At 36.5% G+C, this 288,358-nt stretch overlaps 1 protein-coding gene across 3 annotated transcripts; it reads right to left on the bottom strand.

Moving 5' to 3' along the window:
* Positions 1 to 117,799: 117,799 nt before the first annotated feature.
* Positions 117,800 to 285,479, bottom strand: PLA2G4A (phospholipase A2 group IVA). Of its 3 annotated transcripts, none has more exons than XM_004468450.5 (19): positions 285,383 to 285,479; positions 281,832 to 281,915; positions 261,525 to 261,627; positions 252,065 to 252,146; positions 231,901 to 232,049; positions 231,133 to 231,246; positions 206,874 to 206,911; positions 197,025 to 197,166; positions 182,743 to 182,879; positions 173,962 to 174,184; positions 173,084 to 173,198; positions 166,754 to 166,891; positions 166,556 to 166,648; positions 160,145 to 160,216; positions 156,683 to 156,925; positions 150,023 to 150,207; positions 140,291 to 140,486; positions 129,103 to 129,260; positions 117,800 to 121,293 (listed from the first exon to the last, which is right to left on the bottom strand). In XM_004468450.5, exons 3-19 carry the CDS (start codon positions 261,585 to 261,587, stop codon positions 121,162 to 121,164), a joined length of 2,280 nt encoding a protein of 759 aa, XP_004468507.1. In that variant the 5' UTR covers positions 261,588 to 261,627; positions 281,832 to 281,915; positions 285,383 to 285,479; the 3' UTR covers positions 117,800 to 121,161. The 3 variants fall into 3 exon arrangements, with proteins under 3 accessions (XP_004468507.1, XP_012384468.1, XP_004468508.1); XM_012529014.4 differs by having other exon boundaries at positions 281,832 to 281,912; positions 285,383 to 285,476; XM_004468451.5 differs by lacking the exon at positions 281,832 to 281,915.
* Positions 285,480 to 288,358: the final 2,879 nt, after the last annotated feature.

Below are 288,358 nucleotides of genomic sequence, written 5' to 3'. Positions count from 1 at the left end.
AGGTTTAACAACAATGCAAGTTATTGGTGATAGAGTAAGTTATGAGAGTCCTGTATGATGTTATATATGTTTGTTTTGTAAGTTCACAACTATTATTATGTGCTTTTTATTTATGTCTGAGTGATATACTTCAATAAATTAATTTTAAAAATGAAATAAAGGAAATTGAAAGAAAAATATTTAAGTTAATGTAAATAATAATAATGATGATGTCCTTAAATATGTAACTGGATAAAATGTACATCACTATTACAAGGTGGTAAGAATATGGAAATGCATGGGAAAATACAATTCATGTAACTTCTCGACTACGGTTAATAGCAATATGGTAATATTCTTGCAGCAATGTCAAGAAGGTACTGTGTTAATAAAAGGGGATATGTAAAAAATACACCAAAATGTGCTATAGACCAGAGGGTCTTAACCTTTTTTGTTCCAGAGACCCCTTTACCAGTCAGACGAAAACCACAGACTCCTTAGTAAGTCCACACTATACTGTGTATTATTTAATAAATATATCACACCCACATCAACATGTGAATAATGTTTTTTTGAATTTCAATTCAAGCTCATGGACCCCTTGTTAAGAACCCCTGTTATAGACAGTAATTAGTGGTAATAATCTGATGATGTTATCCATAATCTGTAACAAATGTTCCACAACAATGTAATGTGTTGCTGGAGGGCTGTTGAATGGGATCCTGCACATTATGCATGATTGTTTTGTAAGTCCACACTTCTCTAATAAAATATATATATTATATAAATACTTATTTATATATATATAAAGGCTTTGCCTTTGATTCTAAAAGGAATAGCAGATCATTTGTCATAAGCAAAGGATTATTTAACTTCTCTGCAACAAACAAATGAAGAATTAAAAAGCAACATAATGTTCCTCAGATAGAAAGGTAGCATGGGACTGAATAAAAAGAAAATTGTGATGTGACATACAAGTAAGTTCATAATATGTTGAAAGAAAACAATGAAAAATAAATCAAGAAAGTGAAGGCATAATCAAATCATTTATTGAAGGGTGAGAGAGAAAATAAAAATAACTGTATAAAGAAGAAAAAACAGCCATGCCTCTTAAGAGTATAAAGAATAAGGGAGACTTACCTGAAGAGTTACAAAAAGTAACTCTTAAATCAGGCAAACTACCTGGAACAAAGAAAGGACATTATTGAGATACACACAGTAGTGGATGAGATAGGGTGAAGCACTTGAGATACATAAAAATGATTCAAGATAACCTTGATGTACTTTAAAACACTAGAATAAAAGATGCAAAAATAGGTGAGACAGAAAGGGAATAAATGATCTTGCAAAGAAAAATACAGCATTTGTACTACCCAAAGAGAGAAAGCTTAGTTACTAAGAAGCATACATCTGAGAAAATATAATCCATATGGAGTGGGAAAGAGATCACAGAGCATGTACCATGGACGAAGCAGGAACTTGAACCTGCATAAGAGTAACAGAGATGGAACACAATACATTGAAACTCAACAACAGTAAAGATGACACACGTGGCATTTGCAGAGAGAAGAAAATGAGAACAAGGGAAAAACAAGCAAAACCAAACAAAATCTGAGATCCAGAAGCCAAATTAATGTCTCTAGAACACAAAGGAAGGAGGAAAATGATGCAGCTGGGACTCTATGGATTTAAACAAAAACATCTTGTGACATTTGGAAAGAAAGAACTTTAAGGATAAGTTGAAATAACCAAGTCTTATGTAAAAGTACTTACTAGAATACCATGGTGGGAAATCAAGATGTCTTCAAAATAGACAGGCATAATGCCCTTCTGTAAGTTAGAGATGGGCAGGGAGAAATGAGGTCAGGGAAGGAGGGACTACACTGTACAAATGCCAAAAACTTTAATTTTAGACAAAAGCAAAAAACAAAAAAATACAGCTGGGAATCAAATGAAGAAAACTGAATTAAATTGACTGAGCAAAGGTAATAAATAAAGGGGGAAATGAAGAAGCTATGTAAACTTGAATCTGTCCTTTTCAAATCTGTAAGGAAAATAAATTATATAGAAATTGCAGTTAGATCCATTTCAGGGAACACAAAGGTTTCCCTGCCTCACATCATATACCCAAATTACAGCCAGGTGTGCTAAATATTTAAATATAAAAGTAAACTACTATTAGAAGAAAATGTAGTGAATGTTTATCTGGTATCAGGTAGAAAAAATTCTTTCTGGGGACATATTTAAAAGAAATCCATAAATTGACTAAATAAAATATTTACATGTCAAAACTCACTGTGTAAATGTAAAAGCAAAACTTATAACAAACTGTGCAAAATATTTCCAGTCTATATGACTAAAGTTATCAATAGTGATATAGAAGAGTCTTAAAAAATAAATAAGAAAAACAAAATACCCCAATCCGTGAGAGTGGGCAATTCACAGAAGAAGAAATGCAAATACCCTAGAGCCCTTTAAAATTAAAACTTAACTCCATTATTATTTTAGGAAATATAAATATATTACAAAATAAAGTTATGTCTATCAATTTGACTAAGCTGAAAAAAAAGATCTCAGGGAAATGACACTGGCAATATAAATAGATTTGTGCTTTCTGTAGCCCAGAAAATTCAATTTCTAGTAATTTGTATTATGTAACTAGCCAACAATGTGAAACAACAAGAAAAAGTCATTCAGGTAGCCTACTTGCAGAATCGTATAAAAGAGAAAAACTTTGGAGCCTAATATTGAACAACTGAATTTGATAAAACAAATCACTCAATACACATAGTATGAATTATTGTCCAGATGTGAAAAATGATGTAGTGGGAAAATTCATGGTATGTGATTCAATTCACAAGATGTTGAATGACTGAAAATATAAAAAGTGGTCATCCTGGGTTGTTGCACTATAAGCAATTTTATTTTTTTACTCTTATTTACATATTTTCCACATATTTTCCCAATAAGCAAGCATTCCTTTAGTCATATGACAAAAATGTGATAAAAATGTTATATTATAAGATAATTTAATGCCATGGAAAAATGAGTTAGAAAATTATATGTATATAGCATATTTATAAAAAGAAACAGACTATATAAATATTTTTCCATTCTTCACAAACAATTCACCTTTGAGTATTGCAGAATAATTGTTATTGAGTGAGAACCATGTGGGTTGTTAAGTGGAGTGGTTATTCAATTGGCATTTGCAGAAAATCAAGGCACGTTAGACTCAAAAGCTGTCTTTGTGTATGTGTGAGAGAGTAATGATATGGACAAAGCATGTAACCCAGAGAAAGGAAAATGATGTGAAAACAAGTTGGTTTAATTTGTTTGTTAAGAGAAACAACTGCCTGGGGGAAATTTTTAAGAAAGCTCATCCATAGGAAGTGAAACAAGAGATCAAAACTGATTTTATTGGGTCAAAAATTCATGACTCTTCTACCCCAAAAAGTAAAGAACAGGCACCAATACTGAACCAGGTAATAAGATGATACACCAAGAGTTCCAAATGAAAAAAGTGTCGTTATAGAAGAACGTTAAGGTTGAGATAAAAGTTCATGTTCTGTGAACATGTTTAAAATATACTATTGAACACTCACCTTCAGAAAGGTACTGCTAAAAGTATTGTGGTAGGTACAAAAGAAAAAGAGAGGAGGAGAGTGGAATAGTATATAATATGAACTCGCTCCCAGAGCCTGTCAATCAAATTGAAGAAACAAGATAAATATATATGTATATGTGTGTGTGTGTGTATTTAAGTATGTATGCATGGATGGAAGGATGTGTGTGTGTGTTTCTTGCCAGAGATATTATTGGGTTAAGGCTGAGTAAGTAGCATCAACCCCAAGGGATAAAGCAGTTCAGAGCCAGCAAAAAAGCAGAAATTTTTCACAAAGTAGGAATTAGAATATCATTTGGATAGTAGAAAATGGGAAAGGCAATTATTCTAGGGTTATTTTAAGATTACATTGTTATTCTTTCCCCATAGAGGAAAAAAGGCGAAAATACTAAGGTAAACACACAAGAGAGAAATGACACCACAACTATTAGTCCCCGCACTCTGCCTTCATATGTATGAAGCAAAGAGGAAAGCACTATTTCTTCATGTATCAAGTAATGTTGACTATATGACCTCTAGAGTCTTTTCCAACTCAGTAAATCAGCATTTCACAATCACCTTGTACTCCAGTAGAAATCTAAAAAAAAAAAAAAAAAAAAACGACATATACAGTTTGTAATCTCTCAGGTGAAAGGGGAGCCAGGAAGAAGCAAAGACAAAGTGAAAAGAGTGAATGAGCAAAGGTGCACTTCCAGCAGTCCGAAAAGTTTAAAAAAGTAACACTTTTTCGGTTAGCCTCTGGAGAGGCTAACTTAAAAAAATTGGAGAAAAGGTACCTTGTTTCACAGCAAGAGAATTTGATTTATGTTGTTCACCTAAAGCACTAAAGGAGACAAGGAAGAAAGGAAACAGCTAGAAATCAGAGAACAGTCCTGAAGTTTATGAAGAGAAAAGTGCTATTCTTGACATTCATTCAACAAACATTTACTGAGAGTCCATGACCTCATGTGACACAAAAATGAATGAGAAATGCTATGTCCTTAGAAAAATGGATATTCTGGGGTTATCAGTGAGAAGATGATCCATCTTTGGCAAAAGGAAGTAAAAGGTAAAAGAAGATTCAGTTTTGCGAGGGAGGGAGGGAGGGAGGGAGGGAGGAAGGAAGGAAGGAAGGAAGGAAGGAAGGAAGGAAGGAAGGAAGGAAGGAAGGAAGGACAGAAGACATGATCTGTTAGGGTAAAGTCAGGGGCTCTTATAAAAAGGGATTAAAACAATAATTCTCCTGGAACAGTTAAGATTGCACTTGAGGAAAGTCCTCATAATCCGGATTTTACAAAATTTAAAATACCACAAAGGCCATATGGGGTCTTAGACTCATCATTCCTTCTATTAATAGTAGTCTCCTCCTCATTCACTGCATCCAGCCCAATGGTGCTCCTCCCAAGTTTCCAAAGCATTTCCCCTGCTCTCACAGGAGGAATTTTGAATTAGTATTCCCTTCACCTGAACTATTCTTCATCCATATATCAGCATGGCTACTCCTTCATGTCTCAACTATCACCTTCTCAGTGAGTCCTTCTTGGACAGATATAGAAAGTGCAATAATCCCCTCCCACACATGCCTTGTGCACACACATATGCACACACACAACTCTTTCATTCTTCTTTGTACTTTTTTAAAATTTCCTATAAGCATTCACTGCTTTCAATACTGTAATCTATATTTTCTTTATTAATTTAGTTATTTTCTACCCTCTCCCCCTTCTAAGATGGAAAATTTATGTGGACAGGAATATTTGTTCACTTCTATATTCTGAGGCTTGGAAGATTGTCTGGCATACAGTTTGTGCTCGACAAATGTTTGGAAAATGAATTAATATTTAAAATATGAACAATGTACTGCTTTAGTCCTCTAATGGAGAAAGACTAAAGATTTCTTGCTGTGATGAACAAAGAACAGATAAAAAGAAGACAAAGAGGAGATACTTTGGTTGTCTTAGTTAGCTGAAAGCCAAATAAATGGGAAAATGCTGATGTGGGAGCAAAGTTCCATAAACACTTAAGAAGAAACTCATTCCCACTTAGTGATAAAAGAGATGGTGACAGTTGTGGTGGTCTGGAAGTGTATGTATCCTAGAAAATCATGTTCTTAAAGATAATCCATTCTTATGGATGTAAGTAGGATCTTTTGATGAGGTTACTTCATTTAAGGTCTAGGGTGGGTCTTATTCCTCTTTGTGGAATCCTCTATAAGAGAATGAAATTTTCAGACAAAAGGAAAGAAAGCCACAGAATCAAGAAGCTGAAAGCAACGAAACCCAGAAGAGAAGGGAGAGACAAGCAGATGCTGCCATGCTCTTGCCATGTGGCAGAGGACCCAAGGATCACCAGCAGCCAGTCTTTGGGAGAAAGCCTGGATGATGCCCCAATTTGGACATTTTTCTCAGCCTCAGAACTGTATGTTAATTATTTCCCATTGTTAAAAGCCAAAACATTTTATGGCATCTGCTTTCAGCAGCCTAGGAAATGAACACAGTTGTTTAGTGACATATTCTGCACCAGGGGACAAAAGTTGCAATGTTTCCAGGTATAGATATTATGAACTGAGACATATCAGTGGAAGATATGACTGGAAGATAAAAAAAAAAATGAGACAGAATTAATATTTTATAATTCTTATAGAGACAAGGATGCATATATTAAACTGAAGAGTATGAAAATTTTATTTCAGGGGAAACAATTAAGCCAAGCAAGGCTCTGAGCAGACCAAGCAGTATGGGCAACATGAGGAAGAGCCTTTATATCATTATAGAATTGCTATGATATATTGACAGGTGATCAAATTGAATTAGGAAATATAGAAGAACCAGGTAATCATGGACACAGGGAGAAAAGACAATGCAGTTCTACTAAGGAAAAACTAAGAAAAAGTCAGCATAAAAGGTTTATGACAAGGAATAGCTGTCTTATGTAAATTATGGATAGATACGTGTTCTGAAGAAACAAATGACGTGTTAGAAACTGGTATATTTCTCCAGAAGCTAAGAGATGGGATTATACCATACACAACAGCACCTTAACTGCCCTCTTCATTTTTACAACCTCCGGGCTTAGCAGTAGGTATTCTTAGCAAACTCAACAAGTATTTGCTTACTGCAATAACAAATATAAGTGAAAACGCAAATAATAATCCCAGTGTCTGTGTCAAAAGAAAGGCACACACTATTATTTATATTGGGATGGTGGTGATTATAAAAAACACTTGCAGCGCCAAAGAGTAAAATCCACGTATATGCAGTAGAAGACTTTATACCTAAACTGGGAGAAGTAGAAACATCTCTTTCTCTCCAAAAGCAAGAAATATTGATTGATGCTTCTACGTGAAAATACAACACAGTGAGGCAGCATGTTAGGCAAAAATGTATATCAGGGCATGTAAAATGGCAAACAATGATAGGAGAACAGAAGGTGAAAGTATTATGCATCTGTGCTAGGAAAGAAAAAAGCCATATGCACCTGTGGCACATTGGGGAAAAATACAACAGACTTAGGCACTAAGGTAGAAAGATGATTCACAGGGGATGACTTATAAAGATCCTGTGTTTCCCTGGAAGGAAATACAAATCATCTGGATCACATCGAGAACAGATGACACATATGGGGGGGGGGGGGTGCGGGGGGGGGGGGCGGGGAGAAGGTTCATATGGAATCCACAGAGGTGTGTGTGAGGGGCTTGGAAGTGAAAGATGGGATGGAAGATCTGATGCTGCCACCAAGTGCTGTAAGCAAAGATGGTGCTCCTGGGAACACTGAGGGAAATGTAAATACGACTGAGTCTTACCAGGGAAAGGTGAAATAATTTGTGCTGGCTGACAGAAGTATAAACACTGTGAAGGGTACATTGTCATAAATTAAGCATTAGGGAATATTTCAAGAATGGAAATAATAACTAAAAATAGGAGGGAAGCTAATATATATTGTGTTTGTGAGTGATAAGTATAAAATAAGGACTCCACTCCAGTAGAGTGTTTTGGGACATTGAAGGAAAAATAGAAAAGATGACCATATGAGTATGGTTTTTAAAAATGTCTACCAAGAGAAACAGAAAAATAATAATAATAAAATAATTATTCCAGGTTTTTACCTGGAAAACACTTGAAAATGTTTAAAACACCCGGAAAACTTTGGCAGATAACTAAGAGTTCTTCCAGTGCCGAGGTATTAAAGACTGTACCACGGGATTTGCTGAGGGATAAACATGAGCTATGAGAGTGAACAGATGGTCCATTACAACTAAATATAAAATATTTGGCTCTTCTAGGGCATCATAGCTCAGATTCTTTTTAAAGATGATATTTAAAGATTTAAAATGGAAAAAAAATGCTGACTTGTAGGAGAGGCACTGCTCTTTCTCCTGGGTTACCTGCCACAATTGGTAGCTCATTCCCAGAGCCAAAAATTTGTCCATTGTCCTAGACTCTCTTCTCTTGCTCGCATTCTAGATTGTGATTTCCTTGAAGGCAAGAACTATTTCTTATGCATTTTTTGAATTCCAAAATTTAGTACAAAGCTATTACATAGTCAGGCTATAGTATTTGTATTTGGATTAAATGGCACAAATCAATTGGATACAAATAATCTGGGAGAAAAGGGGATGCACTAAAAATGCAAAGGAAATAAATATATAGCAATTAGATTTTGGTAACAAAAGAAAAATTAAATTATAAAAGTCAAGGTTTCCTGAGATAAAAAGAGCAAAATCCAATAATTACTATTAAATTTGAGTATTGTGTCAAAACAGTAATCCATTTATGTCTTAATAGCCAAAAAGTATCTAAAAATTATTCAGAAAAAAATCATGAAGGCTGTGCATGAGAATATGATAGCTATGCAGATTTACCGTCAGTAAAACATAATATATCTGTGTTATGGAAAATGAAACACCAAGATAACAGAGATTGCAGTGTGCTTGCTGACTGTTAAAATGGGGGCATATAATACATTATACCTGAAAAGTCAAATAAAAAAGAAGTTTTTAAGGTGGCAGAAGAAATGAAATGCCTAAAAACTCTTAGCCACATAAGGAGAAATACAATAGCTTCAAATTATAAGGAAGAGTCTGAATTGCAGAAATAAATGAGAAATATAGAACTAATAAATAATGCATAGAAGTGATGATAAATATTATTTGGCCTGAAAAGAGAAATGACAATTCATTTGTTGGGCAAGAATAAAACACCCTGTACCTTGTGACTAAATGAAAATTTTAAAAAACAGTGAAGGTTTCAAAAACAAAGCAGAAAAGAATTTTCTGAACTTTAATAGACTTTATAATAGAGAATCCCCTGCTGAAAGAGGTTTGTCTGTGAGGTCATAACACTAATACTAGATGCACTGTAGAATGACCTCATGAGGTGTGCTCTTTCTGGTGAGCCAAAGGAAGGATGACTAGAAGGAAAGAACTGGACACTTACAAAGAAAGAAAAGATGATATACTGAGGAACAAAAAGTTCTGGCACTCATTTAGAAAATGAAGACACAGGGTATTGGTATAATTGTTGGAAGTAAGGCAAGGTACATAATCTGTAGAACAAAGAAAACACAAGACTGAGGAAAGGAAACACTGACCTTTAGACTCCATGTAAGAAATGCTGTGAAATGAGGATGGAAAAAGTTGATATACCAGACATATAAAAGAAAGAAAGAATATATCACTCTTCTAGAGGATCCATCAAAAAGAAGGAAAGGCAAATTTTTAGGTTTTTGAAGCAATACTTTTCTGAGAAAAAGGGTAAAACTTTAATAAGACAGTCCTGAGAGCATGTAGGGGAGATGAAAATAAAAGTAAATTAAGTAATATAAAAGTAAAAGAGAAAATTACTAATTATGAAATGTAATACAGTAAAATCAGAAACATCTAACATGTATAGGAAAATATTTATAGACACATGCCTAAATGCAAGGACTCTCAAAATGAGATTTCTTTAGCAGAAGATGGGAAATGAGCAACAATGATGGTGGGTAAAGGCGTGGTGGCCAGAAAAATAGAAAGAAAAAGGAAGCCAAATAGCCCCTCATACCATCTTTCCCCATCATAGTGACCAGCCTACTCTATATAGTATTGGGAGGCAAAGAGGATATGTCAAAATCGAACAGAGATTAAAGATGATCAATATTATGGATTTGACAATGGTTTTTGAATAAAGGAGAATTTAAAATTTTTTATTACTTAGGAGTGATCATAAAAGTCACAGTTTTTATTTAGGGGCAGGGGAAGAAAATTCCTACTGAATAAAATTTAAATGGAGAGTGAGAGACCAAAATAAAACTATATTTATTATATCCAAAATTTGTGTTCATTGAATATACTGGTTGCATGCATTTGTTATTGTATGAAGAAGATGATGCTAAGCATGAGATTCCATGCTTGACTTTTAGGCCCTTACAATCTAATTGAGTAACCTAAATGAACATGAGAAATGAAATGCTAACAGAGACATTAAATAATTGCATAACAAAGCAATGTAAGAAATCTGAGAAGAGTGCATAACTATTACTAAATATTTCAAAGAACAGTGGGATAAAGAGATTTAGAGCAAAATTCCTGAGATAGCCTGGTAAGATTTTCCAAGGAAAGAAAGTCCAGTTAGTTGAACCTAGAAGGAAAGTAGGATTTAGCCATGTCGAAAAGGAAAAAGAAGAAAGATTTTTGAATTCTGAGTGCAGAAACACTGAAAAGAATGCACAAAACAGATAAAAGATTAAACTCTGGGTAATAACAAGAAAAAAATCAATAAATAAGTACTGCCTTAAAATGTCTTAGAGACAATTAAGGCACATAGACAGCTGTCCATTCAAACTCTCCCCTTCTAAATTGATAGAATTTAGTTGGAGAAAACTGCAAAGCTAAAACTATCTTTCCCAGATTTTCTTGCGCCTAGGTGTGGGCATGCGACATCTAAAAATATGGACTATGAATAGGAGGTGAAGTTTGATACTGGCCTGGGCCTTTAAAAAAAAACAGATGTGCCTAATTTATGCTGTCTTTTGTTTTGGCTACTTGGAAGTAGCTGATGGCACCACCCTAGAGATAGAGGAGTCACACGATTAAGGATACCTGAATCCTTAAATCTTCATGGGGAGAAAAGCTACTAGCCAATTGGGAAAATCCATCGTAAATTGTTTAAAAACAAAGAAAACAAAAATGGATGCTTTGACCCTACACCAGACCAAAAGAGTTGGAATACATGAGAGTTAGGACTGGGGATCCACATTTCTTAAAATTACCCCTAATGATTATAATGGGTCAACAAAATTGAGAGCCATTGCCTTAAGGGAAGGGACATACCCTCCCACTTTACACTTGCCATCTTGGACCATGCAAACAAGAGCATACCTTAAAAAAGGTGGAACAAGGAAAGAAAGGATTGTGGATCCTTGAAACCTTCCTAGAGCAAAGACACATGACAGCTTTTAATTTTATATAAGATCTAAAATGTCTGTCATCATCTATCATGTTATTTTAGGTCCCTTTCACAGCAGCCAAATCTATATCTTAGTGAAAACACAGATTCGGTCCTGACTCGATGTATAGGGTATTTTACTTTGTAATTCACTATACTAAGTGAACCAAAATGCAAACTCTGCAATTCCAGCTTAACTTGTTTAAACTCCACAACAACCTCTGCAATTGGTAGTGTTCATACTTTATAGATGACTAAGTCAAGTCACTGAGAAGTTAAGTGAAATCCTCGAGGATGTACAGCTGGTAAATGGTGGAGCTGAAATTCTAATCCAAACATTTCCGCTTCAGAGTCTGTGCTATTATGCATTACAATATATTAAGTTTCAATTAAATGAGAATTCATATATTTCACAATGTTTATCATATAAGAATTAAACAATTTTTCCTCCTTGTCCCCTTTCTCTTCTAACCTTCACTGAACAACACAACCCTCTTCTCCCCACCAATCCCCAACTCCCACTTACTCTTTTTTCCTTCCTGGCATGAAATTACTTACAGTAAACAGGAAGCTTCCAGACAATAATATTGAAGTAAGGAGATTAAAGAATAATTTCTTTGGCTTGGTGAGGAGTATAAACTTCTATTAATGTGAAATGATATCTCACTTACTCCACCTTCAGCATCCCACGCAAAAATGCAAAGCAAAATTTTTATCCACTCTCTCAACCCAAACTTCACATATCAAAATGAAACAAAAGTGCACTGACTATTCTTGAAACTGTAAAATTATGTGCAATTGGCAATCAAAAGTTTAAAATAACATTCACAATGAAAGTACTTGGCCCTGAAAAAAGTTTAAATGTGGCTGCCCCAAGGGTACAAAATGTCACAAATGGAATGCATGCAGAAAAGAGATATTCCTCCCTAAACACATTAAAGGGAAAGACTGTCATATATGAGACATATAGACAGGAAGAGATGTCCTGGTGGGGTAGAGTAATGTGTACTCCTGGAGCACACAGCAATAAAAGAAGAGCTACTTGAATACAAAGGAGGAGTATGACTGACCCACATGTCATAAAGTATGACACACTTGAGATGCTGCAAGGGAAAAGAGAAGTTAGTAGGTAAAAGATGGAATGTTTTACTCTTACAAAGACAGATGTTGCCTTGTGAATAGCTCTTTCAAATCAGGTTACCAACTTTCTTTTGTTCCTTTAATATGGAGGGTGGAGGAAGGGAGGAATTACAAGGAAGCCTCCTGAGATCTAGTCCTTCCAAAATCCCCTTGTTTCTATTAAATGCAGTTAATAATTCAGCAAAATGTATTTTCCAAATCTGTTAAGAATGGCAGTATACTTTTTATTCCAAGAAGCAAAACCAATGATATGAGACCATCTAAGCATGTTCAGAAATATACAAAGAAATTTTCCAAAAAATGGTACTGTGAAACCCCTGTCATTTTTGTCTTTAAGATTCTGTTGAGCTGTGTACTTCTTCATCCATATTATGCATGTAAAGTTCAATTCAAGTAATATTTATCTTTATAACTCTAATCTTAGAAGTGTTTGGCTTAGACGAACTATAAAGGGAGAAAAGGACAGAGAAACACCACTCTAATTATAGTTTTGAGGTGCCCTAAAACTTTCAAAAAGTCCAAGACTAAATTATTTTCTAACAATATTTTAATAATCTACAAAATAATAGGTGTCTATGTGTTAAAATATTTAAAAGGAAATTTTAAATAAGCCTAATTTTTGTAGAAGGTTGGAGAGGAATTGCCACCGATCTGAGGTTTAAGTTCTACCTTGCCCTAAATGTGACAGGAAACCATTATTTGAAAAGCTACATCTACAATATGGCACAGACTTTGGAAGTCTGCTGAGATGTTATTCTGCACTGAAATAGAGGAGAGTTTGAATGCTTTCTCTGCCTCTTAGTAGTAACTATGTGATAGTGGGTAAGGTGTCTAATATTTTGATGTCTTCCTTTTCTGTGAAGTCAAGATAGTAATAGCACATACATTACAGAATTTCAATAAGGTTGAAATGAGTTAAAATCTGTGAACTGCTTAGATAATTCTTCATACATATTTGATATTACTCTTATTATCCTATATTCTATCATAAAAATACCCTCATCCTATTAACTGGATATAACCCAAACCCAACGAAATAAGACATTTATTCTTTTTTTTTTAAGATTTATTTATTTATCTCCCCTTCTCCCCCCCCAAGTTGTCTGTTCTCTGTGTCTATTTTGCTGCGTGTTCTTCTTTGTCCGCTTCTGTCATTGTCAGCGGCACGGGAATCTGTGTTTCTTTTTGTTGCATCATCTTATGTGTCAGCTCTCCATGTGTGTGGCACCATTCATGGGCAGACTGCACTTTCTTTCCCGCTGGGCGGCTCTCCTTACGGGGCGCACTCCTTGTACGTGGGACTCCCCTACGTGGGGGACACCCCTGCATGGCAGGGCACTCCTCGCACATCAGCACTGCCCGTGGGCCAGCTCCACACGGGTCAAGGAGGCCCGGGGTTTGAACCGCGAACCTCCCATGTGGTAGACGGAGGCCCTAACCACTGGGCCAAGTCCACTTCCCAACATTTATTCTTTAATAGAAATCAAAAGGTCAAGATACCATGTTGTTCCTATTAAATTAGCAAGTATTAAGCAACAGTGAAAATATTTAATGATGCTAAAGAGTGGTTGAACAGGCATCTGCTCATAACTGATGCATAGTTAAGTTGGTATAACTGCTTTAGATCTTAATAGATTATCTGGCCATATTTTTATGGAGAAGAATGGAAGAAAACATATCAAAATTAAAAGTGCTTACTACTATGTAGTATACACTATGGAAGCTTTATTCTGGTCATACAGGTAAGATTAGGGTGTAATTTTAAAGCCTATATGCACACACTTGTAGCACATAGTAGAAATTTGTAAATCTGAGACATGAATGAAATGCTATGAGAATTTAGTTGGAAAAGCTGCTTTCAACTGGAAGTAATTACATCAAGTTTCAGATGACATGACATGACATTTGTGCAGAGTGGAATTTAGATGATCAGAAAAATGAACATAGGAAAACATTTAATAATATAATAATAGGATCCATTGTAGAACATGCACTGGGCACAATTAAGAACCAGCAAGCCATCCAGTTTATCTACACAGTGATACAACTGGCTATTCTTTGTGATGTCCCCAGCCATAACCAGAAAACCACAGTCATGAATGAAGTCATGTCACATTAAGACAATTTCTTTTAGCAAAGTGGTGTTGAATTCCTTTTTTGAGTAAGCATTTAATATTATAAGATTTCATGTAAAAATCTGGATTTTTGGAACACTGAGCCTGAATAGTGGCCAAAAATCACTGCTTCTCCTTATAGAATAGGTATGCTTCTCCAGTGTCACCACCAGTAAAACATTGCATGTATGTGTGTACCTGCCTCTATTAGCTGTTCTTTTATTCAACTTTCCCACAAATTTGAGATTGTACAGTATTGTCCTTGTAAATTTAAAAAAAAAAAATGGGATTTTCATGTTCAGTAATCCATGCCACAGAAGATTACATTCAAAGGGAATGACAAATCTTTGATGTTGTATGGGGTGGAGAGTCAGATTGTTGCTACTATTTATGTTTAAATGATTTTTTTCCATTTTTGTCTTCTTAAAAACAACTCAAAATATTTTATTTTTTACCTCTCTTCTCCATTCAAATACATTCTTTCCCCTTCCTTATTCCAAGCAACACTGAAAAGAAGCATGATCTGTTCTCCTTTTTGGACATCTGTTCTGAAAAGTATAAAACTCTTTAAAATGTTCAATTGAAATTCATTATGTTAGTTTTGTCCTTTTCTGAGTGCATGGTGATAATACTTTCTGATATGTTTCAAATTAATACATTCCTTAATGTTCTTTAATGTCTTTAATTCCTTTATGGTTGTGTGTTCCTATTTTGTTTGTTTTCATTTTCATTTTTACCCTCTGTGTGATTCTGAGACTCTGGAAGAAGCTAATCTTGGAGATATTTCCTCCTCAGATTTTATAGTTTATTTAAAGAATATTATTTCTAGGTAAAAGGATTGTAAAATGTAAGAGATGTTAAACGGATCTCCTTGAGAAAAAGAGTCTGTGTTCCATAGTGACAACATGCATGGAATGCTAGTTATTTTCCAGGCCTTTCCTTAATACTAAATGCATATTAACACATCTACGCTTCACAACAGTTCAAGCTTCACAGTGTAGGAGGTAGGTACTATTTTTACCTCCACAAGATACAGAGGAGGAACTGAGGTACAGAACATGGAGTAACTTTCTAAGGATAGACACTAGTTGTGAGCTGAGCCAGGCTTCAAAGCCAGACAAGCTGGCACCGGCAGCCACCTGGATCCACCAGGTCTTCCTGCCTCCTGCCTCAATGACTCGCACACAGTCACAGCCCACGAGTATTCATTGACTTCAATACAATTGAACTACAAATTTCTAAGATAATTATACAGGTCTTAGTTTCCTAAGCTGCTAAAAGCAAATACCATGAACTGGGTTGGCATTTAAGAATAGGAATTTATTTGCTCACAGTTTTGAGACAGAGAATGGATGGTCCAAATGGATGCACCATCAAGGCAATGCTTTCTTCTTGAAAACTGGCTGCTGGCAACTCTTGGTTCCTCTGTCACGTGGCAAGACACAGGGCAGTGTCTGCTGGTCTCACCTTCTCTAGGTTTCCTTGATAATAGCTTCTCGCTTCTGTGGCTTTATTTCTCTGTCTGAATTTCATTCTCTTATACAGGACTCCAGTAATAGAATTAAGACCCATCTTGTTTGAGGTGAGACATAACTTAACTGCCATAACCTCATCAACAGGTCCTACTTACAATGAGTTTACCCCCACAGGAAAGGATTAAATGTAAAATCATGTTTTTCTGGGGTACATAACAGCTTCAATCCACTACAAGATCAGATAAGAAAATGGCGCCTGTGAGTATTTACCTTTCATTCTGAGTGGCAGAAAAGATTATTAAAAGGTTACAGTTCTGATGGCTACAGAGACCCACAGGTTCTATGGTCATGGCAGATGGAGTTCACTGCCATCTCAGTTAGCCCTACTTTGGAGTTTGTGTTTCTGTGTGATGAAGCTGGACTCAGATGTGATCTTTGTCCACAAGTCTCTCCTGTTACTTTTACCAGAACTGTAGTTGGTGCTGGGGTTTAATGTATACCCAGGGGACCTGAATCTCTGGACTGACCATGTGATAGCCAGGCCCTGAGCCTCAACAGACTTGCAACCCCTACACTCTGGCTTATTGGACTTACCCCACTCAGCTAACATGGAGGTGAAGAAGGTCAACCACCACACCAGGGAGCCAAGAGTGCCTACAACTGAAAGCAGGAGAATTGCATCCAGCATCCATGTGGAACCTAAGCCCCCTCTTGATATAGATGTGGAGTGGACACAACCATTCTAAGTTCCACAGGATGGAGGAATAGAGTATGGATTAGATGGACTTACTGATATTCTATTCATAAACTATTGTGATTAGTAATCAAAGAAAATGTGGCATTGGTGTGGAGAAAGTGCCCATGGTGGCTGCTGGGAGTAGGAAGTGGGAGGAAGAGATGTGATTTGGGCATTTTGGGGGTTGGAGTTGTCCTGGGTGGTGCTGCAGGGACAGTTACTGGACATTGTATGTCCTCCCATGGCCCACTGGTTGGACTGTGGGAGAGTGTGGGCTATGGTGTGGACCATTGACCATGAGGTGCAGCGGTGCTCAGAGATGTATTCACCAAATGCAATGAATGTCTCATGATGATGGAGGAGGTTGTTGTTATGGGGGGAGGAATGGGAAGAAGGGGGTGGGGGGTATATGGGGACCTCATTTTTTTTAATGTAACATTAAAAAAATAAATAAAGACAAAAAAATAAAAATAAAAAAAGGTTATAGTAAGTCCTCACTTAGTCTTCTTTGTGGTATTAGTTCATTTTGTCACTTTCTATACTCAAACATGTACCTTAAGAACATAGATATAAAAGATTAGAGCTTCTTATATCACAATTCTGTTTTAACCAACTATATGTTTTTATATGTGAAATTCTGAAATATAGAAAAAACATAGAAAATATTATTGTACTTACCCATGTTTCTATCACCCCAAATTGGCTATTGTTAAAAAGTTTTCTTTCTTAGTCAAATAAATAAAACAATATACATAAAGTCACAGTGCCCTTTAGGGAACATAATTCTTTTACCTTGGCATGATCTAGTTTTCTTTGATCTAAGATGCTGACTCACAGCCGAGAGTGAATCCCTTTCCAGGTCATGATAAAACTTTCCTCATAGTTCATCCTCCAAATAATGTATAGAAAGAGGCATTGTATCTCTAAAAGTATGTTTGCACTTGCCTTGCTAAAGTCAGCTAAAAAAACTAGATTGTCTTTAAAAGTATCATTTTGTAATGGTTCCAATATTTCCCATTATCCATGGATAAGTTGATCATCTATTTTCAACCCAGGAAACACTCTGACTGAAATATTACTTATAAGGCAGTATCTCTGAAGCCACATTGTTGAAGATCTTGAAATTTTCCCTTGCTTTTCTCATAAAATCATTTCAGATTTCATGAGAGGTTCCAGAGAAATTCTCCACATAAAGCACAAGGATTAATAAGTATTCTTTAAACCTTACATCAGATACCAAAATCCTTCACTCCTATGAGCTGAATTGGCACATCTGTGAAGAGCCAAGATTCATTTTCATCTCCTTTCACATACTCTGCTTTTTAAAAAATCCCTGTTCCTATTGAAGATACACAGATTTTATGCTTCCATTCTATCTCTCCCCAATTTTTGCTTCCAAAACAATGTACAAATATCCTATTTCAACCAAATTCTCTTGCGATTGTCTTTTAAAAACCTTTCTACTAACTAAACCTTTCTAATAAGAGCTTCTTCACTGATAAGAATAGTGTATTTTCTCTTTGTTAATATGTATGGCAGAAAAAGTTTTGGCCACACAGATTAGATCTCTACTTTCAGTAGGATTTCTATATTCCTAGGCTGACTGGTTGTGCATAGGCAAACATGAATGCTTGTGAGATTGTAAAGCATTGCATAAGCATTTGTTTTTGTTTTGATTATAGAAAATATATTTTAATTAGTTGTGGCATTATTCGGGCTGTGTAGAAATCATTACTATTTATATCACAATCATCATGGCGTGACATGCACAATCACACCATAATTTTGAGATATAAATGAAAATAAATAAAGATTGGGATAGTTACCACTTTGCCGTAATAACTACTATTTCTATGTGTAAATCACTATTATAAATGGAATATTTTTTCCTGATTTCATCTTCAGAGTTTTCATTACCACTACTGATTTCATTGTGTTGATTTCATTACCCTTTTCAGTATACAATGACTATCTTGGACTGTTGTAACAGTTTTTGACTTAGTCTACTTTATCTGATATTAGTATACCTACCCCAGTTCTCTTTGGTTACAAGTTTCATGGTACATGTTTTTGCCATCCTTTCATTTTCAACCTATTTATGTCTTTGAATTTAAGATAAGTCTCATATGTATTTTCTTTGTACCATCCTAAATATATAACAATCACATTTGATTTGACACCAACTTAATTCAATAGCATTTACATGGACTGTTCCTATCCCTTTCCATTCCCTTCCCCTTTTGTTGTACTAGTTATAAATTGTATCTTTATACATTGCACATCCAAAACCACATTTTATAACTACTTTTCAGGCATTTTAATTTTAGAAACTTTAAGAAGTAAAAAAGTGAACAATAATACTGGAATTTGTAATTACACATATGGCTACTTTTACCAGAAGTCTTTATCTTTTAAGCTGCTTCAATTCACTGTCTGGTATCCTTGCCATTCAGTCTGAAGAACACCATTTAGCATTGCTATAGTGCAGGTCCAGTGGTGGCAAACTCCCTCAGTTTTTGTTTATCTGGGAATGCCATAAGCTCTCCCCCTTTTTGAAAGAAGGATTCAGAGGATATAAAATTCTTGGTTGGCAATTGTTTTCTCTGAGTAATTTAAATATTCCATTCTATTCCCTTCTTGCCTCCATGGTTTCTGATGAGAAATTGGCACTTAATCATATTGTATATGACATGTTCCATTTCTCTTGCAGCTTTCAGAACTCTCTCTTTGTCCTTAGTATTTGACAGTTTGACTACAATGCGTTTGCATGTGATTCACTTTGAATTTATCCTGTTTGGGTTTGATTTGGCTTCTTGAATGTGAATATCCATGTCTTTTATTACATTTGGGAAGTTTTTCTGTCATTATTTCTTTGAATATTCCTCTGCTCATTTCTCTCTTTCTTCTCTTCCTGGGACTCCCACAATGTATATATTGGTAAGCTTGATGGTGTCCCACAGGTCCCTGAGGCTCTATTCCCTTTTTTTCATTCTTTTTTCTTCCTGCTCTCAGTCAGAATCATTTCAATTGTCTTGTCTTTTGAGTTCAATGATTCTCTTGCCAGTTCCACTCTGCTGTTGAAATCCTCCTGGGAATTTTTCATTTCAGTTATTGTGGTCTTCAACTCCAATATTTCTGTTGGGCTCCCTTTGAAAATCTGCATATCTTTATCGAGATCCTCATATTGTTCATTCATTATTTTCCTTAAATTCTTTAGTTATTTACCTTTATTTTCCTTTGTCTCCTTAAGCATATTGGGGATCAGTTTTTATTTAATGTTTTGCTGGTATGATGAAAGTCTGGACTTCTTTACTGATGTTTCCTGGATTTTTATCTTGTTGCTTTGGATGCGGCATCATTTTCTGTTTTTTTGTTGGTCTTGCAGTCTTTCAATGCATAATGTATACGTCAATATTTTTAAATATTAGAATATTAATGCTAGGATTTGGCCCTTGCACTGTCTGTTCTTTATATTTTTATCCCACTGGTTAAATGACAGAGATATCTTTGAGTGCTAGGAGATAAGAAAAACAACCCAATGCAAAAAACACCTTTTACATTCTTTGAAAATTGGCTATGCATTAACTGATGCTCTCCTACATAATTTAGCCTTCATATCAAGATCAGCCTGAAGTGAATGCACATTTCAGGGTCCTTTACATCTTTTCTGAGCCTGCAACTTTCCAGTCCTGAACTTGTGCTTGTTTATGGCCTTAGAAATTCCTCTGTTCATAGGAATTCAAATGTCCCCTTTACTCCTTATGAAATAGGCTTTTTCCTCCTCCTGGGTGCTCTATTATGTGACTTAATTATATGGCTTTGCCCCAAGCTGCTTCGATTTAATTGTTTCTTGCACTGCTTAATCTGTTTTTAAACAGCTTCTGGTGCAGGGCAAATTCTGGGAGAGTGAGCCAGAGATGAGTTTCCTGGTTAATCCTTCAGGCTAACCTATAGATTGGCACCAACACACAGTATGTGCATTAGGGTTACTCACTCCCTCAGAACAAGAACAGGTACCCACAATGGGAGTGCAGGCTGGCTCCATACCTCACTAGAGAGGAGGTGGTCCTGGGGGAGGAACCAGGAAGGAGACCATGAAATTTTCTTACCATTTTTTACAGCTGCGTATTCTTTGTTTGGTACTCATCCAAGTACTGAAACTGTTTTCCAGGGTTATGAGATAGATGGCTCTGCCACTGTTCACTAGTTGTTCAAAGATTTTATTGGGAAACAGCACCCTGAAGCATTTTACACTGCAATCTTGGTTGACCAGAAGCCTGTGTTAATTTTCTTAAAACCCAAAATACAGTTTTTGTATTTAAGAAGTATCTTCTATTGCCACCCATTGTAAGACTATTTCTGGTCTTATTCAACACCTAAGAGTTTGTACCACTGTTACTGCAGTTTGCTCCCAAATTTCCCCTGGCTCTAGAGAAGCTGAGGAGTTACTTATTATCAAGGAGACTCATCTCCCAGCCAATACTTATCTCACTGATATCACACCCACAGTGCTGCTGGAGTTTTAATTTCCACCACATTGATTGGAACACACATCCCTGCCATCTCTGCCCCTGCTGCTCTGGGTAAGCCTTCTCCTTGTTCTCATTACTGGTTAAATCTTCCCTTTATTCTCATTACTATGGATTTGAAATTCTCTGCTGCTAGACTTATAGCAGTATCCACAGGGAATTACAGCATGGCTACAATGAAGAAGACTTGCTTCTAGGGTCACTAATTTGCAGGTCAATATTGAAAATGATGACTGGAGTTATTACAGTTGCTTGGTCTGCACAATTAATTCTGAGTTTGCACCTTCCCTCGTTGGAAAGCCAGACTGTCTTGCAGAAATTCCTCTGGAGTTCATACCTCCAGTGTTGGTGTTCCCATGTAGAATCTTTTGCACTCTGAATATTGCTAAGAGTCTCTTCTCTGACCAGGATGCTTATACTCTTTATGGGAATGCCTTTACTCCAAGGCTAAGAATTTAGTCTTAAAGTCTCTGGTCATCTTCACAGAAGTAAAAGGGTTTTATATACAACCAGTATTTGTGTCTAGTTAGGATTTTCTGTCCCTGATATGAAAAAGCCTATTTCACCCCATAATGCTTCCAACACACACTCATTAAATTCCATGGGTCTGGGTTACTCACATTTATCACATTCTTAGAGGAATATCTTACATTAGTGGTAAGTCAAACCATATTTTTTACTCAATTACGTTTCCTAATGGGTAACTCTGCAGGCCCTTTTCTGTCTTCCTGCTCACAAACCTATTCTAATTTATCTCCATTTTTCCTCATACTGAAATCCCTGCACTAAGAAATCTACTTTAATCCTTATTAAGAGAATTAATAATATGCAACTATAGAACACTGTTGTCAGGTTTCATTTTTTTGTTCGTTTATTACTCTGAAACATACACTTAATTTTATATAACCTTTCTTGTTTTCTCAGGATACAGACTTTTCCCTCTATAAAATAATGTGATATTTTCCTTTTATTTTAAAATTTCTTCTGTTTTGTCCTCTTTTAAACTCAATTGTTTTATTCTCCTGTTTTATTTATAATTTACTATAGACTTGTATTATAAATTTCATTTATAACAAAGAAAATATTAAATAATATAAATGTAATCTGCATGAAAAAATAGTATAGGCAAATTAGGCATGGCCCACTTTAAGTAATATTTTTTTTTTTAATTAACAAAATGTTTTAATATATATTTCTACAAAGAGAAATGGCATCTCAAGATATTAATAGATTCCATGTGCTTCCACCTGTTAAGTCCCCTCTACTGAATATTATTTTAATTACTAACTCCATCTAATCAGTCACAAGAAAATATTTTGTTATAGATTTTGGTAATAGGTTCTATTAAGTGTTTATTTCAACAGTCTCTCAGTTGCAGCTAGCTTTTGATTTTGAATGGCCTCTTTCTACCTGGCTACCCATGGGTTATCTCAACCCTGCCATTGCACACAGTCTTTGCAGGCAAGATTTATACCACATCCAAGTTTCTCCAGGAGCCTACTTACGATGTTACAATAAAGAGAGCCCCCTCTGGAGATATCACTTTAAGTAATATAACACCAGTTAATTTGTATGAAATTTCTTACTGTATATTGCTATTTCTAATTTCTAACTTGAATCTGACATGAAAAAAATGAGAATTTATAGTGTGATGTCTGTCAAATATCCTGCCAACCAAACCAAATAATATTCACACTAACTGACATATTTCAGATACATACTGTGAGTTCTTTTGAGGGCAATGAGAGGGAAAAGGAGAGAGAAGTGGAGATGTGAATATAAAAGAGTAAGGACTTTTAGAAATATGCATTAGAATATATACAGCTCCCTGAGTTTATAGACCCATGTTTTTTGAGGGCTTAGTGACTTTAAGAAAGTTATTTGCTAATATAATTTTGCATGTATGTTACCACAGCACCAGGGCTTTCCAGTATTAAATAAAATGTTTTCTAATACTAAGCTGCCTTTCTTACTACCCCATGCCAGGAGTTTCATCCTGGAAGGGCTCAGAAGGGCCCAATTTATCTTAGAATATATAACCTAAATCAATTACAGAAAAGCACAAAAAAGGTAGAAAAAAATTTTTTCAGTTAAAAAAAAGAACAAGCACAGAGGATAATAATACAATCGTTCCACCAACCCATAATATGAAATCCTAGTCTAGTTCACACTGCATAATAGCACATAGCATCAATATTCAAAGCTTTGTTGGTGTTTTGATTATGTTTTTGGAAGGGTTGGAATTTCACTAAAATGTTTTAATATTTTTAAACTTAAAAAATATTTAATCAGCTCCCAGCAAAAATTAAAATGTTTACATCAAGGAGATAGACTCTAATGAAGAAAGAACATATTGAGGGCTGTGAATAAGATGAAAAGGACTGCTATGTAGGAGGTAGATATGCTCATTTTCCTTACTGGTTCTGAGGATATTCACATTCAGTAACAGAAATGTAACTGCAGAAGGTTTTCTTCTTTCCGTTGGACTATTTCCAGTGTCAAAGAATAAAGTTATTTTTTTTACCAGCTAAAACTTAATCTTAACACCTTTTTTTGCACTGTAAGCAAGACAGAATTAATCACAAATGAAATGGTTTCATTTTTTGCATGTTAATAAATACAAAATATCATTCCAATAGGTAACGTTAACCTCTACCCAAGCCTCTAGAGTGTTTCACAGCAAGACATGGGCTGATGTGCACTTTGTTCATGGACTTTAAAAACCTGTATCTGAATTCTCTGTTCTATTAGCATCCACAGCTTTTGTCTTTTATATAAGGTGTATTGAAGAGAGAACCCAAACTTGAATGATCAAAATACCACAATTTTATCAAGTAGGACTCTGCCGAGATGGGTATTGTATATGAGGCCATGTCTACAGTGCTGTGTCTTCCTTCAGTGGCTCTCTCTTTATAGACATGGCAATGGAGACAGAGATGGAGATAGAGGTAGAGTTTGAGATAGATGGGGCAAACATAATATATAAATAAGTGCTGATAGTGTCCATTTTCATAAGGGGGACATCTAAACCCAACTCCACTGACTCTTTCCAATTCACCAGGGTGGGATCCAGTGAAGTCACTCCAGTTACCCTAGCCAAGATATTACAAATATATGAATATTCTTTTTCTTTTTATAATATTTGGGGAATCTAAGACTGTGATATTAGCTTGTAGTCCTCTAGTGACCTCTACTTTCTACTGAATAATGTTCATACCGTTAGAAATCTCTTCATTTACCTGATTACTTCATCTCATTTGACTCTCAAGTCCATCACACTTAACTACCCTGAACTATTATGTATTCCTCTGAACATACCAAGACCTTTACATACATCCATACTTTTCCTTGAGCATCATAGAGGAGAAGTCCTGTTTGCTTTGCCTGGAAGTTCTCTCTGATTTACTTCTGTTCTCCCATATTTCCTGATAAATTTCTTTTCATAGCTTCAAATACCGGGCAACTTTCATTTCTTTGAAGCTTTCTTCAATATCCTCTTCTGAAATGGTAGCTACTTATTTTTAGCTCTTATGCTTCTAGAGTACGTAGTATATGACATTTTATTTTCCTTTTTCATTATATTTAAATGTTTTTTACCTACTAGAGCATATGCATGTTGAGGACTTTGATGAAAGTGTCTGGCAAATAATAAATAATAAATGATTGCTGAATGAATAAATAAAGGAATAAATTATTTAAGAATCTCATTTACTAATTCAAAGTTAATTATGGCTAATAAAACTATATTGAATACTTATTATATTCACAATTCTAGACTGGTCATAGCACAAATTGTATAAAAGAACTTTCATGAAATTTATTCTCTTTAAGTTAAAATTTCTTCACTTTGTCCTTACCTAAGAAAACTTTATGTTCCCCAACTTCCTAGAATCCCCTAAATTATCCAGATTCCAACCTAGCCCTACTATAAAAAAATTTTTTTCCAGACTCAGATCCTCTCTGAAACTCAAAAACCAGAGCAACTACCTTAGACTTCCTACATGAGAGATGGAGTGTCAAAAAGTCTTTTTTAAAGGGAATGAAGAGGCTCCAAAGACTATGGAGAAAAGTACTTGAGAGTCATATATAAAGAGAAGACAATACCATTCTTCATCTGCCTCTTTCCTGAGTCAACCGAGCAAAGCAAGGAGTATAAATCTTCCTTTCATAGATATTGACTTTTTAATTTAATTGTTTTGTCCATTTCAAACATTTTAGAGGTACATTTTATTCTGATTACATCTGAACACAAATTTTCTAATTGCATGAATGCATACAAACTTATGTCCTGGACATGGCAACTTCCCAGCAATGATTAGCTAGGAAGAGATTTTCTTGCCTTCCAAATGTACAATTCAGATGCCTATATTGAGAAAAAGTTTGATTCATTTTAAGGTCCGCAAAAGAGTATATTGAGAAAAAGTTCAATTCATTTTAAGGTCTGCAAAAGAGTATATACGGACTTCTCTCCACACTCATATCCAGTGGAAAGTAAGCAGTGTCTCTTCCATGAATATTCCTCAACTTCTTCGCAGATCAATGAAGGTTAAAGTAGATCTAATTTAGAAAATCTTTGCCTGGTAATATATTTATGCTTCAGGAAAGAGTAAAAATAGACAGTGTGAAGTTTACAAAAAAAGAAAAAACAATTCCATTTTCTCTCTAAATGTAAAATGATGAATATAGACTCTATGTAATCTTTTAAGAGCCTAGGCATTAGAGCCAGGTAAGAACTAAACTTCAGATCCAAGTTTTACATTTCCAATCTGTGAGACTTTGAGTTCTTTTATTCATTCTTAATATAGGTGTGAGAGTAATACATTCTGAATTGTGCCTCTGGAAAGGAGCAGAAAATCAATGAAGTCATCACTCCCACCCTAACAGTAAGCACAACTTGGATAAACTATAGCATTACAGTTTTTAAAAACCATTCAAGAGCCGAGGACACAAAGAAACCTAAAAGACCTAAATTCCAGAAAGTGATGAGTCTTTCCTGGGACAGAAAATACCAGAGATGTTTTCATTCCAGGCAGAGCAGCAAAAAGAAAACCACCACAAACAGCCAAACTTCTAACAATACTTAATGGCTTCATGTGGGCTACTTCAACAGATTAGAGTGCTGATGAGCCACAACGACAGATCAAGTCTCTACCCATCTGCCAATATATGGGGCAAGAGTGACAAAGATTGAGAGCAGGACACTTCTCCAAGTGCAGGATATAACTATGCTAGCAAAAGCTGACAATATTATTGCAAAGAAATAAATCAAAGACCCATATCCTTCGTGAACACAGAAGCAAATATCTTAAGAAAATTAGTAAATTAAATCCAAAAATGTGTAAAGAAGAGCTAATGAGTAAATTTAGCTAGGCCACAGGATACAAGATCAATATTTAAAAATCAACTATATTTCTATATACTAACAAAAATAATTAAAAATAAAATCTAAAAAATTCATAATTTACACTACTTCAAAAAGAGCAAGCATACTACATTGAACACTAGGACATGATGCTGAGAGAAACTGAATAAGACATATATTCATAGACAAATATTCCATACTCATGTATTAAAGGACATTATATTGTTAAGATGTCCATTCTTTCCAAAGTTGCCCATAGATTTAAAACAATCCCAATCAAAATATCTGCATAATTTTTTTGTCAAAATTGACAAGTTGATTCTGAATTTATATGGAAATTCAAATGGTCTAGAATCATGAAAACAATTTTGCAAAACAAGAACAAAGTTGGAGAACTTATACTATCTCCTAATTTCAGAAGTTACTAGAATAGTACAGAAAGTCAAATTAGTGTGGAATTCTCATAAAGATGGACAAATATAAATCAACAGAACAGAATAGAAAGTCCATGAAGAGAGTCACACATATAAAGTCAGTTGATATTTGAGAAAGAGAGCAAAACAATTAAACAGTGCTGAAATAAATACATATCCTAAAGTGAAACTATGAAACTTACTCCTAACTTATTCCATACACAAGAGCAATTCAAAATGAAATATGAACCTAAACATAAATTCTAAAACCATAAACATTCTAAAAGAATACTTAGGAGAATATCTTCCTAATCTTGGAGTTGATGAAGAACTTTTAAAACAAAATTATAAAAGCACTAGCCATAAAATGAAAAAAATGATAAATTTGCCTGTATCACAATTAAAAATTTCTGTTCATCAAAGACACCATTAAGAAAATTAACAGATAGCCACAGTTTAAGGGGAAAAAATATTTGTAACATGTATCTGATGAAGGATACATATAGAGAATACATAAAGAAATTGTAAATATCAACTATAAAAAGACAAAAAATAGACAAGGCAAAATTCTTAAACACTCAATTTAAAATAGGAAAATGAATTACCACTAAACCCTGAAAAGATGCTCATCATCCTTAAATATCAGGAAAATGAAAATTAAAAGCTAAAGGAGATACCATTTCATACCCCGTAGAACAGCTAAAGTTAAATGAACTGACATCAAATTTTGTGAATAGGAGCAACCTGAACATTCACATATGGCTGCTGGTGAAAGTGTAAAATGGAGAAATGTAATTTTCTTGTAAGGTTAAACACACACCTAGGCAGAAATTCCAAAGCTAGGTATCTGCTCAAGAGAAATGAAAGCATATGTCCACAAAAAGCTTTGTACAAGAATATTTGGAAGAGACTTATTAAGAATAGGCCAACGTAAAAGCAACCCAAATGTTTAACAAAAGAAGACTGGATAAAGTATAATAGATTTATACAATGAAACAGTACTGATAAATTTAAAAAACATGTCACTGGTATATATTACAACCTGGAAGGATTTCAAAAATATTAAGTTGCATGAAAGAAACCTGGCACTAAAGAGCATATAAAATGTGATTCATATTATAGGAAGTCCAAGTACATCTAAGGTGATAGAAATCAAAATTGTTTCTCTGGAGTTGTGAAGGGTAGAAATTGATGGGAAAGAGGTAGAGGACAAATTTCTGGGATGACGGAAATGTTCAATATTTTGTTTAAGTGATGGTTACATGGATATCTGCAACTGTCAAAACACAAATCAAATTCTTAAGACTAGAGCATATAAATTATACCTGACTATTAAAGGTAATGTATGGATAATACATGTAGAGAAAAATAGTACATATTTGTAATGGTTATATAACATTGATATAAAACTTAGCACATTTACATATAAACAGTTTATTTTGCCAATAAATTACGTCAGAGCTTAGCACTGGAACTGTCAAAATTAATAGCTAAAATATTTTAGCATGCTGTTACCTTAAAAACGGTGGTTCCTTATGCCAAGAAGTGGGTTGGTACAAGTAATGAAAAAAAGACCACACTTTAACCTGGGGCACAGAGGTCATGGATCCTGCCACTCTTGAACAGTCACTATTCACGTTCTCTTTGACAAATAATTAGCTCTGTTATAAAATGGAGATCATTGGCCTTGTCTTGTTCACAATGTCTTGTGAAGTGGAAATGAGAGTTCAGAGTAAATGAAAGTGCTATGAAAATGTCAAAGTTATAGAAATATGTTTGGCATCATTAAGACTAACAACCATCAAGTGTGGTGTCAGTAAAGGGGTCATGGTTTTACTTTTTTTCATCCTACACCATTTGTAAGAGCCCTGAAGAAAAAGGATTTAATGCATTGCCTTTCAAAGATACAAGTGAGCTTGCAATCCAGCCTGACATGCTTTATCTGGGGCAGGACATCTTCAGTTTGCTCCTGGAATCAGTGCAGGGCGAGCTACCAAGAGAAACGGAAGCTCACATCCAGGCTTTGTGATTGTTCACCACGAATCTCCCTACTGAGTATTGTTGAGGAAATCACATTTTTCTATGACCTTGTCCCTTTCCATTTTTATCATATCCCTCATCCTCAGTGAGTACTGCTATGTTTAGCTTCTACAGTTCAGTCCATTCATGACTTGCACAAATACAAATTAAATCCCCGTAATCTATTTTCTTTCATTAATCGCGGAAAAATAAACCTTTGCATTTGTCAATTTGTCCAGATTTTCTTGAGGATTTTTGGTGATATCGTTTGATTAAATACTGTTCTGAAAAATATAAAACTGTAATGGCTTCTTAGAAAGAATGATACTATAAAAACATAGTGGAGACATCATAAAACTCTTTTCTCACAAAATCAAAACAACTTTCCCCACAGAGTGATTTGGTCATGAATGCACCCTAAAAAACGCTTTAAAAAGCAGTTCTAAGACAAAGTAATTTAGGAAAATATTGCACTCCTTACCTACTCTGTTCACCAGATGGAGTTTACAAATATTAAATGCTGGGACAAGTCGTTTAATAAAGTACTATAGTTAATTTTAATAAGGAACCTTTAAAAAACACTCATTAATATCACACTTTGGGAAATGCTAAATTAAAATTTTATATGGATGTGAATTTGTGATATGATGTGCAATGCTGTGAATAATGATCCTGAAGCTTCTATTTAAAGAAGAAACTTGGAAGTTGGGCTCAAAGTCCCATCACAAATTTCACTATTCATTTTGCAGAAACAACTAATTCATCATTTCATTCTAACTTCCCTGGAGTTTATTTCCCAGGGCATAAAGAAGAAAAAAAGACAGAGCAAGAACAGAGAGGGGAAAACAGTGATAGCTTTAACTTGTGACTTACAGGTGTTTTGACTTTAGTGAATTATATCATCAATGATGAAGTGAAGGTTATGTTTAGAAGCAGAAAGTAGATTCCTGCATTTGAAAGTTCACCATCCTTGGAGACGGAAAATACGGGCTTTCTCTGAGCTTTGTGTGACCTTGAGCAAGAAGTTTTACCTGTTTTATCCTACTTTCCCACGTGCAAAACACAACTGATAATATCAGCCCTAGCAATCTAGGTTTGCAGTGGGGATAATATCAAAGGGAAAAAATGTATTTAAATGTGCTTTGAGAAATGCAAAGCGCTGTCAAATGTGAAGTGTCATTAAGATATAAATTTCAAAAGCAGAGTAGCTGGGCACCTTGTAGAGAGGGTCAGAGACCAGGAATGACTGGCAATTTTCCCAGTCAGTACATAATTGCTGCTCAGTTTCTCACATGGACTATCTCTTAACCCTTTGGAAGGATGGCAGATGAGTTTGCTTTAGAAGCTACCAGACTGGCCAGCAGCTGTGAAGTGCACTGTTTTTACTTCTTCATAGGACTGCGAAGAGATTCAATAGAGAGAAATCTAAGTAAATCACAAATAAGTGAATCAATGTGAATCTCCTAGAGAATTAAAGACTTTTATTGGTGAACTTTATGATTCATGTGTGTGAACCTGAAGAGACTGATATTTCTAATAAACTCCCATTTCTGCATTGTGTAACAGATATCAGCTCTCTGAGTATCTCAAACCTTTCAACATATTAAGATATCCATTTTTGTAATATTGAAATGAGACATTTTACCTCATCTTCTCAGTCAAATTCCTTCTTCTTCTGAATTCTCTCTCTGTTCTATGTCTTGCTCCAGTACTGCCCTAGTGCCTTGATTTCCCAAAGTACCACCTTCACGCAGTGTGAAACTTAACAGAAAGTTTACATGCAATAGTAGAGTTAAATTGATTCACTTCATAATGGACACATTTAAATGGTACATTTACACATTTCAGCTTCAGAAATTTCCCTGAAATTATCCACCCCTTCAGAAAATTATCATCGACTCTTTCTCTCCTCTGGCTCACTGCAAAACATTGTTCTCACTCTTTTCTTTTCCAAGGAATCCTCGGAAAGAAAAAATAATTTTTATTTTACTATTAATGAAAACTACAATCTATCATGATTTATAATATATAAAAGACACAAACAAGATTAATTGCAGTTGAAATATTAACTTGATTTTTCTCTTTAAGAAAAGGATAATGGTGAGGTAAGAGCCTGAGGGAAACTACTATTGCCCTCTGCCTTCTAATTCCTGTGGAGGAGTTCAGAGTTTGAAGCTACTGAAGAGCAAAATCCTGAACAACTGACCTGTGGCTAGAAGAAAATCTTCATTTTCTTTGGAGTACATTTAGGTCCTGATCTGATTTCGATGTAATGCAAAAAAGAAGCTAGATTCTTTTGTGTAATAAGATAGTAAAAATGGGTACATCTGTATTCATTTTTTGTTTTCATAAAAAATGTTTCATTTAAAAGAAAGCCAATCCGATTTTCTCAAACCTAAAGAAAATCTGAAATAATTCTTTTGAAAATGATTTCAATAAATACTACCTAGTTTCTTTTTTTATTTTTTTTGTAAATGTTAAAGGCATAGAAAAAATGGCTGCAGAAGGTAGTTTGCTCAGGAGTCCCCTGTTTATGCAGAACAGGATGGGTGTATCTCAGGAAAGCTTTATGTGTCAGTGGACACTGGCCTGCATTCAGGAGTGAAGAAGGACCTGAGTTCTAGCGCACACTCTTAAGTTATGCACTTGTGACCTTGAAGAAGCATCTCTCTGAAATTTATTTCTGAAGCAGGAATTCAAATGTTTTCAAACTGTAAGAAATGATCAAACTCAAATTCCCATTATATAGATAAAGAAATTGAAGACAAATTGATTAAGGGACTTTACTGGCAACAATGTTGTTCAGGCTGCAAAACCTGGCTATGGCCCAGGTACCAAGCTTCCAGTGGCCAGTCTGCTGAATAAATTCAACAACACATGCTTCGTCTACCTAACAGGGTTTTATGGGGTAAAAGAATGTAAAAGCACCTAAAGGACTGTCATTTCTGAGCTTGGAGTGAGGAGCTGAAACAAAAGCCCTCGGTTATTACTCCCTGCCTAAGAATGGGTTGCAGTGTAGACCTATTTGTTTCTTTTTCTGACATCTTCCCACTTCTATTTTAGGAATCAAGCCAGTATTAACACCACTCTCAGAGTAGAAGCAAGCCAGTCACATTTCTCTGGTCAACAGTGACACCTGCTGGATATCTAAAAAACAATGCTGTATTGGTTTGTTATCAATTCCAGATCCAAATGAGCCTTGGGGAAGCATCATACAGCTAGTGCAGATTAAACAACCTCAGAGACAGCTGGTCTTTACCATGGTCTAGGAAATGAGGAAAACCGGATTATGATATCAAGTAGATTCCATTAATGATCAGGAGGGCTCGAAATATGTAGAAATAACATGGAAATAATATATAGATATAGATCTATATGGAATTCATGTCCCTGGTAGCTCACAACTTCCTAAGCGGTATGTTTAATTTATGGAATAAATAAGTAAATGAAAAGAATAGCTTCTCATTTTCTTTCCAGTTTCTCTTCTGCCACTTTTGAAACAGTACGAGAGAAAAGGGCAAGATTGGGAAAACAAAACAAAATTAAAACTACAAACACCACCAAAACCAAAAAATCCTGTTGCTATCTAATTTTAAGGTTCAAAAAGCCTAAATACTTATAGCAATAAAAAGGATGGACAAAAATGTGAATAAATTATCTGGATATAGATTATTGGGCAGAGGAGGTTTCTGAGGACTGAAGACGGAGTGGGGGTAGACATTAGATCCCCAGAGGGAGAGGCTCTGCGTGGTTGTAGTTTCCGGGGAGGCAGACATAGTCAGGGAATGGCTGCTTCGAATGCCTCATCAGGTGAAATCACGAAGAACGTTACAGAGATTCTTTTGCTTTAGCAGTTAAGGAAGCAGCAGATTGTTCTTATTTTCACAGGCATACATGCAACCACATACCTGAAACGGCCAGGGTAGCAGGAACAAGAAATACTCCAGATGAGTCTTATAAGGGCAATGACCTTGGATACCTCCCTGGATGTCAACACGGACAAATGACACCAAAGATGATCTGGGCCCCCTGCCTGTCTCTCCACTGCAATGGTACTCCATACACTGGAAATTAGACACAACTCAAGAGAAAGTACAAGCCTGTGTCCCAAGCAGGCAATTAACTGATAGCACAGTCTCCAAACACAGCTCCTAGGGGGATGAGAGCACAGAAGAAGAATTAAATTGTCATGCACAAATAATATACATTTGTTTTGCATTTAAGTTTATATGCTGAGGTACATATCTGCTGCGTTGATAAAGGAGAGTCCCTGGGGAGATGAGGAAACCCAGGGCAGAAAAGCCAAATGCTTGCTCTTTTGCCTTCTCTATTATGACAATGACTTGTCAGATTCATCAGTAGCATCAGTTTCAGAAACTGTTTAAATGTCATATCTCATTAAAGGAAATACACAGTGCAAAACTGATAATAAAATTTCTAATAAATGAATCAGAAGTTGTGTTTTTAAGTGCATGTCAGTGTGATGACAACACATCTTAAATTTCAAAATATGAACCTTTAGAGTACATTGTTACCAGACATAGGAGGTCCGCTTTTTTACTTTAAGAAAACCGCTTAGGAAAACTAGAGTGTTGTTTTGATGTAAGAATCCTTTGTTTGAGAAGTGGTTTTATTTTTCTACATGACTCATAGAAATACATAATATTTTGACCACAATTTGGAGTTCATCTTCTGCACTTGTTTGTCAATTTGTGTTATAAAATCTTCTAGCCTTCTTTTAGTTTTATTTGTTACTGTATTTTTCTTAATTACTTTTTAACATAATTTAGAAAAATTTTTTCCAAAGTAAATATTTTTTATTTTTTTGAAAATATTATTTTACTGATAATTTGAGACATTCAACATAAATGTCTATTTCATTTATACATTGGTCTTGTATTGGTCAAAGGAGAGCTTATGTTAGCTTTGAAAACAGAAAATATCTTTACCAGCAAGGTTAGCACATAAGAGATCCCTACTGTCATTTTGATATAATGCGCCTGTTAACTGCATCTATCTGGGAATAAACCAAATGAATAAATTGGACCGGTGGAATGTTTGAGCAGTGAGTTTCCTAAAGAAACAGGTCAATAGCAATACTCACACGAATGTGTCAAAATCCATAAACAAGGTTGACTAAGAAAGGTTATAATGGGTCTCAGAGATATCTCTGGCAGGGTAATATAATACATCTTAAAACTTCAAAAATATTCGGTGAGATCCTTTTAAAATATTTTATCAGAAAAAAAATTTAGGCATTTTTTTTCTTTTTATTTACGGAGGAAAATGACAAGATATATCATTTCAGAGGTTGAATAATAGTCAAACCTTTAAAATCATTTTCATATACTTATACTTTATGCCTATGCATCCTGATATTCAGAAGCCTTTAAAGGATCTTCTTTACATTAAAAAAGGGTAATGACTTCAGCTAAAAGGAAACCAAAATATTTACCTCCATATTAATAAAGATATTAAATTTAGGTGTAATATCCATGTCAAATAAGTTTATCAATAAAGATTCTACATAATTAAATATGCAATGCTGATGACTGCATTTCTTGAAAGACTTAATAGTTGTATTGCTTGGGGTTTTCAGCATGCTATTTTGCTCTTATTTTTAGTTATCCTGACACACACTTATTTCCCTGAGGTCTAAAGCATATCAGCTCCATTACTGCATTCCCCACAGAAGGCAAATCCTTACCAGAGCCTATTGCCAGTTAAGGGGCAAAACAGTTATCAGATACCTCTCATTTCTCAGAGTGGCTTGGAAGTTCAGTTCTGGGTCTACTGTCCAATTTATGACACTTCCTCCCCAAAAATACAAATGGCCTTCCTGTTATGGCTAAAGCAAATAATCAAGTCTCCAAACACTACTGGTGTTTTGTTATACATCAACAGTGCATTAGCAAAGACACGGTACCATTATAGCGGGTTGGGGTGGGACTGTTGAAGGTAATGGTTCTGTTTGAAAATGCAATGATACAGAAAGAAAGAAAAAAAATATATTCCTAAAAGACTGAAAGACATTTTCAGGAAGGGTTCAAGTCGAAAATAATTTCTCTCTTGTCAAAAGACATGAAAATACATAAATTTTCTCACCAAGTTTGCAGATATCTGTACTGTATATTTTAAGAGAACACATTGGAAGAGAATGAGCTTTATTTATTATTTCTATTATCAACCAAGATACATGTATAATATGTTACCCAGTGGGAATTTGGTTTCCAAATTATATCTATCGTTATTTATTTTTTTTTATCCATCCATTTATCTGTTTTAAGCCTTAAAACCACCACTGGAAATTCGCTACCTGCTTTTGATCTCTAGCATTGAATTTTTCATTTCCCTTTGGGATCAGAATCCCTTTCTTCTGGGAAGGTCCCCTAGAGTAGCCCTTATAATTATGGGCATTAAAAAGAAAGTCCCTGCCCTTTGGGCTGGTGTGGGGTAGGAAATTATACCTCAGTGTTCTCCTCAGAGACACTCCTGAAGCAAACAGAGACTCATACCAACCCCCCCACAGACTGCTTATGGTTGTGAAACCAGACTCCAGCTCATACTGCAGTATCCAGGCCCAGCTCACAGGGCTGTCATGAGGTCAGCCTTTGCAGGCAGTGCCTGTGCCAGCACAGATGATGCCTCCTGTTCTGTCTGCAGGGAGCAAGAGGTGAGCCAAGAGAAAGACTGATTCCTGGAAGAGAGTAGCCATGCCTGGTAAGCACTTAGAAATTTGGGGAGCGGGAAGCACTATGGTTTGAAAAACTTGCTACAATTTTAATGATAAATGAAATAAGGTCTTGTTCTGTACTCTAAACCGGGAGAAGAGAATATATTGGTTCTATTTTAACATGTATCAAAATGGACTGCAAAATAATTTGGAACAGGAAATAATAGCAATAACTATCACCTACATAATGTTTGGTTATCACTTTTATAAATCCTCATTTCTAAGAACTTTATATATACATATATTCATACACATAAATATGTATTTATAAACTTAATCCTCACAATAATTCTATGATATATGAAAAGCAAACCAAAAAAAAAATGGCACAAAAGAGAAAATAAGGTCTGAAGGGCTTGGTGACCATTTGTCCTTCACAGGTGACTGAGCCTGACCCTGACTGCCTTGCTACAGACAAGATCAAGAAAGACCAGGAAAGGAAGGAGGACGGACACATGGGTAAAAGTTTGTTGCCTTGAAATAAATCCAGTGTGTATATCCTCCTCCTGTGCCTGATTTAATAGCATCAATATTTATGAGAAAGAACAGCATTGTGCTTAGCTAAGAGAAGTTGGTCTTCTATTTAAACTTCCTTTATCCCATCATCTGTAAACTTCAGTTTGCAGATTTATTCAAAGTTTAGTCTTTATCATATCCAGGTTTTGTTTAACTTAGAAGGATAAATAATCAGATGTTGGCACAAATGAGCAACACTCTGCTCCCTTCAAATATCAAGTCTTTATGGCTTTTGTTAAAGAAAGATTGGAAGAAATTGACGACCATAAAGATTTATATTTATTAATCTAGGGAGACTTTTTTCTATATCTGGAATGTTAATAGTTACTTGAGTTACAGCTGAATAATGGAGACTATTGAATCAGGGAGTCCCTTTACGGTTAACATTCATTGATCATTTTTATAATTAAAAATATATTTCTTGACTCAGTCTATTGTTCATATTTAAAGAATACATATCAGAATAAAACTTTCAGATAACTAATATGGAAAAGTTATTTTTAAAGAATGATTAAGTAAAGGGAAATTTTGCTCAACCAAGCATCAGCACATATATTATACATGGATAAAATATTTGTGCTTTCTATATTTATTCTATGTTTTTATACTACTATTCATAATAAACTGTTTTGTAAAGTTACAGCAGTTTTACTTCTATTTATATAATTCATATGTGTTCATTGAAAATTCAAAGCCAAAATGCTAGAAAGTAAAAATAGCCTTATATCCCACCACCTGGAGATAACCAAGCTTAATATCTTAGTGATGAGCTTTCAGATATCTCCCCAGGCATATATCCAGAAAAACAGCTTGCTCACACAAACATCCAAAAAGTTTAAATACATGGAATTGTGTTATTGTAGAAACAAAGACCACCCAAATGAGAAGAAATAGGCTCTTTACGCAGAGTTTGTTAAAGCACAGGAGTCAGTCACCATGACTTACTTTAGCATAGACAAAAAGGCAAGCAGGAGAGTGGGAAAGCTTTATAGTGGGGGCAAAGAGACTTCAGGTGTGCTCTGATTGGAGTTTGGGGAAGCTGGTTGCTACTTTCAAGGGTATGTTTCCAGAGGCTGTAGGTCTGGCCATTACCTGTTTGTATGTTCAGACTCTCACTATCTGTGACTTGGTTATACCTTGGATGTTTCTCCTGTAGTAACAGGTTCACTTAACATTCAATGATATCATTATTTTAATGGCTGAATATTATTCCATTTTATAAATATGCTATATTCTCATACCTGCTTTAAAGATGTGCTGCTATAATATTAATACTTATCTCTTCATAACGCCATTTAAGGCATTTTCAAATTGTATTTTAACAATGATGAAGTAAGCTTAATGTTTTAAAAATAAATTCCCAGAGTAGAATTTTATGTTTAAATACATTTGCCTATGTGGAATTTGAATACAAGTTGTTAAATTGTCCTACCTGAAACATTTAACTCCCTAAAGTGGATGGAAGTGGCAGGCATAATTAATGTAGGTAGTCATTTTAAAAACTGCTAATCTTATAGACGGCAAACTTATTTACTTATGAAGTTGACATCTCATGTATTTATTGGCCATTTTATTTTTTTCTTTTCTCCGTGACCTGCTCATGTTTCTTGTCTTTATGTTTTACTGGTGGAATCTATTTTCTTTTTGATTAATGAGTTCTTTAATTCTAATTTTGAAGAAGTTTTTGAACTTACTAGTTTTTCTTTTAATTTTTAAAATGGTGTTTCTGTCAGTTGAAGTGCTGAACATCTATTGGTATTTAGAAAGTAAATAAGATTTCATGCCTCTATATTCAGGGTCATGGGCAGATGGCACTGTGGTCTTTAGAGATAGTGAGATCAGACCAAAAAAGCTGACCTACACAGCTTGTTGTTGTTGTCAGAAAATGAACTCGATTTTTTTTTTTAAAAAGACTATTTTCCAAATTACTGTGCAAAAACCTTTTGTTTTAATAATAAGATCCCAGTACTCAGGCACTGTCTTGCCATCTACCCACACAGGTTATGGTGGGTATTATTTTGTATGTTCAACTCTAGCTTTTTTTTTGGTACAATTCATAATTCTTAACTTATAATTACATAAGCCAGGTGAACACTAATCCCTCAGGCTTTCTTCTCCACTCTGGCTGGGAAAATTTTAATTAGCTTTTTAGCTTATCCATATATAGGCATTTGAACAGCTTTCTGTTAATGAGCTCTGAGTGACCAGTGCCTCAGGTTCTTGCTCCCAGGGGGAGGACTCCAGCAGAGCTTCTGAGTGTCCTTATTCTCTGTCCACAAAGGACCCACTCTAGGCTCCTTTCTTCAATCTGTGACTAACTACTCCCCACTAAGTTTCAGCAGTTCAAACACTAACTGTAAATTAGAATTAGCAGTGAAAAGTATAAAAATATTCCTTATTCACTGACTCTATTACCAGAAATTCTGATTTAATTGGTCTGAGATAAGGCCTGGGTATTAGTATCTTTTAGAAAGCTCTCCAAGAGATTCAAATGTGCCACCAAGAATTAAGAGCAACTCTTACGATAACACACTTCCCCTTACCTCTCTGGTCATTAGGCTATATATATGATACAATTTCTGTTTCACAGCAGACCTGTCAATTATAAAGTGATTCCCAAATGAGTCAGCATCCTAAATAAGGCTACATTTTAAAATATTCTATTATCTTTTGAATAATTTTAAACATAAAATTAAAATAATTTATAATGAATTATCAAACAGTACTTTTCCTTCTGTGTTCAAACCAGATAATTGGGCCTGATTAATCTAAGACTCATAGTCTTATAGACTCAGAAATATTCATAAATATTACAGATAGAAGGGATCCTAGAGATCATCCAGCTATTCTTTTCATTTATATTTAAGGAAACTGCAACCCAGAATAATCAGGTGAGTTTCACAATGATATTAAACCATTAATGTACATGTTTAATCTTAAAACATCAATGGGTAGGAGCGGATGTGGCTTAAGTAGTTGAGTGCCTGCTTCCCACATAGGAGGTCCCAGGCTCGGTTCCCGTGGCTCCTAAAAACTAACAAATGAAAAAAAGCAAGCAACAGGCAAACAGGCAAAAAAATCAACCTAGGGGAACTGCTATGGCTCAGTAGTGGTTGAGCTCTGGCTTCAAACAAACGAGGTCCCAGGTCCAATCCCGAGCCTGGAACTAAAAAAACAAAAAAGAAAGAAAAATAAATGGGTACCCTATTAGTTGTTGAATGCAGTGTAAAAAATTACTTCAAAACTTAGCAACCTAAAATAAACAACAACAATACACATTTACGATCTCGTACAATTTCACTGGGTCATAAATTCAGGAGTGGCTTAGCTAGTTATTTCTGGCTCACTGTGTCTTGTGGGTTCGCAGCTAAGGTTTTGGTTGGGTGTGCAGCTCCCTGAAGATTTGAATGGAGCTGGAGGATCTGCTTCCAAGATGGTTTGTTCACTCAGCTGTTGTCCAAAGGCTTCAGTTCCTTTCCAGCTGGACCTGTCACAGGGTTATTGACTATCCCCATGACTTGGCAACTGGCTTAACCCCAGAGCTTGTGATTTAAGAGAACAAGATGGAAGATGCAATTTGTTTTATGAAATATCTTGGGAGCTACACCCCATCCTATATGCAATGTTCTATTAATTACACAAGATATCCCTATCCAATAAAGGAGGGAAATGAATGAGTACATGAATACCAAGAAGTAGGAATCCATTGGGCCCATCTTGAAGGCTATTTTGGCACTTCCCTTCATCCTTCAATTTTAATTCATAGGTAAATCATTATTCTGTTTCTCTGGAGAAATGTGACTGATACAGTACCTTTTTCTCAGTGCTCATGATATATGATCTACATCAGCATATTCCCTACATCCTGGGGTTCAATCAATTCTCATGTTTCAGGTTATCATGAGTGTCAAAGTAGAACAAGACATATGTTAGGGATGTATTTTTTATGTTAAAAAGAATGTTAGCATTTTTAAATCCTTGGTTAGGAAAACAATATCAGAGTGTTAAAAATAATTTTTAATTTTCACAATATAAATGGTGGTATTTAAAATCAATCCTTAAATAATGTAAAATTTTAATAAAGGTGAAATTTATAGTAACAATGGAATGACTCATTTCTTACATCCCCTAACACTAAAGAAATTTGTTGTGCCCTGGAAAATGAATGTAAATAATTTTACTATGTGACTGTCTTATTGCTTACATGGTCCTTGCTTATCAAAATAGGATAGGAATATCTACTCTTGCAATTTTTACGTGTTATAAACTATTTAAGCAATTGTGAGCCAATGGTAATCAACAATTATATTATTACTAAAAGTAAGCCAGAAGTAAGGAATCCAGTCCTTGACCCAAAACATATCACCTTCTGAAATGTTTGATATAGTTTTTTAGGGAAAACACCAGAGATTGATGTTTTCATATGATTCTGAAATGAAACATAGCTTTAAAAAGCTTCAATGGCAAAATCTTAAAAGGTTCCAGGACAGGTATGTCATTAAAGAAATCGTAGGTGCATATATGTCTGTCTTAAGATGTGTCTCAGTGCATTTTTATCTTGTTTTCTGAGTCTATATCTACCTTGATAAATCTCTCTTTATGGATCAAGAAACTTCTAGTTACTAATTAATTAAATTAATATCCCATTTCATTCCAAAAGGTACCTAAAGCAGGTAAACTCTTTTATATCCCTATATATGCTTTGTGTAAATGTCTGTATGTTGGGTCGAGGGGTGGGCTGTCCATCTGCTGACTCTTAGGGATGTGCCTCTATTTCTCTTTGTCTAAATTTCTTTATGCCTATGTCTTCTAAGTTAAACAATTCATTTTTATTTACTTTTTATTAAAGCAATTGAAAGTTTACAGAAAAATTGTGCAGAAAATAGAGAATCCCCATATACCCCTTTCTTAGTTTCCCACCTGATAAAACAAATACCATACAATGGATTGGTTGACTTAAAAGTGGGAATTTATTGGTTTACATTTTATTGTTTGTTTTTTTAATTTTTTAAAAACTTAAAATTTTTTTTTTACTAAAGTTAATCGATCACAGGGAATGTTACATTAAAAAACATTAAAAAAACAAACAAGAAACATAAAAGGTTCTTGGCTTACATTTTGAGACCAGGAGAAGCCCAAAGTTGAGGCATCAAGCAAGGCAATGCTTTTTCCCCAAAGACTATAGCATTTGGGGGCTGACTTCTGGTGATTCCTGGTTCCTCGGCTTTTCTGTCACAAAGCAGTGCACATAGTCGTGTCTTCTCATTTCTCTCTTGGGTTCCATTGACTTCCAACTTCTTCCTGTGGCTTTATCTCTCTATGCCTGAATTATATTCTGCTTATAAAGGACTCTAGTAATCAAATTAAAGCCCAATCTTATTCAGTTGGGCCACACCTTAACTAAAATTAATACCTTCAAAATGTCCTAATAAATGGGTTCACATCCACAGAAATGGATTGAGATTAAAAATACATTTTTATTGGGGGGGGGGACACAATTCAACCTACCACTCAGCCCCTCCCTAACATACACACACACACACAAACACAGTTTTCCCTATTATTAACATTTTAAACAATTTTCTGTTATTCATCAATAAACTTATTCTTCATTTCATTTTAAAAAGAATTAGAAGTGGCTGCATTATCCTATATGCATAATTTTTTGTGTATCATGTGTGTCTCTAATATATCTTTGCCTTTTGCCTTCCTTCTCTTTTTATTGCTTCATTCTGGGACACAAATAGCCCAATATTTAAGCTTCTGTTTTCTTTTTATACCCTTCATTTAAAAACTTTTTCTCATTATTCATCATATATGTGCTTCTGCATAACTTTATCATAGGTTCTGCCATCTGTTTCCAGAAATTTGACTATCCTTTTAGTGACTGCAGGGTACTTTAGCACCCCCACTGAGTCTCAAATATATCACAATTAAGCTTTGCAGAAATGTGTTCCTTAAACTTCAGCCTCTGTCCCCAAGCTATTTGAAGATCTATTGCTGAAGTTGCAAAATAAGTCTATTCCTACAGTAAACCCATCAATGGTGGAGGAGGTTTATGGGTCATACCCTCCCACATTGCCATTTAATGAGCACAGGAAAAAAATAGGGCAGTCATCACAGGTGCTGTTTTCGTTTGCTTTATTTAAAGTTAATACCTGCAGTTACTGCTAATTGAGATGGTAACTGAATCCAGGAGCTGAGGATTACCTTTAAGGTCTTATTCAACCCTGAGATCAAGTATCCTGTAAACATTGAAAAATGAACCAAGTTTCTGGGAACACATTTTAATCTTTTGTTGTTGCTGTTGTTAAAGTAGTTGTAGGTTTATACAAATATTATGTGAATAGTAAACCCCCCCAAACACACACAGAATTTTCCTTATTATTAACATTTTACATTAGTGTGGTACCTTTGTTACAACTGATGAACCAATATTATTATACTATTAACCAAAGCCTATAGTTTACTTTAGGATTCGCTCTCTGTATTGAATGAGAACACATTTTAAGAAATGTAATTTAGAAAACGGTCCATGTGGTGGATTGAAACTGAATGTACTTTAGAAAGGCATGTTCTTAAAGTTAATCCAGTCCTTTGGGTGTATACCCATTGGAATTAGGATTGTTTGATAAGGCTGTTTCAAGTAAGGTGTGACCCACCTCATTCAGAATGTGTCTTAATTCTTTTACTGGAGTTCTTTATAAGTGCGATGAATACAGAGAGAGAGAGAGAAAGCCATGGAAGCAAGAAGCTGAAAGCAATGAAACCTGAAAAAGAAGGGAGAGACCAACAGACACTGCCGTGTGCCTTGCCATGTGACAGAGGAGTTGAGGATCACCGGCAGCCAGTCTTTGAAATGAAAGCATTTCCTTGATGATGCCTTGATTTGGACATGTTTCTCAATCCAAAAATTGTAATAAATTCCCATTGTTAAGCCAAAAATTGTAATAAATTCCCATTGTTAAGTCAACTCATTTCATGGTATCTCCTTTTAGCAGCCTAGGAAACTAAAGGAGCCAGGTTACATAAAATCCTGTGTTTTGTGCTGTGGAAATCTTATTAAGAAAATCTTATAAGAAAAAGGGGCTAATATTCTTTAAGACAGAATCTGCATTATATGGCAAATTAGTGATGACAGAAAATTCTTTGGCATTCCTTTCATGAAGAAATAGGTCCTAAATCTCCTTTCCTTTAATTGGACTTGAACTATAGAATGCAGAGGAAGTGGCAAGGTAAGTTTCTAAGGTTAATATACAAAAAGCCTGTCTGTTTCCTCCTGGCTTTCTTGGAATATCTCTCTGAAAGCCCTGAGCTACCAAGTAAGAAGTTGGACCATCCTGAGACTACTATGCTGGAGAAGCCAATGGAGGTCCTCTGGAAAACCATCCCACTGAGGCCTGAGGCAGGTTAGTATAGGAAATGAGCAAAGGCGGCTAGTGAGAGTAGAGCTGTAACCATCACGGCTAGGACCCAGCAAAGAACGTGGTGGGACTTGGTCCAGAACCCCCTGAGGGAAGGCAGCTGCTTGAAAACAAAGCCATAAACTTTACAGTCAAAAAGCCCACCAAGACCGTGGTGGTCAGGTCCCATTTGAAACTCCTGGGCTCAAAAGAAGCCCCAGAAAACTCTGAAGGCTAACAGGTGAAGACAGAAAGACAACCAAGCAGAACAGCAAATATCGGGCAAGGGGAGAGGGAATGCCTTAAAAAGGCTTACTCTGAGGCCCCACATTGCATCTCTCTGCCTGGAGGATGCCTGCACTCACACCTCAGGTGTGTACCATCTCCCATTTCTCAATAAACACTTCTTCACTGGCCTCATTAACCTGGTGCATCTCTGAATTCTTTCTTGCAACATAGCCAAGAACTTAGAAACATAGAGTGTTCTGGTAAAAGACTTACTTTCCAGCCTACCTACCAAGGTACAGACATATGAATTAAGACATCTTGAGGCATCCAGTCTAGGCCATCTGCCAATTGAATATGACTTGCCATCTCTGTGAGTTGAAGCACATAGAAGAACCAACCATGAGACCTGTCTGAATTCCTGACCTACAAAGTAATGATATGTAATAAAGGGTTTTTTAAGCCAATATATTTTAGGACAGTTTATTATGTGTTCCTGGAACACCTTAGTATCCCATTTACCTCTTTCCCAGACTTGGAAATGGAAATTCTCCTCCTTTCTTGGTTTCTGTACATCATAAGCTTCTAAAATTTACATATCCAACTTTCCTCCTTCTGTGTGGTTCTGGTGCTATTCTAGATAGATAATAGATTAGTCAGGGGTTCTTAACCTTTTATGTTCCACAGACCCCTTTGCCAGTCAGGTAAAAAACCTAGACCCTTTACTGAGTCCACACTAAACTGTGTATTATTTAATAAATATATAACACCCACACCAACACATCCCCACAAGAATAATGTTATTTTGAATTTTCAATTCAAACTCACAGACCCTCTGAAATCTTTCCATGGACATTTGGAAATCCATGGACCCCTAGTTAAGAACCTTTGGATTAGATAGATATAGAGATATAGAGATATTAACCCCATTACATAGACCTAAAATGATTGATATTTAAAACTATTTCAATGCCAAGATCTATGAAAGACCTAATTGCTTCCACTGGGATACTTGAGAGCTACATTTAATCTGTAATTCTCTCCACTGCTGTAGCCCTTTATGATCAATACTTGTTGCTTTGGCCCTATATATCAACTGGCTGTCTTCCATTCAACATATAAAAGTTCTATACTTTGGAAAGAACTTCTGAAAAAAATTACTGAACTGAGTTTCTTAGACAGTAGAAAATAAATATTTGCTTATTGACTGACTTAACATCTAATACAAAGTTCTCCCACAGTAAATCCTTTCTCTATAGCTGTGTTTCAAGAGCAGAGCAAGTGAACATGAGGACCAGTGTGGTAACTGAGAGCAGAGAGTTCTGCCTTATTTCACTACCAGAGATCACTCTACTGAATCAAACAATTTCAAGAAAAGAATCCCCTAGAGGTTTGCTTTATAACATAGTACTTTTTTTTCAATAACAGACAATAGGAAGAAAAATAGCTGGAAGTGACATCCACGCTAGGGCACATTCCATGAACGAATCTCTTATAATCTAATATACACTACTGGAAAATATATGCATTTCCCCAGGAATGCACATATTTTGTTGTGGATCCATTTGTAAATAGGACCTTTGAAGGTGTTATTAGTTAAGATGGACCCAAACTGAATGAGGATGGACCTTAATCCAATATGGCTCAAGTTCTTATAAGTGCAGGAAATTGGACACAGAAAGGAAAAGCTATAAGGAGTAGCCAGAATTTGAAGTCCATGGAACCTAATAAAAAGAAGACATTGTCATGTGACAAATAAGCCAAGGAAGCCTAAAGATTGCCAGCCAGTCAGAAGATACTGGCTGTGGGAGAAAGCAAGCCTGCTAGTCCCTGAAACCATGAGCCAATAAATTCCTGTTGTTAAGCCAACTACTTGTAAGGTATTTATTTTAGCAGCTGGGAAACTAATACAGACACCTCTAGGAGTACCATTCATGTTTGTTATTTCATGGAATTGTGCTGTAGGGAGTGACATTCACATAGACATTCAATAGGACCCTCTTGAATTGTGCAACCCAGTAGTACTTCTGCCCCAAATTCCCTGTGTGCCCCACCCCATCCTATTCTCTCTTCTATCTCTTCCTCATTTAAACTTTTTATTGTAGAAACATATACAACTCAAAATTTCCTGTTTTAACCACTTTCATATGTAAAATTTTAAATCATGGCTTTATGAGTACAGAGTTTCCTCATTTCCTTTTAAGTTAAGTTCATTGCTCTCAACTTGTGCTCAGAAAAACTATTCCCACTGGCAGATCCTGACTGCTTTAGAGTACATTGAGATATTTTTTTCTGATCAGGAACACATTTCTGGGAAACATACTCTTTAGTGTAAAGATCTCCAGACATAACTTAGTGTGGGTTGGGTGGAAGGATTCTGGAGCTATTTGCTTTAAGAAGTACTATTTAGCTAATTGTATTTGAGCAATCCTTCACTTCTTTTATTCTCTCTAAATTTTGCCCCAAACTAGAAAGATTTGTTCAAACAGTTAAAAGTATGGAGACATTCCCCCAGAGCAAAAGAAATAAAGGTTCGATATTCCCAATCTTGTCATTATCATCCAAACCCTAGAAGAACTGATGCTCTTGAATTTACTCATATTTCTTAACTGCTTTTCCACCTCAGTTTTGATGTGAGCAAGAAAGGTAAGTCATCCTGGAGCCTACTTATTTGGAAATAATAATTTAGAGGAATCCTTCTAGCCCTGCTGAAGTTTGTCTCATAATGAACCTGCATCCCAATGGTTTGATGCCAGAATGAAATGCCAGGAGCAACTGGATCCTCTTTCAGAACTAGGGTCCTCCAACTAACTGCAAACATTCATTGGCTGGAAAGTATCAAAGTCACAGGACTCTGGAACCTATTTAAAAGAGTATGAGGGAAGCAGCTGTGGCTCCATCTATTGGGCTCCCACCTACCATATGGGAGGCCCTGGGTGTATGTCCCAGGGCCTCCTTGTGAAGGCAATCTAGCCCGCGCCCAGAGAGTTGATGGCCTGTGCTCGTGGAGAGCTGGCTCAGCAAGATGAGGCAGCAAAAGGAGACAAGCAGATATAGAAGTACACACCGCAAATGGACACAGAGAGCAGATAGCAAGCAAGCAACAAGGGGGGCAGAAATAAATAAGTAAAATAAATCTAAAAAAAAGAGTATGAGAAGAAAGAGAGGTAGATGGAAGGTTATATCACACAGATACACACATATACACACATGCCAAAGAAAAAAATTGTACCAGACAATGTTAAACATATAAGGATGACTTTATTCAAAGATTAATGCGGCAGGGGACAGAGACTAGAACTCACCTCCACGGAGACACAGGACAGCAGGGTTTTTAAGGGCTGGGGTGAAAAGTTCTGGAGGAAGTTAAGGTAGTGTTGGTCACTGGTATGGGTGAATGATTTTCTAAGTTTGCCCTCAGGGCTATTTGGTTTGGAATGTTTTCTTTTGGTGTAATTAGGTCATCTGGAGCTTGTACAGGCCTGGAGAGAGGAATAGGGAGATGAGGAATTCCCTGGTAAACTCCAGGGGCCTAGAGTCAAGGAGAAGCCTATCTGAAGTTTAGTCAAGCTAAAGGAAAATTAAAGCCATCTTGGTCTGGATGCAGCCTCAGGCTGTTGATCGTATCTCCCAGGGGAGTAGGCCTACACATTTAAAGTGTCAAACTGACCTAGCCTCTTTCAAGTGTAATACTACTATGACTTGAAAATAGGACAGACAGGAAAAATAAATCCACATCCTTATTCCTGGTACTGTAAGTAATATTTAAAGTATATCTACCTTTGCAGACACCCATCAGTAGGTATTGGTGAGAATATATATTGCCAGGTTTCCCAAGATGGTTTTTTCCCAGCTCCACTACTCCAGCCCTCTGTGCACAGTGGCCTGTCCTCCACCTACCCCCACAAGTACTCCAGGATGAGCACCTATGTTTATGGGGTTTCATCATCCTCTTTCACTACTCTTTCCCTAGTTTTTAACCTCATACTGCCTTTATTTTTCAAATGAAACTCTTATCTAGTCTTTCTTTTATAACTCTTATCTTGTCTTTCTTTTATAACTCACTATAATACTACATTAAAACTGGTATCAGGAGAAGCAGATGTGGCTCAAGTGATAGGGCCTCTACCTACCATATGGGTTGTGAAAAAGAAGAAAAAGCATGCATGCACAGTGAGCCACTGCCTGCACAGCAAGCCAAGTGCCCGCATGGTAAGCCAAGTGCACAAGCAGCAAGCTGAGTGCCCGTGCAGCAAGCCAAGTGCCTGCATGAGTGCCCGCACAGTGGGCCAGGTGCCCATGCAGTGAGCCGAGTGCCCATGCGAGTGCTTGTGTGGTGAGCCAAGTGCCCACATGGCAAGCTGAATGCCCTCGTGGTGACCAATACCTACTGATGGGTGTCTGCAAAGGTAGATATACTTTAAATATTACTTACAGTACCAGGAATAAGGATGTGGATTTATTTTTCCTGTCTGTCCTATTTTCAAGTCATAGTAGTATTACACTTGAAAGAGGCTAGGTCAGTTTGACACTTTAAATGTGTAGGCCTACTCCCCTGGGAGATACGATCAACAGCCTGAGGCTGCATCCAGACCCTCGTGGTGAGCCAAGTGTCCACGTGAGTGCCCATGTGGTGAGCTGAATGCCCACATGGCGAGCGCAGTGCCCATGCTGTGAGCCAGTGCCCACACAAGTGAGTCATGCAGCAAGATGATGATGCAATAAAAAGAGAGATGAAGGGAAGAGTCAAGGTGAAGAGTAGCAGAGACCAGAAACTGACATGGTACAATTGACAGAGAACCTCTCTCCACATCAGAGGTCCCCAGGATAGAATCCCAGTGAATCCTAGAGGAGAAAGATAAGAGAAGACAAAAAAGAAATAAATACAAAAGATCACACATCAAATGGACACAGACAGCAAAAACAGCAGGGCAGGAGTGAAAAAAAATCAGTATCAGAATCAATAGCTAGTAAAAATAAGTATCTTTAGGACTGGGAAGGTTTACTATTCAAATATTACCTAAGAGGAAATAATTTTATGGTTCCATAGGAATTTAGGAGAGACTGACTCAGTGTAATATGGCAAAGAAAAACAAATAGTTAATTTTTACAATTATGTGGGTTTGATATTATAGGTATTATATGCAGGTATGTTATAATGGTATTATATGATAACAGAGGGTCTAATCTGTACTTAACCCTGCCTAAATTTATTTTCATTCTTCCCTTTATGACTAGACAAAGGGCTTAAAAGAGGGGGAATACTTTTGTTAAAAGTCTATTCTCTCATGTATGTCTGATATAAAAACAGATAAGAATTGATACTACAAAAGTTTTACATATATGTTACTAGTCAACAAATTCCGACAGAGGGGTCAATTCATATTACACCTGGGATGAGAAGCCTTAAATTATTCTTTTTCTTTTTTTTATTTTCTGTCATCAGGATGACAAAAGACCTGATATACTAACGAGAGTCCAAGGTTAAATCTATTAGAAGTAAAAAAAAAAATACTACCACTTGGAATTTATTGGCATTACAATTGTACATGGTTAACTGAAGCTCAATATCTTTCCTCATAGGCCTACACTCAAATTTGACCCGGAGGAAAAGCAGTGAATAACGATTTCCAGTAGCTATGGCCTGCCATTGCAACTTTCAAGGAAGTGGCTGTGTTACTTAATTGTCAGTTTTACTTTCCTCTCCTATTTTCTTAGAGTTAGAAACACATTGAATGAACTAATAGCTTCCAAGCTCATGACTACTTTGCCTAGAAACAGCAGCATAGCTAATACCTTTTAATTAAGTTGACTAAAATGGATATATAAATTATTGCATCCAGTCCTTTCACTCTCTGCAATTAGAAACCTAAACTAAGGAAGAATTTCCTGAGGCTACACCATGAAGTCATACCAGAGATGGAGATAAAAGACTACATTTCCTCCCCATAATCCACATTTGATTTTACTTAACTATGTGTTTTATTCTGTGGTGCTGCCGACGCAAAATACCAGAAACGAGTTGGCTTTTGCAGTGGACGTATATTAGCTGACAAGCTTACAGTTCTAAAGCCATGAAAATGTCCAAATCAAAGCTTTATCAGATGATGCTTTCTCCCTGAAGACTGGCCGCCAGTGATCCTGGACTCCTCTGGCACATGGCAAGGTACATGGTGGTGTCTGCTGGTCTCTCCCTTCTTTTCCAGGTTTCATAGCTTTCAGCTTGTGGCTTCCATAGCTTCCTCTCTTCTCTCTCTTAAAAAGAAATTCAATAAGAGGACTGACTCACCCTGGGCCATACCTTACTGAAGTACCCTAATCAAAAGTCCCTACCCACAATTGGTTTACACCCATAGGAATGGGTTAACTCTAAGAACGTAATTTTCTGGGCTCCATTCAGCTTCAAACCATCACACTATGTCACACACACCCATAAAAAATAATTTTCCATTGCAGTGCCAGAGAAATGCACAATTTTGGTCATTTTTCCCCCTTCTTCTTCTCCTTTTAATGGAGAATACATAAAAAGCAGAAACATTTTCTCAAATATTTCTACAGGCTACCACAAAAAAAAATTGAGTGTAATTACTATGAAAAGCACTCTATTTCCTAAAGAATGTCTCAGTTTTAGGTGGTTGGCAGGTGTATTTGTCAGGGTTCTCCAGGGAAACAGAATCAACAAGGGATATCTATCAATAGTAAGAGTTTTATCAGAGTCTCTCACGCAACTGTGGGGATGCACAAGTCCAGGTTCTGCAGGCAGGCTGCAACCAGGAGTTCCAATGAAAGTCCAGTGAAGATTTTTGTGAGTTCTGGGAGATGCTGGCTGTCCAAAGATGAGCTGGGAAATTCTCTTACTATCAACAGTTATCCCTTGTTGATTCTGTTTCCCTAGAAAACACTGACTAACACAGCTTGGTACCAGGTGTGGGGTGCTGACCTTAACGGCACTAATCCTTGGGGAATGTGCTCCACCCTTTCTGTACCCTGGGGCAGCAAAAGTCTCCCAGAACATCCGGTGGGAATATCCAACCTCTTCAACTGCTGGGGCAAATTCACCCTCTCTTTACACATGGGTGGAGTTCCTCTCTTGGCCCAAGGTGATGTCCTAATTCCAGAGCTCAGCTTCCGTGGTTTTCCTTTCATTCTCTCCTTTCCATGTTCCTTTTATTCCAGGCTGATAGTGGTTTTGTTCATACAGCTCTCTCAAAAAGTCTGTTCGTTTACCATGCAGGAAGCCGGGGTCAACAATTATCAACAATTATCTTTGGTAGATTCATTGCTCTAGGCTATGTCTTGGTATGCAGGTAACCCTTGGGAAAATCAATATTAAGCTATCAATCGTTATCATTTCACCATCTATTAGTTATTTAATATTTTTAACGGAAATACAAAGGTAGAATAAAAACTAAAGTTGTTGCAGGGCAGGGGCCAATAATATAGAAATTACAGGGACAGTTTGAGAGCTCAGGCTACCTACTCCTATGGTCTCAAGAGAGAAAGAAAGCCCCTGGAAGAGAGGTAATGAGATATAAGTCAATTTTTCCCCAAGAGCACGCACAGATCATAAAGTTTATAGTCAAATAATGAATCTACATTGCAGATTGTATCTGAGCTCTGCTGTTTAAGACACCACCTACAAATTTGCTTTTCTTATGTTATCCAATCCATTATTTGTTCCATTTCCCTAGTTCAATGGCAAACTTGGCAAGGGTGAGCTCTCTGTAGGCTACCCCATGAGAATATTCCATTTCTTTGGAGCTTTTAATGTCAGTTAGTTATCCTTGATATAATAGCCAGGCTCTAAGCATTATTTCATTTCTCATATTTTATTCTTTTATGCTCTATTAAATGTCTCCTCTGTTGCCTCAATATTTATAGCTTCCAAATAATTGTAGATTATTATCCTCTCTTAACTATCCTCAAGTTAACTAGCTCAGTTTTCACCTAACTACATCTTTCAGTAGTTGACTATAAATCACCTTCTTTTTCCATTAACTTGGAATGTGTTTAGAAAACTATGAACTCATGTACAGAATTTTTAAAATGAAGGAAACAGTCTGATATACTTAATTGCCAAACAGCTGTCTTTCTGTTTGAGTCTATGTCTGCTTCTTGTAAAACGGAAGAGGAATGCATTCCCACTTGGGGTTTCTAACCCTTTCAAATAGTGAATTAAGACTGTTTTCATCAGTCAGTTCACTACCTATAGATGTGTAGGTATTGACATGGTAGGGAAGTGGCTCCTCTTTGAAGTATATATTTTGTCTTCTCAAGGATCACACAGAACTCTGTCAGACAATGGGGCATCTGCAGTGTCAAACTAACATCATTCCACTTACCTTGGTCACAGCTGGGACTCACATAGAAACTGTCAAAGTAGCAAGTTGTCGAGACAGTTGTAGAAGTTCCCTGCTGCTACCATGTGTCCTTCTGCTGTAGATTCCTAGCACAACAAAAATGTCAACAATTCATATTACACCTGGGATGAGAAGCCTTAAATTATTCTTTTTCTTTTTTTTATTTTCTGTCATCAGGATGACAAAAGACCTGATATACTAACGAGAGTCCAAGGTTAAATCTATTAGAAGTAAAAAAAAAAAAATACTACCACTTGGAATTTATTGGCATTACAATTGTACATGGTTAACTGAAGCTCAATATCTTTCCTCATAGGCCTACACTCAAATTTGACCCGGAGGAAAAGCAGTGAATAACGATTTCCAGTAGCTATGGCCTGCCATTGCAACTTTCAAGGAAGTGGCTGTGTTACTTAATTGTCAGTTTTACTTTCCTCTCCTATTTTCTTAGAGTTAGAAACACATTGAATGAACTAATAGCTTCCAAGCTCATGACTACTTTGCCTAGAAACAGCAGCATAGTTAATACCTTTTAATTAAGTTGACTAAAATGGATATATAAATTATTGCATCCAGTCCTTTCACTCTCTGCAATTAGAAACCTAAACTAAGGAAGAATTTCCTGAGGCTACACCATGAAGTCATACCAGAGATGGAGATAAAAGACTACATTTCCTCCCCATAATCCACATTTGATTTTACTTAACTATGTGTTTTATTCTGTGGTGCTGCCGACGCAAAATACCAGAAACGAGTTGGCTTTTGCAGTGGACGTATATTAGCTGACAAGCTTACAGTTCTAAAGCCATGAAAATGTCCAAATCAAAGCTTTATCAGATGATGCTTTCTCCCTGAAGACTGGCCGCCAGTGATCCTGGACTCCTCTGGCACATGGCAAGGTACATGGTGGTGTCTGCTGGTCTCTCCCTTCTTTTCCAGGTTTCATAGCTTTCAGCTTGTGGCTTCCATAGCTTCCTCTCTTCTCTCTCTTAAAAAGAAATTCAATAAGAGGACTGACTCACCCTGGGCCATACCTTACTGAAGTACCCTAATCAAAAGTCCCTACCCACAATTGGTTTACACCCATAGGAATGGGTTAACTCTAAGAACGTAATTTTCTGGGCTCCATTCAGCTTCAAACCATCACACTATGTCACACACACCCATAAAAAATAATTTTCCATTGCAGTGCCAGAGAAATGCACAATTTTGGTCATTTTTCCCCCTTCTTCTTCTCCTTTTAATGGAGAATACATAAAAAGCAGAAACATTTTCTCAAATATTTCTACAGGCTACCACAAAAAAAAATTGCGTGTAATTACTATGAAAAGCACTCTATTTCCTAAAGAATGTCTCAGTTTTAGGTGGTTGGCAGGTGTATTTGTCAGGGTTCTCCAGGGAAACAGAATCAACAAGGGATATCTATCAATAGTAAGAGTTTTATCAGAGTCTCTCACGCAACTGTGGGGATGCACAAGTCCAGGTTCTGCAGGCAGGCTGCAACCAGGAGTTCCAATGAAAGTCCAGTGAAGATTTTTGTGAGTTCTGGGAGATGCTGGCTGTCCAAAGATGAGCTGGGAAATTCTCTTACTATCAACAGTTATCCCTTGTTGATTCTGTTTCCCTAGAAAACACTGACTAACACAGCTTGGTACCAGGTGTGGGGTACTGACCTTAACGGCACTAATCCTTGGGGAATGTGCTCCACCCTTTCTGTACCCTGGGGCAGCAAAAGTCTCCCAGAACATCCGGTGGGAATATCCAACCTCTTCAACTGCTGGGGCAAACTCACCCTCTCTTTACACATGGGTGGAGTTCCTCTCTTGGCCCAAGGTGATGTCCTAATTCCAGAGCTCAGCTTCCGTGGTTTTCCTTTCATTCTCTCCTTTCCATGTTCCTTTTATTCCAGGCTGATAGTGGTTTTGTTCATACAGCTCTCTCAAAAAGTCTGTTCGTTTACCATGCAGGAAGCCGGGGTCCAAGCCATCAGACAGTAAGACTTTCCACAAGTTTTTCCGACATAACTGCATCTTCAATTTTGATTTACAAGTTCCAAGTTTAATTAAGTCCTCCAATGGGGCACTTTCATCTGGGAGCTTGATCTCCAGAGGCTGGGAATTTCCAGAATCAATTTCTGTTTTCCTTGTGCCCGAGAGTTCCATCCTCAGTATATCTCTCTCACCTAGCATTTTGCTATAAACTGCAAGGAGAAGCCGAGCCGCAGTCTATGGGTTTACTTTGGAAATTTCTTCAGTTTAATGCGCAGGCTCACCATTTTCAAATTCAGCCTTCCATAAAACACCAGGAATTTTAATCTTGCTAAGTTCTCTGCAACTTTCAAACATGGATCTCCTTTCCTCCAGTTTCCAATATAGTTTCATCATTTACTCCTAAGGCAGCATAAAAAGTCTCTTTAGTATCCATATTGTTATCAACAGTCTCTTGAAAGTGATCTAGGCCTTTTCCATCAAGCATTTCACAATTTCTCCAAATAATACCCCTTACCCATTTATAAAACCATTTCAGCATTTCAGTAATTGCAAAAGCACTTCCCCGCTCCTTGATACCAAATTCTGTATTAGTCAGCCAAGGGGGTGCTGATGCAAAATACCAGAAACTGGTTGGTTTTTATAAAGGGTATTATTTGGGATAGGAGCTTACAGATACCAGGCCATAAAGCATAAGTTACTTCCCTCACCAAAGTCTATTTGGAGCAAGATGGCTGACGCGGTCTGTGAGGGTTCGGGCTTCCTGAGTTCCTATGTTCCTGGGGCTTGCTTTTCTCTGGGTTCAAGTTTCCTTCTTTCCTGGTGATGGCTTCTTGTTCCTCTGGGTGATGACTTCCTGGGTCTTCAGCATCAAACTCTAAGATCAGAAATCCCTGCATCAAAAATTCCAACTCTGTCCTTTGCATGCCTTTTATCTGTGAGTCTCCACCCACCAAGGAGTGGGAACTGGGTGGGGACAACATGCCTTAATGATAATTCAGTCATGCCCAGGTACAGATCAGTTTACAAACATAATCCAATATTTCTTTTTGGAATTCATCAGTTATATCAAACTGCTACAGCAGATTTTGTTTTGGGATGTGTTAAGACTTGGAAGTTTGTACTTCGGTTTTTCCCAAATGTAGGAATTCCTGATTGATTTAGAATGTATAAGACAGAAAAGGAATAAATTATAGGTATAATACTTTGGAAAGAGTGCTGAATGCCTGATAGTCCTTTGCAAAACCACTGCTGTAGACCTTATGACAGTAACTAGGTGTTTACTTTCCTGTAATGTATTACACATATGAGAAGAAGCAATTAATTTCCCTCTCTGCTATGGAATTTAGGTTCAAGTGAATTGTGCATGAAATTGGCTATTTAAGACTCAAGTGGCAAATAGAGATCTATTTTAGAACCTGGGAGGAAAGAAGTCATTATTTCTTTCATTGTTGCTTCTTTTGTATATCATTTCTCTTTAATTATAAATATTTCAGACATAAAGAATAAATAGAAGATAGCACTCATTAAAGCATTCAAGGATCAAAGTGAGCATTCTCCCCATTCATTCTATAATTCATTTCATATTTAAGAATGTTAAACTTTCCCCTTAGAGTGTGTGTTTGAGAGCCGAACTACTCTAACAACAATTTTTAATGTTTCATAAAGCAGAAAAGTTCTTCACTCAGAGGAGAATTAACCAAAGTTTGGCAAGCTGATAGCCAAGTCATTTGAACCTCAGATGCTGCATAGCTGAGGAAAGATGCAGTTTTAAAAACATGTAAGTCAAGTAGAGAACAATATAGCAAAAGCTGTTTGCTTTGTTTCATTCCCAACTGAATGACTGTTTTTAAAATTTACATCATCTTCTCACTTGTAAGCAATGAGGAGAATTCTTGTTTTTTTCTGAGTCCCAAAGTCTGCTCGTACAGGCAGAAATTTTTTGGCAGAGGCGTTTCCTATATCATCCTTGAGACTTCTTTGAGGGCCCTCACAAGTGAGTCATTCTTTGGTTTTACATTGTCTCATGATTTCCAAACATGTTTAAGTTCACAAGGCTGTAGTAACAAAGTACCACAGATAATTTGGCTTAAGCAACAGAAATTTATTGTCTAATGGTTCCAGGGGCTAGAAATCTGAAATCAAGGTATTTGTACTTAAAATGACATGCTCCCCTTAAAAGGGAGAATTCATTCCATTATAATTCCCTGGCTTCTAGTGGGTGAGCAGCAATTCATTGCAGTCCTTGGCTTGTGGCAGCGTAGTTCGATTTCTGCCCCTCCCTGTCTGTCTTTCTGTCTTTGTCCAAATTTCCTCTCCTAATAAGGATGTCAGTCATCTTGGATTAGGACCCACCCTAATCCAGTTTGGCCTCATTTTAACTAGTAGCATTGTCTTAGTTTTCCAGGGCTGCTATGACAAATAGCACACAACAGATTGGATTAAACAACAGGAATTTATGGTCTCACAGTTTTGTAAGCTAGAAGTTCAGCATCAGGATATTGCCAGGCCATGCTTTTCCCAGCATCTGTACCATTCTGGTAGTGGCTTTCTGGCAATCCTTTGTCACATGGAGATCTCTCTCTCCTTCTCTGGCTTCACCTTCTGGTTTCTATTAAATTACTGTGCCAAATTTCCTCTGCTTATAAGGACTTCAGTCATAGAAATAAGGACAACCCTGATTCAATTTGGCTTCATTCATATGGGATCTTCGAAGGACCTCTTTACAAATAAATTCACACCCACAGGACCAGGGGTTAGGACCTGAACATGTCTGTACTGGGAACGAGATTCAATCTACCACACACATCTTCAGTAATCCCATTTACAAATAAATTGACACTCATAGGGCCAGGAATTAGGACTTGAACATGTCTTTTAGAGGGATACAATTTAATCCATAATACATATAAAATAATCTCTTTATTTGGTCTATGGTATAAAGATTGACAGCATCTTCTAAAATAAATTTGTTTTTTTAAATTCTACCTATTGTGAACCCAAAAACTCTTGCTCTGTGTTATTATACATAATTTAGTGCTCCTGAAACAAGATGAGTTGACCCCAAGCATTTTGACTCTGAGGACATTTTGGTCCTGAAGATGTTCTGATTCTTGCATGCATAACAAAGCTTGGCTTTGGACTTCCTGACTTTGTCATAAATATCTCTTGATTATCTTCACTGTCTCCCTGGTTTTCTCTTTGTCTTTGCCTCTCTATTGCTCTCGTTCAGACTCTGTTTCAAAGTACTGCTTACTATTTTCTTATGATAGAGATGACCTCAGTCATTTGTGAAAAGACACACTGGACATCATTGGTAGATATAACCATCACAAAATAAAAACAATAGTGACTAAAACTCTCAGGGTTCAATTTGTTGCCCAAATTAGATCTTCATGGTCAAATAAACATCGCCAATATTTAATTCAGGGAAAATAGGCTTGGTAGAAATAATGGCCATAAAATTAATTATTTTTAAAAATTAAGATTAAATATTTGATTGCAAAATTTGCATTTCAGTGGATTGGATCATTGCAAAATGTAATGAAAAACAACTAATCAAAATGAAGTAAATTTCAGTAAAATTTACAAGAAAATAGAAAATAGTGGGAATGGTTAATCTGTGCTACATAGAGATTTGATCAATTCAGCATTTTAATATTCTTTAAAAACTATGTTATCAACAAAAATTTATCTTTGTGTTCTGGGTTACTGTCTATCAGGTTCAGATAACTGGGGAAATTGGCCAGTTATTAATACCATTTCTTAGAAAAATGTTACTGTTGTTCCTGAAGCAGGATATCACATGATCTGGATAGTCCTTCACAGGAATATTTACACAGATTACAACAAAGGTAGAGAACCAGAACTGACCATCTTTATCACATGTCTATAAGAAACTCACCCTGGGTCCAGAGATTGTATTTTCTTTTCACCCTAATTTTTCTGTTACAGTGAAAGTCCGAACATCTGACCCTCAGTAACAGAAAGATAACAGAAAATTTATCTTTACAGTCAATCTGATCTGCCCTGGAGAGGTACTTAAAGGTGTCAGAATACTGCTTTGCTTTGGAACTTTGATGTAGTCACCAGATAGTATCTATGGAGTCTGGCTATTTGTTCACTTGGGAACTGCTCAGGCATTTGAAAAATAAAAGGTGTCTCACAAGGGAAGGGTTGAAATGCCACAGGTGATGACTGGTGATTACTTAAAATTATAGAAACTGATTTTTTACTGTCCAGAGTTGTTACGTAATCTCCAAGTAAATTAAACAAATGAGTTCAATTCACTTTTGTTTTAGCTTACATGTTGGAAAATGATTCTCCAACTGAAATAAATATATATATATATATTTTGACTTCTTGATATTTGGAAGGAAAAATGAGCATACTTGCAAAAGACTTTCATTAAATGTATGCTTTATTGGCAAAAATCCAAAATGAAATAGTTATATAGAAATGAATGTGGTAAAAATAAATTATAAAGTTTCTTTCAAAATAGTCTTTTAAATCTTAATAATAACAAAATAAGTGCAAAGTAAAATTATCGTGATAAACTTTCATGTGTAAAATTCAAAAAAACATGTTTTTAGATAATAGTTGGGTGAAGGTGTGAGAAAACACACTTTTTAGAACCTGCTAGATGGGTTTATAAATTGATACAAATTTTTCTGAAGACAATTGGGCAATAATTACTAAAATTCTTAAAAATATTTAAGTACAGTTGTTTTCCTCGGAATTAATTCTAAGTAATATTCTCACAAAAGTCTCATCTCAGGGAATTTATGATATTGAAAGAATCAATTATTTTCAAAGTCTAGTAATAAAGAAAATGGTAGACAATGTTGTATCTATTTGGTCATTTCAGAAGTAAATTTGTATTATCTTCTTTATAATTGTTTGAATTTCTCACGTCCCACAGATCATTGAAGATAGAACCATGTCATTCCAAAGCTCAAACGGTTAACCCTTCTAGTATAATTTTTCTGATTTCCAAAATATTATTAAGACAGCCTGTGTATAAATTCAAAATTGTCTAGTTCTGTGTCCAAGTGTGCCTAGTCTCTAGAGATCCCATTGAGTGTTATAGCCACTATGGGCTTTGAATATTCAGAAGGGATATGGGCTGAATGTGTATTCAAAGTTGCATCCAGAAGGAATGTGGGCCAGATGCTAATTCAAATTTACCTGGAATGTTGGGAATATGTTAACTGAAAACTTATCTGGTACTCAGACAAACACTTAAATAACAAAAATTGTTTCCTATAAAAGCACCATTTGACTCCCAACCCATATATCATCTGTGTGAAAATGACCCAAAACTCTATTTGGGGCTCTGTTTTTATCAGGACAGGAGTCCTCCAAGTCCGGCCGGTTGAAATAAATCAACATCCTTCTCAGAGTTCTTGTGTCCTGGCCTTTGATACTGCATTCACCCAACTTTTCAGCTACTATATTATCCAGTAATATCATTTAGAGGAAAGTTTGAATATTTTGTTTCTGGAAACAGAATGAAAGGTGACTTGTTTGCTTTTCAAGGAAAAAAACTACCTTAAACAAACCAAGCAAACCAAAAAAACAATGTATGGCTGTTTCTCCACACATTGGAGATGCTCAGGGAAAGATATGGAATTATGAGGACAGCTAGTCAAGGGGTGGGAGCCGAAGGAATGGGCACATCCCTATCCAAGATGCCCAATTAAGAGAAATTCCTGATGAGAGATAAGGCTTAGAGAGAGATTCCTTGAGCCTCTTCTTCCTTCCCTCCTGTGCCATTTTGAGATTATTTATGAATTCCAAAAAGAGAGATTAAGTTTATAAACTAGTCTGTTCCTCTGGGTGTGTTGCCCTATGATTGTCTTAGATTCAGCTGAGATGCCTTTGATTAAATTATGTTAAGATTAGGCCTTTGATTTGACCATGTCAATAGGGTGTAATTCAGGTTAAGTCTCCCCCCCTTGGTGGGCTGATAGAAACAGTCACTAACTCAAAATGACACATGAGAGAAGAGAGTGAGTTCCACAGACATGGAAGAGGAGAGAACTTTGATCCTGCAGCCCCCGGGGAGACATGAACCATTCACCTGATAGTTTGCTGCCAAAGAGAATAGAGCAACTGAGCAGCTGAGAAGGCCCAAGAGACCAGACAAAGATCACCCACCATTTTGCTTCAACACATGGCAACTGACTTGGGTGAGAAAGTACCTCTTAGGGTACCTTGAGTTGGACTCTTTAGGGCCTGGTAACTGTAAGCTTCTACTCCCAAATAAATACCCTTTATAAAAGCCAATAGAATTCAGTTACTTTGCATTAGCACCCCTTTGGCTAACTAATACACCTCATCTTAAAAAGTGACAAACCCCTTCTTGAGTTTTTTCTCAGGACAAATACAGACTTTTTTTGCTGCAGTTCTCAGTACTCATATCTCAATCTGTAGGTATGTGTAGGAAGAGAGAAATGTATACTATGAAGTGGATAGCTGTCTCTTGGGCATTCGTGTATGTTTGGTTTAGTACTTATATGTACCTATGCTCTTAAGTCTGTTTTGCATTTCGGGAAGTCAACAGCATTTCACCTATTGACCTGCAGAGCTCAGACACACTCAGAGTGCACTAGCGAACAGCTCCTGAGTAACACTGATAATAATAATAATAGAAATAAAAATCAGGCATATTAATTTATTACCCAAATCCATGGTTCTACTAATATAAGCAAATTTTCTTTGCTTTTAAGTATGGGTATAAGTGTTAAAAATAAAAACAAAAATTTTAACTACTTAGCTTTCATGCTTTTCTAAATTATTTTATGTACATAGATGTATCTGTATTCTTTGATAGGCTATCTTAATGCCAACATTAACATAACAACAGCTCTCCTGTATTATTTCATGTAAAATTTATAACAATGCAGTGAGTTTTCTATTGCAATCTTATTTTCACATCAAAGATTCTGAGACTATGGAAGGATCAATAAATTTCTTAGTTTTATTGCTAATTAATGACAGAGTCTATATTCAAAGGCTGATCACACTGACTTTAAAGCTGTGTTCCTAAATATACTAATATACTGACTTCCATACTGAACAGATTTCGTCATTTTAATTGATTATATTTTTCTCAAAGTAATACATGTTCATTGTTAAAAAATCCAAATGCTGCTATAAGGTTTATTAAGACTGCAGTTACCAAACTGCACTGAGGTACCCTGGAGTACTAAAGCAAACTCCAAGGTGTTCTTCTGGATATTTTACATTCTCAAGAGAAACACAGCAACACCTATTGGACACGGCATCAGTTATTACTATTAAATTGCTTGAAACTAACTACTTAATAAATGGAAATGTTAGGTGTTTGTTTGGTCTTGGAGATCCAGGAAAAAACCTACTGAGACATGAAAGGAGTCGTGCAAGAAGAAAGTTGAAGAACCTCTGTTTTAAATTACATATTTCAAAAAAGGAGCAATCAGATCTTCCCCACTACAACAGCCCCTGCTCCCAGCCTTGTAGAGGCAAAAACTTCTCTTTTAACTATGTCTATTGGTATTTGCTCCTTATTTCTAACTAATATGCATATACTGCTTTATTATTTTCAAAATTATTTCTTGAGATTCCATAAAACGAAGAAAATATTTTTTCTTTTATACCCTCTCTTCTACTCCCCCCGTCTTCCCAATATACTTAAATCTCAATTTTTGTGTGTCAGTTATCAGCGCTTTCATTTTTACGATTATGTAAATATTAGTCACAGTTGAGTCAGTAAGTTATAACTGCATTTCCATTCCTACACAATTCTTTTTCATTTTTCCTAGATTCAGTGCCTTGTTTTTTAAAAAGTTTGTTCTTTCTTTGAACTTTTGACTATGAACGCACAATACCTTACCATAGTTCTGTGATATACCCTTTGACATAATCTCCCAAACAATCAAACGCTCCAGTCTAGACCACCTTTTCTCTAGTCCTTCTGCAGAGCTGCCTTGCTGGACAAAAACCTTTACCTTTTCCTTTAGGGATAAAGTGAAGAGCAATATTTTTGTCTGTTTGTTTTCCAAGTGAATGCATGTTTCTAGATAGCCTACTGCAGGCTGAGTTTACAGTGACATGCTTTAGAAGGCGCAACTTAGGGACATCCAGGCTTTGTGCCTGGTTATGGTGGATGCCCTTCTGCTTATTTCCTGGAGCAGTAAGTCGATATGATTAGCCTCCAGGTACATGACTTTGCAGAGGAGCTTGTAGATAGTGGCCATCAGGAAAAGAATTGAGAACCAAGAGGCAGAAGGGTTTAGGTACAGGAGGATGATCCAAACTTAAGAGAAGATGTTAGCCCAGGCAGCAACAAGGAAGGCTACGAACAACCCACAGGCAGTGGTGAAGAGGTGTGCCTGCCAAGTGAAGCCACAGAACAGGCCTCCTATCACCTATGCACAAAACAAAGTAGATGGAGACAAAGTGCTTGGAGAGAATGAGAGCTGCTGACATCTCCTTGGAGAATCCAATCACCACATGTAAGCAAACAGGAAGGTAAAGATCTTCCTTTGGATCCCAGGTCCTTACTCTTTTCTTCATTTGATAGATCACATTCCACAGTAATGTCCTTTAACAAACAAACAAAAAAAAGAGTAGTAGATGGAGTATAACTTTTTAAGCTTTTCATTGTAAAATTGACTTTATTCTACCTATATGCTAGATGACTAATTAAGCTAGTTGTGGAATTATAGACTGTGCATTATTTTCTCATGGTATTTTGACATTATTTCCCCAACTGTGTTGAACCTTTGATACTGTACCTTTTGGATTTATCCTTTAATTTTCTTGTCTGTTTTCTTATGCTTCCTTTTGTATTTTTTCCTACTTTGGGAGATTTTTTCAGCTTTTTTATTTTCCTGTTTGTTTCTTTAATGTTGGTTAACATGATTTTAATTTTGAAGAACTTTTCCTTATTCTCTAATTATTCATTCGGATAACATCCAGTTCTTAATTTTAATGGCTGCAATGTCTTCTCTTATCACTTGGATAATAATTGTAGGATTTCTTTTTTAAGACCCCTTTCTTCCCTGAAATGTCTATTTTTCCTTTTTGTCCAGTTTTTCTTTTTGTTTTATTCAGGATCTATATTTCAAGTTGAAGACTTTTCTCAAATATGTGTGGATTTTGATCAAAGAGAAGGCAATGGGAATTATGCAGATCCAAAATGGCAGAGTACAAAATTTTGCAGCTCTTTCCCTCTACCAGAAAAATGAAAAAGCTGGGAAAAGCTGTTGGAATTGATGACTGCAGAAACTATACCAGATTCTGGAGCAGCTGCCTGGGGCCAGGGCAGACAACAGAAACCTGTTCTCCAAAATTTGAAGTTGAAGACTGAGATCAACCTGGGGGGATCCCTGAGATCAACCTGGGGGATCCCTGAGGGTCCAGTATAGACATTAATAGCCTGGACATAAAAAGCCAGTGCACCCTTGGTTTTGGGTTATATTTCTTTTTTTTTTTCTTGCTTGTGTTGTTTGATCTGACAGATTCTTAAAGGACTGGTGAAAATGCTAGCCTCGGGCCTCTTTGGAACTGAACTTCAGGTCTCACACCAGCATCTACCAGGGCACAGAGGCAGTGCAGTATTTTGGGTTTTTGTTTCTTTTTGTTTGTTTGTTTGTTTCTTTTCTCTCTCTCTCTCTCTCTGTCACTTTTTGTGTGTGTGTGGTAGATCGCTGAGGGACCAACAACTGGCCTCAGTTTCAGTCTCAGTAGAAGCAGCTTCCAGTTTCTTACTATCATCTACCAAGAGGCTTGGAGAGGTATACCTTTATTTTTATTTTTCGAAAGGTGTATTATCTGTGTGTTGATATTTAGTTTTCTTTTTCCTTTTCTTCTTTCTTTTCTTTTCTTTTTTTTTTATGCTCTAATGCAAATGGAAATGCAAGAAGCCCCAGATAGCCAAAACTGCTTTGAAAAAGAACAAAGTTAAAAGATTAACACTTCCTGATTTCAAATTTACTACATAGCTACAGTAATCAAAACAGTGTTGTACTGGAATAAAGATAGACATATAGACCAATGGAACAGAGTTGAAAGTCCAGAAATAGACCCACAGATCTATATTCAAATGATTTTTTACAAGTGTACTAAGTGAAGCAATGGAGAAAGAATAGCTGCATCTGTCCCTGCAACGTCATTCAAGACAACACCAATTCCCCAAAATGCCCCAATATCATATCTCTCCTTCCCTCTCTCTTCCTGCCCTCAGCAACTCCCATGGCCACTGTCTTCACATCAGTGATACAATTTCTTCCATTGCTAGAGTCACAATAATTCTATAGTAGAATACTAGTAAGTCCATGCTAATCCATATTTTATTCCTCCATCCTGAGGACCCTGGGATGGCGATGTCCATTCCAACTCTAAATTGAGAGGGGACTTAGATCCCACATGGCTGATGGATGGGATTCTGCAGTTGTAGACTCTTTCAGTTCCCTGGTGGTACAGTTGACTGTCCTCACTTCCCTGTTAGCTGATCTGTGTAAGTCCTACAAATTGGAGAGTAGGTGTTGCAACTCTGCTAAGGCTCAGGGCCCAGCTGGCATATGGATAGTCCAGAGATTCAAGTCTCCTGAGCATACACCAACCCCAGTGCTAATGACAGGTTCAGTGAAAGTGGCAGAAGAGGCATGTATAGAGAGGTCACATCTGAGTCCAACTCTGTCACACTCAGGAGCACAAATTCCAAAGTAGGGCCCACTGACCAGAGCCATCTGCCATGACTGTAGGACTTGGGTATCTCTGTAGCCCTCAGGAGCACCACTACCTGAGGTTGTATCTACTTTGGCTGTCTCTGGGATCCTGTTGAAACATGCATAAGCACGACCCTCTGTTGACCTTCCCACTCATTTTGAAGTTTCTTAGCCATATAAACTCATTTGTCTTTACCATTTCCCCTTTTTATTCAAGGTCTTTTTCTAGTTGCATCTCCAGCTGGTGCTCAGTAGTAATCCCTCGGCATGAGGGAGGCTCATCCCCAGGAGTCATGTCCCATGCTGGGGGAAAGGTAATGCATTTACATGCTGAGTTTGGCTTAGAGAGTGACCACATTTGAGCAACATGGAGGCTCTCAGGAGGTAGGCACACCAATGTAGTTTTACTTAGTTGAGATTTGGGCGGGGGGGGGGGGGACGGTTAACTGTACTCCAGAGAATGTTTTAGTAAACCAGTGTCATTATTTGACTCTCAAGTACATGCGACTAAGTAAAGTCAGTCACATGATTATTCTGCAGTTGTCATGAGTATATTTCAATAAATATCTAATTGCCTTTACCTGCACAACAAATATATGCTAGTATTGAGAAAAGGCTGAATGATGCAAAAGGTTGAAAAGTCAAGGATGCTATGGCCAAGATGCTCCTAGATATAAGTATTAAGAATGTTTTGATGCATTCCCTTCTGTCTCTTCTTTTGGGGGATCATACAAACATGTTTTTACATAAATGGGATCATTTTATACCTACTATTGAATAAAATGTGTTACTGACCTCCTTTTTAAAATTTAATTTAATTTATAAACACTTCTTATCCACTAAACGCATAGTCCCCTCTCTGTCTTCTCGCATCCCCTGGTAACTACTAATTTATGTTGTATCTTTGTGGATTTGTTATTTCTAGACTTCTCTTTCAGTGGTATCATATAGTATTTGTCCTTATGTAGCTTGCATTTCACACTGAGCATGATGTCAAGGTTCTTCTATGTTGCAGTATGTCTCAGACCTTCATTCCTATGGCTGAGTAATGTTCCATTGAGTATACACACTACATTTTGTTTATCCATTCATTTGTTGATGGATACCTGGGTTGGTTCCACCTTTGGGCTACTGTAAATAATGCTAATATAAACAGGTATACAAATATCTGTTTTGAGACCCTGTTATCACTGTTTTTTAATTATATAGCTAGAAGTAGAATTGTCAGGTGCTTTGGCAATTTTGTATTTAACTTTTTGAGGAAGTGTCGTACTGTTTTCCACAGTGGCTGCACAATTTTACATTCCCACCAACAATGCACTGGAGTTCCAATTTCTCCACATCTACTCCAACACTTACTATTTTCCATTTTTTAGAAATAATAGTCATCCTTATGGTTTTGATTTGCATCTCCCTAATGGCTAGTGACATTGAGCATCTTTTCTTATGTTTTGGTCATTTGTAAATTTTTTTTGGAGAAATATCTATTCAAGTTCTTTGTTCATTTTTAAAATTGAGTTGTTTATTTTTTTGTTGTTGCATTATAAAAGCCCTTTTTAAAAATAAAAGCCCTTTATATATTCTGGATATTAAGCCCTTATCTGATATTTTCCTAGGATGTTTCTGTAGGATGTCTTCTTACTTTCTTGATAATATCGTTCAATGTGCAAAAGCTTTTAATCTTTATGAAGTTGAATTTATTATTTATTTTGTTGTTTGTGCTTTTGGTGTCCTTTCTAAGAATCTATTGCTGACCCCCAAATCATGAAGATTTGCCCCTATGCTAGCTTCTAAGTGTTTTATAGTTTTACCTGTTATATTTTGGTCCTTGATTCATTTTGAGTTGATTTTTCTATGTGACATGAGGTAGGAATCTAGCTTCATTCTTTTCTATGTAGATATCTATTTCTCCCATTCCATTTGTTTAAGAGACTCAGGACATTATAAATCCTGTCATAACCCACTGAATGGACTGGGGGAGAGTGTAAACTACAATGTAAACTATAACCCATGCTGTGTGGCAGGGCTCTAAAATGTATTCATCAAATGCAACGAATATGCCACACTGATATGTGGGGTGGGGAGTGAGGTATATGGGAACCTCTTATATTTTTTAATGTAACATTTTGTGTGATCTATGTATTTGTTTGAAAAGATAATAAAAAATATTTTTTGAAAAAACTGCATTGCATGATAATTATGGTTCAGTAATATAGTATCATGTCAAGTTGTAAAAGGTCACATTAACATTTCTTCTGATGTTATTAGAGAAATGACTTGATGACAATCAGGACTGCATATAGTTTTCCAGATATATTAGTTTTACCCAATTTCCTTGTGATCCATACAATTTGTGCTATGCCTTTCCATGTTCACTAGTAATGGTTTTGGGTTTCTCTGGAGGTATAGATTTTCCATGAGTACTTCCTTCTTTTAATGAAACAGGAAAATCCAATGAGGAGCAAGGAACTGACAAACATATGGGGCTTGGGGAATTAAAAAAAGAACAACTCACTAAAATTCTGATTGGAAACTGGATATGAAACTGGGCAGAAGGGAGGAGGCACCCTTGAACATTTGATTTTACCAGATGACAGTCAGGTGGCAGGTTTCTGTTTCCCTGAGGCAGGCAAATTTCAGTGTCTGTTGAACACTTCTCTTGTGTAGTCCTGTATGTTCTTTTTTATTATTATTTAAAAAGTGATCCATGTACAAAATCTCATTTTCAATGATCTAGTGGAGCAAATAGTAGTAGGATACAAAAAATTTGTACCACTTATGATAGGCCTGCCACTAACTAGATGTATGTTTTGGGCAAATCACTTATCCCCTCTGACATTTTTTGTTTCCAAGAGCATGTATAAGAAATATTTTAATGTTTTGCAAATTATAAGGTTCTGTTCATATATAATTGCTTTTAACATGCTTACCTGTTCAAATCTTTTCCTTGCCCATTTCAGCTCTTCTGTGTGCCCCAGGAGACCGACTCTAAGGATTGTACCTCTTTGATCCCTTGCCCTCCGGCTTCTGGTTGGGTTTGACCAATGACCCAGAAATCGGAAAGGAGAAGAGAAGTTGGCGTAATTGTCATTACATTTGCTCTATCAACCCTACTTCCCCATTTGAGCTAAGACTTTGCTATGGTTGTGTCCCTCAGCTGGTCCTTTTCCTCAGCTTTCATTCAGTTCCTTTACATTCTCCTCTGTTTCTGCCTAAGGCTTAGCCATGGAATTCAGCTACTGCTAGTCACTGAGTGCTCCTTCATTAGTTCCTCTAATCCTTCCCACATCTCTTTAAACTGCCTTTTTTTAAAAAGATTTATTTATTTATTTATTTCTCTCCCCTTCCCCCACCCCCACCCTGGTTGTCTGTTCTCTGTGTCTATTTGCTTCGTCTTCTTCTTTGTCCACTTCTGTTGTCAGTGGTACAGGAATCTGTTTCTTTTTTGTTGCATCATCTTGTGTCAGTTCTCCGTGTGTGTGGCACCATTCTTGGGCAGGCTGCACTTTCTTTCGTGCTAAGCGGCACTCCTTGCACATGGGGCTCCCCTACATGGGGGACACCCCTGAGTGGCACAGCACTCCTTGTGCGCATCAGCACTGCGCATGGGCCAGCTCCACACGGGTCAAGGAGGCCCGGGGTTTGAACCACGGACCTCCCATGTGGTAGACGGGCGCCCTAACCACTGGGCCAAGTCCGCCGCCTCTAAATTGCCTTTTCCTGAAATTCTTTTTAATTATCCCAAAGGCTCTGCTATCCATGCTGCCATTACTGGTGAATAAATGATGCAAACATTATCTCTTTCATATATTCCAAATAGTACTCCATATTATATATTTATTGAATCAGTTCATTCTCCAGGAAAATTTCCTTGGGAATAAATTCTTTCACCTAAAATCCTAGGACCTTAGTGCATATAGGCATTTTTCAGGTAAAATGGGGCATAGCTTCCATCAGGGTCTCAAAAAGATTTATCATCTAAACAGAGGTAGAAAAGATTTTCTTTAAAATTGCTTTTATCTTCCTAGGATGTTATTTCTGACATTCTGGTAGCTGATAACTGGTGGCAAAAGTATCTTGAATAATGACAGTACCATGACTTTCTCTAGAAGATACTGATTTTACTTTAGGGATAGAGATACTTTGATCTTTATTTTTTTAATAAAATTGTCACAAGGAAATAAATAATAGATATTTCTTTCATAATAATTATTTATTTCATGGTAATAATAATATTATCTCTAAATGAAATTTAATTGGATGGAAATTTTAGTGACACCTGTTTCATAAGTGTTTCCAAAATAACATTTTGTATGTGGTCAAGTATTTTATATTTGTTAATAATCTATGTCTTCTTTTCCAATGGTTTGTATACCTGTAACTTTAGGGATATGAGGAAATTATAGTTAGAAAACAAAGCTTTTATATTTAAATAATGTTTTCCAAATATAGCTTACTTTTTTCCAATTATTTTAACTGTACAAAAATACTTGAGTAATTATATTTGAATATTTATGTCAAAAGAAAATTATTGAAAGGCTAAGTTATTGCCTAGGATAATAGAATAGCATCTCACTACAAAAAACAACATGAAACAAAATTCAAAACTAGTGCTCTAAGTCTCACAAGCATATTGTTTTTAATAATTAAGCAGGAAAACATCATCAAGATTTCTCAAAGTGCATTAGCAAAAGCTATTGAAAAGCCAATATTTCCTTTTGCAGAACTGACTTAATTTTCTTTCTATCTTGTTGTGCCTAATATTTTCCATAATTGTAACAGTCAGGCACTTTATACCAAATGATGGGGCAACTTAAATATTAAAATATAGGCTGATTCCTTCCACTTCCACTTACAATGCTAAGGACAAACAAAGAATTGAATGTTTCCGCATATGTGAAAACTAACATTAGATAATATGTGGAGTCATTTATTATTTCTTTTTTTTAATTACTTACAGAAATACTTTACAATTTTAAGTAATAGATTTATTGTCTACTTTTCATTTTACATCAATGCACCAGCCATGTTGCAGTGACTTTATTGTGCCTCCTGAGATTCTATGGAGACCAATTCTAGTGGTACTTAGTCCCTAAATTCTTCCCACAGCTCTCCACCCCACAGTTCTTTAAATCTAAAACCATTGTTGTCCATATCATTCAACCATTCACCTTGCCAAATATTGATCCTGTGATAAATCATCACTTGTGATAATAATGAAGACATGGCATGGTGAAGAGAACAGGAAAGCAGAAAACCTGTTGGGCTTGCCTTTAGCAGACTGTCCTTATGGAATCAGACCAGCCATTTAACAACCATATGATTTGGATGAGTTACCAGTTTTCTTTGAATCTCAATTTGCTCATCTATCGGGAGGGAGGATCATACCTGACCTACTTACCTTAAGATCGCAATGAAGAAACAGTTTAAAATATTAAGTGGTCCCTTATTTTAAGGCATTTTATATAACGTAGGAGTAATAACAGCTAACATTTGTTAAACATTTGTTATGTTCCACACTAAATTCTTCATATTCATTGTCTCATTTATGCGTTAGAAACTCTATGTAAGGACTATTACTACTTCTATTTTACAGATGAGGAACCTAAGGTACTTAGAAGTTGAGCAACGTCTTCACAATCAGATCATTAGGAAGTGATAGAAGCAGGCTATGAACACAGGCAGCCTGGCTTCTGAGGCCTTTATGTTACGCTTACAGATTTTAGGCCAAGTCATTACATCACTTTCTGTAAATCTAAGATTTTAAGATATTCTCTTAAGGAGGCACTATCTCTTTCAATGAACAATTTGACTGTCACATCATCAGGAAAACACCCCTTCTATACTCATGTAAAAATATATATATATTCTGGAATTGCTTGGTACAACCCAGACAATACTTTCAGATTGTTTTCTGGGGATGAAATATGACATTTAAGTTGCACACTCTCCAATTACCCTTCCCTTAAAATAAAAATAATTATGGTAATTGCAGATCTCTCCCAGAACAGAAATGCCTTATCATTATGTTTTCAAGAGAAGCCTTCAGGGTGATTTCCTTATAAATCTGGTAAACCAGGATCCTGTAATTTGCCTTCATGACAGCCTCTGGATATAAAGTCTCTTTCCTTAATGCTGAGGCTTAACACCCACCATGTTATATCTTAGAGTCCCTCTCTGATTTCTTCCCACTCATATCTCCCTAGGAATTATTAACTTAAATCAATAAAGGAATGATACATTTATCTGTCAGTCTAAATGATGGCATGAATTCTTCATAAGAAGAGCTATGAAAATCATGAACTCCAACAAACTTATTCCATTTGTATATAAATGTCAAACTTATAAATATGCAACAAGTGTCTAAAAAGCAATGTCCAAAATATATTTTTATGGATTCTTAAGATTATCAGTATTGGGGACTTCTATAAGAACTAAACATCTCAAAGGTAAATTTCTAAGCAAAGTAATGTGTGATGTGTCTAATACATTGAGAATTTCTATTGAACATTATGCAAATTGACCAATTAGTTTCAACAGAGGAATAATAATAACCAGCATCTGATTGCGTGCTTACTAAGTGTTAGGTATATATATTTTCTCATTTAAACCTCAAAGCTTAGATTCCACATGGAATCTAAGCTCCCTCTTGATGTAGAGGGGGACTGGACATAGCCATCCAGGTCCACAGGATGGAGGACTAGAGTATGGATTAGAGTGAACTTACTGGTGTTCTGCTGGGGAAATATTGTGATTAGTAAGGGAAGAAATTGTAGTAGTGATGTGGAGAGGGTAGACACGGTGGCTGCTGATGGTTGGGAGAGGGAAGAAGAGATATGGTGTGGGGGCATTTTCAGGATTTGGAGTTGTCCTGGGTGGTGCTGCAGGAAGAGATGCTGGACATTGTGTGTCCTGTCGTGGCCCACTGGCTGGACTGGGGGAGAGTGTGGACTACAATGTGGACCACTGTCCATGTGCTGCAGCGGTTCTCCAGAATGTATTCACCGGGTGCAGTGGATGTGCCACAATGATGGCAGAGTTTGTTGATGTGGGATGGGGTGGGGTGGGGGTTATATGGGGACCTCATATCTTTTGAATATAACATTTAAAAGAAAATAAAGAAAAAAATAAAATAAAATAAACCTCAAAGCTGACCAGGAAGCAGACATCACTATTCTCTCCATTTTACATTGAAGCTAATGAAGTTTAGAAAAGTTAAATGATGTCCATTAGTTGAACTGAATTTGAACCATTTATAAGAACTTTAAACAGTGTATCCTAAAGAGACGCTAAATTATCTAAACTAGATATTTATAAGTCACCTAGCAGTGTTTCCTTGCCTGGCATTCTAGAATATGAATTTCATTTCAAATCAGGAGTATACCAACATTTGTTAATGGTTTATCATGGATACCTTAGCATTCCTTTACTCCTTTATAGTGGGGGGGGGGGGGGGGCGACAAATTGTTAGAGCTCATTCCAAACATGTCAAGTCACAAAATGTATTTAGAATAATTAGTAACATAGGACCCGAGGTTATGAGACATTACTTATTTCTCATTCTCAAGAACTCTAAATATAGTCATCTCTTTTCCAGGAAAAATGACCTCTGAAAAGAAAGTTTAGATTTTATGCATGCTGAAAATCAACAACAGTCCTTCTCTGCTGCAGTTGTCTGTTAAGCACAGTGCTGTCAGTTTCCCTTCCCAATCAGGAGTGGGAAGCAGCCTTGAGCAGGAATCGAGTCTATTTCTAGTCTTCCCTGTGCCAATTCCAAACTGCTTTATCGGTTATTTCATGCAGCCCCTCTTTGAGCCTGGGTTTTCAAACTTATAAACAGGAATCATCCACACGTAACCTATCTCCTTCTAAAAAGAATTACGAGATAAAATGCAGCAAAATTAGCTGGAAAACAAGTGAACAGTAATTTACAGACATAAAGTTTCATGATAAAACTGGAGGGTCAGAGCTGCACCAATAGTCTCACAGATCATTTCTCATTTCCACACTGTCTCCGCCAAGAAATGAACCATGCATCTTCTTAAAAATTTTAAGTTTTGCTTATTTTGAGTGCAGCTGAATTTCGGTCTTTTCCCATTCTATTGCCAAGCTGTTTTTTTTGTCCAATTTTTTGTATTTTCTCTTTGAACTTACTGCAAGTACTGGAATTTGCTCATAATTTAGAATATAAACTACTAGAAAGCAGGATTTTTTTTTTCTTTTTTGCTAATATAGCTGCAGCAATTAGAGAAGGATCTGGTACATGGTGGTTGCTCAAAAATATTGCTGAATAAACTGAACAAAGGTAGAACAAAAATCTAACATTAATTTCCAAAAGAGTTAAAGGATTATAAATATGTACTGCATTCTAGGTAAAGTGCTGGGTGATTTATGTACACTACTTCATATAAGTATCACAAAAGTCCTAAGATGAAAGTATCTTTTAGGAAAATAGAAAAAATTATAGAGAGATATATACACACACACATATATATGTATATATACACACATATATTATTACCATTACCCCAGGTCATGTAGCTTCCAAGGTCATTTTTAAATAACTGAAATCATGAATAATTATTATAGCTTCCTTTTATGGAATAGCCCATTAAGGTAATTCTTTAATCTAGTGATGATTTTGTTCTCAGTAAATATACAAAGAAGGCACTATCCTTACTTTGAAAATGAGAAAATCAAGACACCAAGATTCAGAGCTTAGAAGCAGTGACCACTGAATTTCCATCATTCATTCACAGACATCCCTCTGGCATTCTCTGAATACTTTAGCCCTTAGGCCACCTTTTCATCTGCTGTAATGATGTCTTCATTTATCTCTCTTCAAGTCCACCTGAGGTCTGGGAACTGATAGGATGATCTCAATGAAGAGCTTTGAATGAAGATATGGTTTAATCAATATGTGAAAATGCAAAGGCAACTAAGATTATGATCCCTGTAATTCTATTGGAATAAAAAGATCATTGAGGCAGCACTCTCACACCCATCTACTGCCCAATCAGCCCCTTCCACCTTATTACAGGTTTTGCCTATACTGAGCATCAGCTCACCACCCTCTACTCCCTTTCTCTCTCCTGTTAACCTATTTTTCCAGACTCTAGCTCTGTGAGTCTGCTCAATGTGCTTAAGTTGCATCAGTGAGTTCATATAATATTTGTCCTACAGTGACTGACTTACTTCACTCACCATAAGGTCCTCAAGTTGCCTCATAGAGCGGGGTTCCTGAGGGCTCTAGAGATATCTAGATACTATAAGCAGGGCAGACAATCTCAGGAATTTGGTTCCCTGTCAGTGGACCTTACTTTGGAATATATGCTCCCCAATGTAACAGAGTTAGACTCATTTAAAATTTCACTACACCTGGTTCTTCTGCCCCTTTTATTTGAACCTATAATTAGCACTATACTTGCTAAATATATGTCCCAGAGACTTAAATCTTTGGTCTGTCCATATACCACTTAAGCTCTGAATATCAGCAGAGTTACAACACCTACTCTCCAGTTCATTAGACTTGCCCAGGACAACAAACAAAAGGATGATGAGGGACCATGCCCATCCCCAAAAGCAGAGAGTATCTACAGCTGCAATCAAAACAGTTCCATCCATCTGCCCCATGGGATCTAAGTTCCCTCTCCATCGGAAGCAGAGAGGGCATCACCATCCCCAAATCCTCAAGATTAAGGAACAAACATAAGGGGTGTGAGGGGGGATGCAACTATAGACTAAAGTAGGCTTGTTATTTCTGGCAGTTTGGTATTGTTTATGAATTCCGAAAATAGATATTGCATTATGTTTGTGAACTGGTCTGTTCCTCTGGGCATGTTAGATTGTATTAGATACAGAGAGTTCACTTTTACTTGATTAAGTTATGATTAAAACTTTGATTCAGCCACATCAGTAGGACTTCAAGTCCTCTCCCCCTTGGTGGGCAGGGACTCACAGAGAAAATTACATGGCAGAGGAGAGTTGGAGTTTTGATGCTGGAGCCCTGGGGAAAGAGCCAAGCTGTTCATCTGATAATTTTCAGCTCAAGAGACCAGAGCCCTGAACAGCTGAGAAAGCCCAGAAAGAAATGAGCCCCAGGGAGGGAGACAAGCCTTATACCAGCCTACAGCTTAGAACAGAAGGAACTGGGACCACAGAGCCTTAGGAGGCTGAACTCTCACAAAGACGGGCAGCCATCTTTCTCCAACACATGGCAACAGACTTTGGTGAGGGAACTAACTTACACTTTATGGCCTTGTGACTCTAAGCTTCTATGCCTTATAAAAACCAAAAGAGTTCTGGTACTTTGCATCAGCACCCCTTTGGCTAACTAATACATTAGTATTCTAGTAATGGAAGAACTTGTACCATTGATATGAAGATATTGGTCATCAGACATTCTGAGGGGAAGGAGAGGGAAGAACAGGTGTAACATGGGGCATTTGAGGGACATTAGAATTGTTCTGCATGATATTGCAATGATGGATACAAGTCATTATACATTTTGTCAAAACCTATAAAATTGTGCAGTGCAAAGTGTAAAACATAACGTAAACTGTTGACCATGGTAGCAATGCTTTAATATGTGTTCATCAATTCTAACAAATATACCACACTAATGAAAAGTGTTATTAATGTGAGAAAACTTGGGGAGGTAGGGTATATGGAATCTCCTATATTTGTGATGTAATATTTATGTAATCTAAAGCTTCCATAAATATTAAAAATAAATAAATACCCCCCCCAAAAAAATCATGGAACACCTTAAAGACTATTTCCCCAAATACATGACATCCCCAGATATCAAGGGGTTACCAACTAAAAGGCATGCTGATAAAACAAATTTTAGAGATGATGAGAAAATGAGTTTATTTATTGCAGGATCTCCAGAACTTTTGTTTATTTATATATTTTAGGAGGGCCTGCTACTGGGGATTGAACTCAAGACCTCATATATGGGAAGCAGTTGCTCAAACCGTTGAGCTTCCCAGAACCTTTATTCAATAATGCAGTTTATCTCCTGTGAATTATATTGTAACTTACCCAGCTTTTTTCCAAATTTGTTGATTGGGAGACTCCTTTAAGAGTGGTTATCCACTATACCCATTAATATATTTCTCAGAGACTTAAATCTTCTATCTGTTCATGTGCTGGTTGAGCCTTGCATCTCAGAAGAGTTGTGGTCAATACCTACTCTCCAGTACATCAGACTTGCCCAGGACAAAAAAAACAAAAAACAAAAGGATGATGATAGACAACCTCCATCCCAAAAGACAGAGATTATCTACAACTGCAAGCAAAAGAGTTCCTTCCATCAGCCCCTTAAGACCTAAGCCCCCTCTCAGCCTGAGGCATCACCATCCCAGAATGAACAGATGTAAGGGGAAATGCAATAATGCAATAATGGGCTAAGTAAACTTATTAATATTGTAGTCAAGAAGAACTTGTAAAATTGATATAAAGATTGTAGTTATCGAGGTTCAAAGAGAAGGGAGAGGAAATAATAGGTGGAATATAAGGTATTTTTAGGACATTGAAATTAAGTGTAAACCACAATGTAAACTCTATACCTTGGTTGGTAGCAATCCTTCAATATTTATTCATCAATTGTAACAGAGATACCTTACTATTGTAAGATGTTACTAATAGGGGGAAATGTTTGTGGAGGGTAAGTATATGGGAATCCCTTACACTTTTCAATGTAATTTTCAGTATTCTAAAATCTCTTTAAAGCTATGGTTTATTATACATTTTTAAAAGGAGTGGTTATCATTTAGGTTAGTATATGTTGGACACCAGCATCTACTATACGTATGTGTAGTGACTTTTTTTTAAAGATAGATTTATTTATTTATTTCTCTCCCCTTTCCCCTCCACCCCGGTTGTCTGTTCTCTGTGTCCATTTGCTGCATCTTCTTTGTCCACTTCTGTTGTTGTTAGCGGCACGGGAATCTGTGTTTTTTTCTTTTTGCTGTCATCTTGTTGTGTCAGCTCTCCATGTGTGCAGCACCATTCCTGGGCAGGCTGCACTTTCTTTCGTGCTGGGCGGCTCTCCTTACGGGGCACACTCCTTGCGCGTGAGGCTCCCCTACGTGGGGGACACCCCTGCATGGCAGGGCACTCCTTGTGTGCATCAGCACTGCACATGGACCAGCTCCACACGGGTCAAGGAGGCCCGGGGTTTGAACCGTGGATCTCCCACGTGGTAGACGGATGCCCTAACCACTGAGCCAAGTCCGCTGCCCTGTAGTGACTTTTTAATGCAATAAAAGTTTTTCCCCATAAAAAAAAAATCAACAAAACATCGTGTGATAAAATAGGAGGGAACTATGTCACTTCTGTGGTATATTGCATCCATGTATCTAAACATCACTGCATATACACCAGTCTATAAGGTTTTCCTAAAAATAAAACTTAATGAAAAATAAGCTCTTGAGTTAAACAACCTTAGAAATAATTGTCCGATCAGGACATGATTGAAATATCCATATGAATTATCTCCTAGTAAACACTTGACTATTAAATAAATTTTCTATTTAAAATTTGAGTTAACTATATAAAGGTAATGTGACTCTGCTGAAAAAATACTTTCCTAATGAGCAGCTAAGTCAGACAACCTATTTAGCAGAGTTATTATAATTATTACTAATAAAATCAGCCCTCCATTTAAACGTGGAGAAGCTGCAATGGTTCCAATACCAATTATGCATTATCCGTAAATTACATATTGAAACTTGGCAGAATTCTGCCAAGATGTAATCAGAAGGAATCATGAGGTGAGTAATTTACAGACCTCAATTTAATTCAACATCTTTTTAACTGTTTCATCCAAGATTATAATTACTTTGAGCAACTGCCTTGATTGAAAAGGGGGAAAAAGTCACATACTGCTCCATCAACCACCATTTCACTACTTTTTTGAATGGCATTGCACAGGATATAATTTGTAATAATTCCAATTATAAGGGGAGTGGCAACACAAGGGTATTATTTTTCAGTTCTGGTGGAAGTAATATAAAAATACAAGTACCTTAGCTAAAATTGCTTCTTTACAGCTAAAATAAGAATCATGAGCTTTCTTGAAGATTGTTGAGAGAATTTAAGGAGAACACTAGGTTATACAAATACCCTTCTGTTGGGTGACAATTCTCCATTGGTCTTTCACATTTCTACATATCTCCTGGCAGTTTTTGTTCTGGGTTATCTTTACTAGGATGTTTGTAGAAAAAAAACAAGCCTTGGAACATAGAGATAGCATCTCCCTCTGGGGGCAGGCAAATTTGTTTCCCGACCAGACAAATAAAGATACTTTCTCTCTCTGGGGAAAATGTTGGGCAAGTTTGCTAGCAGCCCTTTTTGGGGGTTCCCTAAGCTTGAGGTTCCCACTTCACGGCTCAGTATCCACCTGTGCGAGTTAACATGACACCCTCCAAGGAATTGAGGGGTAAGAGAGTATACATGTGAACATGCATACATGTAAAAGCTTAGCCATTTCTGGGCAGTGAGTAATAAGGCCCTTTGTCTTAGACATAAGATGCTCATGTATTCTGCCAGCATCTATGAAAATATGTTAGACTCACGTGTTAGATTGTAAAAAAGGTAAAATTTCGACCCTCTGCAGTTTTTGACACGTAGCATGAATCTAGGCATTTAACACATAGAGGTGATATTTCATGTCATTTTGAATTCTATGATGTTTAAAATACTAACATGAAAAAGAGACTTTAATAGTTTCACTGTAGGTGTAAACTTCATATGTCAACAGGCATACATTTGTTAAAATCTAACTGCCTTGTGTATACCTAATAAGCATTGCTCAACCGCTCTTCTTTCCTCTTTAAATCCTTCCTTTCCTTTAATCAACAATGTGGCTAGTAAAATTAGAGGAAAAACCTGGGCACTTGATTTAACCTTAGAACCGGGAATCTGGACCATTTCATGTTTTTGTGAAAAGAAAAAACTGGGGTCTGAACCTGTCTCTACTCACTCCACTTCCTAAGCGCGCAAAATATGCAAATCTATTTTTGTATTTTTAACATTTTTTTAAAAATTATTGAAATATATCATTCATACACAAGCAAACATAATAAGTGCTTAGTGAAAGTTGCAAACTTACAAAACACACTTGGCATAATGTGCAGGACCCCTATTCATCATCCCAGGCAAACATTTTTATTTAATCATTTTGCTGGAGGAAAATGTGGTGTTTGTGTTAGCTTCTTCTTTAAAGACAATCTTGACAACAATAACCACCTGGAAATAATAGAAAGTGGAATAGTTAAGTTCTTTCAGTCCTTTATGAAATTGAGAATAAATGCCTTTATTTTATTGCATAGTCATGTTATATTTACTAATATCACCTATAATTTAAAAAATAACTATAAAGCAAAAATTATTTCTCACATAATTCTCCCTTTTCTTCCTATTCTCCCCACTTGCCTGTTTAATAATAGCAAAGACCAAAATCCCCTTCAGTCCCCAGGGGATTGGAAAACCTCTATCTGTTCCAGAGATAAGAATAGAGGGATCACGGCACAGTGCAGCAATTCTTTCATTAAAGCATGAGCTATGCCACTCTTTCTTCCACTAAGGGATGGCTGTGGCATGAAATAGAACAAGATTTGGCTATATCTATGCAAGGTGCAAAAGAAACTCTAAGTATACCCTGCTGCCCATCATTGTCTACCTGAAATATAGAGTTGCTCCTTAATAGTTAAATTCTTACCTACTGCCCTACACCTAAGCATTAGAAAAATGATTATAATGTACAAAAATGAGTGAGGGCAACTTTGAAAATAATTGATTGAGGTTGTCTGGGAATGTTAATACCACACAGTACTATCTTAGTTTTTCTCCACAGTAAAGCTGAGAAAGCTCAAAAATGGAACAAATAATAAAAACAACAAAGGAGAGGTGGGTGAATCACAAAGATTAGTACCAACAGCAGCCTTTCTTCCTTAGACTCTTGGATTAGTTTGCATAATAACATTTGTATGCATGTTCATTGCTGTCTGCAGCAATAATCATTCATGTTTGATTTTACCTTTCTAAAAGAACTTTTGCTTTTCTTAATTGGAGCAGAGAAGAATAATTGAGATCACAGAACTAGTAAACCCGATATTAAAAGAAAGCTGCTTTGAAAAGTAGAACAAAGCAGTGTGGAGACAGACAGGAAGATTGACTCACGAACAATTTTTCTCCCCAAATGATCATTCTAATAATTATGGCAATCTCATTTGTTCCCTTTGTCAATATTTGGTTTGGAGATGGACATTTCAACTAATCAAAATGAGAGGGAATTTGAAGGCAGAGGGCAGTAGTGTTTCCAGGAATGGTCTCCTTGTTCGTACATAAATAGACTGACATGAAGAAGAGAAGGTACTTTTTCCCCCGTGGATGCTCTCCTGTCTGAACATGATGCGGGCACTGCGGCAGCATCTTGAGACCGTGAGGAGAGCCAGGCTAAGAGTAGAGTCATTAGAGGAGTGCAAAACAGAGAGTGGGGAAAACTGAGTCCTGAGCTACCAAATAAAATGCCTTTCCAATGGTATTTTCATCATGTGTACACTTTCTTTTTGTTTGAGCCAATTTGAGTTTCATTATTTCCATAACTTTCAGGTGGAAATATGCCAGCTAGTGTGCCTTGGAGCCTCCTCAACACCCACTTGTGCAGACTTGGCTCTCCTACAGACTTTTTTTTTTTTTAAAGATTTCTTTCTTTCTTTCTTTCTCTCCTCTTCCCCCCCAACCCTGGTTGTCTGTTCTCTGTGTCTATTTGCTGCATTTTGTTTCTTTGTCCACTTCTGTTGTCATCAGCACGGGAATCTGTGTCTCTTTTGTTGCGTCATCTTGTTGTGTCAGCTCTCCGTGTGTACGGCGCCATTCCAGGGCAGGCTGCGCTTTCTTTCGCGCTGGGCAGCTCTCCTTAAGGGGGGCACTCCTTGCGCGTGGGGCTTCCCTATGCGGGGGACACCCCTGCGTGGCAGGGCACTCCTTGCGCGCATCAGCACTGCGCATGGGCCAGCTCCACACGGGTCAAGGAGGCCCGGGATTTGAACGGACACCCTAACCACTGGGCCAAGTCCGCTGCCCTCCTACAGACTTTTGCCAATTATGTTACAGAGATGATGGAGCTGGAAGTTAATTAGATAACTATCAAATTTTATTTCAGTTCTAAGATTCTTGCTTAGCCTATATTCTTTGTGTGTCAATATTTTTAATGAGTGAAGTTGATTGTTTAAAAGAAATATGGAAGTAGCATCCCATAGACTAAAGGGAAGAAACTACCCTGCTGAGTCCATACCGTCATTCTAAATACTTAATGTCGACTCTAATTTTCACAATAATTTCATGAGGTAGGTTTTACAAATCCTCAACCAACTTGCACAAGATCACATGGCTAAGTAGTTGATTAAGGCAAGATTTAACCCCAGTTGGCCTTGCTCTATTGCTCTAGTATTTGTGCTTTTACTACTATATTGTATTGCATCATTGTGGTATCTGGAAAACCAGATACATGATAAGGAAAAAGAGGGATGAGTAAACAAAAGCTAAATAAAATGTGTGAACAAGTAATCTTTTGCTCTGCACAATTAATTTTGCCTCAATAAGGTTTAACCTCAATCTGAATTCCTTGTGAAAATAGAATAATAAATAATTTACAATCGCTATGTGGCATTTTATGCACATATATCTAGATGAAACTGTTATAGCTTTGGAAGAATAGTAACACTGCAGGGCAATTCTAGGTAGAACTTAAAGTAACTCAAACTTAGAAAACTTATAAATTTTCCTTATTATTGATAGAAGGTAATAAGAATGTGGGCATCTGATTTAAGACCCCTGATTCAACACTACAACGTCAGATCGTGCCAGAAAACATCACACTGGTTTTGTCATTTGTTTCCCATCCTGGAACTGGAGCTCTGTAAACACAAATATTTTTCATTAAATCACAAGGAAGAAAACATATCCTGCCTCTGACAGTCATTTCTGTATCATGTTTCTACCATTACAGAGTGTGATGCAAACACTCCCAGGAGGAGACAAATGAGCACAACCTGTCTCTGCCTCCTGCCAGATCTCCCCATACTCAGCCTACAGCAAGGTCACAACACGCAAGAGAAAACCTTAAAGCACAAAATAAAACTGTATTCGAGAATTATAGATTGGAGTTAAAAGTACTTAGGACAAATTATAAAATGGTCTTCAATGATGACTTTTATTACTGCTATTACCAGTTTACAGGGGAAAATTAAATCTAAATATTGATACATACAGATAGGGTTTCTCTGAAATGTATTTCCATATATTATATGATGCAATGAATTTGCCATGGAGCTATAAAAATTGTAAATTATTCTGTAATTCAAAATTATAAGTAGGAGAAATTATTTTGAAAAAATTCCCTTTTTCAGAGTTACAAGAAAAAATAATGATCCATTACAGCTTTTGTTTAGTGAAAAGAAGCTATAGTGACTCTGTAAAGCATCAGGTTCTCCTCAGTATTTGCTTAACATTGTGGTGCCTGTGACAGTTAGTGCTATTACATTATGCGTTTTGACCACTTGGTTATAGTCTGTTACCTTTCATTTGAAAGATGTGCAGTTTGTGTATGTCTTGACTGCCCCAAAAGTTTGTGAGTTATTTGATGGTAGTCATTGTGCCATGTAATTTTTTTTAAAGGAAACTTCTAAGTCTAGTACAACTGATGCTTTAAAACTCATACAACACTCTATTAAATTGTTTATAACTATGTGTAATGTTAATGCTAACCTATATTTTCAGGGGTCCATACAATGAGACAGCCAAGCTGGCCGAAATATCTGAAAACAAACCCGTCAATTACTGATGTTTGCTCAAATTTTCCTTTTCTGTGACTATTTTTTTAAACAAACAGATGACATGAGTGGACAGAAGCAAGCATTATCACTCAGTCAATCACAAGGCTATTCATTGAGTATCTATTATATTCAGGACTAAGGTTTTGCTCTGGTGGGTAGAAATTATGGCAAAAGATTAGAGAGAAATGTTATATATCTGTCGGTATCTTTTAAATGCCTAAATCTAATTAGTGAATTTAATCAATAACATGATAAATAAACGTGTTTTGGCCATCTACTTTGAGTCACGTATCAGAAAAGGATACACCATGGAAAGGTACAAATGGAGAATGTATAATTAACAACTGCTTCTGAGGCAGGTTAGTTTAAGAAAAGGGAAGATGAGTCTAAGACCTGGCAGAAAAACATGACCACAAAACACGTGGTCATGGTACCCCTTCTGGAAGGCCCTTGAGGGAAAGACTGCCACCAAGAAGGCTGCATAAGGACCCCATGAGAACTCGGCCATGGAGAACCTCATTCGGAGTGAGACTGGAATGAGAGCCATTGGGGTCAAGGGAAAGCCCAGGTTATCCTCAAGAGGCCTCCCCATTGGACCCCTGGGGAACTGATGGGTGGGGTAATCAATCAGAACAGCAAGCAGCTGGACCCCTCCCCCAAGTATTAGGAAAGGGAGGAGTAAATAATAGGTTAATAAAGGTAGCCCATAAGCCCAAAACTCTCTCTCTTCCTAGAGGAGTCAGTACCTATATCTGGGGGTGTGTATTTCTGTTCTTTTCTCCCATTTCTCAAAAAACTCTGTTCTTTTCTACCACTTCTCAATAACTTCTTTTTACTGGCCTAACTAAACTGGCATGTTCTTAAATTCTTTTATGTAAGACAGCCAGAAACCTAGAGGAATCCCTCATCCCTGTACTTCCCCCAACATCACTTCTTATGCTTACTCTATGTAACAGGCACCATGAAAGAAGATTATCCATGTTTTTTTCATGTAACATTCATGAACTTTAAAATCAGGAGGCTTGGAATGAGGTTCTGGTACTGCTACCCTTTTTTTTGCTGTGGGACTTGGCTGAGCCTCTTCATTTTTCAAAAGCAGAGCTGTCTTATCCAAGGAGTGAAGACAACATCTTCCTTTCCTCCCACAAAGGAGGTGATTAGAATGATCAAATATGAAAACACATGAAAAATTGTGGAGCATAAAATTTTAGAAATGTTCTTATTATAAGCATCATAAAAAAAGGGAAGGAGGTAGAAAGAACAACGCTCCTCATTGCTTGTTTTCTTTCCGTCTCTCCCTGGAAGGGGAAAAAAGGCTTTGACCACGGTAGATTGTTAATGTCATCCCTGGAAGTAGGACCCAGGAAAGCACTCCCAGGAGGGCATGACATCGCCTGTCTCTAATTCATGCCAGATCTGCCCAATCTTCACTTCCTACTGAGGTCATGCAATGGAAGAGGAAAGCTCAAAGCAACAGCCAGAAAGAAGCAACAAGAGGTCACAGAGTAGTAACATTTCAATCTGGAAAAAGCACACTGAGAGGTAATATAAGGGGTTAGTCTGGGTGGTGGAGAGAGGCTTACTAGATTCAAGTTCCCTAGCCTTGAATTGTTAGTAAGAATCAACAACAACCTAAGAGAAAAAGAGCAAGAGTCAGAATTCCCAGATGAAGACTGTTCAAGGGCATGGCTCTAACTGGAAGTCTGCTGCCTGGCAAGGAAACTACATGGGGAGGTACAGGACAAACGATGTCAAAATGGGCATTGTAGCTCATTAAACCTCAATGTATGTTTAGTTCTCAAACTAATCTGAATGAGGCTGCAGCTAAATCATTGAGCTCTTGTCACCAAAAACTCCATGTGAACTGCTAGGTATTGTATTCCTGTTTCTTTTCATCTTTCTCATGAGGAAATAAGGATATTTCAACTTTAAAAACATTGCTTAAATGTAGTACAGTTATAAAAATAAGATAGTAAAAATTTTGATGCTTAAATTTGAGTTTCATATTTGAAAGTTATTGTGGAAACTGGTGCAAGACAAATTGGTATTGGGGAGTTCATCTTTTAGATGAGTGAAATTTCTAATTGATATAGAAAATATTCTGATAAACTTTGTATTCTTGTTTTGTGTTTCCATTCTATGCATTCTATAATGGGATAAAAAAAAGTTTGCCTGGGAACAAATATTTTGAGTATTCGTACCCCCTAAATTAAGTTCAGTTTAATGACTAAAATAATAGCTATTAAATGTGAAGTCACTGGCATTTAAATTTGGGGGATAGTGACAGAATCTTTTCATTGTCATGATTAGGGGAAAATACTTCACTGATCATTTTAAAGTACATTTTAGCATTCAGGAATCAGCATATTTACATGTTAAAAGTTAGCAAACCACAACTCATAGCATCCACCTTTGATTTAGAAGGATGGAGCATTTGTAAAAATGTGTGATGTCTTAGAAACACCTAAAATACATGCTAATAACCTGATGCACAGCTCAAAGTGAGAAAGAGGGGAAAAAGAAAAAGGAGGATGAGTTGCACATTAATAAACTGTTCTGAGGTGAATGTGGGATGCCTTTTTGGAATGGAACTTCTTAGCATGTACAGCTCCCCCTAAAGGCCCAGTTCCTTCCTGCACTGTGGACAAGGAGCAAGTGACTGGGGTATCTGCTGACAAATGCACCAACCACATTTTTACAGAAATAATATTTAAGTATTTGCTGGGTAATTTTCAAAATACGTTTTTTTCCAAAAGTACAGCACAGACAAGCTAATAACTTTGATTTGGCCTCAAATTATAACCCTGGAAGTTCTTAATAAGGACTTTATCATTAATATGAAAATTTTAAGCATATAAGAAAAAAAGAGCCATGCGATTAAATATAATAAACAAATACCATACATACCATTTTGTTGGTCTTTTAAAAAAAATTAGATTATGAGATCGACATGTCCGCAATTACTTTTTATGAATAACTGCCACCCAGTGGACATTTTATGCAAAGGCAACTTCAGCATAATTCCTTGATAGACAAGGTTTTAGGAGTCGTTTATAACCCATCTTAACAAAGTTAAATTCTAAATGACAACACAGTAACCCAATACCATGTCTAAGACAAAGTGGTAAGAAAAAGCTTAAAAGCTTAAAATGTGAAGGATTTTGTAATCATACGTGTTTATGTGTTTTATGATTTGGCAACAAGATCAATGTTAGCAATTCTATTCTAAGCAAAATGTCTAATTCAGTAAAATCTATGATGTCTCTAGGTGTCAGTTTCCTTGTTCCTATCTACCTCACAGGGTTGTTGAGAGGAACAAGTAAAGTTCTTAGAGCTGCAGTTAGCACATAAGTGCTAAATTGTCCCTACTCTTATTATTAGGTCAAAGATTTCCAACCTGGGTGAGACAAGCTCCCCTTGGGCCTTATCAGAATTGGTTGGAGGAGCTACAAATTAGAGCCTTTAACCACTAATCCTAATATGCAAATCCTAATGACCTGCTCCCACAACCCACCCTTCTTTCCATCTTCCAAACCACTCTGAGCTCTACTTCCTCACTTCTTTTCTGATTCTGACTCTCCTGTCTTCCTCCACTTACACAGGATTCGTGATTATATTGACCCACCCAAAGTCATCCAGGAAAATCGCCCCATCTCAAGATCCTTAACTTAGCCACACCTGCCAAGTCCCTTATGCCAGGTAAGGTAACATATTCATTATAGGTTTCGGGGATTAGGTCCTGGTCGTTTTGAGGGACCTCTCTTCTGTCGACCCCAGAGGTACAGTGTTCGAAAAGGCCATGGAAAGAGTCAGGGCAATCTAGACTACTGGGAAGAAGAAATCAACATGAATTTTATGAAGTACTTAAGGAAACTCATCAATAGTTTAAAATGGTCAATCCACAATGCAAATGTTGCTAAAGGGCAATTAATAGACAATTTGTGCTCGAATTATCATAATGAGGTGCTTATTTTAAAAATTTCTGTAAACCAGTATGGTAAAGTAGAACAGGTTTATAAAACCAGTTCTACTACCATAGAAATGCGTGACTTTCAATAAATTTACTTAAAGCCTCTCTGAGCTTTGGTTGCTTTTTTTTTTAATCTCTGAAGAAGGGCTAATAATATATAAATGGAAATAATGTAAGTAAAATGCCTACATTACTGCCTGACAAGTCACCTCATAAAGGGTTTTTTAAATCATAATTGACTTCAAAAAATCTTAATTGATTTTTAAAAGCTATTGATAGAACTTGCTATGTATGCAATGCGAATCAATGTTAAAAGCATCATTCTTAATGGCTTTTGACTTTGTATTTGTATTGGTTTTGATTCTTATAAATGCAAAACAGTGCCACAGGGTAGAATGAGCCCAGTTGAATTCCTTACAATAATAATAAAATATTAATAGCAAACAATCATTAAGCACTTAACAACATGCCAGACACTGTTCTAAATGTTTGATAGGCTTCATTTCTTTTAATCCTCACAATGACTCCGTGAAGTCTATATCGGGTTTTTTTCTTTTGATAATTAAAGAAACAGACAAAAGGAGATTAAGTGAAATGCCTAAAGTCAAATCATTAGTAAACTTTAAAGCCAGAATTTGAAACAGAAAATCTGACACAAGAACCCTGCTTTCCACAGCAGTTCAGAAAGATCTGGGACATTTGTGTAGTACAATGAAAAAATGACAGACTGCAATCCAGAGCTTCAATCCCAGCCCCATCACTTGATATTCCTCCTGTGACTCTGGGAATAAAGTAGAGTTTTCTCATTGATCAAGTACATAACTTTCCATGTAATTTTAGTGTGACCACCCTGAGCATTGAATGAGATAATATATATAGAATCACCAGCTCAGGTGATGAATAAGAATTCATCAAAATTAGATCAATCTTTCCATGCTTATTGACTGCTCATATATTCCATAAATAGGAGTTTCTAATACAAGAAAACTGATGGTGTGATAGGAGGCTATCCACCTAGCACCATTAAATTCAGTCCTTGGTGTGTGAGGCAACCAAATAGTTAAGTGTTTAAAAATAACTGGTAGGTTTGACTTTTTCACTGTAAAGAGCCTGGTGTAACCATTCAAATACTGCAAATCATAATTGTCTTAAAGTCGTAATCTCCCCTTTCCTCTTCATGTTTATTTTTAAAACACAATGACATATTCTTATTTCAAATCTTTGTTAACCATTTTAAAGACATTAAAATTATAAAGATCATTATGAAAAAGAAACACAAGGTTTTAGTCAAAATTGGAGTGTTCCTGAACTCTTTTCTGAGCTCATTTTTAACAATGACAACATCCTTTCTGCATTGGATCCTTCATGCCTTTTAAAATGAGAGTAGCATAGGTGCTCATAGAGTGTGAATTTCTCAGGTTGGTAATTCTGGACCACTTCCAGTAATATGATCTATTAGCACATGGTTTGTAATTTATCATCATCTTCCTATGACTACTGACTCATTGCCATATTATACAAAACTGATTTGTTAATCAAAGGGAAAAAATTAGAGTGAAATGGAATTTAATATGACTTCTGGAAGAGGCTGAAATCACCGTATCTAAAACTAGTAGCTGAGAAAGCATAAGTTACATAAATCCATTTGCCAGCAAAGTCTGCTTACCAGTAAAATTTATTTTTTATAAACTGCTTAAAACTTTCTCAAACAGAAGCCCTAAAGGCAGGAAGGCAACCTAAGTTTCACCCTTAAGTGTTTACAGTAGATCTTTGTAATCTTTCTCTCTCAATTCTTCCCTAACACTCTCTGTCAGGAGCTACTTTCCATTTAGCAGATAAAACCTCTCATGGCTTGAAAATCAGTCATTCTGCCTTTGTGCTGCTTTTAGTGAATTAAGTAAACCAGAGACCAGAATCAAATACTCTAATGTCTGACCAATGAATATGAGTTAGGAGAAAACACCAGGATAAATGCCATGGATAGGGTTGAATCCAACGAGGGTCTATAATTACACTGCCTTCACCATGAACAGATCCTTACTGCATATCAACAAACAATCAAAGTGAGAGAACAAATGAAAGTGTGTGCTTTTTTTGGTCTGTGGGTTGCTTAAACCAACGCAAACTAAAAGATACCAAAGCAAACCATAGATATCAATATCTATGGTTTACTGAAGACCAATAGCTATTTTTTTTTATCATTTTTAATATAGGAAGGTAGTATGGGAGCTATAGATAACCTAGCAAAGGACATAAAACAGCAGCAGGATTGTAAACTTCCTTTTTCATTAAGCTGATGAACAGTCTTGCAGTCTAGCAGCGTCTGAACTATTTCTAATAGGAACTAAAATGAACCTTCCCCCTCCTAAACTCTAAATGAAATAATTATTAAAAAGAACTTTGGACATCTTCTGCAGGTAAAAAAGACAAAAAAAAAAAAAAAAAACAAGTAAATCCCCCTTCTCTTCCATTTTGTTTTCTAGTTTAGGTCAATATCAGGAGAAAATTAGTTGGGAGAGCCAACCATATATGCAAGTAAAGTAATTACTAGACCAGATCTGATGTGAGTGCCCTTGAGCGAAAGAAGAAACAAATGACCTGACTGAATAAAATGAATAAAAGTGAGTCCTAAGAATAGCTATGATTCCTGAAACTATGACCTTGAGGTTGGTTCCTTGAACAGCTTCTGTCAACATGTACATATTTACTGGATACATACTAGCATTTTTATATGCATGTACTCACCTGCTCTAACCACATATTGCCACCTGGCTGAGGGCTTTCTTTAAGGAATGATGAAACAGAACAGGTATGGTTTGATAGGGGAAAAGTAGGGGCGGTCTATGAACAAAGGTTCTGGGTTGAAATGATTTATTCATCTCTCATCTTAATTATTTAGCATGATATTTAAGTCATAGTAAAGATGAGTAAAATATTTATGGAAAGAAATGAGGGGAAAAAAGAGGGAGGATAATGATTAACAATTGAACACTTACTATGTGTCAGACACCATTTGAAATGATTTATACTTTTAAATTCTTTCAATAACTCAAACTACCCTGAGAGGTAATTTCTGAGATACAGAAAAGTTGGGGAACTTGCCCAGCCTGAGGTCTTGGAGCTTGAAGGGGCAGTGCCAGCATCAAAAAGGAGGCGGTTGGCCTCCAGAGCCCTACTTAGGAAGATGGGAAGGAAAGGGAAGGAGAGAAGTATAAAGGAGGAAGGGTGGAAAGGAAGAAGGAGCAAAAAGGGAAAAAGAGGAAGACTAAAAGAAGCAGTGGGAGCTTTGCCAGTTCTCAAATTGCCTATGATTTTCCCCCAAAGTCCAGCAACTGAGACAGTAATTCCTCACTCACAAACAGAAAGTCACCTAGCCAGGTGGCCTGTTGTTGAAGCAGATGGCATTTGGGAAGTAAAGGAAGCAGAATACATAGGAAATAAATGGGCAGAAACCCTAAAAGCCAGCGTTTAAAAAACCAGCTACGGCCTAGTAGTTACCCTGTCTTAAGGCTGGTCTGGCTCAACACCTTCTCTCCAGGGTGGACCATGGGAAAGAATAGAATGAGTCCTTCTGTCCGCGAAAAGATAAGGAGACCTGAGGCGACCATACAACTCCCATTTCCCTAAACATCAAGCAATTTGTTTAATATCCAAAATACTTACTAAGATGCCTTCTTGTAAACGTTTTGTGTCTTATTTACAAATGCCCCATTCAGAATTAGTTGAACTATCAGAATTTTACTCTGTTGTCCTCTTCCAACTCTTTTCAAAAGCCTCTTAATATGTATTGCCAACTACAATCATCCTGGGGAGAGATTTCAAAATAATTGTGCTATATTCTTGTGCCCATTCATAATTTTGAATATGTAATATAATTATCATTTGTATACTGTCATACACTGAGAAACAATTTAAGTAGGTCGAGTAGAAGATAATTCTACAGAGTGATTTCAGCATTGGAAAGTCAAGCCAAACTTCTAAATATCTCTCCCATATCGTTGCTTAAGTCTCAAGTCCCTCTGGCAGAAATAAAGGCTTTAATTCCTATAAATTGTAAATCCATGGACTAAAATTTATACTGAATTTTAAGTGACAAATGCTGTATTCTTTTGGGGTTCACAGATATTGGAAGTGATAAAACAAAGAGCCCTAGGGGTTCCGCAAGAGCGATGGGCTGAAAGCACCAGGTTAGAGAGGAAAAGAACAAAAGGGACACAGAGGGTACAGGCAAATTTGACCTGCCGCCGGATTTTTCTTAAGTCAGTTTCTCACCTAGGTAAATAACACCATTTCTCATTCACCAAGTGGAAAACATAAACAAAGTATCATAAGTAAGACCTTAAAGGATGCTTCAGAATTCCTAGATTTGAATCCCTGTTCAACTAGGCATTTGCTTTGGGGCAGGTTCCATTCTCTATGCTTCAATTCCCTCATCTGTGAAATAGTTTTAAAAAAAGAAGCATCTCCTAGGGTTACTTCAAGGTTTAGAAAGCAATTAGAGAAGTACTTAACACATAGTAACTGCTCACTAAATGTTAGCTATTGTTATTGCTGTTGTGTTATTTTTATTTTCTTGGTTTGATTAATAAGTAAAAGGAAGATTCTCATAGATAACATTTCTTTAGGTATGTCTTTTGTCTCATTAAATCAAATAGTAATAGCACTCATAGGGAGAATATAGAAAAATGTTATGCTTGTTTTTCTTTAAGTATTTTTTTCACTGATGCCAAGGTTATATCAACTACAGTTCTCTAACTGTTCACTGATTAAAAAAAAAAGATGCTAATCTAATCGCAAATTGCTCTGATGTTAGAAAATAATTACTCTGTAAGGCTAGGCATTTTTAAAGTTATTTAATAGGATTTACAAATACTGACACATGAATCATTAAAGAATAAAACTTTTGTCTTCTTTAGATAAGGTTATTTATAATGTCCTTCTAACAATTTGGCTAATATAAATTGTGATTCCACAATTCAATTTTGCCCTGCTTGCATCATTCATTCTGACATTATTGAATGGTAAAAGAAAATATGAAAATGAATTACTTAGAGAATGAATTCAGAATCATTGAATTTTAGAGCTGAGAGAGACATTGGAAATCATACAGCTCAATCCAGAGAAGTCAAGTGTCTTATGCAAGGTGCCAAGTCTTCTGGAGGAGAAAATAGTATTTCTTCTATACACATAGTCTTTTTTATGTTCTTAACCTTACATAGCTGAGAAGACTCTTACAATGTGTAATCCTGAGAGTGCCAGAGGCGAATCAGTCTCCTTCTAGAGTAAGCAAGAAGTGACAACAAGATGCATGGAGACATGTATTGTCTTTACTCAGATGCCACCTCCTTGAAGAGTCCTTCCCTGGCCCCATGACTTAAAATTGCCACTGACCCATATTGCAACACCTCACTACTTCCCATCTCTTTAACCTGTTTTATTTTCCTTCAAAGCATTTTTACCATATGGGATTGTTTGTTTATTTTTGGAGATTGGCTAGAAATTAATTAGTTTATTTCACATTTTTCCTATCAGATGTAGGTGTCATAAGAGCAGGGTTCATTTCTCATATTCGCCACTGCATCCCCAGAGCCAGTACACTACCAGGTACACTGTAAGTGCTATTGAACACGGTGGCCCACATCCTCGGTGGGGATGCTTAGACTACTTCAGTGTTCAGGCCTGAAAGGTGGTATGTGGAAATTCGGAGAGAGGCATTCTCTCTTCCTTTGGGTCCATGAGTTATAGGACTGGTGCACTCTGGGGGCTACTATTAGTAGTTAGCAAAAGAGACAGCTCAAAATATTCCAAGGAATGGCAGAAAGAGCCAAGAGATGAATAGAAAGATAACATATTTCGTATCTCTGATCTAGTCAAGCTCACCACCCCCAGTTGCACATGCCTAGAGCTCCTATATTTGCTCGCTTTATCTAAGATCTTTTTCTGTCATCTGCAACTGGAAGAGTCCCAATAGGGGATATTATAGTGTGGACATTTGTGGAGCCACAGCCCTGGTTTGTGTTCTCACTGTGATATTTTGGTAGAAGTGGTTTTGAGATTTCTTTTGAACGTCTTGTTTTTTTTTAATTAAAAAGGAACAAACTCAAAAGGAGCACTTATTAATCACCAGGAAGGTTTATTTATTACTGAGGCAGCGTCTGGAAAAATCAATTTATTGCAAATGTTTCCTGCAGGTTTGCAGATTTCAGGCAATTAACAAAAGCTGCTATAATTCACACAAAGAGAACATCCATTGTGTTGCCAATAACTCATTTTGATAAATCAGTCCCTGATTGTGTTGAATTTTGTGAGAAGTGTGGGTTTAAAACTGCAGAGTAGCACAAGTCCTATTTCTAATGATGACCCAATTGACAGGGTGGCAGTCGTTTGGGAGTTGAGTTCCTGTTACCTAAAGATCATGATGTGGATATTGAAAAACAGAAACAGCATATCTTGCAGGAAATGAAAAAGTTAAAATCAAGCAAATGAATAAAAGACTTTATTGGGCTTGCTCATTTACTCTCTCTACAAACTTGGATGATAGCAGGGCAATAGATTAAGGCTGAATGCTCTTATGCTCTTTTTTTTTTTTTTCGGTCACTTGACTAATTTAAAACATTTTTTCAAACTCTTCTCTTACTAAATTAACTCAAAATAATTATCACCCATTTTGTGCCAGATCTTATTCCAAGAATATAAGAGATACATTACAATAGAAGTTAAAATTGAGGTATAATTTAAGCTGAGAACATAGAAGAATGAAGTCCTCATTCTACTTCAAGAATTGAAGAAGCAGCCTCACAGAGGATAGGATGTGTCTATGACTCCAGAGGAAGCAATGTGCTTTACAGGTTATTGGAAGTTTGTTTCCTGGTTAATGGGATAGGAATGAGAAAGGTTATTTGTGTGAAGTGACTGGCAAAAGCAAAGGCAAGGAGATATGAGATAGAATAACAGAGACTGGTGACTTGGAATAAAATGAGAAGGACGTGAGTGTAATGGGAGCAGGGAGAAGTGAGGCTAAATAATAGGTAAGAACTAGAGAACAAAAGGCTATATGTGTCTCCCTAGAGTTTAGGTTGTCCAGAAACAAATGAAGAGTCATTAAACACTTTGAACAGGAGAATGACAAGGAATCTCCATCTTCACTAGTATAGAGAGGCTGCACTGAGGATAGGGTGGGGGCATGAAAGTTGCTTAGGTGAGACCTGCAAGTACAGTGTGCTCAAATTAAGCTAGAATTCATTCTAATACGACTTCTGATAAGGGCTTTTCTTCTTTTTTCTAGAGGTGTTTTCTAATATTTGATATAGTTCTATAGTTATTCCATTAACTTTATCCTATTATCATTTCCTAGAGTTGATGAATGATATCACTTTCCTTTTGCACTTCACAATGTTTCATATAGGGCTTTGCCTCTAGTAAATGTAAATGGTAATACCTAAACCAGGAATTAATTGTAGAAGAGCTCAGCTGATGAAAATCATGAACTGGGCCTGGAATGGTGTGATGGTTAAGTTCAGGGGTCAACTTGGTTTGGTCAAGCAAGCACTAGCCTGATTGTTATTGTGAATATATTTTGTGGATTGTAATCAGTAAGTTGATTGCATCTATGGTTGCGTACATCTACAATCAACTAAGGAGATATTTCATCCAATCAGCCGAGTGCCTTAAAAGGAGAACTGGTGATTTCTGTAGTCAAAAGGAAGAATTTCCTTCTCTACTTTGGTTAACCAGCTTCTCTTGGGTAATTCATCAAAAACTTTCATTGGCATTATCAGCTTGCAGACTTCCTACAGAATTCAGACTTGCCCATCCCCATAGTTTCTTAAGCTAATTCCTATATGAATTATAATGTATATAATATATCCTGCTGGGTTTTTTTCTCTGGATAATCTTAATACAGATTGGTTAGCAATTTCCTCTGTGGAAGCATAACATAAATGCTATTATAGAGTCACAGTGGTAGAAGGGCAGAGCGGCATGCTCAACTCTGCAGACAGGAGTTTGAAGCTGCACTGATTAAACAATATTTCAACTGGATCTAGAACAAGGAAGCAGAAAAGAAAAACTGTACAAAACCATTCTGAATGGGCATTACATAATTCTTGACCAGAGCACAGATAAGAAGTGCACCTGAAATTTGGGTGAGTGTGGAAGGAGTAGAAAGATCAGGCTAAAAAAAAGGGCAATGGATGTGAAAGGCCTTGAAAACCAAGCTATGTTTATCTATGTTTTCAATAGTATATTCAGTATTGAGTTATTTTGTTTACCAACTCTTATGTCTTAGCATAGAGTAAGAGGAAATTAGCTCAGGCTAAAATATTGGAGGAAATAGATAGTTATTAGAAAACTGATTTGTCTGAAACAAGCAATGTATTCAGAAGGTAGAGTCAATAATTTACATAAAGGGTTTGAGAATATTGTAATGGTTAGACCTCTGTCTAAAAATATCTCCCTCTCCAATCACTTACCCAAACTAAAATCTCAGCATCATAGATTCAGTCTCATAGATTAACAAGTGTCCTCATTTAAAATACAAATAGGACTAAAGAATTATAGACACTGAGCTGGAAATTACCACTAAACCATCTAAACCAGCCCTCACTCTCCACCTAGTGCATGAGTTCCTTGAATATGTGAACAACTTTAGTGACAGGGAATTAAGTCACATCCTGGATTTTATTCCATTTTGAACAAACTTCTTCCCTCTCTGGAGCCTCCTGGTGTCCATTTCCTCTTCCACAAGAAAGGTTGTGCTGGTTTTCATTTCCTATGTCAATTCCAGTCCGTTGGTGTGGCTGATCTGGAGTTATTATGCCAAGCAGGATTCTGAAACTGCATCCAGATTTATCAAGGCAGAAGGCCTGATTCAATGGCTATGTCTGCCAGGGATGCTGGAGGGGGAAGTAGCAATTTACATGTCATATATTTTCATTCCAATCTGAGAGTATTTAAAGACAGCTATAATAGCTCTACCACCTGTATATTAAATCGTTCCCACATAAACACCTGGCACATAGAAGAATCTTAATAGAAGTCTTTTGGGTATATTTCAAGACATTTTTCCAGCCCCTATACATCATTTTTCTTGGATACCCTGGACATCTACCTTAAAACTATGTGTCTCCTTTTCCACTGCACTATCAGCTATTGGATTTTAGGACAGGGTTCTCCATCTGTTCCTGTTAAATTTCATCTGATTAGATTTAGCTTGTTTCAGCATATCAAAAGAAATTCGCTTGTGAGAACATTCTGGGACATTAGGAGGTTCATAAACTTATATAAGACAGTGGATTGATGTAAAAAAATTCCTAAAGCAATATAAAAATGCACCGGAGGATATAGGAATGACAAAAGGAGGTAATAAGCTGACTCGAAAAGAAAAAACCACTTGTCTCCTAAATGATGTTTGAAATTCTACTTACCTTTCAAGATCTACCCCAAAGTCAATTCTTCATGAAAAATTTCCCAATTATTCCAATTTTAATGACTCATCCCCACAGCAGTTTGTAGATACCTAATTCTCTGGCTCTTGTCATTTCATGAGTTTTATTTCTTTCTGTCTCTTTCCCTAGTTTATAAGATCTTAGGCCAGATTATTTGAAAAAGACACTGAGATGGAGAATCTTATTCAGTCATTTGTCGAGGAAGTACTCTTGGCTGAATCTGTAAAGGAGAGAGGAAAGCAGACTATGACAGCAAGAGAAGCTAGACCAAGAGGTGGGTTCAGCTGAAATTTGGGTTCCTGGTAGAACTCTGGAATTTTTTCACCCCCTTATCAGTTTGTTACTAGTTTCAGGCTTCCGGCAAAAGAGTTAGAAGGAAGAAGGGAATTCTCAGGAAAAGGATGCAGCAGCCAGTATTCACAGCAGTTCAGGTTGGGTATCCCATCCGGGTAAAGAGGATCTCGGTGGGGCACCAGCAATATCTGCTATAGTTTCCCTCCAGAACCAAACATGATGTCTTATCCAAAATCAGGATACAATAAATGTTTGCTGATCTGCATGTTAAAAAAAGTTCAGTCAAAAAACCAACATTTCTGTTCACCAAAATTTATATAATTGGACCAATTTATTTCGCTGTTAAGATGATGCAACTAGGGCATCTGTCTACCACATGGGAGGTCTGCGGTTCAAACCCTGGGCCTCCTTGACCCGTGTGGAGCTGGCCCATGCACAGTGCTGATGCGCGCAAGGAGTGCCATGCCACTCAGGGGTGTCCCCCACGTGGGGGAGCCCCGTGTGCAAGGAGTGTGCCCGTAAGGAGAGCTGCCCAGCACAAAAGAAAGTGCAGCCTGCCTAGGAATGGTGCCACACACACGGAGAGCTGACACAACAAGATGACACAACAAAAGAAACACAGATTCCCGTGCCGCTGACAACAACAAAAGCGGACAAAGAAGAAGAAGCAGCAAATAGACACAGAGAACAGACAACCGGGGTGGGGAAGGAAGAGGAGAGAAATAAATAAAATAAATAAATCTTAAAAAAAAAAAAGATGATGGAACTAATGATGGCATTAATTGGATTTTTATTTGTTCTTAAAGCCGTAGAAGGAATACAAAATTTACTAGGATGTCATATAACTCTAACACTCAAGTTATTTGGTGAAAGCAATTTTATGGAACTTTTAGCCTATGATATATTTCTTTGGCTTTTATTCAATATAGGAAAAGTAGGATTTGCATTGATTACCTGTAGAAAAGAGTTATAAGAAGAAAATACTGTTATAAAAAGAAAGCTACTTGTGACTTTTTAAAAAAATTTTGAGAGAATTCTCCAACTAAAATTCTATTGCCAAATTTTAAAAGTTTTTATTTTGAAAGTGTATTAAGCTTACAGAAAAGTTTCAAGTACAATACAAAGAGATTTTTTCTTTTCTGAGCCATTTGAGAGTAAGTTACCAACATGATGCCCTAACAGCTCTGTATACGTTTAATATGAATTTCCAACAAATAAGTACAACCTGCTATATAATTACAATACAGCAATCAAAATTACGAAACTGACTGATTAATTACTACCAATTCAGTTTTCCCCTATTGTTCCAGTGATGTCCGCATCACACACTATTCACTTGTCATGTTCCTTTTGTCTATTTCAATCCAGAACAGTTCTTTAGTCTTTTGGTGAGATTTGTGACTTCAGCAATTTTGAAGATTATAAACAAATATGTTTGAGATGTACCTCAGCGTGGGTTTTCCTAATGTTTCTTCATGATTAGATCCAGGCAATACAGGTTTGGCAGGAACATCACAGAATAAGTACTGTGTTCTCATTACATACTTTTAGGTGATAACAAGATTTCAATTTTCAATTTGTTCCATTACTGAAAATATTAATTTTGATTACTTAGCCTGTCAGGCTTCTTTTCCACTGCAGAATTATTCCTTCTTTTAATTTTTTATCTTTGTGTCGTATAGTTTGATGGACTTTAAAAAAAAATTCTACTCTATTATCATATATATATATGTATATATATATATACCCTGACATTTTCCCTTTTATCCACATTCATTATCCACATTCATATATATATTTCTCTGCTGTTAATTATGTTTACAATGTTGTGCTACCATCATCACCATTCATTACCAAGACATTTCCATCATTCCAAATAGGAGGTCCATACATTTTAAGCCTTAAGTTCCTATTTCCTATCCCCATCCCATACAGTGGTAACCTATAATCTAGATTCTGTCTATCTCTTGCTTACTCTAATTATTAAGTATCAATGAGATCATTAAATATTTGTCCATTTGTGTCTGGCTTATTTCACTCAACATAATATTGTCAAGGTTCATCCATTTTTTTGCATTTATCATAACTTCATTCTATTTTATGGATGAATAATATTCCATTGTACATATACACCACATTTTCTTTACCCATTCATTAGTTGATGGATATTTAGGTTGCTTCCATCTTTTGGCTGTTGTGAATAGTGCTGCAATGAATATTGGTATGTAAAAACTGTTCAAGTCCCTCCCTGCTTTCAATTCTTTTGAAAAAGGATTGCCAGGTCATATGGCAATTCTATACTCAATTTTCTGAGGAACCACCAAACTGTCTTCCACAGCAACTGCACCATATTACATTCCCACCAGCAATGAATAAGCGTCCCTACATATCTGCATAATTTTCTGTTTATAATAGAAGTCATTTTAGTGGATGTGAAATGGCATCTCATTGTGGTTTTGATTCGCATTTCCTTAATAGCTAATGATGTTGACCATCTTTTCATGTGTCTTTTGGTCATTTGTTTATGTTTTTGAAGAGATGTGTATTCAAATCTTTGTCCATTTATTAATTGGGTTGTTTGTCTTTTCGTGGTTGGGTTGAAAGACTTCTGTATATATATATTCTGAATATTAAACTTATTTTGAATTTTTTCATATGTCTTATTTAATTAGTTATTAATTTTTACAGTATTTATTTATTTATTTGTTTTGGGGTTTTTTGTTTTTTAAAAAATATTTTTTTTATTTTTTAAAAGATACTTAGATTACACAAAATGTTACACACAAAAATATAAGGGATTCTCATATACCCTACTCCCCACATCTCCTACCCTTCCCCACATTAACAACTTCTTTCATATATTTTATTACAGACATTGTGAACTTACAAAAAAATCATGGACAGGTATGGAATTTCGATACAGCACCCCTCCATCAGCACACTACATTGTTGTGGAACATTTGTTACATACAATAATATCAGAATATTACCACTAACTGTGATCTATAGCATACATTTGGTATATTTTTTCCATACCCCCTATTATTTACATAGTACATCTTTGTAATTGATGCAAGAATATTATAGTATTGCTGTTAACTATAGGCTACATGTTACATTAATTGTATTTTTCCCATGCTTCTCCACATTTTTATCACCTTGCAGTAGTGATGCACTTTTGTTCTAGTTCATAGAAGGACATTCTTCTCATTTGTACTAGCAACCACAATTCTCATCCACCTCTGGGTTCACAGTGTTACTCAGTTCCTAGTTATTCTCTAGCATTCATTCAATTCACATTTACATCCCTAGACTACCGTTTTCAGCCACAATCCCATTTAAAGACAAGCTAGTTCTATTCACTATAATGTGTTACCATCAACTATATCCTCTTACCCACTTTAATTAAAACGTCCACATATGTTAAGCACCACTAACCTTCTCAGCCCTTGTCTTATCTCCTAATAACCATTGCTCTGGGTTTTAACTCCATGCATTTAATCTTCATATTTATTTCATGTTTGTAAGACCATGCAATATTTGTCTTTTTGTGTCTGCCTTATTTCACTTAAGATAATGTCTTCAATTTCATCCATGATATCATATTTGTCTTAAACTCATTTTTTCTTACAGCAGCATAGTATTCCATTGTATGTATAAACCATATTTTATTATTTTATTTATTCATTCATTGATGGACACAAGGGTTGTTTCCATCTTTTGGCAATTTTGAATAAGGGCCACTATGAACACTGGTGTGCAAGTGTCTGTTAGCATCATCGTTTTCAGTCCTTCTGGATATATTCCTAGTATAGGAATTGCTGGATCATATGACAGTTCATTTTTAGCTTCCTGAGGAACAACCAAACTGTCTTCCACAGAGGTTGCACCATTTCACATTCCTACCAATGATGAAGGAGTGTTCCTATTTTTCCACATCCTCTCCAGCACTTATTACTTTCTGGGTTTTTTTTCATAGTAGCCATTCTTCGTGACATGAAATGATATCTCATTTTAATTTGCATTTTCCTAATAGCTGGTGATATCAAACATTTTTTTCATGTGCCTTTTTTTTAAAGATACATTTATTTATTTACTCTCCCCCTTCCCCCATTGTTTGGGCTTGCTGTCTGCCCTTTGTGACTGTTTGTTGCATGCTCTTCGTGTCTGCTTGTCTTCTTTTAGGAGACACCAGGAACCAAACACAGGACCTCCCATGTGGGAGGGAGGTACCCAGTTGCTTGAGCCATATCTGCTCCCTGCTCGTTGTGTCTCTTGTTGTGTCTCCTGCTGTCTCCTCATTGCATCAGCTCATTGTTTCAGCTCACCATGCCAGCTCATTGCGTCAGCTTGCTGTCTTGCTCGTCTTCTTTAGCAGGCACCAAGAACCAAACCCAGGACCTCCCATGTGAGAGGCAGGCACCCAACTGCTCAAGCCACATCTGCTCCCCCAGAAAGATTTTTTTTTTCAGTGTGACAGTATTTTTGTAGAATCAGAATCAAAGATTAGAATTGGAAGGGAATTTAGAGGTCACCTAGTCCAGTCCCCTCATTTTACAGATAAGGAAACAGCAGAGAGAAGACAAGTGATTCACTGATAAGCATGCAGTTCCTGGGAGCAGCACTGAGATTAGACAGCAGGATTCCTCATTTTCTTCAAGGCTGGATCATTTTCTTTTTTTTTTCTTTTGGTTAGTATTTAATTGCATGGTATATTTTTTTCTATCCATTTTCCTTTTTTTTTTTTTTTGCATTTTTTGGTTTTGTTTTGCTTTAATTAAAGTTAATAGATTACAAGGAATGCTACATTAAAAAACATAAAAAAACAAAAAACATGAGGTTCCCATATAACCCACTCCCCACCCCCCACCTCATCATTTTTGTAAATTGTATTTTTTGAAGATATATACATCACAAAAAAAGTTGCATTAAAAAATATGAGATTCCTGTATACCTCCCACCACCCTGCCCCACTCCTCCCACACCAACAACCTCCCTCATCATTGTGGCACACTCATCACACTTGGTGAACACATTTTGGGGCACTGCTGCACTACACAGATAATAGTTTACCCTTTAGTTCACACTCTCCCCCATTACATTCAGTGAGTTATGGCAGGATATATAAAGTCCATCATCTGACTCTGCAATATCCTTTAAGACAACTTGAAATCCCAAAAAAGCCCCCACATCACATCTCTTCTACCCTCTCCCTGCCCTCAGCAACCACTGTGGCCACTTTCTCCACTTCAATACTAAAATTTCTTCTATTACTCATCACAATAGTGTTTTAGTAGAATATCAGTATGTCCACACTAGTTCCTATTTTATTCCTCCATTCTGACGACCCTGGGATGGTGTTGTCCTCCCCACCTCTAGATCAAAAGGGGGTTTAAGTTCTACATGGATGATGGAAGCAATTCCTCTGATTACAGTTGTAGGCACTCTTGATTCCCTGATGTGGTAGCTGACCATCTTCACATCCCTGTTAGCTGACCTGGGTAAGACCAACGAACCAGAAAGTAGGAGTCGCCACTCTGCTGAGGCTCAGGGCCCAGCTGGCACATAGGCAGTCCAGAGATTCAAGCCTCCTGAGTATTTTCATGTGCTTTTTGGCCATTTGTATTTCCTCTTTGGAGAAATGTCTATTTAGGTCTTTTGTCCATTTTTAAATTGGATTGCTTGCTCTTTTATTGTTAAGCTGTAAGACCTCTTTTATGGAATGGAAATTAAACCCTTATTGGTTACGTGATTTCCAAATATTTTCTCCCATTGAGTGGGCTGCCTTTCCACCTTCTTGAGGAAGTCCTTTGAATGGCCAGTGTTTAAGTCTGAGGAGGTTCCATTTATTTGTGTTTTCTTTTGTTGCTCATACTTTCAGTGTAAGGTTTAAGAATCCACTACCAGCCACCAGGTCTTGAAGATATTTTCCTACATTTTCCTTTGGGAGTTTTATGGTAGTAGATTTTATAGTTAGGTCTTTGATCCAGTTTGAGTTAATTTTTGTGTAAGGTATGAGATAGGGATCCTCATTCCTTCTTTTGGCTATGGATATCCAGTTCTCCCAGTTCCATTTGTTGAATAGACTGTTCTGCTCCAGTTGGGTTGTTTTGACAGCCTTGTTAAAAATCACTTGACTATAGATGTGAGAGACTGTTTCTGAACCATCAATTCAGTTCCATTGTTCTATGTGCCTATTTTTATGCCGGAACCATGCTGTTTTTACCACTGTAGCTAGGTAATGTGATTTAAAGTCTGGCAGTGAGAGTCCGACAACTTTATTCTTTGTTTTTAAGATGTTTCTGGCTATTCAGGGCCCCTTACCCTTCTGAATAAATTTGATAAGTGAGTTTTCCATTTCTTTAAAAAATACTGGTGGAATTTTTATCAGAATTGCATTGAATCTGTATACCTATTTAGGTAGAATTGACATCTTAATGATATAATAATTTTAATATTTAGTCTTCCAGTCCTTAAGCATCGAATGTTCTTCCATTTATTTAGGTCTCCTTGTTTTAAATTTCTTTTAGCAATGCATTGTACTTTTCTGAATACAAGTGCTTTACATCCTTGAATAAGTTTATTCCTATTTGATTCTTTCAGTTGCTGTTGTAATTGGAATTTTTTCCCTGACTTCCTCCTCAGATTGTACATTACTAGTGTATAGAAACACTATTGCATTTTGTGTATTAATCTTTATCCTGCCACTCTGCTGAAATCATTAATTACCTCTAGCAGCTTTGATATAGATATTTCAGGACCATTTTGGTATAGGATTATATCATCTGTGAATAGCAAAAGTTTACTTCTTCCTTCTCAATTTGGATGCATTTTTTTTTCCTTGCCTAATTGCTCTAGCTAGAACATCTAGTACTATACTTAACAACAGTGGTGGCCAGGGGCATCCTTGCCTTGTTCCTGATTGAAGGTGGCCAGTTGGGGGCACCACGGGGGAGCCACGCAGTGAGGCGGCTCATGGACCGGTTCCGCCGGGGAAGAGGGCCTTCCTCACGCTGCCAGCATGGATACGGGTTGTCGGGGTGACTCTCTGCCTTGCTCCAGGAACCGCCGCTGGGGCAGCAAACCAGCTGCGGTGAAGAGGACCGCGATACGAACTCATGCAAACACTGGCCAGAAGAAGCAGGAGACTTTATTGACAGAGACGGGAGAGCCAGGGCACGCAAGCTCATGCATGATCTGCGGGCGAGTTTGGGGAAGAGGAAGGGAAGGAGGGATATCCAGGGCAAATGTGGAAGTGGCGTATGATTGGTCGGGCCAGCAGGATGTCCATATATGGTAGTTTAGGGGCTTGTCAGTCAAGCTGGTAAGGCGCATGCACCTTGTCCTTGCCCCATGACTCAGCACTCATGACTCAGCACCGATGACTCAGCGCCATGATTCAGCACTGTGATGGTGCCCAGGCCCACAGCATGGCCTAGGCTCCCTTTACCTGATCTCATCAGGGAAGCTTTCAGTCTTTCACCATTGATTGCAATGTTAGCTGTGGGTTTTCATATATACCCTTTATCATGTTGAATAAGTTTCCTTCAATTCCTATGTTGTTTAGTATTTTTTTATCAAAAAAAAAAAGGTGCTGTATTTTTGTCAGATGACTTTTCTGCATTAACTGATAGGATCATGTGATTTTTCTTCTTTGATTTAATAATGTGGTGTATTATGCTGATTTATATATTTTCTTGTGTTGAACCATCCTTACATGTCTAGTATAAACCCACTTGATCATGATGAATAATTCTTTTAATGTGTGGTTAGCGAGTATTTTGTTGAGGATTTTTCCATTCTATCATGACCGTAGGATATGGGTGTCTCCATAGCCATCAGGAGCACCACTAACTGGGGTTGTATCTACTTTGGCTGTGTCTGAGATCCTGCTGAGATGTGTGTAAGTGTGACCCATCTGCCAACCTCCCACCTCATTTTGAAGGCTCTTAGCCATATAAATTCATTTATTTTTACAATTTCTCCCTTTTATTCAATGTCTTTTTCTAGTTGCATCACCAGTTGGTGCTTGGTAATAATCCCTTGGCACCATGGAGGCTCATCCCCAGGAGTCATGTTCCACATGGGTTTGGCTTAGAGAGTGGCCACATTTGAGCAACATGGAGGCTCTCAGGAGGTAACTGTTAGGCACTCTGCAGGTCTAAGGCTAGTTGAAATTTCAAGCACACAGCTCATAAGCATAGTCATCAGTATCAAGGGCCCATCGTTGGATCATCATTCTTCACTGGTCTTTGTTCTTTCACTTGGGGAATTGTTGCTGTTCCATTGGGGAATGTGACAGAACTCCCCAGGATGGAAACTCAGCACTCTTTCAGCTGTTGTGTAAAGCTCTACCCACTATGTCAATATCCAACAAACATCCAGACATATCTATACATCCTATATGCATGCCCAGGGGAACTCTCACCCATGCATCCCCCATCAATGACACCCCACGTCAATGCTCCTCCCCTGCCATATTGAACCTCTCTGTGATCTGAAACTTCTTTAAAAAATGAAGTCTAATATATTGTCAAATTCAATTAATAGGAAAATGAAATAGTAATGACAGGTTCAAAGATTAGAAATAAAATACATAATAATTTAGAAAAACTAAAATAAAAAATAAATTGGGGTATTAAAAAATGAAAAATATAATACAATTTTTTTTTGACATTTCACCTTTCATCACTGTAATAGGTGCTGCCCTGTATGTACAGTGACAAGGCAATCTCTTCTATTTCTTCCTTGTTGTCCACATCTGACACCTACATTTTTTAAAAAATTATTATGTCTTCAAAAAAGTTTTAGGCCACAGTAAAGTCACATATACAATATAGGAGACTCCCATATATCCACCATCAAACACTTACCCCCTTCCCCAGCAGTGATCTTTTTACATGTGGATGTTACATTTGCTACAACTGATGTACAGATATTGAAACATAGCTACTAACCATGGTTCCATTATGGTTTACATTTTAGACTATACACTTTTATAAATTTTTTGTGAAATTTAACACGACCTCTATCCATCTTTGCATGATCATACAGAACACTTCCATTGCCCTTCAGTTACCCCTTCTTCCATCTATTCTATTCCTGTTCCTCCCTCCCCTTTAGGCCCACAGTGACAATGAAGCTTCACTACTTGAAGGACAAGATTCATAGATACTTGCAACAATGCTGAGGGTTTGACACACTAGTCGTTCCTTCCCCATTGGGAGCCATCCATGCTCTTGAGAGACCCCTCCCCTCTGTTTGAGAACATCAGGCCTCCCCAGGATGGTGGTATAACACCATGTGCTCATTTGTATGGGTCTCCATCCAATGATATAACACACTATGACAAGATGAGCACTCTCACACTCCCTAGAAGACTGCTCCAGGTGTACCCTGTGCCAGATACCCCCTGTCAAACACCTTAAACCAGTAACCCTTCCTTATTTTATTTCCTAAAGAATTTTGTCAACCTTATAGTTTCAACCATGTACCTGACAATCTCTCATGTTCACCTGCTCCCCCCCAGCCCTCCCTTCAACTTCATGGACCATCTAACCCATCCTCCCAACCCTAGCCCCCCTCAAGCTTGCAAAGCCCAACCCCATAACATCCCTATTTCCCTATCTTATCTCTTCACTGAGCAAATACCTACCTGCACTTTATCATAGATTTCACCCATGTGGGTGTTGGCTCACAACCTTCCTCCCCCCACCCTTTCCCGTAAGCCAATCTTCCAGTCTCTAGCTCTCTGAGACAGCTTGATTTGCTTAATTCAAATCAGAGAGGTCATGCAATAGTATTTGTCCTTCAATGCCTGTATTACTTCATTCAACTTAAGGTCCTCAAGATTCATCTGTGTTATCCCACGTGTTAGTGATCTTATAACCTGTGACTTTACTGAACTCATTTACAAGTTCTAGAAACTTTGTTGTAGATTTCCCAGGGCTTTCTATGTATAGAATCATGCCATCTGCAAATAATGAAATTTTTTACTTCTTCCTTTCTAATTTGGATCCTTTTATATCTGTTTCTTACCGCAGTGTTTGTGCAAGTACTTCTAACACAATGTTAAATAAAAGGGTGATAGTGGGCATCCTTGTCTTGTTCCTGTCTCTTAGAGAGAAAGATTTTAGGATTTCATCATTGTACATAATGTTAGCTGTGGGTTTTTCATATGCACTCTTTATCATCTTCAAAAAATTTCCTTCTATTCCTATCTTTTGCAGTGTTTTTATCAGGAAAGAGTGCTGTATTTTGTCAAATGCTTTTTTCTGTAGCTATAGATATGATCATGCAATCTTTTTGTTTTGATCTGTTTATGTGGTGTATTACATTGATTGATTTTCTTATGTTGAACTATCCTTGCACACCAAAGATGAAACCCACTTAGTCAGGGTGTATAAATAATTCATTTGATGTGTTGTTTAATATGATTAGCAAGTATTTTGTTCAGGATTTTTGCATGTAGGTTTATTAGAGAGATTGGTCTGTAATTTTCCTTTCTCGTGGTGTCATTTTGTGGCTTTGTTATTAGGGTAATGTTGGCATCATAGAATGAGTTAGACAGTGTTTCTTCTATTTCAATTGTTTGGAAGAGTTTAAGGAAGATTGGTGTTAGTTCTTTCTGGAATGTTTGGTAGAATTCACCTGTGAAGCCATCTGGCCCAGGGCTCTTCTTAGTTGGAAGGTTTTTAATGACTGATTCTCTTTACTTGTGACTGGCTTGTTGAGATCATCAGTTTCTTCTTTTGTCAATGTAGGCTGCTTATGTGTTCCTAGGAATTTGTCCATTTCTTCTAAATTGTCCTTCTTGTTGGCATATAGTTTTTTCAAAGTATCCTCTTATGATACTCTTTATTTCTGTGGGGTCAGTGGTGACAGTCCCTTTCTCATTTCTTATTTTGTATATTTGCATCTTCTTTCTTTTTTCTTAGTCTAGATAAAGATTTGTCAGTTTTATTGATCTTTTCAAAGAACCAGTTCTTTGTTTTGATTATTTTTTCTAGTGCTTTCTTATATTCTATTTCATTTAGTTCTGCTCTGATCTTTATTCTTTCTTTCTTCTTCCTTTGGGGTTAGTTCATTGTTTTATTTTTACTTATTCCTCTAAGTGTTCACTTAGGTCTTCGATTTTAGGTCTTTCCTCCATTTTGATATATAAATTGATGGCTGCGGTCACCCCTCGGGCTGAAGTGTGGTTTGCTGGCCTGGCAGGGGAGCGGCCGCGGTAGGCCTCATTCCGCTGCCCCCATAATAGGGTGGTTGGTCGGGCCCACCGCCACCCCTGAAGGAAGCTCGGCATGGGCGCAGAGTGCCCTCGGGTCTCCCCTTCTCGGCAGCCATGCTTCCGCGGCCACCCCTCCTCCCAGATGGCACCACCCGATGCCTTGTGGGGCGGCACCCTTCTTCTTCCTTCTCCCTGCGCAGGCGCAGGGCAGAAAATTCCAGTCTGCCCTTTTCCCCTCCCCCGACAGCAGCAACAGCCAGGTGTGGGCGGAAAAATCCAGCCCGCCCTTTTCCCCTCCCCCGACAGCAGCAACAGCCAGGTGTGGGCGGAAAAATCCAGCCCGCCCTTTTCCCCTCCCCCGACAGCAGCAACAGCCAGGCGTGGGCGGGAAACTCAAGTCTGCCCTCCACCCCAGCAACAGCAGCCACCAATCCCTAAACCCTGCCCCTTCCCCCAGCAACAGCGACAGCCAATCCCTAACCACCACCCCTCCCCCGTCCAGTACCGCCCACTGACCTTTCGCCGGCAACCAATCAGAACAGGGCGTGGCTTCGACCAATCAGCCTTCCCCAGCCCCTATAAAACTGTTGCCTCTCCCTTAGTAAAGTGGACTTGCGTGTTTACCTTGTCTCTGCGGTAGTTCTTCTGCCGTGCGCCCTCCAGTCCTGAGAGCCCCCGACAAGGGCCTGGCCTCCCTTGTCCCCAGTTTGTCGCCTGCTTCTCCGGGCGACCCCTTCGTCGCCGGCTTCGCCGGGCAACCCCGTCAGCCGAACCGCGCAACCCCTTGTGAGACCGATCCCTCGTCTGCTGCCGGACCGACCCCTCGTCCCAAGCGGGACCGACCCCTCGTCCCAAGTGGGACCAACCCCTCGTCCAGAGCTGGACTGACCCCTCGTCCGCAGCCAGACCCCACCTCTACCGACCGAGCAAGCCGCCGCAGCTGGCGCCCAACGTGGGGCAAGGCAACCCCACCACAGCACAACGTGGGGCAGAGCAACCCCACCGCCACCGACTGAGCAAGCTGTCGCAGATGGCTATGAATTTCCCTCTCAGTACAGTTTTTGTTTCATCCCATAAGGTTTTTTTATCCCCCCCTTGTGACTTTTTGCATGCTGTCTGCTCTCTGTCCTTTCACTGTATGTTCTTCTGTGTCTGTATTTATTTATTTTATTTCCCCTTCTCCCTTGTGGCTTGCTTGCTGTCTGTTCTTTGTGTCCATTCACTGTGGGCTCTTCTGTGTTCTTGCTTGTCTCCCTTCTTTTTGTTGTGCCACTTTGCTGAGTTGGCTCTCCACGGCATCTGTGGGCCAGGTGGTGCTCCACAGCATGTGGGAAAGCCTGCCTTCACAAGGAGGCCCCTGGATGCAAACCGAGGTCCTCCCATATGGTAGACGGGAGCTCATCTGATTGAGCCAGAGCCACTTCCATCCCATAAGTTTTGATATCTTGTGTTGGCCTTTTGTTCATTTCAAGGTAGTTACTGATTTCTTTTAAGAGTTCCTCCTTGACCCACTGTGTGTCTAAGAGTGTGTTGCTTAACTTCCATATCTTTTTGCCTAATCTGGTTCTCTGGCCTGCAGATTTCTAGCTTCATTCCATTGTGGTCAGAGAAATTATTTTGTATCATTTCAACCTTTCTGAATTCATTGAGATTTTTCTCTGTGGCCAAGCATATGGTCTATCTTGGAGAATGATCCATGTGCACTTAAGAAGAATGTATATCCTGCTGTATTTGGGTGTAGTGTTCTATATATGTCTATTAGGTTCAGCTCCTCTAATATATTACTCAAAGTCTTAGTTTCATTATTGATTCTCTGTTGAGATGTTCTGTCTAATGGTGATAATAGGGTATTAAAGTCCCCCACTATAATTGTAGTCAGTCATCTATTCCTCCACTTAGTTTTTCCAGGATTTGCCTCACATATTTTGAGGTGCCCTGGTTAGGTACATAAATGTTTATGATTGTTCTTTCTTCTTGAAAGATTACCCCTTTTACTAATATATAGTGTCGATCTTTGTCTCTCACAATAGTTTTGCATTTAAAGTCTATTTTGTCCAATATTAGTATAGCTATTCCTGCCCTCTTTTGTTATTATTTGCTTGTAAGATTGTTTTCCAGCCACTCACTTTCAACCTCCTTGAATCCCTGCATCTAAGGTGGGCTTCTTGGAGACAGCATATTGATGGTTCATATTTCCTTTTTCATTCTGCCAATCTGTGTCTCTTGACTGGTAAGTTTAATCCATTAACACTCAGCGTTATTACTCTCAAGGAATTACTTACATTAGCCAAATTTTCTTTGGATTTGTGTATGTCATATGTTGTTTTTATTTCTCTTTTTGTCTTTTTTGTTGTTTTTACACTCTCCTCCAACTCTGCCTCTCCTACTTTTTTCTTTCAATCTGCAGAACTCCTTTTAGTATTTCTTGAAGGGCAGGTTTCTTATTGGCATACTCTCTTAGTTTCTGTTTCTCTTTGAGTATTTTGAACTCTCCATCAGTTTTGAATGCCAGCTTTGCTGTATAGAGTATTCTTGGATAGAAATTTTTTTCTTTTAGTTCCTTGACTATGTCATACCACTGCCTTCTTGCCTCCATGGTATCAGATGAGAAATCAGCACTTAATCTTATTGAGCTTCCCTTGTATGTGATGGTTCTCTTTTCTCTTGCTGCTTTCAGTATTTTATCTTTGTCTTGAGCATTGGATAATTTGATAAGTATATGTCTTGGAGTAGGCCTATTGGGATTTATCCTTTTTGGGCTGTGTTGCACTTCCTGGGCATGTACATCCATCTCACTCAATAGGTTTGGGAATTTTTCAGCCATTATTTCCTCCATAACCCCTACAGTACACTTTCCCTTCTCTTCTCCTTCTGGGTTGCCTATAATGCATATATTTGTGCATTTTGTATTGTCATTCAAATCCCTAAGTCCCTGCTGGGTTTTTTCTCTATCTGTCAATTCTACTATCTGTTTGATTTCAGATGTACTTTCTTCCACATCACTAGTATCATTAATTCTTTCCTCTGCCTGCTCAAATTTGTTATTTGCTGAGAGTGTATTTTTGATTTCCTGGATTGTGCCATTCATCGTCATCATATCTGTTATCGTTTTTGTGTATGTTTAAAATTTCTTCAGTATGCTCTCCAAATGTTTTCTTATTATCTTTAATCTCTTCTTCACTTCATTAAGTAGGTCCATGATATTTAATCGAACAACTTTGATTAGTCATCCGATGTTCTGCTCCTATGTCTGGTTTTCAGTTTGTTCATTGGACTGGGCCATGTCTTCCTGATTGTTGGTATGGTTTGTAAATTTTTGTTGCTGCCTGGTTGTCATTTTACCTTGATGGGTTTGTTCAGTTGATAAGCTTCTCCATCTAGCCTCAGGTTTTATTTAGGTGCTGTTTTTCTGTGTTTGTTTTCTCTTTGACTCTTTGTTCTTCTTATTCTATTTCCTTGTTGTTGTCTAAGCTCCCTTGAAGGAAAAAGATTAGGGCCATGGAAAGCAAAAGAGGTAAGAAATGAAAAAGTATAATAGTAATATTGATAGTAAAAGTTAACAGAAGAACCATATAAGACCTAGGAGAATGAAAATTAAACTCAGGTAAGCAGTGTTGAGTTATAGGAATAAAAAAGTGGAGTACCTACAATGAAATGGGAAACTGAATGTGGAGAAGAATATAGTATGAATTAAAAGGCCAGTGTGATCAGGAGATAGGGAGAGAGAAAAGGACAAAAACAGAAAGAGTTAATAAAAGATAGAAAACAGAGCATAGAAATGTAGAAATAAAAAGCCAGAAAAATTGGGGGGTAAACAAAGAAAGGTGAATGTAAGAGCAACAACAGAAGGCAGAAAATAGAATGATGCAGGAAGGAAAAGAGATAGTGTTGGTTGCTGTAGCAGTTTGATATGGTTATGAATTCTAAAATAGATATTGGATTATGTTTGTAATCTAATCTTTACCTGGGCCTAATTGAGTTATGATTAGGGTTTTAATTGGGCCATGTCATTAGGGCACTGAGTCCCTGCCCCTTGGTGGATGTGGACTCACAGATAAAAGGCATGGCAAAGGACAGAGTTGGGGTTCTTAATGTTGGAGTTTTGATGTTAGAGTTGGACACTGAAGTCTTAAGCTGGAACCCCAGGGAAAGAGACAAGGCCATTTGCCTGATATTCTCCAGCTGACCTTGTTGTGAAAATAGGAGCTGAGCCCAGTGGAACCCAGGAATCCTGAACCCTTGCAGATGTCGGCAACCATCTTGCTCCAACACATGAAAATAGACTTTGGTAAGGGAAATACCTTATGCTTTATGGCCTGGTATCTGTACGCTCCTACCCCAAATAAATACCCTTTATAAAAACTAACCAATTTCTGGTATTTTGCATAAGCACCGCTGTGGCTGACTAATATAGTTGCCAAAATGAGTACATAAAGAAAAGAAAAAATTGAGAAAGAGGAAACATAGCAAAAAAAAAACACAACAAGCTGTAGCACCTAATATAAAAAGGGAGGTGGGGCAGATTAAGAGAAAAGACAGACAAGAAAAAAAAGAAAAAAACAGACAAACCCACAAGTAGGGAGTCAACCAAACATTAAGAAAAATGAGACTTCCCTCAAGCCACTGTAGAGATTGTCAGGCTGCCAGTGTTTATCAATCAATTACCCTGAAGCCTTTTTTGCTGCAGATTTTGAAGTGGGTTTTAGTGAATAACTCAATTAAATTATATAATAAAAGTAAACTTTTTTTTTTTTTTTAGGAAAAATAAGAGACCCAAGGGAAGCTAATACATGAATAATGGCTATGTTTTCCCTGTCCTAAAGTATCAGCTAGATGTTTAATATCCCAGTGGGTCACTACTCTAAGAGGAGCCAGGAATCAAACTAAATACTTTGCACACTCAAGACTTAAACCCTTCCCCTGAGCTAAACTTCCTTCCTGGGTTGATTTGCACTTCAGAAAGAGTCCCTTTCCCAGAGCAGGATTGGCTCTTTGCAATTGGATAAACTGCAGATTAGGCATCTGTCTTCCCTTCCCCCCGCCCCCTTTTTTTCCTAATTGCTTTCTCTCCCAGGGCAGCAGAAAGCCTGTGTGAGAGTTCCCTTAGAACCATAGAAAAAAAGATTCTCAGTCTCTTTGAGAGAGAGCACCCACACCTTGCTGGAAATCCTAAATATGCTCTTGGAAGCTTATTAAGTGCTTCCTATTGTCCCCCTCCCTTAGGTGTGTTGCACAGGACTAGTTAATTGCCTGACTCTACTTTCTCCCAGACCAATTTTCCCTATCCCAGGGAGTTAAGTAAATCAGGCTGCCTCAGCACATTCACCTCTCCCCCCTGGTTTCTCCTCAAGCCAGCTGGCATGCTCCTCAAAGCTCAAAAAAGGAGGTCCAGACAATTGTTGGACCTCTCTCCACTATTCACCAGAACCCTCCCTCTCTCAGAGTTTGTCTCCTCCTGTTGTGTGACTGAGAAGGTTCAGGGAATGCTGTGGCTTCCTGCCTGATGGAAGCGCTTAGCTGTACCACAGCTCCAGCCTCAAGCACCGGAAACTCATGACTTTACCTTAAGCAATCATTCTTTTTGTCGCACTCTCTCCAGTTCAAAGGCTTGAAGACTCCTATTTTGTGGGTTCCCCAAACAACTCACTCAGGCAGGATTTTGTTCCCACTCAGCCATTTTTTTTGTAGGAAAGATGATGATATGGGTGCACTTAATTCGACACCATCTTGTCCCCTCCTCTCCAGATTTACTTTTAAAGTCTATTTCATCTGATATAAGTATAGCTACTCCAGCTTTATTTATTTGTTTGCTTGTTTATTTTTGGTTTCTGCATGCATGGAATATCTTTTTCAAGACATTCATTTTCAATCTTTTTGTATCCTTGGGTCTATGGTGAGTGTCTTGTTGATAGCATATAGGAGGTTCATATTTTCTTATTCATTCCACCAGTGTGTGTCTTTTGATTATGGAGTTAATCCATTAACATTCAATGTTATTACTGTAAAGGCAGGTCTTATTGCTCCCATTTTGACCTTTGGGTTTTATCTGTCTATTTTATTTTCACCACTCTTTTTTGCACTTTTGGTTACTTTTACTGTTATAATCTTCATTTTTAATCTTTCTTTCCAGGCTTTCACTTGTATTTTCTTTTCAGACTGTAGCTCTCCTTTTATTATTTTCTCTAAGGCCTGTCTCTTAGGTACAAACTCTCTCAGTTTCAGTTTACCTGTGAATATTCTTAACTCACCCTCATTTGTTAAAGACAGTCTTGCCAGGTTATAAAATTCTTGGCAGGAAGTTTTTCTCTTGCAGTATCTTAAGTATACCTTACCACTGACTTCTTATCCCCATGGTTTCTGATGAGAAATCAGCACTTAATCTTATTGGGTATCCCTTGTATGTGATGCATCACTTTTCTCTTGCTACTCCATAATTCTCCTTATCTTTGGCATTTGATATTCTGATTAGTGTCTCTGCGTAAGTCTATTTGGATTTATTCAAATGTTAAACTGCGTACTTCTTAGACATGGATATCTATGTCCTTCAATAGGGTTGGTAAAAATTTAGCCATTATTTCTTCAAATATTCCTTCTGCTTCTTTTCCTTTCTCTTCTCCTTCTGGGACACACATGACATTTATTATTGTTCATCTCTTGTTGTCATTTAGTTCCTGAGACGCTGTTCAATTTTTTTCCAATCTTTTATCTGTTCTTTTGTGTGTTTGCTTTCAAAGGCCATGTCTTAAACATACAGATCCTTTCTTCTGCCTCCTCAAATCGGCAGATATATACCTCCAGTGCATTTTTAATTTCATTTATCGTGCCTTTCATTTCCACATGATCTGCTATTTTTCTATGTATGCTTTTAAATTCTTTGTGCTCACCCAGTGTCTACTTTATATCCTTAATTTCTGTAGCCATCTTATTGAATTTATAAAGGAGATTTGTTTGAATATCTATGATTCATTGTCTCAACTCTTTTATGTCATCTTGAGGTTTATCTTATTCCCTTGATTGGGCCATATCTCACTGTTTCTTAGTATGAATTGTAATTTTTTGTTGGTGTCTTGGCATCTGACTTACTAGACATATTTATTAGAGATGCAGTTTCTCTCTTTAGTTTAGAGCTTTCTTGACTTTTCTTCCTTGTTGGTTGTGTAGTAGGATGTAGTTGGTACTGTAAGCTCTGGGGGTGATGCTGCTTGCATTGCCCCAGGAACTGATGAAGCTTCTCCCACCTTTCTCCTCTGCCAGGGATAGGGAATGGAACTGCAATAGTGTTAGTAATCCAAGCTGTGCAGGCCAAGACCATCTACATTTTCCTGGAGAGACTGATGAAGCTTCACATCCCTTCCTTCCCCACATGGGGCATGGATGGAGCTGCATATGTGGGCAGCAAACTAAGCTGTGTGGGTCAAAATTGCAGCTACCCAGGTAGACTGATATAGCAATGGCCTGCCTCCTCCCCTGACAGGGGTGGAGATGGACCATCCAGATTCACCCAACTATCTAATCTGTGTGGGATAGAAAGACCTGCAGTTTCCCTAAGAGGCTGGGGGAATACTGTCCCTTCTGCTCTCTAAGGGATGGAGATGGAACCATAGGCACCCAATGGACCAGTCCCTGTGGGCCAATAGCACCTGCAGTTGCCCTGAGAGGCTGAGGAAATACAGATTCTCTCCTATCCTATTGGGGATGGGTTTGGAGCCATAGGAACCCAATAGTTCAGTCTGTGATAGCCAAAAGTGAATGCCATTGCCTGGAATGGCTGAGGAAAACACAGCTCTGTATCTACTGGGGGGAAGGGATGGATCCAGAAGTGTCCAGCTAAAGTCTGTGTGAGCCAAAAGCACCTGCAGTTTCCCAGAGAGACTTGGGAGACACTGTCTCCTTAATGTCCTGTCAGGGGTGGGAATGGATCTACAGGCATCCAACAATCTGGTTTATGCAGGTCAAAAGTGCCTGAAGTTTTCCAAGTAGGCTGAGGAAACACCAGCCCCATCCTACCCTGTAGGGGTGGGGATGGAGTCTCAGGCACTTAACGAATCAGTCTGTGTGGGCTGAAAGTGCCTGCAGTTGCCCAGAAAGGCTGAAGGAATACAGCTCTCCTCCTAGCTTATTAGGCATGGGGATGGAGCTCCAGATGTCCAATAATTCTATTTGTATGGGCCAAAAGTACCTGCAGTTGCCCAGAGAGACTGAAGAAACACCAACCCCCTTCCTATCCTATGGAGGAGGTGGGATGGAATCAAGGGTGTTCAACAAATCAGTATGTGCAGGCTGAAGGCACATGCAGTTGCACTGAGAGGCCAAGGAAGCAGAGCTCCCCTCTTATTCTACTGGGGTTTGGGGATAGAGCCCCAGGTGTCTGACTATTCAGTCTGTGTCAGCAGAAAGCAACTGCAGTTTCCTGGAAAGACTGGTGCAGGTCTCCCCAGCTTCCTCCTTCCTGGAGCTGGAGCTGGGACTTAGGTTAGAGATGCAATCTGATCTGGGTGGAAAGAAGCCAGTTGCTACCTTCACTGTGATTTTCAATCCAGTCCCTAACTTGTGATTTTCCATCAGTTCTGCTTCCACTCATGCTGGGGACAGAGTTAAAATGACAGCTACCAGCCTCTTTCCAATTTGGACAGGTTCAAACTTGAGCTGTTCTTAGTATTATACTTTTGCCAGCTGAAATTACTAATCAATAGCTGAAGTCAGTATCTAACCATCTCTTCCTCCCCCATTTTTTGGGAAATAGAGCTTCCAACTCCAGCCACAGAATAGCTCCTGAGGTGGTTGTGCCACCAGCCTCCATGGAGTGGAGAGTTCTACTCATGAAGCTTCACTGCATATGGGCAGCCTCTTCCTTCCATTCTTTTCAGGATGTTGCAGAATGTTCTTCTGTTGTCTTGGGGCCCCCAAATGGTGCTTTAGATAGCTCTGGGTGATCACTAACTGCCCTGTAGGACAAGTTGACTCTTGGAACTCATTACTTTGCCACCATCTTGCCCTTTGGATGTGTGGCTTCCAAATGTTTTCTGACATCATGTATGTTGTCATTTTATTTTCATGATAAAGTCCTTTGAATCACAGGAGTTTTTAATTTTCATGAAGTTCCATTTATCTATTTTTTTTCTTCTGTTGCTTGTGCTTTGGGTGTAAAGTCTAAGAAACCATTGTCTAACACCAGGTACTGAAGATGCATCCTTATGTTTTCTTCTAGGAGTTTGATACTTTTGGCTCTTATATTTAGGACTTTGATCCATTTTGAGTTGACATTTGTATAAGGTGTGAGGTAGAGATAGAAATACTATTGTAACCCTTTCTTATTAATAAGTATTTTGTAAATGGAAGTCCTTTCAAATGCTATAAATATCTGATTCCTTATAAAATTATCAATTTATTTATCTATTCAAATCAAGATGGAGTCATGTTTTATATTATTAATGGGTCATAATCTGTTACTGTCATTACTTAATGCTCAGTTTGTCCCAAAGAGGACCACTCAGTGCCCCTTCAAGCTGTATTATGTCTTTCTGACATGTCCTTATCATTTTTTTAGCATTTCCTTGATTTCCAGCCTTATAAAATCATCTAGGTTCATCTTATACTTTCCTTATCCCAACCGTAGAATTAGCCACTTTTCCAAGGAGGCCATGTTTCAGTTCCTGATAATGGTAAATAAAATTCAAGATCTGAGTGCTAGGTGTGTTCACTGTTATTGGGGTATCATTGTTCCCAGGCCCTCTCACTGGACATTCCTAAAGAACGTATGTATGTAGATATACCATACATAAATGGATTTTACATATTTAAAAAAAATAATACTTGAATTTATACCTTCATTTTCAATCTAACACCACAGGGTACCTTCTGATTTTCTTTTCATATTTTTAACTCCCTTTTCAGTAAGAAACGTGGTTCCACTTTTCTTTAATGATTTAAGTATGTGATCAAACCCCTGTGTGTAAAAAAACTTATTGTCACTGCCATCACCTCCTTTTTACATGTGGAAGCCCCCCAACACTGCTCAGGTTCAGATCTTCTACTGGTTTATGGGGCTCCATGCCTTTCTCACCTCCAACCCATGTAGACATCTACCTGGCTCTGCCCCTTAATGGCTTTAGGATAAAATTGTTTAAGATGTAAAAGGATATGAAGGGGAGAAAAAAGGAAGAGGAACTATTGCCAACAATTTTACAAAGCTTTTCAATATTGGAGAATATAGGTTTGTAAAAAATGTAAAATTTTATATTTAAGAAGGTGTGAAATTAGAAGCTTTTATAATCAAGCTTATATTAAAACTTTTTTTTGCTTTTATTGTTTACAAAAATGTAACAAGACATTGCTCAGACTGTACATAGATAAGGTAATGAAGGAAACCTATCATGGGCAGTTTATTAGCACCGTAGGCTGCTCAAAGCAAATGCTATGAGGTGAAATGGGTTAAACAATGGCAATTTATTTGCTCGTGGTTTTGAGGCCAGAAAAATGTTTAAATCAAGTCATCTTAAAGGCAATCATCAAGTTGATGCTTTCTTCCCAAAGACCAGCTGCCACTGATCCTTGGCTCCTCTATCACATGGCAAGACACATGGTGACATCTGCTGGTCTCTCCCTTCTCTTCTCAGTTTCACTTACTTCAGCTTCTTGCTTCCGTGGCTTTCTCTTCTCTTTGTCTGAATTTTACTCTCCTTACAAGGACTCCATTAAAAGAATTAAGACCTATTTATATTGAGGTGGGTAACTAAAGTAGCCTCATCAAAAGATCCTTCTTACAATGGGTTTACACCCATAAGAATGAATTAAGATTAAGAACATATTTTTTATTTTTTTTCTGGTATACCTACAGCTTTAATTCACCCCACTCCACCCTCTGGACCCCCCAAAAATCATGCCCTTTCTACATGCAAAATACATTCATTCCATCACAATACTCAAAAAGCTTTAAATCATTTCAAAAGCCATGCTTAGTACAAAAACGTATCAAAATTGGCTATGATTGTGGACTGTCCTCAGGCATAATTCCCTTCTGCCTGTGGACCTGTGAAATCTAGAGAACATGTTATCTGCTTCCAATATACAAAGAGGAAGAGGCATATTCCCATTCCGGAAGGGAGAAATTAGAAGGAAAACAAGAGCCACAGTTCCCAAATAATTCCAAAACACAGCAGGGCACACTTAATTAGATTTCAAGGTTAGAGAGTCTTCTATACAATTTTTTTTCCTTTAGTCCTGATGAAGCAGCAACCCCATCCTTTCCAAGTGCTTGCAGAGTGACCGTGTTCTCCCCAAGCATTGAGGTAAAGACTATCTTCTTCAAGCATCAGATGGTGATCAAGCTTTCTGCAGTTCCCAGGGCACAGGCTCAACCCTTGCAGACCACTGGGGCAGCAGGCTCTTCCTTAACAATGGGGAGGAAGGCCTGTACTCTCCAAGTACAGGGACACACTCACCCTTTGCTCTCTTGGCCTGAGATGTCTTCAGTCCAGACCTCAGCTTCCATGGTTCTGCCCTTGACGTGATTTTTTCATTCAGCTTGTCCCTTCTCTGTCCCTTTTAGTTCAGGCTGGCAGTAGGTTTTGTTCCCACATATTTCACAAAAAAAAACACGTTGATTTTGCATGGAATACACAAGGGTCCAAAGTAACAGACAAAAGAACTTTCTGCAATTCCTTCCTGGATAACTGCATTTTCTAACCTGACTTGCACTGAAACAGTTGGCTGGATCCATGTTCAGATAAACCCTCACATGGAACACTATTCTCTGGGCACTTACTTCCAGAAACTCACAATTTTCCAAATCATCAATTTTTTGGTTTCTTTGTGCCCAGAAGTTCAGTTCTCAGCTCATCCCTTTCCTCTCGCATTTTACTATAAGCTGCAAGGAGAACCAAGCTTCCACACTCAGCCTGGAAATCCTATCCATTACCTCATTCCAAAGTCATTTCCACATTTTTTCATATTTGTAATAGCAGTACCCCACTCTCCTGGCACCAAAACCTCATTTAGTTTGCGAGGCTGCTCAAAGCAAATACCACAAAATGGGTTATGCTAAACAATGGGAATTTATTCACTCATGGTTTTGAGGCTGGAAAAATGTCCAAATTGAGTCATCATTCAGATGATGCTTTTTCTAGAAGACTGATTTCAGACGGTCCTTAGCCCCTGTACCACATGTCCAAGGCACATGACGCCATCTGCTGGTGTCTCTCTTTTCTTCCTGGTTTTACTGACATCAGCTTCTTACATCTGTGGCTTTCTCTTCTGTCTGAATTTCATTCTCTTATAAAGGTCTTCAATAACAGAATTAAGACTCATCTAATTAAGATAGGTTACATCTTAACTGAAGTAACCTCATCAAAAGTGCCTTCTTACAATGGGTTTACACCATAGGAATGAATTAGGTTTAATGGAGTACATACAGCTTCAAACCACTGCAGGCATGAACAAAAAAAGTCAGGAAGAGGTGTTTGTCAAAAAGACCAAGAGTCAAGCTGAAATTACTAGGGTACATTTACTGTTTTTAGGAAGACAAAGCGGTCTAGTGGGCATTATGTTGGTATATGACAATGAATGAAAGAATGAACTTGAAAGTTTCTCCTTCTTCTCTGTTATTTTTTCTCCCTTTCCTCACAGGCAGAAATGTGAATGAAAGGAGAAAGAAAGGAGTTTCAAGAAAGATTATTTAGAGAAGGAAGAATGGCAGAAAGCAAAGGAAGACTAGGACAATCTCATGTTTGGATAACCAGTCCTGAAGCCTAGCATATCAACAGTGACTAAACCACAGTCATGCAATGCAGACCTTCCCTAGATTAGTTTTGCAAATGCAGTAGGTGGGCTACTTTAGGAAGCCTGACGCAGCTCTTGTTGTTCCTCTGGATTGTTCTCTGAGGTCAGCTGCTCTCTTTAGTGGATAAGCAAGCCAGGATAATATTAGCAAAGCAAAATGTTACACCTGAAGTGACTACATATTTTTATATTTGCTGAACAAATATATACTATTTGTTCAACAAATTATAATACTTTCTCTTATAATACTTTTAAAAGAAAATTTAAAAGTTTCATATTTGTGTTTGTGATTGACTTTTCATGCCTGAAAGCAGTGTATCTGACATCTCTTATTTTGCAAAAATGCAATATTTCATTAAAAATAATACCAAAAAACTAATGTATCTCTTCATGCTAATTTGTATATAGATTTATTTCTTTCATTTATGAATATAAAAATAAATAAGAAATAGTGTTGTCTTGTGGCATGAATAAATCTAGTCAGTGAATAAAATTCACATACAATGCAGTTTTACTTATTGAAATTTAACTGTTAAATATTCTAAAGAGAAATCACATTTTTAAAAAGAACACATATAAGATAGTGGTGAGGAATGTATAAAAATACAGTATATGCCCCTAAAATTGCATCAGGAAATTTATACTCATGGAAAGTATTGCTAAGTATATTTTTACATAGTCAACATCTCTACCAACATAACAAATTTATAATAATATTATTCTTACACAGTTAAATAATTGCACCTTTGAGTATCAGCTGGTCTCCACTGATCAGTACTTTCTTCAGTACTGTGTTTTTAAGTCCAGGTGCCATGGAATTTCAACTGCCTAAGCATCAGAAATTGCACCCTTTCCAGTATAAGCTATGCAGTGGGTTTGCTTAGAAACTCCTTGTTGAAGAATCTTCTTGCCTCAACATTACTGAGGGAAACAGAGCAACGAGATGGATTCTGTCTTCTATATTCAATGCTTTCCACAATGGCATTCTTTATCACCTGCACAGAGGCAGAAGACATAAAATTAGCACTTCAAATTAACTCATTTAAATATTTTCCCAAAATAAAAATATAATTGCTCTTTTCATTATAGTATTCTTTTGAAAGAAAAAAATCTGCGAGTCATCTAAATTCAACAACCCACCATCACACTCTTCTTGAGCTCATATTCTGCTACTCTTCCTCCCCCTACAGAGAATGAAGTATTCTTGGAGTATTCCAGTTTTGTGTTGATAAAATTGGAGAAAAATATGTCTAACTTGCTAAAGTTTTTATCTTTGCTCAGTCCTTCATGGGGAAGCTGACAATGTGGAAGAAACAAGTCATTATAAATCTGTAATGTATGTTCTCTATATTTAGAGGACAAGCAGAAATGAAGGACCACAAGAAAGTAAAGTTTTTCTAAAACTAATGAGGAGAAAAGGTATTGCATAAGAATTGCGCTTATTCCACTGGGGAAAAAAATGCAGTTATTGATAAAAAATATATTGTTATTTTGTATTCAGAACAATCTTTATTCACACCAAAATTAGCGGTGACCAGAAGAAAATATAGGTAACTATAACCACTAGAATTGGTATTGTAATTATCATATACTCTTCCACATATGGAGCTAACCTTGGCAGGAACTACTGGAAGGAAGAGAAAATTTGGTGTTTGGTTGAAGTATTTAGAGTAGAGCAACGAGTATGGACTCTGCTGCTGTTTCAGAACTTTTCAAAATCAAGAAGGCTCCATTCCCCAGGATAGGACTATAGGATTTCATCTTAATAGCCAATAAGAGCAGTAGAACAAAGAAACCAGTCAAAGGGTCATTCTATGATTTCCTTTGTTCTCTCCCTCAGGGACTGTTAAGCAATAATACAGTATTATCCACATGCTTTTCAACCTGAAGTCTGAGAAGTTTCAGACCAGGGCTGGTGTGGCCACCTCTGCTTTGAAGATGTGTGCAAAGAGGGGCTCTCCCAACTCCAAATTCAGTTCAATGGGCAAGTTTGGGTCAATGCCTCAACAAGAGACACATGCTGACATAGGTGGTGCTAACACGCAATTACTATTCTGTAATTTATTCATGCAAGGTCCAAAGGACAGGCCCCTCTTTTCTCCAATAGTAAACTATAAACAGCAGGCAGTCATATTCTGGAAAGAGGGATTTATCACAGGAATGCAATACGTTCATATGCTTTGGTTTTTTCTATATATAATATGTAAAATTATCTTCTGGGGAAAAGGCACTCAAATGTTACCAAGTCTTGTAAGTAAAGCTTTGCTCACTCTGTTTTCCCCATTGGTAAGGGAAGCATAATTAATTATCTGGTGGCAGAAGAGGTCTCAAGCCTATGGAGGGGACCTTGAGCCAGGGCCTCCAGGCACAATCACTTTGTGCTGTATGGTACAGCAGGGAATTAGCTGAAGTCCTTGAGCCTGTTTCCTCCTCTGCAAAATGAAAATAGTAATACTAATTCTGGGTTGTGTGGGGGTTGTGATCATTGACTTTAAGTGCTTTGTACTTTAAATCCCTTAACTAGAATAGTTACCGCTGTACTTATTTTTAAGGTGACCATGTGCTTTCTGAAGTCAGATTCTAAATTAGATGGGGTGCTAAAAAGTTTACTAGAAATAAAGACATCGTGGATAGCTAAGGGTGGGCTTATTATTGGTGCAGGTCAGATCACAAATTCTACTACCAAAAGCGTCCTACTATGTCTTCTAAAAAATGCCTTCCTTTCTACAGGTCCATGTCAGCAAATTTATAATTGAAACCTGATAGATATCAATCCTCATTACAAATAAATACCCAAGGAAAACAAAAAGTCAAATACTTATTTTTCCAAACACCTAAGAAGCTTTAAAATATAATAGACCATAGAAGAATTTATACTGATAATGACCGTCAATTCCTTTATAGTGAATTTATGAGCACAAAGAATCAAAAATGTCAATATCATGAACTGGGAATTATCATAATTGCATCTAGACAGGTCTTCTAGTAAACAGGTCATTCTTATAAAGGAGAATGAACTTTTGCACTCAAAACTGTGGAAAACCAAAAATTAATATGCAGTTAGAACATGCAGACTGGACCACTAGGTGGCAGATTAACACTGGGAAACTGTTAAATAGGTTTTTCAGATTGCAGGAAATACCCAGGGCTTCCTGTGAGTTATTCTATGATAGAAACAGAAGAGGCCAAACTCAGTACTCTATCAGTTGCTAAATTCAAATCTTTTGGCCTGACTCATGGTACAACTAGATGTTTCCAAAAACGTAGTATGCTAAATACGAAACTTCCCATATTTGTATTCTATTCAGAGTAATCTTGAATAGTGTTCGTGTCTAACTTCATCATTCAATCCCTCTGACATTCATTCAGATTCCCACCCCTTCCTGTTAGTGTTAGCCTAGCAATTGCCCTCACACATCCACTTTTTCCTTCCCCAATGCCAATCCTTAATTCTGGCCCATGTCACCTGTCACTTGCACTAATGCAATAGACTCCTAATTGTTGATCCAGATTCCTTAAATCTTTGTGAACTAAAGCAGAAAATATGAAGAAAAAAAATACGTAAGAAATTATCTTCACCTTAAAAAGATTACAAATATGGAGATGTGAAATTATAAGCAATCCACAGGCAAATACTGAGTTCTCACAATAGAAAATTTAAAAATAGGTACAGTTACAAAAGGAATTTATAGTGTATTTTGAGAAAGAAGTAGAAAGTTACACATATAGAATAGAACATAGTTTGGATGAAATTACTGTGTATTTTCTGGCTATTGTCTGCATTCCTGGTAAGAGCCTACATGGCATGAAAGCTGAGATCTTACTAGTCTTGACATTTTTGATCTCAGCACCTGGAATGTGAAAGATGCATAATAAATATTTTAAAGTGAATTACTACCAAGAAGGTGCTCACTGGAAGTTGAATTTAAAAAAAGGTAACAAGAAAAGGTTCAATTCATGTGGACAGTGGGACTTGAGTTGAGTCTCTGAAGGACAGGCGGGGTTTTTAATAAGTGCAGAGGCAAGACCGGATATTGTCAGTAGGAGGAAAACTGTATAAAGTCTGAATTTGAAAGGCTATGGTATGTATAGGAGACATGGGAATTGGTCTGGCTGGAAAGAAAGCTTTGTTTGGGGAACAGCAGGAGATAAGGTTGCTTGAGTAAGGTGGCTTAGGAGCATGAAAAGAGAAAAAACCAGTCTTCACCTAACTGTGATTTTCAGCAATCTGCCTAAATAATCTATGCCTCAGTTTTCTCACCTATAGTATCTTAGAGACTATAGTTTTGAATGTTAAGTATTTTGGGGGAAAATATTTGAATTGAATTAAGCGCTCAAAATTTTCCCTTGTTCTTCCTATCTTATTTATTGCTGTATCCCTAGGCACAGTAGATATTCAATAAGTATGTGTTGTATTAACTAATTTATAAGACAGAAAGAGATTACACTCAGCATAAAAGGTAGAGCATTTGGGTCTAATATATTAGGCCACACTACATAATAATAAGCTCCCAAATTGTTTTTGAAAAGTTTCTCTCTTTAAATGTCTTTGACTTGTACTTAAACACTCTTATCAAGATGATGAAATAAAATAAATTGAAAGAATTAAGTACAAGTATTTCCAAATATTTGCTTTCCCTCTTTTTAATTAGTATCTCATATTTAATACTCCGTGGAATTATCTGAGAGTTTCAGAAGCTCATTATTAGGTATCTATGGTATGCACAGAAAAAATTGTCACATAATAGATCCCTAGGATATGTATATTGAATTAATACAGTACATGAGTAAGAGAAAGAAAATTATTTTTATTGTGGTAATATATATATATATTTATTAAATACAATGTATTTATTTTTTATTATAGTTATATATATATATATATAAACATAAAACCTGTCATTTGAACGATCTGAATCAACAAGTTCTTGGGAAAGATATCTCAGAAGGCATATTCCCTGCAGATCAAAATGGTGGTTTATGAGTAGAGTGTGTTGTCCTGCTATGCGGCTAACAATATATTGTATAGAGATTCCCCACAGTCAGGTACTCTGTCTCCAACTAATGCCACCTTGTATCCTGAACCTTGCTATCCCCTCCTCCTGTCACATCCAACTCTTTCAACAGTTTCAGCCAGTCAGTCAAAGATACTTTAAATCATTCATGAAAATTTTATTGCATATTTATTGTAGGTGCCAGGCATTGTGACCAGTATCTCTAGAGGATACAAGGCAAGTCACTGCTTTCAGAGTTTATAACTTTAAAAGCAGAAGGGAATATGAACAGCAATAAATAATTATTAATATATCAGCTGCTTCCATTTACTGAGTACCCCTTAGGTGCCAAGCCCTTCAGTCATATTATTTTACTTAATCCCCATCCTGATCCTACAAGGTACAAATCATTACTTCCCCTTACAAATGAGGAAAGTAAACTTCAGAAAGATTAACCAACATGCCCAAGGTTGCCCAACCTAAAGGCAGCAGAGCAAGGATATGAACGCCTGACTCTGACTCCAAAGCCTCTGCATCTCCCACATACCACATGTCTACGTGTATAAATCACTTTATGTTAGGTTTCTAAGAAAACCATGAACTGCTGCCATTGTAAAAGTACTGAAGCAACGTTCCGTGAAAAGGAATTTGGCATGATTAAGTGCAGAAACCTGGTGCTAATGAAACACACAGGCTGCTGTCACAAAGTGAAGAGAAACAGAGCAGAAATCCTCTTAAGAAGCACTGGAATTTAGCAAGGCAGGCCATCTAGGAATGCCGAGGAAAGTGAAGCAACAGGAGCCTGCAGCTGCTAGGGACAGGGTGGCCTTTTCAGAATAAAGACAGAGGCTTAAATATGAGTTAAAGAGAAAAAGTTGCCTTAGCCACATGGCCTTGCCTCTACAGGCTTCTTTCCCCTGGGCCTGCAAAGTTAGTAGAAACAATTAAAAACTGCTGAATTAAATGGTTTCTGAGACCTCAAACATTTGATGAGCCAGAAGTCAGGGCAGTTACTTTGGATTTCAGTCCAGTTTCAGTAAGGTTTTAACTTTTTCATTGGTGTCAAACACATGACTTCAAAAAACGCTTGTAAAACATATAAATAAATCTATACCATTCTTACAGCAAATGTTTAGTAGATTTTCTATAAACCAGAACTGGAAATAGTGACAAAAATGTATGTTTCTTTTTTTTTTTTAGTAAAATTAAGATAGATAAAGATTTATTTTCTCAAGTCCAATATGCCTACAATCTATGTTTTTCCATTTAAGAATAACCAATCAAGTTCAATACATTCAACCCCAAGAAATATAGCGTTATGAACTTACTGATTTTATAATGGAAAATAGAATTATTTTTATATTACACCTTAGCCCCCTTACCTTTTAACAATGTGATATTTTAAATAACACAACTCTACTTTGAAAATTCCTGATCCCTTCCTATAGATTAAAATACTCATATTATCTTAAAGTTTTTTAATTTTCAAATCAGTACAGAAATAGTGTAGCACATGGCTTCAAATTTCCATTGCTTATAAGATGAAAGAAAAAAAATGAGTAAATATTATGAGAAAATGTACATGCTATAAATTTTGCTCATCATGTTTTAGGTGAATTTATTTCGTATTGTTCACAAATGAAGGATAAAAATAAAGCATTTTAGAGTTGCAGAACTGAGATTTGAACTCAGGCCTGCCAAATGTTTGTTTTAAGTACATGCTTTCCACTTTTCACATGCCACAAAATTTTAACTCTGGAATGATACAACAATAGTTCAAAAAATACTATTTATTAAAATAATTAATAATGGAAGATTATTTTGGGGACAATTTCTTAATGTTACAATTAAAGATATTGATTAATAGATATATTAGGGTGCAACACTCATAACTATACACAACTGATCGTTACCATTCTCAGACAAAACTAAACAATCAAACTAGATGTGCGAACTTCCAACTACTCGCAAAATCTAATTAAATCCCATATAGCCAGAATACGCATCCACACACTGTGAGTTCCTTACCTGCCATTGACACAATCTCCAAAAAAATTTCAAATCAGATATGAAGCCTTTGCCTCTCCATTTAATATTTTCTTTCTTCTTATCTTTTAAATTGGAAAACCCAATTAGGCCAATGAACATGGGCTTTCCCAATTTACAAAAATTTGTCAGATACTGTGATTTTAAACCACAAGCTGACATGATTTCAACTATACATCCAATGCTCCTAAGTAGTGAGCCATTTCCGAGTTAGTGAGTGGAGATTAAAGAATTTGATAAAGACACAATCTCAGCAGATGTCTCAACGAAAAGATTGATAGTGAAGAGAATGACTTGTTTCTAAGGTTTTTAAAGTGAAAAATACTTGATATCTGAACAGCTAAAAATGGGGGAGTCTACTACCTTCGGCAACATTCGCAAGATCTATAATGATAAATACAGACATTTAAAAGCATGAGTGTATCAATTAAAATCCATGACATTTTTTGCAGACTAATGTTTTGCACTTGCTTTCCTATTTCGTATTTCCTTTTCATCACTTTTCTTCCTTACTTATCATTTATTTTACCATGATATGCACACAGACACTTGGGAAAACAAGCTGAGTTTAACAATCAATTAAATAATAGTATAAAATATGCCAACCTGGGGGTATTAGTTTCCTTATTTTTGAATTTTGTCAGGTTCTTCTGGAGTTTATTAAAATAATCCTTGAAAGTTGAATATAAAACTTGCCATGTGACCTAACAATACCATTACTAGGTATATACCCAGAAAAACTGAGAGCAGACGTGAACAGACATCTGTACACTAATGTTCATAGCAGCATTATTCACGATTGCCAAAAGCTGGAAGCAACCCAGGTGTCCATCAACTAATGAAAGGATAAACAAATTGTAGCGTATATACACGATGGAATATTATGCAGCAGTTAAGAAGAAATGAAGTCGTGAAGCTTATGACAACATAAGATAAACATGGAGGACATTATGTTAAAGGAAGCAAGCCAGACACAGAAGAACAAATACTATATGATTGTGCTATTATGAACTAAATGTATTATATAAACTCATGGAGTTAAAAATTAGAATAGAGGTCACCAGAAAACAGAAGGAGGGTAGAGAATGGAAAGCTAAGGGTTAATCTTTACAGAACTGGTAAAAAAAAAAAGGTTGTAAATCTTTGGAAATGAGTAGAAATGAATAGAAATGGTTAAAGCATATCACAGTGTTTATCATTAGCAATACTACTGTATGGTTGTGACACTAGTTGAAGGAAAAGTCCAGTATATTACCAGAAGGAAAGCCAAAATCTGTAACATGGGACTCTGTAAGATACTAAAACCTCATGTAAAACATGAACATAAGTGATATTGCATATACAACTATTTTTACAAAATATAAATACAAATATACTAAAGAGAAGGAAAAAGAATAGAAGCTATGTATAGCAGGCAAAGCATAGAGAGCTTAAGAGGTAATGAGTTTTGTTTGTCGTTTATTATTATTGGAATAATGAAAGTGCTCTAAGAATGTCTGAAGCCATAAGTGCACAGATATGTAATTACACCAAATATGACTGATTGTACACTTTGAATAGATTTATGCTTTCTTAATATGTATCAATAAAATTGATTTGTTAAGAAAAAAAAATCCTTGAAAAGTACAGTAGCACCTTTTGGATGGTGTCATTCCTAAACCTACCTTTCAATTTTAATTAACCTAAGAGAAGTATCATTGCGTTCAAGTGGTACAGCAGTCACTTGACATTGACACTGATCATAGGAGATGGAGAGATACTCACATCAATGTTGTTCAGGGTATTGAAGTGCATCAGGTCATGCAGCCTTTGGAATGCTTGATTTGGATACTGGAAGTTGAAGGTTGAAAACGGTGATTCAGGATCATCAAAAATATCAAAGTCAGCTATTTCTTTCTCTTCTTTAGTTTCTCTTAGAATGCCTAAATATCAGAAGAGAAATGAACGGTGTTATTTTGAAAATTATAAAACATCTCTAAAATTTAGGGAACAAAGCATACAAATAGCCATGAAAACAACATTGGGAGCCACCACAGGGGTCATATCATCTGTAGCATACACTCTTATGTTCTCACCCATATGCCCCAGACTGCATCATGTCTATGGGCTCTGTAAGTATGAAGGTTGTTTTGCCCACTAGCAGCATGATGGATATTCTGGTAATTAATGTTCCACCCCTGCAGCAGCTACCGACCAATGACTTTGAAGTGTTAGCGTATAAATACACAAGTTCCCTTGCTTCTTGGGTGTGAGTAGAAAGACTGATCTAGAGCATGGATTCTACCCCTTTTCCTAGAGTCCCAATAGGATTTAGTTCTAGTTGTTCATTGAGATAGCTGGCTTAATAACACATCCTTTGTTGTCTGCCTTTCTTCCCTTGACACTTCCTTCCTTCTTCACTTGCCCACTAAAGTTCTGTCTTCCACTGGAATGAATTATTTACACTTGAAACTTTTTCTCAGAATCTGCATCTGGGGGAACACAAAGAAAAATGTTATCTAACTATCTTTGTGCCACAGGAATCCTTTACACATGCCAATTACTCAATGAGCCTCTCCTGGAGAATTAACAGTAATACAAAATTCTCTAGGTTTTAAGTACCCCGCTGTTGACTAGCTGAAAATGCCGGCCAGTTCTTCCTTCTTTTGTGTTGAAATACGCCTCAGAGTAACTTGCATCCATACTGATACTTTCTCTGTATATCTGAGCAATCCATTCCCCTTTCCCATCTTCTATGACTCTTCTTTGTGCCTTTCCTTTAACAAACATTTTCTAACCCTAAAATAATAAGGTTTTATACTCTTTAGCATACCATCTGTCAATCTCTAGATATACTCTTGTTAGTCAATGTCTTCCTTAAAGAAAAGTCTATAGACTCCTCTGGATATGATACAGGTAAACTACTATAACTGAAACATTTTTCTTCTTCTTTATTTTCTCTTAAATGTTACTTTAAAAAAATATGAGGTTCCCATATATCCCCCACCCCACCCCTCCCACATCAACATCCTCTTCCATCATTGCGACACATCCACTGCACCTGGCGAATACATTCTGGAGCACCACTGCACCACATGGACAGTGGCCCACATTGTAGTCCACACTCTCCCCCAGTCCATCCAGTGGACCATGGCAGGACACCCAATGTCCAGTATCCATCCCTTTAGCACCACCCAGGACAACTCCAAATCCGGAAAATGTCCCCACACCATATCTCTTCTTCCATCTCCCTACTGTCAGCAGCAACCGTGGGCACTCTCTCCACATCACTACTACAGTTTCTTCCCTTACTAATCACAGCAGTTCCCCAGCAGAACACCATACTCTATTCCTCCATCCTGTGGACTCCTCTACATCAAGAGGGGGCTTAGATTCCATATGGATGATGGATGCAATTCTCCTGCTGGCAGCTGTAGGCACTCTTGGCTCCCTGGTATGGTGGTTGACCCTCTTCACCTCCCTGTCAGCTGTCCAGGGTAAGTCCAACAAACAAAAGGGTAGGAGCTGCAAGTCTGCTGAGACTCAGGGCCTGGCCATCATGTGGACAGTCCAGAGATTCAGGTCTCCTGAGTATACACCAACCCAAACGCCAACCACAGGTCCGGTAAAAGTAACAGAAGAGGCATATGTAGAAAGGTCATATCTGAGTCCAACTCCACCAGACTCAGGAACACAAGCTCCAAAGTAGGGCCAGCTGACATGGCCCTGAACTCCAGAGCTGTCTGTCATGACCTTAGAACCTGTGGGTCTCTGCAGCCCTCAGGAGAACCAGCACCTGGGTTTCCATCTACCTTGGCTGTCTCTGGTATTCTGCTGAGGCACGCATAAGCATCATCCCTTTGATGACCTCCTGACTCTTTTTTGGAGACTCATAACCATATAAACTCACTTGTCTTTTCCATTTCCCCATTTTATCCAAAGTCAAACAGCAGTTTTTAACACCTGATATTACATGTAGGCAGAGATTTTCTGCCGGGCTGAGTTGACCCCTTTATTCAAGGTCTTTTCTAGTTACATCATCAGCTGGTGCTTGATAGTAATCCCTCGGTGCCAGGGAAGCTCATCCCCAGGAGTCATGTCCCATGCTGGGGGGAAGGAAATGCATCTACATGCTGAGTTTGGCTTAGAGAGTGGCCACATTTGAGCAACACAGAGGCTCTCAGGAGGTAACTCTTAGGCACCCTACAGCTCTAGGCCTAGTTCATATTTCAGGCACACAAGCTCATAATCAGAGCCATCACTATCAAGGGCTCATCATTGGACCATCCATCTTTGTTGGTCTTTGCCATTGCACTTGGGGGATTGTTGCTGTTCCATTGGAGACTGTGATAGATCTCCCCTGGCCAGGAACCCAGCACTCTCTCTGGTGTCGTTTCCAACTGAAACCACTATGAAAATATCCAAATCTTTCTATGTACCATGTATACATGCCCTGGAGAACTCCCTTCCAACCATGTGCTCCCCACCAATAACACCCCACACAAGTGCTCCTCCCCCGCCTCTCTGTAGTCCAAAACTTCTTCAAAAAGTAAGCTCAATATATTGCCAGATTCCATTAATAGTAAAATGGAATATAGTGATGGGTTTAAAGGTTAGATATAGAACACATAGTAATTTTGAAAAATTAAATAAAGGAAAAATAAATTGGGGTATATCAAAAAATGAAAAAATGAAAAAATGAAAAAATGAAAAAGCTTTGCTTTTGACATTTTGCCTTTCATCACTGCTATAGGTATTGCCCTGTATGTACAGTGGCAAGGCAATTTCTTCCTCAGTGTCTACATCCTTTCTTTTTTTTTTTCTTTCTAATTATTGTTTGTCTTCACATAAGTTTTAGATCACAGTAATTCATATATACAATATATGGTACTGACACATATCCAACATCAAACACTTTGTCTCTTCCCCAGCAATGATCTTTTTACATGTTCATATTATATTTGCTGCAGCTGAAGTACTGATATTGAAACAATAGCTTTCAAACATTTGAGTTTACATTATGGTTTATATTTTCGATTACACAATTTTCTAAATTTTTAGTTATCTTATGTTTTACATTATGATTTACATTTTAGCCTATAGACTTTTATACATTTTTGGTGTAATTTAATATGTCCTATATCCATCACTGCATGATCTTGTGGAACTCTTCCACTGCCCACAGTTACAATGATTTCATGTATTCAACACCTCTTTCCCCCTCCCCTCAGGGACCACCCTGACAATCAATCTTCATTACTTTGAAGGACCATATTCAGAGGTACTTATAACAACATTGAGGGCTTGATATACTTGACTGCCCTAACCCATTGGGAGCCACCAATTCTCTCGAGAGATACAATTCTCTCTGTTTGAGATCATCAGTCCTCCCCAGGATGTGGGTATACCTTCACTCTCATAGTATGAGTCTCCACCCAATGATATAATCCACTATGACAAAATGAGCACTCATATACTTCCTAGAAGCTTGCCCTGTGTCAGATGCCCCCCCTTAAGCATCTTAAACAGGTAATCTTCTGTATTATATTTTCTAAAGATTTTTTCTACATTATAATTTCAACCACATACCTGACAATATCCTATGTTCAAATGTTCTGCACACACTTCCCCCAATTTCTAGGGCCATCTGACCCATCCTCCCATCCCTAGCCCCCCTTAACCCACAAAGCTCCACCCAAAGGTATCCCTATGCCCCCAATTTATCCCTTCCCTGTCCAAATACCTACCTCCAGATTTCACCCATGTAGGTGTCAGCTCGCAACTTTCCTCTACCCCCCAACTTCCTTTAAGTTTATCATCTAGTCTCTAGCTCTCTGAGACAAACTGGTTTACTTATTCATATCAGAGAGGTCATGTTGTATTTGTTCTTCAGTGCCTTGGTTGCTTCACTCAACATAAGGTTCTCAAGATTCATCCATCTTATCACATATGTTTGTACTGTATTTGTTCTTATAGCTGAATAGTATTCTATTGTATGTATATACCACATTTTATTTATCCATTTATCTGTTGATGGGAATTTGGGTTGATTCCAACTTTTGGCAATAGTGAATAGTGCTGCTATGAACATTGGTGTGCATATATCAGTTTGTGTCCTTGTTTTCAGTTCCACTGGGTATATACCCAGAAGTGGAATTGCTGGGTCATATGGCAAATCTATAGCTAGTTTTTTGAGAAACCACCCAACTGTCCTCCAGAATGACTGGATCCCTCTGCATTCCCAACAGCAGTGGATGAGTGTTCCTATTCCTCTGCATCCTCTCCAACAATTGTAGTCTTCTGATTTTTTGATAGCTGACAGTCTTATGGGAGTAAGATGGTATCTTATTGTTGTTTTGATATGCATTTCCCTAATAGCTAGTGATTTTGAGCATTTTTTCATGTGTTTTTTAGCCATTTGTATATCTTCTTTGGAGAAGTGTCTGTTCAAATCTTTTTCCCATTTTTTAAATGGGCTGTTTGTTTTTTTATTTTCAAGATATAGGAGTTCTTTATATATGCAAGTTATAAGTCTCTTATCAGATATATGGTTGCCAAATAGTTTGTGTAGGCTCTCTTTTCACTTTCTTGACAAACTCCATTGAGATACAGAAGGCTTTAATTTTGACGAAGTCCCATTTATCTATTTGTTCTTTTGCTGCTCGTGCTTTTAGTGTGAAGTTCATGAAGCCATTTCCTATTACAAGATGCTGTAGATGCTTCCCTACATTGCTTTCCAAGGTCTTTATGGTCTTGGGTCTTATATTTAGGTCTTTGATCCACCTTGAGTTGATTTTTGTGTAAGGTGTGAGTTGGTAATACTCTTTCATTCTTTTACATATGGATATCCAGTTATCCAAGCACCATTTGTTGAAGAGGCCATTCTCTCCCAGTTCAGAGGGTTTGGTGGCCTTGTCAAATACCATATGGCTGTACATATGAGGATCTATATCAGAATTCTCATTTCAGTTCCATTGGTCAGTGTGTCTATCCTTGTGCCAATACCATGCCATTGTCACTACTATAGCTTTGTAGAATTTTTTTTAAAGTCAGGTAGTGTGATTCCTCCAATTTCATTTTTCTTTTTCAATATGTCTTTAGCTATTTGGGGCCTCTTTCCTTTCCAAATAAATTTCATAGTTTCTCTAGTTCATTAAAGAATGCTGTGTTGATTTTTATTGGGATTGCATTGAATCTGTAGATCAGTTTTAGTAGGATAGACTTCTTAATAATATTTAGTCTTTCTATTCATGAACAGGGAATATTCTTCCATTTATTTAGGTCTTCTTTGATTTCCTTGAACAGTGTTGTATAGCTTTCTGTGTATAAGTCTTTTACATCTTCAGTTAAATTTATTCCTAGGTATTTGATTTTTTTTATTTACTCTTGTGAATGGTATTTGATTCCTGATTTCCTCCTCAGATTGCTCATTATTGGTGTAGAGAAATGCTACTGATTTTTGTGCATTGATCTTGTAACCTGTGACTTTACTGAACTCATTTATAAATTCTAGAAGCTTTGTTGTAGACTTCTCAGGGCTTTCTATGTATAGGGTCATATCATCTGCAAATAGTGAAATTTTGACTTCTTCCTTTCCAATTAAGATGGCTTTTATGTTTTGTTCTTGCCTCAGAGCTTGAGCAAGTACTTCTAGGACTATGTTAAATAAATAGGAGGGGTAGTAGTGAGCATCCTTGTCTTGTTCCTGATCTTAGAGGGAAAAATTTTAGAATTTCATCATTATAAATGATGTTAACTGCAGGTTTTTTATATATACTCTTAATCATGTTCAGAAAGTTTCCTTCTATTCTGATCTTTTGCAGTGTTTTTATAAAGAAAGGGTGCTATATTTTGTCAAATGCTTTTTCTGCATCTATAGATATGATCATGTGATTTTTTTCTTTCAGTCTGTTTATATGGTGTATTACAGTAATTGATTTTCTTATGTTGAACCATCCTTGCATACCAGGAATGAGTCCCACTTGGTAATGGTGTATAATTAGTTTAATGTGTTGTTGAATACGATTAGCAAGTATTTTGTTGGGGATTTTTGCATCTAGGTTCATTAGAGAGATTGGTCTGCAATTTTCCTTTCTTGTGGTGTCTTTGGATTTGGTACTAGAGTAATGTTGGCATCATAGAATGAGTTAGGCAATGTTCCTTCTGTTTCAATTTTGGAAACAGTTTAAGCAAGATTGGTGTTAGTTCTTTATGGAATGTTTTGTAGAATTCACCTGTGAAGCCATCTGTCCCAGGGCTCTTTTTAGTTGGGAGGTTTTTAATGACTGATTCTGTCTCTTGTGATTGGTTTGTTGAGATCGTCAATTGCTTCTTTTGTCAATGTAGGTTGCTTATGTGTTTCTAGGAATTTGACCATTTCCTCTAAATTGTCATTTTTTGTTGGAATATAGTTTTTCAAAGTATCCTCTTATGATAGTCTTTATTTCTGTGGGGTCAGTGGTGTTACCTCCTTTCTCATTTCTTATTTTGTGTATTTGCATCTTCTTTCTTCTTCGTTAGCCTAGCTAAGGGTTTGTCAATTTTATTGATCTTCTCAAAGAACCAGCTCTTGGTTTTGTTTATTTTTCAATTGCTTTCTTATTTTCTATTTCATTTAGTTCTGCTCTGATTTTTGTTATTTCTTTCTTTCTTTCTTCTTCCTTTTGGAGTTAGTTTGTTGTTTTTTTTTAATAATTCCTCCAAGTGTGCAGTTAGTTCTTCAATTTTAGCTCTTTCTTCTTTTTTGATGCATGAATTTTATGGCTATAAATTTCCCTCTCAGTACTGCTTTTGCTGCATCCCATAAGTTTGGATATGTTGTGTTTTCATTTTCATTAGCTTCAAGGTAGTTATTAATTTCTTTTGAGATTTTCTCCTTGACCCACTGTTTTTCTAAGAGTGTGTTGTTTAACTTCCAAATCTTGGTGCCAAATCTGGGTCTCTGGCCCTTGCAGATTCCAGCTTCATTTTACTGTGGTCAAAGAAATTATTTTGTATGATTTCAATCTTTCTGAATTCATTGAGACTTTTTCTGTGCCCTAGCATGTGATGTATCTTGGAGAATGATCCATGTGCACTTGAGAAGAATGTATATCCTGCTGTATTTGGGTGTAATGATCTGTATATGTATATTAGTCCAGCTCCTCTAATATACTGTACAAAGTCTTTGTTTCTTTATTGATTCTCTTTTGAGATGTTCTGTCCAAAGTTGACAGTGGTGTATTAAAGTCCCACACTATAATTGTAGAGGCATCTATTCCTTCACTTAGTTTTTCCAGTGTTTGCCTCATGTATTTGGAGGTGCCCTTGTTAGGAGCATAAATGTTTATGACTGTTCTTTCTTCTTGAAAGATTATCCCTTTCACTAAAATGTAGTGTCCATCTTTGTCTCTCACAATTGTTTTGCATTTAAAGTCTATTTTGACTGATATTAACATAGCTACTCCTGCCATTTTTTGGTTATTGTTTGCTTGTAAGATTGTTTTCCAGCCATTCACTTTCAACCTTCTTGTATCCCTGGGTCTAAGATGTGTTTCTTAGATGGGTCATATTTCCTTATCCAATCTTCCAGTCTGAGTCTCTTGACAGGTGAGTTTAATCCATTGACATTCAGTGTTATTACTTTCAAGGAATTATTTATATTAGCCATATTTTCTTTGGATTTATTTGTCATATTTTGTTTTTCTTTTCTGTTTTTGTCTTTTTAGTTGCTCTTACACTCTCCTCCAACTTTATCTCTCTTGTTTTTTCCTTTCTTCATGCAGAACTCCCTTTCAGTATTTCTTGAAGAGCAGGATTTCTGTTGGCATACTCTCTTAGTTTCTGTTTATCTGTGAATATTTTGAACTCTCCATCATTTTTGAATGCTAACTTTGCTGAAAAGAGTATTCTTCATTGGAAATTTTTTTTCTTTTAGTACCTTGACTATGTCATACCACTGCCTTCTTGCCTCCATGGTTTCAGATGAGAAATCAGCACTTAATCTTATGGAGCCTTCTTTGTATGTGATGGTTCTCTTTTCTCTTGCTGCTTTTGGTATTTTCTCTCTGTCTTGCATTTTGGATATTTTGACAGGTATGTCTTGGGGTAGGCCTGTTGGGATTTATGCTGTTTGGGATGCGTTGTGCTTCCTGGACATGTATATCCAATTCCCTCAATAGGTTTGGGAAGTTTTCAGCCATTATTTCCTCCAACACCCCTTCTGTTCCCTTTCCCTTCTCTTCTTCTTCTGGGATGCCTATAATGCATATATTTGTGCATTTTGCATTGTCATTCAGGTCCCTAAGTCCCTGATGGATTTTTTCTATCTTTTATCAATCAATTCTACTATCTGTTTGATTTCAGACGTACTGTCTTCCACACCACTAATTCTTTCCTCTGCCTCTTCCAGTGTGCTGTTATTTGCTGAGAGTGTATTTTTGATTTCTTGAATGGTGCTGTTCATCACCATCATATCTATTACCTTTTTGTGTATGATTGCAATTTCTTCTGCATTCTCTCCAAGTGTTTTCTTCATATTCTTAATCTCTTTCTTCACTTCATCAAATTGGTCCCTAATATATGTTTTGAGAGCTTTAATTCCTTGTTTGATGTTCTGCTCCTCTTCCTGGTTCTTAGTTTGTTCACTAGATTGGAGAATGTTTTCCTGATTATTGGTTTGGTCTGTAGTTTTTTGTTGCTGTCTGGTCATCATTTTATCTTGACAGGTTTAATCAATTGCTTAGTTTCTTTGTCTAGTTCGGGGTTTAATTAGTTGATGTTTTTTCATGTGTGTTGTCTTCTCTTTGTCACTTTGTTCTTCTTATTCTATGTCTTCATTGTTGGCTAAGCTCACTTGAAGGAAAATATTAAGACCAGAGAAAGCAAAAGGAGTAAGAAAAGAAAATGAGTGATAGTAGTATTGATAGTAAATATTAACAGAGGAACCATGTGAGATCTAGGAGAATGGATATTAGACTCATGTAAGGTATGTAGAGTTATAACAGTAAGAAAAGTAGAGTACCCATAATGAGAGAGTAAACTGAATATGGGGAGGACTATAGTGTGAATTAAAAGGCCAGTGTTTTCATGAGAGAGGGAAAGAGTAAAGAAAGGACAATAATATAAAGAGTGAATATAAGACAGAAAACAGACCAAAGGTATTAGAAACGAAAAGTCAGAAAAATAGGGGGGCAAACAAAGAGAGGTGTAATGTAAGAGAAACAATCAATGATGGAGAACAGAAAGATATAGAGGAGAAGGGATAGTGTTAGTGGCCAAAATCAATACACACAGAAAAGAGGAAATGGAGAATGGGGAAATATAGCAAATGTGAACCACTCCCTGCAGCACCTAATGTAAAAAGAATAAAAAAGAAAGAAAGAGAAGAAAGGGATAAAAGGGAGGGGGAAGCAAGCAGGAAAAAGAAAAAGAGAAAAAAAGAAAAAAGAAAGAAAAGAGGGCCTTGGGAGGATAAAGAGGAAGGAAAAACAAGAAGATAAACCAATAAAATACTAGACAAAGTTTCAAGCAAGGAATCATATTTGTAGTTAAATAAAATGCTTAGGGATCTGACATTCCACCTTTCTCCCTTCCTCACTTCCCTCTCTCCCAGGCAGCAGGAAAGCTGCCTGAGAGGTCTAGTAGGAGATTCAAGTGGGTCCTTGTTGAACCAGCTCTGCACAGACAACAATGCCTCTTAAATCCCAGAAAGAGAGCATCACACCTCATAGGGAACCCCAAATATGCTATTGGAGGCTTGGAAAGCACCTCCTACAGTCCCTCTCCTTTAGGTGTGCTAAGAGAGGGCTAGTTCATTTTCTGACTCCACCTTCTCCCAGACCAAGTTTCCTATCCGAGGGTATTTAGGTGAATTGGGCTTTCTCAGCAGATTCACCACTCCTCTCTTCCCAGGCTCTCCCCAAGCAAGCCAGTGTGCTCCTGAAAGCATAAAAAAAAAAAAAAAAAAAAAAAAAAAGCGGGGGAAGTGGGGGACAGAAAATTGAACCTGCACCCACCGAGGCCCTCTAGTGGACCCCCCACTGAATCCCTTCCACTCACGGAGTCAATCCAAAACCAGAGGGCTAGGGCAATCCCAGACCTCCAGTAGTGCTGGACTCAAGAAAGGGAAGTCCAGAAGACTGCAGATTCAGGTTATATATGTCTGCAGAATGCAGGCTACGAGGGCTTAGGGGACATGGACCTGGAGATCACGCATCTGGGGATCACAGGGCCCAGGAACATCGCTGTACAACCGACAGTTCTCAGGGACCACCTCGGTCGCCAGCCCTAGGGGAAAGTGTCCCACCTCCCTACAGCCTCCAACCTCTGTACTTGAAATTCGCAATTCTACCTTTAGCAAGCACTACCTCTGTCACTGTCTCTCCAAGTTGACATCCACACACCTCCTGCCTTGCAAGCCCCCAATACAACCTACTCTGGCTAGACTCCAACCACACTCAGCGGCCTCTTTGCAGGAGAGACTGTGAGGTGCACTCACACTGTAGCTGAAACTTGATTATCTTTTCTGCAGAGACTACAACATGGTAATCTGCAATTGCAAGCCATGTTGTATGGCTAGATCACATTAGTCTTGTGATTAAAATCCCCAGAATTGTTCGCACGTATTTTTCTGAACCATGAGCTCTCTTATAAGGATGATATCCGAATTATTTAACAAAAAGTATGAGGAGCACAAACAAATCAGAATAAATATAATTCAAGATCTTGGAGCAAGGTTCTGGAGGTTCCTGCTGAGCTAGTCTTCAGTTGCTAGATTACAAAGAACTTAGGAAAACGTGGAAGAATTTAGGAAAACTTGGGATGGCAAAGTGGGGAAGTACTTGGAGACTCAGGATTGTAGCCACATATCAAGGTAAGGAAAGAGTTCAATATTGTAACAACTGGTACAGAAGTACCAGTATAAGCCAGTTTAACATTAGTCTTGCTCCTCACAAAACTTCCACTTTATGGGATATAACACATTGTAACGTACCTGGGGCCTTGTACTTTCTAAAATTGATGTTGGCCAGAACAAAGTGGATGATAGTTGGGCAATCTTTCTCCACATCAGGATTCTTGGGTTTAAAGACATAGCACTCCTTCAGTCCTTCCCGATCAAACACATATGGATCAATCTTTGGAAAGGGAAGCTTGTTCATTTTAGCCCACTTTTCTGCTAGCAGAAGTTCCTATGAGAGAGGAGAAAGATGCACTTAGGACTTTTCAGTCTTCATTTGTTCATTAGGTATGTGCCAGCTGTGTGCTCCTTCTAGGATAAATAATGCCCCTGTTCTCAAAAAGCTCATCAATCTCAAAAAAATATAAAAGTACTCTATAAACCATCTCATTATTGTTATGCCAATTCTTGGCACAGGGCTAGCTCCACAGCAGGCATTTGAGAAATTATTGATGAACTGAACTAAATGAAGTTATGTTGTAATTTCTAGAGATAAAAATATTGTGGGTTCAGAGCATTTATGAGTCATGAGAATTTTTATTTTTTTAACACCTAGACATAAAAGGAACTGATGAAACAGAATCCTTCTGGTAGGAGGATTACACATCTCCTACAGAAAGAGAAGACACATGGAAGAGAGTCATAGCAGCAGTTTTGAAGCTGTTGACATATATAATGTGACTGCCAAAAAATACATGTTTGTTGTCAGTGAGATTTGGGGATGATATGTTTCTATGTGAAAGCTGACAAATGCAGTGGTAGATGCAAAAACAAAAACAAAAAACCTAACTATAGAACATAAATCAAATGGAGCAATGTATTTAAATGCCTTATTTCCACTGATATGAAACTTCAGGGAAGTGGGACAAATAAGAAACAATATCATAATTTTAAAAACACAGACTTGGGCCAGATTTCCTGAGTTCAAATGTGAGGTCCACCACTAACTAGTTTTGTGATCTTGGGTATATTTATTAAGCTCTCTGTGCTCAATATCCTCAATATAAAATAAGGATGATAATAATAATACATATCTCATAGGGTTGTTATGTGAATTTAATGAATTCATATTTGTACAATATTTAGAACAGTAGTTATTACATATTAAGTGCTATATATACAAATATCTGAAACATACTTACAAACAGAGGGAAGTAGATAGAAAGAAAAAAGGGAGGACAATAAAGAAGAAACAGAAGAAAGACAAGGACAACAAGAAAATTCCTAGAGAGAGGAAGTTTTAAGGAAATGATTAATACAGTCTTAAGTTTTTTGTTTGATTATTTGTTTGTTTAAACTACTCTTGTCATCATATTCATTCATTCAGTAATAGCCATTGGTTGCCAATTAAGTTCCAGGCTCCATGCCAAGGGTTGGGGGCATAATAGTGAGTAAAACATTCCTAGCTCTTGTTGTCCTGGGATTTATAGCCTGGTGGATGGGAGAAAGTAATTAAATAAAACTTTGTATATCAGAATTCCTATATAATGCTATGAAAGAACATGCAGGTCACCAGGAAATTTGTAGCACAGCTGGGCTATTTCCTCAGAGCTTTATTTGATTCATTCAACAATTATTATTGAACACCTGCTACATGCCAGGCATAAGAGAAAGGTAGTCCCTGAATGTAATTCAGTGGGAGAGATAAATTACAGATATTACAGTAGAATATGATAGAGTCAGTAAAGGTGATGGACAGTTATGTGCCTGGGCTGTGAAGTCTGAAAGGCCCAGTTGAAACACAGACACCTTCATTTGCTAGCTGGGTGACCTTGGGCAAATTTCTTTGTCACATCAGTTCAACAAAGATAAAATTATTTTCTGGCCGGAAGTGGACACTGACACTCTCCAAATGGCACCAGAGGGACCATGAGAAAAAAAGAAACCAGCAGTGAACTGGTTGTTCATGATCCCTGAAATAGCAGGCTTCTGATCCCATTTCATCTACATTTCACCTATTCCTTATTTCTCAGCAACTATTTTCTACACTTGCAAAATGAAGCTAATATTATTATCTTCCTCATAGGATTCAGGGGAAAAAGTAATTTACCAGAGAAAATATACTTTTAGTTGAACTTTCATTGCTTTTGATGCTTCTTAATGTTGTGAATTTTAAGTTAATCAACTCTCTCTCTCAATACCATTTACCAAGAAATAATAATCCTGGAGAACAAATTATTTAATTAATATGAAAGCATTTATTTTGTATACTATTAAGCTAAATGATCATGTTTCACTGAAAATCCCTTATACATATGACTAATTTCTTGTCTGAAATTTGAGTAAACTTTTATCACTAAGCCCCTCTCTTTTTTCCTTGTTCAGTTGAATTATTCAGCTTGTTATTTCTTGTATAGCACTGCTCACAATTATTCATTCAAGAGTTTTCAACATTAAAATAAACAAAAAGTTCACACAGGGGATGAATTGCATGAGAGCAAGAGAAAGAAAGAGCTCTCCAATGTTTACAAACATGACTCAAAGGGCATGACCAATGATGTACAGGAAGAGGAATGGGCAAATATAAAAAGCCGGGCTATTTTTAGACAGATTTCACGCTAGAATCAGGAAGAGATGGAGACTTTCTCTTTTCCTTATGTGGTCCTGATGTAGAAAAGATTAAAACCTGATGACTACAAGACAGTGAGTATGAAATGGAAAAACTATCTCCTCTCTGATATCTCCTCTCTTTCTGTAAAAACAATGAGACTAGGAGTAGAACAGATCAGTTTAGAAAAGTATTTTGGAAGAATGCAATGAACAAAAAGCATTGCTACTCCATGAATTCATATCAATACAATAGAATTGTATTCTATGGTAACTATTCATTTTTGTAGTGGTTTGACACCTCAATATTTATATATTCATAGCCTAATTCATGGTAAAATTACATAGTACTAACTAAAAACATTTTCAGTAGAGACAAAAATTTGGTAAAATCCTTCAAATTGATAATCTGTAAGATGCTTGTACTCATTTTTTTGTGTTAAAACATGACCAAAAACTTTTGAGAGAAAGGAAGAAGAATCTAAATAACAAAGAGATATATTCAAACCACAGTATATATAGCTAAATGTATATATATAAAACAAATTGTCTTTTCTTTAGAGGAAATGAGGTTCTTTCTTTGTGTGTAAACCTAGGATCTATACTTTCTAAGAAGCTTCTCATTGCTTAAAACCTATTTTTAAGATTGGGGAGAGGAATATAGTATAAACATATAAATAAATTGAAAAAATCTTAGAAAATATTTAAGCAATTAATATAAGATAGAACAGATAGAAACTACAGCTTACAACTCATTATTCTGTGGTTATAATCACTCTAACTTCTAATTAAAGGTATGCTACTATTGAGATCCAAGAGCTATATAATGCAATAGGGGTAGTAATAATTTTCTACATGTAATATTGCTTAGAATTTATATGGCACTTTGAAATTTTCATTAGCATTTTTTTCACTAAGAAGTAAATATAAATTCACAAAAATATGTAAGGAAAAATTAATGTTTATTATCTAAAGACATCTGCTCTTTTTTGTCCAATACAGGTGTGTGGATTGAATGGCAGCCCCAATGAAAGTATGGCATGCCCTAACCCTCCAGAATCGGTTGATGTGATCATATTTGGACAAAGGGTCTTTGCAGATGTAATTAAAATAAAGATTTTGAGATGAGCTCATTCTGGATTATCTGAGTGTGCCTTAAATCTAATGATTAGAAACAGAAGAGGAGAACACACACAGAGACACAGTGGAGAACGCCATGTGAAAATTGAGGCAGAGTCTGGAGTGAACAGCCGCAAGTCAGAATGCTGATAGTCACCAGAAGCTGGAAGAGGCAAGGAAGGGTTCTCCCCTAGATCCTCTGGAGGGAGCACAGCTCTGCTGACACCTTGATTTCAGGACTTCTGGCCTCCAGAACTGTGAAAGAAAAATTTCTGTTGTTTCAAGTCACCAAGTTTGTGGTAATTTGTTATGGTAGAGCCAGTGCACTAATACATCTGGTAAACCTGGAAATACTACATTTAATGCTATTCAGTTCTCTTCATGAGCCACGTGGATTGGGGCACACAAAGTTGATGCTTGAACTGGTTTGGTCATGATGGTAAGACCTCATCTAGGAATCCTAAGTGAATCATATCCACAGATTCTAAAATAAGGGCCATGCCTTAATGTCAACAAGTATATGAGGCTATGTGGAAAAATACAGGTTCTTTCCCCTTTATTTGTGGTTTAAATGAATTTTGACTTGAGTGATATATAAGGAGACAAAACTATGTGGTCTTTCTACCATTTGTGAAGACTGGCCTAGTTTCAAATTTCCTTCCTTCTTTCTTCTTTCTCTCCTTCCATCCTTGCCCCCTTCTCTCCTTTTCTTCTTCCTTCTTTCCTTTTTAAAATAACATGAACATGTTGTTATGATTCCTGGTCACTGAACGTTTAAAATAACACTGAAAAATTGAGGCAGATTTCTGGCCAATTTATGGCAACAGAATTAACATAATAATTCTAACCTATTCTACCTCATAAAATTTAGTAAGATAGAAAAATAAAAAGAAACACCTCCAACAACAAACGCAGAATTCTCCTATACTCATTGCTTGCTTGATTGTTTGCCTATTTTTTTTAGAAATGTATTCATTTATCAAAAAATATTAAGCAATTTTAATTCCCCTTCCCCTCCCCTGCCCCGCTGTTTTTGCTGTCTGTGTCCATTCACTGTGTTATCTTCTGTATCTATTTCTCTTTTTGTCTTCTCTTCTCATTTTTCTCCTCTAGGATTCACCGGGATTCAGTTCTGGGGACCTCTGATGTGAAGGGGGGTTCCCTGTGACTTGCACCACCTCAGTTCCTCATCTCTGCTGCGCTTCACCTTGACTCTCCCTTTTGCCTCTCTTTTGTTGCATCATCATCTTGCTGCATAACTCACTAGAGTGGACACTTGGCTCACTGCACAGGCACTCACGTTGGCACTTGGCTCACCACATGGGCACTGGTTCACTGCACAGGCATGCTCTTTTTCTTTTTCTTTTTTACCAGGAGGCCCCAGGGATCAAACATGGGTCCTCCAATATGGTAAGTGGAAGCCCTATCAATTGAGCCACATCTACTTCCTGATTGCTTGCCTAGTACTCCATAGTTTGACACAATGCTTTCCTTTGTTCTAAATGCATAATCTGGTGAACACCCTGCTTATTTTCAAGGTGAATATTTAAGACAAATCACATTAGAATTGTTGTTGGATAGACCCTAATGGTAAAGAAACTTATTATATATCAAACATATTATATATCAAACCAACCATTATTAAATGGTTAATAAAAAAGATTGCCAAAATGAAATGCAGAGCTGCTTTTATTAGATAAATTAATAGGAATATTATTCAGGATCACAAGACTCTTTTATATCTAGTATTAATATATGTGCCTACTAATCTTAGAAAATCCACGGTATCATTTACATAGATGTCATCAACTTTCAAAGCCAGGTACAACATAGATATATTATAAACTGTTTGCCTTTCTCAAAAGTCATGATATCCTTCTTTCCTTATCTTCCTTACAAAATCCTAGATTTAAGTCTATTTAGACAAGGTTAGAATATTCAATAAAAAGGAAAAAGTCAATGGTTCTGACTTTTCATCCTGTTTTGATGTTTTAATCTGTTATGCAAAATGGTGTTCATATTTAATCCTCAAAAATAGAAAATGATATACCATTTAATCACTTGAGTAAATTCATATTGCATATAACCTGTTAGTGCATATCAAAAGAACTTCACGTAGGGAGGAGATATGGCTCAAATGGCTGAGTGCCTGCTTCCCATTTGGGGGGTCCCGTGTTCAGTTCCCAGTGCCTCCTAAGAACAAAATAACAAATGAAAAAACCAACTTAGGGGAGCCATTGTGGCTCAGTGGTTGAATGCCAGCTTCCCACATACAAGGTCTTGGGTTCAACCCCCAGCTCCAGTACCACAAAAAAACAAAAAACAAAATAAAACAAAAAAAACTTCATGTAGACGCTCCAACAATTTTTACAGCTTACTGTACATATCTAAAATAAATATCCCATATTTTATCCATTTTAGTATTACTAGTATAATATAGTTTATCAATTTAAAAATTGCATGTGGTTAATCTTTTAGACTCATTTTAATAATAGATACTTTTATAATAAATTTCATAGTTTAAAAAAAATTTCTTTGAATATTTCAAATAAGCCTGAAAAGTTCATTTTGTTTCCTTCAAACTTTCTGGCATACTTCTATGGAGACACCCACAAAAAAGCTATTATATGTAACGTATTTCCTTTATAGTAAGTATGCAAATGTAAATAATTATTTAAAGAGTGATGGGTTTCATGTTATACTAAATAATAAAAAGAAACACAGACAATTTGGAGGGAGAGGGGTAAGATGTAAGGGATCAACAATATGATTCTATAGCACATCCATAAGAACACACAGGTAGGATTGTGTAAAGATTTTTTTAAATAAAAAGTAGTGGTGATTAGAACATGCTCTATCAGAAAGTAAATATATAACAAATCTATAGTAATTAAAGTTCTGTATGGTACTAAGATAAGAAGGACCAGTAGAATACAACAGATAAATCCAAAAAAGATGCTAGCACTCTATAATAATAATATACTATATAATAAAGGGAGCACACAGTCCTGCTGGAAAAAACCTAAGGAAATAATCAAAGATTCTTGTGTAAGAATAATCATTATAGAATATGAAAAGTGACAAAGTAGCAGTAATCTTAATGTCGAAAACAGAGTACTTTTAAAATAAATTCTTGCATATCCATATATAGACATACCCTGCCATCTTTACTATTATGCTTTTGAAAACTGTTTAATGACATGGACAAACGCTCACAATATAATTCTAAGTAGAAAGAAGCTGATTGTAAAACTGTGTGATGTTGTTGTTGTCTCCTTTCTCTCTCTTGCTTTTGCTCTCACTTTCTGTCACACAAACACACATACACACATATACAGGGGAACTAGAAGAAAATACCAAAATATTAGAAGTTGTTGTCTCTGAATAGCATAAGTAATTGATGTATTTTCCAAATTTTTAGAATTTCCAAATGAATACATGTTCTGCTTAATCAAAAGCAATCAATCAACCTTCAAAACTTACTGCAAAGTAAAGCAATTCTTTTAGAAGTAACAAGTGATATTCTAAATCCTCCTTCCAATATTAACACATTGAGGAAGTACAGCTCTGATTCATATAAAAATGATGGCTTTGGCATTTCACACTCCCACTGGTGAAATGAATGATACAGTGTCTTCCACCCCTAGAAGAAGCTTCATCCAAAGAAACCCACCTTCCCATTGTTCCTCATGGGTCTTCAAATCCTGTTGCCTTGTTGGTTTCCACAGTCAAACCCCTGGTATAGTACCTTATTAGCCTATCCTTGAAGAACAGTAAGGCCCTCTTAATTTTACTCTCTAATTTATCTTACTTTCTACTGTCAGATTAAACATTCTGAAATTCTAATTTTGTGAAATCATTTATCTGCTGGATATCCTCCACTGATTCTCTATTTCCTATCATCCAATTTCAAATTCTCCCTTAAATTTCTCCTAATTTGAACTCAGTATCTATCACTTCTAATTACATCATTCCAGTTCCTCAGATATGATATTCATTGCTATATGTGTGCTCTTTTCATCCTGTTTTTTTGTATTTTTCTGCTCATATACTCTAGGATGCAGCAATCTATTCTTATACTGATCTTCTATAATGCACCTATCTTTATAAACCCAAACAACCATTTAACGATTAGCTTTCTTGGTTTCCTACCAAATAGTTCTGTGTACAATAAGTCTTCTCCTCCAAAAGACCAAAATGTTATGGAGATCGGGCACCATGTTTTGTAATTGGTCCATTGCCCACAGTACACAGCATAACAAAGAGTACATATGAAGCATTCACAAAAAGGCAGCTAGTAGAGAAGAAAGAACATTAGATTCTCACTCAGCAGCCTTGGCATAAGGTCCCAACTTGACCACTCCTTAACTAGCATTTCCCCAGTCAGGTCCTGGTCTATGCTCTTTTCACATATTATCTTATTTGTTAGTGTACCAAGATCACTTGATTTCTCCAAATCTATTTCCTTGTCTGAATACTATTAACTGCCTCAAAAAAAGATCAAATATGAAAGCACTTTGAAAACTGTGAAATATTATATATATTTTAAGAGTTACTCTAACTATTTAGAGTAATTTGATTAAAATGTACTAGAAAGGAAACAAGCTTTGCAGTCAGAGGACCTGGTTCTTCCTCGTTGGGAATCCATGACTGGTCACTTAATCTTCATGAGTTCTCTTCCTTAACCTACAAAATGGGGATTATAGTTTCATCTCCCTTACAGGTTGTTGTCAAACTAACATTTTATCCATTCACTAACAAAAATTTCCCATATACTCACATTTGGCTAAATGATTAAAACAAAACAAAAATGCATAAAGAGTGCTCTAGCTCCCAAGGAATTCACAGGTGATGGAAACAAAATATGTAGATTATGTTATGATGAGTGCTGTGTAAGAGGAATTTACTAAATCCTTTGTACTTGAAACTATGCCTGTGGAGGTCAAGAAAGTTAATATCTGAGATGTGTTTAAAGAAAGTTTGGGGTGTTCCAGGTAGAGGGAACAAATAATATTCTTGGTCTCACTTGGATGAACCCACAGTGCTGCCCAACAATCTTTCTATATTACCCTATTCAGAACTTTTTCTCATTCTTCCCAGAGGCTACTGTAGACTCTTCTTTCCCTTTCCCACTAATCCCAGTGTCTCCATTCTCTTTCCCTCAAATGAGGACCTCAATTCCTAATTCCTAGATGCTGTCAAATGAGTACTTCCTTAACTTCCTTTCGTCACGCCTAACGTGGAATCTCCATCCACAATACTTAATACCCTGTTTTTTTACTACTGTGCACCTGGGTTTTGCATCTCCCTTCCACGTGCCACTCTGGTAACCGTCACTAGGATGTGATTCTATCATATATCTGATCTCTCCAATAGTATCTTTATTAATGCCTCCTAGCCATCAGTTTTTAAACATGCTCAAGTTTCTTTTAACACCTTGCCACCCCCATCTCCCCACCCACCTCCTACCCACCTCCACCATCACATCTTCTTGTGGTTACAGTCAATCTCTTTTCTAAACAGCCGATTGTACTGTCTCCATTTTTTTTAACTTCCACTCATCCTTTAAACAATTACAGTCAGTTTTCTGCCCTCAGAATCCTACTGAAGTTGCTCCTTCCTAGTTCACCAAAGACTTGTTAAATAAACACAATTTTCATGAAACTGTATACCTTTGTTCTCTTCCTAATTTCCCTTAATGTTTTTTCTCCCCATTACTACTTTATACCCTTCTATCTATATATATTTTATATACTCTTCATGCATGAGTTCATCCAACTATATGGCTTTAATTATCATTTACCTGTTGATTATTTCCAATTCTTTATATTTCTCATCCACATTTCCTTCCTGAATTCATATATATTTTATTGCACTTGTCCTGCTAAGGAATCTGAACTTTAATATAGGTCATGGGGAATTATTTAAAAGTTTCTTTAAGCAGAGCAGTGATTGGATCAGATCTGTGTTTTTGGAAATATTTCTTGTAATAACATAAAACAGGTCTAAGGTATAAGAAATTGTGGAAACAGAGAGTATGAAATCTACAAGGCATGCCACATAATGGGTTAGATAACGCAATGCTATACAAACTCTCCTTACCTTGAATGGAGGACTAGAGTCACTTGGCCTTGCAGAAAAATCAAAGGAGATGATAAGATCCACCCCTCTCTGTGGTCTCAGGATCAAGGGATAGGGCAGGTTAAATGTGAGCCCACTGTCCACTACATGAATCTTTTTACTTTTGACATCCAAAGGCTCATATATTTGCTCAAATTCATCAGGATCTTAAAAAAAGAAAGAAAAGAAGAAAAGGAAAGAATTAATGGAATGATTATTTATCCTTCAACATTATAAAGGTTGTAAAAATGTTTCTTATGTAAATTTAAGAAGCAGAATTCCAAATGATTAGACCCTCAGGTTTAAAGACAAACAGAGCTGGGCATGAGTCAGCTTTGGCAACGATAAGTTAGTTATTGTCTTTAAGTCTTAGTTTCATCCTCTATAACATCATGATAAATATACCTATCGAAGTTGTGAGAATTAAGTGAGACAAGAATGGAAAGTCCTTAGCGCAGGTCTTGGTATTAACTCTAAACTGTGAATCATGATCCCTTTAATAGTATTATCTCACAAAACATAAGGTCTACACAGGTTTTAAAACATTTCCCTTTGCATGTTCTTGTTCAGTCTTACAACAGCCATGTGAGGTAGAGGATATTATTTTTGTTACATAAATCGAAAAATGAAGGTGGAAAGAAAATAAAAGTCATCCCTAAGGTGACACAACTGGAGATGGCAGAGTCTGAATAGATCCCAGACTTGGATTCTCACTTTGTAGTGAAACATTCATTTCATTTTATTTCACTACAAATGTTCACTGCATTTCACTACAAATAATCCAGCCTACACATTCAGCAAATAAGAATTGCTGACTAGTATACAGGCTCTATTCTAGACATTGAACAAGATAGATGAGAACCCTGATCTAATAAAGCTTACATTCTGAGAACACAGACAATAAGACAGTAAACAAATCTATCAACAGAGTTGAAGCCGAGATAAATACAACAAACAAAATAATAAAGAGTAAGTTCAGTTGTGTGGCCAAAGGAAACTTCTCTGATAAGACAAGTTTGAGCTGAGACTAGAATGATGATACAGATCTGACCATCTAAATATTTGGGTGGTTATTCTTCCAGGGAGAGAGACCAGCTAGAGTAAAGGCCCTAAGGAAGAATTAAGACTGAAGTGTTTGAGGAAAAGCAAGGAAACCGGTACGGCTGCAGCAAAGGAGAGTGAAATAAGATGACATGGGTCCTGGAAGAAAACAAGACCTATAAATATTAAAATATTGACATTTTTTCATTCAAGAAAAAAATGACCTAGATTTGAACTGATTTTAATTGAAGTAAATCAAAGCAAATGCAACTGCTTTGCTCTGTTCCCTTGTCCAAACACATTCCCTTATTCTGCCAGGAAGAAGATTGGCAAAGTTAGATGGGGAGGTCTATTGAAGTGGAATAGAATAAAGGTATTCATACATGTTACCCATTATGATCTCTAAGAATGCTTTCAAATTCCTTGTAGTAAACTCTTTTCATAAGAGAAACTTCAAAAGCTAGAGTCAGACCAACCTGTGCTTACAGACTCAACTATACTTATGATCAAATTTTAAAAGCCAGAGATTAAAAAGGAAGCCAAATCTTTAAATTCTTACTGCTCAGTTAAATCCACAATCCTAATCATCAATAAATGCTGAAATTAAAACTCCAGTGAGACAAACAGCCATAAAGCTTATTTGATGTAAATTAAAACAGCTTGTTACATTGGACTTTGTTTTAGTTACTTAAAAAATTAATATCCTTCTTTTTCCACAGTTAATAGAAACAGGCATGTGTTTGTTGTTCTCCTGGCCACTAAATCTCTCATTCTAAAATATTGTATGATAAATAAATGCTACAAATTACAACTAAAGAGGTTTATGTATAAAGAGGAAAAAAGTTTCAGCTGAGTGATTCATATTACCCAGAATATATGAAGGAAAGAGAGGTGTGAATAATGACCGTAAATGAAAATGATATGCTAAAAAGAGCTACTCTTTTTTTTTTTTTTTTTTAAGACAAAAATAAGGTCATATGCCTGAATCTTAAGTGCAGGCTAAGTTAAAAAAAGAAAAAAGGCTTTCATTAATTGTCAAAAATGCAAATGGAGTACTTGCTCTGGTCAAGGTGATCACCTAGGCCAACAAGGAAAGAGAAGAGGAATTACTCTTTAAATAATTATTTTCTGGTAAATTCTCTTTTCTGATCAATTATCTATGGCTGAGCCACAACCAAATTTCAACTTCTGTCTGTCACAGAACCTGGTACCTCAAGATTGTAAAATTGAAAAATATATATATTATCAAACAATTTTAGCATTGAATCCTCTGAAATTTTTTCATGTTCAAAACTAACATATGTTGACTTTTAAAAGGGTGAAAAACCGAATCTTTAACTTACATTAGTTTTTAAATATCTAAGCAGCTAGCACTTAATTATTTGGGCACTCTTCTCTTAAAAGTAACTTCATTAACTTTGAGTGTCCATTATGTATTAAAAATTCCCCTTATAAGATTTTTCATTCTTATAAGAATCTGGCAAAAGGAGGTATTATTAGTCTCATTTTAAGGGTAATGAAACTGAGGCCTAAAGAAGTAAAATAAACTGTTCCACTTCACATAGAAAATGACAGTCAAGATTCCAAGTCAGGTTCACAAAGTACAAGGTCTGCTCTCACTGTTACTTCAGAAAGTGGAACAGCCATAGAACGGAAAGAGTTCAAAATGGATAACTTAAAAGGACAATAGCTATAATGTACAAAGGCTACCTATCTACACATGTTTCTACAAATGATTATAACCATATTAATGTATTTTTTAAAATGCATAGATTTTTTTCCATACTATAATAAAAGTATAATGATAAGTCATAAATTATTTTCTTTGGTTTCATAATCTCAGTGCTTTTTAAATTTTAGTTAAAAGATAACCAAAACCAGATTATTGCTGTCATATCCTGTTTGATTTGCTTCTCCTTTATGAGAAGGCAGTAGTTTCCCGTTTTCTTCTCGTAAAAACAAGATTGCCTTTGAAAGAAAATCATTATGTTTAACTAGTGGATCAATAAATATGCATCTCTGGAATGTAGTTAAACTCCATGGTTACAACTTTCCAGATAAGCTGACAGGAAGTAGTATTTCTTAACCGTGTTGCAAAAAACATAGTTTTACAATACACAGCAAATGTTCTACATGTAAGAGTTTGAGAAAGACAAGATTCAACAGCTTAAAATAATAGTTAATTTTATCGTGCATTCCCTATTCTCCTTACTATACCCTGTAGTAAGAGCCCATTGTATGAAGATGCTATTTAATCCCTATAAGATAGTACCATTATTATTTCTATAAGTAAATTGAGGCTTATGCTAATTAAATGCTCCAGATTGTTCGACTAGTAAGTGGCCCAGCTGGGAGTCACATTGTAAGTGTCTGTTTTTAACACACTATACAGTACAAGGCATTTTTAAGGAAGACCTCAGAAACTCATTAGGGTATCCTATTACATTGTGAAGAGGGGCATGGAATTTTCAGTTTATCCAAATTTACCTGAAATTGAACCCAGTGTATAACATTAGTAAAATGTCATAGCGAGTTTGATAAATGCTACTATAGAAGAATACCCTCTCATCATTTAAAGGATATATGGTTTCCAGCCTGTGAAGGAGTGATTCAGGTTCTTTGATAGATACAGCCACAAACGATATTTTTAATATAATCTATTCTATTATAGTATGATATGATATATAATATCTTAAAAACAGTTTATCTGTGAGTCTTTGTTATAATCATTTTATAAATACATCACCTAAATTCAATTTACAAATGTATGGATGTTTGTGTTTGGAACTTTGGCCTAAATGAATTCCTGATTTCTTGTTCCAGATGGTGCGTGTCACAGTAAATAACATAAAACCAAAAATAAAAAGGAAAGAAGTCATGTAACTAAAGAACAGCTTTTCCAAAATTAATTCCCACATGTATACAATTATTCTGAAATATAAGACAAGGTAAATTTTATCACCTTATTACTTCTATTATTTTCAAAGGATAATCTTCAAGATAAAGTAATTAGGTACAAAGATAGTGCACTAACTTTTTCTTATTTTCAGTTGAGGGATCATTTTAATGCAAAATGCTCAAGTTTTATCTGAATAAACAAAATCACCACAGGGTGAACTAATACATACGATTTGCCCAACATAATGGCTAGATTAGATTTAAAAACACTCTATTTAGTTAGTGTGTGTGTGTTTGTGTGTGATCCTGTGTCTGGAGGTCCAGAGGGAGATATGTAGGGTCTCTCTCAAGAGGGCCTTAACTGAAAAAGCATTAATCAAGTCAGTAAACTCAGTCTAAAATGCAGTCAATTTGAGCGACTGTCTAGATGACAGTTAATTTTATATGTCCAGTAGTTTGGTCAAACTCTAGGCTAAGGGGAGCAGGTGTAGCTCAGTGGTTGAGCACTTGCTTCCCATGTACAAGGTCCTGGGTTCAATCCCATGTGCCTCCTAAATTAAAAAACAACAACAAAATCCTCTAGCCTAGAAGATGCTGAGGAGGTATTTTGTAGATGTGATTAGCATCTACTATCTGTTAACTTTAAGTCAAGGAAATTGCCATCAATTATGTGAATGGGGCTCACCTAATCACTGAAGTTCTTAAGATTAAAGAACTTTGGTTTCCAGAGGAAGAAAGAAATTCAGCCTTAAGACTACAACATCAACTCCTCTCTGAGTTTCCACCTTCCTGGCCTCCAGGATGCCCAGTTAAATGTGAATTTCAGATAAACAAAAAATATTTTTTAGTGTAAGTCTGTTCCTTGCAAGCATTCTGTATTTTATCTGGCAACCCTAACATCTCCAAATCCTTATAAAATAATGCTAACTACAAGAAAGTTGTTAAAATGTGGAGTGCAGAACACCTACTTTGCAAATCACTTGTAGATGCCTTGTTGGGTGATGGAATTAAAAGCCACAAATACACAAGTAATGAAGTATACACAAAGAAATCTTTCATTTCTGCATCGGCAAGACAATGACTAATAAAACAAAGGGTTATGGGAGAGAGAGTATAGTAGGAGAGAAAAACTTCTGAGCAATGTCAAGAGACCTGCATTCTAATCCCAACTCTACTGAGCTATTTTAGGCAAATATAACAATGATTTCCTTTGATCTTTATTTTTCTATAAAAGAAAATAACTGAAGATTATTTCTAGCTCTCAATGTTCAATGAGTTTAAACTTTTATTTTTAAGCCCATCATCATTCAACTATGAAGCATAAGTTTCTAGGGGAGACACATTTAATTGGTATTACCATGGCAATAAGAAAATCTGCATACCAAACAAAAACAAAAAAACAAGAAAAATAATGTCACTTTATGGTTAGGTATATTTTCATTTTGAATGGATTTTAAAATAGACATCACCCTTATCATATGTAGAATTATACAGACTTTTATTATAGTTATTATGAAAGGGTTAGGATTTCAGGTATATAACTGAAAATACCTCATAGCTTATATTTTGATGCCATAAATATAGTGAGTTTCTGCTCTTACAATCAGGGTAACTTTTGCCTTTGTAATTTCCCTCAAGCTCAAGCAACATATAGAAACAGTTCTACAAAAAACGACAACAAAATACAAAGCCATGTCCTAATTTTCACAAGTATTTATAGGTATGATGCTTAACAAAGAACAGTGTAAAGTTTGTGGAAATGTCATATTTATACTTTAACATCATTCTGCAATGTACTTGGACAGAAACACTGGGAAAGAACATTTGAGCAGTTAGAGGCAGACAACAGTATGATTAGGTACAGAAACTGAAGACGACAAAATCGTTGTAAGAAAGATGATTATGTTTTGATTAGTCACCAAGACAAATTTCATAATTTTAAGAATTATTCTTGGGAATTCAGCTAAGTGAAAACCTGAAAGTGACTGAGTTCTCAGAAGGTGCCCTAAGAAAACAGCCTAATCTTTCTGAAAACTGGAGGAAAAGATTAAATAGGCTGGTGGACATTGCGGACTGGCTAACTCAACTCCATTCCAACCCTGTGTTGTATGTGTTACCCCCCCTCACTAGAGACTTAGGTGTGGACCCCATTTATCAAACTCCCTTACAGCACCAGTTCTGCCTGAGATCAGGCTCTTGCCATGGAGAATACCGACATAAGAAAGGAGGAAATGAGAAAGAGGCTACGTTTCTGCTGTTTCTACTGCCAAGCACAATTCTGGAGATGTTTATGGGGATGATTATGAAGCATTTTGGGAGTTATTCCTGGGAGCTCAGCCTAAAGCTTACTCTTCCAAGATCTGGAATGATTTTGTAAGCATCTAATTCTTTAAACCCCATTTAGTTAAACAAAATAAAGAATGTTATGTTTTCTGCAACTGAACTCTGACAAGTACAGAGCATATCTGAGGTAACTCTCAAATTTCAATGAAAGTTTTCTATGCTTATATGACTAGGCAATTTTTCTGTCAAATGTATTTTTTTTCATCCAAGAAAGCAATAATTTTAAGTCCTTTGCACATTAAATACATTTTTAATGGAATACAAGTGAGTTAAGTGTTATAGTGATTAAAATGCTTCTCCCCAAAAAAGGAATAAGGATCTTATGAATTAGCTTCCACAGATAACATCTTGTGTACTTACCTGCTACAGCTGCATCGAATTCATCTTCATCCAAGGAATCCTGTGTAGTAAAGTCTCTCAAAGGAGATAGCGCATAGGATGTATTGAGATTCAAGCCCAACATGAAGTTGTGCACCTTCCCAGCACGTCCTTCTCTGGTATTGAATAAAGTTGAATCACTCACCAAGGCCATTATCATACGCTGAACCCAACTTGCTTGATTATCATTTTGATATTCCTCCTCAGCACCTTCATCTCCAGTGCCTACAAAAAAAAGAGAGAAGACCATTATATAGAATCCAGGTTCATTGGAACAAAAAAGGAACTTCTTTTCATATAATATTAACAGAATGTTAATGGTAACAATGGAGTTCCATGATTTTTTATTTTTCATGTTTTGTATGAATTAATATATTAAGTATCCAGTTAATCATTCTTTTCTTAAGTTGTTCTTAGTTTATCCTTCACCTTCACTCAGAATAAAGGTCAGACTAAAGGTCTTAACAGTGCTACTTGGTCTATTCTTAGATTTTCAGGAAAACTTCTTCCATCTTCCCTCTGTCCCACTCTGTTGAGTATTGAATCATGTCCTCCATAAAAGGCAGGTTCAGATCCTAACCCCCTGCACTGTAGGTGTGTCAACCCATTTGAAAATAGAATCTTTGAAAATGTTATTAGTTAAGGTGTAACCAAACTGCATGAGGGTGAACCTTAATCCAATATGACTGAAGTCCTTACAAGCAAAGGAAATTGGACCCAGAAGAGAAAGCCATGGGAAGCAGTCAGAAGCTGAAAATTAATGGAACCTGGAATGGAAAGGAGAGGACATCTCCATGTGATGAGAAAGCCAAAGAGCCCAAGGATTTTGGATAGGCATAATGCTACTGACCCTGGGAAGAAGCAAGCCTCCTAGCCTCTGAAACTGTGAAGCAATACATTTCTATTGCTAAGCCAACCCATTGTATGGTATTGTCATAGCAGCTAGGAAACAAAGACACCATCTCTAGTTCTTTCCTTCCTTTTCCCTGGATATGGACACACAGAAAATATACAGTAGCTAATCCTATCTTCTATATTTTTTGTTTCCTTCCTTATCCAGCTTGGTAAATATCCAGGAATTATGCAAAATAATAATGGAAAATTAAAATGTTCAATATATATTCAGTGCTCAATACTCACCCTTATAACAAGTAGTCATAATTAAATGTCATTTCATCCTTATAAAATTTAGAATTTCAAGTGATGTAATTCAAATACACTTTTTAAATGTTTTAAAATTTAGCAATCTCTCAAAAGAAATAGCTTACTGTAACTTTTTATTTAACTATTACAGGATCACATTGTGTAGAAGGCTCCAAAATCTGGGTGCCTTCTCTGCCATTATTTCCCCTTCAGTAAACCTCACAGGATTGTTGTCAGAATTAACTTGAGTTAATATAGCTGTGGAAAGGTCTTAGAAAAGTTCCTGGTCCATAATAAATTCTCAACAAACAGTAGCTAATAGTTGAAATATTTGGAGTATTAGCAGCATCAGAATCAAGGTATCATCACCAAAAATATTCATTCATAATCCAAGTTCCAAAACTCATTAGGGTAGATTATAACCTATATTTACTAAACATATTACTAATATTTACTGAATATGTTCGATTTTTGGTAACTCTATGTAAAATATGTATGCATATATAAAACTATTGTGTGTGTGGAGAGAGAGAGAGAGAGAGAAACAGACTGTGGTCAAACTTCAGAATTTCCAATAGACGGAAAGTAAACACACATAAGAGCATAATAAATATTGGTTTTTATGTTCACAAAGATTAGCTTAACTGAGCTTAATAAATGAAGTAATCTTTTTTTCAATAACAGATCCCCATGATGATATATTCAGTAAAAAATACATTAAAATGTATGATTCATGTCTTCAGTTACACAGGATATGAATATGATATTCAATATTTTTCCAAAGATTTGAGGCCTATTATTAATAAATAATAATTTCCCACTTTTGTGTCAGCAATTGGATCTGCCTTCTTTATGATATATTTGATATATTCAAAATGTTATTTGCAAAAGAAACCCAGCAGTCAACAGCTAAATTATATCTATTAATTTTTAGCTAAAATACTAACAGTAAATTTCCATTTGCAGAGCACTTTCCTATTTTTATGGTTCCAACAATTCTGTAAGAGTAGGTAAAGTGTTTCCATTTATTTTTAAACATGACAAAACTAAAGTTGAAAATGCCTGAACACCTCATCCAAAATCAAATGGCTAAAAATGAAGAGCCAGAACTAGGACTCAGTATGTTCTGGGGCAGGGCAAATCACTGGCTGCTATAGGCCATATGACAATGGGCAAACAGACTGACAACCAGCTTGCAATCCATTGACCACGTCTTGTGCTTGTGAGAGCTTCATCCCCCAGGAAAGGAACTAATTTTATGTTCAGAAGGCATGGAACATTAGCCAAGCTGTGTATCCATGTAGCTGCATTTCTTAGATGGGGCACTTTCTCTCTAATTTGCACAAATTCATCTTTGAAGAAGTAACAGCCCAACTATGAACAGAGAAATTAATTTTACTGAAGATTAAGCAAGGATAAGACAGGGTCTTCCAATGCCTACAGTATGCCTCTTTGAATTCATCCAGTTTGGGATAAGAGGTTATTCAAACCACAGTAGGACATCTTCACCCCATTGTTATAAAGCTTCATTAATTATTGCCTGTCTGTCTGTTGGTTTGGGGGCCTACATGGAAACTACTACCAACAGTTTCACAAAAGTCCATGTCAAAAATGTGTCAAAATGTAAAACTACTCCATTTACCAGATAACATTTGCAACAAATATCTCTAATATCTGTCTTATCCTCACTTTATCATCTTGGTTGTCTGTCATGATCTGTAAAAGACTGAAAACTGCCTTGTCAAAATGTAAGGTGATCTATACAACAAAAGTTCTCAATAATTTTATGTTACCACATCACTGATCCTCTTCTAAAGGATGGGCTATTGGCCATGGGATAAGGCTTAGAAATGGGGTGAAAATAAAAATTTTTGCATAATATTTAATAATAAAATTTTAAAAGATGAAATTTTAATTTTAAACTGGCTAAAAAGGTTCCTAAATTATAATTTCCATGCTGACACCCTAAATAGACTTAAAAGAAAATTCAGGATTTCTACAGTCTCAATTTTTGTTCTCTATTTGTTTAACTGAAAATATTTTTTGAGGTATTGAATCTACAACAAGTAATAAAGCAAGTAAGTTGTTTATCAAAGACAATATTAGTAAGGAACATTTATGTGCTGCGTATTCTATTACATAGGCAAAGTTTAGTCCTCTCTCTCTAAATGGAAAGCTACAATCCCATCACTACAGTGCCTTAAATAGAGACTACCATTAGCATCTTGAGTGAGAAGAGCAGACAAAACATTCATACACTTTGTTTATGGATCTATGCCTGAGAAGATTTAACTCTCTTACCTTTGGGCTCTTGTGCTTCATCATCACTGTCTGAGCTATCATTACTCACAATATGTTTTGCTGTAATATTTTCTGTGAAAAGAAAATAAAAGAATTGAATCCTCTCAGGTATTAAAGGTCATATTTAAATTAATGATAAGGAAATAATCTGAACAAAAACCACAGAAAGATGTCCATTAGGTTTCCTAGTGTTTTCAAAATTTTCTTTAGAAAACAAAATTTCTAGGACAGCGAAATTTAACTCCAGTTTAAAATTTACTCTTCTATGATTTATAGAGGATAATTTTTATTTATCTTAATTCCGATAAAAAGGAATATAGAAGTATCTTGTGCAAAAATGTAGTCATATTTCTTAAATTTAAGTGGTATTTTTGAAGGTAAAGTTAAAATCAAAATCTAAAGGGGGCTAGAGAGCAGTTTCTTCCAAAAAAATATAAATAAATAATATTATCTTTGGATTTTCAATGATACTGAAATTCATTAGTTCAAATGCAACCACATGGTGTCAAAAATCTTTGCTGCCTGGTGGGCTGGTTTACAAAGAGGGCAGTGTAAGATTCTCTCGGGTGCCATTCTCCTACAGAATCTTTGAACAACTGGCAAAATCTGATATGGCCATCTTCCTCAAACCCCAGAAAACTATTACAGGGTTGGAGTGCCTGGCAAGTGTCAAATTTTTTAAAAAGCATCTTTAAAAAATGGTAGAAGATGGTGGCACCATTGTTGGTCCCTCCCCCTTCCCTTTCACAGCAAGGAGTCAGTCTGTGTTCCCACTGTGGGTCCCTGGCCCTGTTTCAGGGAAGCAGTGTAAATCAAATGCACATACTGCCGTGACTGCATGCCTGTGCTAATTTATCAATTGGCAGCTGGAAGACTGAACCAGAAAACTTTTCTTGTTTGCCTTCCCAGAATTACCCTGCAGGCAGAAGCAGCTTGCAAGCAGCTAAAGCTGCTTATAAAACAACAACAACAACAACAATGAAGCCTAAGCACCTGGGATAATGTATTATCTGTTTAAAGACATAAAATACAGTACCCAGGGAGGTGGAAAAGTCTATTTCCTAGATAGTACAGGGGGCATTTGAATTCCCTTAAACAAGGGAAACCCTAAGGCTATTAGCAGAATCTGAGGAAAGATGCAGGCTCAGAAGAGAGAGAGCACTTTGCATTTGCCTCAGGCTGACCTTCTTGATGGAAGGATTAAACTCTAAAGAAGAGAATCATCCAATGCAGAACCAATTTTCAAAGACTATGAAAGGTGTTTTCTTATATTGGATGATTTGTTCTTGTTAGTTTCTAGCACTCAAGAAATCTTTGTCATACCCCTTACTGGATAAAAACTTAAGGGGCAGATAAATCAGGAACTGAATACTAAAGTTAATTCTTTAAAATATTAAACTGTACAGTGTAAAACAAAAGATAATAAGACACAAAGAAATAGGAAATGATGGCCCATCCAAAAGAACAAGACAAAAATCTAGAGACCATGAATGAAGAAGACCAGCCTTTGGACATACCAGACAAAGGCTTTTTTAAAAAAAGTTCCCCAATATGCTCGAGGAGATAAAGAAAAGCGCAGAAAAAAGAACTAAAGGATTTCAGGGAAAAATGAATGGACAACATGAGAATCTCACTAAAGAGATAGGAAATTTTAAAAAGGGACCATAGAAAAATAGTGAATTTGAAACCACAATAACTGAAATGAAAATTTTCCTAGAGGGTTTTAAGAGTAGATTGGAGCTAGCAGAAGAAAACCGTCATGAACTCAAAGAAAAAACAATTGAAATGATTGAGACTGAGAAGCAGGAAGGAAAAAGAATTTTAAAAAGTGGACATAGTCTGACAAACCTGTGGGATACCAATATAGACATTATAGGATTCCTTAAAAATGAAGAAGGAAAGGGGCGAAGGGAATACTCAAAGCAATAATAGCAGAAAATTTCCTGAATTTAATGAAAGCAAGAATATGCACATTCAAGAAGTTCACCAAACCCCAAAATTGATACACTCAAGGAGAACCATGCCCAGAAACATAGTAATCAAACTGATGAATGCCAAGGAGAAGGAGAGATTTCTAAAAGTTTCAAGAGAAAAGAACATGTTATGTACAAGGAAGTTCCAATAATATTACATGCTGATTTCTCATCAGAATCATGGAGATGAGAGATCAATGGGATCAATGTGCTGAAAGAAAACAATTGCCAACCAAGAATTTTATATCCATCAAGTCTGTCTTTCAAAAATAAGGTGGATACTAAGAAATTTCCAGATTTAAAAAAGCTGAAGGAGTTCATCACCACTAGACTGCCCTAAAATCATGTTAAAGTGAGTTCCTCATACTGAATGGAGAGGACACTAAGCAGTGACCTAAAGAATCTTAAAAAAATAAAGACCTCTGGTAAAGGTAATTATATGGGAAATTATAAATTCCAGTACTAATATATTGTATTCTTTGTTATGTAACTCAACTTATTCTTACAGGTGCTAAACTGTAAATGCATAAAAAGTAATGATGAATATATGGTTTATACATACTATGTGTAAAGATATAAGTGTTGACAAGTACAAAAAACTGTTAGGAATGAGAGTTATAGGAACAATGCATATATACACTATTGTACTTAAGTTGGTATTTAATCACACATGGTTGTTACAAATTTAGAAGGTTAAATTTAAGCACTGTGGTAACTACAAACAAGGTATGTGAAAAATAAATATAGAAAAACAAGCGATAAGGGACTTGAAGAGTTGCAAAACAAAAAATCAAATAAATATGTAAGTAGGAATTAATGAAAGAATTACATGATGAAAACAGAGACAAAATAACAAACAAAGTGTAGCAAAATAAAGTCCTGCATGATCAGTAGTTACTTTAAATGTGAATGTATTTCACTCTTCAGCTAAAGGCAGAGAATAAGACAAGGATGCCCACTGATACCAATATTATTCGAAATTGCACTGGAAACTCCAGCCAGAGCAATTAAGTAAGAAAAAGAATTAAAAGGTATACAAATAGGAAAGAGAGAAGTAAAACAATCTCTCTTTTCTATACACAGAAAATACTGAAATGCCTACAAAAAAAATCTGCTAGACCTAATATTTATATTCATCAAAGGGGCAGGGTCAAAGATAAAAATGTACAAATGAGTAGTATTTCTATACACTAGTAATGAAAAACATGAAGAGGAAATCAAGAAAAAAAAATTCCATTTACAATTGCAAATAAAAGAATCAAATATCTAGGAATAAATCCAACCAAGGATGTAAAAAACTTGTACACAGAGAACTACAAAACATTGCTAAAAAATCAAAGAATGAACTTAATGGAAGGACATTCCAGATTCATGGATTGGAAGACTAAGTATTGTTAAGATGTCAATTCTACCCAAAGTGATTTACAGATTCAATGAAATTCCAACAGCCTTCTTTGCAGAATTGGAAAAACCAGTTATCAAACTTATATGGAAGGGTAAGGGGTCCTAAATAGACAAAACCATCTTGAAAAAGAACATAGGACTCATTTTTCTGATGTTAAAAGTTATTACAAAGTAACAGTACTCAAAATAGCATGGTACTGGCATAAGGACAGACATATAGAACAATGGAATCAAATTAAGAGTTCAGAAATAAACCCTCACATCTATGGTCAATTGATTCTGACAAGAGTACCAAGTGCAATCACTGGAAAAAGAATAGTCTCTTCAACAAATGGGTGCTGGGAACACTGACTATCCCTCTTCAAAAGAATGAAGGTGGACCCCTACCTCACAATATATACAAAAATTAACTCACAATGGATCAAAGGTCAAAATAAAAGAACCAAAACTATAAAACCATGAGAAGAAAACATAGGGAAGTATCATTAGGATCTTGTGTTTGGCAATGGCTTCTTAATCTTTACAACAAAAGCAAAAGCAACAAAAGAAAAAGAAATAGAGAATGGGAGTACATCAAATTCTAAACTTATATGCATCAAAGAACTTTATCATGAAAATAAAAAGATAACCTAGACAATGAGAGAAAATATCTGGAACCACATATCTAGTAAGCATATCCAGACTATATTATATAAAAAATCCTACAACTCAACAATAAAAAGAAAAGCAATCTTGAAAAAAAAGTAGGCAAAAGTTAGACATTTCTTAAGAAAAAAAAGGCCGATAAGCATATGAAAAGATGCTCAACATCATTAGTCATTAGGGAAATGCAATTCAAAATCACAATATACAATTTCACACCCAGTATAATATCTACTATTGTTTTTAAAACCTGAAAATAACAAGTATTAGAGAGGATGTGGAGAAATAGGGACATCCGTTCTTTGGTGGTGGGAATGTAAAATGGTGCAAAAGAGTTGGCAGTTCCTCAGAAAGTGAAGTATAGAATAACCATATGAACTGATAATCCCACATATGGGTAAATACCCAAAGGAACTGAGATCAGGGGTGTGAACAGATAGTTGCATATAGATGTTCACAGTGGCATTATTCACAAAAGATGGAAAAATGGAAGCAACCTAAATGTCCACCAACAAAGGAGATTATAAACAAAATGTGCATAATGGAATATTATTCAACTGTAAAAAGGAAGCAAGTTCTGATGTATGTGACAACATGGATGAACCTTGAAGAAATCATGTGGAGCAAAATAAGCCAGACTCAAAAGAACATGATTTCACAAATATGAAATAATTTAGAATTTCAAATTCATAGTCAGAAACTTGAAAACAGGATACAAAGGGTCAGGGTGGGATAGTTAATGAAGAGTTAGTTCTGAATTGGTTTAACTGGTACAGAGTTTTATTTTGCAGTGATGGAAAAGTTTGGTAATGGATGTTGGTGATGGTAGCACAACATTGTGAATGTAATTAATACCACTACCACTCAATTATATATTTTAATGAGGTTAATAGAATAAAAACTTTAAAAAACAACAACATAGGACTGTACAACACAGTGTACTCTAATGTAAACTATGGACTATAGTTATTATAATTATAATAGTATAATTATAATAATACTGTTTCATCAATTATAACAAAATTACCACACTAATGTTAGTAATAGGGAAGACTCTGTGTGTGGGGGGGGGGCGGTATATAGGAAGTTGATTGCATAATTTTTCTGTAAATCTGCAACCTCGCTAATAAAAACAAAAATTAGAATAAAAAGAATCTGTACTTCCTGCAGAACATATTAGCAGTTATGAAAACTAAAATAACAACCATAAATCATTAAAACAAAGACAGCAGTAAAATCTAGCATAAAAGCTAGTTGTTTTTTTCCACTAAAACGAATCTAAATTATGTAGTACACAGATAATTCTTATAAACTCCATTTGTAGAAAAATCAAACTTTCTTAGGACATCAATATGAAAACACTTTCTAGGTAGTGATATTTTTTACTTTTTTATTAGTGAACAAAATTTTTCTTATTTTAAGAAACTGACTCCAAATTTTACAAATTTTTGTGAAAAGACCATTTTTTGGAATTTAAATGGAAAGAACTATAGGTCTAACATTTGGTTTTCCTATATCACTTCACGTATTATTATAGCTACATAAACAATATGGGCACAAATATCATGAGTATGAAATGCAAGTGTTAATGAATGTCAGAGGCAGCATGTTGATATTTATTTTATAATTTTATATTTATATATTATTACTGGCATGATTACATATATGGAATTGAATAAAAGAACATGTCCCATGGCTAATATTATCCATTTCATTTTATGACTATTCCAGAAAGTAATTTTGTTGTAGAGATGTGGAGAGGTATTAAGAAATGATCCACTCTAGAGGTCATATACATTAGGTGCATTTCCGCACTGTATGTATTTTGGAAGGAGGAAATTTTTCCTTCCTCAAAATGTTTCTTTTCTTTGTTTATTTGTGTTTGTCACATTTGATCCTCTGATTAAAAAAAAAATGATTTGCCAAATATTAACTTCTTTTATAAGGAAGATTTACTGATTTTCCGTAAGTGTTTAGAATGATATAAATAGGTAAATGTTCTGAATTTCTACGTTTTTTCCATTTATAAAGTATAATGCATGTTTTGTCAACCCACAAGCATAAATTTTCACATTCAAAACACTTTGAGGAAGTAAGGAATTTTAGTTAGAGGTACCTAATAATATTACGTAGCTGTGCTGAAAGACCAAATGACTTTTCTTCCTTGTCCCAGCTGATCTGGCCCCAAATTCAGATTTAGCATGCCATGGCTTCTTTCCACCACCAGTCAAACTTGGCATAACAAAAGTCAGTGCTGATACAGGTGGCAAGACTTTTGGAGGATAATACTGAACGTGTATTTTGTTTTGTTTGCTATAAGTCATTTATAATAATTTTTTTAAATGTTAATGATATTTATCAATGTATCTTTGCAACCATGTTTTTACAATACCTAGTTCTTCCTCCATTGTGGAACCTTTATTTTGTGAACCAGAAACTCCCAAGACTCTGTTGAACAATATGGAAAAGGCACTGCCCCAGACACCTACAATAAAGCAAAATCAGAGAATAACTTAGAATGCACCAGGGCATGAACTTAAAAATAGCACACACACACAAAAAAAAGCAGTGATAATTTTTGATCACTTACCCATTAAGAAATGCAAGGGGTTTTCTTCATATTTCTTCACAACTGTTCCCATAAAAAATTTGCTTCCAAATAAATCAGGAGCCATAAAAGTACCATATTTAGCCATGCCAATCTCATATGGACTAAATTCAACCCAATCTGTGAGTATTTTAAAAATAAGACAATTCATTAATAGGAAAACATTCTAGAGTTGTACTCGGCTAAATATTACTTCAACAATGCCATGTTTATTCTCATCCATTTATTTAAAGAATCAAAATAAAAACAAGCAAATACCTATTATATATATACCATATATATATACCATTGTATAGGAGTTGGGGGGAAAGGCTTATAGATGAATTAGTTGAGACAACACAGAAAGATTTCATGTAACTTGCACAAATTAAATAGTATTTTCCATCTTAAAACTCAGGCATCTTTTATCAAGTTCACCTTAATTCTTAAGAGTTGAAAACTAGAAACTGCTCATTCAGATGTATAATCCGTGAAGGAAATAGAAGGAATTAAACTCTTTCTTTCTGACAATGCAAGCAGTCTATTAGAGTGGAAGAAAATGTTTACTAACATTTGCCTTTTCTTAGTCTTCATTTACCTTTGCTTTTAACCATTTATTTTAAATCCCAAAATTACAATGCAAAGTTTTTAATATACAATGTCTTTGAAGCAATATGACATGATGGTCATAGAATATACTGCCTAAAAGTAGAGGCTCTGGAGGCAGAGGACCTGGGTTCAAATCCAATCCCATTCTGCTGCTTTTTAATTGTGCAAAATTAGGTTTCCTTTTTTGTGTTTTAGTTCCCTAAGCAAGTAGTTTGTAGGTTCATTGTGATGAACCAGTGAATTAAGAAATGTAAAGAGCTTAAAAGAGGGCATAGTATTTATTGTAACAAGTATTATATCTCATCCATTCCCATGGCTATAACTATGTCCAGTAATTATTATATGAATCTTAATGTACCCATTCAGACCCCTAGTTTCTGACTGCTATTTCCCTCACTTGCAACTCTCTCTGTCTTACCCTTGTTGATAAATGGTACCACCATTCATATAGTTTTTCAGGCAAAAAAGCTTTAGGATTATCCTGATGATTCTCTTTTCCTTATATCTCACATTTAAAAAAATAAGTGCTATATGTATTATCATCAGATATATTCAGAACTGGTAATGGACCCATTTTTCACACTAGTACAAGTTACCATACTCTGTCCCCTGGATCTCTAAAATAGCCTCTTAAAACATCTCTAGTCTACCCTCTCATGGCCTTTTTTTGATAAACCATAGCCAGAATGACTCTTAAAAAATAAAAATCAGAGCACACCAATGCCATGGGGAAGCCTTCCAGTGACTTCCAATTATACTGGGGAAAAAAACCGACATAACCTACATGGCTTCATGACGCTCTGGCTCCTGCTCCCTGTTTGACTGTATCTCCCAACCTATCCCTTATCATGTTTTGTCTTCCTTATTCTACGTCAGCCTCAAGTGCCTTCTTGATGTTCCTCAAATATGCCAAGCTCATTCCCACCTCAGTGCCTTTACCCTTTTCAGTCCCTTCTGCAAGTGTAAAGCCTGTGCCTTCTTGAACTTACAGTTCAAGGTCTTTCTTAAGCATCCTCTCTAAAGCAGTCCCACTACCACCCACTCTTGCCCCAACCCATAACTTTCTGTCCTCCCTGATTTATTTTTCTGTTTATTCCTTTCTGAAATTATTACATGACCAGAATCTTTTGTTCAACAATCCAAAATCTAAAAATCTCCAAAATCCATAAGATTTTTCTTTATTCATTTGGTGGCAAAACCTGACCTGAGTCTGTTTAACAGAGAAACTAGTCCTGAAACACTGTGGGGCTCTTCGTAATCTTTATTTATCCATTCAATGTGAATAATGATATATCCTACTAGCAGAACAGTACTCTGTTTAATTATGACACCTCCAGTGGGAGTATCATGTAATTTACAGTGTAAATATCTCATTAACTTTAAAGTCTAAAAAAAATGTGGATTCCAAAGCATGTCTGGCCCCAAAAGTTTTGGAAAATGAATTATGGATCTATATTTATTGTTTATTCAATGGTGGAACAGAACATTCTACTTCCATGAAGTTATGAAACATCAATGGTGATGAGATAGTGTAATTAATTTCAATTCAAAGTCAAAGGTACCTCCATCCGCTCATTTCCAACTTAGGTATTTATCTACTTGGATGCACTGTTATCCTACCCTACCACTTGCCTGGAAAAAAACTCATCACTTTTTTTTTCTCCCAGTCTAGCTTACCTGTTTCTGTAAATCACAAAATTATAGCTCAGAAGAGTTTTCTTACTAGAACAATTCTTTTATCTCTTCCATCCATCTCTTAAATCCATCACTACATTCCACCAATGATGTTTAGGTATTTCACATCTACCCCCTGCTATTTCCTTACCAACATCACCCTAGTTCTAGAATTTTATTAGCAAAAGTACAGTGGTATCTTGGCTTCCAGTTATTTTCCCTTCCAATCTACCCATATGATTCATCAAAGTACTTTTTAAAAAAACAGCACTTGAAAAATTACATTGCATGTTCAAAAGCATTAAATATTTCCATTATCACCAAAATTAAGTGAAAATATATTTCTCTAGAATTCAACTTACTATAATTTAGCAATAAAGATTTCACATAGGGGAAGCAGACTTGGCCCAGTGGATAGGGCACCCGTCTATCACATGGGAGGTCTGCAGTTCAAACCCCAGGCCTCCTTGACCCATGTGCAGCTGGCCCACACGCAGTGCTGATGCGTGTAAGGAGTGCTGTGCCACGCAGGGGTGTCCCTTGCGTAGGGGAGCTCCATGTGCAAGGAGCGCACCCCATAAGGAGAGCCGCCCAACACGAAAGAAAGTGCATCCTGCCCAAGAATGGCGCCGCACACACGGAGAGCTGACACAGCAAGATGACGGCAACAAAAAGAAACACAGATCCCCATGCCGCTGACAACAACAGAAGCAGACAAAAAGAAGAACACACAGCAAATGGACACAGAGAACAGATAACGTGGGGGGGTAGGGGGGCGGGGGAGAAATAAATAAAATAAATCTTAAAAAAAAAAAAAAGATTTCACATAGTACACTACCTGTGTAGTCATGAGTCTGAAGCTAGTTTCTCTTTACTGTTTCCCAAATCATACCATTAGTTTTCTAATACCATTTTCTCATACTGTTTCCATGCAAAGCTGCCTTTTCATCTCCACTAGACAGATCCTTCCAAATTCAACTTGAATTACGTCCTAGCTCTGCCATGAGTTTTTTATGAATATACTAAATCCCTATGATATTTAACACTTATGTCAATTCTACACAGTTTAGCAGGTAATAACAGTCTGTGTGTATGTACTCATTTTTTTCCACATTTTATTTGTGTTTCTTTAGTGTAATTAGCACTTTCCTGAGGGAAACTTATACTTTCAGTGTTTGTCAAATAACTTAGTATGATGCTGAGTCCATAAGTCATGTTCGGCAAATGAAATTTACCAATAGAAATTTTTATTTATTTACTTACTTACTTATTTATTTTTTGATTAATTTTTTTTTTTTGAGGTACCAGGGGCCAGTGATTGAACCTGGAACCTCATATGTGGGAAGCTGGGGTTCAAGCACTGAACTACATCGGCTTCCCTGAGTTTATTTTTCATTTGTTTTGCTTGCTTTTTGTTTTTCTGTTTGTTCAGAAGGCACTAGAAACCAAACCCAGGACCTCCCGCATGGAAACTGCTTGAGCCATATCCACTCTTACTAGTAGAAATTTTTAAAAGGAAGTGTTATCCTCTCAGCAGTGTGGTGAGCTATGGAAGATAATTAATGGTTTAAATAACCAGTGTTTATTTGTTAAAACCTTCCAAAGGGGAAAGTGCTTAAAATTATTCCAAAGGGGAAGAAAATTGTTCTCTGGCATTTTAAAAGTAAGGTTGTTGATAAAGCTAAGTAATTTGGTTCTTTGACTTTTTCTAATATAACTCAGAGCATATTATGACTTTGTTGCCTCAGCAGCCATTTTCAACCTAAGCAAATTTCATAGAAATAGTATATAAACATGTCTCCAATTGTTTTTATTATTCAAAAACTCGAGTTAAGCTACTTGAACACTCAGGACATGCATATCTGAATGTCTTATCTGAGTACAACAGTCACATAACTAATATTTGTTGACTTTGTTCCATTAAGTTAGAACTCACAAGTGGAGCCTCCTTATCACAGAAGCCTAACAATAGATGGTTTATAGTGTGTCTTTCATTTCAGTACAATCTCATAGTTAGGAAGATGACCCAAAGATACCAATTAAATAAAAAACAGCTTTTTATCACTCTAAAACTTTCTGTCTCTGAAACACTGCTTATTCTTTAATAATTTTAGTCCGATTTTCTCTTAAAAATGGCTATTGACTACAAGTTCAGAATAAAAAGTGGCCACCATGATAAATGCCATAACAATAACAATAGTACTACAATTATAATACTTTTACATTTCTCTACAGTTTTCAGTATTCACTCTTCTCTTCCTATCTCATGTTACTATAACTCTGTAAGATAAACTCAATGGTAATTATTAAACTTCTTTTTAATAATGAGGACAATAAGGATCAGAGAGATTAAGTGACTCTTCTAAGATATTTCAGCTAAGAATACAAAGCCTCCAGACTAGAATCTAGGGTTCTTTTAACTATATATGATATGCTTCCAAGGTAAAAGATGATTTATTTGTCCATGTACATATTTAATTTGCATGCAAGCAGCATTTATCAGCAATTTCAAAAGGAAATTTCATGACTACAAAACAGAATAGCTATGGGAGAGAAAAAAAAAATTCATCATGGCCCACACTTTTCTTACATGATAAAGTTTCAGCTCTCTACTCTGAACTCCTTTATAGTCAAGCCAATTCCAAACTGCTACTGAAAATGTCATGGTTATCCTAGACTCCTAATGCATGCCCCCTTCCACCCCAGCCCAATGATTAAATTTGCCTTTCATATACAAATCCTACACAGAACACTTTAAATTGTTAAGATTTACTGGAAACTTAATACGGGCCTGGCACTATTTTAAGAACTTCATATATTTTATCTCATTTATTTAGCAAAATACCATGAGGAGAGTCTTAATCTCATTAAACAAATGAGAAGACTGAGGTTTAAACAGGCTACATTACTTGGTCAAGGTCACAGTGCATACTAACTTTCTTGTGTCTTACCTTCTTTTATAATTATTATCAATTTTGTAAAATGAACTAAGGGGAGGGGGTGGGACCAGTAGAAAAGTACACACTTTGGGTTTGGCATACTATGCTCTCCAAAGTCAGTAATCGGAGAAGCCAATATCATAGTATAAAAAGAACAAAGGACTTTTTAGGCCAATTTGGAGGTCTGCTGTGTACTTTCTACGGGGCAATGTGTGAATCAATTAATCTTTGAGGGTTTATTTAAAAATAACTCCCTTCTTGGTTGCTGTATAAATGTAATAAGATAGTATCTGCAATAAGTGCTTTGTTAACCATAAGCATGTTAAGTAATCTAGTCAATATTATTAATAAACACTGTTGCAAGAATGAACCTCATGTTCATCTCATTTCTTACACTGTCCAAAATTCTTCCCTGAGATTAAGCAAGTGTTTGTAAAATTTGAAAAGCTTCTGTATATGTCATAAATATACCCATTCACAATGATTTTTTTTTTTTTGGCTTAGGGTGTGACTGATGTCTCTGATGTACTTTTTCCCTAAAAATACAATAAACCCCACTAGCCTTACTGAGCTTGCAGAAATATGATGTTATGTACTGTTAGGGCACCCAGTGAGATGACAAAAGGCAGAAGAAATAAGTATTTACCTCTGAAACTTAGAAGCAGGAAAGTGGAGGCAGTTTACCAGCTACAAGTACAGACTAGTACTTAGAATGATGCTTTGAATGTTAAACATTTATCATATTACCCAATCTAATGAAAATATGGCCAGCGAGCAAAAGAATACACTTTGCCTAAAAACACTAAGCTTTTATTAAAGATCACTGAACAACTACAACTTAAAATTGAATTATTGACTATATTCATTATTTTTTATTTTATACTTAATTTTAAAATTTCATTAACTAAGGATACATGAGTTACTAGTTTCATGGAATATTCTCTACAACCAGAAAAAGCATCCAGCTTAACATTTTCAAATAGTGTTATGTTATAGAAAATATATTAAAATAAGCAACTGAACTTGCTTAAGATGTTTTCTCAAAAGAAAATTACTGGGAACTGCAGTTCAAAGGTTCTGGGTGATGTTCCAAAAGGAGGGACTTACTTACCGGCAAACATTAGCTCTGAAACATCAGGTTTGACATGGAGACAGGTGAAAAGAGGTAAAGGGCATTGTGCAGAATTGATTTTATCCTTCAAACTACTCAAGGTAGTGTTCATTCTCTGTCCACAGAAGAAAGAAAGAAATGACTTAAATATACGAACAGATACAGGTTAAAAGCTATTTAGAATAATACTTTCATTTGAGAGTTTGCTAAGACAATATATTTATACTAAAATAAGTCTTATTTGCTTCTAGAAATCTCCGTGTCATAAATAAACAACAAAAGTAAACTCTATGGAAATAATTATCTGCATTCTAAAAACAGTCATAACTCTAGGGATTTTGTTTGGACTGGATAACAATTTGGCAACTGTGTCGCTTGGAAAGAATTTAGCTTCAGAACTCCCAGGCACAGATGGACTCCTTTCCATCTCCCCAGCTATATCTTCAGCTGAAATGTCACAAGGTAATTATGTGTTGAGATTGTTTCATGCAATCCACTTCCTTTTCTGACTCTTTCTAAGCAACCTCCATATTTTCCCTACTTTAAGAATATTACAAGTATTCACCTCCTCATCTAAAAAGATTCTCATTTTTAAGATGGGCTAAAAATGTGCATATTTTTTTCCAAAGATGGAGAAAACAAAACTACTGCCCCGCACATCAAAACTAATGCACAGTTCGAATGAAATAATGACAAGTTTGAAATGCAGAAAGCAGTTCTAATGTCTGGCACAAAGTTTATGCTGAGTACACATTATTGAAAGATTAAGTCATGTTAAGTAACTTTAATAAAATGTATTATCTTTTCTTTTCCCTAAAACCTTATGATATATGTTGTCTACTTCTATTAAAAGAATTGTAGATTTGACCATAACTTACATTATGAATTAGTGTTTCTCCTATTAACATCCCAAAGATATCAGTAAAGGTGACAGGTTGCCCAGAGCTTTTCTTTTTCCATAAAGACTCAACATATCTTTTGATCCTCTGTGGTGTAAGAAGTAAAAGAGGGTTGTGGCTAACATTTTTCATTAGCTCTTCATTAATCTCCTCTGGCCCTTTCTCTGGAAAATCAGGGTGAGAATATAAAGTTGACATGTACCTGTAAAAAAAACAAAATATAGCAAAGATAAAGGACATTGTGTAGTAGTCTTCAAAGACAGTAGGCATGTTCTGTCATAAGAAAAATAAAGAATGGTGGAAATGTTTGGGTAACTTACTATCTGATTAGAGATATTAACATATTTGAGGAAAGAATGAATCAGTCATGTAGGAGCTGTTCTACAATGGAAGCAAAGCAAAGGAGCAGGCTCAGAGGAAACACTGGACATCCATAAGTCCAAGGAAGAGGATACCCTGCTAGAAGGATACCCACCTCTCTACTAGCTAGACTGCCAGTAGTATGTATCCCTGTCAGACTGTCAGTACCTCATGGCACAAGACATTGGAGTCATGCAATTAAACTGACTGGTCTTGATGCAATACTAGTTGGGAAATCTGATAATATGACTTTCCATGATGATTATCTTAAGAAAATGTGCTGTCAAACTATTGTTTGCCTCCTGAAAATGTTCTGTTTCAGTAATAAGTTGATGATCTAACATTTTGGTTTTAATCATCCTCTGTTGTGAAATAAGCTAGTGCTAGACAGAATCGTAAGCCTTACCAAAGGCGATTATCTGAACTTATGAGCATACAAATATGAAGGCCAAATCTGGAGCAGAATAAGGTCTTAAAGGTTAATGCTTCTATTATGTATTGAATCATGTCCCCCACAAAGACATGTTCAAGTTCTAACCCCAGGTCTTGTGGATGGGAAACTATTTGTACTAGGGTCTTTAAAGATGTTATTATTAGTTAAGGTATGGACTCATTTTTTAATAAAATCTTTGAAGATCCTAGAGGAGGCCAAATTGAGTTGGTGTAGGCCTTATCCACATGGCTAAAGACCTTATAAGGAGAGGAACTCTAAACAGAGAAATATACACTTAGCAGGAGAAGTAAAAGCCAAAAGGAGAAACATGAAATGAAGACAGGCAAGCCAAGGAATCCCAAGATTTGCAGCAAGCCAGCACCAGAATGCTGCAGACTCTAGAAGAAAGTGTGGTCTGTTGAGACCTTGATTTTAGACTTCTATCCTTTAAAACTTTGAGACAACAAATTCTCATTGTTTCAGCCAGCCTCTTTTGTGGTATTTGTCATAGCTGCCTTGGCAAACTAAGACAAATGGAATCTTGATAAGCAAAGGAAATTTGGCATGAATAATAAAATACAGAAGAAGACAGATGGCCATGTGATGGAGGCAGATTGAGGTATGGAAAGCCAGAAAGCCACCACAGAATGCTAGACTCCACAGAAAACAAGATCCTGCTGACACACTGATTTGTATGAGTAGCCTTCAAAACGTGAGATAATAAATTTCTGTTGTATAAGCCAGTCAGTCTGTGGTATTTATTATAGCAGCCCTGGCTAACTAAGATAGCTCCCTTTGAATTTTCTTAGCTGGAATTTGTTAGTTATACTGTAAATAATTATGTGCCTTGTTATTCAATATTTAGACAATAGATATTTAGTTATCTTCTTCCTATGAAATAATACCTCTAATATTTTGAATTTCACACTGAATTTTAATTATCTCTTTACTTGACTATCTCCATTAATAAGTTTAGCTCTCCTTGAGGGAAAGAACTTTAGTTTATTCATCTTTTTTTCCTACCTTCAAATGATTAACAAGAAGCTGGCAAATGACAAATATACTTTATTGAATTGAGAGAAGGAAGGAAGGAAGGAAGGAGGGAGGGAGGGAGGGAGGGAGGGAAGAAGGAAGGAAGGAAGGCCTCTACCACTTTATCCAACCAAAGAGAAAACAACACATTTTAGTCTCTTTTTCCTTGGGATTCAAATCAAATGTCTACCATAATGGCTTATCTTCCTTTCAGGGAGAGGAGGAACTGACTCTTGTTGGGAACCTACTATTTCTGGTCACAATACTGGTTAATTTCTCATATATTACTGTCTTGAAGAATCATAATACTTTCAATTCTCCTATTTTAAGGATGAAGAAAGTTAGGATTGGTAAATTTAAGTAACATGTTCAAGTTCTCCAATTAATAAGGGCAGAACTAGAATTTAAACTTTGTCCTCTCCCCCATGATAAGCTTATTTTTTAAAATATTTTATACAGGATTTCAGTTCTGTGAAACTACAGTATTCCCACTTAACATTAAATTATAATTCTTTTTTGGATTCCGAGTTCCATGCAGAAAAATTGAGAAAAATTGTTAGTTAATATATGATGAGTGATGCAAATGGAACTCATGCTCAGCAAAAGAAAATTTCAAACACTTAAATGTTCTTTATAACACAAATTGAATTCTTTAGAGTCCTCAAAAACTGTGGTATTGCTGTGGTTTAAAGCTGTATGTACGCCAATAAAACATGTTCTTAAACCTAATCTATTTCTGTGGCTGTAAACTCATTGAAAGTAGGACCTTTGACTGAGGCTACTTCAGTTAAGGCGTGTCTCACCTCAATTAGGATAGGTCTTAATCCTATTATGGGAGTTCTTTATAAGAGAATGAAATTCAGACAGAGAGAGAGAAAGCCACAGAGGCAAGAAGGCGAAATCAAGAAAACCTGGAAGAGAAGAGAGAATCCAGCAGATGCTGCCATTTGCCTTGTCATGTGGCAGAGGAGCCAAGGATCACCAGCAGCTGGTCTTGGGGAAGTAACCATCACCTTGAGGATGCCTTGATGTGGACATTTTCCTGGTCTCAAAATTGTAAAGCTAATAAATTTCCATTATTTAAACCAACCTATTTCATGGTATTTTTTTAGCGCTTAGGAAAGTAAAGCAGATATAGATAAATTAAATAGGTTTACTTTAAATTCAACCAGGTACAATAACCAAACATCTATTAAAATATAGCTTAGACTGATTGAAATACACACAGTCCATTCATTCCTATAGCTATTCAAAAGTCTACCACGAGATTCATTCATATCAGCAAGATTTGATTTTCTGGGCCCTGTCATACTGTTTAATAAACTGTACAATAATGTAATGACATTGATTTTTATTTAAAGATAAAATAAAATGGAAAATAAAACCTCCTTTTGCACCTCTAGGCCGGTCAATTCTGAAAACATTCAGGATATAGTTCATTCTTTACGAAAACACTAAGGAGTAATTCTTGACTGGTCTTACTGCCAACAATAATTCTGCTTCTATGGACCACTGGCCTGCTATTAACTAATTAAAAATATGTATTATGTAAGCAAACAGAGGTTGCATTTTTGCTTTGATATCTAGAAAACTAATCCAAACCTATGACTAATGCCTCCCAAATCAGTAGATTATGGCATAAATTTTTAAATTTAATTTCTAGCTACATTTTTTCTTTTACTCCTATTTTTAATGTATGCAATACAATTTTACTCTATAAGCTATATTAAATCCTTTCCATAATGAGGTAGGGTAAAAGTAAGTAAAACAAACAAAAACTTAGTGTCATTAGAAATCACTTTAGTCACAGTATAATTTTTTCTTAAAATCTAGTTGAAAAGGGAATGACACAATCATTCTTCTATTTTTCTGTGAATTGTCATTCTGTAATGTTCAGCAGAATGAGCATTTTATTCCAAACACTTACATTGTAAGTTTTCTCTATCTATATTTAACTGATCTTTAAATGAACCAACTTATGATTCTAACAAGCATCTCTGTCATATAGATTGCCACTAGCAAGATCTCAAGTCTCTTCTCTTTCTTTCTTCCCAGTCTTACCGGACCTAGACCAAGAAAATCCATCCTCTGTGGGAGTATGATTGCTCCAAATCAAGGACTCTGCCTCAGTGTCAGAGGTATATCTTTTGAAGGTACTAAAATGAACATGGATGTCAGCTCAATTTTCTCTTTTCCTTCTATGTTGAATGGTTACATTTCAATTCTGCTTTCTAGAGTATGAATGAACTTATTCACTAGTATTCTATCTCTTCCCCTTTCTCTCTCTCTTTCTTCTACTCTCATGAAGCAGTTGGCTTGGGGATGAAAGCACTGATGAAAGATAGGAAGACCTAAGATACCATTGAAAAAATGCTCTCTGCTTGTTTGACATTTATGAATCCATATTGCTTCAAATCTACCAGTGTGAGAGTTAGACTTTCTGTGGTGTCATTGTGCTTACATCTATGACTTGGATTTGGCCTTTGGTGATACCTAAAAGTGAAGTAGTCTATATTATGACCAGTTTTGCTGTGCAGACATTTAAACTTAAATAGCTTCCTTTGATTTCTTTGTTTCCTTGGCTACACCAAGGTAGAATTCAGGTATTACTGCGGTCCCTGGATATAGTACTATCTAAACACAAAAATAACATCCCAATTTCCTTTTTTTTTTTTAAGATTTATTTTATTTCTCTCCCCACCCCCAACCCCAGTTGTCTGTTCTCTGTATCCATTTGCTAAATGTCCTTGTTTTTGTCTGCTTCTGTTGTTGTCAGTGGCACGGGAATCTGTTTCTTTTTTGTTGTTGTTGCGTCATCTTGCTGCATCAACTCTCCGTGTGTGCGGCGCCATTCCTGGGCAGGCTGAACTTTCTTTCGAATTGGGTGGTTTTCCTTACAGGGCACACTCCTTGCGCATGGGGCTCCCCTATGTGGGGACACCCCTGTGTGGCATAGCACTCCTTGCGCGCATCAGGCGATGCACGTGGGCCAGCTCCACATGGGTTAAGGAGGCCCGGGGTTTGAACCGCAGACCTCTCATGTGGTAGACGGATGCCCTATACACTGGGCCAAGTCCACTTCCCCCAATTTCTAATTCTACAGTTAAACTTTAATTTTCATCCCTTTACCAATAAATGAGTTCCCTACTACACAAATTAAGTTTCCAAAAGTTAGTGACTTAGACATAGCAGCACTTCTCTAAATGATTAATGAATGAATGAAACAGTCTTAAAATTGCCTAAGTATCTGTGAAGATTTTTATATGACACCTCATTTCCTCCACATAAATGCACTTTAGATTAAGTATGAAATTTTAAAACATAATCATGGCAGAGGACAAGAGATTCTCAGTTTAGTCCATGTATCTAAATCACAAGAACATTTAAAAAATGCCAATGTCTAGGTACCCATAAGACTTGCTGGAGCATTCTCTTCAGGGATGTGTCTAAATACTAAAAAGTGCCTGATGCATAACTAAGATTTAGATGACCAGGAAAGATCTTTAACATTTAAGAAGGAAATTTCTGAAACACGAAAGCAATCCCTATTTAATTTTCCCCATAAAATGAAATTATTTATGCATTTCTTCATTCAATCCTTAAACAACTATTACCTAAAGTAGGCTGTGCACTGTGCTAAGTGGGGAAGAATCCTTAGTGAACAAGTCTTAACCTCAACAACATATTTTCTCCAATATATATCTTGACTTCTTAGCCTGCCATCTCTTAGACAACAATGTCTACTTATTTTTCCAATGTTCCAGGAATTCTTCAGACTGTTAAACTGACAGTTTCAATCTCAAAGGCCATTTTAATTCAGTTTAATGAATTGGACCTTACTGTCTATAGATGCAGAGCTGCTGTCATTTCTCTTTAGAGAGTAAGGTCATTGAAACATGGCAAAGAATGTACTGGCTCACAAATTTAAGGCTAGGAGAAGTACAGAGTTGAAGCATCATCAAGGCAACATTTTCTCCTTGAAGACTGGCATTCTGAGGCTCACTATCAACAATCCTTAGTCCTTGGCTTTTCTGTCACTTAGCAAAGCGCATGACAATATTTTCTCCTTTCTTTTCCAGGTTCCAGCGACTTTCTGCTTCTCTGCATGACTGTCTCTATGTCTGAATTTCATTCTGTTTCTATAACTCCAGTAATCTGGATTAAAGCCCAACCTGATTCAGTTGTGCCACACCTTAAGTTAAGTCTTCAAGAGATCTTATTTACATTGGGTCTACACCCTCCAGGATGTGAACCAAGACCAAGAACATGTCCAAACTGGGGTAAACAATTCAGTTCACCACAGATCTCCAACCCAATCTTAAACTAAGTCTTTCTCCAGAAGTTTAACAGTACTTCTTGAAACACTGTCTACCCTTGACCTCTGGAACTCATCTTTTACTTGGTTCTCTTCTCTGATTGCTTCTTTCAGTGTTCATTATGGTTTTGTCTTTTTCTATGTCTATTAACTTTTGTATGTTCTGGGGTTTCTTGAGTTAAGTTCTTGGTGGTAATAGCTACAGTGGTAAAAATTAGTGAATTTACAAAGGGAGAACATGTAGATAAAAGAGAATGCAAAGGAAAATCTGGAGGAAAGCCCTGGAGAAAAATAATAAAAATAATGGAAGTAGTAAAGAAAATTTAAAGAAGAGAATAACCAGAGAGAATGAAATAGAACCAAAAAGGCATTATAGGAAGGATTTGAAATAGGGACAAGTTAACTATATGTAATGTCTCAACCCTTAACACCATTTTCCCCACACCCCTCCAAAAAAGTTGTGATGGTTAAATTCATGTGACAATTTGAATGGGTTATGGTGCCCTGTAGTTTGGTCAAGCAAACACTGGCCTGATTGCTACTGTGAGAACATTCTGTGGACTTAAATCATCAGTAAATTGATAGCATGTATGGCTCATTATATCTACAATCGACTAAGGAGATTGCCTTCAGCAATGAGAGGCATCTCATTTAATGAGTTGAAAGCTTCAAAAGGAACAGTGACTATTTCAATGCTCAGAAGAGAGAATTTCCATCTCCTCTTGAGACAGACAGCTTTTCTTAGAGACTTCCGCAAAACTCTTCATTGGAGTTTACAGTTTGCAGCCTGCCCTATGGAATTTGGACTTGGGTATCCCCACAATTGTTGGAGACAATTTTTATAAAATATCATAATATTTACAAATATCTCTTGTTGGTTCTGTTTCCCTAGAGAACCCAAACTAATACAGAAGTCAAGGAGTATAAAAACTTCAAATGACAGTGATACATGTGGAAATTAGGTGGTCTCTGGGTGAAAACCTATCTTGAGGATTTAAAGAATGAGTGCCCTTTGAGAAAATGGGATCAATAAGGGAAGGCTAATTGTTGAGGAAATTAGACATTGAAAGGTAGGGCAGACACTTGTGCCTATATAAATATGTGTGCATGTCTAAATGGTTGGCCTGTAACATTTAAAATTACCTTAATTACACCTTACAGGAGAATGTAATACTATGTTGTCCAAAATCTATAACTTGAGCAATGAATAAAGCTCTAATCAAGCCCATATATACACAACTACACCCACAAAACAGCAGTCAGGGCCTAATCTTTCTTTATTTGATATGTTTAAGAAAGTTAGCTTCTTATAGCACATTAGTTAGCAGTGGACCACAGGGATCTAACAAATAGTGAGCAAAGAGAAAGACTCAAACAAAGAATAATAACAAAATGATTGAGAATGTGAACTATTCTAAGGGTCCAAGTTTTTCCATCACATTACTCATTACACAGGCAGATGCCTGCTCTTCCCTTCAAGGGAAAGAATAATGAAGGGCTACACCCTTCTTTCAGAAAAGATCAATCATTTTGAGGGTGCATACAAGGAAGGTGGCAACCATGGTTTTAGGTCTCTGTTTATTAACTGAAGAAACTGGTTCTAAAATATTTAAGAAAACGTAGATTCTTAAATATATAGAATATTTAGCTGCCTGAGAGAAGTCATGGTTTAATTGAAAGAATTCTAGAATGGGGACCCCAAGGCCTGGGCTTAAATGCTGGCTCTACCAGTGATCTGATCAAATCACTCAGCTTCTGAATCAAATAACTTTAGCTAAAAATTGAAGAAATACATGTTCATATCACAGTAAAAGATGGCTCAGAAACTAAAATGCTAGACTCTCATAGATACTACGATAGATGAGCCTTGCTATGGCTGACTCAAAAGGCCTTTTAATACAAAGTTAGATTTTTATGATAAGGAATACTGATACTCTTTATCTGAGACATCTGAGCAATGTCAGGTAGGCAAACATAAAAGCTGGTGCTATTTCTTTTCAAAATATTTTATAAATACATTTCTGAAAAGGCAAATCTACAGGGTACAAATATTATACATACAGATAGATGTTTAATTTTCCATCTAAATTTAGCCAGGATGAAACAGAATTTAAGGATTAATTTCATATTTAGTTTTATACAAATCAGTGAAATCTACTGCCTTTCTTCATTCAAAAGTTGTTTTCCTTCTTCTGCGCACTAAGGTATCTTTCATTTCAGTCATTTGCCCTAAAGAAGAAAATGAATACCTAGTGAATCATGTCTACATAGACATGCTTGCTGAAAGATTTCAAGTCACCAAATTATAGGAAGATTAAATTAATTACGGGTGGAGTATGTTACGTTATTCACTTCTAATGATACAGTATTTATCTAGAATTACTTCAATTGATCTATTTTTTATTTTATGTTTTAACTACATTTTCAGTTACAAGTAGGTTTAAAAGGATGGATTTGCCTAAAAAAAAATTTTTTTTAAGAACCAGACTGCTGCATCAAGCTGGAACATTTCAGTAATTTGAAGTAAATTTTCAAAGTGCCCTTTTCTTTTCTAATGTTTGAGTTAGATAAATCTTCAACATTCAAAATGATAAAACTAAGATTAAAAATGCATACTGACCATGTGGAGCCCGAAAGACCAGCAAGGTAGGTAGCACAATCCAAAATTCCTGATTCGTACAGCGCCTTCATCACACCAGAGAATCCCACCATGGCTCGAAAGCCCCCACCTGAACCCAATATGGCCACTACAGGCACCTGGAATTATGAAACAGATCATATGCAAAGGGAAAATCATAATACATATTTACTTTTAGTCTCGATTTTTTGGCACACATTCCACATTTGTCATAAAAACTACAAGTACATTCACAACTTAACACTGTCTAATTTTTCAAAAGAAGAAGAGAACCTTTCATATAAGAAAATCACGTGTCAATATATATTGGAAAGCAGACATTATTAAAATGATTCTATCAATAATACAATAACAATTGTACTCTATGTTTGCTCAATACTTTTTCAGTTTTATCTTGCTGTCAGGTATACTGTCTCATTTGATCCTCTCAGAAACCCTGAAAATTGAGGAGAAGGAAATTATATATCCTTTTTGCAGATGGGTTTCTGAAAGGTAGATGCTACTTGTTTAAGATCTGTTAGCTAATAATCTGTAGTTAGGTAGGTAACTTGCCTTCTGAATCTCAGTCTAGAATTCTTATGGTCCATAATGCTAACTCATTCAAAATATATGCTATTATTCAAGCCATTAAAAAACATATCTTGATAACCCTAAAAGCTCTACAAAATGTATTCATTCCTTCTTCATTTCATTCAATTAGTTTGGTTATGTGGCCACTGTGGACTCTGTGTATCATTATGGGTTAGTCTGAAGAACACAGTTTAAGTGAGGTAGAAAAATAAGAATTATGAGAATATCCCTGTCTACATATAATAACAGGAGTATAAAATGCTGTTTGATGTAATGTAAGGGGGAAATGGAAAGGAGAAATGAGTTTATATGGCTATGAGTCTCTAAAAAAGAGTCTGGAGGTTGTCAGAAGGATTGCCCTTATGCATACCTGAGCAGAGTCTCAGAGACAGATAAAGTAGATACAACCCCAGGTATTGGTTCTTTTGAGGGCTAAAGAGACCCACAGATTCTATGGTCATGGCAGATGGGGTTCACTGCCATGTCAGTTGGCCCTTCTTTGGAGCTGGTGTTTCTGCGTGATGGAGCTGGACACAGATGGGATCTCTTTTCACAAGACTTGCATGCTACTTTACTGGAATTGTAGTTGGTGCTGGGGTTTAAGATATATCTAGGGGATTTTAATCTCTGGACTGACAATATGATAGCCAGTCCCTGAGCCTCAACAGACTTCAACTCCTACACTCTGATTTATTGGACTTACCCCACTCAGCTAACATGGAGTTGAAGAATGTCAATCACCATACCATGGAGCCTAGAGTGCCTACAACTGAAAGCAGGAGGATTGCATCCAGTATCCATGTGGAATCTAAACCCCCTCTTGACATAGATGTGCAATGGACACAACCAATCCAAGGTCCACAGAGAAAATGTGGCATTGGTGTGAGAAAAGTGGCCATGGTGGCTGCTGGGTGCGGGGAATGGGAGGAAGAGATGAGATGTGGAGGTGTTTTTGGGACTTGGAGTTGTCCTGGGTGGTGCTTTTCAGGGACAATTACCGGACATTGTAGATCCCCCCAGGGCCCACTGGATGGAACGTGGGAGAGTATGGGCTATGATGTGGACCATTGACCATGAGGTGCAGCGATGCCCAGAGATATACTTACCAAATGTAATGGATGTGTCATGATGATGGGAGAGAGTGTTGCTGTGGGGGGAGTGGTGGGGTGGGGGCGGTGGGGTTGAATGGGACCTCATATTTTTTTAATGTAATATTTTTTAAAAATGAATAAAAAAATTTAAAAAAAAAAGAATATGACAAACAGTAACAATATTTATAGATGATATTCATTGGGCACTTACTATTTAGAAGAAATTGTTCCTAGTGCTTTACAGAAATTGCCTCATTTATCTTCACAAAATCCTATGATCATTTCAATTTATAGATGAGGAAACTGAGACTCTTGGAAACTAAGACCTTGAAAGCTTGTCCAAGGTCATGAAACTAATAAGTTAGAGTGTAAGGATTCAAACCCCAGGAGTTTAACTCCTGAATCCAGACTTGTACGATTATGCCTTTTTATTTTAAAATGCAATAGGCTAGAAATAAGTATGAGGCACACAAGGTGGTATTCAATTCTAATCAGAGGAATCAGGGAGAGGGACTGAGGAAGTCTTGGTATAAAGATTTCTTCCCAAAGGGCTTGAGGGTTTGTGAGTATTTATTTGGGATAACAGGAGAGTTTTAGTAATGGATTGTGCTGATGATAGCACAAAACCATGAATGTAATTAACAGCACTGAACTAACGGGAAACTCTAGGTTGTATATACATCATTAGAACAAAAATCAGAAAGAAAAAAAAAAAATCCATGGAACTGCCTAACACAGTCAAGCCCAAGTTAAATCATGGACTACAGTCAAGAGCAGAATTGCAAAAATGTGTTTCCTCAATACAAGGTATTAATAGTAGGGTGAAATATGAGAATTATGTATTTTATGCATGACTGTTCCATAAACCTACAATTTCTGAAAGAAAAATTTACTATAGAATATATACTGTGTGGACAACTTTTTAAATTTTTTCAGTGTTTTCTCCCCCATCATTAAATATCCTTGAAAACACAACTTTTCTACAACCCTGTTTTGCTCTCTGGTACCATATGTACTGATTTTCCATCTGAGTGACTGCTGCCCAGCAGAGGTGTGTTGTTCAGCTGCCACCGATCAGCACCAGTACTTAATGAGGGATGCCCACAGCTTTATGACCTCACCAGCACTGAAGGCATCAGTAGCCAAAGGGCTAGGGTGTTTTTACACAAAGTGAAGCTGTTTTCCTACGTTAAAATGTCAGTCCACCAGAGAAATCAGATGGGAATACAGAATGATGCAGCCATTATGAAGGAAAACCTGAGCTTAATTTTAAAGATAGACATTGTAGAGGAAGTTGTTGTGGCAATAAACACAGCATGAGTCAGCAAAGAGGTTTTGTAGGGAGAGAGAAGATAGGCTTGCTGCACATGACTGAAACCTGGGAGTGTTTGTTTGTTTGGGGGTGGGGAGGTTGATACATTCTTTGGGTTTCCTAACCATTATTGCCTAAGAGAACTGGATAATTTTCTAACCCTAGGGCAGCAGCTCTCAAAGCATGTACAATTTTGGGGCGGGGTGGGGTAGAAGGGAACAAGTTTAAAACTATTTTCATAATAACAGTCAGGTATTATTTGCTTTTTTTCACTCTCATTCTCTCAGGTGTGTACAATGGGGTTTTCCAGAGAAAATATGACCTGTGATATTGCAACACACTGAATGCAGAAGAGATATGAGAATTTGGTGGTCTTCTGTTAAGTTACACAATAAAAATACCTATAAAAATGCAAAACAATGCCGCTCTTCTCGCTTTTTTTTTTTGTCTTTAGAAAATGTTTTTTTTCATAAAATGGCATTTATATTAATATGAAATAGATTATTGTATTATATTATTTAAACTAAAAAAACAAGTAACTTAAATTTTTCTTCCATTTTGGTTTTTTATATGGTAAATATTTATGGTTATAATCCATATAAACAAATCTCTTTGGAGTATTTCGATAAGTTTAAATAAAACAAAGGGGTTCTGAGATCAAATACTTGATCATCACTGCCCTAGCATTTCAGGGACACAGTGATTACAACCCAACATCACCCAGGAATATTCTGAGCCTGTTAAGGACAAGGTATGAGGAGGAATAAGGAAGGAAACAGATAAAGAGGGGATAGATGGCTGGATACACAGGACAGTCAGAGGCTGATGTGGAGGTATAGTCAGCTTACTGGGGTGAATGAGGGCGGGGAAGATATTTCGTATGACATTCTCTCCAAAAACAATAATTATCAATGAAGAAATAGTAGATGGAAGACTGAGCAATCTATGGAGCAAAAAATATTAGGCACAAAGCAATACAAAGCTTCATGAAAAATGAAGGGAACAAACAAATCCACATAGATAGGAAAGCAGAACCTCAGGGGTGGAGTTACTGTGATTAGAGTGCCAAATACTTGAGCTATATCGCAAAAGACATATTGTTTTCAGATTTTATTTTCTATATTAGTAAAAAGTCTAATTTGCAGAATAAACTCCCAAGTAGAAGTTTGCATAAATTATTTCAAGTACTTTTGAGAGTTCTATAACCTCTCTAGTTTTCTTTTCTTCTGAGTGGTTAATGGGGCACAATATCCCTTTCTCCCTTCTATCCCTAAAGCTTCAAGCTTCGAGGAGAGAAATAGAATCAAAATACATTTACAAGAAGAATCATTAACACTTGCTGACTGATGCAAATTAGGAGTATGGTCACTGCTAAGAGGAGTGTGGTCAGGCTGCCGAGGTTCCCACAGCGGTCACGAGGAGATGCTGTGGCCATAGCGCAGGACAAGGCCCAGGGAATGGGGCCTGGCTTAGGGGTAAACACTGCACTCACTCTTAGAAATACTGACCCACAGCACGAAGGCATTGTGTTCTAATGCCTGTGAGTTCTGACCTGTGAGTGTCCACATACCAATGTGAGTGTATTGTGTGTGTGTATGTGTGTATACACGGAATCATTATTTTAGAACCAGAAGGATCAAAAAACTTACATTACTGTCATTTATGAAAAGAGACATCTAGAGAGGTTAAGTCTTTTCAAAGGTAGGTCAGTAAATAGCAGATAGCAGGACACCTGGAGGTGAATTCCTAATTCAGGGTTTTCTCTAAGGCAAAATGGCCTCAAAATGAAAAGACACGGAGCAGTAAACTGGCTGCAAACTTAAAGACCTCATACACGAAAGTACTCTCTACCAGTTCCCAGCAATAGGGCAATTTAAATTACTTTAAACTTGTATATATTTAGATGAACATGATGCTCTGAATTTGTGAATAAAGTAAGTTTGTTTGGTGGGACAAAAAAAAAAAAAAAGAAAAAATGTAAGGTAGGAAACTACAATAGATAATAGAGTGGCTTAAGAGAGCACAACAGAGTATAAGTGCAACAGTAGTTGCAAGGAAGCCAGTCAAGAAGTTAGAACAAGGACACGGGATTTGAGTTAGGCCTTGAAAGAAGGGTTGGTTTTATAGGCAGTGTATAATAGTGGTTGTAGTAATAATAATAATGGCAAACCTTTATAATTGCTGTGTACCAAGCACTAAACCTAAGGTCAGACCAAGATAGACATAAGCTGAAGGGGGCATGTGATTTTGGAACCAGGAGATCAGTCTTTTTGTAGGGGAAGTACATTAGGAAGTTGGGGAAAGTAAGATTACGAGGGGCTTTAAGGAGAAAAACAATGTCAAGGTTGATATTGTAGGAAAAAGAAGATTGTCTATATTCAAAAATCATGTAGAGGTATTTAGGACTGAGGTTCAGTTACTAGTAATGATTATAATGCTAAAAATAACATTAAGTTCAATACAAGTAGTTTAGAGTACAGTAAAACATAACTTTTAGTGACTGTTCACAGTGTGCACCTCAACTCCTGATATATAATTTGTGCTATTGTCAAATAGGGAGTTTAAATGAGAGAAGTCAGAAAACTGAATATATGACATTCTCTAAATGTGGGCAAACAACATCCCAGATAACTTTCTTTATATTCCAATAACCCAACACATACTTTTAGATGTTTGCTTTATGTTGTTAGGAATTTTATGAACACAACCACCTACTGGACTAGAACCCATATGATATGCAATCCATTGTTTTTCATTATTTTTTAAATAGTATTTTTAAATTGTGGACAGTATCTAAAGCAAGAGGCTTTACTGATATTATTCTAAAAGTGTACGCTTTTATTTAATATACAAAGGAACAACAAAATAAATCTCACTTTAAAACTCCGCTAGGGTGTACCCCCCCAATTAACATTATAAATGTTCCCCTTTATGTTTCAACTCCAGTTGCCTTCACAGCCACGCCTTCCTGGTTTCCCTTGCCTTTTATGTTATTATGTTTAGAGAATCTTAGAATCTTCAGAAATAGGCAATCTCTTTAGTTTCCCACATTCCTAACTATTTGACCAAACCAATTTACTAACATGACATTGATCTGTATCCTAGATACAGGATTTTCCTTTACTTCTCATGCTAGGTCCTCGATTGACACTTTCCCTGGAGTCATTCAGTACTTAAACCTTCCAGGCATGAGAAGGACAGCAGCATGGTGGTCAAGAACAGAGCTTCTGGAGCCACTGGATCTACCAGTTACTAACTGCGGAAGCTGATCTTGGGCAAGTTGCTCAGCCTTGCTGAGTGTCAACTTTTTCAACTATAAATGGATAACAGTGAATATGCTTTCTAAGGCTTCTGTAAGGATTTATTAAAATGATATATACATTACTAATAATAATAAAAATAAACAAAAATCAGACAAAAATCTCAACACCTTAATAATCACCTCTCGATCTCTATGCTTCCTCCACTGTATATAGCTGCTATTCTGTTACTGTCTTTCTCATTTATTTGTATTATATTTTGCATAGATGGAGTCAAACAATATGTAGTAGGTTTTGTATGGTTTCTTTCACTTAGTAGGTTTCCTTTTTTTTTTTCCATTTGACCCTTGGTGGAAGATTATTATTATATTGCCATACACTACTGTCCACAGTTTGCTTTGGTTGTGTTTTTGCCTGATATTAACATCTTGTAACATTAACATACATTTGAAAATGCACTGATAATGATTGACGTGATGAATGTACAGCTATGTGATTATATTAATTACTAGTGATTGTACACTTTGGATGGATTGTATGCTTTATTAATATGCATCAATGAAATCAATAATATTTGGAGTAGAAGGCATAGTAATATCTAACACTTATTGAAAATGGTGGTATTACCATTATAAAACAAATAATTGATGGCCCAGTACCCTAAAAAAGATCACAATGAGCTTGAAGAAGCCAGAGGTCATTCTTCTAGCATTTTAAAAAATACAGAATAATCCCATTGCCTCAAATGATACGTAAAGAGTTAAATCCTCTTCCCGTGTGCCAAGTTACATTACTGTTTAGTTGACATAAAAACTTACTGTAATATTAAAAAGTCAACCCTGAAAATAACTTCTACTTTAAAATTCTACAAGAAATAAAAATTGAAGTAAATTTTAGTTTATCCCTCCCTCAATGATGACCCCTTTTCCTCACTTTTCACTTAACTTTTGGACAAATTTAAACACAGAATAGCATTTTAAGGCCCACTTTACCCTCTATTTTAATCTAAAGTTATCTGTTCGTTTAAACTGAAGTTTAGTCTTTATAGTCCACCACGAAAGAAGCATTATCTCTTTCATTCCCTGATGAAGGATGGAATAAAATTTCCTTTTCTCTCATTTTAACATGACTTTAATTCCAGATTTTAGTCCTGCTACCAGCTTTGCTGTGCTATGGTCAGTTACTAGGGAACATAGAGACTATAGAGTAGATTTTACTTATGTAGGAGAATACAGTCCAGAAACTTCATGTGCTTAAAACTATTTTAGAACAAGAAAATTTAAGAGCATCTTCTGAAAAATCAAAATGTGTCAAAAATCTCTATGCACAGTTTTACATATCTTGCATACAGGCAAGATCTTAGGCTTTATTCGTAAAGAAATACATTAGAGGCAGCAGACCTGGCCCAGTGGGTAGGGCGTCCATCTACCACATGGGAGGTCCATGGTTCAAACCCCGGGCCTCCTTGACCCCTGTGGAGCTGGCCCATGCGCAGTGCTAATGCGCGCAAGGAGCGCCATGCCACACAGGGGTGTCCCCCGCATAGGGGAGCCCCACGCCGCAAGGAGTGCGCCCGGTAAGGAGAGCCGCCCAGTGCGAAAGAAAGTGCAGCCTGCCCAGGAATGGCACCGCCCACACGGAGAGCTGACACAAGACGACGCAACAAAAAGAAACACAAATTCCCGTGCCGTTGACAACAACAGAAGCGGACAAAGAAGACACAGCAAATAGACACTGAAAACAGACAACCGGGGTGGGGGGTGGGGGGGAGAGAAATAAATAAATAAATAAATAAATAAATAAATAAATCTTTTTTAAAAAAAAGAAAGAAATATATTAGAGACTATTCTCAGAACAAGTTGATTATCATATTTGAATTCCTCAACAATAAAATTATAAAACAAAGGGATGATTTAAAGGAATTACTTCAAGTGGACACATGGAGCATGGAGAAAGGGCAGTTGATTGCAGTTGAGTGCAATGGAAGATTTAAAAATCAGACATGAAAACCTGCAAAACAGTTCAAGCCGGGCAAGGAATTACATGTTTTAGAAAGACTCCCATCCAAATGGTTAAAATCAATAAATTTTTTTTAAGTTTTTATGTTTAGTAAAATAAACTATTAAGTTACTAGAAGCCTTAATTATTTGTCTGGCTCATTCTCTAGTCAGGAAAATAAAAGTTTTATTAAATGTGCTGATTTTGACCTTGGGATATTCTGTCACAGAAAAGCAGCACCAAAGAGTATATAATGAGACACCGTTTCATAGTGTAACTACTACGTGTCCTACACATTGTGTTGTATGCTTTACAATCATTACTACTCATCTTCTTACTGCAAATAAGAGATATTACCTCCATTTACAAGTGAAGCTTAGAAGTTAAGCAATGTGTCCAAATTTATAGAGCCCAAATATATTCAACATTTTAATTTAACATTGAGGTCCTGTGGTGGTTTCAAGTTGTATGTACCCCCAGAAAAACATGTTCTTAAATCTAATCCATTTCTGTGGGTGTGACTCAGTTATAAGATTACTTCAGGTAAAGTGTGTCCTCAAGATGGGTTCTTAATCAGATTACTCAAGATGAGTCTTAATCAAATTACTGGCTTTTATAAGTAGAGTGAAATTCAAACAGTCAGAGTAAAAAGTAATGGAAGAAGAAACTAAAATTCAACAGACCCAGGAAGAAAACAGAGAGAGCAGGAGTGTCTGCCATGTGCACTGATGTGACAGAGAAGCCAAGGACCACGTATCACCAGCAGCCAGCCCCAGAATGTCACAGTGTTCAGGGAGAAAGCATCATCATGATGATGCCTTAATTTGGGTTTTCTTTCAGCCTCAAAACCATAAGCAAATAAATTCCCATGGCTTAAGTTGAACCCTTGCACTGGTATTTGCTAAAACAGGTCCTAAACCGAGTGTCATCTGTTGCAAAACTGAGAACAGGAAAGAATTGAGTGGGATCACTCTCTCTCTTTGAACAAGCTGCCCCAAGAGCCCACTTCTCTACAACTCAAGGAAACCCACTGGCCTTCTAAGTATAAATGAAGTCCTTAGCAGAAAACAAGGGAAGAAACCCTTGGCTAAGGATTAACATAAAAATGGAAAACCAGTAATTTTGTTATGGGAATGGGTGGTGCTGAATACATCCAAGCTGATTGTTTTTGCCAAGACAACGAGGTCTAGACCAAAATAAAAGTAACAACAAAAAGCTTTAATTCCAGGAATGACGTCCAAGCATATGAATTTAATATTTTTAAACGATATCCCAGAAAGAAGGCAAAATTACCTCATTCCCCATCTGCTGTAGAAAAGTCAATTTACTGACCTCAGTGTGACTATTAAGCCAAATTTTATTTTCCCAGGATGACCTACTACTTTTTCCACAAAAGGAGAGTTATGTAACTTGCGGCAACTTGCCTTTTGAAAAGAAGGACCTAAGAACAAAAGCCAAATAAACACCTGCATCAATATGCCCCAAATATATTTCTAATCCAACAGACAAAACTGGCATCATCTCTTCTAAACTTTCTCCTTAACCTGTATCTCCACTTTAACAACCTGATACTAGTCTTCCTTTGTTTTGAGATTCTCATCTCTCCTAACTAAGGCATCCCATGGATACAACACCACTCCACTGCTTCAATTTGTGCCCCAAGTCATGCCTTGATCTGGAAAGCCCTTCTCTCATTTCATTCAGCAACGTATTTGCTGAGGATTCACCTTGTGCTAAGAGCTATGCCAGGGGCTGTGAATATAGAGGTGAATATGACAGACATTGTCTTTTCCCTTATGAAACCTCTATTCTACTGGAAAAAAGAGACATTAAGTAAATATTTACACATGGGTTTTTCAATATAATTGTGTTAAATGCTGAGAAAATGAAATGCATATAAGTGCCATAAGAAATATAATTGGGGGAGCCAAGGGACAGAGTTGATAAAGGAAGGAGTTTCAGAAAGAGAAACCTGTAAGTGGAGAAGTGGGGTATGTTAGGAGAAAAGGAAGTGAGATGAAGAGAGGACAGATTGTGGATAGAAGGCACAAAGTAAAGAGCTCCAATTGGGGAGTTCTGTACAGGCATGGGAACTAAGAGGCACCTGTGGACAGCAGCATAGTGAATTTGGAATGGACTGACAAGAAACGAAACTAGAGAGATGCTGTGAGGACCAGGATCCTAAGGTCAGTAGAAGGATTTTAAACTTGAGATTGATAGGAACAAATTTGTGGAGAGAAGGAGGGCAGACACAAGTAGAGCTATAGAAAAGGGAGAAGGTTTTGTGGACAGATTTTTTTTCATTATAAAAAAATTTTATTGAAGGATATCATTCACACATGAACAAACATAAACAATAGGTGTATAGTAAAAGTTGTGAACTTATAGAACAAACATGCATATCATCCTACAGAGCTCCCATATTTTACTCCACCACCAAAACCCTGCATTGTTGTGAAACATTTATTATAAACTATTGTGATAAGATTTTAACAAGCTGATTTGAGGTATTCAAGTGAAGATATCAAGTACAAGCTGCTGCTATAAAAGTTCACAGCATATGGAAAGCATCTGTGGCTCAATCAGTTGGGCTCCTGTCTACCATCTGGGAGGCCCTGGGTTCATGTCCTGGGGCCTCCTTGGGAAGGCAGACTTGCCCGCACCCTGTGGAGAACCACCAGCCCTCAAGCGCCGCGGAGAGCCGCCCGCCCCACTAGTGCCACGGAGAGCCTACTCAGCAAGGTGATGCAACAAAAAAGGGAGACAAGCAAAAACACAGAAGAATGCACAGCAAATGGACACAGAGAGCAGACAGCAAGCAAGCTGCAAGGGGGGGGGGGGGGGATAAATAAATAAAAATAAGATACAGACACAGAAGAACACACAGCGAATGGACACAAAGCAGACAGCAAGCAAAAAGTCACAAGGGGGGAGGGATAAAAAAAAAAGTTCAGAGCATAGAGGTGCAAACACACCCATAATATTATGGGAGATAAGTCTCTTAAAAAGCTTAATGAGGAAAGAAGAGGGCCTAGGGCTAAGTTTTAAGGAACTCATATTTAAAGAATGGGCAGAGGAGGAAGACTGATAAACTAAAGAGCATCATGAAAACCAGGAGAAGATAGTAAGCAAAGGTAGAGAATATTTTTAAAGTTAGGAAGACTTCTACAGTGTCATTTTTCACTTAAGGTCTGGGAAGGTAAAGTCAGAACAGTGACTTTCGCATTTATTAGCCAGTAAAGGTGATTAACAAAACATCTGCAATAAAAATAAAATTAATATATAAAATAATAAAATAAAGTAAAATAAAATAAGACAGAAGCTAGAACAGAGTGATTTGAGGAGTGAAAGCAAAGTGAGGAAATAGAAAAGAACCTGTACAGAAAACTTTGGAGAAGTTTGTCTGGGAAAATGAGGAGGGAAAACTAGAGCAGAAGGTAGAAGGGAATGTAGATTCCAGGGAAATTTTTCTGGTACTTTTCTTCTTTACAATGGAGTTGAGAACATGTTTATTTATTTTATTTTATTTCATTTTATTTTTGAGGTACCAGGGCCTAGGATTAAACCCGGACCTCACATGTGGGAAGCCGGCACTCAACCACTGAGCCATATCCCTGAATTGATTTTTTCGTTTGTTTCCTTCTTCGTTTTTAGGAGACACTGGGAACCGAACCTGGGACCTCCCATGTGGGAAGCAGGTGCTCAACTGCTTGAGCCACATATGCTCCCATATTTATATTTTTATGTGAAGTATCTCAGAGGAGATAGAGGTGGATAATATAGATAGGAATCAAGTGGGGAGGACTGGACCATTGATATTCTGGAATTTCTAAGAGAGATCCAGTGCTGAAGTGGGTTTGTGTTTGAAAGAAAAGGGGCTACTTCCTCTATGGAAATAGGAGGGAAGTTACAAAGGCTAAGCATGGCTATGAAGTATGTCAGTCTGTTGAAGAAATGAAGGATTTCTTATCGGATGGTTTTTATTTCTCTTTGATTAGGAGACAAACCCATCTGTTGCAAGGGGAGGACAGAATGGGTCAGCAGTTGGCAGTGAAGAAAATAATTGTTGTAAAAAAGGGGAAAGCAACTAAGCAGGAAACAAAGAGATGACCATGAATTTAACAGAGGCATCAGTTCCCTCATTTTCCTTCTAGCAAGCTATTCCTCAAGGGTTGGCCAAGAGTCTTCAACTTCAGGAAACCTTTCCAGTCATCTAACTCAGAGAAAGAGTGGGTCACCCTCTTCCAAACTCTAGAGTGGGTCACCCTCTTCCAAACTCTAGCATCACTTCCTTCACACCTCTCTCTTAAATACTTAATATATTACTCATTTTATCTGCTTAAATGTCTTTCTCCAACTAGCCTTTAAACTCACCAAGGAAGGTGATTATTCAAATGTTAATCACCTCAGCTTTTTATTCATCTCCAGCACCTGGCACAGTGCCCCAACAAATAATGCCTGAACCAGTTAAACAAATGAGAAAGACTTGAAATATCATTTCTGTGCTCCAAGGATATCACAATACCAAATAAGGAGTGGAGACAAAAAAGGGTCTCTCTCTCTCTCTCTCTCTCTCTCTCTCTCTCTCTCTCTCTCTCTCTCTCTCTCTCATCTAATCTAAATATTCCCAGGAAGCTAGAAACTGCTGAGTAATATATAGAGAAGGAAGTGTCTTCAAGGACTAACTAGAGACAGTAACTGACTACAAATTCTACCTGCAGTCTGTTAGAATGGCCGGCAAGATGCAAGACTGAAGAGGACCTGAGGTCTTATTCTTTTAATATATAGACATTGAAATGGAGGTTTCACTTATCCCCTTGGCTTCTTTTTTAGCAAGAATTCCCTGTGAGCAGCATCATATCTGAGAGTCTGCTCCCATAAAAACAAGAGCCACCCCAACATCAGCAGATCAGTATTCCACCCCTAAGCCCACAGGAAAACACATTAGGAAATTCACAATCACAGGTAGGATAGGGATACCTGTCTGGCTCCTTTCCTTAGTATCTATGTCTCATTTCCAGTTGTATTTTGCCCTTATTTTGCAATAATGTTGAATCCCTGATATGTGTGTGTGTATATGTGTGCACATATATACTTATTTCTTATGAAAATATATTTTTAAATATAAATCATGTTCAATTAAAATATTTAATTAACAGAAAAGTTCAAAGAAATAAGTAAAAAATTACTTATAATAATAAGAAACTTCCTCATTATTATTTGATGAACATCACTTATCTTTGGAGATTTCAGACAGAAGAATAGCTTAATATCAGTAAATAATAGACTAATAGATTGATGAATGATAAATAGGTAGATGAAGGGATGAAGAGATGGAATAATAGAGAGCCAAGAATTTGATTATACAATACAATTTTTTAAAATAAATAAGTGCTATTAAATCTTAATGCAATTTAAGGAAAGAAAAAGAAGTGAAGTACAGGTGAAGAATTGTACTTTCAATATTTGTACACAGAAGACAAAAGATTTTAATTCTAAGATCTCTCTATACTTGGGATTGTGAAAAACATTAAAATGCAGAAATCATTAATTCTAACAACTTGCTTCAATTTTGAATGACATTTTTAAACTCTCAGCTATGAAAAATGAAGAACTTGAAAGATTCTTTCCTCTCCTCTGTCTACATCTAACTGTATTTGTTAATTGCATTATCATTATAAATATATTTTCTTCCTGTTCTGTAATGATATTTTCCACAGTTGTTTAGACTTATTCTGTATTAATTCAATGATCCTTTTTAAATGTGAAACTAAGTTTTATTTATAAAATGAGCCTCTTCGTGCATAGATAGGTTCCTTTAAAAAATACATCTCATAAATATCACAAAAATTGGGGCAGCATTCAGGATGATGTGGCAGAACGAGTTTCCATTTGTGAACCACTTACCTTAATTTAAAAAGCTGAATAATGTCCAATCTCAATATTGACATATTTGGGAAAATTTATAGAGAAAGTGTCCAAAGAAATTTATTATTAAATTTTCATATCACTTAAAAAAAATTTCCAACTCACATCACGTGAAGAATTCAAGCCTTCACTATTCTTCGGACCCAAGAGTTTCTTCATGTTCTCCTTTATGTTTTCTTTTCTCTGTTGTCTGAAATTCTTCTCTTGATCACATAGAGCCATACTAAATCGGAGGTCTGGAGATGAGCTGTTATATAAACAGATAAAGTCCTAAGCCAATGTCACCAAGTAGTCTTGTTTAACATCCATCCATTTTGTTCAAGTCCCCAATAGCTACACTGATATATGCTTTTGACATTCCCAAACCATTTCCTAGAAAAGGACCTAAACAGTCAGCAGTAGTATAAAATGATAGCTGTCTTAAAGAAGCATGCTCTAAAGCACATTTTAAGAGAAAAAGGAAAATGAGATATTTTAGGAAAAAACAATGAAGCAAGCAAGCCAACCACCCCTGACACATTGCATATTATAATTTAAAGACTTTGGGTCTTCGGTTTCAGTATGGACACAAGTTTCAGCAAAGAAACTTGCCATATTTGTTTGGGATAGTGTTTTCCAAAATCCTTCCCCACTTCTCCCTCAGTCCTACAACTCCAAACTCCAACAACAAAACACTTACTAACATTCCAAAGAGGTTGTGTTTTGTGGAAAATACTTTTATAAATATTGCCTTAATAAACGACCCTGTCTAATAGATGCCCTCTGACAAAGAAATGAACTTATAATAGTAGATCTTTAAACAATCAAAAGTGAATTTACAGGTGACTTCTAGGAAGATGGCAGTGCAGAGACAAACAAGGCCCATTTCTTTTCCAAAAACAGCAAGAGGAACGTCAGAAACTGCCTGAAAAAAACTGTTCTAGAGGTTCGCACACCAGGAGGAAGAAGGAGAGGGAGACAGAGAAGCCAAAGTGTGTGAATCACCCCTGCAACAGGGAATGACACCTATCCTCCACCTTTGAAGCAAGCATGCTTGGTACAGATCAGGACTGGTTGTTTCTAACTCAGAGGGGAGTGGAGATTTTTCCTCCCTGGGTAAAGAGAGGGTGCAGCATTAGCCAAATGTGATTTCTCATCAGTGAGTTGGGACTGTGGAGTCTGCCTCTGAATCATGGGTCTAGCTGGCCCAGAGGGAGAACTCCCATGGATATTTTTCAGCACTTCCTGCTGGAGGATGGAGTATAAACATCCCTCTCCCCTCCCGCCCCCCCAGCCCCACACACACACAGTGGGAAAAAGATTTGCTAAGAGCTCAATTTGTGGGCAGGTCAGAAAAATGCACCCCAGGAATTCCAAAGGAAAAAAAAAATGAGGCTTTCTGGCATCTTTACTGTCCCTCTCCCCAGAGTCCTTGGAAACTGATCTGCACCCCATAAATGGGCCCCTAACCCTGTTTTGATCAGTTAAATATGGGCAATTTTAAAGACCTAGAATACGTTGAGAAAAAAAAAAATGAAAGAAGAGCCATAGCAAAAGGTCAAACAACAATAAAACCCTAGGCAAGAGAGAGAGCCTGACCATCAGGGTAAACCCACCATCATAATCAGATGCCTAGACGTCAGCAAAAAATTACAAGCCATACCAAGAAACAGGAAGATATGGCCTAGTAAAAGGAATAAATTAAAACACTAGATGAGACATGGGATTTGAAACAACTATCAATAATGTTTAAACAAATTTCCTAAATCAATTCAAGGAGTTGAAGGAAAATAGGGTTAAAGAGATAAAGGATATTAAAAAGATACTGGGTGAATATAAAGAATTTGAAAGCTTGAACAGAAAAATAACAGAACTGAAAGGAAGGAAAGACACAATGGATGAGATTGAAAAATATATTAAAGACATACAACAGATTTGAACAGGCAGAAGAAAGAATCAATGACTTAGAGGACAGGACATCTGAAATTAAAAAGACAGAAGAACAGATAAAAGAATGGGAAAACCAAGAGGTGGGTGAGAATTGTGGTTGATGGTACAGATGCAAGAGTGTCCTTTGTTAGCTCGAACAAATGTATATCACTATTGCAGGGTGAAGGGAATGTGGAGAAGCATGGGGAAAATACAGCTGGAGTGACCCATGGACTGTGGTTAGAGTAATAATATAATATTCTTGCATCTATGCAAAAGATGTCCTGTGTTGATACTGAGGCGGTACAGAAAATGTGAGCCAAATGTACACTGTGGACATGGTAATAATCGGATGATATTATTTTATCTGTAACAAATGACACACCACATTGTGGTGTGTTAATGGAGGGATGTTGTTTGGTAATTCTGCACATGTGCATGATTGTTTTATAAGTTTACAACATCTGTCATAAAAAAATACATTTAAAAAATAATAATAGGGTGGGTTGGGGGAAAAACACACCAAATGTAAGATAAGGACTATGATTAGTAGTAATATTTTATAAGTGTTCTTTCATAGTTTGTAACAAATGTCTCATGACAATGCAAGGTATTGATGGAGGGTGGATGGGACCCCTGTATGATATTATGCATGTTTGCTTTGTAAGTTCACAACTTTTACAATACACTTAATTGTTTATGTATGTTTGTATATAAATGATGTAAAGATAATAATCAGATTGGTTAGGGAAAATACTTTGTTTAGTAGTAATATTTTGACAATGCTCTTTAATCATTAGTTAAAAAGGTTTAAAAATATTGCAAGTCATTGGTGGTAGGGTGAGATGTTATATGTTTGTTTGATGTTATATATGTTTGTTTTGTAAATTAACAACTATTATACACTTATTGTTTATGTATGTTTATGTATGAGTGCTATATTTCAATAAATTAAAAAAAAAATTCATGGTCCAAACATAAAAAAAGAAAAAGGAAAAAGAATGGGGGGAAAATTGAGCAGGGGCTCAGGGAATTTAATAACACAAAGTGCACTGACACATGTCATGGGAGTGCCAGAAAGAGAAGGGAAAAGGAAGTGTATTTGAGGAAATAATGGCTGAAAATTTCCCAACTCTTAAGAAAGACATGAAAATTCACATCCAAGAAACATAAAGTACTCCAAACAGAATAAATCTGAATAGAACAAACAGACCTGCACAGAGACATATATTTGTAAGAATGTCAAATGCCAAAGGTAAAGAGAGAATTCTGAAAGCAGAAAGAGAAAAGTGATTCATCACATACAAGGGACATTTAAAAAGAATGGGGATTTCTCATCAGAAACCATGGAGGCAAGAAGGCAGTGGTATTACATATTTAAGACACTGAAGGAGAAAAACTGCCAGCCAAGAATTCTTCATCCAGCAAATCTGACCTTCAAAAATGAGGGTGATTTTTGGGAGCAGTGGTTGAGTGCCTGCTTCCCATGCACAAGGTTCTGGGTTCAATCCCCAGTACCCTCTAAAAAAAAAATGAGGGTAAGTTAAAAATATTCACAAGCAAACAGAAACTTAGAGAATTCATTAACCAGAGGCCAGCCCTACAAGAAATACTAAAGGGAGCTCTGCGGGCTGACAGGAAAAGACAGGAGAGAGAGACTTGGAGGAGAGTACAGAAATGAAGAATATCAGTAAAGATAAATAGAAGGATTAAAAAGAGAGACAAAAAAATATGACATATAAAAGTCAAAGGATAAAATGATTGAAGCAAGTACTGCCTTTACAATAATAATATTGATTACTAATGAATTAAATGTCCGAATCAAAAAACACAGATTATCAGAATGGGGGAAAAAAAGATCCATTTATGCTGTCTATAAGAGACTCACCTAGCCCCAGGCCAGAAATAGGTTGAAAGTGAAAGGTTGGAAAAAGATATTCCAAGCAAACAGTAACCAAAAAAAGAGCAGGGTAGCTATACTTAATATCAAAGAAAAACAAACCTTTCATGGAAAACTGTTATAAGAAATAAAGAACAACATTATATATTAATTAAAGGGTCAAGCCACCAGGAAGAAATAACAAACATAAATATTTATGCACCTAACCAGGGTGACCCAAAATATATGAGGCAAAAACTGGCAAACTAAAGGGAGAAATAGACATTTCTACAATAATTGTTGGAGATTTCAATACACCACTCCCATCAATAGAAAGAACATCTAGACAGAGAAACAATAAGGAATCAGAAAACTTGAACAATATGATAATGACCTAGACCTAACAGACATATACAGAATATTGTACCCCAAATCAGCAGGACATACATTCTTCTCAAGTGCTCATGGATCTTTCTCCCAGATAGGTCACATGGTGCATCATAAAACAGGTCTTAATTTTAAAAGTATGAAATTATACAAAGTATCTTCTCTGAGCATAATGGAATGAAGTTGAAAACAATAACAGGCAGAGAATGGGAAAATTCACAATTACGTGGAGGTTAAACAACACCCTCTTAAACAATCAATGGGTCAAAAAAGAAATTGAAAGAGAAATTACAGAATATCTCAAGATGAATGAAAAAGAAAGCATGGAACATCAAACTTATGGGATGCAGCAAAGGGAGTGCTGAGAGGGAAATTTACAGCCCTGAATGCTTATATTAAAAAGGAAGAAAAAGCTAAAATCAAATACTCAACTGAATACCTGCAGGAACCAGAAAAAGAACAGCAAACTAATTCTAAAGCAAGCAGAGGAAAGAAATAATAAAGATTAGAGCAGAAATAAATGAAATTGAGAATAAAAAAAACAACAGAATAACAAACCTGGTTCTTTGAGATCAATAAAATTGATAAACCCTTAGCTAGACTAACAAAGAAAAAGAGAGAGAAAATACAGATAAATAAACTCGGAAATGAGATGGGGGACATTACTATTGAACCCACAGAAATTTTAAAACAATTCGTGAGGATATTATGAAAAACTGTACCAACAAATTAGACAACATAGATGAAATGGGCAAATTCCTAGAAACACATGAACAACCTATATTGACTCTGAAAGAAAAAGAAGACCTCAACATACCAAACAAGCAGAGATTAAATCAGTCATTAAAAACTTTCCAACAAAGAAAAGCCCAGGACCAGATGACTTCACAGATGAAATCTACCAATCAAAGAAGAATTAATACCAATACTGTTCAAACTCCCTCAAAAAATTGAAGAGGGTGGAATACTACCTAATTGTATGAGGCCAACTTCACTCTAATCTCAAAGCCAGATAAAGATACTACAAGAAAAGAACATTACAGACCAATCTCTTTAATGAATATAGATGCAAAAATTCTCAACAAAATATTTTCAAATGAAAGCCAACAGCATATTAAAAATATATATACAACATGGTCTAGTGGGCTTCACCCCAGGTGTGCAAGCATGGTTCAACACAAAAAAACATGAATTAAGATAAGAAAACAAATTAACAAATTGAAAGGGAGAAAACATATGATCATCTCGATTGACACAGAACAGGCAGCTGAAAATATTCATCATCCTTTCTTGATAAAAACACTTCAAGAGACAGGAATAGAAGGAAACTTCCCCAGCATGACTCAGGGCAGATATGAAAAACCCACAGCAAACATCATACTAATGGGGAAAGTCTGAAAACTTTCCCTCTAAGATCAGGAACAAGACAAGGATGTCCACCGTCACCACTGTTGGTGATGTTCTGCTAAAAGTTCTAGTTAGAACATGGTAAAGAATAAGTAAAACCTCACTATTTGCAGACCACATAATTCTATATTTAAAAATCCTGAAATATCTGCAGCTAAGTTCCTAGAGCTAATAAATGAGTTAAGCAAAGTGGTGCGAAACAAGAACATGTAAAAATCAGTAGTGTTTCTCTACATTAGTAATGAACAATCTAAGAAGATAATCAAGAAAAAATTTCACTTATAATAGCAATTAAAGAATCAAATATCTAGGAATTAATTTATCCTGTATTCAGAAATTTACAAAACATTGCAATAAATCAAAGAAGACCTAAACAAATGGAAAGACATTCCATGTTCATGGATTGGAAGACTAAACATTGTTAAGATGTCAATTCTACTCAAATTAATTTACAGATTCAAAAATGCAATCCCAATCAAAATTCCAACCGTCTACTTTACAGACATGAAAAAGTCAATGACCATATTTATTTGGAAGGGAAAGGGACCCTGATCAGTGAAATATATCTTTAAAAAGAATGAAGCCAGAGGATTCACAATATCTGACTTTAAAGCATGTTACCTATCTACAGGCGTAAAAATAGTATGTATTGGCACGAAGAAGGACCTATTGATCAATAGAATCAAACTGAGAGTTTAGCAATACACCCTCACATCTATTGTCAATTGATAACTGACAATTCTACCAAGTCCACTCAGCTGGGGCACAGCAGTCTCTTCAACAAATAGCCAAGGGAAAATGGGTATCCAGATCCAAAAGAATGAAAGAGGACCCCTATTTCACATTCTATACAAAAATTACCTTAAAATGGATCAAAGACTTACATATAAGTACCAGGAGCATAAAATTCCTAGAAGAAATTTTAGGAAATCATCTCAAGATCTGGTGGAAGGAGGTGGTTTCTTAGATCTTACACTCAAAGCACAAGCAACAAAGAAAAAACAAATAAACGTGACCTCCTCAAATTTAAATATTTCTGTGCTTCAAAGAACTTTGTCAAGAAGGGGAAAACACAGATTAATCAATGGGAGAAAATATTTGGAAACCACATATTTAATAATGGGTTCGATATCCATGATATAGATAAATAGAACCTACAGGAAGCAGATGTGGCTCAAGAGATTGGGCTCCCATCTATCATATGGGAAGGCCAGGGTTCAATTCCCAGGGCCTCTGGTGAAGGCAAGCTGGCCCAAGTGGTGAGCTGGCCCATGCGAGTGCTGGCCTGCGCAGAGTGCTGGTCCACGCAGAGTGCTGAGTCATGTGGCATGCTGGCCCACACGCGAGTGCTAGCCCACGCAGAAGTGCTGGCCTGTGAGGAGAGCTGGCACAGCAAGATGAGGCAACAAAATAAGACACAGAGGAAAGACATTAAGAGACACAGCAGACCAGGGAGCTGAGGTGGCACAAGAGATTTAGCGCCTCTCTCCTACTCTAGAAGGTCCCAGTCTTGGTTCCTGGTGCCACTAAAGAGAAAACAAGCAGACACAGAAGAACACACAGCGAATGGGTACAGAAAACAGAGAGTGAGTGCTAAAACAATGGGAGGAGGGGTAAATAAATAAATCTTTAAAAATAAAAAAATTAAGAGAACCTACAATTCAATGATAAATGGACAAAAATATCCTAACTTAAAAATGGGCAAAACACTTGAATCGACATTTTTCCAAGGAGGAAATATAAATGACAATAAAACACTTGAAAAGATGTTCAACATCACTACCTGTTAGGGAAATGCAAATCAAAACTACAATGAGATATCATTTCACACCTATTAGAATGGCCACTGTTAAAAAACAAACAACAATAACAACAACAAAAAAAAAAAAAAACCCAGAAAACTACAAGAGTTGGAGATGATGTGGAGAAATGGAAATGTTTATTCACTGTTAGTGGGAAATGTAGAATGGTGAAGCCACTGTCAAAGATTGTTTAGCAGTTCCTCTGGAAGTTAAATATAGATCTGCCATATGACCCAATATCTCACTACTAGGTAACAAGAACTGAAAGTAGGGACACATACAGACATTTGCACAGCAATATTCACAGCATTATTTACAATTACCAATACATGGAAAGAACCTATGTATCAATCAACTGAAAAATGGATAAACAAATTGTAGTATAGACATAGTATGGTATTTTATTCAGCTGCAAGCATAAATGAAGTTATGATGCATATGATGACATGGATGAAGCTTTATAATTCATAAAATGCATTTTAATTCTTTATAATTTTATAATATATATTTATATCCCTAAAAAATACAGAGGGTCATTTTGAAAGTATTTTTCCTTTATAAATTGCATCACACTGCATTCATTCTTCTGCAAATTACTTTTCCATTAAACAGTTTTCTGTTGAGATTCATCTGTTTTTAAGTAAATAGGTCTAATTTGATCATTTTTACTTCTGAGGAGTATTATCAGTATATGAATATATTACAATTTATTTATTCAGGTACATTGAGTTTTATTCCAATTTTATTTTTTTGCTATTACAAACAATACTGCTATGAACCTATAGTGCATAATTAATAAAGTTTTCTACAGTATATCCTCCTTATAAAGTACATCTCATGTAATCATCACAATAATTATGTTTAGAAAGTACTTTATTCTTATTTTATAAATGAGTAAAAAAGTAATTAGAAATATTCCATCCATTAAGTAACATGGAGAAGGTTTAAATCCAGAGTGCACGCTGATCATTGTTTCACATTAAGCTCAATAAGCATGGTTAAGAAAAAAAACTATGAAGAGTTCAATGAATTTAAACATTTGTAAGACATAAGTTTAAAAAAAAAAAACAAATTCTAGAAGAAACTTCAAAAATGCTGAGTAATTCTATAAATATGGTAATTTAATTTTGGCACATTTATTTATGTCAATCTAACTTTCAAATTTTCTTTTTTGACTTGATATAGTTATGAAAGACATTACTTTTAATTACATTGTATTTTTCTTTGAAGAAAACATTTTCATTTTTGAGTCAAGATATAAATTGTCATATAAAAATAAAGTTCATTTTAATATATAGTAAACTGCTTCCTGGCATATGCACATTATTTGAACTTTTTACTTCTTTTATTTAAAAACTCTTATTGCTGAAGTTTATTTCTTTTACATAACACCATCCTAATTACCTCAATGAAGACCATTTCCCATTTAAACAAAATTATTTCCATAGTCCTTCAAATAACAAAAATTTTTCTAATTCCATGCCAAAATATACCACTTTTATGCAAGAATCAATTTAATGCAAAATAATGCAACAAAATACTTTAGACCGTCCTTTGACACTTCCTGCCATGTTGAAAGGACTGTGGTAATTTATGCCAATAGCTTACTATGTCAAGTCAACATGTTCCAGAGATCAATATAAGAAAAAGAAATGGCTAAACCCAATATATCCAGTATGATACATTTGTATATCATTATTGGTGTGGTTTCTGTGTATAATAACTTCAGTAAAACCAACTTCACCAGAAGGGGAATTAAAAGAGATGCAGAGATGTTGTGGGGGATGGGATCTTCTAAACTCAATAATTATACTGGCAGTCCTGGCTCTTCTAAAATTCACCATTTGAAAAAAATAAATGACTTTCCAAAATTCAGTTTTGGAAGCAACTTTGAAAGGGCACAATGTTCCATGGAAGTATTTACCATTTGTAGTCCTGTTAACCACTATGAGTAAAATCAATCTCATTCTTTGGATTGTCCTATTATTAAAAAATTAATATCATGGTTTTCTGTTTATGTTCACTTTCATGTTTCTGAAATCTATCTAAATTTACAATGGAAAATGCAATTAAATAACTATAGGAAATAGATACATCATAGGAGAGCGGGCCCTTTGCAAAGCTCTTATTCTGCCATCTATTTTTGGGTGTTTTTTTTTGAGGTACCAGGGGTTGGTGATTGAACCTGGGACCTTGTATGTAAAAAGCCAGCGCTCAAATACTGAGGCACATTGGTTTCCCTGAGTTGTATCTTTTACTGTTTTGTGTGCTGTTTGCTTTTGGTTTTCTCAGGAGGCACTGGGAACCAAACCCGGAGCTTCCTGTGTGGGAGTCAGGTGTTCACCCCTTGAGCCATCTATTATTTAACCACTAATCTACTGGATAATTAAGCATTTATGTTTTATTTTTATTTTGTAACTAAGAGATACTTAAAATCAAAGTAAATTTAATTCACTCATATATTCAACACTGTGGGATCTATTTCCTCTCTAAAATGTATACCGTTAATAACCAAAGTAAATCAGTGGATCACTTGCAATGTTTTCCATCCAACCAAATAAAGGCACTTACCAAACTTCAAGAGACATTTCCAGAATCATTTCAGTGACCTAAAAAAGATATATTAGTCAGAATAGGCTCATAAAATGGATGTGTGTTTTCTATAATTCAAAGTAAGTAAAAATAAATTTTGAGTGCTAGATTACTTTTAACAACAACAAAAAAAAACTAAAAATAAAAAGTAAGACAGCTCTGGGACAACCAGCAAGATGGCGGGAAAGTAAGGAGCACATAAAGTCAGCTCCTGCTACATGGCAGTTAGTAAACACCCAGAGCGATCTGGAGCTAGCTGAAGCACCTGTTTGGGGGCTTTAGGAGGCCAGAAGGGCATCCTGCAACATCCCTGAAGGAATGGAAGGAGGAGACTGCCCAACTGCAGAGAAGACTCGTAAGTAGAGCACTCCATGCCCTGGAGGCTGATGCCCATTCTCCAGTGGAGGCACAAGCTGCCTCGGGAGCTGTTCTGAGGCTGGAATTGAAAGTTCCACTTCCCAAAAATGGGGGAGGAAGAGATGGTTTGGCACCAACTTAAGTTACTGATGAGTAAATTAAATGACAGCGAGAGATGTACAAATATACATGTCATAGGTATCCCAGAAGGAGAAGAGAAGGGAAAAGGGGCAGAAGGAATATTTAAAGAAGTAATGTTAGAAAATTTCCCAACCCTATTGAAGGACATAGATATCCATGTCCAAGAGGCACAACGTACTCCCATCTGAAAAAAATCTGAACAGACCAACTCCAAGACACGTGCTAATCAGAATGTCAAACACCAAAGAAAAGGAGAGAACTCTGAGAACAGCAAGAGAAAAGCAATGCATAACATATCGGGGATACCCAATAAGATTAAGTGCCAGTTTCTCATCAAAAACCATGGAGGCAAGAAGGCAGTGGTCTGATATATTTAAGATACTACAAGAGAAAAACTTCCAGCCAAGAATTTTATATCCAGCAAGACTGTCTTTCAAAAATGAGGGCAAGATTAGAGTATTTACAGATAAACAGAAACTGAGAGAATTTCTAAGCAAGAGATCAGATTTTCAGGAAACACTAAAGGGTATGCTAGAGTCTGAGAAGAAAATACAGGAGAGAGAGGCCTGGAAGAGAGTCTAGAAATGAAGATTATATCAATAAAAGTAACTGAAAGTGTCAAAAGAGTGGTAAAAATAAAATATGGCAGATAAAACTCGAATAGGAATAAACTTAACCAATGAGGTAAAGCTTTCATATTCAGAAAATGGCAACTTAATATTAAAAGAAATCAAAAAAGGTCTAAATAACTGGAAGAATATTCCATACTCATGGACTGGAAGACTGATTATCATTAAGATGTCAATTCTACTCAAATTGATATACAGATTCAATGCAACCCAGATAAAAATTCCACCAGCATTTAAAAAATAAAATTGAAAGCACAATTATCAAATTTATTTGGAAGAGTAAGGGGTCCTGAATAGCCAGAAACATCATAAAAGGAAAAGTGAACCCTCATCTCCAGATTTTACATCATACTACCAAGTTATAGTGGTAAAAACAGCATAGTACTGGCATAAAGACAGACACATAGACCAGTGGAACCAAAATGATGGCTCAAAAACAGACCCTCACATGTGTGGTAAAGTGATTTTTGACTAGTCTGTCAAACCCACTCAGCTCAGGCAGAACTGCCCATTCAGCAAAATGGTGCTGAAAGAACTGGATAGCCATAGGCAAAAGAAGGAAAGAGGACCTCTATCTCACACCTTATCCAAAAATTAACTCAGAATGTATCAAAAACCTAAAAATAAAAGCAAGAACCATAAAACTTCTAGAAGACATTGTAGGAAAATATCTTCAAGACCTGGTGGTAAGTGGTAGATTATTAACAGATAAGAGAAGGACTGAGATGGACTACTGATATTTAATGTATGAGAACTTTTAATTAGCTTCACTGTAAAAATGTGGAAATGTATAGAATGGATGGTAACAGATAGTAATAGTTTATAAATGGGGATGTGGCTGAAAATGGTAGTCTAGGAATGTAAATGCCAATTGACAGAATGCTAGAGAATAATCTAGGAAATGAACAGCACAGTAAACCAAGAGGTGGATGAGAATTGTGGTTGATAGTACAGATGCAAGAGTGTCCTTTGTGAGCTAGAGCAAATATATATCACTAGAGAAAGGTGTTGGGAACGCATGGGAAAAATAAACTGGAATGACCTATGGACTGTATTTAGCAGCAATAATATAACACTCTTGCACCTATGCCAAAGATATACTGTGTTGATAATGGGGCAGTATGGAAAATGTGAGCCAAAAGTATACTATGGACATGGTAACAATCAGATGATATTACCTTATCTGTAGCAAATGTTCCACCACAATGTGGTGTGTTGATAGAAGGGTATTGTTTGGAAATTCTGCACATGTGCATGATTTTTTTATGAGTTTACAACTTCTGTCATAAAAAATATATTTAAAAAATAATAATAGGGTGGGTTGGAGGAAAAACACACCAAATGTAAGCTAAGAACTATGATTAGTAGTAAGATTTTGAAAATATTCTTTCATAATTTGTACAAACATCTCACGACAATGCAAGGTGTTTGTGGAGGGTTGATGTCTGGGACCCCTGTATGATGTTATGCATGTATGCTTTGTAAGTTTACAACTTTAACTATACACTTAATTGTTTATGTATGTTTATATATATATGATACAAAGATAATAATAATAGGAAGGGTTGGGGGAAAATACTTTGGTTTGTAGTAATATTTTGACAATGCTCTTTAATCATTATATAAAAAGGTTTAACAACAATGTAAGGTGTTGGTGGTAGGGTAAGTTATGAGAGTCCTGTATGATGTTATATATGTTTGTTATGTAAGTTCACAGCTATTACTATATTGCCCTGAATTTAATAAATAAATTGCCCTGAAACTTAATAAATAAAAGACAAATCAACTGTGCTGAGTTAATAGTCATGTGTGTCTTCTCCATAAGACTGTTCCTTCTATATCCATCAAAACATTTCTTGACTCTATATTTCTTGACATTCATAACCCTATACAAATAGATAAGACTCTTCAAATAAAGGCAGAGGCAAAGGAAGACATTGGATTTTTCTGCTAAGAATTACATAATGTGTTGACATGGTTCTTGTCACATGGATTGGGATCCTCATTTCCTCATACTGTCCTGGTGGATCATCTATAATCAGGAGAAAATTTTAAACTCTCTCATTTGATGCATTATGTTCTGACATGCGATGAAGTCTGATATTCACAATCTCTCTGCACTTTTACCTGGAACATATCATCCAGATAAAGTAGTCACAAAAATATGTACTTCCTGTGAGGCCTAAGCCAGTACTGTAAGTTCCTTCCCCCACACTGTAAAGCATCTCTGCCTTACACACTTTCACACTGCTTGCATTATCAAGGTCAATAGAAGGACCAGTTCTTCCCAACTTCATAATATTTAGCTAGAAGCCAGAAAAAAATTAAAGCTCCACCTCTTGTAGGAATTAAAAATGGAAGAAACAGACTGTACCCATTGTACATTCTTGTGTAAAACAACCACCTCTTTCAATGCCACAGGGGAAACCAATATTATATGCTATGCTTACAACAAGAGATTTTCAGTGGAGATAAAAATAAAGCAAAGAAGCTATTTTAAAAAGCATTTTAGAATTAAAGACGATTTTTAAAGTACCTAGTCTATTCAACTCTCTTGCAAACTTTTCAGGGTCATTTTGAAATAATGAAGCTAAAGCAACAAAGTGTCTGACTTTAAGTAGGTACTTTGCAACTATTATTACAAAAAAAGATGCATAGTCAAGTAAGTTAAAACAAGAGAATTTATCCTGTTAGTAAAGAGCTCTTGAAATATGCCATGTCTTATTAATATACCTCAACTGACGCCTACATGGGCGAAATCTATGATAAAGTGGAGGTAAGTAGTTGTGCAGTATAGGGATAAGACAGAGGCATAGGGTTACTATTGGGTAGGACTCTGAGGGGGGCTAGGGTTGGAAGGATGGGTCAGATGGTCCATGGAATTGGGGGTGAGAGTTTGGGGGGAGCGGGTGAACATGGGAGATTGTCAGATACGTGGTGGAAACTATAATATTGAGAACTCTTTAGAAAATACAATAAGGAAGGGTTTACTTGTTTAAGGTGTTTGACAGGGAACATCTGGCAAAGGCAGCACATAGGGCAGCTTCTAGGGAGTGTGTGCATGCTTATCTTGTAATATTGTATTATATCAGTGGGTGGTGATTCATCCTGGGGAGGCCTGTTAGTCTCAAACAGAAGAGAGGGTGTCTCTTGAGAGCATAGGTGGCTCCCAATGGGGAGGACAGACTAGAGTGTCAAGCCCTCAGCATTGTTGTAAGTATCTATGAATCTTGTCCTTCAAGTAGTAAAGCTTGTTCGTCACTGTGGGTCTAGAGTGGAGGGGGAGAAAGGAATAGAATAGATGGAAAAGGGGGTAACTGGGAGGCAATGGAAGTGTTCAAGAAGATCATGCAATGATGGATATAAGTCATGTTAAATTTCATCAAAAATTTATAAAAGTGTATAGTCTAAAATGTAAACCATAATGTAAACCATAATGTAACCAAAAATTTAGAAAAGTGTCTAAAATATAAAATGTAATATAAGCCATAATAGAACCATGGTTAGTAGCTATATTTCAATATCTGTACATCAGCCATGGCAAATATAATATCCACATGTAAAAAGATCATTGCTGGCGAAGGGGAAAAGGGTTTGATGTTGGATATATGGGAGACCCTATACTGTGTATGTGACATTATTGTGATCTAAAACTTCTTAGAAGACAAAATTTAAAATTATTTAAAAAACAAAGGGATATAGACACTGAGAAAGGAAGGGGAGAGACTTCCTTGCAACTGTACATGCAGGGCAACACCTATTACTGTGATGAAAGGCAAAACATCAAAAAGTTTCACAATATTTTTCATTTTTTAATACCCCAATTTATTTTTAACTTTATTCTAGTTTTTCTAAATTATTATGTATTCTATTTCTAATCTTTAAACCCATCAATACTATTTCATTTTCCTACCAATTGAATTTGGCAATATATTAGACTTCATTTTTGAAGAAGTTTTGTATCACAGAGGGGTTCAACTATGGCTGGGGAGGAGCACTGATGTGGGATGCATCGGTGGGAGGGAGTTCTCCAGGGTATACATATAGGGTATATAGATATGTTTGGATGTTCGTTGGGTATTGTCATAGTGATAGAGTTACACATGACAACCAAGGGAGTGCTGAGTTCCCATCTGAGCAAGCTCTGTCACATTTCCCAATGGAACAACACAATCCCCCAAGTGCAAGGGCAAAGACAAGTGAAGAACGATGGTCCAATAATGGGCCCTTGATACTGACAACTATGCTTATGAGCCTGTGTGCTTGAAATTTCAACTAGGCCTAGAGCTGCAGGGTACCTAAGAGTTACCTCCTGAGAGCCTCCATGTTGCTCAAATGTGGCCACACTCTAAGCCAAACTGAGCATGTAAATGCATTACCTTCCCTCCAGTGTGGGACATGACTCATGGGGATAAGCCTCCCTCATGCCGAGGGATTACTACCATCACCAGCTGGTGATGCAACTAGACAAAGACCTTGAATATAAAAGGGAAATGGTAAAGACAAATGAGCTTATATGGCTAAGAGACTTCAAAATGAGTCGGGAGGTCATCAGAAGGGTCACACTTAAGTACATCTCAGCAGGATTCCAGAGAAAGCCAAAGTAGATACAACCCCAGGTACTGGTGCTCCTGTGGGCTACTGAGACATGCAGGTTCTACAGTCATGGCAGATGGCTCTGGAGTTCAGTGCCTTGCCAGTGGGCCTCACTTTGGAATTTGTGCTCCTGATTGTGATGGAGTTGGACTCAGATGTGACCTCTCTATACATGCCTCTTCTGTCCTTTTTCCTGAACCTGTCTTTGCCACTTGGGTTTTTGTATGCTCAGGGGACTTGAATCTCTGGACTGTCCATATGCCAGCTGGGTCCTGAGCCTGAGCAGAATTGCAACACCTACTCTCCAGTTCATTGGACTTACCCAAGTCAGCTGACAGGGAGGTGAGAATGGTCAACCACCACACCAGGGAACTGAGAATCTCTACACCTGTAAACAGGAGTACCACATCCATCAGCCACGTAGGATCTAAGTCCCTTCTCGATTTATAGGTGGAGTGGATGTCACCATCCCAGGGTCCACAAGATGGAGGAATAAAATATGGATTAGAGTGGACTTGCTGGTATTCTACTATAAACTGTTGTGACTCTATCAATGGAAGAAATTGTATCATTGATATGGAGATGGTGGCCACAGGAGTTGCTGAGGACAGGGAGAGGGAGGAAGAGTTGTGATATGGGGCATTTTCGGGTCTTGGAGTTGTCCTGAATAATATTGCAGGGACAGATGCAGAACATTGTATATCCTGCCATAGCCCATTGGATGGATTGGGGAAGAGTGTGAACTACAATGTAAACTATGGTCCATGTGGTGTGGCAGTGCTCTAGGGTGCATTCACCAAATGCAATGAGCGCGCCTTACTGATGAAAGGGAATGTTGATGTGGGAGGAGCAGTGTGGGGTGGGGTGTGGGGTATACGGGAACCTCTTAGTTTTTTAATGTAATATTTTATGTGATCTATTTATCTTTTAAAAAAGACAATTAAAAAATATACCTCAATATTTACAACCTTGATTTTCAGTGAAACATTATTTTAAATTCTGATCCCTCCTGATTAAATATATTTTTTTGAATGAAAGAAGCAGCAAGTAATGACCATCTTTGATTCATTAATCTTTTACATATTTCAAGATAATTAGATAATATTTTCTGTTTTATCTGCATTTGCCTGGCCTGTGCAAGAAAAGAAATAAAAGGATATTTTAAAAATCAAGGGTCAGTCTTTTACTAAGAATCATGTTTCTGTACAGTATAACTTGAGTTTATGAAAAGGGAACAAGCTATGGATCAGGAAGGAAGTAACTCTAATGCATGTTCAAAATCAAATGTGACATCGATGGAGTAATTTTTTTTTAAAGAAGTGCCAAGGATTGAACCCAGGACTTTGTACATGGGAAGCAGGTTCTCAACCCCAGAACTATATCCACTCCCTGAAATAATTTTTAACCAATAATTTCTAGTAAAAAACAAATTGTATTTACCACAGTAATTCACCGAATTTATCACCCTTGAATTCAGCATAAATTCTAAAATAAGAACTCAGATACGCTTCAAAAATTTGAAAGATAAAGAAATACACTATTTCCCTTGTGCGGTAGTTTGAATTGTGTACCCCAGAAAAAAAACATGTTATTAATCTAAACCCATTCCTGTGGGTGTGTAAATAGGGCCTTACAAAGATTTTTCTTTTTTTAGTTAAGGTGTAGCCCAACTGAATGAGATGGGTTTTACTATTATTGGAGGCTTTATGAAGAGAAAGCCATGTTGAAAAGTAAAAGCTCCAAGTCAACAGAACCAAGAAAACAAGGGCAGTTCCTCGAAAGCCAAGCAACTCCAGGACTGCCACCCACCCAGAACCTGATGACCCAGGAGGAAGTAAGCCTTCCAGGCTCTGAAACTGTGAACCAATAAATTCCTGTTATTCAAGGAATTCAAGCCAACTCATTGAATAGTATTTGTCTTAGCAGCCTGGAAATTAAGATACCCTTTAACCACGTTTCACCCAATCATGCATAGAATTTCTTTTTTCATATGTGATAATTACTTCAGTTTCCTTAATTTAAGGTCCCTTTTCATTCCATAGATGGCAGTGGAAATTCTGGAGAACTAGATAATCATTAGCTTTCACACGGTGAATCAGATTTCCTAGAATACTACTATCAAACACCTCTACTATCGCTTTTTCTCCAAATGGAACTCCCTCAGAGTCTCTAACTCTTCTAAACTTCATTTACGTTTATTACATCAATCTGAGAACTTTCCAGGTTTTCTGCATTTCTCATAAGTGTATTCATTTATTCATTCATCCAAAAATGAGTGAATGTCTAACATAGCTGGGCTGGGAATGCAATAAGCAAGACATAATCCACTCCCTGTTGGAATTTACTATCCACTGGAGGACCCTAAGGACACAAAAGCATTCTAAAATGCCATATAACTTTAAAATTATAAATTGTAGGGAAACGGACTTGGCCCAGTGGTTAGGGCGTCCGTCTACCACATGGGAGGTCCGGGCCTCCTTGACCCGTGTGGAGCTGGCCCATGCGCAGTGCTGATGCGTGCAAGGAGTGCCCTGCCACGCAGGGGTGTCCCCTGCATAGGGGAGCCCCACGCACAAGGAGTGCGCCGCGTAAGGAGAGCCACCCAGCGCGAAAGAAAGTGCAACCTGCCCAGGAATGGCGCCGCCCACACTTCCCATGCCTCTGACGACAACTGAAGCGGACAAAGAAACAAGACGCAGCAAACAGACACAGAGAACAGACAACCGGGGGAAGGGGGGGAATTAAATAAATAAATAAATCTTTTTTTAAAAAAATTATAAATTGTAGAATCATCAGAAATGACTCTTAATTTCCATGGCTAGTGGCACCAAATAAAAATGTATTCTCTCTTAAAGCCAGGAATTGCTGGATCCAAGTCTGAACTCTGCTCTGCATCAATATCTGGTGGTATTCATTTCTGAACCAAAGATTTCCCACAAAATTGTATAGTTCTCTGTTTTTCCTCCAAACTCTACTTTGTTTCTTTAACTTACCTAAATTGTAGTCTTTGTCTTTGCACAGCAGTATGTAATTTTCCAATGCAATCATCCTGATACTAACTTAACATTCTTAACTCATCATCAAAGTTTCCATTTTTTTAAAACTTTGTCACTAACTCTGCTATGGAACTACCTCATTCATTTTCAAGCCTGAATCATGAATAAACAACAATCAAAAAAAGCAATCAGACAAAATTAGATCCACAAGAACCATGAAACACTTTTAAACAATAATAACTTCTTAAAAAAGATACAGCAAATAAAAGTCATGCAGTGTAAACCTAGAGGCTATACCTTCCTCACTCACCAAAACTAATTTCCTCTAGAAAAATCAAGTACAAGTGTAATCTGATACCTAACTTCAAAGCTTTAACATTTTCATGGCTCTTTTGAAGTGTACTACTCTGTTCATACAAAATATACTAACTTTGGAAGAAACTATATTTTCCACTTTAAAATGGGCTACTGTAACACAGGACCACAATTGATATAGCCAGGAATGAATGACTAGAGCACTCTTGAACTATCTTCAGATAAATGATCACAAATTTATAGGCTCTTCTTATATTTATTTAACAAATTCATTTTTTATCAGTCAGTTCAAACAAGCAAAGTTAAAATTCAGTTAAATCAGTTTCATGAAGCAAACAAGATATTTAGTTAAATCTGGCCAGTCACAATTATAATGAGAAAATCTAATATTTATTTAGTACTTATTTAGGCGGAACATAAATTCCATGAGGGTAGGGGTTCTTGTTTGTTCTGTTCACTGCTGAATAAGCAGTGCCTATAAGAGTGTCAGCCACATAGTAGGTGCTCAATAGTTGTTTTTTTAAAGGATGAATGAATGAATGATTTCTTATTTAGTACTGTTGAACACCTTTCACGTATCAACTAATTTTATCATGATTACAACCCTAGGTAGTAGGTACTGTAAATAACCATGTTTTACAGATGAAAATGTATAGCAAAGAGAATAAATAACTTGCACAATGTCACACAGTTAGTAAGTAGCAGAATTGCAATTCAAAGTCAGACAGTGGTCGTCTGACTCACTAGCCAAGTGCACTAGCTTCTCTCATCTCTGATGCTCCCTGAAATTATGACTTCAAAAACCACACATAACCCAGAGTTTATACATGCTAGCTGGGAAACAGAAAGAGAGCCCAGCCCTAAGATTGGCTTTCTCCTCTCTCTATATGTAGGTATATATTTTCTATTATTGAGTTAGTGATACATCATAGTCTAAGGACTAGTAGCCCATAAACTGGATCCACTGCAAAGCCATGCTTTCCAACTTTAGCTCATCATTACTGCTGCTAAGGAACCACTGCTTTCAACTCTCACTGACACATTAAAGCTATCACTATACTTACTTTCCTCAAGCTGCTGTCCTCTTCATTCTAGTTCCTTTCTACAGAAGCAATCTAATGTCAGCTACATCAAACTTTTTATTTTCAATCTTAAATTTTCTCTATATCTTTACCTATTAAGCTTATTGCTTGCTAATTGCTTCTGGGGCAAATAATCAAGACTGTTTGCTCTAAATTCCTCATGACCTGGTCAAAACCTTCCATGACTCACTGCCATCAGTAAGATAACATCCGAATTCCTAAACTTCATATTTAATTTACCTGTCCTTCCTTCATGCATGAATGTTCTGCTTTCATCAAATCTGTCTAGACACTGTTCCCTGCGTATGTGTTGTCCTTTCTAGTCCCATGATTTTACTCAGACTGGTCTCTCAACCAAAACTGCCTTCCACCCCTTTGGTGATCAAACCACATCCTTGCTTCCAGGAAAAGCTTAAACGGTGCTTGTTTATCGTAGGCCACAATGATCTCCATGCCTGCCTTCCACCTCCACCTTCACCTCTCTGAGTTCATCTCTTACCACCACTCTCTACAACTCTTCCTTTTTGCTGCAGGCATATTCCTCCTTTCTGTTACTCAACATGCCAAGCACACTTCTGCTCCAGGATCTTTCTACTTTCAGTGGCTTCTGCCCTCAGATATCCTCAGAGATGCTATACTTAGCCACATTTTTTGGATTCCATTTTGCAACTTCTTCTACACATACATGCATATTCTATTATTCTCATTCCCAGGTTTATTAAGCAGTCATCACTATCTATCACTATCTAACAAAATTATCCTCATTTATTTTGCTTCTTATCTATCTTACTAGGTGGAACATAAATGCCATTAGGGTAGGGGTTCTTGTTTGTTCTGTTCACTGCTGAATAAGCAGTGCCTATAAGAGTGTCAGCCATATAGTAGGTGCTCAATAGTTGTTTTTTTTTAAGGATGAATGAATGAATGATTTCTTCTTGTAACTCTCACCGTGCATGTTTTCACTATTCACTTGGCACATAAAAATGTAACATGTAACACTGAACTCTAATTAACAATATGCTCAAGTGAAGTCATCTCTAACATCTCAAGTTTAAAGATGAGGTATACAGTGGTCTGCAAGATTCTTTTAAATCCATCAAAATTATAAGATGGTTTGATGTCTGGACAGATGAAGAGATATGTGACAAAGCAAGTACAATAAAAAGTTGCAGAATCCAGGTGACAGTAATATTCTTCACTGTACAAATCTTTCAACTTTTTATATGTTTAAAAATTTTATAATAAACTTTGGGGAAAGATTATTATCCTTTAAAGAGGTTATCCCTGACTACCCAAACTTCAGTTGTCCACCAAGGATTCTCTGTTGCATGTATATGTTTTATTTTCTTCATAGTACTTATCACCAGCGGATGTTGTATTGATTACTCTTTTGCTCATTTGTTGTTTGTTTACCTTCCCTTGTCAAAGCACAACTCCCTGAGAGCCAGGACATTGTCCATCACAACCACTATGTTTGCCCATGACTAGCATAATGCCAGGAACAGAACAGATGTTAATAAATAATTTCTAAGTAAATAAACCAATGAATAAATACTTCTTGATATTACTTATCATATTATTTATCAATTTATACTTGAATATATATTTCCTTCCCAAACAGATTACTAGGACCTTAAAAATGGAACTTTTTACAGTTTTTTTTCATATTAATAAATGACAATCTATGTCAGGTAACTAATTTAAAATTATATAACATTATTTAAATGAAATATTTTGTGATTGCATTATTTTTATTGTTGTTGAGTTTCTATATCTTTAGAATGGGAAGAATTGAGAGATTTGGGGTGAAGATGACCAAATGAAGGATATTATTTTTTTTCTAAATCACAAAATTTTATAAAATAGAAAGAATCTTAGAAATAATTTAATGTAAATCTTCATCTTACAGATGAATCTTACAGATGAATAAAACAAGACTCAGAAAGAAAGAATGATAATTCCAGTTGTCTGGTGGGAGGCTAGTGACAGAGACAGAATGAGAGATCAGCTCGCCCAATTCCCAATTTGTATGCAGAATGGGTAAAGCAGGATCAGAGAAATTTGGCAATCTCCATGTGAAGGCTCCTGTTCTTTCCCCTCTGTCTGTTTGCTACAGAAATCACAAAGTGTTGACATAGTAAGTACTAACTTTTGGACAGCAAAATTTTAAGGGGTTTTTGCCAATCACGTCTTGACTCAAGGCATTTGTTCTCCCTTTGCTAAATCCAAGCACTCTTTTTTTTCTTTTTTTTTTAAGAGAGAAGTTATAGGTTTACAGAATAATCATGCATAAAATACAGGATTCCCATATACCACCCCACCACCAGCACACCAGCACCCTACTTTGGTGTGAACATTTGTTACAATTGATGATAGCAAATTTTTATCATTGCACTATTAATTAAAGTCCACTGTTTAACTTAGGGGTCACTGTTTCTTCAAAGTACTTATGGATTTTTTTTAATTTTTAAAATTTTTATTCTATTATCATATATATCACCTTTTAATCATATTCAGATAAATATTTCAGTGCTGTTAATTGTACTCAAACAATTGTGCTACCATCACCACCATCCCTTACCTAAACATTTCCATCATTCCAAATTGGAAACCTGTATATTTTAAGCCTTAACTTCCCATTTCCTATTCCCACCACATACACTTGTAACCGATACTCTAGATTGTGACTCCATGAGTGTGCTTATTCTCCTTGTTTCAAATCAGTAAGATCAAACAATATTTATCCTTTTGTGTCTGGCTTATTTCATTCAACATGTCTTAAGGTTCATCCACATTGTCGCATGTGTTAAGAATTCATTTCTTTTATGGGTAATAATCCATTCTTTGTCTATGCTACAACTTATTTATCCACTCATCAGTTGATGAACACTCGGGTTGCTTCCATCTTTTGCCAATTGTAAATAACTCTGCTTTGAACATCAGTGTGCAAATATCTTTTCAAGTCCCTGCTTTCAGTTATTTTGGGTATATAGCTATTAGTGAGATTGCGAGGTTATATGATAGCTCTGTATTTAGCTTTCTGGAGATCTACCAAACTGTGGAGGACTCACGTACCATTTTACATTGTCACAAGCAGGGACTGAGTGTTCCTATTTCTCCACATCCTCTCCAACACTTAATATTTTTTGTTTCTTGGTTTTTTTTTTTTAATAGCAGTCATTCATTCTAAAGGATGTGAAATGTATCTTGTGGTTTTGATTCACATTTCCTTGATGGTTAATGATATTGAGCATCTTTGCATGTAATTTCTGGCGATTTGTGTATTTTTTTGGAGAGATGTCTGTTCAAGTATTTTGCCTGTTTTTTAATTGAGTTGTCTTTTGTTACTAAGTATGTGGTTTCCCAATATTTTTCTCCCATTATATAGGTTGTCATTTTACTATCATGATTAAGTCCTTTGAGGTACAAAAGTTTTAATTTTGATGAGGTCCTATTTATTCATTTTTCATTTTGTTCCTCATGTTTTGGGTGTAAAGTCTAAGAAACCATTGCCTAACACAAAGTCCTGAAGATATTTCCCTACATTTTCTTCTAGGAGTTTTATAGTTCTAGTCCTTATATTTAGGTCTTTGATCCATTTTGACTCGATTTTTGTATATAGTATATATAGAGGGCCTCCTTTTTTTTTTTTTTCCCCAAATGGAGATCAGTTTTCCCAACACCATTTGTTGAAGAGACTTTCCCAACTAAGTGATCTTTGTCCCCTCATCAAAAATCAGTTGGTCATAAATGTGAGGGCTGATTTCTGAGCTTTCAATTTTATTCCACTAGTCTCTACCTGTCATTATGCTGGTACCATGCTGTTTTGATTACTATGGCTTTGTAATAAGTTTTATGATCAGGAAGTATGAGTCCTCCAACTTCACTCTTCTTTTTTCAAGATGACTCTAGGTATTTGAGACTTAGGTATTTGAGACAACTTACATTTCCATATAAATTTGATGACTGGCTTTTCCATTGCTACAAAAAACATTGTTGGGATTTTTATTGAGATTGCATTTACTACACAAAGTGCTTTGGGTAGTACTTTATGTACTTAACAATATTTAATCTTCCAGTCCATGAACATGGAATATCCTTCCATTTACTTAGATCTTCCTTTATATCTTTTAGCAATGTTTTGTAATTTGCTGTCTATAAGTCCCCTAGATCCTTGGTTAGATTTATCCCTAGATATTTAATTCTTTTAGTTGCTACTGTGAATGGAATTCTTTTCTTGATTTCTTCTTCCATTTGGTCATTGCTTGTGAACAGAAACACTAGTGATTTGGGATGCTTATCTTGTACCCCAGCACTTTGCTGAATTCATTTATTAGTCCAAGCACTCTCTTTAATATCCCAGATGACCATAACCATCATCAAAGTTTGTTTAAAAGTCTCTTTTCCCACATTATTCCCTCACTTACAACCTCTGTAAGAATTACAGAAAGACCATTGTCCTCTGAAAGGTGATGATTTTGGGATAAGGAATAGCAGGTCGATTGCAGAAGTCAACCTGCTTACATATATGTATATTACACTCCATGTCATGTGGGGAACAGCTGGGACACTTTCCATTCATCCATTACTCATTTGCCATTCTCCCTACTACAACCACAGTTTACTAACTCAAAGGCTTATAATTAAAATAAAAATTGCAAAGGACTCTTGAAAGTAGAATAATGGAGAAAAGATGTTAGACCAAATGTTTTCTCAGGCACACTAACAAAAATAATTATGTCAGCTGCTTTAAATTCCGGAATGTGGAAAGCCTGTTTTTAGAGCCGCAGGGGTTACAGACCATAGGAAATGACAGGAAGAAAGGAAATTAATTTTTTTCTACAATATCTTTTCTTATAATCAGTCTTTATGTCATAGACTGAAGAGCATAAATAAAAGCATTATAGTTGGAAGGGTCAATCCATGGTTACAAAGTCCTCAAAAAACATTTACTGAAAACCTATCCTAGCAACATGCAATAAGTAAGGCCTCTTTATTCATTACTCACCAACATGTGCCTGCCAAACTGTTTAAATTGCAGTGCCCCAACTTGCTTTCCTCTTCCATAATGATGCTATTGCAGCTTTTTCTCCCTAGAATGCTCATAACTATTTACCTGCCTGCTGAAATCCTACTCTTTTCTCAAGATAAAAGAGCAACACCAACAATAGCAGCAATTACAAACATTATATAGTATTTACTATGTACCAGGGACTCTTCTAAGCACTATTATATTTATTATATATATGTATACAAACATATATGTGTATAAAGTATTTATATTTTAATATCCAATATAATATTTATCAGTTATACTATTTAGTATATAACGTATGCTTATATAATTATTTAAAACATTTAAGTGATTATATGACATATTTTATAGATTATATGAAATTATAAGACAATTATATTTATTATTTTTTAAATCAGTAGTGTTTCTTTTTTTTTCCCTCTCCCCTCCCCCCCCGAGTTGTCTGCTCTCTGTGTGCATTCACTGTGTGTTCTTCTGTGACCACTTCTATCCTTATTAGCGGCCAGGAATCTGTGTTTCTTTTTGTTGCGTCACCTTGTTGTGTCAGCTCTCCGTGTGTGCATCGCCATTCTTAGGCAGGCTGCAGTTTCTTTCACACTGGGCGGCTCTCCTTATGGGGCACACTCCTTGCATGTGGGGCTCCCCTACACGGGGGACACCCTGCGTGGCAGGGCACTCCTTGTGCGCATCAACACTGTGCATGGGCCAGCTCCACATGGGTCAAGGAGGCCCAGGGTTTGAACCATGGACCTCCCATGTGGTAGGCAGACGCCCTATCCATTTGGTCAAGTCCACTTCCCATAATGCAATTACATTTAAATATATCTTTAGAAATATATTTGTATGTAATACGCATTGTATGATATATCATAATGTGTATATATTATATATATAAATAAAAGTAACTCATCAAATCATGATGATTCCCTTATGAGATATTATCTCCATTTTGCAGATGAGTGAATTAAAGCATGGAGGACTTAAGTGATTTTCTCAGGATGAAACAGATTGTGTGATGGTTAAGTTCATGCATCAACTTGGCTAGGCTATTGTGTCCAGTTATTTGGTCAAGCAAGCACTGACTTGTTTGTTACAGTGAGGATATTCCATGGACTTAAATGAGCAGAAAGTTGACTGCATCTATGACTGATAACATCAATAATTAAGAAGAAAGATTGCCTTCAGCAATGAGAGATATCTCATCCAATCAGTCAAAGGCCTTCAAGGGAGAACTGATGATTTCAGCAGTCAGAAAGAAGATTTTGAACCTGTACTCCAGCCAGTCAGCTTCTCCTGAAGACTTTATTGAGGCCTTCATCGAGGTTCCCACCTTGTGGTCTGCCCTACAAAATTCAGACTTGCCAATCCCCATAGTTGTATGAACTAATTCCTATAATACATCTTATAATATTTACATATATAATATACAATATATATGTCCTGTCAGTTCTATTTCCTTGGAGAAACCTGACTAATATAGATTTTGGTACAGAGAGTGGTTTTTGGGAAACAATCTTAAGACTGAGATTTCTGAGTTAGTTCTGGGGTTTTTGGAATTGGTTTCTAATCTTATTAAATAGTCACTAATGACTATTTCCAAGGATCAAGAGGGCACTGATAGTCCATTGTGTGAAGTCAGTAGAAATATGCAAAATATTACCACTGAATACTGCTACTCAAATGCTCCTGAGAGGCAAGACTCTGGGTGACAGTGTATTTTGATACCTTAACAGAGTTTTGTGGAGTTAAAAAGTATAATGATGTTGGCTGGTTGTTCCTAAATAAGCTGGACACAGTTCTTAAAGAAAGGGATGAGCTCAAGGCTTCAAATCCCCAGTTTATGTGCCACATGAAGGACATGGATGTTTCTATGTGTTCCCTGAAAGAAACTCTTTTATCTTATACCCTCAAACTTGAGATTTCTGAAGACCAGACCCAGGGTCCTATTTTCAAAGTGACTGAAATATATCAATTGAATTCCCAACCTTGCAAGGTTATAGTATGTAATAACATACTGTTATAGCATGGGTAATGAATGATTGGGAAGTAGTGGGATCCTGAAAACTGGAATCAGGACATAAAGGGCAGAAAATGATTATGGCAGGTACACTAAAACCTTATATTCTGCTAAGTCTTCTTTACCAAATAACAGCTGAAATGGTCTTCCTGAAAAATAGCCACTCTGCCTCCATCTGAAGAGATTAAACTCGAAACTGTCTCCCTTGAGGAAACAGACACTTCCGTCTGAAGAAATGAATCCTGTTTTGCTAGATGAAACTGTAATGGAATGCCCTGAGATAGGTGCCTAATAAGACTGAAATTCCTCCGATGTCCCAACTCCCCACCCCTCTTTTCTTTCAAATCTATAGCTAGATTGAAGTCACAACAGTCCCCAAAGGTGAGGTACAAAGTGGGACCTATGAGAAATATGCTACATTCTAAAAGAAGTACATTATTTTTCCAATTTATATAGACAAAAATCAGGGTAATATGTATGGAAAAGGACATGGAATACATTAAGGGTGTGTGATGATGGTCGAAGGAACACAGAGTTGGATCAGGCTGAATTTATTGATATCCCTCTAAGTAGAAATTCTGGATCTGATGTTGTAGCTTGAGGGGTTAGAAAGGTCTCTAATAGTTTGTTTGGGTGATTGGCTGAAGCACGCACCAAAAGCAGCTTACATTGCTTGAAGCTGAAATGCCAAAACTTCCCTGGAATAATGTAGATAAGGGGATCCAAAGTCTTAGAGAGATTGGAATATAAGAGTGGATTCATCATGTAAGACCTGCTCACCCACCCTAGGAAAGTTGAGAGGATAACACCTTTTATCAGGTCTATGAGGAATCTATTTGTGAGAGCAGCTCCATTATTCCAGAAGAGCTTTGTGGTTGCTTGTCTCTGTAGGTCAGATATTACTGTGGAAACTACTGCCACTGAACTAAACACAAAGGGGCTGACTAGATCCAGGTTTGGCAGGAGCCATATGGCAGCACCTAATTGTCAAAGACAAGGTGAGTGTGGCTACCGTAATAGACAGCAGAATCTAAGCAGTAATCAGAATATTCTGAGTCACAGAGACCTATGGCATTGGCCAGCTGATCATGGAGTACTTAAAAGTGGAATAAATGGACAGTCTAGGAAATTCTTATTTGATCTGGATAAGCAGAAGAGTTCTAGGTCAAGTGAACAAAAGTCTAACTTGAATCACAAAAACAGAGAGTTATGGGGCCTCAATCAGTTCCCAGGCTTGAGACAGTTTACAGATCCAGACTCCCTTGAATGAAAGGAAGATATTTTGGGGATTACTAGAGGCTGGCTTAGAATTGATATTAATTCCAGGAGACCCAAAACAAAAGTCCACCAATCACAAAGTCCACCAATCACAGGAGGAGCTTATGTAGGATTGGTGATTAATGGAATTTTAGCTCAGGTCCTTCTCACACTGGGTCCAATGGATTCCTGAACTCATTTCTGTGGTTAGTTCTGGAATGCATAAATGGAAGAAATTCTAAGTAACTTGGAGAGTCTCCAAACTGGTTGTCTGAATTGTGGAATGAGGGCCATTATGGTAGGAAAGGCTAAGTGGAAGCCAGTAGAGCTTACTCTACCTAGCAAAATAGTAAATCAAAAGCAATATCACATTCTTGGAGGGAATGCAGGGATTAGTGCCACCATCAAGGACCTGAAGAATACAGGGGTGGTGATTCCTACCACATTCCCATTCAACTTTCCTATTTGACCGATATAGAAAACAGAGGGATCTTGGAAGATGACAGAGGATTACTGTAAACTTAACCAGGTGGTGACTCCAATTGCAGCTGTGGTAACATTGCTTGAGTAATCAACACATCCCCTGATTCTTGGTGATACGCATTTATTGATCTGACCTATGTTCATTCTTTCCTCGATGTTTATTCGAAAGACCACTAAAAACAGTTTGCTATCAGCTGGCAAAGCCAGCAATACAGCTTCATATGTCAAAATATAGAACTCAGGAACCTTGATCACCTTTTCCTTCCATAAGACATCACACTAGTCCATTATGTTGGTGACATTATGCTGACTGGACTTAGACAGCAAGAAATAGCAACTATTTAATTTAGACTTACTGGTAAGGCATTTCTGTGTCAGAAGGTAACAAATAAATCCAACAAAAATTCAGGGGCCTTCTACCTCAGTGAAATTTCTAGGCATCAGTGGTGTGTGGCATGTCAAGACATCATTTCTAAGATAAAGGATAAGTTGTTACATCTGGCCCCTCCTACAACCAAAGAAGAGACACAATGCCTATTTGGCCTCTTAGGCTCTTGGAGACAGCATATTCCTCATTTGGGTGTGCTATTACAGCCTATTTACTGAGTGACCCAAAAAGCTGCTAGTTTTGAGAGGGGACCAGAACAAGAGGGGGCTCTTAAACAGGTCCACCCAGCAGTGCCAGCTGCTCTGCCACTTAGGACTTATGATCCAGCAGATCCAATGGTGCTAGAAATTTCAGTGGCAAACAGAGATGTTGTTTGGAGCTTTTGGCAGGCCCCAGTAGGAGACAAGGATTTTAGAGCAATGCCCTGCCAACCTCTGCAGATAACTACTCTTCTTTGATAAACATTTTTTGGCCAGCTACAGGACATTAGTAGGAGACCAAATGCTTAAACATGAGCCACTCATTAGTTACCATGAGACCTGAGTTGTCCATCGTTAACTGTGTTGTCTGATCCACCATGCCAAAAAGTTGGGTGTGCACAGCAGCATTCAGTCATCAAATAGGACTGGTATATATGAGCTAAGGCCGAAGCAGGCCCTGAAGAGCAAACAGATTACACAAGGAAGTGGCCCAAATATGCACAGCCCCCACTCTTGCCACATTACCTTGTCTTTCCCAGCCTGAAGCTATGGCCTCTTGGGGAGTTCCCTACGATCAGCTGACTGAGGGAGAGGAAAAATTGGGCCTGGTTTACAGATGATTCTGCACAAAATACATTTACCACCCAAAAAACTGACAGCTGAAATACGACAGCCCCTTTCTGGGATGCCCCTGAGGGGGCAGTAAGTGAAAGGAAATCCTCCCAGTGGAAAGAACTTTTTAAGAAGAGTACCTTGTTCATTTTGCTTGGAAAGAGAAATGGTCAGAGGCATGTATGTATACTGACTCATGGACTATTGCTGATGGTGTGGCAGAATGATCAGGAACTTAGAAGGAACATGATTGGAAAACTGGTAACAAAGATCTAGGGGAGAAGTAAGTGAATAGACTTTTCTGAATGGGTGAAAAACATGAGGACATTTTTGTCCCACATGAATGCTCACCAAAGGGTACTTCGAAAGAGGAGAATTTTAATAATCAAGTAGACAGGATGTCCTATTCTGTGAATATCAGCTGGCCTCTTTCTTCAGCCACTCTGGTCATTGCCCATTGAGCACATGTACTCAGTGGCCATAGTGGTAGGGATGGAGGTTATGCATGGGCTCAGCAATATGGACTTCCCCTCACAAAGGCAAACCTTGCTACAGCCACTGCTGAATGTCCAATCTGCCAGCAGCAGACTCACACAGTCTCTGATATGGAACAATTCCCTGAGGTGATCAGCGTGCTACCTGGTGGCAGATTGATTTCATTGGACCACTTCCATTATGAAAAGGGCAGTGATTTGTTCTTGCCAGAATAAACACATAATTTGGATGCATATTTGCTTTCCCAGCATGCAATACTTCTGTAAAAACCACTATGCACACACTTACAGAATGCTTTATCCACCATTGTGGTATTCCACGCAGCATTACTTCTGATCAAGGAACCCATTTCACAGCAAATTAAGTGTGAGAATGGGCAAATGCTCTTGGAATTCACTGATCTTACCACGTTCCTCATCATCCTGAAGCAGATGGAATGATGAAACAGTGGAAGGGCCCATTGAAGATTCAATTATGGCACAAACTGAGTGGAAATACTGTGTGGGCTGAGGCAACGTTCTCTAGGAGGCTGTGTATGCTCCAAATTAGTGCGCACTCTATGGTGCTGTTTCTCCCATAGCCAAGATTCACAGGTCTAAGAATTAAAGCTTAGAAAGGGAAGTGGAACCACTCACCAATACCTCCAGTGATCCACAAGAATAATTTTTAGTTCATGTCCCCACCACCTTAAGCTCTCCTGGTCTACAGGTCTTAGTTACCAAAGGAGGTACTTCACCAGAAAATACTGAAACAATTCCATTGAACTAGAATCTAAAACAGCTAGCAGGTCCTCATGACTGAATCAACAGGCAAAAAAGGTAATTACATACTGGATGGAGTGGCTGATTCTGATTATCAGGGAAAAATAGGACTGCTACTATATAAAGGAGATAAAAAAGAGTTTGTCTGGAATACAGGAACTCCCTTAGGGTGTCTCTTAGTAGTACCATGCCTTGTGATTAAACTCAGTAGAAAACTGCAGCAACAAAGTACAAGCAGTACTATTAATGGCCCAGACCCTTAAGGAAGGAAGGTTTGGGTCACCTCAAAAAGCAAAGAACCAAGATCTGCTGATGTGTCTGATGAAAGTAAAGGGAATATGATATAGGTAGTGGAAGAAGGTAGCAATAAATATGTGCTATAGCCTCTTGACCAGCTTCAGAAATAAGACTATAATGGTTATGAGTATTTCTTTCTTGTTTTTTATCATGAAATGTTTGTGTGTACATGCATAAAGCAAATATCTTTGCTTCCTTGTTTTATCCCCATATCATAACATAAGTTGTATGAACTGTATGCCATAATATTATTATAGGATATCAATTTTAAGAGTGACTATTACCCAAAAGTCTTGCCTTCTGTTCCAGGGAAGAGTTAGTCCACTTCCAGTTGTACACAGGACTGTTGAATTGCGTCACATGAAAATATGACTGCTACTGTTTTTATTTAGAATTTAAGTATGGTTTAACAAGATGTATATGGGAGCCAAGGTGACAAGGGGTGGAATGTCATGGTTAAGTTCATGTGTTAACTTGGCTAGGTTATGGTGTCCACTTGCTTGGTCAAGCAAACACTGATTTGATAGTTAATGTAAGGAAATTTCATGGATTTTAATCATCAGCTATTTGGTTGCATCTGTGGCTGATTATATCTATACTCAGCAAAGGAGATTGCCTTCAGTAATGAGAGAAGTCTCATCCAATTTATTGGTGAAGATGTTAAAGGGAGAACTGATGATTTCAGCAGTTAGAAAGAAGAATTTCTATCTCTACTTTAGCCAGCTATCTTCTCCTGGGGAATCCATCAAAGCCATCATCACAGGTCCCAGTTTGAGCCCACCCTATGAAATCCAGACTTGCCAGTTCCCACATGAACCAATTCCTATATTAAATCTCAAAAATATTTAAATGTGTATATGTATGTACATCCCCTGGCTGCTCTGTTTCCGTGGAGAATCCTGACTAATACATACAGTAAGGGACAGAGTCGGGATTTAAACACAGTCTAGCTTCAAATGGCAAGGTATTAACTAACCACTGTGTTCATTATTTAACCTGTTCAAAATCACCTACTGACATGGAGCCATCCCTGGCCTACTTCCACAACAAAATCTTTCCTTTTTCTTATGCTCCCACTGCACTCTATACATACCTAATTGATACTTATCTTACTGCATGATGATGATTTTTTTAATTATATATGTATCTCCCTCTTTTCACTCTCATTCCATTCCCTACTCACCACCACCCCAGATGAAGCTACTAAAGAAAGTGTTTCCTACAGCTTATTCTTCTTTATGTTCCTTGTACAAAACACAATGCCTAATACATACAGAATTTCAATAATCTTTTGATAAAGGAATGAATGAAATAGTTCAGAAAGGAGTCAATAGAAATGTTGACAGTGTGTCTCTTGGCACTGACCAGAAAACATGCCTCCTAGAACAAATGATGGAACACCAGGGAGTGTGTGGATTGGAGAATGGAGCGTCCCTAAGGTACCTGGGCCACTCTGCATGCACTGGTCAAGAAGTCCTAGAGAGGTAAATTAGTTGCTAGAACAGGTATATGTATAAATTCATTCAGTAGGTATAGCCTATGCATTAACTCTCTCTCTGTATAATCAGCATTTCAGATTTCCGGGCTTATAGAACTTTTATTCACAAGACAGAGATAAAAACTTGAACAATATATACAAATTTATTTCCAGAGAATATCACAAATTTGTATAATAAAAGGTCAAAGTAGGAAGAGGTCATTTCTGGGATGGTGACATGGAGAGTCCACATAGAGAAGGTGACAGTTAAGGGATAGGTAAAGTTTGGCTAAGTAGAGGGATTCAAAGTTATCCCAAGAGTAAACAAAAACACAGAGCCTTTCCTACCCAAAAGAAATAAATACATAAACCAGCCTTCTGAGGACTAGCCCACAAGTTGCTTACATTTCTCACTGTAAACTATGAAATTAGTTTCTTATAAAATTTAAGATCTAATGAGTTTGTTCTGTATAACTAATTTTCCTAGAGTTTTATTATCTCTAAATAAAGTGTCAAAATTTCAGACATGCAGCAAAGTTGGAAAGCCAAAACTAGTAGTACAAAAATAACATAAGCTTAAGACCATTCCTTTTGAACTATAACTGAGTCTGCCCTAATTATTTGAGGATTATTTGAGACAAATATTCCTTTACAGGTGCTTCATTCATTACTAAATATGTAATGTTTAACACTTTGTATTCCCCAACAGTCTTCTTAGAGCTTGCTCACTTCTTTTCTCTCTCTACTATCCTTCTTGGATTTTGCACTCTCTTGCCTTCCAAAAGGTTTTTCCTTAGGCCTGCCAATGAGGTCCTAGGTCCTAGGACATGGCTTATCTTAATGTTACCACTTGCAGCAACAGAAGAGATTAAGGACTTTGTTGTATTGAACATTAATACCTCAACCAGAGTCCATGTGCATCAGAATAATAAAAGATTAACAAGAATTAAAAATTTTAACTTAGGGCCATATATTCTCAACAACAGTAACAAAGCAATAAGAGCAACAAAAACAGAAACAATTTGCCAAGAGTTAACCTCATCTTTCCAAGGTAAACCGTGTTTATCTGAATTGAAAAATAATTGTGTTGTTTAACTTACTTGGTTGAAAACAAAAGGAACCTCTTTCTTCTCTCCCACTTTCATAGAAGATATAGGAAATGTTGCTGTTCCTAGAGTTTCATCCATGACATAATTGGCATCCATTAATGTGATCTATAAAAAGCAAAGTGTAAAGCACATGTATGAAACTTCCCATGTAAGTTTTGGAATTATATCTAAAATCTCTGCCACATTTAAAATATGAAAGTGCTCAAATATATTTAACTGTCACTTGAGATCCTCAAATTCAACAGGCAACAATAGCTCTGTCTTTTCCTTCTGATTACTATATTTGCTACTAAATAATTATTATTGCCATCATTTTCCAGACTGACCTATTCTTTATCATGTTTGCAAAAACAGAACTTTATCCCCTTTTATGTCAAATGTTATTCTGGAATATGAGAAAGAAATTAATGTAGAAAATCAACTCATCTATTTCAGGGAAAATCTATTTCAACTTCTTTAAAGGCATTTGGATATACTTTTATTCTGTTTTACTTGTTTCTCCTCTTTACAACAGAAAATACTTTTTCTCCAAAGCACATGGAGAATAAAGAAGAGTCTCTCCAGTCCCCACCAAACTCCTGTATTTCCCACTGGACAGAGACATTACTTGATATACAACTAGAAGCTAGTTTGCTATGCTGCCCAGCTTGATTCCAACTACAACTAACTTGGGAGAAAGATGGCAATAAGGAAACAATCTCAAGCATCTCTCTCAACATGAATGATGTCCATCTAATGCTCCCCATATGATTCATTTACCTCCAAAACATTTTCCTGATTAGGATCCAAAATAAATTCAAAAGTTTCATTCCATATGGGGTTTATGTCATTATTGAAGTGTCTTGTTCTCTTCCTGCTGTCAGGGGTTGTAGAGATAAAAAGTTCCACATAGGGATCTGGAGTGTCAACTATGGAAAGTAAACATAAGTAAGAAGGAGGCAAAAATGTGATTCTAGTTCTTGATTTGATTTTTTAAAATATTATCAAGTTATTTTCAACAAGTCCACAGTAATATATTCAAAATGTCTAGAACAGAAGATGAAATATAACAGAAAAAAAACACACATACAGACTATATACTGTTTATTTGTCTTTTCCCTGTCCTTCATAAAAATCCTGTGATAGGGAATAATTTATCAGAGATGATTTATTCGGAATTTCTTCATCTACCTACAAGGCATGTTTCCTGCAATAATCAGCTTAGTCCAGCTACTAGACAATGGTGGCAATCTCACCCAGCTAACCACAGCATGGCTTACACACCCAAACTATGAAAGTGACAAGATCTTGGGCTCAAGATCATGATTTTTGTCTGGACTAGAAAAGTTACTTTATTTACAAAATAAAATAATTAAGGTCATTATGATATGAATATTGTTTGTTGTTATAGGACTGCCTTTTATGGTTGAACAGCTTATACATTGAACAACTCTAAAAAGGTGGCATTCACATTAGTAAACATATTTCTGGATTTATTTTGGCAGTGTTCAATCAGATGGAAACAAGGTGTCTCAAAGAAGTGAGATTGAATCAGGGTATGATATATGTGCCATATCAAACAGAAAGAAACAATTCAAAAGAAAGGAAATACTTAAATTTCCTCCACTTAACAATAGAGCAACTGACCCTGAGCAGTGGAAAAATTGATTACTCCCTCTCTAGTGGTTCCACGGAATCCTTTACCTTCTTACAGCATTGCACACACAATATTGAAGTTATGCATCTATCATTCTTTTCACACAAGACAGTGAACAGCTTGAGTGCAGGGACCAAGTCATACTTATTTTTAAATCTTCAGAACCTGACCAAACGAGATCACAGCCATTACCATATTTAAGGTCTCCTAACTTAAGAACTTGACTTTTTCTCTTAAACACATCCTTTCCCATGTGGTCATTATACTTAAAAATCACAATAATAAAAAATTGAGCAATTATTAACAGGATCTGTGCTAAACATTTTACAAACATTGGTTGCATTAAATCTTACAACAGCACTGTAGGGTAAGTAATTTATTCAAGTGTTAAAGCAACAGGACTCAGAGATGTTAAGTACCCTATACAAGATCACACAGCTAGTAAGCATTGGAGCAAGATCTTGAAATCAGGTTGTCTCACTGCAACAACCATTCTCTTAAAGGCATCATGCTTCTAATAAAGATGAGATGACAAAGTATGGATTGTTATGGAAAAGGGCTGAACTGAGAAATCTGGAGTAGGGGAGGATAAGAAAAAGAGAAGGAGAGAGAGAGGAAGGAAGAAGTGCAGAGGTCCACTTAGAGAAAAAGATACAAAAATAAAAAAGGGAAAAGCAAAAATAATATTCTCTGAAAGGATTGGCTTTCAAAGAAATCTGTTCTACCTATCTCAGTCTGTCCTTCAACAAGTACGGCCATCAAACAATGTAATCAATGTTCTCCATTTAATCTTTAAACACTACTTACAGTTTATCAGATTTTTTAAAAAATGTAGAAGTAAGAAGATCTACAAATGAAGTATCAACATTTGGGATTCTATTTTTTGGGTTTTTTTTAATTTATTTTTAATTGTCTTTTTTATTTAAAGATACATAGATCACAAAAAATGTTACATTAAAAAATGAAAGAGGTTCCCATATACCCCACATCCCACCCCACTCCCACTCCTCCCACATCAACAACTTCTTTATCACTGTGGCTCATTCATTGCATTTGGTGAATACATTTTGGAGCATTGCTGCATCGCACGGATTATAGTTTACATTGTAGTTTACACTCTCCCCCAGTCCATTCAGTGGTTTATGGCAGGATATATAATGTTCAGCATCTGACCCTGCAATATCATTTAGGACAACTCCAAGTCCAGAAATTGCCCCTACATCTATTTTATTTAATTTTCCAGCTTGGAGTTCATGTATCAGTGGTCAGGGGTAGTGAGTCTCAAAAGTCAGAGTACAGTATAAATGCTTAGGTTCTTGTTAAAAAAACAGACCCTATACACTTTGGATAGATTTCATGAGATGTGAATACATCTCAATAAAACTGCTTTAAAATAAATAAATATTGAACCTATAGTTGGTTCTGGAGTTGGTAGGTATATGTCCAAGAGACTTGAATTTCTAGGCTGTGCACGTGCCAGCTGGGCCCTGAACCACAGGCGAGTTGTAACACCTACTCTCTAGTTCACTGGACTAACCCAGGACAACTAACAAGGGAGTAAGGATAGACAACCACCATATCAAGGAACTGAGAGAGTCTACAACTGCAAGCAAGGAAGTCCCATCCATCAGCCATACGGGATCGAAGCCCCTCTCAATTAGAGGCGGAGGGGCATCACCATCCCAGAATTCTCAGGATTGGGAAATAAAATATGGACTAGAGTAGGCTTACTGGTATTCTACTATAGACTTATTGTGATTATAGCAATGGAAGAAATTATATCATTGATATGGAGACTGTGGCCACTGGAGGTACTGAAGTCAGAGAGAGAGAAAAAGAGACGTAATATGGGGCATTTTAAGGACTTGAAATTGTCCTGAATGACATTGCAATGACAGATACAGGCCATTATATATCCTGCCATAACCTACAGAATTGAGTGGGAGAGAGTGTAAACTACAAAGTAAACTATAATCCATGCTTAGTGGCAATGCCCCAAAATGTGTTCATCAATTACAATGAAAGTACCACACTAATGAAAGAAGTTGTTAATGTAGGGAAAAGTGGGAGGTTTGGGGAGTGGGGGATATGGGAATCGCTTACATTTTTTTATGTAAAATTTTATGTGATCTAAGTGTCTTTTAAAAATAAATTTAAAATATATTTAAAATAAATAACATGCAAGAATAGCTAGAAATAGGAGCTATGTATATCAGGGGAAGCATAGAGAGGTTGAGAGGTGATGAATTTTTGTTTGCTTATTAGTATTATTGAAATAATGAAAATGCTCTAATAATGATTGAAGTGATGAATGCACAACTATGGGATTATACCCAATACCACTGATTGTACACTTTGGATGGACTATGTGTTTTACTAATACACTAATAAAATTTATTTTCACTAATGTACCAATAAAATGTTATTTGTTTATTTCCATCTATTGATGGAACTAAAAAAAAGAAAAGTAGACCCTGGCCACCATCCCCCAAGACACATAATCAGAAGCTATAGTTGGTTCTGCATGTCTAAACAAAATTTCCAGCTGATCCTAGTATAGGTCAAATTATAGTCAAAGTCCTGGTATCCTACTTGAAAGAAAAGGAATGAGGTTACTATTGCAATTTCTAACTCAATGCTTACATTTCTCAATAGAGCTATGGAAAGTAAACTAGAAGACGAAACTATTAAGAGGAAAGGATGGTAAGGGGATATGGCTCAAGAAGAAAAGAAGGTGCTATGAGGTGACTGTATCCATATCCTCAACCAAGAGATGATTGCTCCTGTCCTTTAACCATGCCTCTGCAATAATACCAGTGCTCAGGGTTGCAAATCAGAAGTAAAACTGAATGTTTGGACCACCAGGTAGTAGAAGATAATAAAGAAAAATGTTATTTTAAGGTGAATATTCAATTGGCACTTCAAATGAAATGTAAAAATACACAGCCCTGCATTGTCCATCAGGGTCAGTCGCTTTTAACACTTTTTTATTTGTTTCCTATCTTAGAAAATTGTCTAATAAATAGAAAACACAAAACGAAGCAAAAGCCATTCAAGAAAACAAAAAGCATGTGGCAAGGGGAGGCATGAAGTTGGCAAACATCATTCATTCATTCAGCAAATACTTGAGTGCCTCGTATATGCCTGGAACTATCTATCAAGGCTTTGACAGGGAGCCAGCTCTAAATGGCAGGTTTGAAATATGGAAGTGAGTCAATGGTAATAGCCTAATTTTAGAGGCAAGGGCAAACAGGAGACAGGCAGATACACTACACCAATGACTAGTAACTCAGTCACCCAGATATTACATAGGAAAAAGGTCAAATCATAGGTGGGAAATTGCCTTTCTTGAGACTTGACCTTTATTTGAATCTTTGAGGAAGAGGAGGGAGAGTTCTTGCTGGGACAAACAGAAAAAACAAAGCAGAAAGTGAAGTTCCTTGGGAAGTACCAGCAAAAAAAAGACAGGAGCAAGTGGCATGCCTTAAAGATTGATATAATGACCTCATCCTTTTTATACTCTTAGAGGTTTCTATGCTTTAGCAAATTCTACCTGTGATAAAATGATAAGGAAAACACCACACAAACTCTTAATACCATGTTTCTGTCACATTAATTTTTTCTTGGAATCCAGTTCAGTAACTATCGCTTTGGATTATTATTTATTTTTACATTTAAATAAAGTCAATATTCTAATATGATTGTCACATGAGGCAGTTTCTCTAATTTCCCTTCCTCCTTCTTTAGCAAGAAGCATCGAAGTCAAGATGTCAAAGGGTGCTGGACAGTGGAAAACCACTGACAGCTGCGAACTTTGATATTGCAATCTGCAGCACTGCTAATCTTCGCAAGCTAAGAAATATCTGTAGCAGTGGTAGTCACTACAGGATGAAAAGTTTCATGAAAGTGTTTTAAAACTGGCTTATCATCATCATATTTTGGCTAACTTTCTTTGCATAAGTAATAATCTGTTTGGGGATGGTAGGAGACAGAAAGGGAAGCTTTGAAAAGGTAAAACATCAGTCTATTTTGATAGGAACAGCCTAATGCTTTAGAAAAGTTCCTAGATATATTTTAAGGGGGGAAAAAGTCAGACGTAGGATTTTTTTTCTCCAGTGCACTTATTTTATGGCTTTGTAAATTAATGCCTATAGGGCAATTTGGTGTTGAGTCATTAACTCAGCTTCACCTTGATTTTTTCCGGCCAAACAGGTGGTACAAAGATGTAATATGTGGGAAGAATCTTCCTTCTCTCTTCCGAATTTTAACAAACAAAAATGTCGGGGGTGTGAGATACAGATCCTTTTTGCTCATATAAAGATGACATGAAACTACATGCACCAGACAGCTTCAGAATTCCAAGTTTGTAAAACTTGCTCAAAATTTTAGTAGTTTAAGGAGCAACTGCCTAAAGTAATAAAAAGTCTGACATTTCGGCTTTGTCAGAATTATATACTATACAATTCATAATAGGCAACAATGGCAGCTTCTAAATTCCTAGTTCTGTTTTAAATATTCTCTTTTTGCTTCCTAATATCCACTTCAGTCAGTAGCCTTAACCACCGTTTGAAACAAAGACAAAACAATAACTTGTTATGTTTCTTGTGATAAACAGCACACACAAAAAAAAATCCCAAAAGATAGTCTCCCTAATTCTGCAATCAAAACATCACCATTCTGAATAGCTATGATCCAATGAATGTGAGCTTAAAGTACTGTTTCTTAAAATGTAGTTCACTAAAATACGTTCATGAGAATTATCTGGAACGCTTGCTTTAAAACGCAGCCGCTTGCATCTCCAATCAGTTTTCTCAGAGCTGGCTTGGAAATCTTGAGAAACATGGCCTTAAAGCATATTATCAGAATGAACTAAGAAACAGAGGTATAGTAACACCCACAGAAAAGTAAGTTATTTATTTCTGTTTCTCTCTAGCCATTAAATCTATTTTCAAGTGGTCATATAAAACCTAGAATGAAGTAAATGTGAGTACGTTAATCAGCAATCTGTCTAAGGTGATGAACGGATAATCAAGCATTCTGATTCAGTTGCCATCCGAGGATGGGATTCTGCAGTACGATGAAAAATTAAGTAATGGTTTGTTAAAATAAGTGCTTCTCAATACTATTTATGTTTTCAAATACGAACATTCCTTTGAAACTTTTATGATTTGGTGATAATAGCAATTAAACGTGGAAAACTCACAGCAGGTTTTATGAGTGTCAACTTTTTCACTGCTCCTGCTACTAGGCTGACTGAGTTGTAGAATAAATCCTAAGAAGGTGATGTCTTGTCCCATCACAAATGCATTAACATCAACAGTCTAGATCTTTTTTTTTAAATGCAAATCTTTAATTGAAATATAAGATACATGCAGAAAAGTACACAGATTGTAACTATACACCTTGAATTTTTACAAATGAAACTCATCCATATCACCACCACCACCCAGATCAAGATACAGAATTACCAAGCCTCCAGAAGACTTCCTCAGTTCTTTCCACAACGGCAACCACTACCCTGCCTTTAAAACAAATGACACACTATATACTCCTAAGTCTGGCTTCTGGGGTTCACCATTAATTTTGAGAGATTCATCCACTTTGATGTCTCTACAGTAATCTGTTCATTCTCATTGATGAAAGATATTACATTGTATGAATAACACATAAAATGTTTATCCATTCTGTTAATGGACATTTGGGTTGTTTCCAGTTTGGGCTATTACCAATGGCACTGCTATGAACATTTTTTGTGCATGGCTTTTGCTACACACACATGAACATTTCTGTGTGAAATTTCTGGGACTAGAATTACTGGACATGGCATTGTTATCCACTATATTGTAATGCACAATATGTGACAGTTACCACTGGACACATGCTCCCCAGCACTTGATAGCCTGATGTTAAATATCTGGTGGATATGAAATGGTATCTCGCTTTAGATTTAATTCACATTTCCCTGATCACCATATGAAGTTAAGAATTTTTTCATGTGTTTCTTGGCATTTGGATATTCCCATGGGTGAAGAGCATACTGAAGTCTTTTGACCATTATTTTTTCAACTGGGTTACTTGTTTTTTATATTAAGTTTTAGAGAGTTTTATTTATACTGAATATGACTCCTCTGACAGACACATATATTTCAAATATATTTTCCCAATCTGGGGTTTACCTTTTTCTACTTTAATGGTGTATTTTGATAAATGAAAACACTTAGATTTAATGTAGCTCAATTTAGCCATATTTTTCTTTATGAATCATGCTTTATGTGTCTAGTTTAAAAAAAACTTTAGCTATTCAAAGTCATAAGATAGTCTCCATTAATTTCGTCAAAACTTTCTATTGCTTTCCCTTTCAATCTAAGGTAAAAAATATATATATGCAAGTATATATGTATGTATGTATATATGTATGTATGTATATGTTTTGGGGTAGGGATAAAAATTATCAATTTTTTCACATATATGTGTAGTTGAATGAACATCATGTATTGAAAATACTGCCTTACACACTGACATTGCAATCTCAAGTTTGTCATTAATGAAGTAGCCCTAAACATAAGTCTCTTTTGGGACTCTATGCTATTCCATTAACCTATTGATCTAAATTTACACCAGTACTACACTGTCTTAGTTATCCTAGTATTATAAAAAATGTTGACATCAAATAACTATAACTTTTCCAACATTGTTCAAGTTCTTCAGGATTGTCTTGGCAATTATTTTCTTTTAGTGCTTCAGAGATGCCATTCCATTAACTTTCTGGTTTCCATGTGTTCTGTTGAGAAATTCACTGTCAGTTATTTCTTTTTCTGAATGGGTCTTTTTCTCCTCTGGATGCTTTTTAAGTTATTTTTCTTTGCCTTAAGTTTTCAGCTGTTTTACTACATGTGCCTAATATTGTTATTCTTAGCATTTATTCATAGGTTCATGCCACATATAGTTTGATATATTTTATCAGTTACAGAAAATTTTCACCCATTATCTTTTCAAATATTGTTGCTAGTCCAATCTTTCTCTTTTCCCAAATTATACACGTGTTTTTATAATACCCTATACTTTATTTCTTTTATTGTTCTCTATATTTCAGTCTGGATATTTTCTGACCTAATTTTCAGTTCACTAATTCCCTCTTCACTCTTTTCTAATCTACTGAAAATCCATATATTAAATTTTTAATTTCATTTACTTTTTTAGTTTTAAATTTTCCATTTGAGTCTTTTCAATATATGCTGTTTCCCTGGCAATATTCTTCATCTTCCCTTCTGCTTTCCTGAACATATTAATTACAGTTACGTTAAAGTTCTTAGCTAATACTTGTGGATCTGTTTTTTTATTAATTATATTCCTTGGTAGGCTTGGCAATTTTTGACTGAGTATCAGACTTTTTTAGGAGAAACTGTTAAGGAGTTAGATCTACTGCAAGAGAGGACCCACCTTATTTCCTATCAGACTGTGAGAAAAGGAAAGATCACCTAATCTAATCAAGAACAGAACTGGCTTAAATATTTGTAAATTTCAGTCTATTTCTGAGTCACTCTACTCTTGGGTTTCTCAACTGAGAGTTTAGGGAGTTTAAGAGATTAATAATATTTTCTTTGGAAATTAAGATCTCTAATTTTTTTCCTCCTAGCACTGTGTGACTGCCAATATCTCTGCTCTGTTTTTCAAATGTTTTATGTTTGCTTTTTAGCCTGTTGCCCTACACAGATTAAGAAATTGGCTAGTGCAACATGGTGAACCTACTGACTATGTGGCTTAATTCTCTATGCTTCTCTTCTCTCTGGAAGCATGGCCTCTTAAATTCTAGCGGACTTGGTTTTACAGTCCAATTTTATGCCTCCAAATCCTTTAAGATTTCCAAACTTCTCCTGGATTTTCTGTCTCTTTGCTGCTTGGCTACTTCCCACATCCCCACCACCCTCCAAACTTATCTAAAGACAACTAATGGACTGAGGGGGTAAGTAGCTTGCAGAATATTGAGCCTACTTCAGTAACTTCTTTTCTGTTAGATCTTGGTCCCTCAAGTTTTCGTTGCTTCAGCAGATTGGCAGTCCTTCAGACAATTTTAACATTTAACTTAATATGCCTTTTCTAGTTGTTCTTGAGGATAAGAGGGTGGGAATGAATGTTCTTTTATTAGCTACTCCAGCATAGTCTAATGACTACTTAGTTCTTTATTCAATCAACAATATACTAATCCCTCTTCTTCTTTTATTTCCATTCTTTACATAGCTACTCAAACATTAACCACTTTTGTCAAGTCACCTACCCTATCCCCAGAATGCCTTATCTAAGGAAGCAACTTCACTGGGGAAGTAAAAGAGGAGGATTGGATTGTATATAATCTTTCAAATTCCCTTCTCTATACCTCACAACTTTAAAAATATATTTAATCAGTGTTAAGTTCTTCTTTCATGCCTTAGAAGAAAAAGTATCTATATTCTCTCAATTCCATACTACTTTATCTACCTCCTCTCTGACATCATTCATTTATTAGTCCCCACCTCAGCCTTTAATCTGAAACCATTTGCTTTGCCCAGGCTACTACTTCTCAACCTATAAATAGAATTAATCATTGATCATCATAAAATGGACACAATTTCATTAATTCGGCCAATTCCCCAAGACCCTTACTCTTCTCCATAAAATATTCCGGAAAATTATTGTAGTCTATACTTCCTGATTCTAAATCCCATCATCTACCCATGTGTTTTCGACCTACTGTGTCTTGCTTTCTTCAGTCATTATCAAAACCAATCTATTCTCCTTATCATGATTTTAATGTCAAATTCAATGAGCTTTTTCTCAATCTTATTTTATTTGGTGTTGTGTAAAACAATTAATGCAATTATCTCCTTCTTTTGTATCCAAGATAGCACTTTTTTGTGATACCTATCTTTCTAAATGTATTTTTTTATATCTTTCACTAGCTTTTTTCCCTCAACTTACAACTAAATGAAATCAGGGCTAAACAGGGTAAGAGAGAACTACAAGATTCTCTACCCCCAGACCTAAGGGTCAGTGACTCTGCTCCCTTGCACACTACAATGTCATGCTTGCAAGTTGACATTTAGACCATGAAGCTTCTCCAACATCTACATGTTTCAAGCATTCTATGCGAGCATATTGATGGCAGAAGCATTTGTTCTAACAGACTATTGCTGCCCTTTTATTTGTGCATTTTATGTTTTGTTTTGACATTTCAGCTGATAGTAAATGCTATTCAAGTTGTTGTCTTTGTCCTAAGAACATCCAAGATAAAGGTTCTAATATAGTACAGTTAAGGGATAATTTAATTGGAATGGGATGTTCTCTCCACTCTTCCCTTATCTAGATCATATCTCCCTAGTCAACTAGTTGTGCTATGTTCCTATTGGGCAAAACTGCCAGCTGTAAAAGATCATGTTGCTAAGAGATTCCTTTCATATAGATCTGCACAAAATAAAAATATTTTCACATAAACTTTCAAATTGCTGATTTAGATCGCATTATTCCTGTTATATAGTCAAGGGAACTGAGACTTAGAGGCATTTAGTACATTGAGCAAGCCATTTAGAGACAAGATTTTAGCCCAGGTTTTTTTGTTTTTGTTTTGTTTTGTTTTTTTTTGAGGTATCTTTTTTTTTAATCTTTGTTTTATTTTATTTTTTTAAGATACTTAGTTTACATAAATGTTACACAAAAAAATGTAGGGGATTCCCATATGCCCCACTCCCAATCCCTCCCACAATTTCCCATATTAACAACATTTGTTACAACTGAATCCCACTACTGGGTATATACCCAGAAGAACTGAAACCCAAGTCTTCTTGAAGCCAAACTCTTTGTTCTTTCAAATACATCAATACTAATAGCTATTACCTATTTTTGCTTCTATTAAACTGGAAATTACATGATGGCTCCTATTTACTTCATTATCCTTCCTATTCACTACTATATCCAAGAGTCTAGCACAGTCTTACACATTATAGGAACCCAATAAATGAACTTGCCCTCAGCAACACTGTGGAAGAGGTGAGATTTATCTAGGCACAAGTCTCCCCTCTCTAACATTTTATTCCTGGGTATTATGTCACAAATATTTAGTGTTTTGTCTCCACTCCATTAATATAAATCTATGTCAGTCATTTCTTCCAAATGCATTTGTATTTAGCCTCTAGTTTCAATCACTGAATGGAGAGAGAGAGAGAGAGAGATCCCATAATCTCCATTACATCCTTTAAGAATAACTTCAGGGAACAGTGTAGGATGCCAGGTGACTTGTCTACAGGTCACAGCCCTCACTTTCTCCAGAAAGGGCTCAAAATCAGAATTGTTATGGCTATCAATGCTGAAATCCATCCTTGGGAATTGCTGGTGGTACAGAAGCTGGAAAAGTTAAGAGAAGAATCCAATGTGGCTTTGTAAACGGAACTTTGGCACTGATTGTGTATATATTTGGGAAAGAAGAGAAAAGCCCTTACATAAACTGCAGTATTGTCTGCAGGAACTCTGGTTAATATAGAATATGTTCCCCTCATTTGAAATTGCAAAGCAAATGTTAGTTTGAAATCCCTTTTTCAGGTGAAGTCTCCAATGTGAATTCTCCCTATCTTTCATTTTCCTTTTTTCTCAGTTTCAAGGTACTTCATAGTATTTTCTAAGGTCACATGTTTTCTTTTGAAAGGAAAATGAAACTATCTCAATGTACCATCCAGCTAAACAGATTTGTCAGAAAGATAGTCCAAAAGTGTCCACTAACAACTCAGTACATTTTGTATTAACATTTGATTTAGTATCTTAATAAAATGGGATACCTTCTGGCATATAGTAAAGATGATTTATTGTAAAGAATGTTTATGTTCACTGGAAAATAGAGAAAGATATATACCAAAGCATCCCAAAGAAAAGTAAACATAGATCTAAAACAGAACTGAAATTTTTTGTTGTTTCCTGCATTTCCATTTTACTTAAATCTCTACGGTACCCTTTTGGAAAGAAGAAAAAAAATACCATTGTTATCAGAGCTATGCTTGAAATGTTTTAAATGTTCATTTATAACCTACAGATGTTTCTTGGCTTTGGTTTAGATTGGACAGAAAGAGTAATTCTCCATAAGTTCTTATGTAATAATGTAAAAAATTAATTTATTTATGTTACTTATTTTAGCTATGTGGATGTGGATTTAGTTATATATGGATTCCTCTTTACTGTAGGTAAAAACAATTATTCTTTCTCATTAAAACAGTTTTCAACCTTGAAACCATTGACATTTTGGGCCAGATAATTCTTTCTTGTGGCATGCTATCCCTGGTCTCCTACCCACCAGATGCAGTAGCAATGAGATGCCAACAGCAACCCCCCAATTATGGCAACAAAAAATGTCTCCAGACAGGGTCAAATATCCCCTGAACAGAAAAATTCGCCTCCAGTTGAAAACCACTGCATGAAAACAAAGCATTACCCTTTCTACCTGACATTTATTCACTGGTGTAAACCATAAAAATTAGCTAAGCGAATTATCTAAATAACATACATTGGATATATGTACTTCAATCTTATCTTTATAAACTTTTCTTATGATTTTATTTCTAAATTGAAATGCTCCACATCTGTTCCAAATATTAAAATTCTACTTTAAGTTATAGGTCCCATGTCAATTTCCAATCAATCTGTGAAGTTTTCTCTGGATCTTGTTGCTAACATTTTTCAAAATCAGTAACACCGTATAATCTAAAACACAATTATCAATTATATACTCCCTTGGGTTGGTTTTTCAAAAGGTTATATAAGTTCATTTAATCTTCCCAGCTAGACCATAATCTGTTCAAAGCCAAAGCCCCTACACAAGCTGACATTAAACCTGTGAAAGAGGTTTAAATTCTAGTTCCCAAATAACAGTTGTGTTGATATAATACTTTTAACTCAATTTCTTTATATGTAAAATTAAAATAACAACCACACACATCCTATAGTGTTACTAAAATGAATATATGAATTCCTAATATAAAGTCCTAAGGATCTGGCTAGCATTTTTGTTGGTTATATTAAAAACATTTATATTATGCTTAATATGCATAAAGTACTTTTCTAAGCACTTCATAATTTCATTTTACCCCTATTAAAAACCTATGAGGAAGGTGTAACTATCGTCCTCATTTAACATTTGAGAAAACTGAGACATAGGAAGGTAAGTCACTTGCCCAATTCACATGTTTAATATATAGCAGAAGGGATATTTGACACAAGCAAGCTAATTCTAGAGTCCTCACACTAACCACAAAGTTATGCTTTCTCTCTGGTATGAAAAACACACTCAACAAAGGAATGCACCAAAATTATCTTTATACCTTTTGAACTTCTTCAAAAGACTAAATGAGTACTAAGAACTTAGAAGATGCTCAGCATTTATTGATGAGGAGATTAAAAATGGAATCTTGTTGGAATAAACACTGGGTTATATCACCTTAACATTACTCCTTAACATTTCATTCATAAAGTTACAATTTCAAAGCTATTGTTTCATTTTGCCATTATATATTGGCAAATTGGATTACCACTATATATTAACTAAAAATAACTGTCTAAAATCAGATTTTCCTAAAAATATATCAAAACGGCAAGTGAGGAGTAAAAATGGAAAAGTACTTCCAATGGGCTAGTAAAATTTACAAAGACCCTTAGATTACAGGTCAGCTCATTTTAGCTAGTCATTTTAATCTCTATATCACATAATTTTTAAAGAAAAAATTTTAAATATTAAAATCTACTAAAAATATGTATATGATTTATCATAAATGCTTGAACTTTTAGGGTAGCACAGATATTCTTTTTGACATAAAAGGTTTTAAGAAAATACTTTTCCTTGGAAATTGAAGAAGCAGTTAACTCTTGACAATTTCATTTCATTAGCTAAGAATCATAATTTTTCAATACAGAAGTGGCATATGGTTTTTGGCAAAGGAATTTATCATGTGAAAAAGCTGCATATCATTCAGCTTTAAAAAATATTTTCTTATTAAGATTTTCCATCACTTGTTAGAACAGTAACTGTTCCAAAGTATATTTTTAAAAAGGTGAAAAGCATCTTAAGATAAGGAAATATGAGGCATATATGATATTGAAGTAAATGAGTAGGATCACTGAGTCACTGATGAGTCTTGGGGGAAAAAATACAGAACATGAGGATTGTGTCCCTATTCATACTGGTAATATATTGCTCATTTTGATAAGATCAACTTTTATTATATCACAGAGTCATTGCTGCCAGTACTACTGGACTATAGCTCTGTTTATCAAATTAAAGAAATGAGTAAAAATCTACCCAACGATCAATTGATGTTATACAAATAACCACAGAAGATTATTTTTAATTATATTCATCAGACCTAAAATGCAAATGCATACATACAAACCAAAAAAGAAAAAAAAAAAAACTAATGAAATTTAAATAGAGAGAAAAGGACTAAATTTACTCATAAAACTATTTGACAACATAATAAATTACATGACATTCTAAATGAATGAAGGACAGTAGTGCTTTCCTAACACGTTATATTTCTCTACTAGATAAAAAAAAATACAAGATAAAATATGTGAAAGACACAGATACATGTTACAGAACACTTTCCTCGTCTTCAAATTATTTTCCATGCAATGACCATTAGGAGCTCATTTCATTATAATTAGAAATTTTTAAAAATCTTGGGTGGATACTCAAAAACAATCAAAAAAACATTAAGGCTGGCACTAGGGTAATGCTTGGTTCAAAAAAGATATACTTTAAGGTATTAGGCAGCTGCTATAGGTCAACAGCAGTGCCACTAAAATGAATAATATTTGGAACTCCATATTTCATCTATGAAAACATTAATTAAATTAACCCAAAGTTGTTGTAAAGTTTTCTGAACATTGGATTGCAGAATAATTCTTCCTGGATTCCCCACTAGAAGTCACATGGTCTAAAACATATTAAAAGGGTTCCTTTTTTTTTAATCCACCTCATTTCTATACTTATATTCTCTGACATTATGTGAAAGGTGACAATTCGTATTTCTCTTCTGGAGAACAGCCATGTTTCAAATAACAATAAGTATTTATCTACACTGCATGAAGTCAAAACACATTACACCACAAGCGTACTGCACCTCGACCAATGTGCTTTCACAATGATGCAGTAGTAAAAGAAAATTATCTAGTGTTACACTGCCTAGGTTTTAGATGAGTCCCAAATATCATACAATCACACAGTAAATTGAAGGACATCACAACATTAAAATATTTATGGAGGATATCTTTAACTGCATGAGGGAGGGAGTATATTTGTGAATGTGTGTATGTACAGTACATTGCATACCTTTGATCATTTGATTTTAAGGAAGCACTTTGACCTTTTGAACAATAAAAGTATATGCCCTTTCCTTCCATTTTCATTGCTTCCAATCTGGAGTGATCTTGGGTCCGGTATAAAAGAGTGCTAAGGGATACAGAATTTAAGAAGGTAATTGCAGTTCAGGTTTAAAGTATTTGTGTTCCTTTATTTCTCTCATTCTTCTCTACAAGAATGCATTGAGTCATGTAATTAAGCATCCTTAAGGAATTTAGAAAATAATTACTGTGTCATGGTTGTTTCATTTTTAAAAAGTAAAATCAGCAAAAAAACACAAAACCTTAGAATCTTTGTTCCATTTCAGAATATTTAAAGTCTTTGTTTTGCTCATAAGCCCTGTAGACGTCCAGGTAAGGAAACCTAAAATAAAGAAATTGTCTCGGATCCTGCCTCCCAAAAAATGGCCCTTGGATCAGCAGCATCTGCATCCCTTGGAAGTTTGTGAGAAATGCAGAATCTACTCCCCCCAAAAAACCAAGTCAAAATCTGCATTTTGAGCAAGAATCTCCGGTGATTCACATCAACATTAAAGTTTGAGCACTGTGTGGGAAGATTAGAGCAGCTTGCAAATGGCACAGCCGTTTGAAAATTAGGAACTTGATATAGATCTTGATATGAGTTTATCTGAAAGAAAATATCATTGACCCACAGACACCGGCCTTATAAAAATAATTTTTAAAAATGTTTAAACATAAAAAAACTCTAAAAGACTACCTCAAGACATTCTTTTAAGATCAAGAAAATCTTTAAAAGTTGATTTAAAGAACATGAACTCAAAATTCCCCCCAAGGTTTTTTATGTTTTCTTAAAGTTTAAATGTAGACAACAGGCTCTGTTATTGGCTAAACATTTAAAGAAATTCTGTTCCATCTGCAATCTTCCAATTGTCTTTAGATGCCCTAATGTTTATGATATTAATTCTCTAACAAGAAATAGTTCAGTGTCCAATAAAAGAAACTGACAAGAAAAGAATCCTCAGTCCATATCCATAAGAAGGATATTAAAAATCTAATATTTTTACTATATTTTATAGCTTTTAAAACATTATGCCATTCATTATCTGATTTCATTTTAGGGAAGAGAACATATTTCTATCTAGTTCTGAATTCTAATGTCCCTATTATCTCACACAATAATGTTTATCCCGGCACTTTTAAAAAGAAGTAGAAATTCACTGAGGTAGCTACTGCATTTGTGCCAGCTATTTCATTTGATTATAAAATGAGGTTTGTGGCCAGGGGGTCAGTGTTCCATTTCGTATATGCCCAATGCAAACTCGATTACCAATGAAATTCTACTGGTACTGACAGCCATTTTGCAAACACATAACTTCTGTTAGAAGAGAAAAGGGGATAACACAGAGTAAGTGTTTAACATGCATCCACCCAACACTTACAATGAGACGTTAACACAATGTTCACATGCTGCCTATTTTACATCAGAGGTACTACCACTTCCTGTATTTTCAAAAGTGAGAACTGTATTAATATCACCAAATTAATACAAACTATTTACTTTAAAAATAAGAATGTGTCATGGTTCTGAATCAAGTGTGAATATGAACTTCAAACTGCCTCTGCATATGAACTTGGGCAGAAGTATGAAGAGAATGGTTGGCATTGGGGCTCTGGGAATAAAGGATCCATTTGAACCACAGAGAGATTAGCAAACATGTCTGTGAAGGGTCTGGCAGGTGCCTGTGAGCTTGGCTGGCCAATGCCCTCCCATGAAAACAAGGAAATGAGTGAGCCATTATGAGAGCTGAGATAACAGCTCTCAGCCCATTATGAAATCTATGCTCACCGCAGATGAGCTGAGAATATCAGCTCTGAACCCTTAAAAGATTTTACATTCAGTGGTCGTGATCTTATTATGCAGTTTTAACAATGCAGAAGAGGACATTTCAAATGTAGTAAATTATTATATGATGATTTATCAAGAGACAGCATTTTAAAAATAGATACAATTTTAGAACAATGTAGAAAAATAGATATTTTACCAGGGATTAAATACTTTATTGTGTAGTATATTTCACACAATGTCCTAGTCATCTTTGAAAAAGGCCCTGCCTAGGCAAGTAAAGCAGAAAAACGCAATAGTAATACGTCATTCTTCTTTATCAATATGTAAAACTTGATGGAAATTTATCTTTTTAAATAAATGCATACACTATTAACAACAGAAGCTGGTTCAGAGTTCTATTATACTGGTCTTCAGGAATCTTAAGGACACTTTTTACAGTTCTATTCTTGTCTATCTTCAAAGCTCTTCTATGTACAAACCAGAAATTCAGCTTAATTGGTCATGTTTATGAATTGCACTCACCAAGCAATTTCATCAGAACTTCTCCCAGAAAAGTAACAGTAATGACTACATCTTTTCTCACTATAACCTCCTACCAGTTCTCAAAAATAAACAGCATTTGGCATTGAAATTGTCCATTTTTTCATATTAATCTTATTAAATCCAGTTCTCTAACACTGTCTCTTGTTCTTTCTTTTAGCCTCTTCCTGACTTCCTACAAACTCATTAAGGAGGTACAAGGGGTTTCCAACTACCACCCTCCCCGTAAATTACATAAAAATTCAAACAAAATAAGTCACATTACAGATGCTGAATAAAAATTTTAACAGGATGCCAAAACACTGTCCTTTCTCATAAACTGATTAATCTCCACTGGCTATTCCTTCATTGGGTCCTTCAATTTAAAAAGGGAGCTTCAAGTGGTCATGGGTCTAAGCTTTATTACACACACAGTGGGGCTTCAAAATGTACCAATTCTGTGTCATGAGATGAATGAGTAACAAGTTCATTTTTGAGTATTGTTATTCAGGTCAATTCAAACAGGCTAAAATGACACTGCACCTTCTTCCCTGTCCTAATTATAATAAATAACCACTGCCATATGTCTGGGGTCTGTGATGAAAGTTGCGAAGAAATCGGATCCACACCAGCCAAATGAGTCTCACAGAGTATAGGGTTTGAACTGCCGCTGGATTCTTCCTAAGCATAATTAGACCCTCATGACACAGTTCTGAACTGTAAGAAAAGGGTTGCTGCTACTTTGCATATTAGAATATAACCATACATTTTATTTTTATAATTTTTACAGGCAAATTAGGCCTGTCTTTTGCATATCAGGCGAGTTACTGGCATAGACTTCAGTTGAATTTAGTTTGACTTTTCCAATTAACAATACAACTTCTTCAGGTCCTCGAGAATATGAGTCTTTGTTTTGCAGCTTCAAATAAGCTCCTCTTTCACAGAGGTCTTTCTTCTAGTGCACTTTCATTTAAAATGACAAAAATGCAAAGAATCATAAAAAGTGAAATAAGAATAACTTAAGAAAATATTGGCAAAGGAGTGAGTAGATGTGTTAGAGTGAAGTATGAGATAAAATCTAGAGCATAACCCTTCCAATCTGAACTAGATTTGAAGTTGCCACTGCTCCTCTCATGAAAACCCCTGCTCATTCAAAACTCCTGCCTTTAGGCCCTACCTTCCCCTTCCCTCCTCAGCTGTGTATACACTTCTTCATTCACTGAAGCTTGGGTACAGAACTTGCATTCTTTCTTTTGTTAGCATTTAATATCTTCCTCTCTACTCTCTCTGGTCCCTTTTCTTTGTCATTTCAACAAGCTCCAAGTCCCTCGCATTCTAAAGAAATAGTATATTCCACATTCCTCTCCCATATGTTTAACACACTATGGCCAGAACAATCTCTTTTAGATACTGGGATGGAGACTGAACCCAGGACCTCATTTTCAGGAAACCAGCACTGAACCACTGAGTCACATTGGCTCCCCTGTGTTGGCTCCCTCATTTGTTTGCCGTTCTTTGCTCATTTCTCTAGGAGGTATGGGGAACTGAACCCAGGACCTTCCATGTGGGAGGCGGGCACTCAGCTGCTTGAGCCACATCTGCTTCCCCCCAAAAATATTTTTTAAATGAAAATCCAATCACGTGATTGCCTAAATTAAATTCCATTAAATTCTTCTCATTGCACTTACGATAATATCTCAATACTGGACCTTGCCATCCTAGTGGTTGTGTGTCATCTTAGTCCTTGCCTACCAATTCAGCATGTGCTTTTGTTCTCTCCTCTACAGTCACACTGGACATTTTTGTTCTTTACAAGAATTCTGCTTTCCCCTTGCCTCCAGACATGCTGTTTTCTTTGCCTGGGACTTCTTCCTACTCTCATCACTAAGATTCCTTCAGGGACCAGCTTAAAAGTCACTTCAGCAGATAAACCTTCCCTCTTTTCCAGACTCATAAATGGTAATCTCCATTCTCTCTCTAAAGCCTTTCCTGAGAATTAAATAGCCCACTTTTATATTTTTGAAATATTCTAAAACTTCACCAAATTCATCATCACAATACTTATCTGTCTTTGCCTGTACCCCCATCTCTGAGAACCCAGCCACTTTGAGTGGAAAGCTTGGAGAATGATACTGCCAATGAGATAATTTAACCTTATCCTCAGGCAGTAATTCAAGCTGCCTTATACCAGTTTCCATATATACCCCATACATAATAAACACACTGAATGACAATAGAGCTAGAAAAACTACATTTTTTAACCCTATAGCTAAAACAACTCACAGAAACAGCATGTTTTTAGGTTGTCATTCTACACTCTTTCCAAATAGAATTTTTTTGAATGTCATCATCTTTGTGTCATAAGACATTTTGTATGACTTCAAGTGCTCTTAGCTATTGTAAAACCAAGGGAAAATGCTATTCTGACAGATAAAACAGCATCAGAGAACTGTTCAAAATGCTATCATTCAAAGATCTAAATTAAAGATAACCATAATTGAAGAAGGGAAAGTCACTGGCCTTTTAAGGTAACTGAAGAATCCAAAGGGTGAAACCAGCTACAAATTAATAACAAAGTAACTAAAACTTACGCATGTCACCAAAGGCTCCCTTGGTCACTTTGGTGGCATGTAACACCACTACTGTGAACTTGTGGGAATACTGGTGCTCCACCTGGAAATAAAATGATAGTAAATTAGAAATTAGCTTCCAATGTAGAACCCAAACCAACCATTCTCATTGTTTCCTTGGGACTAATTAAAAACATTTTAGTTGAAAATAAGCTGCAGTGCATACCAGAAACATTCTTTGATCCTAAGATTGGTTTTTTCTGAGTTCCACCTCTCTTTCAACACAGAATTACTGACAAGTTTTTAAAATGTCACTACAGTTTGATTCTTAGCACACCTCTGCTGTCAGGTTTACCAGGTGCTTGGGAAAAATGTAAATCCAGGCCGCAGGTCTTCAAGCAGTACAATCAGACTTTGTACTGGTTGACTAGGAAGCTATGGCTTGGAAAGGTAAAGCCAGAGCAAGTTGATTGCATTATTTGAGTTTGTTTGTTTTTGTTGTTATCGTTCAATCAATCAATCCTAGAGAGTCTTTTTTTCTGTAAGACTTTCCAGGGTGGTTTTCAAAATCTACCAGACAATAATAAGGCAATAGCAAATGAATGTCTTGTATTTAGTCTTTAATGCATGTTATTAACCTTCTGCAACCATGTGAAGTTTCTATTAGCTTAGTAACTGGCATGTACTTAATAAACATTAACAGGTAGAAGAGTTTACTAAACTGAAAATTAGTTTTTCAGCAATCCTGGTCACTAAAAAAAAGAATGGAGAAGTAGGAATTCACAGAGTTTTCTGAGCAACTAAAAATATTACAAAGCCCTCCACTAAAGTTCAAGAATTTTTTTTCTCCAGTCTCAGACTTCTAAGACTCACTCAGAACCCACTCCCATCTCACTTAATTTTAACAGATGTTCTGGTTAAAAGGTCCACGGTTGATTAAAAGGAGGCCAAGATACTGACAACCCTGAGAAGTGAGCAGACAGCCTAAAAGCAAGAAGATAAAAAAAATTGTAAAAAACAAATACAAATTCATAATGAATGACCAGCAGTAGTCAAATATAGGGTCAAAATTTAGAGAGCACTAAATAGGAGCTGAAGAAATCACTCTATGATAAAAGCAATTTTTGGGAAGCGGACTTGGCCCAGTGGTTAGGGCATCTGTCTACCACATGGGAGGTCCGTGGTTCAAACCCCGGGCCTCCTTGAACCGTGTGCAACTGGCCCATACACAGTGCTGATGCACGCAAGGAGTGCCCTGACACGCAGGGGTGTCCCCCACGTAGGGGAGCCCCATGTGCAAGGAGTGCGCCCCATAAGGAGAGCCACCCAGGGCGAAAGAAAGTGCAACCTGCAGGAATGGCACCGCCCACATGGAGAGCAGACACAACAAGATGATGCAACAAAAAGAAATAAGATGATGCAACAAAAAGAAACACAGATTCCCCAGCCGCTGACAACAGAAGCAGACAAAGAAGACGCAGCAAATAGACACAGAAAACAGACAACCAGGGTAGGGGGGGGAAGGGGAGAGAAATAAATGAATAAATAAAATCTTTCAAAAAAAATAAAGTAAAGGAAGGGAGGGAGGGAGGGAGGGAGGATTTGACTTCTACTATTGTACTACAACTGAAAATCATCAGTATCCCCACATCCCCCCCTTAAAAAGTATGTTCACATGTAATGATAGTGATTTTAAATGATTGCTATCTAACACCACAATATTCATAAGTTTTATTCATTGGGTAACAGGTTAATTATGTAAACCTCATAAATTTTGTGGTTTAATGTCTGGTTAAAAATATGCCAAATATAAATAAAGGGCCAGGCTGCAAGTGATGCAAAATTTCCTTGAATATTTAGGTTAACCATAAATTCTTTTAAGTCACTGAGGTAATTCATAACACACCAAAGCTTCAAGTGGTTCCTGGGTCTGAAGGACAATAAGCAAATGCCCCAGAAAATCCAAAAGGGATGAGCTTTCTTCACTAAAGAGAACTTCTCAATAATATGGCAGCCCCTGCAAAATCATCTATGTTCTTTTTTTTTATAGCCTAGAACTTCTAATACTGCATGAGTTTGGGAATGTCTAAACATTCCCTTGAAATATACACATTACTAGTGATGCTATTTTCTATTACTTATCACTTGACTTCTGAAATTGCTACAAATACATTCATATATCAACCGATTATTATCATTAATGACATGGAAAGAGAGATATTGTTATTATAAGGATTCACTGAATACAGACCATGTTATACATTCTACTAGGCAATAATTCTCCTTTAATATTCCCCAAGACCCTAAAAAAATTATTATTTATATTTATAGAGGTGAAAAGTGAGATTCGGAGAGTTTAAGTAATTTTATTGGAGAGAGGTGTCAAAATTCAATAAGTGATTATCCAAATAGTCTTTTGAGAATGCGTTGCCATGTTTCCTGGGGCAATTGTCATGTATAATTCCAAACTAGTCTGGACTGAGCTAGGTTCTGACTTGGATAGGAGATGCTTGGTTATGTCTTAGGAAATGATATTGAATTCACACCTAGTGTCTAGTGTTCCCCAGGGGAAACTAGTGACTCAGCATAATGCCATTTGGTAGCAGGCAGAAAGACACACCATATTCCAATTGAGATGTCAAATCTAAGTTCAATCCACTGATTTAGTCAGCAAAATTTTCTTAAGAGAGCTAAGCCTTGCCTTCAGGTCTTGAATTGCCTTGCTTTGCATGCCTTTTTTTTTACCCATAATCTTTTTCACAGTGAAAACCAAAACCTTTTTTCTTTTCACAATCACAATTGCCCAATCATTTGGAAAATGGAGACTATATTAGATTCATTCTGTAGAATTATATTGACATTTGTAACTAAGGGGACTGTGCATTGAAAAAAAGAACCACTCAAATTGTACCAAATCAATTTGTGCTTTTCCTGATATGTTTAGAATTCCACTACTATAAGACAAGAACCTAATAAACAATCAGTCATCATATGATGGAAGTGAAAGTAGCTTCTGGGTGCAAATATATTTTTTCTCTAGTCAACTGTCATTGCCTCACTTTCACCCAAACTAGAACTAAAGGTAATTAGTTTGCTTAAGGCACAGAACCTCATTAATGAAGTCAGAGATTGCGATCATCACAATCAGCAACAGGCAACTTTAAAAGATCTTAGAAAAATAAATAAACAAACAAAATAAGATCTCAGAAATGTTTAATGAAAAGTTGCTGCATTGATATCATCCAAAAGGTATGGTACATTTTTAGATAAGATACTTATTTTTGGTTTCATTTCCTATTGTGGGGTTTCATTCTAATGCAATTTAGAGGCATTGGCATTGTTTTATTTACCCACATTTTTCTAATAATAACCAGCATTATCTATTTATATTCTACAATGCTATTTAAACTTGCTCTACGAATTCTCAGTCATGGGTTATTTATGTGCACAAATTATCCCAATGCCCAAAACACCTGATTTGTAAAAAGAATTTGCTAGCACTAGCAGACATAATAAACACACATATACACACACACATCATAATTAGAAACATGAATTGAAACCCTTCTCCCTCATGAACAAGAAACTTGCTTTTTGCACAATAAGTGAACATATATGTGTATATATATTTCTCAAAAAATGAAAGCAAATATACAGTACATTTTCCACTGCAGTAAGAAGTTTTCACATCCCCTTTTAATCAGGATTATAGGACCTGCTCTAGCAGCAGACCTGAGGCCAGGTATAAGAAAACATTTGATGATGACAGTTTGGGTCTAAAATACTTGTTTCATGATATAGTCATCATCATAGTGAAAATATAAGCTTCGATATACCTTAAATGAAATAATCATCCATGAAACAGTCACTAAAGGTGTTTTTTTAAAATATTGTGCTAACATATAACATTAAATTTGCCATATTAACCAGTTTAAGTATATAATTCATTGGTATTAATTACTTTTACAATATTATGTATCATCACTACCTTCAATTTCTAAAACTTTTTTTATCACCCATAAAGGAAATCTTTACCCATTTTGTTTTTTCATTTATCTGTTGATAGACACGAGTTGTTTCACCTTTTGGCTATTATGAATAACATCATTATGAACACTGGTGTAGGAGTATCTGTTTGAGTCCCTTTGGGGTATATACCTGAGAATGGACTTGCCAGGTCACATGACAATTCTGTTTAACCTTCAAACAGTTTTCCTCAGCAGCTGCACCATTTTACATTCCCACCAACAATGCACCAAGGTTCTTATAGCTCCACATCCTCACTGGCACTTGTTATTTTCTGTTTTTGCTTCATTTTGTTTGTTTCTTTTTAAATAATCATCCTAGTGGATATGAAGTGGTATCTCATTGTGGTTTCGATTTGCATTTCTCTAAATCACCCAAGTTTTTGTAAGTTAATTATAATAGATGTACAGATTCTAGTCCAAAGGAAATTAAGTGGCCAAAGCATCAGGAGCCTGAGAGAATCAAATAAAATTCTCCCTGAAAAATTATTTGTACAGATAATTTTTACATATAAAGTCCAGCACAAAATAAAAGCTAATTAGAAACACGAGGAGACATGAAATCAAGATTACAAACCAGTATAATTAACAGGCACAAAAACAGACCCATATTGTAAACCAGCTACACCATACTTACAATGTTCAAAGGGATAGAAACCAAACTTAAAGACCACATTGAACTAGAGGTTATATCATGGTTGATAAGATTTGAAAAGGAACCAAATAGAAATTCTAGAACTGAAAGCTGAACTTGGTGACCCAGAAGGCAATGTTTCCTTTCTAGGTACAGTGGTAAAGAAGCAGAAATATGCATTACTTCAAATGTGTGCACTTTTGCCTCAGATGATAAGCTTATGGGAGAGCAGGGCAAGGCTGATGTCAAGTAAAAGTTAAGACTCCTCACTAACCTATCTCTTCCTCACTTTTCCAGAATCTGTTCATGATTACAAAATATACTCTTTACCACAAGAAAATTCATTACTAATCTGTGCACAGTGCTGTGCTTTTATAATAATACCTCTGTCACATTTGTATTTCTGATTGCCCAGTAGTGCTATCTCACCTTATAACTTCCTTTGGAAATATCTTACATTTATTAAGTTCCCAAAGAATAATTACATGCATGCAATTTAATTTACTATTTAGAAAAACCCTACAAAGTAGACATAACAGGTACTTTTCATACGCTGTTTTCCAGATGAAACAGCTAAATCTAGAATCTAAGTGCTCCTGGGCTTGTAACTGCTAATACTAGAACACTAGTTCTTTGACTACTTAGCCAGTGTTCTTCCCCTCTGTTTGCACTATAGTATAGAGTAATAACTCTCTCTATATATATATATATTTTTTAAGATTTATTTATTTATTTATTTCTCTCCCCTGCCCTCCCTCCCCACCCCCCCACTCCCGGTTGTCTGTTCTCTGTGTCTATTTGCTGCATGTTCTTCTTTGTCCTCTTCTGTTGTTGTCAGTGGCACGGGAATTTTGTTGTGTCATCTTGTTGTGTCAGCTCTCTGTGTGTGCGGTGCCATTCCTGGGCAGACTGCACTTTCTTTCGCGCTGGGCGGCTCTCTTTACGGGGCTCACTCCTTGTGCGTGGGGCTCCCCTAATCAGGGGATACCCCTGTGTTGCATGGCACTCCTTGCGCATATCAGCATTGCACATGGGCCAGCTCCACACGAGTCAAGGAGGCCTGGGGTTTGAACTGTGGACCTCCCATGTGGTAGACGGATGCCCTAACCACTGGGCCAAGTCTGCTTCCCAACTCTCTATATTTTTGGTAAAATTTTCAGTCACCCTACAATGCTATTTTGTAAAGGAGCTTGCATTTTAGCAAGCAGTACCCTAACATAACCATATGGTTGACAAATTCTCTAAAGGGAACACAACCTTAGTTTCCATGGATGTAAGGCAATGGTCCCTCTCCATTGCTAATAGATGGTGGGAAGAGGTGTGGCTTTTTTCTCACTCCAAGGAAGTGACTCATTTTCAGAGTAAAAATTTGTGTTTTTATAATAAATATTTTGTGCTGGACTCCTTCTTGTAAAATTGATGCCCCCTGCTCCAAAACCACTTTCAGTAAATTCTGAAGGCACAAATTTCCTTAAGATTGGAAAGCACCTTATAGCAGCAACTCCAGACACATGGGAACTGAATTTTGTCTTGTATTTACTGCTCCATTTTCTATAACCTTCTTAGAAGTCAGCACCACTGTAAGCAAGAGAGCTTGCTGGCTGCAGATTGCTGTATCAGCCCAAAGGTGTCTCCAACATGTCACTGCATCACAAGTGTGGTGAAAAAGAGCCCAATCTTCCATGCCTTGAGGCAGATGAAACTGTGCTTGTCTGTCTGGCACCAAAAGTTAGCTTGTTGATTTTTCCCATTTTTCCTATATACTAATATTGTTTTCTGCATTGAACGTGATCGCTATCAATTTTTTAAAATATCTTCCTGTGAAAACTAGAGCATGAAATTTTGTTACTAAGACAATTTACACACACATACATGCTCACACACAGCAAGAACAAGAAGAAAGAATACAACTATAAAGGTCTAAGAATCCTCTTTACTTAATAAGGGCAGCAAATTGGAATATTCATTGAGTGTCCAACTCTGACACTGGGGAAGGTGAAAAAAAAAAGTGATGCAGATATACAATTTTTGCATGATTCACCATATTGAGATGATGCCCCATAGGTAATTATCATGGCCTAAATATTTAGGTTTAGTTACCAAAATTTGCATGAAAAGGTGTTAGTACTGAACCTTAAAATAACAAGATGCAGTTTTATTTTTTAATAGATTCTGCCATTAGAGGAAGAAATTGAATGACCAGTTCATAATTTCACCTGACAAGAGACATGTGGGGACTTCCGCGAAGTCAGTAATGAGGCATGGTCAGATTAGGTAGGAGAATAAAGGTCATTCAAAATTATAATGCCCTTTGAAATTTATTATGCTCCAGCCACACTGAACTTGTTTCCTTACCTTGAGCCATGAACTGTCTCACCTCCAGACTGCCTCACACAACCCAGAAGAGTTGTTTCCTCCTCTCCTCCTGACTAAAGCCTACTAAACCTCATATTTATGTTTCCATGTCATTTCTTCTTGGAAGCTTTCCCAGATTATCCCTAGACTGAATTAATTATTCTTATTGTACATTCTCAGAGTATTCAAATTTCCTCTTATTTTTCCTCCTTACTAACTGTTTTTGTATCCTGGCTGCTAAAACAAATATCATACAATGAACACAATGGATTGGCCTAAACAACGGGAATTTATTGACTGATTTCAGCAACTAGAAGGATTGCTTTTCTGGGATCAGTAACTTCTGGCTGACAATCTTTGGGGCTCCTTGGTGTTTTCGTCATATGATAATGCGCATGCTCGGGTCTTCTTTTCTGGGTTCTGTTGACTTCTGGTTTCTTGCTTCTCCTGTGGCTTCTCTCTGTGTGTCCAATTTCCTTTGCTTATAAAGACTTCAGCCATATTGAAATAAGTCTACCATCATTCAATTTGGGCACACCTTAACCACAATATCTTCAAAAGCCTTATGTACAAATGGGTTCATACCCACAGGACCAGGGGTTGGGACCTGAGCATTCCTTTTTAACAGTCTGCCCTCTGGACCCCGAAAAGACATATTCTTCCCACATGCAAAATATATTCATTCCATTACAACTTCTCGAAAGCCATAAGCCATATTAGAATACTGCTTAGTACAAAATCTCATCAAAATTATTTTGGTGTAGTTTGTCCAGGGCAAAATTCCTCTGATGGACCTGTGAAATCAAATTATCTACTTCCAATATACAATGATGGGACACACATAGGATAAACATTCCAATTTCTAAAGGGAGAAACTGAAAGGAAAATAAGGGTCATGGATCCCAAACAAGTCCAAAACTGAGCAGAGCAAACTCCAATAGATTTCAAGGTCTAAGAATCATCTATGGATTGATGTTTTATCCTCTGGGACTGATATGGGGCAGCCCATCCCTTCCAAAGCTTGCCCAGGGGCTATGCTTTCCCCAACCACTGGAGTGAAGACTCCACCATCAATGAACATCAAAATGGTAGCCAGGTTCTCCTCCAATGCCGGGACACAGGCTCTAACCTGTCTGAGCAATGGGATGGAGGATCTTTCCTATGGGATAGCATCACTCACCCTAACAATGAGATGCAAGGCCTACCCCCTCCAAGTACTGGAGCAGATAGCTTGCCCTTTCCAAGCACAGAGGACAAACTGACCTTTTGTTTTGTAAAAACTGACAAATTGATTGTAAAATTAACTGAAAGTACAAAGAACTACAAATAGCCTAAACAACTGTGAAGATTTCTTGAAGAAGAAAAACTTGGGAGAATTTACACTACCATATATAAAGACACATTTTAAAGCTAAGAAATTAAGATAAATGAGTATCAGGGCAAACATAAACTAATAAACCAATAAAACAGAAAAGAAAACGATTCACACATATATGGTTGCTCGATTTACAATAGTACAATTATCATTCAGTGAAATTATAATTATCATCAGTAGACTACATAAAGAATTTGTGGTATACTCATATAATGAAATACTACATGGCCATGGAAAAGTATGGACTTCTGTTACAACAGTGTGACCGAATCACACAGATATAAAGTTGAATTCAGAGATTTATATAAAGGTCAAGAATAGGCAAAATGTATCTATGATGATAGAGGTCAAATACTGGTTACCTTTGGGGGTTATATTGACTGGAAGGGACATGAACAAGCCTTCTGAAGCACTTATAATGTTCCTTATTTCTATCTGGGTGATAGTTTCATGGGTGGAATGCAGGAACACATATGTAAAAATTCATCAAAGTATAAATAAGATGCATGCAGTTTATGTATGTTGTATCTCAATTTAAAAAAAAAGTCAAACAAAGAAAACTTTGCACACAAAACTGAGAAGGAACCAACAACCAAGAACATGATATCAGAGAAATCTTACAAGAGATTCTTAAGAAGAGGGGAATGGCCAGGGGAGGTGAGGGGGAAACAAGCAAACACATGAACAACAACAAAAAACTGAAAAGTCCTCTGGATTCATGAATTTAACACCAAAAGAGGACCTTGATTAGATTTTTTTTCTATAAGTGGAAGGCCCGAGTCCTCTCTCCACCGGTCCATGTGAAGTATGTAACTATGCAGGCAGATAACAGCTAAGAGACAACTACATTTTTTATTGTTCCATGAAAGCTCAGTTTTGCTGCAGAAATCTGGAAACTCAGAGTGATAAAAAGCAGGGATGCGTTAGTTTTATTATACATTTTAGCTTATTTATTCCCCATTAAATTCATTTAACAAAAATTCAGGGCTTAGCATGGAGTTTTACCACGTCAACAACATTAATATTCTCAGACCCCCTGAGAGATATATTTGCCACCCCCTGAAAAAAATACATAAACAATAAATGACTTACTATAATGTGCTGATAAGGATCTATAAATGGCATTTTGGTTTCAAATACAGGAAATCTTTTCATACTTCAAAGGTATTCTCTGGCACTCTAGCTTCTTTAAAACCTACAAAATAAACAATAGCCATTGTTAAACTTCCTCTTGGATGTAGTTCCAAGATTCAAATAATGATGAGCATACACCTTAGGAAGTGAAAGTCTACCTTCCCTGAAACCAGTTCTCTGGTTGTATATATGAGCAGGTATACACACATAAATTAGGAGAAAGGAAAGTCTATCTTGATAGTATTGTTTGATTTCCTTATTTATTTGTTCAAATTTATTCTATGAGTAATTATTAGGAAAGTCCAGGATTTTTTGGCTTGCATTTGCCAAGTATTTTATGAGAAATACACTGAAATTACGGAAAATTAAAATTATTTTTGTACTCTTTATTAAAAACAACCACATGCCATTGTGTCTTTTCTCGTTGTGTCAGCATTACACAAATTAACAATAAAAAGGAACATTTTCACCTTAGCAAATTTTAGGAATTTTAAATGAACTTTAGTAAGTTCAAAGAAAGTTTGCTCATTCTAAGGTAACAGTTTACTTTAGGAGCAAGTAAATGAAATATTTTAATTGGAAAAAGAACGCTACAGTTTCCTTTTGCTTCTATGATTACTTCACATAATTTAAACTGAAACAAAAAACTATTCAATGAACATTTTGCTCTGCTATCTTAGATTTTCGCTTAAAACTTTACAATAGAAAACACATCCATATTCCAGCATTCTATAAATCACATTGTAAATTGGAATGTCTTATTAATGTCTTTATTATTTGTTTAAATTTTAAACTCTAAATGTTTTTATTTCAGAATAAAACAAATTTTTTAAAAACTTTTAAAAACTTTTAAAACATTTCAGTATCTTTTATTAATTATGCTTTTTATGTTTTTTTATGTTTTTTAATGTAACAATCTTTGTTATCTATTAACTTTAATAAAAAAATAAAATTGTGCTGAATTTCAAAAAAAAAGTAAAATATTTATTAACTTTAATCACTTAAGTTTCAAATTCCTAAAGTATGATTATTTTTATCTTCTCATTATGCATTCCCAACAGGCTAAAACTGTACCCAACATTGCACAACAATGTTTTAAAATCATGATTACGCCAAACCATCATCTTTGTTTTCCATTTGCTTATTTTAAACCTAATAGAAAGTTTTGTTAACATTAGCCAATCACCAATTAACTCAGCTATCACATTTGTTATTTTGAATAGAAATGGCTGTTATTCTAAAAAATGGTCAAGTCTTTATTCAAACATTATCTCTTGGTGAAGTTTTTCCCTAACCATATTATTAAAAATTGGCAGAAACCCCACTCTCTTGCTTTATCACCATCTAACATCTACTATGTAGTTTTCACTTTTTTCCATCTCCCCATCCCCTTCATTAGAATATAAGCTCCATGAGAGTAGTTATTTGTGTATTTTTTCATTATGATATTACTAGCCCCAATTTCCAGTCTCATATGGACACTTCATACATATTTGTTGAATAAGTAAGTGATCAATGAGTAAATGAGTAAGTGAATACACAGACAAAATACGAGACAAGCCTAGTTACACTAAAGCATTTTTATCAAGCAAAAGAAAGTTTACTTTTTGTTCATCCATAAACTGTATTATGACCACTTCTTTTTATCTCTTCTACCTCCTCTCACTCCATTAATTAATGCTGATACAGGTTTTTATTTCCCTTCCTGTTCTCTTTCCCTAATTATAAACATAATACAAACATGATTATTGATTGACCTCTCTACTATATTGATTAGGTGCTAACTATTCTTGAAAATACATTTAGAATTTATAGGAAAAAATGTACAAAATGCAGACAAACACAGAGTAGGGTAATTTGTGACCCTGCTTTTATTTAATTTGTAAATAAAAGAAATATATATCTGTATCAGATAACGTAATCATAACTATTCAGGATGTTCTATTATCAGGATTTTCTGAGCTATTTTTAATACACCTTGTTTAAAAATACCATCAATGGCATTATCTATTATTTTGACTGATGCTTTTATGCTCACTGAATTCAGGTAATGCCTACAGCAGTTGCCAAGTCAGAATATAGTTAAGATTCTAGAACTGCTGGTGGAATACATTCTTATGAATAATACACCTGTCTCATTCCCATCCTATCCTCTCATCTTACCCTCTATCACTACTCCTCAGGAGTGAAAGAATTTTCTTAATATGAGTCCTGACTCCAAACACATTATAGGCCTCACATGGCTCCTGAGCCCAAGAGCTTGAAACCTTTAGGTTGTGGAAGTAGTAGCAATCTATGAGAGGTATATAATCCTTTTCCAGAAGCCAAAATGTCCATACAGTTTATGGCAATGCTAGGGCACCAGTATCAGTATTTGAGAGAAAAATCACATGGTTTTCCTCATTGAAGAAGCATAATTTGGTGAAAAAAACACTGGAATTAGAAATACCTTGAGTCTAACTTCAGTTTCACTAAAATCCACTTGACTATCCTATAATATGAATAGCACTACTTTATATGTTGTGGCAAGGATTAATTGCGATAATCCCTGTGAAATGTACCTGATCCTTAACAGTACACATTACATGAACGTTTCCCTTTTAAGACCAAAATTACTGAGATTGATGCACTGTCTGTCTTTATGTTCTGGGGAATGAAAAATTGGGGGAAAAAAAACCAACACTTCTTTGACAGAGTCATCATTCATCACCAAAGTTTTCACGTTGAAATAGTACTATGTTAGTGGCACAACAGAAAAGCATCTGGTTGGATCCAAAGCCATTCAATTCACAAAAGGTAGATTTAAACAAGAGGTCTTTCATTCATTTAACAAACAGGTCTTTGCTATCTACCCTGTCTGTGCTAGGCACGTGGCATGCAATAATGAACAAGGGTGCCAATAAAGCAGCTTAGCCTGATACTTCAAGCATACATATTGCAAAAAGCAGTAACACTTTCTATGGTTAATATCCAGATTTAGAAGGTAATCTTAAAATCTACTTCTCTGTGAAAATAATTTCAATGACTTCCTATTCTGTTAGTATAAAATCAGAAATCCTTAGCATGACACACTAACTAGCAGTTTGAAAAATACCAATCTAAAAGATTTCAAGATTGGTGTCCTGATTGGAGTCTTTTGTGGACCCTAGAAAATTATGTTTGAAAGTTAATCCATTCCTGTGCATGTAAACCTATTGTATGAGGGAACTTTCGGTTAGATTCAGTTAAGAAGACTTTTGATAAGATCACTTTTTTCCTCTCCCCTTCCACCCTCCCCCACCCCCACCACTGTCTGCTCTTTGTGTCCATTCTCTGTGTGTTCTTTGTCCGCTTGTATTCTTGTCAGCAGCACCGGGAATCTGTGTCTCTTCTTGTTGCATCATCTTCCTGCATTAACTCTCCATGTGTGTGGCGCCACCCTAGTCAGGCTGCACTTTTTTCGCACAGGGCAGCTCTCCTTGAGGGGCATACTCCTTGTGCATGGGGCTCCCCTACTCAGGGGACACCTCTGCATGGCACAGCACTCCTTGCGCACATCAGCACTGCGCGTGGGCAGCTCACCACTTTTGATTAGATCATTTCAGTCAAGGGTCTTTGATTAGATTTCGGGACCCAGGGTGGGACCTAATCCTTCTACTGGAGTCTTATACAAGCAAAAGACTAAAAGCAGGGACACAAAGAGAAAGACAGCTGCCATTTGATCCTAGCTATGTGAGAGAGGACTCCAGAATTGCCTAGAGCCTCAGAAGGACAGAGAAATCCTGAGAGGTTGAGAGGCTGGAGGCTGGAATCAACGATACCGCCCAAAGCTGAGGAGATATAGCCCAGAGAGAGACAAGTCATTTGCCTGATTGCCCACAGCTGAGCTTGGGGAGAAACAGCCTGGATGAGAAAGCAGAGACCAGCTGCCATTTTTGCTTTGCTACATGGCATGAATCCAGGATATGCCAGCAGCCAACCTTTGGTGAGACAGCATCTCTGATGTTGCCTTGATTTGGACATTTTCACAGTTTCACAACTAAGTTTTTACCCTAATAAATTCCCCTTATAAAAGCCAACCCATTTCTGGTATTTGTACATTGGCAGCCCACAAACTTAAACAATGGGGTTTCTATCTATTTCTTCAACCTCATTCTCTAACTCTTCCTTTTGCCTTCTATACTGCAGTTACACAGGTTTTCTTTCCTTTCTTCAAATTCATCTTGCTCTAATAGGGCTCTATTATAGATAGGGCTCTAATCTACATCTTCTCTCCATTGATAGTCACAAACTTTTAAGGCATAATTACTCTGGGTCAAGCATTGTTTGTGCAACTAGAGAATCAAAAGTAAATAAATTCAATACATTCCCTGCCATCTTGGAGCATGCATTCAAGAGGGCAAACAGAAAATAAGTAATCCAAGAATTAAATGCAATAATTAGAAAGAGATATATGAAATGATGGAAACAAATGACTGAATTAAGGAATAACAAGAAGATGATGTTCACACTGAGATTTGGGCTCTGGAAAGAAGTTAGCCATGGAGGGTGAGTTGGGAGTGGTTTTATAATCATGTTCCAGGCAGGCAGTTTAAGGAACTGAGAGAAGACAAAGTGGCTGACAAATGGTGAGCAAAAGCAAAAGTGACTTATGATGAGATTGGAAAGATAAGCAGGGGCAGATGACGTACAGTCATTTAGACAGCTACTGTTCACCTAGCTAAATATGACCTATCCTTCAGGACTCAGCTTAAATGACATTTCCACAAAAAAGCCTTCCCTGACATTCAGAGTATGTTTGTTCTCCCTATTATTAGCTTCATATGTACTATGTACTTCTCCTTTAAGCTTTTCATTACACTTATACAATGTCTGCTTTCCTGAAAGAGCTAAAGATGCAAAGATGCATAAAGCCAGAAACCATATTTATCTTGTTCAAAAAGTTAACACTAATGCCTAGCAGTATCTAAAATATAATAGGTTCAGGATTTTTGCTGGATGGATAGACTGATAAACATGTCTATTACTCAACTTAATGCCGGGTGTATGCCTGAAGTAAATTCATAAAACAGTGGTGGAACTGACGTTTCCATTTTCAATCTCTATGTTTAAAAAAAAAAAAAAAGAAGGGGAACAAGTGAAATTCTAGAATGGGTTAGACTAGTAGTCAAAATGTTTAGAGGAAATCTATTCCTGGGGTCCAAAGTTTGGTGTCAGCAACTTTATTTCCTCTTCTCATTTCCAGTAATTCCATTCATAGCCATTCTATTCACTCCCTATTAGCCATGACTGTATCCTGCAGCAGTCAAAAACTCTGGATTAAGACTCCTTTCTCATTAAAATCAAAAGCAAGAAATGTACTTATGACAGGTAATTGTCCAGGTCCATCTACTATCTACATCTCTCTCACCCACTCTTTCACTCTGTGCAATGTGTGTGTTGGGGGGGGGGGGGAAGGGGGAGAGGATAAAACTAAGTTAAGAACTGTTATGTAATGGAATAGTGAACAAACATGACACATGACATTTAATCCTAGAGCAACAACTTTCATTTGTTCTTTAAATACATTCAGGGCTAACTTTTCTTCTGCCTTGATGAAGACTCAACGAGGCTCAGAACTTTACTGTTACCTCTTGGGTAAAAATTCATTATCATCATCACCCAGAATTAAAAATGCCAGTTCCATGAATCCATTCAAAATTAAACTTGATTTAGAATTGAAGTATTTCTCCTCCTAAGCTAGAACCTGTTGCAGGAAGAGAAGGGTGAGGTCAATGCCTAGTGTCTAACAACCCCCAGCCTTGATAACTCTGGTTTTAAAGCCCTTAGGGGTAGAGAAGGATGAAGAGAAATATTGGGGGGTGGTGAAGGGGAAGAAAGCTATTACTTCACTGGAACCACTGTAAGCTGGCTTTTGTGCTTTCTGGACCTAGTACATGTTAAAGCTGCTTCTTTCTCTTATGGATGCTCTATAGTTTCTTCGGAGATATTCTATTTTGACATCTCTTTCCTGGGCTCCCTGATCAGTGCAAATCATCTCTATTTTATCTGGCATCTTGTATTTCCTTCTATAGCCTCAATATATCCTATGGTCCACCTGTAGTTTTCTTCTCCTAAGGTTCTATCATCCCACCAGGTGACCCTACTGTATTGGATTTAAGACCCCTTCTGATGGTTATCTTGGTTCTCTGTAGTCCGTGGGGAACACTTTTAAGTGTTTCCTTTCTTCCAATAATCTCTGAGAATGTGATTACTTCTCAAATGAAAATCCCCTGTTCTGCTACCTGTGACCCTTTATATTTGTCAAGCGTGACTAGACACCAGCCTCCTGCATGGTATACAATTAAAACTTCTAAGAAGCTTTCTAAGTAGTCTCCTTAAAGGCCCTGCTCTTGCTTGGGGGGCAGAAAATATATTCCCCCAGCGCCCCTCCCCAAGGGGAGAGAGGTAAATACCCAGCATACCAACAGTGCTTTCAAAAAAAAAAAAAAAAACCACACACACAAAATAAAAAAGCAATCCTTTTTCAATTCCCCCTCACATCTCTACAATTCCAGTCATTTGTTTAATACCTATGAAGTAGGTAACAGGTTTTAGAGTTATATAATATTCTTGTCCATCTACTTATTTTTCCTCAAAAGCTAAAGGGTAGGTTGTTTCACAACCCATTTTAGTATTTGGTATCTTAGGATCTTGATCAAGTTTCCATTTTAAAATGCAATACATAGGTAGGTCAACTTCCAAAACAATAGAATGAGGTATCTAGGAAATTCTTTCTGCAAAAAACACTGACAAAACTGGACAAAGTTATCAAAAACATTAAAAGATTGGAAATTTACCAAAAGTCATACAACAAAATGAGGAGCATTTTTTTAAATCTACTGAATCTGAGTAAGAAATGGAGGGGTCTGTGATATTTTTGCAAGTGGCTTCTATTCTCCTCAATTCTAACTAGGAAGATCTAACCAAGACGGCAGGGCAGCCATGAGTATGTGCGGCTCTGCTGCCTTGCAGAGGGGTTAAATCAGTTTGGAGCAGAGCGTGGAAAAGTCTATGCCTGGGATGTTGTCAGGACAACAGAGATAACAGTTTTACATTAGTCTGAGGTCCATTCTGGTTGAGGGAAGCAATAAAGTAGCAGGCTATGCAGAAATATAACAAGAAAATCCTGAGGACAAGGCATCCAAAGAGAGCTTTGATAAGACCCTACTAATTCCTAGTAAGCTGGAAGGCAGTATGCGTAGAAAAGATTGTGCCTACTAAGGAGAAAGCTTAAAGGACCCTAGTAAGCTACATAAGGCCTCATGAATGCAGAAAGTCAAAAACAGGGAGAATTTGTAAACTCCCTGAACTTTGAAAGCATTTACCAAGTCACATGCAGATCAAACCGCAAAGGGTGGAAGACTTACTGGCTTGCAGTGTTTAAGCAACTAGCTAACTACTATACTATATGACCAGGGGCAAACCTTAGAAAACCCAACTTAAGAAACTTAAAATGAAGAACAAAAATGATCAGAGATATGAGAGACTGAGCATTGCATGGAAGAATTGCACAGAATGAGCCCATAAAAGTCACAAAAACAAATAGTTTCAATTGCTTTATTGGATTAAGGATCAGAATCTAAAGCTGTTATAATATGTAACCTAAAATTTCAAAAACAGCAATACCACAAACAGGAAAGCATAATCCATACACAGGATTACAGTAGTCAATAGATACTATCTTTGAGGGATCCCAGACACTGGATTTAGCAGACAAATATTTCAAAATATCCATTAGGCATATGTTCAAAGAATGCAAGTAAACCACACTTAAAGAATTAATGGAAAATACAACAGCAATGACATATGAAATAGAGTATAAAAATAAAGAGCTATAGACATAAGAAAAAAGAACCAAATGGAAATTCGGAGTTGAAAATGCAATAACTGAAATGAAAACTTTATTAAAGGGTCTCAATAGCAAATCTGATCTGGCACAAGAAAGAATGAAGGAATTTAAAGATATACCAATAGAGATTATCCAATCTGAAAAGCAGATAAAGGAGGGGGAAGGAATGAAGAAAAATGAACAGAGCCTCAGAGACTAGAGGCCATACTAAGCATACTAGCATACAAATAATGGGAGTCTCAGGAGAAAAGGAAAGACAGAAAGGGGCTGAATATTTCCCAAATTTAATGAAAAAGAAATGGAAAAGCTCAACTATCTCTAAGTAGGCTAAACATAAAGATATCCATACCTAGAAACATAACAGACAATTGGTGAAAGTCAAAAGCAAAGAGAAAATCTTGAAAGCAGCAAGAGAAAAAAATGACATCACTTCCCTAAACTGCTATAATAAGATTAGCAGATGATTCCTCATCAGAAACAAAGAAAGTATGAAGAGAGTGGGCCGATATATTTAAAGTGCAGAGAGGAAAGGAGAAAAAAAAACCTATCATCCAAGAATATTACATCCAGCAAAACTATATTTCATAAATGGAAAGTGAATGGATAATGACATCCAGCATAAACAAAGACAAAGAGAATTTGTTGCTATCAGACAAGCATTGTAAGAAATACTGAAGAAAGTTCTTCAGGCTAAAGAAATAGCAGATGTTAACTCAAATCCACACAAAGAAACAGAGCACCGATACAGACCATTTTAAAAGATGGTAGAAATTTTTTTTTCTTCTCTCAAATGATTTAGAAGTCAATTGCACAATACAATAATTAGAAAATTGTGTTTTGGGATATATATAAAGATGCAACATATATGACATAGTAGCACAGAGAATAGGGAGAGAAGGAGCTATAGAACAGGAAGGAAAAGACACCAGATGTAACTTGAATCTATGGGAAAAATAAGAGAATACCAGAAAAGGTAAATATTTAGAAATATATTTTTTCCTTACTTCTCTTAACTTCTTTAAAAGACAAAAGAATTTAGAAAGCAATAATTTACAACACTGTATTGTCATGTTTATAAAATATACAGATGTAATGTATATGACAATAATAGCACAAAGGAGCGGGGAGGAACTAGAGCTATATTGGAGAAGAGTTTCTGTATTTTACTGGAATTAAGTTAGTATTAATATTAAGCAAATTACAATAAATTAAGTGTATTATATAATTCCTAGAGCAACCACAAAGAAAATCACTAAAACTATAATTAAAATATCAGTGAAAGAACAGAGGAACAAAAAAGAAATGAGCCATATAGAAAATAGAGAATTAAATGGCAGGTGTAAATTCAACCATATATGTAATAACATTAACTGAGAATGGAATGTATACTCCAAACAACAAGGAAGCAGACTTGGCCCAGTGGATAGGGCGTCTGTCTACCACATGGGAGGTCCGCAGTTCAAACCCCGGGCCTCCTTGACCTGTGTGGAGCCGGCCCATGCGCAGTGCTGATGTGCACAAGGAGTGCCATGCCACACAGGGGTGTCCCCACATAGGAGAGCTCCATACACAAAGAGCGCGCCCTGTAAGGAGAGCAGCCCAGCACAAAAGAAGGTGCAGCTTGCCCAGGAATGGTGCCGCTCACATGGAGAACTGACACGTCACGACAAGATGACGCAACAAAAAAAAACACAGGGAAAAGGACTTGGTCCAGTGGTTAGGGCGTCCGTCTACCACATGGGAGGTCCGCGGTTCAAATCCCGGGCCTCCTTGGCCCGTGTGGAGCTGGCCCATGCGCAATGCTGATGCGCGCAAGGAGTGCCGTGCCACGCAGGGGTGTCCCCGGCGCAGGGGTGTCCCCCGCATAGGGGAGCCCCACGTGCAAAGGAGTGCACCCGTAAGGAGAGCCGCCCAGCGCGAAAGAAAGTGCAGCCTGCCCAGGAATGGCGCTGCCCACACTTCCCGTGCCGCTGACAACAGAAGCAGACAGAGAAACAAGATGCAGCAAATAGACACAGAGAACAGACAACCGGGGGAGGGGGGGAATTAAATAAATAAAGAAATCTTTAAAAAAAAAAAAAAGAAACACAGATTCCGGTGCCACTGACAACAATAGAAGCGGACAAAGAAAAAAGAACACACGGCAAATGGACACAGAGAACAGACAACTGGAGCAGAAGGAGGAGAGAGGAGAGGAGAGAAATAAATAAAATAAATCTTTAAAAAAAAAAACAAAAACCAAACAATAGGCAGGGATTGTCAGAATGGATAAAATTAAATACATATAGAAATCTTGTAAAATCCAAATAAGGTATATACTTCAGTTAATGGCATTGTACCAAATTTGATTTCCTGGTTTTAATAATGTACTACAGTTATGTAAGATGCTACATTGGGGAAAGGTAGGTGAAGGGTATATGAGAAATCTTTGTACAATTTTTGTACTTTCTTATCTTAAATTTTCAAAATAAAAAGCTATAATATATGTGTATAATTTCCATTCCAAAGTTATGTTCAACAGAAGTAACAAAACAGCCTTATGGGAAAATTCTTAGTATAGACTCACTTTCTTTAGGACAAAATCACAGGCCATTATTATTAGACAGTGACTGCATTTTGGATTTCAGTTAAGAATAGGCACCCATTCATTTTTTCTTCTCCCCTATAACTCTTAATAGTAGAAGCAGATTTTTTAAGATTCTAAGAAATTAAGGCATCTCTGTCCAGCAAGCCACATTAGACACTAAAAAAAATATTGCTTTTCACCCCCACCATTACCTCAGTCCTGGAAACCCTATTGCCATGAGGTTGCAAAACCACAATCATTAAAGCTTATTAAAAAACAGACCTTTTTTTTCTTTTTATAACTGAAATGAATAACCAGTTTCCAGGAGTGTACAGTCATTTAAATCTGAAGCAAGAGATATATAGCTCATTAATTAGTTCATTGTTTCTTTCTTTCTTCTTCCTTTTTTTTTTTTCCCGTTCTGTAATTAGAAACTTCCTGAACACTAATGAGGGGGAAATTTTTGGATATACTTTCAACACGTACTTGCCAACGCAGTGCAACTCTTGACTTTCAGTGAGTTCTTAGTAGTGTGTGGTCTGTCCAAATGCCTTTTAGTCATCTTCTCAAGATAAGGTAGACTGCTCAGAGAAAAGTGAAGAACCAAAACACAGACTAGAATATTCTGTCAATTCCCTTTCTCTGCATAGAGAGATGTGACTAGAGGAAAGGAAGGGGTTATTATAAGGTTTGCAGCACCTGGAGCAAAGAAGAATAGGAATGTAAAAGATCATTTTCTCTTCCTCCATGTCATTGTGTGGTGCAGAGGAGATAATAAGAGGCCCAACATTTAAGCAGGAGCAGACTTCTACATTGGAATCAATCTGCTCTATGTTCAAAGCCTGCCTCCTCCTCTCTAACAAATCCTTATCCTCACTGTTCTCATCTGTAAAATGGCGAAAGAGGGCCCTACACTTCAGAGACAGTGGAAGAATGAGATGAGAAAATGTATGCAAATTGCCAAGCACAGTACCTAGCAGGTCACAGGAATTTGGAAACAAGCATCTATTACTTTTGTTGTTTGTGAAACTGGTGCTCTTCCCCAAACTGCCTCTACAAAGGCTTTTTTTGGCTCTACAGAAATTTCTAAGAACAGCAAGTAGACAAATGTGTTGACAACTCTTTAATAGGACCATGTATGTTTTCATATTCAACAATAAGTTTTTAATAAATGAGGAAATGGTGCTGCTTCCAATCCGTGATTTTTTTTAAAAATTGAGCCATTGATTCCAAATTCAATTCTTTCTCTGTTATGCTGAATATAGAAAGATGCTCAAAAAGCAGGAAGTGCAGTGCACCATTACATTTCTCTCTTCATTGTTCTGATATAGATATATAGTTACCAAGGCACTGCTAAAAATTTTTAATTCTTAAATTATTTTCCTGATACGTTTTTTTTAAACCTAGTCTTAGCCAAGAGGTTGGTATCACCTACATGCACAAAAGATGAAGGAACAAAAAAAATTAAGAAAGGGAAATGAGCTATTTTATATTAGAAATGTCCCTCAAGTGATAGTCTCTCAATTTAGTATTGAAAACCTGTTGAAGAATCTCATGTGAGATCTAATAGCATGTCACTAGATACAAAGGCACAGATAAATTAACCCAAAGATATGGAGCCTGCTCGCCATGTCCCCAGTGAGGCATGGCTCACCAATGCTCTGAAGCTGATGTCCGTTCTAATCCTCCTGAACTGACTTTCTCCTCTGTTATTACTAGTCTACAATACTTCTTTTTCTTTCACATTTAGATTTATTGAAATCATTATTTAAACACACACGTACACACGGAATACCTACTAGGTTTTCAGGAAAGGGAGCGATTAATGTGGTTTACAACAGGAAAAGCTTCATGGAAAAGATAATTGAGCTGATGTCCGAAAATACAAGAGAGCTTAGATGAAGAGAAATAGTAAACGGAAATATTTCCAATAGGGAAAAGGCCATGAAGAGTAAGCTGCAACCATAAGGCCTCATCCCACTTCAGGCTCTCATGCTGCCCCAATTCCCTCACTTATAGGATAATCCCTGCTCATCCTTTATGAGTCTGCCCTGCAGTAAGCCATCTTTTAATCTCTCTACTAGGTTAGGACTTTTATGTTTATCCTTGATATCTCTTACATTAAATATTATATTACCACTGTAGAGAGTGTGTATCTCCTCTCCTGTCAGTAACATGAGGGAAGGGGCCATTTGTCTCCTCCCTGCATTCCAGTTTAGGTCCAGAGTGATCACTCAACGTCCACTGACTTCAGGATGAGTTAACAAACATGGGCATTTGCACAGTATACTGGGGAAAACTGATGAGAAACTATAACTGACATCTTGTGCTAAAAAATAATCAAAGGTAAGTTCAGACATGCTGAATTACAAAGCAGGAAAGTCTCCTCACCACCACCACTGCCCCCCCACCTCCCATCCAAAGCCAGTTTTCTTTCCTTGAACAGTCTGGTTTACTCTTATTCTTCCATTGCTTAACCTCTTGGTGGCCAAAATCAAGAGCCATTCTGCACTATTTCAAGATCACAAAATTATGGAATTGGAGGAAATATTTATGATGATTGTCTAAACTGAACTTCATTTTGCTAATCTGGAACTGAGGCCTAAACACATAGATAGACCTAGCCAAAGTGATTCAGTTAGAGAAAGAGCTGATAGTAGAACTCATCTCTTCACTCTCATCTACCCTATGTCTTTCTTTTCACATGAAAACAAGTTTTAGTTTGACCAAAATTGTCAGCTTATTGTTTGGTGCCATGTAGCCAGCCTACGATATGAATTTACATGAAATACACAATCAGATTTCTATGATTGGCCAAATAAAGCTTTAAAGGAGTTACTTTCATCTTGTATATTTTCCTATGTTAAAACCATAGTTATAAATTGTTTACTTACAAATAATAGGAGGATTGTTTTAAAAATCCCACACAGACCAAAATGGAATAACATCACATCGACAGGTGCTAATCATACTATGTTCATTTTCAGAAAATGTACAATAATCATTTTCTGCCTTCTACGTAAAAGAAACTGATGATGATGATGAATTTAGGATTAATACTTTAAAATATATACCTAATAAAGCAGCACACAATCTTGGGAAAGGAATGCATTTCGATAAGCACTTTGCTTCTACAGCTTTCTCTTTCCAGACCAGACAGTTTACAAGTATGCTCCCCTAGGGAGCATTTGTGTTTTGTTGAGGTTCCACTCCCTCCTTAATTGCCGCTTTTTTTTTTTCATGACGGCCTTTTTTTTTTTCATGACGTACTCAAGATTGCACAGCAGGGAAAGCCATGTGTTTTCTCTAAAGCTAACAGTCCAGGGAAAACCCCCAGAAAAGCCGTCATACTGGCTCAACTATTTCTTGAGAATCATTTTGTTACTGGATAAAATTATCAGCATTCTGGGTTTGCTTTTCTTTTCAACTAGCACCATAACTATTTCAGGCAGCTAGTGAGGCTGATTTTGTAGTGAAAATATGGATTTTACCAATGCTTTAAGTGGAAAAAGTTGAAAGAAAAGGGTAGCAGGAGTTGTCAAAGGTCAGAGGAGTTGAGAGGAGTTGTGACCACGTCACAAGTGTTACGAAGTTAAACCATCAAACATGGGACTGGCATTCAAGTCCTGGATTATGTAAAATATCATGGGAATTCAGGCTCACCATCACCTTTTCAGGTTGTAAGAAGTTTTAAGAATGAGCTTCTAGATAATATGAATGGAACTCACTTTTGAAATGAACATGAAACCCAGTCTTTTGCAGGATTAAGAGTTCTGTAAATAGAAGGGATGTGTTTCAGTGGAATATGCTCAGGAGTTCTTAACTATTTTTTGTGCCATGCACCCCTCTATCAGTGAGGCCTAGGGACACTTTAGTACAATATAACAATGAATTTTTAAATTCATGACATAAAAACATTGGATTGCAGAGAAAATCAATAACTTTAAAATAGTTGGAGTCCTTGGCCATCTACAGATCCCTTAAATGTTAATTCATGTATGCTTTGGAGCCTTGAAATACATTTCCCCTTCTACCTCGATGGAGTACACCAACATAGTTCTAAGTACAATATAAATTTTTGAGAACAGAAATGAGAATTCACAGTACTTTAAAAAAGGTAAAATGAAAACTACAGCTCTTTTTGTATTACCTACAGTAGTACAAAACAAACATGTAGTACATTTTGAATATTTAAGTGCTCTGTATTAAAAGGCAGACCTTGAAATGAATTAGAAGCTATCTAGCTGCAATCTACTCCAAAACATGAAGCAACCTCAACCTTTGATCAGCAAGCTGGAGAACTGTGCCAAGGGCATTAATAAAACCTGTAAGAATGTTTCAGTTGAGTTCCTGCTAGTAACCTGTAGAGCAAAATGGGTTTTTTGAAAATATGGACAAACAAAAATAGTGTGATCCTCTCTTCTTCATTTTCCAGATCAGGAACTGGAGTGAGAGAAATGAGATAACCATATCTAAATCATAATCTAGCAAATATAAGCAGAACCAGGAATAAAATGAAGACTTTCCAAGTCATTGTACATCTCACTTAGGTAGGGAGATAAGGAGGAGAAAGGAAGACCTCCCAGTGCCAGGCAGCATTGCTGGTAAACGGCAGGGTCAGAAGCCAACTCAAGTGAGCCTGACCACAAAGAACTTCTCTTCTCCTTACCAACTTGACCTACACATGCACTACATCCATCACGGAGCACCTGGCCATCATTAGGATAAAACTTGTTAAGGCATTTAGAGAATTTATGAGGTGTGGCTAATGATGTGGGGTTTTTTTCACTTTCAGGAAATATGAAAAATATTTCAATAATATTATTGTAGTTCTCAAAAAAATATTATTTTGATTATAGTAACCAGCTGCTCTCTAGCACTCTAAAGCCTGAAGAAGAAAAGAACATGCATTCAGATGCAAAATGAAGGACAGATGTCAAATTGAAGAAAGAGCATCCTGATAACAGCACTGAGAGAGAAAGATCTTCTTTTATGATGGTTATTATTATTACTAAATGTTTTAGACAACTTTACCTTATAGAATTGTAATGATCTGAATTCTATAAAGCCTTATCTTGAGGGAATACTGAAGTGCAAACAGGTAACTGGGGAAGTAGGCAAGAAGTAAATAAGGCAGGAACAGAGTGCCATCAGTTATTTTATAGATTAAAAATGTGCAGAGAATGAGTGTGCTATAAGCCAGACACAATAACTCAGCTAGGAATCCAGTGAAGCTGGGTGAGGCAAACTTTTAAACAGAACTTGAAACAACAACCACCACCGCCACAGCAGCCACAATTATACCAGTAAATGACTGGCAATAAAGGAATAAGGCTTCCTTTATTCCAAAAAATGAATGAAGGACTCCAGGATGATGGTTCCTGGAACAGGTAAAGGCATAGAGATTCACTGAAGTGTAGAACCAGGTCTAGCAACTGGCTGGTGAATAAATCCAACAGAAGTTTGAAAATAGCAAAGGTTCATTTCCTGCCTATGTAGGAAATCAAGCCAATTTGTGATTACAACCCTGGCAGTCACTAGTTACCTTAGATGAATAGATTCGTATTCTACTAAATCATAAATTTCTATGACTTTTTATTGGGGGGGTGTTATTTATTTATTTGCTTAGTGCACTGATAGTTCATAATAAGAATTTCCAGCCTTCCTACTTTCTTTAAAAGACCACCTTTGAAGAACTCAACCATCTAAATGCTCTGGGTCTTCTCTTGCATTTAAATATGGCTCATGGAAAATGACACAATTTGATAGAATGGTTTTATATAGGTTCACATTCCCAAAACTCACAGAGCCTCTCAACACCACACAGCATCTTTCTAAGTTTCCCTAGAGCAAGTGCATTCTCATTATAGGAAATGACTTGCTTCTCTTCTCCCTCTCAAGTCCTTCGCCTACCCCATCTTTTAGCTGGTGACCTCACTTCCCTTCACTGCAAAAACAGAAAGTACCAAAAGGAAGTTTCTCATTTTCCCACCACCAAATCTGCAAATTCACCAGTGTGTATGTTTGAGTTCTCCTTTTCCTTCTCCCTATCACGAAGTAGGTAACCTTCCTCCTCCAGGGAGGTTACACCTGACCCCACATATGGCTCTCTGGACGCATGGTCCTTTCTCATCCTTAAGGACTTCTCTCAGGCAACCATGCGTATTCCTTTCTCGAATTATCAAGCTTTTCTCTCTATGGGATAATCTTTTTGGCAAACCTGTTACTGTCTCTCCCCTCACTCTATATTCCTTTTCCTTGCTATGTTTCTATTTTTATGCTTTGTTTCACTGACAGATTTCACTAAAGGTACATGAGTTCAAAGAGTATCCACGCCCTCCCCTCCCATTTGCCCCTAGTCCCACTTCCATTTCCTCTCACTTCTGCACCACTCCACTGAAACTGCTCTTGTCAAGATCACTAAGGACCTCCAGGTTTGCAGATGCAGTGATATCCTTTCTATCCTCATCCTACCTCTATTACTCTGCAACCTCTTTCCCTCTTTGCTACCATAACATCACTATAACCCCATGTGTGTCATTTAATTTCTGCATTGTTTTCCACTGGCTCATTTACAAATTCAGTTCTCTACCTGGACCCCCTCCTTTTTGAGCCCCATTTTTACCCCATTCACCTCCTTCCCATGGCTTCTCATCCCGCATCTCTTTTTAAATTTTATCTCCTCAGCAAATCTACCCTATCCTTCACTTTACCATGTTATTTTCTATTATTGAAGTTTCTAATCATTTATTATGTTTCTAATTTGCTTGCTTATTGTCTCTCTCCTCCAAAAGGGAAGGAGCCATATCGTCTTTATTCACCCAAGTACAGCCTGACTGTAGCACAGTACCTAGCCATGTTGCATGTAAAACTTACTGAATTAGTGAGGGAATAAATGTGAACAGCCCAGGGATCAATAACTCCTGGTTAATATTAGCACCTGCATTCTTTTTCCCCAGCAGGGAAAATTCTTATGTGAAAAAGGAAGGTACAGACTATCTAAATTGCTTCCTACAATATGTGTTCTTCTTTAGTATTAAAATAACATTGTTTTCCTACTATTTTTCTAGACATGCCATATACATTAGTAAAATTTCCTCACAGAAAATTATGATTTATATTTGAGCATTCTTTTCACTGTCACAGTACAGTAGCTGGTATGCTATTACCTGAACAAGTCAATTTGTTGATCTAGAATATAAATTAAATGGATAGTAAGGATTTCTGCAAACACCGGATTAGTCTCACAAAACTGATTCTTTCTCTTTTGCTTTTCATTGACAGCAGAGGAATCATTACATAGTGATGAGGGTGAGGGGAGAAAAAACCTATGCAAATATTGTGAATTTGTATGTGTTTTTAATACAAATCCCTGGCTGTCACCACCTCAGAAAATAAGTACCATGTAACAGATTATATGTAATAATCTTAATAATTTTATAATTATATGTTGCAATTAACTAAGAAATGTCTTTAAATTAGAATTGTTGCTGTGAGAAATCTTCCTAAATGTTTTGGGAGCATATCTTTTAAGAATTAAGGATCTGTCTTAGTTTCCCAGGCTGCAATCACCAATACCACACAATGGGTTGGCTTGTAAAATGGGAATGTACTGGCTCACGGATTTTAGACTGGAAATTCAAAATCTAGAAACCGCAAGATTTGTTTCCTCTGACTCCTAGTCAGTGGCCTTCCGGTGCTAGCTACAGGCTATCTATGGGGTTCCCTAGCTTTCCAGTCACCTGGTGATTTCTTTTCCTTTCCCTTCCTTGTTCCCGCTGTCTTTCTGTTTATCCCCATTGCCTTCAATTCAAAAGACCTGCAGTAATCTGGAATAAGACACACCCTATTTCCGTTTGCCACATCTTATCTAAAAAATAATATCTTCAAAAGGACCTATTTACAAGGGGTTCACACCCACAGGGACGTGGATTAAGATTAAGAACATGTCTAAACTGGGATACATAATTCAACATACCACAGGGTCTAGCAATATCTTTGAAATTATTATCTGAACATTATAACTGTACATTGAAAGTAGTGATTTTTATGTGCCATGAACTATAGACATGCCATAAAGTTATCTCATTGAGATCTAAATTCATGAATTCAATGAATTTTAAACTCATCTGCTACTTCTTTAAAACAGCTGAATGGAGAGAAAATCAATGCCTGGCTGAGGTTTACTGTATCTACAACAAAGGACCGATGGATATTAACAAATCTTAATTACAGAAGTAGGAGTCTATATAGTCTGATCATGACTGTGTTCATCTTTAGGCACTTTCCCCCAAAATGCTTTTCTATAATGCCTTTGTAATTGCTCTAAATTAGTTTTCACAATATCTTCGTAATATTGCATCAAAAACATGCAAAATGTTCACAAAGTAGATTGCCTTTTCATTTCAATAAATAAAAATGCGAGCCTGAAGAAAAATTAAGGCATCATTTATCAGCCCCCAGACTATCCCAGGTACTGCCTCTTCTACAAAATGATAGATCCAAAAATTCAGCAAGACCATCACCCAAGGGGATCTGACATCCCAGTTTATTGCCTATGCACTATGCTCACCTTGCTTACCTTGTCAAATATTTGGGCATAAAAGAATGGGGCACTTAGGAAGTGTTCATTTACTTCCTGAAATTCAGAAGCCATTTGCTGACTTAATGTTTAGAGTGGCATTTGTAGGCATGGACACATTTGGATCCAGCAATCAAACTTGACCTATTATGTGTCATTTTTGACAAAAATCAAGCATATGCATACTAAACTAAGTTTAAAATTAAAATTTGTTTACCCCTGAGAAGGAGTATTTGGTTTACCATAAGCTACTGGAGTTTTTGGGAAAATAAAATAATGATTTTTTTTTCTAGAAATGATAAACCCATGGTCAGAGTAGCCATTCTTGTACAAATGCTTTTCACCAATTGCCAGGATTAATAAGAGCCAGAGAGAGAGCCAAAGGCTCTGCACATTATACTTCAAATACTCCGAGGGAATTGAACAGTTTAGTTCAATTACTAACCTGATAGCAAAACTTTTATAAATCACTCCATCTTATATTGCTTGTATAATCATCCCTTGATGTGTTTAGTTTGTATTTTTGAATAAAATGTCATATATTTTATTTTTTAGAGCAGCATCTATCTGTATAAAATGCTACGAAGTTTCAAAATAAGAAATTCCAAATTACGCACTCTTTTTCAATCATTCTTGTTTTTGTGCAACTTGCTCTATTATATCAATCACTAAATCAGTTATAAAGGCAGAACAACTGAGTTAATAGGAAAGCATGCACTTGGACACTGTACTTCTCTTGGCCTTCCTTTATAATTTGTCTGATGTTAACACCAATACAAAGAGGTAAACATTATTAAATCACAGGCATAATAGGTATTAACAATGAAAATATAAACCAACCAATCAATCAGTTGATGCATGTGAAATACAACAAAATGAAAATATATTAAGACTTGGCCATTAAACAAGTCATCTGACTTTTCAGCATTTCTTTTCACAAATAAAAAGTGAATAATAATACCTGCTCTGCTAACTTACATGGTTATTGTGGGAATGACCGAGGTTTTTAAGCAACTGCTTTGTAAACTACAAACACTATTCACAAGTTATTGGCCCACCCTCTGAGTTTACTTCTGGGGACAGTCTTTTTTTTCAGACTAGGTATTCAGAAAACTGGTTGTAAATTAATCACAAAATGAAAAACTGAGGAGGTATAAGCTGAATATCATAAATACATGTAAGTCTTCTGTATTACCCCTCTGACAGATATTTGTTTTCTAACTCTAAACATGCTGTTACTTAAAATACCTGAATTTCCTGCAGAGTCCAGAAGCCAGACCAAAGAAGAGGGAGACTGACCAAAAGAGAGCAGCTGATTCACAACCGCATCTGCTAAAGAAGGAAGTGGGAAGAAAAATGAGTGCAGCTCAGCCTGGGTCTGTCATCTTTGCCCCAGAGGAGGCTAAACTCTGAATAAGCTTCTATTATGTCTTTTGGAAGGATGATAAACTGTATCTTCAGAGAATGTTGTAAAAGGATTTACAATAAAAGAGAATTTTTTAAACACTGGAAATTTAAAAAAACTGAGATCACATAGCAAGAACAGCAAAACTCTAGTCCACCCTTTGTTCTCAAGCTGGTGATGGTATAAAAAGAAGACCAGAACCATATCTGCTCTATTTACTGTCTTCTTTCTAAAGAACTCCAAACAAGCAAGTCTGGATGTCCCAGAAGCTGTGGAAGTCTGCAGGGGTTTGGCCTTCTCTAGACCTCTCCAGTTTCCCCAATTTTTGTAAAATATGACAGTCTGTGAGAATTTTCTTAAATGCTTTACTTTCAATTTATTGTACATTCTCGCCACTTTTAAAAAGGTTTCAGAAAACAAGAAGGCCAAGTATTTTAAAGTTGTGAAAATTTTTAAATTTAAATACTTCCAGTTGAAAATTAGCCTATATTTCTAGGACCTCTAGCTCTCTTAAAAATTATCAAGGCCCCGAAGGAACTTGAGATTATGTGAGTTATATCTGTCACTATTTACTGTAGTAGAAATGTTCAAGTAAAATATTAAAAATACAGTCATGTTGAAAGAGGCAATTCACAAATATAGACATATAAATGGACACTACAAAAGTGTGTTCAACATAATTTATGAAAGAAATGTGAATTTAAACAATATACCAATTTCATATATCAATTGCCTTAAGTTGTTGGATTTGTGGGGTGGGGGGTTATGGGGACCTCATATTTTTTTAATGTAATATTAAAAAAATGAATTTTAAAAAAAAGTTGTTGGATTTGTCCTTGTTTATTTGAATAATATCACTCAGTGTTGGCTTAGAAAATCCACCAGACTAAAAATTACAACATGGTAATCATCATAACTTTCTTGTTCATGGGTAGATTGACATTACCTGCAAGTTCCTGGCAGATTACATAATACATAATTATAAAAATCATATTATAACAGAAAATTCCATGATTGCTGGAGGAGCATGTTATAACAGTATGAAGTGTTATCACAATATTGTAAAATCTACAAGTCAGTGTATATGTAGAAAAATGCCCACAAGTATAAACATACTAGGTGCATATACATGATTTCCTTGTCTTTCTTTGACATATCTTATGAACCTATAATAATGATACATACTATATGCTTAATGAATATTTGTTGATTGATTAAGTGAATGAATGACATTTTAAATGCAGTTACTTCTTAGGGAGGATTACAAGTAATTTTTCCCTTTTTTCCTTCATGCTTTTATATATTTAATAAACTTTAAAACAGTGAGAATGAATTATCTTTATAATGACCAAGAATATTATAAAAAACATAATCATGCTAGGCAATATTGTTAGGAATTTTGGAATAAAAGCAATTATAATTGTATTCTGCAACAAAACATCAACTGTTACGGAAAAAGACAAGTCTAATAATTGTAGAGCTAATTATTTTGGGGGTTGAATCTAAAATCTGTCACTTGGTTTCCCAGCAAGTATTTTTTCCCATTCCATCAAGTTGTCTGAAGGTCCAGAACACCAGTGAGTAAGTGACAATATGAGCACTGCCCATACCCATTGTTAGGTAGTTCCTTATGAATTAACTGATTTGCTAATTAATTATTGAATATTATACGAAAACTCCAAATTTCTAAGAAACACTGTATTTTTATAAGACATGATTGGTCTTTGGGCATTTATAAACTTCCTAAAGGTGTCTGCAAATTTGTACGTGTTGGGAAAGTATATTTGTGTTATTCTGGGATGCAGTCCATAGCTTTCATAAGATTTGTAAAGGAGCATGTGTTAAAAAATAATAATAATATCTAAAGCTATGAAATCTGCAAGCAATGGGAGAAAAACAATGGTAAATAAAGAGCATAGAAGAAGAAAAGGAACCACAATTAATGCCTTCTCTTCTTTTATTCCTGGAACATATTTTTTAATATGTTAATGATTCAGTTTTATGGCTTTGCTTTCCAAGCAGCAACAACTAGGAATGATACTGATGGTTTAAAAACACAGGCCAATTTCTATGAAATGAACTTTATCAGGTACTAAGAAACCTATTTAACAATTTTTCCATTTCCTAATTAAACATAAATGCAAAATATTTTAAGAGACCTACAATGTTAAAAAGAAGCAGTCTTCTCCCATGAAATGTGCTTCCCCTACAGGAAGTTTGTAAGGCTGCTTTGAGCAAATGCAGATTAAACACTTCTCTATGAATTTCACAATTATTGCTTCATTTAAAATTTAACTCTTCCTCTGCTCAAAGAAAGAAGCCATTGCCTGTTTCGCATACCAACATCAAATTTGATGGCAAGGTGTAGGGATTTTTGCCTTGTGATTTAAAAATCCCTATTAGAGTTTGTTTCATTACTATTCCCTTGAAATAATTCTTAAACTATAACTCCAAATATTCGCAACAAACAGAAACAAACCAAAAACACAAACTACCCTTGAACCCAAGGTGTTTTATTTGCAAATATCATAACTTTAGAAGTAGACTTTAGAATATCTACATGGCATGTTTCTAACAGTCTGTGCGTGCCTCAGCTGACTAAGCGCCTACATCATCAAGCCGGTATGACCGAAGATTTCTTGTTCTAGTTTTTGAGGTGCAAATAATTAGTTTTAAAACAATGATTAAAAGTTGTAGGAGATTTAGGTACGTTAAGCCATTATTATTTCAGAACTAAAAGCATTTTTTTCCTACTTCTTCTGAAACAAAAATCACTAAATTAACTTCATTAGTTGACCAAATCTTTTCAAGTACCTAGTTTTGAGGTCTGTTATCCTGGCATGTCAAATAACTTAGGCAACGGGCAAATCAGAAAACCAATCGGTTTACAGTTAAAATGTCAATATTGCTTTACTTTTCACATAATCCTGCGACACATCAGATACCCATTAAGGCTTTTCATAAGTAGTCTAAATAACAGTTTTTACATTGCAACTTAAATGAGATAACGTAGTCCGTCTCTAAACAGCTTTACAACTGTCAAACAGCGTGCTGCAGAAGCTTGGAGATCAGTAACCATTGGTGGCATCACGTGGACCACTAACTAATAAGCGTCACCTCCCTGCCGTTTTGAATGTTGGCTTTTGGGGCTGCACCTGAAGGAAACACCTTATCATTCAACTCCACAGAACATTTAGACCCGGGAAAGCAAACTCGCTTTAGAAAGTAATTAAGGTCCCAGAACTGTGCCTCATTTCGAAAGGCAGAGGACGTGTAGACTTTTGAAAGCAGTGAATGAGGTTTCCCCTCCGTCCTATCTTCCAAGTAAACTGCGAACGAATAGCGAAGGTAGGAGGGGTAAACGGAGTTGGGGAAGAATAAATATATTGCTTACAGTTCTGAGGTACATGAGCTTCTTCAGTCTTCCAATCCTTCAAGCTTTCTGTCAGGATCCTTTCAGCCTCCGATTAGAAACAAGTTAAAAGACTGTCACACACTTGGTGGGCGGGGCCAAAATGTGGGCCGGTCTCCTTTAGTCATTGCAGATATTTAAGGTGGAATTAAAGAGGAAGAGAGCCAAACCACTGTTCCCTTAAAATCTAATGTCTTAAATTTAAATGTTTAGTTAACAGAATCAAGATTTAAAGTTGGAAAATATGTTTAAATAATAGGTAAATTAGCCGATTCTAAATTATATGAGTGTTAGTGTTGTGTGTATATGTCTCTAGAACTACTTGTCCTTAAGTAGTCACTAGATTTTTCTCCAAAAAAGTAATAATAAAATTGAAAAGATAGAGACTACCACAGAGGACTTTCACATTCTTACAAAGGCAAAGTTTATAACAAAGCAAAAATATAAAATGTGTACCCTTTAGAGGTAAAAAATATAAGACCTCTTTAAAAATAAAACCTGTTCAAATATTCCCTCCCAAACCCCAAAACACCTGAGTTGATTGCCATTTGTTTGTAAATTTAAAATGAAAAATATAACAAAAATGTAATGCATATGCTGAGATTTAGGGGGGAAATTTGTAAATCAGGTTACATTCCAAATTTGCAATATAAATTCAAATCCCTGATATCAGTGCAATGAAGAAGGTATACTGTTTATATTTGTCTAAATTCTACAGAATCAGTTTCTAAAGACTGACGTGTTCTTTCAGTATATCTTGTTTTTCAAGTGGATCTCTTTTTTGCATTTAATCAAATACTGAACTCTAACTCTCTAATAACCTTTCCAAAGAATTTAACACCTGCAAAAACCTGTCATCAAATAATCTGGATTATCAGTTTTATATAACCCAAGGTTCAACTCCTTTTTGTTATTTTCAGCCTTAAACTTACCCTGGTATATTGTAAATCTCCCCTTCCTAAAAAAGAGACCTGAAGTCACTATGAGATCATGGTCTTTCTCCTTACAGAAAGATCTTGAATTTCTTGAAAGGTGGTGTGTGCTAAACCGAGAAATGCAACACACATTGCTTTTATTCATCTTTCTCCCCAGGTAAAAAATGTTGCAGGAAAAATTAATTTTTTACATAATTTCACTAGAACAGATGTACTCCAGGACATATTCACCCCAGGACTCTAACAAAGACAGACTCCCTTGAAAAACAGCTTTCTGTACAATGCTCTACTCAACTTGCTAATAAAACATTGTAGCTCTCAGTATTTGGAGAAGATATCCTACAGTGTGCCACATATTAAAGATAAGAATTTTTTGGTTAAGTGCTTTGAAAGAAAACTTCAGTGTATAGTATGGCCTGGGTAAAATACATAGGGAGATGCTTCCCTCTCTCTAGACTTTTTAAATGAGGCTGGCTTATGCCCAGACTTATTATGAATAAAAGCCCCTCTGTGGTTCCATGACTTCCGTGCCTGCAACCATTCTGGCTCCATACTTCTCTTGCTTACACAGACCCTTAGTTGGCTGGCACAATTTCAGATTTACTGTCCTCACTTTGACCTTATATTTTCCTCCAAAAGTTTTTTCAGCATTGGCCTACTGGTGCCAAGAATTTCTCCTTCTTAGATAAGAAAGACCCTGCTTTCAGAACCTCCTGTGGGATTGACTAGATCTGAAGATGCCTCCTTACTGGACTTCTTCAACAATGAAGGAGATGAGTCAGCAGAAGGGATAAATATGGTACCCACTGGGAACTGAACAATATTCCAGCAGCCTTTTTAAATTCAATTCCACCTTTTGCATTATTTCTAGACAATTTTCATATCCTTTACTATTAATTATCAACATCCTTTTAAAATATAGACTAAGAACAATAGGATAATTTTAGTACTGAATAGCTCAGTAACAGGACCAGCCTGAAAGCAGGTGGAATTTACTAACAATATAGTACCTACTTGTCAAAAAATAGTTTTCTGCTTTTTGAATCAGTTTTCTGATTCAAAAAGCAGAAAAGCAAAGCCTGATGTTTTCATGCTTGTTTTCTCTTCCCTTTTACACAATTGCTCCCTATCCTCTTTTTCTAGTACCACTTCACCAATCTTCACCTAGAAGAGAAGATTCTTAGTGGTCACCAATCAACCAATTTGTTAATAGTAATATATCCCCTTATTCCACTACCAGGCTTATGTATTCTGGTCCATAATACAATTATATTTATAGTAAAATATTAATTTGGCATTCTCGATATTTTTTTGTGTCTGTGAATATCAGTAACATGATGTATTAATAAAATCTAGTTAGAAAAGAAGTTGAAAGTAACTCACCTTGTGAAGTTTTTTGGCCTCTAGCTAACTGACCTCCATCTTTCATTCAAACTAACACACAAACTATTCTTCTTGCACTCCTTTCTCCTAAAACCCACTAAAATAATCCTACTTATCCTTCAAGGCTTAGTTAAATTGCTATCTTGAATCTGGAAATTCCCCTTCCCACTCCCTTTTCCAGGCGAATTAATCATTCCACTTGATTCAGAACACTAATTAGAGCACTGAATAATTTGTATTATACTTAGCTATCAAAAAAAAAATTGCATTTCATGTGGCAGTAGACAAGTCTTCTGACCTTTTTTTTCTTTTGAGAAGTTGTAAGTTAACAAAACAATCATGCGTACCATCCAGGAATCCTATACATTGCCCCAACAACAACACCTTATATTGTTGTGGCACATTGGTTACAGCAAGTCTTTTTCATCTTAGTAAACCCTCCTCCTACCTGTCCATAACACAGTTGGGTTTCAATATGTATTTGTTGAATATGTTATCTACAATATTGGGGTCAAAGGTATCTTAAGCCTGGATACCCAAATAGCCCTCAACTTACCACTGCTTTCATAACTGGGATGGTTAATTTTATGTGTCAACTTGGTTAGGTTATGGTACCCAGTCATTTGGTCAAATACAGGCC

The sequence above is a fragment of the Dasypus novemcinctus genome, chromosome 13 (assembly GCF_030445035.2).
Source record: "Dasypus novemcinctus isolate mDasNov1 chromosome 13, mDasNov1.1.hap2, whole genome shotgun sequence".
NCBI classification, from domain to species: Eukaryota; Metazoa; Chordata; class Mammalia; order Cingulata; family Dasypodidae; genus Dasypus; species Dasypus novemcinctus.
This window is presented reverse-complemented; position numbering and strand designations above follow the sequence as displayed.

What these genes read in the sequence shown, in the direction of transcription:
- PLA2G4A (XM_004468450.5), bottom strand. Translation starts at nt 261,587, where the DNA reads ATGAAAAGATTTCCTGTATTTGAAACCAAAATGCCATTTATAGATCCT. An exon ending in GCTTGAATTCTTCACGTGAT is followed by an intron (nt 182,880 to 197,024) that starts GTGAGTTGGAAA and finishes TCATAATTCCAG; the next exon opens with GTGCCTGTAGTGGCCATATT. An exon ending in GAGAAACACTAATTCATAAT is followed by an intron (nt 173,199 to 173,961) that starts GTAAGTTATGGT and finishes TTCTGTGGACAG; the next exon opens with AGAATGAACACTACCTTGAG.